This window comes from Falco peregrinus, chromosome 10, assembly GCF_023634155.1.
Source record: "Falco peregrinus isolate bFalPer1 chromosome 10, bFalPer1.pri, whole genome shotgun sequence".
Classification (NCBI taxonomy): Eukaryota; Metazoa; Chordata; class Aves; order Falconiformes; family Falconidae; genus Falco; species Falco peregrinus.
In genome coordinates this window covers 8,000,093-8,253,993 of record NC_073730.1, presented here as the reverse complement: position 1 = coordinate 8,253,993, position 253,901 = coordinate 8,000,093, and the positions used below count along the sequence as shown (strand labels likewise).

Genomic DNA, 253,901 nt, shown 5'->3' with positions numbered 1-253,901 from the left:
GAAGTTCAACAACAGCAGTTCTGGTTTGGGAATTAAAAAAATAAATCCCAAGCTATAAAGGTTTGAGCCAGTTTGCATTCAGTTCAGCTCTGGGCTCCCTTCTGAATTTAGTGATTCAAGGGCATGTCCGTTATAGCAGAGATGACTTTCAGGCACTGATGGCATGACTGAACTGAGTGCTGCCACCACTAGTCTTTCCTCGAGGACCTGATGTCTGGGCTGGGCCCTGGGCTGCCTTCATCATCACACCTGAGCTCCCCTGAGATGCTCTCTTGGCTGCTTGGTTTCTCTGCTCGTCCCCTTCTCTGTCCCTCCCAGCTCTCTGCTGCCGCACCAAATGCCCAGGTGGGAAGTTGTGGAGGCTGCGCTGAATTGGTACCTCCTGGAGCACCAGAGAGCACAGGGAGGAAGAGAAGGAATTACACTGATTAGGAGGCATGTGGGGCTCCCAGAGCTGATGGCGGCAGTGGGAAGCAGTACCTGTATCCTCTTTCAGGGGATGATGGCTTTTATCTCATGGTGAAGTACATCGGGGTGGAAAACATGATACAAAGGCAGAGAAGCCCTGATAAAGCTGCAGGCATTCGTTAGCATTAGTGGACAAGGACCAGCCTATACCTATGCAAGGCCAGTGGCTGCCACCCCATACCTCTCTTGCCTCTCTCCCTATGCCCTCTGTGCAATTAGCTCTGCCTGAGAACAGGCTTGGTTTGGGGGATTTCAGCGGTAAAGGGAGAGGATTTTGTCACCCCAGGGATATTTTGACAGCATTGTGGCTGTGGGCTGGTGTCTGGCTTGCCTCCCTACCGGGGCTGGCCAGCCCAGCTGGGTGTGCAGCAGCTGATGCCTATAAAGGGCTCTGAGGGTGGCAGGAAGGGGAGGGTGGTGTGTTTTTAGGGGGGTGAGTGGTGTAGAGGGATGTCTCTGGGTGGTGGGCAAGGCTTGTCTTCTGGGTCAAGTTGGCTTCAGGCATTAGGCAGCCTGATGATGCTGGCTGGCTGGCCCAGGGACTCCTGTCCCAAGGGAGGTGGCTGGAGCATGTGTAGGGAAGCGCGGCCTGTAACCACCCTCTTCCCTGGTGTCCAGTGTGCCTGCGCCTGGGTCCAGCCCTCCCTGCTCCTGCGTGGTTCTGCATCTGCTTTGCTGGGCAGGGCGGAGGTGATGCTGGCGGAGGGATCTGGTTCCCTGCTGTCTGGAGCCATGCCTTTTGCTGTGCCCGCGTTTACCTGCCCTTGGAGCTGAGCGCTGGTGGTCTCCTTTCAGCAGTGAATGGTGGGTACCTGCTGGTCCACACAAGCTCCTCAGCAGTGAACATGAGACCTGAGTAACCCCACAGGGAGAAGGCTCAGGGAGATGAGTCCCTCTTCCAGTGCCTTGTTAATTTAGTGGACAGCTTCTGTTTAATGCTGTTTTTCCCAGACCACCCAGTTTTTGCAACACCTGACTGCCTGCAGACCCTACAGCTAGAAAGAGAAAGCCTTGTCCTGCTCCTCCTCTGGTTTAATTCTCTTCAGCTGCTGATGCTGTGGGCTGCTGCACCTAATTCAGCCCTGGGTGAGCTAATTGTGGAAACTCTGGCCCTCAGCAGCTGCAGTGAGCTGGCTGAAATATTCCCCCCACCTTTTGCAGGGCCAGGGCCAGTGCCCAAGGTGAAGGTGTGCTTTGGGAGTGAGGGGGTTTGAGGGTGTATTACTGGTATATTTTACCAGTTCATCTCATGACCATCTTTTGTATGAGACCGGGTATGCTCCAGTACCTGTGATCCCTGTGGGAGCTGGTCGATGTGTGTAAATCGTGGGAAGCAACACCCTGGGGTTACACGCTGGGCCCATCCCTCAAGCCTGATCCTTCACAGACTGAGCCGGGAGTTGTGCGTGAGAGCTGTGAGATAAGGCAGTCTCCAAACCCCTCCTTGCCTGGAGAGGAGGAGGAACAGCACCACCACCACGGGGTGACAACATCTAGGGGGAATGACTTCCCTCCCAGCTGTTCCTGCATCTCTGATCAGACCAAATCTGTGAGTGGGCATCCTAAGTATATAAGCAAGGTGTCCTGTATGGGGCCACAGTTTTCAGCAGTGTTGGAGGATGGCATTCCCTCCCCGTGGGGCTGACCTCTGGCTGTGTAAGGAGCATCTGCCCTGCACAGCTCTGCAGCTGGGGTGGGATGGGGTGGCTGCGCTGCTTTGTACAGGGAGGGTGAGCAGCATGCCGTCCCTGGAGCCCCTGGTCATGCTGCAGTGTTTGCTGGGCTGGTGTCTTGGCAAAGTGGCTCTGATGGATCTGGCTACCCAGAAACTTGGCTGGAGCCGCTCAGAGACCTTCAGGAGAGACAAAGGCGGAGGCAGCAGAGCTCAGTGCCTCCCTGCTGCAGCTCAGCCTTCCTGGATGTGAGGCATTGGAGCTGTTTCACGCTGACCTGTACAATAGTACCAGCGCTCTTGTGCCCAAGCCCCCAGTGTAGTTATACTGGGATATAGTGGACCTGTCCCAGGGTCCTGTTTCCCTCTCCCATGGGGTTTTGGCAGGGTGGTGATCCACCTGCACTAACCTGTGGCCTCTCCCCTTCCTACCAGCTCCCAAAGGACACGACCTTGCTCCCTGCATCACCCGCATCATCTGGGCGTGGGGAACACTTGGTGACAAGGATGCCCCACAGAGAGGCTGGGAGCGCTCCTGCCCCTTGTGCCAAGGTCACCGGTGAACACAGGAGGTGAGGCCCCTAAAACCTGCCAGCCTCCAGCAGCGGGTCCCTGGCAGCTCTGCAGCCCTTTTCTCCCCCCGCCAGCTGGAGAGGGACACTCAGCCCTCCTCCGAGCCGGGTGAAGCCGCTGCCCAGGCTGCCCCCGCAGGTACGTGGCCCCGGCCCCGCTGCGGGTGGCTCCGGGCCTGCGGGGACCGTGGAACACCCCAACAAAATAACGACCGCCCCCCCCGGCTCGAGGCAGGGCAGCAGGGAACAGCCGACCGGGACGGGAGAGCGCCGGGGCTGCGGGAAGGCTCCAACTTCCAGCTTCCCCGGCCGGGCAGGATCGCTCCTCTGCGGGTTTCCCCTCCCCGAGACCGATGCGGTTTGAAGGGGCCGGAGCGGCGCGTCCCGGGGCCGCCTCCCCCGCGGTGCCGGCGCCCGGAGCGCACCGGGCCCTGCTCCGCGCCGGCGATGAGCCCTGAGGGGCCGCGCCCCGGCTTCGGGTTGGGTTGGTTTTTTTGTTTGGTGGTTTTTGTTGGTTTTGTTTTGGTTGTGGGTTTGTGGTTCTTTCCCCCCCCCCGCCCCCCCTTTTCTTTTCTTTTCTTTTCTTTTCCCCTCCCAGCATTCATTTTCTTTAAATGCTCGGGAGCAGCGGGAGTGGGGCGCCCGGGGCGATGCGCAGCGCGGGGGAGCGCATCCCCACCGGGGATAGCATCTCGCCCCGGCCGCTGCCTCCCGGGGCCGGGGACCGGCTCTCCCCAAAAACTCCTGGCCTGGGCTTCCCCTGGCGGGGGGTGCTGCTTTCCAGCCGGTTTCACTGCCGGGAGAGCGGTGGTGACGGGGCACCACCCTCTACCTTTTTTTTGGCTTTTCTTCTTTTTGGCTTGCTTTCTAAGAAAAGCAGCAGCCGCGGAGCGGAGCGGGGGCTGCCCCGGCGGCCCGGACGTGCCCCTCGGAGCCGGGAAGGGCCGCCGGCCCCTCGAGGCGTGGCGGGGCCGGTGCCTGCAGCCAGGCAGGAGAGCGGGGAGGAAACTTATTTCGAGTGGGGTGGAGAGGGGAGGGCAGGGGGTGGGGGTCGGGCAGGGAGGTATCAGCCTCAGGAAATGTGCCTTGGCAGCAGTCGGACGGGCGCTTCCCCGCAGGTTGGTGTGCTCCGCTCCGGAGCCGTCCAGGGCACGGCGGCTCGTTCCCCAGCCCGGGCAGCTCCGGAGGAGGCCAGCCCGGGGAGGCAGGAGCTACCGCAGGATCCCCCCGGAGCGGTGACTGCGGGCCCCCCTCCCGCCGGTCCCCGCAGGAAGGTACCTCCCGGGCCGCCCCAGGTAAGCGGCCGAGCCCCGCCGACGGCAGCCCCGCATCCTCCCGTCCCGCTGCCGCGGAGGGGGGGGCTCGGGGCCGGCAGCCCCCCCACATCGGGGGCCGATAGGACGCTGCGAGCCCGGGCGGGGCAGCGACTGCGGAGCCGGGGCGGGGGGTCTGGGGGGTTTTCCCCGCTGGGCGGCAGGGAGGGAGGGAGGGAGGGGGGCAGCGGGCGGGGAAGCCCCGGCCGGGGCCGGTGGGGCCGGGGCCGGGCTGAGCGCGGCGTGTCCGGGCTGTGTCGGCAGGCGGGCGGCGCGGCCCCCTCGCCCGGCCGGGCTCCCCACCATGCTGGACGGGCTGAAGATGGAGGAGAGTTTGCAGAACGCCCTGGACCCCGCGGCTCCCTTCTCCTCCCTGCTGGGTAAGTCGGGGCATCCTGGGGATCCCCCTTTCTCGGGGTGGGGCGCGGCCGGGCGGGCCCCGAGTGTTGGGCAGGGGGTGTCCGGGGGGTCGGGGGGCAGCTTTCCCTCTGGCTCGCTCCTGCCCGCAGCCCTGCCCGGCGCCGCTCCCTTCGCCCGGGGAGCGCCCCCGGCGCCCGCCTTCCCCGCTCCCGTTTCGTTCCGCGATTGCATTAAATTGTGTGTCCCCCCCAGTACAACGAAGGCCTTTTCTTCGAATCGAACGATAAATAATTCCCCCTCTCCCCTTCGTTTTAATATCGCTTTCAAACAATCGCCCTTTCTCCGAGCTGCGGCTCCGCCGCCGCCTTTCGAAAAGGAACGAAATTGGGGGTGACGTCCCCCCCCCGAAGCTCCCCTAAGGCACAGGTCCCCCCCGCATCCCGGAGCAGCGCCCCGCACGCCCCCCCCCCCCCCCCCCCCCCCCAACTCCGCTCGCTGGAAGAGCAGCGGGATCCTCCGTCCATCCCTCGCCGGGTCCGTCTCCCTGTGCGCCCCCGCCGCCACCCACCGCTGCCCCCGCGTCCTTCCCCGCAGGCAGAGCCGCGACCCCCCCGGTCGGTGTGCGAGGGGTGCCAGCGAGTTATTTCGGACCGGTTCCTGCTGCGCCTGAACGACAGCCTGTGGCATGAGCAGTGCGTCCAGTGCGCGTCCTGCAAGGAGCCCCTCCAGACCACCTGCTTCTACCGCGACAAGAAGCTCTACTGCAAGCTGGACTACGAGAAGTAAGTGTCCCCCTGCCCAGCGGGGAGTCTTCCCACGCCGCTCCCACCGCCCGCAAAGCCCCAGTGCCCTGCCGAGAGCGCAGGCGGCCGGGGGGCTCGGGGTCCCCCTGCAGCTCCCCGCTTCCCTGCCCCGTGTTGTCCCAAGAGGCGTCAGCCGCACGGTGCTGCCTGCCATGCTGCCCTTCTCCCCCGCAGGCTCGTCGCACCCCACTTCTCCCCTTTTTGGAGGTGTTTGGTTGTGCTCGGTTTGCGCCTTTTTTTAAAAGGGAATTTAGGAGCCTTTTGTTGGGAGCCTGTGAGACCCCCGGTAACCCTGGGGCTGCGGAGGGACGGGGCCAAGTGTTTTCCCATCTCCTCCGGCTTTATTTCCGTACTGAGCGCCTGCAGGAGGAATGTTATATCCTTCCTGACCTGGTCCCAGGCTGGGCTATTTTCTAATGTCCCCATAAGCAGGGTGATGTTATTGCTCCCCCTGGCTGGATGGGGAAACTGAGGGTCTCGGCAAGGCCCGGGGAAGGCCCTGCTGAATTCGGAGCGTTTGCTACTGCTGTTGCACACCGGGGGCTTTGCTTGCGCCTCGGACTGTGATGGAGCAGGAAATTTGGATGTAGGTGGTTAAGGCTTCCAGCCCCAACGCTTCCCCTTTGGCAAATGTGGGGCTAGGACAGGGGGGGAGGACAATATGAAAATTATTTTTCTCTTTCTAAAGAAAAACCTTTCCAGTGGGAATGGGGAGAAGGCTGTTGAGTCTTTCCTCTCCTGCAGCTGCTTTTGTTTTTTTACTGCTCATCCCACTCTCGCTGTCCCTGTCGGATCCCACTCCCCGGCTGGGTTTCAGAGCAGTTAAATTTGTGTTGTGTCCAGGCCAGTTGTTTCTTAAGGAGCTTGTAGATGGGGGGCTGGATCCCTTGCTATGGCGATAGCATGGCTGCTGGAGCCCTGCGATTTAATTTCTGGATCGCTGTTATACAAGAAAATGGTTATTGGCGATGCTCTTGTCCCTGGCCTTCGGTGGGTTAGCAAGTGTGCCGGCGGCTAGCCCTGCTCCAGGCCTTTTTAAAGTTTTTTGGGTTTTGTTTTTTTTTTTTTTTCCTTTAAGTCCGGTATTCTGGGTCTGAGTTTAATCACTATGGATACAAGGCAAATTGAAAGCAGAATTTGTGCGCGTGACCTTGTTTTCAAATGTTTACGAAAGAGCGGAAGAATTAGCTGCCACGAGAGTGGAAAGGAGAGCGCTGTGTTACGGGGTGGGTTGTTTTTTTTTAGGCAAATTTTTGTCAAGATCGGGTGCGTTGCTTGTTTGTCCGTAGAAATCTGGCTGCCAGTTCCCATATATTTCCAACACAATTTAATTTGCGTTTTCTGCTTTATCAGTGTCTCCATTTGGAGCACTAAGGGGAAAGTGGGGTGAATGCCTTTCCAGCTTGCAGAACGTGTGGGTTTTACTCTCTGCACATTTGACTGCAGCTTCTGAGCTCTGGAAGCTGACTCCAACCTGAAACCCTCCTTCTCTGTCTCTTGGCCGTGAAAGAAATCGGTGCCGTGGATGGCTTCTTGCTGTGCCCATCTCGCTGTTGGGATGGACAAGGATGATTATGAAAAAAAAATAAAAATGTCACAAATGTTTCCTAGGCTCTGGTGGTGGCACCGTTTATCCTGGTTGTTTCCCAGCTGCGTTTGGGTTGATGGCTTTTGCCTGAGCCTGGGAGCGGGCTTTGCGACAGGCGGTTTCCCCGAGGTGCGATGGTTTTAACTCTGAACCGCTGCTGGCCTCTTCCCCTTCTGTACCCGCCTGCCCCTTGCTATCACGTTGTTGTGCCCTTGAATTTTATTTTATTTTATTGTTTTGGCATGGGACTGCAGGTCCATGTCCCTGCTCTCTGTCCCCTCGGCAGGGCTCTCTGCTGTGCTAGCTCTGTGGCTTTTTACCTGGGGACAGCAAGGGTGCGGAGCCGAGCCCCAAAGAGCTGTTCCTTTTGGGCTCTGCCGAGCTTTATGTATGACTCTTTATTTAACAAAAACCCCTCTTTCTTCGACCAAACCATCCTGTCTTTCGGTTGAGCGTTTTCAATGTGCCTGCCTCCACTGCGGTGCCGATGCCGATAACAGGGCTTTCAGCGTGAAACATGCAGGGGAAGAGCCGCTGCTCTTGAACTGAGCTAATTATCTCGAGCCGATAGCTGGTTAATTATCACGAGTGACTGACACTCTGCGCAGTGCGATGGTGGAAAGCAGCCGATGTTCCCCGTGGCACCGCGGTCGGGCTCCGGGGGCCTCTCTGTCGGCACAGCGGTGCCCGCCGGTGGGAGGGCTGGGGTGCCTGCGTGTGAAATGCCGGTGCTGGGGGAGTCAGGGAAGCGGTTGGCATCCTACCTGCTTGCTGTGTTGTGGTGCTGGTGTTTTGTGGGGGGGTTTTGTTTGGTTTTTATTTTGTTTTGTTTTGGGTTTTTGTTTTGTTTTGTTTTTTAATTGAAAGAAGGGGGTTTTCTTCCAGATGGTGACTGTTGGGATGTTTTACCAGAGATGAGTAGGTGCAGTTATTTTCTGACATGTATCTTCGCTTGCTGTTTGAGCTCTGTTTATAGTGAGGCTGCAGAGGGTTAATGATAGAGCATGAGATGGCTGAGTTATGCCTTTAGTTATAAATACATCCGTGGAGGGTGTTACGGACAGTTTTAAGCAAGCATCTGACTTGCCGGACTCTAGAAATTGAGGAATCATTTCTTAAGACACGTTTTACATTTCTTTGTCTTTCATAAAGAGGAAGACCTTGGGAGAGGACCTGGAGAGGGATGGATTAAGGACTGGGAATGCCAGGCCAGGTCTTGGCATCCCTTTGGGGTGCTCAGGGCCCATAGGCAGTTCAGACAGCGATGCCGGCCAGGGACTGGAGGGGCCAGGGGTCACTCTTGGACCAGTTTCCCCAGCACTGACGGGGAGGGCTTCTGAGGAGGGACCGCTCAAGCCCGTGCCCCTGGGACAGTGTCTATTTGGGGCAGAGGACGTTCGTTACAGAACATCCCGAATCCCGCGGCAGCCCCCGGCGCTTGTCCAAACCTGATAAGTCTCAACTATGACAAGGTTCAGGCTTCGCCCTGGCTGGCTCCCTGCCTGCAGAGTGGCCCTGGGGATGTGCCCCAGCTGCAGGGCCCCTACCTCGGTGGCCAGGGGGATGGGCTTTTGTCCTGGCAGATTTTGGGGGTGGGGGTGACTTGAAAGCTGGCCATAAGTGGGGAGGGGTGCTGGAAGCGATGGGAAGAGTGGGGCTTCCTCGGAGGCTTAAAATCCACGAGAGGAGGGGAACGGCTGAGCCTTGCTTGCCCAGAGGTGTTTCACGGTGGGTTTGCATGGGCCAAGCAGTGCAAGGAAGGACCTGGAGCCATGGGGACATCCCCATCCTGAAGCCCCACCACGGGTGATGCCGGTGGGGTGCAGAAACCCTGCTGGCCAGTTCTGGGGGTTGGGAGCACTGACAGCGGTGCAGTCATGACGGGGGGCGCAGCTGGGGAGCGTGGCGACGGCGGGACGGCTTGGCACGTCCCCAGCCACGGCGCAGAGCCCCAGCCTCAGCCCCGGCTGGCAGGAGCAGATGGCCAGCACATCTCGGAGCAGGCCTGGCATGTGGGCGCCGGCAGCGGAGGGGCGGCCGCAGCCCCTGAGCCGCCACTGCCGTGCCGGGCTCCCCGGCCGAGGGAGGCAGTTGTGTGATGCTCGCCCTGTCTTTGTACGGCTTGACGGCTCTGTGCCGCTGCCAGCTTCTGTACCGTCATCATAAAACTCCCCCTGCTTGGCTCCAAAATCCCCTGCTCCCAGAGTCATGGGGTTGCATGGGTGCCTTCACCTCCTCCTCCTTGAATTAAAGTGAGGAGGCACATTGGACTGTGAAGGGAAAAAAAATAAAATAATCTTTCCAACCTCTGAATGTCATGCAGAAGAAAATGCGTGCAAAGAAACCCATTGGTGTTGGGTTTTAAAATCACACCCAGCATCTTCTTACGGGGGATGAGCCTGAATCCCCGGCAGTGTGGTCCTGGCAGACCGTGGCTGGCTCTGCCCAGGGGGAAGGTGGGATCTGCCGGCTCAGGGCAGCGTAGCCTCCTCTCGCCCGCTGGAGGCTCATCTGGCAGCTGCCACCATAGAGGAGAGAGGGGGAAGAGGTTTGAAGCATGGTGGCTGTTTATCTTGCTTAAATGTGGGTAATGAATGTAATTGCACAATTAGCTGCAAACAGCGGTGCTGCTTCCCCAGCCCGGAAGGGTTGTGAGAAGGATAATCCCAAACGGATTGAACGAATAAGGTGATGCTGAATGCTTCGGGGCAGCCTGGTCCCACCAGCCAGAGACTTCCTGTCGTTGGGGATGTTTGTGCTGGTGATTTGCAGTCCTTTGCCTTCTCTTGCCTGGAGGAATGGGATGTTTTGCTCTTCTTGTGACTGATGGGAGAGAACAGTCCCTCCAGAGAGCCACGGGTCAGCCCAGCTACAGTGCAACATGCCCTCTGGAGGTCTTTTCCCCTTCTTGTAGGGCATCCTATGGAGAGGATGGTGCTAATTTGTTTTTTTCCAGCTGGCCAGGTGCTGGGGGCAGTTAGGCTGGCCCAGATAGGGTAGCAGAGCACATGGCAACTCTGTGCCATGATGTCCCTCTTGCTGGTCTCTCTTTTTCCACCCCTTAATATCTTCTAGTGCTTCTCATGCTTCTTGCCTGCTCTCCATCCCCACCCAGTACCTTGTCTCTCATAGCAAGCCCCTTTATGTCCTCACCCCCTTTCCCACAGCTCCTGGAGGAAACGTGCCAACTCTGTGGGTTGGGATGAGTGCATCCCTGGGCAGCCAAATCTGGTATCATCCCCACCGGGGATGTGGTGGTGGGTACCGCTGGGCTGGGACCAGGCACCAGTCCTTTGTTTTTTGTTATTAAGTCGCCTTGTTGTGCTGATGGAGAGGGGGGAGCGAGGAAGCAGCGGGATGCAGCAATGAGAATGGCGCTATGGGGGCTGCTGCAGGATGTGTGCTGGAAACACCAGGCGAGAAAAATACTCTTTGCCCCAGTGTCTGCTACCCCCTGTCCTCCCGCTCATGGGGCTCCCCCTTTCCAAGGGGAGCGGAGAAGAGATTTTGCGTTTTTTTCCTTCCCTCTGCCCTCAATTAGATTTGTGTCTTACAATTAATGCTTCATAGAAAGGCCTGAAAGGGAGTGGTGATTGGCAGCTTGGGTGCGAGGCAGCCGAATATACTTGTCATCTGTCCCTCGGTGGTGGGGACAGGAGTGGCTTTGGGGTCACCCTTTCTCCTGCTTGTTGGCAGAGGCTCCAGGTCAGTGCTGCAGAGCTAGGACATGAGCATCCTCGGATCTCTCCACAGTTTCTGTTCCCTTATTTTTGGACCTACAATGATATTTTTTTCCCTTTTTTTTTTTTCTTTCTTTTTTTCTTTGTCCCCCTGTGGCACAGCATTCCCCAATCAGCCCCTGATGGGGCACTAGGAGCTGAGGGAACCACTTCAGATCTTTGCGAGCCTGATGATGGCACAGAAAAGAAATCAGCTGGGGGAAGAAAGGGGGGTTTGTTTCAGTTTGATGAGAATTTTGTTTCCACCAGCTGGAGAGACAGCTGGGGTCCTCTCCTGCCCCGGCTCGCCAGCCCTCGCCTCGCCGGTTCTTCACCTGCTTGCAGCCACCAGGCACAGGGAGGGATTTGCTGAGCCATGGATTTAAGAGAGCCCACAGTTTGGTTTCTTGCTCAGTCCTTCCTTGGGGAGCTTTCTGGCAGGGTCTAAACCCAGCGCTGTGGTCACCCCCAGCCGGGTTCGGAGAGGATGGTGGTCTCTGGTGTTAGCCATGCCGAAGGCTGGCTGGTGTGCGGGCAGGATTTTGCGGTGGGCACAGGTGCTGCCGTGGAGGCTGAGCTCTGCCGGCTGCCCCCAGCCCCACTGGCAGCAGTGGGGTGGCCTCAGTGCACCCAAACCCACAGCCATTTCTGGCTCTGGTCCTGCACGCTTGCTGGGGGGGACCCCGAGGCACCCTCTGCCTTGGAAGGGGAGAAAGAGGGTTTTGGGGGGGTGAGGGTTGGTCTTCTCTTTGCTTGCAAGGGTGCAAGTCCTGCTTCTGGCTGAGGAGGGGGAATACCCAACGGTTTGGATCAGGTTTGGGTCTGGATTCATGGTTCCTCACTTCTGGTGAACCCCGCAGTGTGCAGCCAAGGGGGGTCCTCGGCACGCCCCAGTGCTGGAGGATGTCCGAGGAAGAGGAAGCTGTGGCCAAGGTGGAAATAAGAGAGGCATCCTTGGTATTTTTCTTCTCAAGATTCTCCTTGCCCCTTTCTGCTTCATTTTGTTTCTGGCTTGTGCCCGATGCAGATGTGAGGTGGGGATGGTGGGGCCTGGGCTGCAGGACTGTGCCTCTGCCTGCGGTTTAATAAAGCATCTCCTCCATAATAGGTGTACTGGATAGCTTTTAAGCAGGGAGAAAATATTTGGATTTTCTTCAGGTGAAATACTGGGGTTGACCCAAACTAATATATATTTTTTTCCAGAAATGTGTTTTCATGAGAAATTTGAATTTCTGTGTATTTAAAAGAGATTTCGGAAGGGAAAGGTAGGGGGGACTAACGGTGCTCCCTGGCATGGTGAACACTGCGCAGACCTGCAGCCGCAGTTACGCTAGCCTGGAACTCCACTTTTATTCCTCGGTATTTGTAAGCTGGAAGGAATCTTGCCTGGGCAGAAGGAAGCCAGCTGGTCCCCGGGAATCTTCTCCTGGGACTGTTGGTCCTTGGCGGCAGTGGGTGCACTGGGGTTGTCTTGTGCGTCTCTGTGAAACAATCGGGCATCTCACTGCAGCTCTGTTTGAGGTTTGGTGGGGGGTTTTGTTGGCTTTTCTGTGTGTGTGTGTGGTTTGGTTTTTGTTTTTTTTTTAAGACCATCAAACCTTGGTTGCCCAGGAGAGGGGTTCTGTAATCCCTGGCTTCCCACCCCAAATATTTACGGACAGCCGGACCTTGAAGCTTTTGCAAAGGCATGGGGCAGGCTGAGCAGTGCCGTGCCAGGGCTGCGCTGGCAGAAGGGGCACAGAGTCAGGCTGGTGGCACCGGCCTCTGTTTATTTGAAGGGTTTTCTGTCAGAATGGCTCTGCCTTCTCACTTATCTGTTTTGCTGGGATCTTATTAACAAAAGACCAATTTCTTCAGCCTGTTGGGGATCCTTCAGGTCTTTCACATTTTGCAGGCTGGCTAGCTGAAAATGGTGTTTTCCCCTAGAAAGGTTTGAGTTTTCAGGGGGGTGGCATGTGCATTTCTCAATAAAGGGGTGAAATCATGTTGTGTTCAATGCAAACAATTTATTTCCTCATATTGCACTTGCATGCACCTACCTGTTTTCAGTAGAGCACTTCCCATGCCCATGGATATGATCCTGTTTTGGATTCAGGTCTCCTGCATTGGTGCCTGGTGTAGGTGTGATGGGTCCCAGTTGCACACAGGAGAAAAAGCTGAGATTGGCTCTTTCACCCATGAAATGGAGCTGGAAATATGAATCTAGCTAGAAAAGGCTCAGTTCATCATAAATGCTTTGAGCATCTTGCTGGGCGAGTTTGAATGCTGGGCCTGAAATCTCGGTCTCTCTCCAGATTTGCCTGATTTTGTGTCATACCTGCCTTTGTGTCTTCTACCTTGGGCTAACTTTGACCAAAGTTGACTGAGAGCTTGTGTGGTGGAGGTACCAGCTTCTCCCAGGCATGAATCGGTGGGATTAAGGCATGAGCTGATAGAAGACGGTACGGATTGATAGGAGAACCACTCTCCTCTATCCTGACACATGCCGGCAGGCAGCAATGCTTCCTCTCATCCACTGGTCACTGGGGCTCCGTAACCGCAAGCGAAAGGTTTACCCTGCGTGAAGGCATCCTGCTCTTCCTCGGGGCAAATGCCTCAAAGGGCAGAGCATGCTGGAGGAGGCTTCCTCGACCAGTACTCGCGCTTTGCTCGCCCATCAGGGCTCGGCATTGACCCTTCCCAGCTGTCCCCCTGTCGCCGTCATCCGTACATCATCTCTCACTGCTCCCTACCCTTCTCCTTTCCTTCTGAGGCTTCATTTCCTAATGCTGCTCTTAGGGAGAGCTTTCTGTCTTTGACAGCGGAACAAATCCCTTTTCACACGACCATCCCTCCCCGGCCCATTGTCCCCTGTCCCCGCTGACACCGTGCAAAATCTCCCTCCCTGGTACGTCTGTTCCTCTGGAATGATAACCATCATCACGGTGGGGTGGTGAGTCCGCAAAGTCCCTCTGGGCAAGGTCCCCTGCCCTGCAGGGGAGCAAAGTGGGGTTTCAAAAGCACAACAAGAGGCACAGGCGATTCTTGGAGAATCCACACTTTGGATGTGATTCATCTTTGGGACGTGCATAGCCTCCTCTGCTGTCATGCTGCAGAGCTCCTGGGATGAACCTGGAGCCTGTGTGTACCCAGGGCTCCTTCTTCCCTGCCTGGGGCCAACGCAGCCATGTTGTAAGTTGATTTTTCACTGTGTAGCATCATCCAAGGTAGCTAAACAGGAAGAGGAAGGCAGGAATTTTCTCTTTGCTGTTGAAAGCTCAGGGAAGCATTTGGCAGGAAAGTTTTGGAAAGCGGAGAGAGAAATAAGTTAAGGGACCTGAAGGCAGTTCTCAGCTGCAGCAGTTGTTGTTTTGGTTTTTTTTATTTGAAAGAGTCTGTGTTGCCATTTCTTCCCCCCATTCCCTGCTGTCATAAAAGCATAGGGATGCTTTTGTTGTCAAAATTTCTGCTCTGTGTTTGCTGGCTCTGTTAAATCTTTATTCCTGGTAAACAGCATCTTAGCTATGCAAAACATTGCTCACCTCTGCAGTAGTGTATCTAAATAGGTGGAGGGAAATGCAACATGGGAAATGTCACACGTTCCCAATTGCCTCCACAGGGGTGACTGATGCTGTTGGATGAATAAATTCACAGGTGCTGATAGTGGAGGTGGATATTTGTCAAGGCGCAAGCCCAGAACTCTTGCCTAATGGCTATGTGTTGAGCCTGGATTGGGACTGCCCTACAACACACTGCTGAGGCCTCTTTTCCGTTTCTGGTCTCAGAGAGGACCATCCAGGGAACAGCAGCTGAGCTGTGTGTGCATCGGGTGTGCAGGACCCCAGCCCTGAGCTGGGTGCTGAGGATGGGGGCGACTGTCTCCTCTCTGCTTGCAGACCGCTTTCTGTAGGCTCCTGCAGGGGCTGAAGGGGAGACAGAGGCTCCTCTGGAGCACACAGTTCAGTCTGAATTGCCCGATGGAGATGCTGAGCTCCAGGTCTTGGCTGCAGGGAGAGCTGGGAGCACCTTGCTCGCCTGAACAGTGTCCATGAACCCAACCATCCTCTTGGCTTGGGTGCCTGCGGTCTCTGGTGCGGTGGGGTGGCTCAGCCTCATGTGTCTCGAGTCTCGCTTGCACCCAATGGGTGGCCAGCTGGGTTGGTGGTGGGAACTGAAATACTGAATTATGTATAACGCAGCATCTCCGCTGCCGGGCAGAGCGCTGGAGTGTTATTGAGCAGATCCTTTTAAACAGTGATGTGGGTATGGGAGTTTGGTTAGGAAAGCCATTAAGCTTTTGAATCTTCTTGATGCCTACTCAGGTGAATGTTGCTCCTTCTTTCTGCATCCGTAATTATGAAAAGCTGAAAGAGCAACCTCAACGGACTGGCTTAAAAGTTTAATGAAGCTTAAAGTCTCGTAGGTTGGGCTCTTGACTCTCAGCTTGTTTCAGCTCTGGCCCTAGGAAGGAGGGTTAACCAGAAAGGAGGAGAGGCTTCCTGCACACATTATCTCAAGGACATAAAACCCCACGTTGATGGGAGCTGCTGTTGTGGAGATGGATTTGGAAAAAGTAATGGGAGAAAAGACATTAGAGACAGGTGAAGGGCCCTGCATGGGGAAAGTATGTCCAAGTGAGGTGTTTATCCTTGGCAGGAGGAAAGCTGCCCATAGCAGGGAGGAGATTTTCTGGTCCCTGCTGTGCAAGATGGTCGTGTGACGGGTGCCCTCTGCTCTGCAGCTCCAAACCCGGGCAGCACTGATGGATGGGTGCCAGGGTGCAGCAAGATCTGGGCAACTCACCCGCTCTGTCTGGTGTAACGCGCCTCTCGCAGCACCCAGCAGAGACGCTCTGGGCTGGGGAGGGCTGCTGGCGTGCCCACGCTGGCAGTCTCCAACTGGGTCCTAACATCAAAGTGTCTGTGCCCTTGGCAGGGTCTTTACAGGAGTTTCCTCCACAGCACCAAACTCACCTTTGCACCTTTTTTTGGCCGGCTGAGATGTGGAGCCGAGACCCTGAGCAGCCAGCTGGTGCGGGGCTGGGGGAGAATTGTTCTGTCTCCAGATGTGCTGCGTTGTGAATCTTCGCCGGATGCTGCTTTTAGTTTCATGGTAAGGGTACCTCTGGCCGAGTGTGCTGGGCTCCTGCCTCTCACCTCCTGGCAAAACCTGGCAAAGGCCATAAAGGAGCGGCTGGAGTGAAGATGGAAGAAATGTGGTCAGTGCTTTAATGCTGGGGTACATATGGGGACACAACTGGCTTCATGGCCAGCCAAGTTCAGAGGCACTGGTGCCACCTGTCCTTATCCAGGCAGGGTGACATGAAGTGATGAATCTGGCTGCTAAACCAGAGAGCCCAAATCCACCCTGCTCTGCTGGGATGGCCCATCCCCATCCTCCAGAGAAAGGGCAATTTCTCTGCCAATAATGTCTTTATGCTATTTCCAACCACATAACAAAAATCCCAGGAACTCCTCGAATCCTTGGCTTTTAAAGTAAATATGTCCCCACCTCAAACTGATTTATTTTCGCCTGTTTCAGGCACTTCTGCCTCCAAACATCAGCCTTGGTCCTTCCCTCCCTGGCCTGATGCCTGCATAGCACCGTTCCCATGCAGAGCAGCCGCTGGCCTTGCCTCGGGGCGATGCTTTGCAGGTCTCCTTGGTCAGCTGGGGAAGCGCAGCAGGCACGTGGTGGGTGAAAGGTGCTAATGAAATGAAACTCAAATCTACACCTTCCCCTTTAGCGCCTTTGTGCTGGAAAAGTGCAGCAAAAGTCAACTGATGATCCATCTTGCCGAAGCTGCATTTTTTCTTCCTTAAGGATTAGTGGTTCAAGAGCGGGGATTTTCAAACTGACAAGCCCTTGGCAGAGAAATAATTACAGGCTTTTTATTCTTTGTGTTTCTTAAGTAGTTCTAAATAACTTTTTCCCTTGGGGCATTTTTTTTTAAGTCCACAAAATGGGGGGAAAAATGTGTATTTCCTCAGTGTCCTTGAAAATATGCAAGATGTTTGTAGAGACCATTTAAGTTTCAGCTATAAGATTTTTAGCGTGTGTTTGTTTGCTTTAATCATGTCCAATCAACTGAAGTTTCTTGGCTGGTGATGCTTCAGAAATGGATCTTAGAAATGGGAGATGGAGGGAGATAGATGTGATCACTTCTTGGCCATCTCAGGAACGTGGGTTTTGCCTGTGGTGTATTCCCTGGGGCTTTTACCCCACTCCTTGCTCGAAGAGAAGATTTCTGGAGCTAGTGGAGTTGGTTTTTCTCGTCAATATCCATTATTTGCTTGTGCTGAGCATCCTGCTGGGAAACCATGGCCATGCCCCTCTTGTCAGCATCCCACCACAATTCCTGGGGGCTGTGGAGCCCATCAGGGCACGCCCAGCCTTGTCCTCCATTGGGTCCTCTCCTTGCCTGCACCTCCATCCTAACTGCTTTGGCCAGTCTTTAATTTTAAAAAAAGACAGCATGATGTGAAAAAAGCCACCCAGAGGTGGTTGAGGGCAGCTCCCAGGCACACATGAGCCTTTTATCCCTAGCAAAATTCATCTCCTCTAAGTTTCTATGCAAGCCCTTAATGTGGTACCCCAATTTTTGGAGCACATCTCCATGTCACAGCATGTTTTCCTGCAGCTCAGTCCCACCCCAGAGCTCTTTGCACTCCATGTTTTTGTAACCCCCTGGGAAGAGCCCTCCAGAGGATGCTGTCCTAAATCCCAGCTATCCCATGACTGAGCAGGGAGGGGGTATCCATCCATCCCTGATGCTAAATGCTGCTTGCGATGTAAGGGGGGACCTGGGAGAGGACCCTGCTGGTGTTCACACTCACCGCAATATAAAAGGGCAGCGCTGGGGCCTGGAGGGGCTGCAATATTGCATCTGCTGTCGGGGCAGCACTGGGATGCTCCCCTGGGATTACCAGTGCGATATTACCCGGGGAGGGGGGTGGGGGCAGGCTGCTGTTAATAACAGCATTGCTCCACCTTGGCTTTATTAAATGAGGGAAACCTCCGTTCCTTGCACCACAGGCATTGTTTGGGTCCAGGCTTCACGATGAGAGGGAAGCGGATGGGAGCAGAGAGGAGGGTGGTGGGGAGATGGTGTTTGGAGTAATTAGTGCTCAGTGGAGAGGGGGGAATTTCCAGGAGGGGTGACAGTGATATCTTGAAGGAGATATCCTGCCCTGACCTGCTGCAAAACGTTCCTGCAGGCTCTGCCCATCCCTGGATGGAGCCCACCTGGCTCCTCTGAGCCCTTCACTTCCCTGGGGGCTATGGCATTTAGCGAGTGGGGTGGTGAATGCCTTGCTTTCCCTATTCTTCTGAAGACCCTCTTGGGGTAGCTAAAGCCTGGTTGAGCTTGTGTCCAGGGCTTACAAAGTCTGTTGTGCCTTGCAGGTGTGGCAGTTGGCACTGCAGAGGGACATGGTGCCAGGAGGGGGACCTGTCCATCCTGTCTCTTCTCTGCCCCAGCCATCATTTCTCAGGGGAAAGGGGTAATTTTCTTCCTCTGCCCCGTCCAGACACTGTGAATCCTACTAAAACTTTTGACTGGAGCAGGGATTAGGTGCTCAGGTTTCAGCCCTTGTCTGTGAGCGGTGTAAACTTTCTGCTGGAGCTCAAGTGACATTTTGTGGGAGATAGGAGAGTATTAAGTGTTGGTCCTTGCAGATAAAAATAGCTGCTGGCCTGACGATGTTTTCTGTCGTCTTGTTGCTGGTCTGACCCAGCTCCATCGTCTCCACGCTGGTGCTCCCAACCTGCTCTTTTCTTAGCATCAGGTGCTGGAGGCACCCACCACCTGACCCAGTGTGGTCCCACTCTGAGCATCCCCGCTAGCCCGTCACAGCCATGCTCCTTTCCTCCCGTAAGCATCGTGGCCAGGACAGTGCCGGGCTCTCGGCGTTGGCTGGGGGCAAACCAGACCAGGAGTAGCAGGTCCTGGGTTTGTGTTCACAGGGGCTGGAAGGAAACACTGTCCCTCCCGCTCAGTGAGCCCACCCTAACCAAGCACAGCATCCCCCTTCCCTGAAATCAGAGCCTGCCGATTGAAGCAGGTACCCCGAATTGCCAGTTATCGCAAACCTCACTGCTGATGTGGGGGAGCTTCTGATTACAGGAGTCCTCATGCGTGCACACGTGTCCGCCTGCCTGTTTTTCCCGTTGCTGTGTTTCAGAGCCGATGTTTTCATCCTGAGGTTATAGCCAGAGCTGGCTCAGGGCCCCTCAGCAGCATCGGCAGAGCTGACTCTTGCCGCTCCAGAAATGCGGGGCTGGGGCCGGTCGAAAGGAAAGGAAAGGGAAGGGGAGGAGGGAGTGGCAGGGTCTGGCTCGCTGCTGAGCTGGGACCAGATCCTCTGCTGGGAGAGGCTTTCCCGTCCTGCCTGCCTTGTGCCTTTCCCGGGCTCTGCTTCAGAGTAGCATCCACCCGCTCCACCTCCAAAAACAGCCAGCGTGGCTCTGGGAGAGCTTGTGTACAGCTGGTAGCATGGCAGCAGGGCAGTTTCTCCTGATGTTCAGCCTTTCTTTTTCATGGCTGGACTGGGAAGTCTCCAGGCATTGGTCTCTGTGGACTGGGCATCCTTTGAGGATGCCTTCATTCCATCTGCTGCTTCTTCTGATGTCCACCAAGAGCATCATTCTCCCCAAGGGTCTCTTCATGGACCCCTCAGCAGCATAGTCAGGCTGCCTTCAATGCAACTTTTTAATTGCAGCCCTCAAATCCCTTTCTCAAAGCGAGGGCTTTTGGCAACAGCATCTTTTCCAGATTCCCTTTGCCTCGAGGCCCACCTGCTGCTAGGGGATTCATCATCTTGCATGGTGTCATCCATCAGCCGAAGCATGTCCCCCGTCAGAAATAAGGATTGAGGTCCTCGTGTGTCTGGAGCCGAACTGATGTGATGGCACTTGGCCACTTACAGTAGTGGGCGATTACTGAGCCCCTGCCAGGAATTCTTCCAGTGGGATCGGGAACGCTCTCGGGTGTTAAATTTGTCCTGCGGCGTGTAACCTCTAAGTAGAGACCATCGTGTTTTGTAACGGGTCATATGATGTTGGCAATGGCAGCCGCCCGTCCTGCATTTCAAGGTCAGTGCTGAGCTCGGGGCTGGAGGGGCAGCTCCTGGCCGCAGCCTCGCCTGGCCACTGAGCCATCTCGCAGGGCACAAAGCCTCAGCAGCTCAGCCTTGGGGCTGGAGGCTGGTTTGCTCCTGGCTGGTGAGGCTGCAGCCCGCATCTCAGGATCTGCCCTTGCAGGGTGTGCTCCTGGGGTCAGCATGGCTCTGGGGATGCAAACCCTGCTGTCTGTCCTGCAGCCCTGTGAGGGTTTCTTGTGTGCCACTGACACGCTGTCTCCACATCTGGAAGCTGCTGTCCCTTAGCCAGCACCTGTGCATTGGGGTGGCTCCATCCCAAGAGCTTTACAGCATCATGCTAAGGACAAGACCTTCCAGCATACATACAGATGATACACCCTTGCTCTCAGTGCCTGAAAATACCTCCCAGTCAGAATTCCATCTTGTATCCCTGAAGTTGGGGGAACTGCTGTGCAGAGAAGGGTTTGCTGGCAGAGGTGAGGAGCGCAGGGTCCTTGTTTCGACAGACGACCAGCGCAGTGCTGTTGCTGCCTGCTCTGTCCTGTGGCTTCCAGCCCCTCACAGGAAAACACAGCCATCACCACGGTGATCCCAGGATCTTTACTGATAAATAAATATTTTGGGTCCATCACTGTATCAAGCAATGAGAAGGGACTTTTCAGACAGGTCGTTAAAATAAAAATTAGCACAGGTTTAAAATATTAATGAGCAATTGGCCCTCGCCAATTCTCTTGTTACACAAACGTTTCATTTATAATTTGGACCCAAGCTGGGATGTGCTGAGCGATGCTCAGGCTGCAGCCTGCGCACGGGGGTTAACGTGGTGCTCTCTCCTGCCAGAAAATAATAAAAGCCAGGGACTGTCTAGGGATCATGCGTGAAGGATTAGGAAGAGGATATGCATGGGCCTGTCTGCAGCTGGTTGAAGTCTAGTGCAGAGGGGTAAGCCTGGAAATCATTGCTTTCTGATGGCTGCAAGGGGGCCAGCGTGGAAAGGGAGCTTGTCTCCTAAAACCTGGGGAGCTCTGCAGCCAGCTGATGCTTTGGGTGGGAGGTGGTGAGTGGATCCTCTCTCCCCAAGAGATGTCTGTGTGGCTGGGAAGGGGGCAGCGCTGTGTGGTGGATGCTTCTGCCCCCTCTTCCCGGGTGTAGCTGTTCAGCACGAGTGGAGGATGCTGAGCTCCAGGGACCGGGGTTTTCCACCTCTCTATGGGATGCCTCGTCAGATCTAAGATTCTGCTCGGAGCTTGGCTTCATCCGCAGCATTATCTGTGGCTTTTTGGCTTTTAAAGCTGCAGGTCCCAGAGTCAGGGCATTCAATTAAGTCCTCCGCTGCCTTTCAGTAGGGAGCACTTCTAGCTCTTTGGCTCTAGGGAAAGCTGGAAGAGGCTCAGGTCTTGCATTTATTTGACTTCTTGATGTTGGTGGTGCTGTTCCCTGGAACAGTCACCTCAAGCTGGCTCGGGAAGCCAGAGTCACAGCTTTTCAGGTTAGTGAGTGCATGAAGAGTTCCTAGCACCAGTTATTCAGCATTAGGATTTACCTTGCAACCACCACGCTCACGGGAGGTATCTGCTGAGATGGAGCCATCTGAACTCCCCAAGGCGAGTCAGGGCTTTATGGCCCTCACCCAAGAGAAGCACATTGCTTTTGTGGCAACTATTAATTGCTTCCTGAATTTAAAAGGCATAAACAAACTCGCCTGCCAGGGAACGAGTTACCTGGCACATAAATGCTTTGCCATTAATGCGTGGCTGACCCTGACGGTGATGTGAGGACCAGAAGAGCTTTCAAAGAATTTACCAGAAACCATTTCAGGGGAGGTTGTGTGTTGTAAATCCTTAAGTAACGGGATGGAGGGAATTAGATTAGATAATAGTTTGCAGAAACCGGGCACGATTCCCCATTGAGGATCTTGAGATCATTATAAGCACGGCGTGGTGAGGCGAGGCCCCTGCACGTCCTTATCCCAGTGACTGATGAGTGAGTTTACAACCTGGAAAATGAGATTATCAAAGGGTTTGGTTTACACACCACATTAACGAGTGATGTTAGGGAGCAAACCAGGGTCCTGTTACATCCAAAGGTGCATTGTAAAGCCGCAGCAGTTCCTGGAGCAGCAGCCCAGGACAGGGCTGTTTTGCACTGGGTTGAGGATGCCCATTGCATTCAGCACCCATAGCAGCGGCACCAGGGCACCCTGCAGCCTTTGGTGTGTGTGTGTCTGGGGTGGTCCTATGCCTCTGCTGAGCTCACCCCAGCTCAGAGAGCCGCTTCAGGAGGACTTTTAGCTGCTGTAGCAAGGAAGATGGTGTCTTATCTTGCTTTTACAGTCTGCTCTGATGTATACGTCCATCTCTCTGCTCTTGCCGTGAGCTGCCCTAAAGCTGTCTGCAGGTTTCTAGGGGCCCCCAGCCCCTCCTCACCAATTCCCCAGCCTGTAGACAGGTCCGCTGAGCTATTTCACAGGGTGATGCTGGCGCGTGGGGCTGTTTGCTGCCTCTCCCCTCCAGCAAAACCTTTCATTTGCTTGCTACCTCTGCTGGTTTGCTCTTCCCCAGGCTCCCCTTGCACTGGAGGGATGGGTTTCCGTGAGCTTTAGGGATGCTGGTGGCTTTTGGTGACAGACCTGCTTGTACCATTCAGGGACATGATGGGTTTTCTCCAGATGTTTGGAGATGGTGCCTGCTGCAAAATGCCGGGGAGCTCTGCAAACAGTGTTAAATCGCTCTCATTTGAAAGGGCAGGCATGGGGAAAAAAAAAAAAATATGTTTCGCCTGCGGCAAAGAAGTATTTCCCAAATCCAATATCTATGCAATGAGGGGTACCGTGGTGGGAATTGCACATCCTTTCATGGGGTAGTGCTTGCAGGGAAAGCAGTCAACAGCCAGGCTGCCTCCAGCCCTAATAACAGTCTTGCAGGCTGCCTGGGGCAAGGCGCTGGTGCTTAAAAGATCAAATCTAGTGGCTGATACTTGACTGCCCGTTAACGTGGGTGTAGCAGATCCAGCTTGTCTGCCTGTTGTGGGGCTGCCCGGCACGTGCACGGGCTGGTGATGGTTTCAGGATGACAGTGCTTGACACCAGGGAAGGTATAAGTCTAGATTAGCACTGGGGTGTGGTTCTGCATCTCCGGATATCACTCTCTCCAGCAGAAGGATGGAGTTCAAAGGGGCTCTGGCCTTCCTGGAATAGGAAATGGCAGGACCCACCCTGGAGCCTTTCCTTCTCTTACCCAGAAGGATCCCGCCCCAGCTGAGAAGCCCTAAACCCAGCTGGGTGTGGAAATGGGGGTGGAAAGATCTGTGTGAGGACCCCGCTTCATTCCTACCACGCCAGTGCTGGTCGTTCCCCTTAAGCGTGTGTGAGGTTGTGTTTGATCTGGGTCTGAGCTTGGGGTTTGTCTTTGTTCTCCTTTAGAAAGGGGGGAAAAGAAATTCAGGAGGCCCTGGTGAGATGGGCTTGGAGCGGGACAGATCTCGCTCCACAGAGCAGGCACTGGCGTCCAATTTTCTGTCTCACTTTGTTTAATGGACCTGCAAACCCGTTGCAAAGCCAAGATTGCACAGGCGGACACCCCGCAGCCAGATTGCAGGGTCTTGCTTAACCCAGCACTGCCGGGTGTCTCCCCGCAGTTTTCATGCGAGGTCCCGGCTTCACCTTTTCACCAGTGAGAAACTCCCCAAAGCTGCGTGGCCAGCCCTGGGGGACAGCATTTTCTTTTGGAGATGGGTTTTACTCAGCCTTATAGATGCTTTTTGCCAATACGAAGTACACTGTGATGGCCACAAGGGTGGAGAGGCTGTTTTGCACTGCGGTGAAGTGAGTCCCCTGCTTTCTCCCTCTCAGGAGGTAGTTTGGAGGCACCTTTCCAAGCTGGTGACACACAGATCCCTCTTTGCCTTAACCACCCCCGGAGGTGTCAGCTCAGAAGGCGTTCGGCAGGTTGGCAGGTGACATCATTAGGTTTCAGTGGTAACGTGCGGTGGCAGTAAGCAGGGAGACTCTCTCAGCAGTTGGTTCCCTAACCAGGGGCCCTGTGTTGCTTGGATTTGAACTCTTTGTGCTCAGATGGTTCTCCTCCTGATGCATACCTTCCCCACAGGCTTTCACAGCAGACTCTAGCAGGCTTAGGCTCTTGGGCAGGCTTTGGCTTTCTGCCTGTGAATACATGGCCTCGTGGCCTGAGGTGACATTACCGCTGTGTTTCAGCTTTGTGCAAGTCCTTTCCCACCTCTGCATCCTGCAGAGGACTTCTAAGGACAAAGGAGGCACCCAAGGGAGGCGAGATGCTGTAGAAGCCAAGGCATGGTGGCCTGGTGTGCCAAGGCCATCGCTGCGTCCACCACCCCTGCCCAGTGGGTCACATCCCCGTCTGGCTTTGGGGACCACCAGTCCAAGAGACAGGGAACACCCAGTGTGGATTTTTTTCTGCGAAATAAGGGCAGAGAAATACAACATCCACATTTGCAAGCCACTGGGAAAGTCTCTGGAAGAGGAGGTGTGGAGGTGCTTGGGATGCAGCTTGCAGAGGGGCTGGGTGAGTTTTGGAGGCTTGGGCTCCCCTTCGCACCACTGCTGCTGGGAGAGGCTGTTTTTGTCTGGCATTTTCCACCTCTCCGCTCAGCGGTGGAGGGTGAAGGGTCCCCCCCGCCTGCCCTGGCTGCTGGCAGGGCTGTGCAGGCAGGACATGGGCAGGGAAGGAAAGGAGGAGAGGATAACGCCCCGGCCGTGGGCCCTGGCCATTTCTGGATGAGTAGGTCATCTGGGTGTGGGAGGGGAGCCTGTGTCCAAGCCAGCCCGGGGAGGCTGATGTTGGGTGTATGTGCGATTTGGGGGAAAGTGAGAAGGGATTTCTTAGGCGAGAGGAATGCAAGTTTCCTCCTTCGCATATGTCTCCTGTTCTTCCAGTTTGCAACAAAAGTCATCAAATTGCCCAAGACCTGGCAGCAAGGACAGCCCGAGAACAGCCCACAAATCACGGGAAAGCATCTCCCCTCCTCCCTGCCTGCCTCCAGATACTCATGCATCAGGAACCGTTTTAATCCCCCTTTGGGCAATAAAACCCCTGCCCCTTCCCGATGCTGTGCGGCTGCACAGCCCAGACCCTCCGGAGCTCCTGCACGCTATAGCACCAGTCCTGCTGGGTTAGAAATCTGGGTTTCCCTTGAATTCATTGCACTTTTAAACCCTCGAAATGGTCCAGGGAAGGGCTGGAACGCTCAGACATCAGGGGTGACAGCAGCTGTTCAGAGGAGACACCGTGATGTGGCTGGTGTGAGTCTCCTTGTCCCCAAGTGGTGGGGACAAGTGGCAGTGACTCAGGTCCTGCTTGATCCGACGGAGTTATCAGGCACTGGGAGAGGAGACGGTGACTCCAAGGATGCTCAGCCGGGGGGGTTGGGGGTGCAGGGCTCCAGCCAAGAGGCTGAGGAGCAGCTGTATCTCAGGATGAAGGGTGCTTTTAATGAGCTCAGCAGCAAGATTTCCTTGCAATCCTGCTGGCTGCTCTTTTTTTATTTGGCAGAAAGAGCCGTTGGCGAAGCAGAGCTGCAGAGATCAGGCGAGCCTTTCTGCACTCTCCTCTTCACCCTCTACATCACAGGGATGGGCTAAGCCCCTCCTGCCATTGTAATCTCGAGTTTAGGATCGCTGCTGAAGGGGTGTTCCACCTGTCTCACCTGGGGCTCCCAGAGCAGTGAGAGTGGCTGCAGCCCGCCATCCTCCCTGCTGAGGGCTTGCATCCCACCTGGTTTTGCAGCCACCTGGTTTATACCAGGAGATGTGCTCGGGTTACCCCATTTTGGTCATTTGTGTTGTTACCAGATTTTCTTACAAGAAAATGATTCTGTCCGTCTTACTGTTAAACGTAGACTAGCAGTGATACCAGGACTGGGACTGCCAAGGTGTCCCACCATCAGGGTCTACCCCTCGTCCTGTGTCCCATGAGACAGTGATGGTGTAGCTTTCACTAAGTGGTCCACCAAGTGCTCATGTGGTGGAGGGGACACAGGGGGGCTTCAGGGTGGCCGGAGGGCAGGGGTATCCAGCACTTCGTGCTGGTCCGTACGCAGCATCAGTGAGTGAAGGTGGCAGCATGAGGCTCTGCAATGAAGGAGGAATGACTTCTGTGTACAACTGGGGAGTGCGGGTCTCCTTCAGTCATGTGGATACAGCTGTTGGGTCTGCGTATCGACTGCTGCCCCCCCTGCCTTGCCCAGCTGAGGTGAAGGTGGCAGCCCCCTGCCACCTCACCCCTTCCTATATGTGGCTGATCTGCCTGAGAACCAGGCACGCAGTGCTGCTCAGAGGGGAAATGTTCATGTGATGGACCTTCCCGAGCCCAGGCGGGGGGCAATGGTTGCAGGTGAAGCAGTTAACAGTTAACAGTTCTACTTGGCATGTTATTTTTTCCTGCAAGGCATTGCCCCCGGCTACCAGGGTGCCCTAGGGATGACCAGCGTGCAGTGCTGGTCCTTCTTCAACTCTTCTGGTGAAACTGAGCTGCTCATGGGCAAGGCCCGTGGCCGGGTGTGCAGGGGAGCCAGGGGGCTGCCTTCCTTCGCTGCCTTCCTTCGCCTGCCGCTCCCGTGCCGAGCCCGTTCTGTTTCCCGGCTCCCGCCTTCCTCCTCCCGACACAGCATCTGCTCCGGATGTTTTGCCCCCAGACTGCAGAAGCTGCTTTTTTTCCAAGCTGAATTTCCTTCGAGGTTTTTTTCTGGGTTTTTTTTTTTTTCTTCTTCTTTTCTTTTCTTTTTTTAATCTCTCCAGGGTCCCTTTCAGACTGTTTTTCTCCATTCCATCCCCTCCAGTTTATTATCTCCTGCTAATGTTATTAACATGCTAATTAGCCCCTAATTGCAATTGCCAATGAAGATGTCAGATAGGGCTGATACAAACCCTGGTCCTTGACGTCACTCTTTTTCTCTGAATTCTGCAGATTACTCTGTACCTCTCCCATCATCTTGATTATTTTATCAGGTTTGGCTTCACAGAGGGATGCTCACATCTGTGTGTGATTGCTCCCTTAGTAAAAACTCACCAAGACGCAGCACAGGATGGTTTATGAAGCCCCCAGGGCCAGGTTGGCGATGGGTGTAGCTCTGAGAGGTAGCTTCTGGCTGGTCCCAAGGTCTTGTCTCCAAGGCAGGATATGTGCCTGGCTCCCCATGGCAGACCCCTTCGGAGGCAGAAGGAAAAGGACTTTGGAAAGTTGAAGAGTGGCATTTGCCATCCCGCCTATACACTCATCCCTCTGGCTGCTAGGGCTTTGTGCAAAGGTCTTGCATGACTATAGATAGGCAGAGGGTAGGCAAAAAGATGGTGAGATGGGATGAGGACAGGCGGCGAGCCAGCCTTGGCCGGCATCTGGAGCTCTCATCACCTTCGTGTGCAGAAGAGGTGCGGTTTGTTCTGGCCACATTGCTCTCGTCAGGCAAAGTTTGCCCCCGCAGAGCCTATTTTTGAACACACACACACACAAACACACACACACACCCCCCAGGTTACCTCTTGGAGGTGCTGCAAAGAACCGGGGCCGGCTTATGGCAAAGGTGCCCCGGCGCTGCTGCGGGACATCGAGCCACGTGCTTCGAATAGCTTTGTGCAGACATGGCCTATGGAGATGAAATGTGGCTCTTGACCGATTGCAAATAAATCAGGGTCAGGAGCTTGAACGCTGGCCAAGAAACCCAAAGGGATAAAATATAGCCTCTCTACAGACTGTTAGCAAACAGCACGTGGGCTGAGATCTGCTAGATAAATTTATGCGCTGTGAATTGTTCACCCAGCTGTAGTGGAGGGATGGCCGGACCCACAGAGAACTAATAACCATATGTGGTGGACATGCCTTCGGTGCTGACCTTTAGAGGGTTCAGCAAGGCTGGGAGGTGGCATGGTGACGTCTTCGTAGGGATGTCACTGAGAGGGAATGGCTGCATGTGTTGCTTGCCGCAGGGGAGGGGGACTCAGGCTGCCTCTGCCCTGCACGTCCAGGAGACAGGCTGGCAAAATAAATTAATGCTCCTGACCTTGGTTTTCCTGTCATGTCATTTGACATGAACTGAGGATAAATACTGGGCTCTTTGCCTTTGCCTGCTCATTTCTGAGCTTGTGGGACTTGCCCAGCCCGAGAACTCCTGTTCCTGAGGCAGATTCAGTTCCAGGGAGATCCAGTTTAAAATGGGAGGAAGTAATAGGGAAACGGTGAAAAGATAGGATACCCAGGCTGTGGGCACGGGGCCTCCAGCACCCGCTGTCACCCATTTCAGGTGAAACACCGGGAGCTGGCAGCCCTGCCCTGGCCACGGGGGCTGCCTCCTCTCACTCACCCCAAATCCCTTGTAGCCACAAAGAGGAACATCGGCTTCACGTTGGGATGAAATGTCCTGGCGGCGGAACCAGCTCCAGGAAGACCGACTTAATGAGCCTTTGGGCTCAGTTCAACTGCTTTAAACCAGAGAGATGGGCCTGAGCCCAAAACATGGAGCCAAACAGCCTTGTACTTGTCCAAGCTGCAGAGGAGCGTGAGCCGTTCGTGGCTGGTTCCTCCTTTCTCTAACCAGGCATCTGCTTCCCACCCTCCGCCCTGGGACGCTGGATGTGTGCATGCTGTCATCAGATGGGACCGGCTTATATGTTGACATCTTGTATGTCAGCATCTTATATATCAACATCTCTGTCCTGGCTGTAGCTCAGTTTGCGGGGGGGACCTGACACCCCCGTGGGTACCAGACCCTGTGCCCTGGATCTGGCTGCGGGAGGGTGACTGCTCTGTTTTCTTGTCTCGTTTTACCCCAGTGCTGCAGGGGGAACCTGTCTGCCCCTGGCTGTGATTCAGAGAAATGTGGGGTGGGGGGGAAAATCCCACATTTTTGGGGAAAAATCATTTTTCCTTGATGCTGGGCCAATCCTGCACTCCCAGGCTGGGCTGGGCAATCCGCCTTCCCTAGTCTGGCCTAGATAGGCAATACCGAGGGGGCTGCGGGCTGTCTCTGCTTTCTGGGATTTGCAGCATCGGTTTGAGGTTGAGAGGTGGAAAGAGAGGCTTCTTCCAGTCTGGGAGCCCTCCCTGGGACAGACTGGCAGCTAGCCGCATCTCTCCTGCACTATGGCAGCAGGGCAGTCAGTGTCCTGGCCCTGGCAGGCTGTGGATGGGGACTCCTGCCGTGGTGGCTAATCCAGTAGCCCCCCCACCTCGCCACCCCCCCTGTGCTTTTGCCATGGGCTGTGACTTTTGACACGGGCAGGACACATTTAACAGTGTGCTCTGAATGCTTCACCAGTGGTGATCGGGTGCGTTGTGAGCAGCAGGGCTGTGTCACAGCTCCTGCCGGAGTGACACCGGAGCTGGCATCGCCATCCCAGACGGTGCTGGGGACCCTCATCCCAGCGGCAGCTGGGGGCAGATAAAAGCCACCAAAGGCTGGCATGGCTTTCCGTGTGCAGGTTGAAGGATTCCCACTGTGACTCGCACTGCTGTGTGATTCAGTGATCTCATTTTTTTTGCTTTTAAAAGTTATTTAGACTGCGTCAGGGCAAAACATAACAAGTTTTTAACACTGACTGATTTTTCCATCGAGACGTCTTTTCTTTCTCCTTGTGGCAGTGAGGATTTTGACAAAACCTCCCAAGGAAACCACAAATAAAACCCAGAGCAATGAAATCAGTGTGAAAAAGTGTGATGTGGTGCTTGAGTTGGACGTGCCCGTTGGTTTTGGTGAGGCAGCTCAGAAAAGCCCAGTGCTGCCCAGACAAACCCTAAAGACATTTTTGGGGAAAAAACTTACCTTTTGTTTCTTTTTTTAATCGAAAGGGTGTGATTTTGCAAAAAGATGTCGTTGTGGTCCTTTGCTCTGTGACCAAGCACCCCACTGTGTACTCTTTGTATCATCAGAGTCTGGTCCATACCTTAAAAAAAGGCAGCTGCCAGCTTTTCTGGAGAGCAAACGTCGCTGGGGCAGGCAGGAGAAGCGCAGCCGCACTGCTGCCCAGAGCCGCTTGCTTATCACACACCAGGCAAAAGAGTAGAGCTAAAAGGGACTCCCCAATGCCTAAGTAGTGGAATGGGCGGTGGGTCGTTCTTACCCCACCCCCACCCCAACTAAACACTGCATTTAATGTTTCAGTGAAAGAAATGAGACTTCTGCTGGGGATGGGTGCCTCGGTTAATGGCTTTAACCTACTACCCGGGTGCATTTGTTATTGCTGTTGGTGGCATTTGTGGCCCCTTTGGTTGCAATCATTAGGTTCCAGAGTGAACAACAGCCACAGGGTAGTTTAAACTTGTCTCAGGTGGGAGGGGACATGCCAGCTTTAATTTAATACCTTTCAGAGATGTTGCCTTTTAGCCGGCAGGATTAGCCATAATTTTTGCTGTTGTCTTCCAGAGGGTCCTGCTGGGGTTTATGGAGCCCTGCCCTGACATTGCCACTCTGGGGGCCCCCATCTCACCGGCTCTGTCTACTAGCACGTGTTTTGGGGCCAGGAGAGCCTTCTCCTGGCTGAAGGCGTTGAGCTATCTTCCATGAGGGGTTCGCAGCTAATTGGTACAATCAATATTTGTTTTGCAAATGCAATTGGAGGGAAAGAGGGATTGAGAGTGCCAGAAATTCAATTGACCTGTAAAAACAGATACTGTGTAAAGGGAATCCTTTCCCTGCCAAGCAAATATTTAGAAAGGAGAAGCAATAAAATGAATAAGCAACAAAGTAATATCCTGCCTCCACGGCCGTCAGAGGCTGCTGGGAAGGGCTGCTGCCCCCGATGCTGCGATAACCCCGAGCAGATGAGCGGCAGGAACCCGTTTCCTAGAGAAAGTGTGTTTGCTTTTACCGTCTAATCTGTCAAGCTCATCCTCATGCCTCGGCAGTGCTGGAACCTGTCTCAGGTAGCCCAGCAAGCTGGGCGCCAGCCCGGCATCCCTGCAACCACGGTGTGAGCCTGGTGGTGGCCTGGGGCTGTCCCTGCACCCTTGTTCCCCCTTGCAGAGGTTTTGCTCCCACATCCTCACTCAGCCTCCTCTGATTTCTGGGTGATGGAGCACACCGGGGAGGGCTGTGGGTGCTGTAGGGTGTAAGGGGTGTGTGGGGTAGAGCATCAATAATTCGTGTCTGTAAGGAAATTCCAGCACATCAGCACTCGGCCTCAGCACACCTTGGCGTGAAAATCAAAATGTTTAAGAGGAAGTAAAAAAAGAGAGTTTTTCAGATCAAAAAGCTCCAGAAAAATGTTTTGGGTAGGGAGTGGTGAGGTGGGATCCAGCCAGGGCTTTTGCCAAGCGGGAGCGGAGTGCCAGGGTCCCTCTTTCCCAGGTTGCTCAGCATCCTTAGTGATTTGAAGAGAGATCCCCTTGGGCTCATGTCTGAACTGAAAAACCTCTGTGGAAAACACAGACTTTTCAGAAAAAAAATACGATCTCTGTACATATGTGTGTGTACGTGTGTGTGTACATATATATATGAAATAAAGCAAGCAGAAGGAAGGGAGATGATTTTTCGGGAAAACTTCCAAACAGCTCTGGCACTGAGCACCTTTAAGCCAGTTTGGAGGCTTCCGAGCATCTTCCCCCCATGACAGATACTGACGCCTCTAATTGAGGTCAGGATCTGAGCCTGTTTCTCCTTTACTGGCATCAATTAGAGCCTTTTTTAGGGGCATTGGTGGCTACCGATGCTACCTTGAAATGCTGTCGCTACACAGAAATCAAAAAGAGGTTTGGATTTGCATTGGCATAATACTGAATTTTCAAGAGACCATTGGCTAAAAATGTAGACTCCCCTCGCAAACTTCCCTGGACTGAAGAGGAAAAAGCTCTAGGGAAGCAAGTGAATTTTAAACACTCGATAATCAAATTTTCTCGAGGTTTTATCCCTGTTTACTATGAGACTGAGCTCCTCTAGGATGCTCAATACGTCTGGGGAAATGATGCTTGGACCCACAAAAGGCAGAGCAGCTCTGCTTCTCCACGCACAAGGGGTCATTTGGGAGCAGGTTGCTTGCCGAGATCATGGTTGCTGAGCTGCCCGCTGCTGGGCTGTCTCTGCCGACGCATCCCCGACCCGTCGATGGCATGAGAAACCCCCCTGTGCGCCGTCATCTGTTATCGCAGCCCTCTCTCGGGTGCCGCTGAGGTTGCAAAACGTGCCCTGAGCATTCGTTTCTTCCAAAACTCCAGCCTGAGAGCACATGCTAGAAAAGAGCTGCAACATGAGCTCAGCGGAGGGGGGGGGGGGAAAGATGGCTTAAATTTAATGTCTTTTTAGATGAATATTTCCATTCATTCCAGAGCATATTCCTCTGGCATTTCCAGCATGCTTGTTTAGCCGAGTAGTTAACAAACTTCATCGAAACACATGTTATAGTGCTCTCTAGTGCACGGAGCTATGAATGAAGGATGCCTCTTTTGAGATATTTTGATGTGCAGCGCAGCTTTTACTCTGGAGCAGCCTGTTAACCGCAACAGCTGCTTCCCATTGTGGAAATGCTGTTGGAAAAAAAACAAAACACCCATCCCAACAACCTGACAACACATGCAGATGATATTTATGCGAAACCCCACATGAGGGTGAGCTGGGGCACAGGGACATAAAAGATAAGGCAAGAAATAACCTAGCCAGGAGACTGATATCTCCCTGCCGGCAGCACCCGGTGTGCTCCCGCGGATCTCTGTTTGCCGAGCCAGTCCGAAGCAGCTGGTCTCTATGTCCGACTTAGTTTACTCTGTTTAGCTTTTATACAGCCGAGCGATTTTTATAGCCAGCGGAGCACTAGGAAGCTCGACAGGATATTGGCCGCCTCCTAATGAGGGTTTGCCACGTTGGCATGTCGGCACAAACGCCCTGTGAATTTTAAATGTCTGGGAAACAGCGGCTCCCGTGGCCCCGTCCCTGGATGCTCCGGGAGCCCTTGGGGGGAACATGGGTTTTCTGTTTAATAAAGGAAAACTCGAGCCTTGATTGTAGCCTAGGAGACTCGAGAGCAGCCGGGATCCCCAGTGCTGTGGCACAGCTGGGCCCAAGGCACATCCACCTGCACGTCCCTCGATGGTGATGCTCTGGGAAAGCCCCCCAAAAGCCAGGGGAGCCTGTCCTGCCCTGGGCAGTCAGGGAGTTGGGTGGTCCCAAGCATGAGGTTGGACCCGTGGAACCAGGCTGGGGGTGAACTTGAGCCCCTGGGATTTTCTGATCCCTTGTTGAACCTGTTGGTATAAGGTGGAGGTGAATTTATGGCATCATGGTGGGGTCGGGGCTGGAAGTGACTGGAGCTGCCCAGCCCTTCCTTTACTTGGAGCAGGGCTGGCTTGGATGCTGGGTCAGGTTGCTCAGGGCTAGGACCAGTCGAGTGCTGGCTGTCCCCAAGGAAGGAGATTTCTTCTCTTGACCTGAATGCTCTTTCTTTTCCTTTCTTTTGTTTTTATAACCTTCCTTTTGAAATTCTGAGTGGAAAATAGAAAGGTTTTAATTTTTTCTTTTGTTTCTATATTCATTTTCCATCTCAAGAGCTTTACAAAAAAATCAGAGGCAAATGTAATATCTTGCAAGAAGGGATATCTTAAGCTGGAAGGGAATGAAAATAGCTCCTTCCCCCACGGTGGTACAGCACATTGAAAAACCAGTGGGTGTGTAAAATCCCCAAAGGGGTAGGAAAACCAGCCTGCAGGATTTTTTAGCCAGGATATCTGTTTCTTGGAAAGAAGAAAAAAAAAAGTTTCAAGATCATCACTGTTTTATCTGCAAAATGAATGACACGAGCAGCATTTCCTTCTCTCCTAGTTATTCCTGCCCCGCTTACAAAGCTGGCCAAATTGGGGTGGTGGCAGCGATGGCACATCCTCTTACTCCTGGTGACTTTGCTTTTCCATCATTTGCCTCTCCATTAATCTCAGTACAAACAAAGGCTCTGAAGAGACAAGCTGAAAAGCTCCTGGGGGTACGTTTAAATCAGTCCTTTCTAATAATGTCTGTCGACCTCTCTGTGGAAGCACTGCTCCCCAAGGAAAGGACACGGAGCCGCAGCAGCGTGCTGAAATATGGTGGGGTGTAATTAATTCTGACCTCTGGCTCCCGCTCACTCACTCTCAATATTAAATTTGACTAGTGATATTGTGGTTTTTCAATTATCCTTGTTTTCCAGGGGGCACAGGGAGGGGAGGGGGTCGCCGTTCAAAATTCAACTTGGTGGGAGATACATTGGCTGGGATGTGGAACTCGCATGCCATGGGCTGGATGGGATCAATCCTTGGGTCATCTCTATTGGGATGGCATTTGGGCTTGGACACAGTGTTGTGTGTGCTTCTCCCCCTCCTACCTGTGTCCATCCTGCTTCCAAAATGAGATACTTGTCTGGTGCCGGGATGGGGCCAGCTCCCTGCCTGGTGCTACATACTGTTGGGGTCGTGGAGATGGGGGGCAGGTACAGAAACAGCCTTTAGGGAAATGGGGAGGAAAATCAGCATTTTGGTCTTGTTCTTCTGGCCTTGCCCAGGAGGTTGCTTTCTGGCTGCTCCTGAAGTCAGTAGAGGATTTTTATCAGACTCTTCGAGGGCCTGGAGGGGACCCAGAGCCATCAGCTCCTACAGGACCTTATTGGTAAAAGTCTTGGTAGCATGTCCTTGATCAGGAATGGAGCAAGTTAAAACAGCTTTAGAAGCCATGCACTTGCTTGACCTTTTATTTTTGTGTAGAAAAGGCTCGAGGGTTGCTAGTGTCTTTTGGCAGCGGCTGTTTGCTGGGAAGGCTTCGTTTGTCTGTTTATTTAACCCTATCATTCTAACAGTGCCCCTGCTTGTCATGGTGTGGTCTCTGGAGGGTCGGGGGGGGGTGTTAAGTGACCACTTTTGGACCTCAGCCAGGAGGCAGGGACGAAGGTGCCCTTTTCTGGGAAGGCTCAGGTTGTTCATGTGTAGCAGTAGGGTAAAACAGCCCAGTGCCAACCCCCTCTCCTCCTCTGCCCTCCTCTCCTCTCTGCCACCACCTCCCCAGGATGTCCCTCATCACCGGTGTCCTCTGCCACAGCACCAGGCTTCACAAGGGGACATGGGACCTGCTTAGGTGTTCTCATCAGGGCAGGAGCTTGTTAAGGGATGCTCCTGCAGGACACCCATGTGTGGACCCCCCTAGTTTAAACCCTCCAAAACCTCTGGGGTCCCTGGATGGGGCCGTCCCCCTTCTCTGTGTCCCAGCAATGCCCAACAGCAGCTCTGCCTTGGAAAGCGAGCTGTGCTTCTTGGCATCCACCGCTGTGGCGAGCTCTCTGAGGCTGGGATGCACGGCAGAGCGGGATGCTGGATGGGGTAGGACCGAACCCAGTGGTTTGGACCCTGGGAAAGCTGGGTTAGGTGGAGAAAGGTGAAAAGCAGGGCTCTCCAGCTTCACCTCCTCTCCTCACTTTCCCCAGCCTCTCGGAGAACACAGCCACCAGCTCAGGTCTGGATTTTCCAGAGGCCAAGGACTGACTTTTCAGACGCTCCATCCCCAGTTGCCAGCAGGGTCTTGGCTGGGCCCTGGGGAGAGCTTGCCCCCCGGGGCTGTGGAGTTTGCATCAGCCCCTGGGATGAAACAAGTCCGGTTCAGCCCGGTTGCTATGTCCCCTCGAAGCATCGGAAGACGCATTCAGGCAGCAGAAATGATGAGAAGGGCTTGAGCCGGGAGGGGGTGGGGGGGGAGGAGAAGGGAAATTAAAAAAAAAAAAAAAAAAAAAAAAAAGGAAAACGCCACTTGCTGCAAAGCAAGCGAATTCTCCAATAAACCTGAATCTGCTGAGAATACATTTTACAAACATGCAGCGAAGTTGGCCGCTTTTGTTTGGGCGTTTGTTAAGCATTAACTAAAGAATGCCATGGTCCAGCCTGCTCGGTGTGAAACCTAATTCTCCCCCTTTCTGGAGCCATGGCATGGAGTGCTCAATTTTTTTCTCTCTGTAGGACTGCAGCCTTCTGGTACTCCAGCCAAAAAACACTCATATTTTAGCAAGCTTAGCCCCGGCCCCGTTGCCAGGCAGTAAAGCGAACACTTGCCCGCCTCGGGGGGAGGGAGCTGGGAGACAGGGAAGGGTCAGGAGAACAGCCCCAGGGAAAACATCCCTCCTTCATCCCACCCAGAGCTCTCCCAGGGCTTGGGGTGTGTGGGGAGGGAAGGCAAGGGTGGCTGCGGGTGCTCTGCTCTGTCAGCCTGGGAACCCGGAGACCCCGGGTGGGTTTGGAGGTGCCTGGGATAGCTGGTGCTGTGTTGCCCTCTGAATCACTCTCCCCGTCCCCAGGACATGCCAGCCTGCTCTCTGCAGTGCTGGGGTGGACTCAGCCCTTTCCTACTTTCTCCCACAGCCTTGGCACCCTCCCACAATGGCTGAGGGTCCACATGGTCCCCTCACGAGGATGCCAAGAGATGCCCTCGCAGGCACCACGCATGGTGGGTGCATCCATCCTGCTTCCTTCTGGGTTGCAGTCCATGCCCTCGGCCTCATCCTTTATCCCCAGGAGGGCCAGAGTGGGGGACAGGGTGACCTGAGTCCAGCAGCAGCAAGAGAGTGACTCGTTCCCAAGCCATGGGTGGAGGGTTGACAGCCACTGGCATTTTTCCACTGCCAGCCCATCGAGGACCTGGTGCTGCCTTCCCCCCTTCCGACAAGTGACAGTGAGTGAGAAGATGACCCAGTGCCAAGACAACTCAATCCAGCATCCTTGCTCCCCATGGAGCCCTGTGGCTCACCGCTGGCACCCGCCGCCAGCCTCCTCCCGCGCCTCTCGCACTGTGTGTGGCCATCAGCTTGTCCCCATGCCAAGGTCACGTCTCTGGCAGGGGTCGTGGCTTTGCTTTCCAGTGAGCCATCAGTTGGGGATGGCTGTGAGCACGAGCAGGCTGGAACTCCAGCACTTCTGACGGGTTGGTCGGGGTCTGCTCAGGCTCCTCCGGGGTCATGGTGAGAGCAGTTGATGAGTTGGTCAGATCTCTGCACCAAGGTGCTGGAAAACACAGCACCTCTGCGGATGCACCTGCTGTGGCAGCCCTGGCAGGGAGGCGAGCGGGGCAGCTGCTTTGTGGGGACTGGTGCCATCAGGGTCATTGGGGGTTGCTCCTGCCCCTCTCACCACATCCCAGGGCCAGGTTGGCAAGCATCCCTCTGCCCAGCAGAGCTGCCTTGCCTTACCCACTGCCTGAACCAAGCCTCTGCACGGCGTTTGAGATTTGTCCATCAGTATTTAATATCGGCGTCCCTGACCCGCCACCCCCTCCCCGGGGAGGCTTCGAAGGGCTGTGTTTGTATGCGGCGCACGCAGACAGACAGCAGCCGGGAAGCGCCCGTCAATCATGGCCCCTTTCAGCCTGTCACCTCAAAATAAAGGGAGAAAGAGGGGGTGGTGGCTCCGATGGGAACCGGGGGCTGCCCACGCCGCTCCCCCTCCATCAGTGCGGGAAGGGACACGGGATGCGCCTCCCCAGAGGTGGCTTTGGCCACGTGTTGAAATTTCTAGGTTTCAGTGATGATGCGTGGATGGGAAACCCCAGAGCAGAGGTCTGGGATGGATTTCTTGAGGAAGAGGAACTGCACAGAGAGGTGTGACTGTGTCCCAGGGGAAGCGGGGTGGTGGTGTCTGTAGCATCAGCTAGCTTGCTTGGGGGGGTTTCAGCAGGAATGTTAGACTTTTGGAAATGGCAAAATACTTTGTTTCAAGATTTTCTTGAAACCCACCACCACCACCTTTGTTTCAAAACTACAGATTTCATTTCAAAAGGGACCTAAATTTTAAAAAAAACCACAAACTTGGTGTGGATGAATCAATAGAGGAACAGGAACATTTTTAAGATCAGAAACAAAAGGTTGTGTGTTGTGATAAAAATTGCTTGCATCACTATATTTTCATTCCAGTTCTTCTTAAGTTGAGTGGGTTTGTTTTCGCCTACAAATATTCACCGTCAGCGCTTCAATGAGGCTTTTACCGAGTCACTCGTGGCAGGCTGGGTTTCCAGCGAGCATCACAGAGCTGAGCAGGTCACCCCGTCTGGTGCCCTGCCCTGTGCCTGCCAGCTCTGAACATGATTAAACAAAGCCAAAGGCTGCCAGCCAGGGGTTAGCTTTTGAACCCTAGGCTATGGAGGGAAAAAAAATAAATCTGCCAAGAACTAAAGCCCACAGCATCCCTAGAATGGCAGAAATGAAGGCGCTCCCATTGCAGTTTGGGGGTTGGTAATTTGTTCTTGGTTTAAAACCTGTTGAAGTCCTTGGTCAGAGCCTGTCCTTCTCTTCTGTGGAGCCTCCTGTAGAGAAATGTAATCTCAAAGTCCCCTTTGCAGTTTCAGGGAGACACAAAGAGGTAGAGAGGGGAGAAAAGATGGCATATGCTCTGCAGCCTGCTGCTTGCAGCAGGAGGGGGCTGGGCACAGAGCTGGAGATCCCAGAGGTGGAGTAAAACATCTCTGGATCCAGGCTGGTGTGGACTGCTGAGGCAAAAATGTTAAATTAATTGCTAGATCCAGTGCTGGAAGAAAATTTTCCTTCAGCCCTGTCTCAGGCTGACCAGGGGTGTTTCAGTTGGCTTATTTATGCAGGGGTTGTCTATGCAGGAGTTATCCTATGTGGAGCTAACCCTATATTCCAGAGTGGGATTATCCATGTGTGGGGTTATCCATGCGGGAGGTTATCTGTGCGGGGGGTTATCCGTGCATGCTCTTCCTCCCTGGTCCCTGCAGAGGAGCTGGTACCGTCCAGGGCTGGTCCAGGGCTGTAGGGATCTGGGACACCAGCAATGCCCTGTACTCTCTCTCCATTACTACCTGCGGTAGGCTGCAGGTTTTATGCTCGTGACCTTTTAGCGCCTAAGATCTCGGTTTATTGTGGGTTTATAGGGAGCTCTTTATGGTTTTGTACTGTGGAAGAGGTTTTATGGGGATTTCTCTGCATCTCACGTTGCTCAGGGATGGGGGAGTCCTGCACTGGGCAGCAAAAGCTGCCTGGTCCGTCTGGCATCCCTCAGCAGGAGCTGTTGGGGACTCAGCAGTTTGGAAATGAAGTCATTTATTCAGCGACTTAAGTACGGCTTTAAGTGTCTAATATTAGGCAGCCATTTACCTAAATCTCACACCTTTGTGTTTTGCAACACGCTTTGGGCTTAGAAACATCCATTGCTCTGCTGGTGCTGCTGTGCATAATTGGCAAAGGTTTATGGCACTCTAATCAGTACCCTGGAAATAGAGATTTTGGACACATTCATTCGTGAAGATTAGATAGCAGTAAGGTAATAACTTATCAATATTTTATTACGTAGAGCAGTTAGTAATCCCAACAGGTAGGGCTTAAACTTCATTTAAACAAGATGAGAATGTGTTACCAGATGAATACAAATCACCTCCACTTTGACATAAAAGAGACATAATTAAAGGCAAAATGACTACAGAAATATTAACACAAGCCTGCGCTGCTCAGATCTGGGGCAAGAATAAAAATGACCCTTCAGAAGGGATGCTTTCAAGGGAATATACATCCCTCTTCTCCCAGGGCAGTCACAGGGATGTTGGAAATACATACATCTTAGAGACAGACAGTTGTATGTAAACCTAGGAAATTGTAGTTTAATGTACAAAAAAGCTACTAATGGCATTATCTGGAATTACCAACTCCCCCACCTTTTATTTGATGATTTTCTGCTTTCTGTAGTGACAGTGGTGTTTTATAAAAGCTTTATAACACCCCTTTCCTACTTCTTGGGGGATGCTACAATTTGCTGAGTGTGCCCAGGATTTGGCTGGCACAGGGAGAGTGATGTACCCCATCCCCATGCTCGCCACCACCAGTTTGGGAAAACCTGGGAGGGAGCAGGCACTGCCCACGTGCTGGTGCGCCGCGTCCGTGAGAGGACCCCAAGATGGGAGGGTTGCCAATAAATGCCAATGCCAATAAAGTGGGGTGCATTTGGGGGCCCCATTCCTGACCCTTCAAGCCCTTGCCACCCAGCCCTCAAGGCTGGTGGACACCGCTGACGGGCAGCAGTGTGCAGTGCCAGCTGTGTGCACATCTGGCAGGCAGCTGTTTGCCTCCAGAGCTTGGGGTCCACCAGCTGCAGCATGGGGCACTGGGAGGTGATGCTCCGTGGCTGACCTTGCCCAACGGCGTGGGGAGGCAGGCGTTATCCTCTGCTCCTGCACATGTCTGCCCTTCTCATGCTGGTGGGACGTGCCGCCTTGCCCGGGCTCGCTGGCTCCACACAGGCAAGCGCTGCTCTCTGACGAGACGGGCACAGATGTGCCCAGCTGCTGCCACCAAATCTCCTGGGCTCACTGCCTGCACGGCAGAGCCTGCCTGTCCCCCTCCGGCGGTTTGCACAGCTGACCGTCTTGTTTGTCATCTATTGGGAAGCTAAAGCGGTGAATTGGAAAAGCGAAATGAAGCCTGGCTGGGATTTCAGGGGAGCAGGGGCAGCACGTGGGCTGCAGCAGGACGCACTCCCCTTAGCTGCTGGGGAGCTTTTGTTCAGCAGTGCCGCTGGAGGTAGGGGTGCCTTCGACTTGGGAGCTACCTCTAGGGCATGAAGACATGCACCTGCCTTGCTATTGCCCCCCGTCTCCTGGTTTTATGGGCTACTGAGCTCATCACAAAAACTTTTTGACATTGTCCCCATTTTCTGATGGTTTCGCTGCGAGGGTTTCGCATACATCTGGTCCTCTCCTCCTTGGAACGGGGCTGACTCAGCACTTTTCATTTCCTATGTGGTTTGTTGTAACAGCCAAAAAAAGAGAAAGGATCGAAAGCCTGCTGGTGGCTGCAGGGTTTCTTTCCCCCTCCCCAGCCAGCCAGCCCCAGCCCCGCAGGTCTCTCCCCGGGATGACACATGGGATGGGGACCATGGCAGTGGGAGCTATCGGGGCCGTTGGAAGGCTGGATGCAGCGCTCCCTGCACAGGTCCCTAGGGCATCTCTGGGCTGGGACAGGGGCGATGCTCGGAGATAACCTCTTCAGGATGTGCGCTGACTTCTGACTTCTCTTTCTGGGCCAAAGTCATCAAAACAGGGGAATAATAATGTCCAGTTCCCACAGATATTTAGGGCAAGGCTGGGTAAAAGGTGATTTTTTCTTTGTGGAGCCCGAGCCAAAAACATAGATATCTGGGGGTGATGAAGAGATTCAGCATTGGTACCTTCAAACATCTCTACTGGGGGAAACATCCATTCACTTAAAACATCCAGCCCAGGGTTTAGCTCCAGGTGCCTCCGAGTCCTCTCGGGAAAACACTGATGCTTGTCACCTCTGCTCTGCTCGCCTCAGTTTCCCCAGCTGTAAATCATCAATCATGCTACTGAGCTGTGGTTGTTGGGTTTTTTAAGTCAGAAAAAGAAAAGCTTTGTTTTAACCTGAAGTGCTATTGCTGTCGTTACTATTGTTGGCTTTGAAGTATAAAGCCAGTGTGTTGAAACCTGGAAACTGTACAATTAGGGATGCCTCAAACACTGTCACATCAATGTCAAGGAACGAGCTGAGCTTTTTGTTTTCCTTTTGACACATCAAGTCTTCAGTCTGTCACCAGCCTTAACCCCAAAACTGCTGCCACGGAGGTCTTTATGATATATTAGACATTCCTGATGTGCTTGCAAGCAGGAAGGGGGCTGTTCCAGTGACCCAGGCTAGAGGAACAGGGTGGTTTGTGGGTGACCAACAGCACGGGTCCTTTCTGCAGGTGCTTGTTGAGAGGCACAGATGAGCTTGCTGGCCCCATTGCCATCTCCAGCATCTCCTTATGTCTAGGCGTCAGCTGGAGGCAGGTTGACACATAGAGTTGGCCTGATAAAACTCATGTAGATGTGTCGTATCCACATCTTGTGGTGGTGGGAGCTGGACCATTGGGTTTGCCTCCTGTTTGCTTTTCGCCTGGAGTATCTGGATGTTGAGGTCTTTGTCCTTCAACAGTATCCATGGTAAGCACCTGCTAACAGATCAACCAGAAAGGCTAAAGTTGACCCAAAAGCAGCATCCCCCATTGGCACAGGGCAAGCTTGCAGCATGTGCCTTATACGGCAGGGTGCCAGCACCATTGTGCCTAGTCCCCCAACACAATCAAAGCACCAATGGGGTGACCCAGTGATCCTGTGCCAATGCTCATCTCCCCACCATCCACCATGGGTGCCCCATCCGTTGTCCCCAGTGCCATGCCACCCGCTGGGTGCAGCTGTGGTGCTGCCGCGTGTCCCAGCAGGATCTCCTCTTGCTCTTGCAGGCTCTTTGCGGTGAAGTGTGCTGGGTGCCTGGAGGCCATTGCGCCCAGTGAGCTGGTGATGCGTGCCCAGAAGAGCGTCTACCACCTGCGCTGCTTCTGCTGCTGCGTCTGTGAGCGGCGCCTGCAGAAGGGCGACGAGTTTGTGCTGAAGGAGGGGCAGCTCCTCTGTAAGGGCGACTACGAGAAGGAGCGGGAGCTGCTGAGCTTGGTGAGCCCGGCTCTGTCAGATTCTGGTAAGGGGCCGCCCGCGCCCAGCGTCTCCCTGGCTGGTCCCGCTCTGAGGCCCCGGTGAGCGCGGTGGGGTCTGGAGGTGAGGTTTGGGGTCACTGCCCTGAACCTCTGCCAGGGTCTGAAGGGAAAAGCTCTGTAAGCACCATTGCATCCTCCAGCCAGAGTTTCTCCCACCTCACTGGCAAAGGCAGGAGTGGGGACCTCGGCAGCAGAGGGGCTGCAGGGCTGGAGGATGCTCTGGGAACCATTCCATCTCATTAGGCTCATTTCTAGAAGGGTTTTTGCTCCTGGCCTGTGCAGGGCACCAGCACCCCATCCCAAAGGGTACACAGCCTCCCTGGGCATGGGAGGGAGGGTCGTGCTGGCTGAAGGTGACATCTCCCACCTCCTCACCTGAGGAAATGGAGGAGCTGCCCCTGGTATAAATACACCGTAAATGAGAGTCTTCCTGAAAACAAAATCATGGTCCCAAGCATCCCACTGACTACCTTGGGCTAAACCTTCTGTGTCCCTCCCTTGTGCCTCGCTGTCCCCACCTGGGACTCTGGAAAGGCTGAGTGCAAGAATTGAGCTGCTTCTGCTGCAGCCACCCTTTTTAATACTGAGGGGAAACTGAGGCACAGAGCTAAAACTTGAACTGGCAACAGGGAACCTGCAAATCTTGTGTCCCCAGTGGCTTCCCAGCCAGTCGATGACCGGAGCCAGACTGCAGACCTGGTGTGGTGGCACTGTGGGGACACTGCAGAGCCCAGGGGGGCTGCAGGAGGGGTGGCACGTGGCTGGAGGTGGGCAGGGGGCTGGCATTCTGCTCCAGCCAGGGTGTCACTGCCAGACTGGGCTGCCCAGAGCATCAGATCATCATTAAAATATGTATTTACAGTCAATGCAAATCAAATCTGAATGTTTCCCAGGAAGATAAATTTAGTAAGAAAGCCCAGCAACAGGGGCCGGGGGGATGGAAATGACCTGCTAGCAGAAATCCTCATGTTGATGCCATCCCCGCAGAGCCCTGCTCCTCTTGAGGTTGGGCAGCCCCATGCCGTGTGCCTGGGTCACTCGGCTCCTCTTAAAAACCGTCACTGGGGGAAAATCTGCTTTGCTCAGGGAAGGATTTCCCTGCTAAATGCCATGCTCTGGAAAGGGCTGACGGCAAACTGGCAGGGAGCCTGTCTTTTCCCTGCTAGAGCGAAGCACTGGATAAAAAAAAAAAAATAAAAAATCATTGTTACAAGCCCATTTAGGAGGGAGTTCAGGTGTGATGTGGGGCAGGTCATGGACATGGCAAAGCCTGGAGCTCATGGCCAGGCGCAGGCAATGCTGTGGGTGGGGGAAGGTGTCGGGGGGGAAAGGGATGGCTTTGGTGGGGATGGAGCAAAAATTACCCAAACCCCATGTTTCTCTTTAATATCGTGCTCCTCTGCAGCGAGAGCCTGGCTGCTTTGCAGCACTGTCTGCAGCTGGCTCTGTTCGAGCTCTGCAACCCCGCTTGCTGTACAGAAAAAATCCTCCCCCCAAATAACGGTGATGATATTTAAAAAATAGAGTGAGGCCATGGGAGGAGGTGGCTGAAAGAAGCTGGTGAGTGATGGTCCAACGCTGGAGGAGCTGGAGGGGCAGGAAAGCAGCAAGATCCAGCATGCTGGCGCTGGCTCTTGCCTTAGCCCTGGGAAAATCCTTAACTGATTGAAGAATTATTATTTTTTCCTTCTGGGATGAGCAAACTCTTTCAGTTAAAATAGGAACCAGTGAGGAGACGTCATGCAAGAAAAGAAGTGAACTGGACACCACGGTTTGGGTTTATTCCTAGTGGGGGGAAAGGGCAGTTTGGGAAAGGTGGGGGAGCTTTTTCTCCCCAGCGACTCATCCGCCTGTGGTCCAGCCCCACTGCCAGGGCCTCTGGCCAAACCAAGAGCTTCAACTAGCAAAAACCTCCAGGGGAGGTACTTAGTTTGGTGGAAACTCCAGCTGAGACTCAGGGGATGCAAAAGGCTGGTGTGGGAGTCAAAAGGAAACGGCAACCCCCTGGCTGGTTGGAAACCCAGGTGAAGCCCCTGGCATCCCCTGGCAGCCCCTGGCTCAGGGGTCCCAGCCCTTCTCATTTCCCTGCAGACCCCATAGCTTAGCCCCACCACCGTCTGTGCCTGGTTTTGGTTGCCACCAACAGTTCCTAGGGATGTCTTGTGGCTCTTGGGATGGTGGCATGGTGGGGACCAGCCCAGGTGCATGTGCCATGTGGGTGCTCGGCGTGGCACGGCATTGCCTCCTCCTGCTGCATTCCCCTGGGGACCACACTGGGGGATGCAGAGGGTGTCCCCGCTCAGGCACTGGTCCTGGATGCCCTTCACCAACAGCATGCCATGTACTTGTCCAGCCTTTCCCTGTCCCCATCCTCGCTGCTTTGAAGCCCCCCCACCCTCCCTCCCCCCGGCTGCCGCGCACCAAAGGCCACTTTATGAGAAAGCACAGATAAAAAGCAAGCCATATGTTGTCTGTAATCTCCCAAACCCTCGCTTCAATTACTGCCTCCCCCGAGCCTCCGCTGCCCAGCCTAAGTAAACAAGCCCCTCTGAAAGAGGACCCCGCTTTCCAATTAAAAGTGTCCTAACGTTTCTCCTCTCCCTAAATCCTCCCAAGCGAGGAATGTCCTGGCCCCGGCGGCGGGATGCGGGCTCGGCGGGTCGGACCAAGGGCACGCCGCACAATATCCATCGCCCAGGCCCCTTCCCAGGTGACGTCAGGGGCAGCCCCAGACACTCATTAATTTCTCCCCCTCCTCGGTGGGGAAAGGCTTGAAAGGGAGAGTTAATTAAAAATAATACCCCGCCAAATCCGGCTTCGCTTTTCCTTCTTTCCCTTTGACACTGGGAGGGATTTGGGGAGCAGGTGTTGGGGGGGAGGGCTTGAAGGGGGGGGTGGGGGGGGTGGGAGCTGCTCCACATCGGTTTTCCCCCTTGGCATGGGTTTTGAGCATCATTTGCTTGATGGAGTCCATGAGCCTCTGGTTCCCCGCTGCTGGGCTCTCCCTCTCCTGGACTGGAGGGGACTGGAGTGTTCACCTCATTTTAGGGATGCAAAGGTGTTCAGGCACTGATATGTCTCCACTGGTTGACATTCCTTCTCCTGATATTTTTAAAAATCTCTACCCTTCCATCAAAATTAAAATCCTTCAGGTTTCAGGAAAGCTGGCAACTTGGCGGAGCAGAGACCCTGCTTGTGCTGGTGGTGAGAAGGAGGCAGCGGTGGCTGCTGCTCAGCCCCATTAACCATCACAGACTCCACACCCTGGGGGTCCCCAGCACTGGGGCTCTCAGACCTACCTCATTACTATATCCCTCACGCTGGGACATGAAGAGAGAAGTTTGTCTTTCCCTGTGCCGCTGCTGCTGTGGGTATGCTGTGGATGTGCTGTGAGCGAGTGGGGAGCTTGCAGCAGCAGCAAGGTGGTGGCTCTTGGGGGCCAGCATCCAGGTCCAGGCTGTTTGGGTACCACCAGTGTGAAGATCCATCCCCATCCCAGCCCTCCCCACAGGGAAGGCCTCCATACCAGCTGGTGAGCCCACGAAAGAGACCAGCAGTGTGAAGGGAAGAGGCAACTGGTACCTGAGAGCATCCTTGCTCCTCCACTGTGATCACTGCCTCCCCTCGCCCTGGAGATCTGCTCCTCTCCCCATTCCCAGCTGGGCTTCTCTTGGGTTTATGCTTTTCTGATGTGTGTGATCCATGATCAGCTCTTGCTGTGGGCTTCAACCTGACCTGCTTTCGCTGTGAATCTGAGCCAGGCTTACACACCCCTGCTGCATCCCCATCTCCCAGAGACACAGCAGCCCTGGGACGGGTCTTGGGCCAAGTACAGCCTTGCAACTGCATCAGACCAGCACCTCAGCTCCATTATCGATTCCCAGTCAGAGGGTGGAGGAGCTTTCTGGAAAAGGCTTGTAAGAAGGAAGGACCTGTGCTGTCAAACCTGCAGTACAGCCCTCCAACACCGGCTGAGCAGGCGAGACCATCGACACGGTGGTGATGCAGTAAGTGAGGAGGGCTGGTAAGAGGCAAGGCAGCACTGCCTGCTTTCCCGGAGCAGCTCCTGCCCGAAGCCCCGTGGCCCTGAGCGGCGAAGAGCAGCAGGGAGAGACACACCAGTGCCTGGGAACACAATGGAGCAGAACGTTGCAGCAAGTACCCAAGGGGTGAAGCTTGAAGCAGCCTGCACTTCTGTCCAGGGAGATTTAAAATTCCATGCAAGGGAGGAAACACAGGCGAAAAGGTGCCCCTTGTATTTGTGGTCAAAAGCCTGGGCTCTAAATGCAGTTGACATCCATGGTAGGGCAAGTCAGGAGGAGTTTGTGAGGTTGTGGCTAACGTGTTGCCCTCTCTGAGCATCTCTGCTCACCCCACACCCTGACCTCCCCTAGCCTGAGCTGTCCAGGCAGGGGGACCAGATGCCTGGTCACCAGCTAGGCTGGGGGACACCCCCAGGGGCACAGTGGTCCTCCATGTCTGCTGTCCTCTTGAGTGAACGTGGCCTGCCTCTGTCCAGATGTGTCCCCAGCTGTGGCCTGGCAGAAAATCCCTGTGGGGCAGGCAGGGATTTGGGTCTGATGGAGAGAAATCAGGCATCCCAGGGTTTCACACTGCAGCTGCTCAGGCAGTTGGGGAAAAGAAGAACCCAAAAGCACATCTGCTGGCTTGAGCAAATGTCCAAAACAAAAAACCCAAACTGCGAGTCACAGCAGCTCTCCCTGTCTCTGAGCTACCATGGGGCAGCCAGCCCCAGACCTCAGCTTCTCACACACATTCACAAGAAGATCCCCACCACAAACAGTTTCTTTTAAGTCCCCCAGATTATTCGGGACATGCTGGAAAATGGTGTGCATGGCCCATTGTCTGTAAAGGACCTCTTTGTTTTTTCCCCCCCGTAGGCAAGAGCGACGATGAGGACAGCATTTGCAAACTGGGCCAAGCCTCAGGGAAGGGTGCTGAGGATGGGAAAGATCACAAGCGGCCCAAGCGGCCCCGCACGATCCTGACCACGCAGCAGCGGAGGGCGTTCAAGGCATCGTTTGAGGTCTCCTCCAAGCCCTGCAGGAAGGTATGGGGAGAAAGGCCCATGCTCAGCTGCCTCCAGTCCCGGGGATGTCCTGGATGCTGGGCAATGAGTTGCTCCAGCTGCTCTATCCCCTCCTAAAGTCCCCCTGAAAAGCTGAGTGGGCTGAGATGCTGCTGTCATTCCTCTCTCCAAGGTGCGGGAGACACTGGCGGCCGAGACGGGGCTGAGCGTCCGTGTGGTGCAGGTCTGGTTCCAGAACCAGCGAGCAAAGGTGGGCACGAGGGGTGGCCCTCTGCCAGCAGCCAGTGCTGGGGCTCCCCTCCCTCCCCTTGCTTTGACCAAGGGATGATTTCACTCCTTTTTTCCTCCCTTCCCACCCAGATGAAGAAGCTCGCCAGGAGACAGCAGCAGCAGCAGCAGGATCAGCAAAACACACAGCGCCTGAGCTCAGGTACCCCCGTCACACCCAGCTCTCCCCACGCTTGGAGTACCCTGTTTCCCAGCCCTCTCCAGGCTTCCCAAGGGGTCTGGGTCCCCCAAAAAGCAGCAGCCTGATTGCACCGACAACTTGCTCTTCTCTTCCAGCCCAGACAAACGGCAGTGGCAGCGCGGGGCTGGAGGGGATGCTGAATCCCTACACCACTCTGCCCCCACCCCAGCAGCTGCTGGGCATGGAGCAAAGTGTCTACGGCTCCGACCCTTTCCGGCAAGGGCTCACCCCACCGCAGATGCCCGGAGACCACATGCACCCCTACGGTAGGGCTCCAGGGCTTGCCCCTTGCCTCCTCTCCTTCAAAGAGATGCTGAGCTGGGGTGGGGGGCTGTGTGGTGGGGGCTTGTGTGGGGGATGCAGCAATTTCTGGGAAGATGGCAATCCCCTCACCTCTAAATACTCTGCAAAAGCTGAGGGGTACCGGGCACTGCCATGGTGCCGGAGGAGAAAGCAGGCTCTGAAGCCCTTCTGCTCCTTCCCTGCCTCCCAAGGTGCTGAGCCCCTCTTCCACGACTTGGATAGCGATGATACCTCACTGAGCAACCTGGGTGACTGCTTCCTCGCCACGGCGGACGCGGGGCCACTCCAGGCGCGAGTGGGGAACCCCATCGATCACCTCTACTCCATGCAGAACTCCTACTTCACCTCCTGAGCGTGGCATGGTCCCCGGCACGGGGCAGCCACCGCTGCCGCGCTGCCCCAGGAGGGGCTGCAGAGCCCCCGGGGTTGGGAGGGAGGGGGAAGCGACACTGCTGGGATGCTGTCAAACAATATGTTGTAGCTTGGGATTTCCAAGGAGCGAGTTAAGTTATGGGTTACATAGTTTCATGTTTCTTTTAGGAGCCTAGGATTAGGGACAGGAGTGGTTTTTACAGCTGGCTGGTGGATTTTCAAATTTCAAATGGGGAACCAAATTTCTCGTTTCAGCAGGGGAAAAGGCAGGGGAAGGGGGATGGATGCCCCTATAGGATCATCCCGGTGCTGTACCCACTCCGCACCACCTTCGGTCCGAGGAGTGGAAAGAGCAAACTGCTGATCTTCATGGGGAGAGCCTAAGGCATCAGCAGGGCTTTGAAATTTGAAAAGCTGACGACACTTTGGGGAAACACGGGGAAAATGTCACTGCAGGGTTTTCCCTCTGTTGCCTCGACCAGCTTGAGTGCTCGCTGTTAAAACACAGTGACTTTTAAGATAGATGTTCCCATGAGAATATAGAAAGCTAGAAACCCCTAACATTGCCCCCGTCCCCGAGGATGGGGGTGTGTGCGTGTATGTGTGTGTGTGTGGGCACGCACGTGTGTGTGTGTGCAGAGCCGTGTGGCTGTGGGTGATGCACTACACAGCTGCACCTGCCAGATTGTATCAACAAAGTTTATTTCTAAGTCTATCAGAAATTTACTGTACAGCAAAAGTAACTTTATTTTCAACGTGAACCATATTTAAGGAAATACTCAATGCACTTAAGTTATAAGATGAAATAATTTACTTTTTATAAACATTATGTTTAGGTTGCAAAAGCCCAGTGGCAGGGAAGGAAAATCAGTTCATTTCAGGCGATAGGTTTGGGTTTTGGGGTTGGTTATTTTTGGTGCTCTCAGGTTGCCCCACTGGTTTTGAGGTGCAGTTGAAACACAAAGCAGGGCTGGCTCCAGGGACCTGCTCTTCTGCTGGCGGATCGATGGGGACAGCATGGTGGCCAGATCCTGTCCCCACTGCTGGACGTGTCCAGGAGGTCGGTGTGGGGTGGACAACGCTGCTGGAGCTGGTGGACATCCTGGCCCACTGGGGCTCAGCCATGTTTCTCTGCATCACCTCTCTCCTTCCCACAGCAGGACCCAGCTTGCCTCCACCAGCGACCCCATCCCGTACCCTCAAACATGGGGGCTAGGTGAGTGGGAACTGCTGTCCTGGCTCTGGAAAACACCGCAGCTCGTATTGCCACCCCTCGGGAGAAGGAGAAAGGAGGGACAGCCCTGCATTTCCCACCCCATGCTCGGGTTCATCCCTGCCAGAGCCGTGGGAACCTGGGGAAAGTTCTCCTTAGGGTCGAGCCTTCAGCTGACCCTCACCTCATCCCCACTCTTGTTTTCATGCGTTGTGTCCTTTTGTGCTGCTGTTCACAAATGATGTAAGCAACAACCCGTAAAGACATGCAAGTGACTGTGAGGCTCAAAACACTGGCTCATTGCCACCGTATGATCTGACACTGAATGTAGCGGGGTCCGGAGATGGCTGACCCGGCAGGAGATGCTGACACACTGTCAGAAATCGCGTACCAAGATGAAATTAAAAAGATAAAAAAGATCTCTGGAAAAAAAACCCGAAAGGCGCCTGATCTTTTCTTGCGTGGGGTGTCCCCTTGACTCAGAGAGGGGAGGGTTTGCACCATCTCCAGAGTCAGCAAGGTGTTGGGTGGGGTACAGAGAGACTGCAGGGGAAGCTTCAGCTCCTTGGGTTTGAGATATCAAATACCCTCTGGTTTGGGACTAAACTGGCCCTTAAGGGTCCTCCATGGCCAATGGACAGGGGGGACTGGTGGAAGGTGACACATCTCCCTCCGGCTCCCACTCAAGGTGGCAGTGAGGGGCTTGCTGGGGCTCTCCACTGGGCGCAGCAAGGCTGTGCAGGACTAGCTCAGCTGTGAGCAGCCAGCTTGGGCCATCTAGACATCTGCAGGCAGTGGAGATGACGCCCTGCCAAAGTGATGAAAGAAAAAGGGAGGCCAGACAGCAGGCAACTTTCCTTACAACAAGGAGGGATGGGGGAAAAAGAGAAAAAGAAAACTATTTTGCATGTTTTCCAGCTCTCTGTGTGGGCCCATGTGTGTTTGTACCACCAGAAAGCTCTGCTTCACATTTCCACCTGCCCACAGTGTTTCTATGCTCTTAGTGTTGAAGGAGACCTGTAGAAGTCAGGACAGCCAGGTTACTAGCCAAAAATTTTCCCGAACGCATGAGCTCTTGGCTTAAAACACCCTGCAGACCTCAGTGGTACCTTCACATCCCTGGCTGCCATCTCAGCTCACGAAGCAGAACATGGCTGGGAGGCATTCACCCTTCCCAAGGACAGGGGGACTGCAGGAGTGGGAGAGCATTTCTGCAGGCCAGGTTACTCCATAAATGGCTTCACCTGGAGTATCACCTCACCATGAACCACAATGCTCCATGGTAGGGCCATGGGCAACTCCGTGTTAGGACTTCGTAAAAGGTAGGGGTGGGTATTTCCCGATAGGGATTGCTCTCATCACAGCTCCCTGACATGGAGAGATCCCATGAATATGTGTTGATGCCACCAAATTGGGGATGGAGATACACAACCCATTGCCTAAAATGTTCAAAACCAGATGTTCTCCTTTCTGCTCTTCATCAGTCACTGTTCTGCTGTTCCTGTGCTATAAAATATTTTCCAAGTCCAACCTGCAGAAAAAAATATTCTAAAATGGTGCGACTGTGTGAAGAAAACTTGTGATTTTTATTTTGCAAGTTGTAGTTTCCTAAGAGCAGACTGGATTTCTAGGGGTGGTTTGGGGTTTTGCTTTATTTCAGGACAGAAGAGCAGTGCACCTCACCCTATGGACAGCAGCTGCTGCAAGCCCTACCAGCAGCCCCAGCCCAGCAGTGCCCAGTTTGTTCCAGTCACCCAGTCATGTCTTGGCACGGGGTGCTGGGCAGCCTGCCTGACCCAAACTGCTCAGGTCTGTGTTCTTGGGCATCCTGCAGCTGAGTGTTTCCCCTTGCTCCCCAAAATGAAGACTTATTTTTCACCACTCTACAGGCTCCATTTTCTCTCAACAATTACATTTTGATTACAAAACATCTCTGAGCCCATATCTGACCTCTGTTGCCTCAAACATGAGCTGAAAAGAAGATTGGAGAAACATCTAACACATAGAAGAAAGGCTTTCCATAGAGAATTAAACAAGCTGTATTGAGCTGCAAGGCCTTCTCTCCCAGTAGAAGCATCTCACCTGTGCCTGCTTGCTCGTTTGGGGATTAATTAGTCAGTCACGAGGTAAAGGTGTTGCTGGAGAGAGGGTAAAACCCTATAAAAGCAGGATTCACAGGTTGGCTGTGTTTGGGAGGAGGTGGGAAGATGTGCCCTAGGAAGCTGCCTGCCTTGATTTGAGATGCTCTTGTGAAGGACAGCAGGGTAGGTGCTTGCGTGGAAATTTTGCTGGATTTCTAAAGCCCTTGCTCTTTTGAAGAGAGAAACACATGTTGAGGAATTTCTTTGTAGAGACTGGGGTATTTGTGCATGCTTTACTCTTGACAAAGCACAAGGGTGATACCTGTTACGAATGCTGGTATCTTTTAATGTTGGCTAAGTGTAATTTTTTTAGCTGGCTGTCTTCAAACCCAGCTTCTGGGTGGATGATGTGGAAAGGTGAAATCTGATCTTTTAGTTTGGGATTTTGGCACAAGAGGGTTCCACAGCAACAGGGAAAAGTGCTGGATCTGTCCTGGCATGGACAAGTTAGGGAAATTATGGCTTGAGGTTTCTCTATTGCTGTGTTTGGTGGTCTTGTAGAAATGCTGACTGGTGTTAGCGGAGCAGAGGGAACCTGGGCTGGGGTGAGGTGGATAGTCACCAGGGGCTGGAGGTGAAGTGCTTTGCTCTGTGGAAAGGGGGCAGATCTGGGGGAGGTGGTCTGTATGTGGTGTGGAGGAGCTGCTGTGACCCACAGAGCCAGCATGAGTCTGGTTTGCAGGATCTAGTTGTGGGTAATGGCTGGGTTAACACCACCCAGGCTTGCAATAGAAAAATGGATGTTTTCATTAATGGTTATTAAAATTGCCTTAAAAATTCCCCTGACTTGGATGCTTCTTAAAACATCATGTTTAAAGTGTTGGTTTTTTTGTAAAGCCTTTTAAAGTTAAAAGGCTTGTCTTCTTCCACCCACAGTTACCTACTATTTGAAAAATGTTCACCTACATCAGTCTGGCTTTCCATCAGCCTAACTATCAATTTACACTTACTAAATTACTTCCCCCAAAATAAAACCCCCATAAAACCCATGTCATACAGACTGGTTGCCTACTTTTAAAATCCTGCAAAAAATGTAATGACACCCTATAATAACAGTAGCTTGAGGTATGTGTGTATATATGTATAAAATTATTATTTAGAGTATAGAATTTTGGGGAAGGATTAGTATTGCAGAAGGGGGTAGGTCTTCAGTAAAATCAGCAGAATGCATGGTCTTAAAGCTGTCCTCCTTCTGCAAGCTGGCTGTGCGCTTGACACAATGCGAACACCAGTCCAGCTTGCAACCTTGCCATGTTGTAGCAGATGAGGGTCCTCCTGTCATCTGGATTTCATATTCTGTTCTGCCTGATTTCAGGGTGCAGATGGATCCTGCCAAAGCACAACTGGCTGGGTCTTATCTTCTGCACGTGTTGGAGTTGCTGCACGGCAGATGACTTCTTGTCATGCTGGGTGGGTTGTTTGATGTCCCTGGGTGGGTGGTGGGCCTGCTACATTCGGGGCTGGCCCCCCTGGGATGCACTTTCATGGTGCTGCTTTGCCATGTTGTACTCTGTGTCTGAGCCTACCCTCAATGCCTGGGGAGTGACTCTCTACGACAAACTGTATCTTCTTGTCAAAGCCAGGAAGAAAAGGACAAGGTCTGTCTGACATGAAAACGGGTTCTACCTTGCTCTCCAAGGCAAGGGCAATGCCAGGAAAGGGTTGGGAGCTGACCTTTGTGTCTTTAGTGACACAAAACAAAGCCGCCTCTGTTCTGGCACTGCTCGGTGGCCGAGGAAAGATAAAGTCAGAGATTACTTTTCAGTTGAGGACACTGATTAGATGATAACTGATAGGCAGCTAGCTCTGAGTGATATTAGGTTAATTAACTTGCTCTTTGTGAATGGATGGTCTGGGAGCTTGTGGCAGATGCAGGCTGGAGTGAAACTCAAAATGGTATTGGCCAATACTGGCTGGGTTTGCATCGGGAGATTTAAATCTTGGTGGTATTTTTAGGCATTTGTGAGACTTGTGTGCAGACACAGGAGCTGGAGCAAGCAATCTTCCTGGAAACGTGTGACATTGGTAGCAGATGCTGTCTAGGAAAACCACCTCCAGATGAAGGGTTGGATCCTTGCCTTGCTCAAAATGGCCTGGCTCAGCATGTAACTGAAGCCAGTGGAGCTGTGCTGGCTCCTGCCAGCTGTGATGTGGGCGTGAGGAAACCCCAAACCTAGCAAAGAGCTTGGTGCAGTGAGGGGACCCCAGTGCACAGCCACCTCCCCAGCCCCTTGCTGCTTAGGGGGCTTGCAGGCTGGCAAGGTGGGTGTTGCTTTCTTGGGTGATGTGGGCCTGCACTCACATGGAAAGAACCTGCAGGAGAGTTTGTGCCCACATCAGCAGGTCACCTTTCGGCATATGAGGTGGAAAGGGCACAAATCTCAAGGGAAACAGCAGGCAGGGTCTTTCCCCAGAACTGTATGTGGGAGGTGGCAAATGCAGCTTCTTTGGTGGGAAATTGCCAAAGCTTTTGTTGCTTCTGTCACCCTTCCAGAGTGAAATAATTTGCCAGATGTCTGATACCTACACTGATGCTGTTCTGGGCACAGAATGTCACCCATCATTAGAAAATGCTTGTCTTGTGACACATGGTAGGGCTCAGGCCACTGAGGACGAGTGCCTTGGTTTTATGGTAGGTCTCTGAGTAAGATCCCAGGTAACACCAGCTGTCTGCATCTGTGACTTGCATTTGCTGCTCATCGACTGCATGGAAAGTTCGTTTAAAAAAAACCCTATTTATAAAATGGTAAAGACATGCAATGGAAGGGAAGGAAAAGGGTTAGAAGCTCTTCAGGTGTAAAAAGGTGAATAACATCTTATCTTGTCAGAGATCAGACCAAATTCTTGTCTCTGTTCCTCTGACTGGCAACGTGTTGGTCATGAAAAGGTTATCTTGTCAGCTGTAGACCTCCTAGACACTGATGTGGAGGCTGATGTGTGCTTGCCTGATTGATGTGTATAAGTTCACAGGCTGAGGACGAGCATATCCAACTGCAAACCATGTCAAAACACTCCAAGTGATCAAATACCGACAGCACTTTCAGTGAAGAACAGCAGGTTCCCACTGCCTCGGGCCCTCTGAGCTGCTGCTTCAGAGGGGAGATCAGATTTCTCCCCTGATGACCCTGAGAACAGGGGGCTCATTCAGAGGGATGCTTGGTGGGTTGGATCATGGTCTCGGGGCAGAGTAAATCTGTGGCAGGAGGCAGGCAGATCCTGTTGGACAGAGACGGGGAGCTGGTGGTGAACCCCAGCAGGTGCTGCCCTAGGGTCCCTATCAACTTGGTGGCTTCAAGTGGGGTGAAGAGCCGATGCCCCTTTTCTGACCAAGCTTGAGAACTCTTAGAGAGGCCAGATGGAATTGGTGATCTGGAGAGCCGAGCTTTGGCACCTCAGATCAGTGCTCTGAAGCTGGCTGGCCCCCAGCAGCTCTGGCTCTCCTCCTGCCTCTGTTCCTTGCGGTACAGATGCAATAATATCTGCTTTGGCGAGGACGGGCTGTGAAGGGAGGTATCCATGGAGCCTCGGGCTTCTCTGTACTTTCCCAAGAGCATCTGTAAGGAAACAAGTCTGTGCTCAACACAAGCTCAAAATAATATGTGAGCACGGAGAGCCTGGAGGCTGTGTAGGAGAGCGAGGAGGAGATGGGAAACAGTGAGCAACTATCCGTTTGCTGAATGAGGCAGGGACTGTATGGGAAACATAGCATGAGATCATGGAACTAACGATGTAGCGCAACACCTGTGCCTTGGGTGGCTGATTCTGTTGTCCTGACAACCTTGCACTGGTGTCCCAGGGTTGGAGGGTTTGGCTGTGCAGCTGAGTGCATGGAGGTATTTGGGAAGTAACTGGAGAGCCCCTGAGGAGTTTAGGAAGAGGAGGCTGGTGAAACCCTTCCAGCAGGGTTAGCTGGAGCCTGCCAGAAGCTATAACTGACTGTTGGCTGCTCTGTCTCCTCCTGGAGTAGGTGGAGGAGTGAGGAAGGAGCGGTGACATCCCAGGCTGCCAGCAGAAGACCTTGGGGGCTGGGGCACATGAAGCATCACCCCATGGGGCAAAGACTGTCTTTGCAGGGAGCTCTTCAACAGAGGCTGGGGTGGCTGAGCTGGAGACTGGGTGAGAAGCTCAGGCAGGACACAGGAGTTAAAGGGCAGCAGCAAATGTGGCAGAGCAGCTCATCTAAAAAAGGAGCAGCCCCACCATGGGTGACCAGGAGGCCTAAAAAGAGGCACTGTGAACCATCTGAAAGCCTGTTTTGATCCTCAAATTCAAGGGGTGAGAAATGGGGCCAATTCTCACCACCAGTTGCCTGAGCATGGCCAGGCTTCTGCAGCTGGTGGCAGGGAAGGAGAACAGCATGGCTGGTGTCTGACCAGTGGCTTCCCTGTGTCAGGCTGGATTACCTGAGAGTGAGATGGGGAAAGGACACTGAACCCAGAGGAAAGCATCAGTGAGTCTTTGGCAAGGAGTTAGACCCATGAAGAAGCCCGAAGGCAGATGCCATCTTCAAAGGCATTGCAACGTGTTGGGCAGCAGTGGTGGGACCCATAGCCCATGCTGTGCCCCAGAAACAGTTATACGAACAGAGCTGCTTTGCCTCTTCCCTGGGCTTTACAGTTCCCATCAATTAGAGGCTAATAGCTTCCTTCAGAAAGCTTTTAAGTGCAAGCAAGCTTATTCAAGATGATGAAATTGCCTTCTAATTGATTATTCCTGCAGTTTAACAGCTGCTTCCCTGACTTGCGTTATTTTTTTTTTCCTTTCCTCAAAATAAAAATCTGCTGTTGATATGACCAGCTCACCTCCAGCCAGGAGCTCGGGAGGAGCTAACAAATGTTTGTGGCAGCGCTGGCTTTTGTGCAAGGGTTGACAGAAGCGCCTGGTGGAGAGTGTATTAGTTAGGGCTGGAGCTGGCAGGGAAGAGCTTCCCCATGAAATATGAATAAGCAGAGGAGATGCTGCATTTTCAGTCCTCCCCACGATGGCCTCAAATCTGTGGTGTGCTGTGGGAGGAGGAGGAGGAGTCTTGTTTCATCCCACAGCCCTGGGCCACCCGAGCTTAGGTGCTGCCTGACCGTATGCACCCGGCCAGCCCCTCCTGATAGCATCGGGGCGAATACAGTAGGCGCTTTGTGGTTGGGGGGGATCTGGTTACTTGGGAGCAACTCCGCTCCTGGGGAAGATGATGACAATGCGCTGAGGGGAAGCAGGACTGGGGGGTGGGGGGAATGACAATGCCGGTTTGTGAATTCCTCCGGGATTGTTTCAAGGTGCTTCCTAAGGAAGAAGTCAGCCGGTTGCCCACATGCAAGGCTGTTATAGCTGACTACCTGGTCTGCGTCTGCCTGCTCTTGCTGACATCCATGATGCTGTGTTGAATTTGCTGTGCTATACCACATCCCCCACCCCCCGCCAGGACACATGCTCCCTTTTTTGCTGCTGTTACAGGTCCCGCTCTGCATTCCCAGCAAGGCTGGTGGTGGCTATTTTTTATTTCCCAGCAAATGTTTTTGTTGTGCTTTTCTGCTCAGACAAGGCTTATGCAATTGCCTGACCTGCCATCTCCTTGCCAAAATAATTTTTGCTGGTGCTGTCTTATTTCTGTCTGTTTTTATAAGTTAAAAAATAGGTTTCTGTGGGTCTTGCATAGAGGGATGCTGAAGAGATCTGTAAATCTGTCCACTACTACTTTCCCTCTCCATGGGGAGACTTCAGTGTGAGCACAACCCTTGCTGGACTTCAGGCACTGCATTGCTGATTGCTGCTACCCATGTCACATCTGCAGCTGAGGTGTGAGGCAGGGGTTGTGGCTGCCCACTGAAGGGATGCACAAAGACATGGGAGATCAGGCTTCCCAGTAGCTGGGCTGCTACTGAGTCCTTCAGGAAGAGGACCCTGTTGGCCAGAGCAACCCCGCGAGTTCTGCTGAGCTGAGACCCATGAGTGCGCTTGATGTGCTGGAGTTATGGCAGATATACATTACTGCTGCTGGCTCATTCCTTCCCTCTGTTGGGAGACCTGGCCAAAATGGGTCAGGGGTATGCTGTTTGTTCTTTGTCAGCCTGTGAGCCAGGTGGCTGGTGTCTTGGCAGGATCATAAGAGAAAGACCCTTACTCTTCTTTCTTAGCTCTCCCACCCCTCTTTGCAGCAAGTTCTAGCGAAGGTGAGGCTGAAAGTCTTCTGGAGGCTCTTGCTGACAGTCTAACAGCATGCAAACTTCTGTGTAGGTGTCTTGAGTCGCTCTAATAAATGTGTTCCTAGTGGGGTTTTCTGCAGCATGGGCTGCTTCAGGGAGGGAATGGGATCCTTAGCTAGAAAGTGAAAATCTTGGGAGGTCCATGGGAAATAGAGCAGTGAAATACAGAGACGGTGATGAAACTTTGCCATCTGCTCCAGAACAAACCAACTGCGGGGAATATTCAGAGCAGTGCCAACACACACAAACTTGCTCCTGCAATGTGTTTGCAGTCCTGCTGGTGCAGAAACCCACTGGACATGGCACCTCAGCTGCTGATCCCTAAACACTTATAGTGCACCTGGAAGGTTCACCTTTATGTTGGAGGGCAATGGGAAGCTGTCCTTTGGTGTCAGACAGGTTGCAGTCCTATTACTGAGCTATGCTTTTGGTGTGCTGCATACTGGTGGGTAACTGGTGTCCCACTCGTGTGGCAGGCTGGCTCTGCTGGGAGAGACCCTCTGAGCTGCTTTTCCCAGGAGGGCACACCTGGTTGTCATGTCTGTTAACATCCATGGATTGCAGGACACAAACCACTGCTCTCGAGACACCACCTGCATGATGCAGCCCAGACTGAGGGCTCTGTGATAACCAGCCGATAAAACAGTCTTCGAAATGGCAGCGACGCGCGGACTTGGGCAAGCTTCCCTCACGGGGTGAACAGATCCAGTTTCAGTGCTAATGGGTTTCCCAGGATTTGCAGATGTGAATTATTTGCATTCTTGACTCCAAGGTGAGCGCAGGTGCATCGGATGGTCCCTGTGAGCACCCCTCTGGTGTGCTGTCCCCCACCTCCCGGGGCGCGGGTGGCTGGGCGAGCGCACAGAGCTGCTATTGTGCATCGCTGCCTGTGCACCACCTGCCTGGGGCACAGCCTGCCGGGTGCTCAGGGTGTTCCTCGGTGCTGTCTGGGTGATGGTGCTTTCTAAAGGTGTCTCTCCTTTTTCTCCTCCAGGAGAGGTGTTCACAGAGTCAAACTGAGCTGGCCCTTGGGCTTTTGGTCAGAGGTCCAAGGAAAACAGCCTCTGCTTTAAACCACCCTCCTTGCATTTGCTCTGCTTAAACTCCAGGACTATTTAACACGCTTCAGCTTCTTATAAAGTTTCTGTCAAGACGGATTAGCAGCAGGCTGACAGATTGCTATTACAGCCCCAGTGAACTTTTAATACCTGCCAGTAAGTTCTGTGAGTCCTTTAAATCCTCCTGTGGATGCTTGTGTTGGGGAGCAAAGGCTGCTGCTTACGTGGCTGGTATTCGGAGTACCTCCGCCTCTCTCCGAGCTGTCAGCATTAAGAAATGACCTCTAGGGATTTCTGACATTATGTTCCCCAAGGCCTCAAAATGGCTTCCTCGACACAAATTGCATCCCCTCTCCCTGTGGGGTGCAGTGCTGCTGGGAGGGGGCTTGGGGCTGGAGGTCCCCCAACAGGCTTCAGGCAGAGGAGAGGCAGCAGCACATCTCGGCTCCTGCCTGTCCAGGGAAGGGTGTCAGGGTGTCAGCAGCAGCCAGAGTGATTTGGGGGACCCTCAGGGGCTGGTTCCTGTGCAGTCTGATGGCTGGGATCAGACCATCACTCGAGATGAGCTGTTAGCTGCCCGTCAAGCAGGCTTGGCTTGATCTAGAGAAGTCATGCCCTGCACTCCAGGCACCCTAGTAAAGGTCAGCAGCCTGGTGGGGCTGGAACAGATGTGATTTTTCTTTCTTATACTGACTTTTGCATCTTTTTGTTGGGATCTCGATGCACCTTTTCCTACTACTGTCACCAAAACCTCAGCATGGAGGTGAGCCAAGGAGTAGTGGTGAAGTGGCTGCCATGTGAAGGGGGTGGTACATGGTAGGGTGTGTTGATGGGGGTAACTGTATGGTGGTGCAACCCAAACAGCTTCTCTCCAGGATCCCTGGGCTCCTGCTGGGTACCACCACCACATCTCCCACAGCATTTTTCCCACCTTCTAAATCCCCTGCTTCTGGAAGCACGGTGTGTGCAGGAAGGTATTTGCTACACTGGATAGCTTCCATTTGTGGAAAAAAGCTTGAAACTACCAAACTCCCTGGATTCCAAAACCAGAAGTCACCTAACACTCAACTGAGGGCACATGAGTTTTTCTATGCTTAGGACAAAACTTGGAAATGGCTTTTGGCCAGGGTCTTTCTGCTTGTATCTGAATACGTTCTGCTCTTTAGGTTTTGCATACTGGGATGCACGTTCTCCCAGTAGGCAACTTGCATCCAGAGTCTTATTAGCCTTTTGAAATGCCATCTTTTTCTTGTGTAGTGTTGGACAAGTTTGTGTAGCTTGGCAGAGGTACAGTTGCTCAACAAGAGGCTGCAGCTGAGCAAGATGTCTTGTCTTGGCATGGCCAACACATCATGGCGGGTATTTTGGCCTCCCGCCTGAAGGACGTGCCTCAAGGCACCCTGCAAGTGCTGTGGAGGTGGATGCTGTGTACCCTGCTGCCATGGGAATGTGAAGGTGGTGTTTGATCGGTTTAAGGGGGGTGGGTTACAACTGCTCTAGAAACTCCAGCCAAAACTGGACCTCTGCTGGGGACTGCACACATGGCTGGCAGGAGCTAGGACGCAGAGGTCCCTGCAGCAAATGTATGGTGGATGCAGATATAAGGGGGAGCCCCTTGTCAATGGAGAAGGATTTGGGGTGCTGGGGGAGCCAGGATAGGCCCAGGTTTGCTCCTGCTTGTAGACAGCTTGAGCATGAGAGGGAAGGAAAGCAAGAGGCTTTGGTTTCCTGGTGGCTGTCCCAGCCCTGCCCTGTTCAAACTGGGCTAACTTGGGCAGCTACTCTTTAAGTATCTTTGATTTATTTTTTTATAAAATGTACAGTGTGATGTTTTTTTGGGAAAGCTGGGCTATTATCTGCCCAACAGCAAAATCCAAACCCAGAAGAGAGAAAGGGGTGAGGGGAGGGAGGGGAGCGTGAGAAGGGGGCCTTTGAAGTGAGCTGCCCAAATGAAACGTGTGACATCAGAGAGATGGCAGATAGCTGGCAGAACAAGGCTGCCTTTGAGCCCGCCCTGGGCCTGGCCAGCACACACTTTACACCCCACCTCCTGAAGTCGGAGATGAAAGATGCCCCAGGCAGCCTGCCTGACCCCATTGCCTCTGCTATCTTCACTTGATTGCACAGTGTTTTGCTCCAAACAATTCTTCACTGTCTGGGCCGCACAGGTGAATCTCCTAGCTTGGCTTGTGAGTGGGGATGCCGTGCATAGCAGGGCTGCTTTGTTGTGGTTGCTCACCTGCTTGTGGGGTGGTTTTCTTAGGACAGGCATTGTTTGGCAGCAGGGCATGGAGGAGGGGTGGAGAGGAAAGGATGGGGCAGGACTGGGCAGCCTGGGTACAAGGAAAGGTCTGGGGGATATGGAGTCAGGGAGCATCCTTAGAGATGGGTCCATGGGGGTGGGATACAGAGTCAGAGCATCCTTGGCCGGCAGGTTAGTGAGCCCAGCAGCTTGTTGGATGTTTCAAGAAGAGATCAAAGCTGCATTTGAAAATAACTTCCATTTGTTACTAGATCCAACCTACATGTGTGTCCAAAGCACTCTGGTTTCCCTACCTGGGGTCCTTGCTTTCAAAAAAAAAAGTGTGGTGGAGGGAGGACATCTGCATGCACGTTTGTACCAAGAAGAAAATGTATCTTTGAGAAGCTGTTCTGTTGCAGGAGAGATGTGTGATGGATTTATATAAAAAAGATGTGAGGAAAGGGCTGTAAGGCACACACCCAACAGGCTAAAAGGGCAGCAGCTCTCTGAAACTAGACAGGGATTTGGGAAAGGAGAAGGTGGTGGGTCATGTGTTTGGAATTGGGGCTCTTCTGATAAGTGTCCATGCTGGGCTCATGGAAAGGAGGGTTGGAGAAATACAGGTCGCACAGGCTGTGTGTGTGTGGGGAGGATGCATCAGACACTGGAGTTCCCCTCAGAGGGGATGAGGCTGTCAACTGGGTGGACCTTCGGGGTTTCCCCCCACCCCCCATCCTCAATTTATTTGAAGCTGGCATATACTTACCTGATGTGAACCGTGAAACCTGGCTTCACAGGCTGCTTTAACAGCACTTTACACTTGCCACCCTCTCACCAAGCATCACAGGGTGGTGGAGTCCTCTGCCTGGAGGAAAACCAGGCCAGGTCCCAAACTAGAGGCCCCAGGCCATAAGCCAGGACAACACCAGTGCTGCCATGAGCAGGGCTAGGATAGACTGACTCCTCCTGACTGGTTCACTTCTGAGCATCTTCCAACAGTGTAAAAGCCAGGTGGCAGCTGTCTCCCATGCATCCACTAACTGATTATTCATGACTGTTCTCATGGGACCTGTGTCTTTCCAGTTGGGTTGGGGTGGTAAGGGTAGGTAGGCATCCTGCTAATGAGAAATGGTGGTGCAGTGTAAGTGTTATGACAGCAGGAAGAAATCAGAGGGCTGGCCGCCTTCAGCTGCCAGATAGATCAAGATGGAAAAGGACTGAGCACTAGAACCAGTCCTTAGAGGATCAACAGGCAGTGGACCTCTACATGTGCTGTGTAGATGGACAGGCTCAGGAAAGGTTTGAGTGTTCGAATAGTACCACAGGTGTGTCCACATGACCTTCTCAGCAAGTCTTTCCCCAGCACATGCAATCGGAGGCAATTCCTAGACTCATGAGTGGGGCAGACTTCAAAACCCTGAAGGGCATTGGAACGGATGAGCTCCCATACGAAGATCTGAGCACCCTTTTGACCTTTACTGAAAAGATCAGAGCCAAGTTTTCCCTTGCATTCAGTGACTTGTAAAGACTGAATGCCCTAAAATCAATGTTACTTGTGGGAACATGGAAATTAATTGTGTCAATCTATCACTCATCTTGCCCTATTACATTCAGTGATTAGAACTTGGCCTCAAATGCATGAACAAAGTGTCTTCTGTGACAGCTAACTGCTGCACAGGAGATGGCAGTGCATGACTTAAAGTGGTCAAAAGCAGAGAACAAGAGAAAATTTTGGTTCCAGCACTGGTTTTGGGTGGGTTGTTTTTTTTTTTTCTAGTCCAATGCAATGCTTTCCTTGCTTGGGTCTAGTCAGGTCAGTATGACATCTTGGGAACAAAGATTAGGTTTACAGAATTCTGAGTTGCAAAGGCAGCAAAGTCTTCATGACACGTTCCCTTAGTGTTTCTGCTGATGGGCAATAAGTAACTTGCAGAAATTTGCTTAGTAAGGACTTGTGAAATGGTAAAGGTAAAGGGGGGGGGGGGGGGAAGTAAAATAGGAGGGGGAAGGACATGGAGAAGGTATGTGTTCTGTTGTGAGCCATCCTGGAGCAGTGCTAAGGAATAACATGCCAAGTTGATTGGTCATCTGTAAGTAGACCCTGGGGCTGAGGAGAGATGACTTGCAGGACTGTGTATAGGTATTATGCAGTGACCTCACAAAAACTGTTTAGGACTAGGTTGTTTGAAGGTGAGAATGACACCAGTGCTGTCGGCGTTTTTTCATCTCTAGCTACCACTATCACCCTACCCAAATCTGGCCTCCAGGCCTCGAGGAACAAATGGTGTTGATGGTGACGCCTCTGCCTCATCTTCATACCCGGACAGCTTGGAGGCTGGCTGAAATGGTCAGGTTGCAATCATGGCTATGAAACACTGCTGAGGTTCCTGATGGCTGGAGGGGAGATATAACTGAGCTAACCTTCAGAGAGCCCAGCTGGATAGCAACAAACAGGTATGGCAGCACAGAGCTCAGATTTGGGCTGAAATGACTCCACCTGGCTATGGCTTTAAGTTCAATTCATGTTAAGCTTTGCTTTAGACTAGCTACTATGAAGAAGTTACAGCTTTGTGGGGCACACAACGTGCCTGATCAACTTTCATCTTGCCACAGAGGCATGCCATTCTGTCCGAGTAAAAAAGCTGCTTCTCACCCAAGATTACTGTTGAGCTCTAGGCACCCCCAACTCTTTTGGGCCCAGCATGGTGAGATGCCATTGGCCTGAAGAGCTGCCTGGAGGTGGCAGAGGGATGACAGCCTTCACCCACCCTGTGCCACCCCTCCAGGGGATGGAAGTCCCCTTCCCACTGCAGACCCACTGAGCATGGCTGGCCTTGCTCAGCAGCAGTGGTGGTTCATCTGTCTTCACTCTGGCAATAGGAGCATTACAGCTTGAGGCAGCAGGTCAGCTTGGAAACTTGCTGATACCCCTTACACAAGGCTCATTTCCCTATGGCAGCATCCCCATGTGCTCCCTGTTGCCTTCCAGCACAGCCTGAATTTGTGAAATAAAGCTAATTTGGGGGTGTGGGGGAACCAGTGACTCAAAGCAGAAGCAGACCTGTGGGATCTATGTTGGTTAGGCTAAGCAGGCTGATCACCAGATTGAAAACCTCATGCAAACACCTGCATGGGGACATCTAGGTGAGCCGCTGGGCTTGGGTGGCACAGTCATGCTGTACCTCAGTTTTTTACCCATGGCTTTTCCAAGGAACATTTTGTCAAATCAACTAAGACAAGGTCTCGAGGTGCATAAATAATATAGGCTCTGAGGGTGCTGGACCACCTATAGAGTTTTGTGGCTCTGTATCAGAGTTTGTCATCTGCAAAATGTGGAGAAGAAAGTTTTCCTTTGGAGTAGAGCTGTCTGTTGGGAGGCAGAAACACGGTCCCCTGAAGCTGAGCTTTTTGGAGGTTGTGGTGCAAATACCGAACATCTCTGTGTTTTTCTGTGTTCACTAAAAGCTTTCTCAGAGGCTGTGCCCAGGGATGGAGCTCAGCACTTCTCTGTAGCTGGTGGGAAGAGGGCAAAGGGCCCAGATTAGGACCTCTCCTTATGTCTAACGGAAAGTTAATTTTGGGTGTAGAAATTCAGAAGGGGAGAAATGACAGCTGGAGCAGGCACTGGGGGCCTCCTACCCTGTGCCCTGATGCAAGGCAGGGCAGGATCTGTGCTTTCCCAGCCTGCACTGAGTATCCTCCAGTGACCAAGACTGTGATGTTCTTCTGGAGCTGCTGTTTGGGACCTTCCCCAACCTTTTTCTCTTTGCTCCCTTTCTGCTTGTAGTGAGAAAAAGGAGGCAGAGAACAAAACCAAGGAGAGAGAATCTGTTTGCTGCTGAAGAGGATAAGCTGCAGATTGGGGGGCTCGTCCCCTGTGGTTTGGAGGTGTAGGAAGATGCTTCCACCTCTTCATTGGGGCTTGGCTCTGGGGATGGCTCATGGGTTTGCAGCACTGGTGAAGAACCTGGTTCTGAGCCATCCCACAGCCCTGGGCTTTTCCAGCATCCCAGTGCCCCTTTTGCCATGAGGACAGAACCACAGCTGTCCCTCCCTGTGGGACCTTTGCCTTGAAGGTGGTCGTGGCAGCTCGGTATCCGCATGTCCCCTTCCTCCCTCTCCTTCATTAAGGCACCAATCTCTTCCCAATAACAAGGGGGCTTCTGTTCGACAAAACCTGCCAATTAGTCATTCTGGCTGGGTATAAACGTGGCACTTGAACAGCTGAGGGGACGGCGGGCAGTCCTGCCCCTTCTCACGGCGTTGCCAAGCTTGCCATTAACACAATGTGACAACTAATCTCTCTATAGCATCTGACTGAGCAATTTTAATTAATAGCTCTGTACGCTTGCACACACACCCCTACCCCCTCTGCTTTGCGCAGGTACCGCATGCCTTTAAAGCTCCTTCCCTTGCATCGCAGCCTGGGTGGACAAAAGGAGGAAAAAAAGCATCATTCTGCCCCAATTAGTGCGGAAACACTGCTCATTTGGGGCTCTGGCACTCGGACTAATCCAGGGCTTACTGCTCCCCATTCCTGCTCCCCTCTGTGGGGTTGAGGACCTCAATAAACATGGTGGTTTGGGGTGGAGGTGCTTCCTCAGCTCTGCTGGTGGTTGGGGCATCTCTGTAGTGGCCCATGGGAGGTGAGGGGCTGGCAGGGCTGAGCCGGCTTTGCAGGCTGGGTGTGGGGGGAATTGGAGAGCACAGAGTGGACTTTTGTGCTACTCCTCCAAAAAAGGCTCCCTGGCTTTATCGAAGTGTGTGATAAAACTGGAAAAAAAATCCTATTTCTGTGGCCAGGCTCTCCTCTGATACAGATGGCTGCTGCTGGGACCCCTGTGATTTTGGTGTGGAGGTGCCTCAGTTTGCTTTAGGAGAACTGGCAGGGCTCATCTGTGGTAAGCTTGGATGCTTCTTTTGGCAAACGTTAGCCTGAGGGTGCCTGTTTTGGTCTACCGCTCTCAGTGCTGTGGCCACTACAGTGGTCACAGCAAGAACAGGGCCAGCCCCCAGCATGGCTGGGAGGGATGGAGGTTCCTGGAGAAGCTGTGTGGGTTGCTGCAGTGGGAGCAGCGCACACATTCCCAACAGAGAGGGAGAAATCATTGCAGTTAGAAAGCTGGACCTCTCTGTTAAGGAAGAGCAGGAAAAGCTGGATGCAGAAGAGAAGGCTGGCAGAGTGCAAGGGTGTGGAGGAGTCCCCCCCATCCTCCCTTCAACAGCTTAATTCAATATTTTGGTGCTTCTGATCCAGGTGGTGCTGGGTAGCCAAGACCAAAGGTGGTATCCAGGTAGCTGAATATCCTAAGCATGATAAAATTGCTCAGACTTTGGGTACTAAATAAGCTAAATACATGGGATCATCTCTTCCCGTGGTGACGTGGCTCCACCATCACCTCCCTGCAGCTCCCTCCTACCTAGCTCTCTTCTTCCAGATCACCAGAGCAAGTCCTCGGCAGCTATGAAGCACCACAGGGTGCTTAAGCTTGGGCAGAACATCCATGCTTTCTGCAGGTTCTTGTTCCCACAGCACGTGGGGCTGGGGGACATGCTGCTGTGATGGGAGCCCATAGCCTTGAACAGCGACCCCGTAGGAAGGGGGGAGCAGAAACTACAGCTAGCAATGGTCCTGCCGCACCTGGCCAGCTGGAGATGCTGAAGTTATTTGATACTTAGGTAATAAGTGGGGGAAGCCCTTGCTCTCACGAGAGGGCTCTGCTGTTGTAATACTGTTGGATAATACATCTCTGGCTGGGAGTATCTACCCACTCTGGAAGTGTTGCTCATTACGGACAAGTGCAGGGGCTGGACTTTGCTTTGTTCTTGTGGAAAGCGCAGGCCTGTGTCCCCAGGAGTTGTGTGTCTTGCCCTGGAAAGACAGAAGTTGCATGGGGTGCTGGGGTGGTGTGTAGGAGCCCCTTTCCTGGAGGTGGGATCTAGGAGGGAATGACCAGCTGGCCTCGCATCCCTTTCCCTCTACTTGTGCTCATCCTTGCTGGTGACTCCTGGCTAGGGCTCATGTTTCTCTTGGTCCCTCTCCTGCCTTTGGGGCTGCCCAGGCTGTATCCCAGAGCTCTGGCTGCTGTTGTTGGAGGATCTCTCTGCCTTGTTCTGGCAGGGAATGCATCCTGCATGTGGTGGGGGTTGGGACTGCCCAAGAGCACCCTCAGTCCCTAAAGTGACTTGTTGTGCTCGGCACCCTGGGCACCCAAAGCACAGCGCCAGGCTGTTTTGCAGCGGCATGTCCCCTTATCCCAGGGCACGGGCCTGGCTACCTTATGCTGGGTGAAGCTGCCCCAGCCCTTTGAGCATCTTGGCCCTGCGAGGACTACCGAGGCTGTTGCATTGTGCAGAGCCGTCAAAGCTTCTTTGCTTCCAGCTCGCCCTCCTGGCAGAGAGGTCGAATGCCGGGATGCAGCGGAGCCGCCTTGGCCAGGCAGCTGGCGAACGCAGCCACCAGTCTGCAACCTGGGAAACACGACGTGGACCAGCCGTGCCCCCAACCAGCCCCGGGGAGAGCAGCTCTGCCCTGCAGCGGAGGCCGAGCGGCTGCAGCGGGGAGCGGTGCAGAAGCCGGTGCTCCCCGGCACGGCGGTGGCAGGCGGACGCGGGACCTGCCCCATCTGCCCGTGCAGCAGCGCGGCGGGGAGCTAATGAGAAGCAAGGTGAGAGGCAGGAGACGGGCTGACAACTTACTGGCTCCGCAAGCTGCCGGTGGTGCGCGGACGGCAGAAGGACGGCATCTGCCCCCCCTGCTCCCCAGCATCTCCAGCCTCATAATGAGGTTATTACTGGCCCGCTGCTTGACGGCCGGCACCAGCGTCTCTCGCCTCTTCATCCTCCCAATTCCCACTTGTGGCTACGGGAGCGGTGAGTTGGGGAGGAAGGGATCACCCTGCCTTCGCGCTTGGGTTTGGCCCAGGGCTTCGGTGGGAGGGAGGTGCGGTTTTGACCTTGCTTGTGGAGGAGACTGTGCTCCCGTGCTCACCGCCTGTCCGCCCCCGTTATTATCTCTTGAAGATTTCTGGCCCGTTGCAGCCTGGTTTGACAGGGGGAGAAGTCTCAAAGATAATTAAGTTCCTACAAGTTTTGTGAGAATAGTCAGGTGAAGGAGAGGAATGTGATGAGGGCTTCTGCGGCGGGGAGGGCTCCTGACAGGGAGGCTGAGCCGGGGAATGGCGGCTGCCTTGCTTGTGGAGCTCATGGGAAGCCCACCCAGAGATTTGACTCGGGGAAATTGGGGGATGATGCTTAACTGGGGGGCTTCCCACCTTGGGTCTGCTGGGGGAAGGGTGGGATTTCATGGGGTATGGCCAGGAGGGATGAGATCCCAGTGCATCCCACAAAGGGACTCACATGGGGATAATGACTACAGGATTTGTCCCATCAGCTCCTTAAAAAATTTCTTAAGGATAAAAAGCCCTGTCAGCATGCGTGCTGGTTACCAGTACAGCATGGTGTGTGCCAGCCATCCCTCTGCCTGCAGAACACCGGCTAAAAGGCTCCAAACACTTTTAATCGTCCCACCCCACCTATGGGCAGCTGCAAACAGCTTCCCTGGGCCCATCACTCGCAGCACGCTATTAACGTTTGCATTAAGCACTAATGCAGCACCAGAAACCAGCGTGTTACCAAACTCCTCTGCCATCCGTAGGTTTGCGAACCGGGGTGTGGAATGGCTGCTGCTCACCTGGCTGCGCTCCCGTCCTGCCGTAAAGGACCCACTGAGAGGGACACGGATGTGACACCGCTCACTGCCCCTGACCCCACGGCTGGCCACGGGGACCCACTTCCAGGCACCCACGTAGCGCTGTGGCAGGAGCTGCCTGTGGCTGGGGTGCCAGGCAGGGACCGGCCGGCGTTTTCGCCTCTCGGAGCAGCTGGCAGGGATGTCGTAGCCGATTACGTCGGGGAAGGAGGTGAGCGGGAAAGCAGTGACACCTTGCTTATGGCGCCCTGCTGTTGAGGGGCAGATGTGGAGGCCGACACATGTTCATCGCCACCATGCCGCTAATTAATCACCTCTGCTGCAGGGCCGTGACAGCACCCTGCCCCATGCAAAGGGTGTGGTGGCCCCATCAGGGTGGCGATGGGTGTTTGTCCCCACGCTGTCCCTTTGAGCCCCATCTGTGGGATGGTGAGATGATGGGTCGCTCTGCCAGCAAACCTTAATGCCATCGCGTTTTGGCTACCACAAAAAAGATATTGGGAAGGCAAGTTGCTTCAGTCTCACCCCTCGCACAGGCACAATTACCCCGTAAGTCAGTGGAGTCCCTGCCCCACACCACCCCAGCTTGCACACCCATGGGAAATCAGGCACCCCAAGACCCAGGCACCTTGCCTGTACCCCAGGGTACAGGGAGACACCACGTCTGTGCTGGCAGCTGCAAGGGGTTTGGGCAGACAGGAAAGGGGATTCCCTTCCCCCTGGGAAGACCTGTAACTTCTAAATAATATGGGGAGCAGGCCCTTTTTTGCAGAAAAATGTTGATAAAGATGGGACTTTGGGGGCGTTTTTCTGTTTGCTCTGGTATGTGTGGCACAAGGTGGGTGTTGCTGCACCAGTTTGACTCACCAAAGAAGCACTGGAATAGCAAGCACCCAGCCAGACCCCTTTTTCCCAATTTCCCTGCTAGCCAGCTGAAAAAAAATCCCAAGTGGAAAGAATCACAATTTTGCTACAACCTGTTTTTTTGCTGGGAATGTCTCACTGAAATTCCTGACAATTTTCCCCCAGCCAGGAGCATCTCACAGCAGGGGTTGGCCACACTAAACCCCTTTGCCTAGCCTGTCCCCAGGCTCCCGAGGGGGACAGTGGTGCTGGGGAGGGGGGAAGCAGCCCCCTCCTACCTGTTTGCTCCAGCTTTCCGCCAAGTCAGAGGACCAGATTTTGCAGCAGACCCTGTTGGTGCTCTGGCTTCTGGGGACAGAGGATGAGGATGCAGCGATCACCTCCAGGGATGCTCTGGGGCCAGGTCCCAACCCATCCCCAAGGCACCACGGTGCCTGGGCAGCCCTGCTGTGCCCCCAGAAGATGGGGGGCAGCGGCTAGGGACCCTACAAATGGCTGGGGGGGCTCTCTGGGGCCTCTGCGGGGCTCCCCGGCTCCTCTGCGGGCAGAAGCCTCCATCTCGTGGCCGAGCCCCGAACGACAAACGGGCTGCGGGGCGGGAGGGATGGGCCCGGGGGCTGTGGGCTCCCCTCGGGGGTGCGGCAGGAGCCCCACCACCCCACAGCCCTGTCCTTCACCGCTGCCCATAGCCTTAGCTTTTCCCCGCTGCAAAATTCAAATCTCCGCTGTTGAACTGATTATTTTTATGTATTACTCTTGATCTCTTCCATTCAGGAATCCTTTCAGCAGTCAAAAGTTTTCCAGAAGGTTACAAAGTCTTTTTTTTTTTGTTGTTTGTTTTTTTTCTTCCCCCTTCCCAATTTATATTTCTGAAACTGGGCTCAAGGCAACCAAAGCGGCAGCAGGGTACAGTCAGCCAGTGGTGGGTGCGTTGTCACTCCTCCGCCTGCTCCCAGGCTGCGTGGTCCCCAGCTGAGGGGAGAGGGGGGACCTCTGCCAGCATGAAGCAACTTCTCCCTGTGCGGGTGTCCCCATCCCCTCGGGCTCGGCCAGCCCTTGCTGGAGGCATCAGGAACGGGGCTGTGCCTGGGCAGGATTTGGCCATCACGTTTAACAGCCAGGTCTCCTGCAATGCTCGTGTTCCTGCTCTCTCATCCCTTAAATGTGAATGTGTGTGGGGGGTGGGATGCTAACCCTGGTTAGCCTAGGGTGAGGCAGGCCTTTGTGCCTCAGTTTCCCTGTTTCACATGACCTTATTCTGCCTTCGCTTCTCCCCTAGCCTATCCCCTATTCTTACCCCTTTAATTAACATAGGGTCCATCTCTGCCTTACAGCATCCAGCAGGTTTTTCACCTAATGTCCTCAGCTCATGTAACTAATGAGCTTTCTAGCTTTTTTCTTTTTTTAAAGCAATGGGGCAGCTAACTTCTGACTTGGCCACCTGTGCCGCGTGACTCTCTTGGGGCTAATTCGTGCTTGCCTGGGGGTCCTGCAGCCGTGGTGGCTCTCGGGAGGGGTTGCACCAAGCAGGAGTGTCTGTCTGACCATACTTGCAGGGGAAGGAGACCATGATGCAACCCACTTTCTAGCCAAATTCCCCCCTGCGATGGATTTTGGATGGGTTGCCTTCAGGTTTGGCAAACCTGATTAGGTAGAGGACACCTGCAGACAGAGGAGCCTGTGCTAACCTCAGCAGTTGCCTTTTGCTTTCCCTCCTCTTTTAAGCTCGATATGGAAAATCGGGAGGTGTGATGCGGGTTTTGTGGTGCTCTCACGGAGAAGCAGCAGCTCCTGGTTCTCGCTTTCCCCCATCTGTTACCAGCAGTGCAGGTACGGCACGTCTGCCCGGGTGCTTTCAGGGCGTCATTTCATTTAAACAATTCCCAGCTGCAACTCATCAGTTTAGCCGCTGTCATCTGGAGACGGCTGCCCGAGACAGCGTTTGGCTGGGAAGTCCATTTTTGCACAGATCAAGGACAAAGTTTGACAAAAACCCAAAGAGACAAACGGCAGCAAAAAGCGAAGCCTGCTGACCAGGGCTGGGAGACTCTGCCACCCATCAATTAAAACACTGGTGTCCTGGGGGCTTGGGAATTAACCCTCTCACAACTGGTGAGGACTAGGGGGTGACTTGCACCACGTCACGGTGGGAAACCTCTTGCGCGTGTCCTTGTGGTCCTTACCCTAACCCAGGGTGGAGGTCCTGCCAGCCGTGTGGTGGTGGTCCTTACCCTAACCCAGGGTGGAGGTCCTGCCAGCCGTGAGGTGGTGGTCCTTACCCTAACCCAGGGTGGAGGTCCCGCCAGCCGCGTGGTGATGTCCCCCACCACCGCTGCAGGGCTCTGTCCAGCAGTGCCTGCCCCACACCTGGAGCTCCCCCTCGCCGCATCTCCCCAGGCAAGCTTTTTTTTATTTTCTTGCTTGTCAAAAATTAAGACCTTATTTCAGCATCAAGGCAGGGTTTTTTTTTTTCCCATTTCAGAAATTCCACAGGGAATTTCAAGAAAAATGGAAACATTTCCCACATGCCCTGGGACAGAGAATTGGATTGTGAGACAGCCTTCATCTGGTGCAGCCTTCGTTTCCTGCCCTATGGGATAAAAGTCACAGCAGAAGTGACAAAGACTCATAAATTCTGCAGAACAATTTAGTTCTTTCTGGAAAAAAAATCTGGTTGTTCCCTGAAGTGGGACTGAGAGCTGGGTGTGACGTGGGGTAAAAAAAGTTTCTGCAAATGTCTGTCTCTTAATTAATATTAATACCTCTCCAGCTTTTTATCTCTGCTTTAAATAAAAGGAATCCAGCTATGGCAGCGTTCCCACCACATTAAGAAACTCATGAAAGTGGAGTGATGGATGCTTTGGAAGATGGCTCTCATTAATGTCTAATCTTTCCCATCAGCCCCACTTTTCCCTGACACTTAGAGCTTGTTAACCATTTTTTGCAACTGTATTCAGGGACCCTGAAACCAGGGGGAGATGGCGTTGCTTCCTCCCCTTGCATTTGGGTGACGGTGTGAAGAAGAGCATGCAAAAGTGGCTTCTGGTTTGGGTGCAATTAGCTGCCACTCTTTCCCATCTGTCTGCCCCAGGTTTATGGCAAGAGGTCTCTCCCAGGCAGACCCCAAGGTCGTGAGGCCAGAGCTTGCTGGAGGTACTGAAAAATGTATTTTTCATCTATATATATGTGAATATATATGAAAAATATATACTGAAAAAAATACTCTAGAGGCTATGGCCATAATATTGTTTAGGCGGTGTGGACTTTACAGCAGTTTTTTCTGGGTGCAGGGCCATGTGGTGGTGCTGGTGGTGGTACTGGTGAGCCGAGGAGCAGGAGCCCTGCTCAGACTGTAGCTGCTAAAGGCAGTCAAGCTGGAGACCTTTTGGAAAGCACCAGCTCCTGGATTCATGTGAATAAGTAAGTAATTTTTTCTTTCTTTTTTTGAAATAGTATCGCTTTGGTGCAAGTGGAAAATACAATAGATTTTGAGGGTAGAAGGGAATAAGCAGGTTTGGTCTCCATGTGGTTACACCTAGAAAATCCAGTGATGGGGCTTCTCCCCGAGCATAGCTATGCCACCGAAACACTTTACCAGCAGAGGAAAGCTTGCTGTGCTCATTCCTTATGTTTTTGTCAGCTCTTTGCAGCCACGCTCACTTGCAGTGAGTGCTAATGGAGACTGCGTCTCAGTGGCTGGTGTCACCACAGTATGTTCGAGGAGAAAGGTGCCATCTGCCCTTCGGTGCCCAGCCTCACGAGGTGTCCTGACAGGGAGGGCACAGAGTCCTGCCAGACCTCACAGGTCCAAGTCACTCATGCCATGTGCCAGGAACATGGACCTCTGGTCCTGCTTGTAGTCTTGCAAAACCCCTTGGCTGCTTTGCTGAGGGGATGCTCGAGGTGCTGGGGCTGGGAGGAGCAGCTCCCTGAGGAGGTCTTAAACAATGTGAAGCTTCTGCACCCAGCCCAACCATGCAGGGTAAGCAGGTCCCGGCCTTTCTGGAAGAGAAAGGCCACCCAAAATCAGGGCAATTGCCAGACTTAGTCACATACATCTACGTTTGGGCTGAGGGTAATGGGTTGAAGTGTTTCTCGCAGCTAAATATTGCAGTAAGAGTTCCAAGTAGGTGGATGCAAAGCCCCTTGGAGTAAATCTAGCCCTTGGTGTGGAAGCGGTGCAGCCGAGGGCGGCCACTTCTGTCTGCTTTCCACTAGAGGTAGCTGGAGCCACGCACAACCCGCCCGAGAGCCCTGGGGTTCCCACATCCCCAGCCCTAAATCAGCATCGATAGAAGTGATTAGCCTGCCATTAAAGCCACGTATCCCAATGCAGGAGGTTGTTCGTCCGCAGTTCTCCCTGCGTGCCCCCTGCCCCGTCCGCGTCCTCGCATCCCTGCATCCCTGCATCCCCGCATCACGAGAGCTGCGGTGGCAAAGCTGTGTCAGCGCTTTCTCGGTGTAAACCCTGTAGTTTGGGGGCTTTTTAAAAGCAGAGGCAAAAATCCCCTCTGCTGCTGCAATTCATCACGCTGCTTCTCAGCCCTGGGGACAGATGTCTGTGACACTGGGGAGGAGTAGAGTAAACTGCTTTTAGCTGTTTATTCTGCAGAGGAGGAATAGGATAGAAGTTTGGTGGTTTAAGGCGAGATTTTTTTTTTTTTCCTCCTCCCCCCATTTTTTGCCCTTCTAGCAGGTTTAAAATGTACGTTGGCAGCTGACTCTGTAGCTGCTGCTCACGGAGGGGTGAGGAATAACCACCCAGGCTGGATGGGTAAGGGGGGGCCTAGGGGGTAGTTGGCTCCAGCCGTGGGGACTCCTCCAGCTGAAGGGCTCCCAGGCTGCAAATGCCTTTTTTTGGTTTTGGAAGGGAAGGAGTATATCATATAGAGCAGCTACTTCTGGGGAATTGCAATAACCTTGCAAAGTGAGGAGGGAAAGAAGGTCAGGAGGAGCGGGGATTATCTGCCTTCCCCACTCCCAAAGGGATTTTAACCCTGACTTTTAATAACAGCCATTAAAGAGGCAGACTTCCTGCTTACCCAGAGGAAAAGGCTCTAATAGCATAAACGATCAACTAGAAAAAACCCTTTTTATCTCGCTTCGCCATTCCCATGGAGACTGTTATGCCAGGGACTGCAGCCCCTGCCCCAAACCTGCCCTGGACCCTTTGCAGTGTGTCATGGTCCCCGTTGGCACAGGGGATGCTCCTGCCACCGGTACGCCTGTGATTTGCCGATGGTGGCAGTGTGACTTCTCTGGACAGGGTCCCTGGCACAGCTCTGTACAATGTGAGGGGCTTGTACGTGGGCTGGAGAGAGGGTCCTGGGTCCCTCTCTGTGGCCACCACCTTGCCCAGTCTTTGCATGAGCTTGGCAAGCGTGTCTTAAAACAAGCGAGGTCTCGATGGAGCTGAGGATTTGGGGGAAGAATAAACTGGGGTTGCATGGCTGGGGCTGTCTGCTGCTCCTCAAAGGTCTCCCAGGCCTGCAGCATGCCACATCAAGAAGGGCTCCTCGTCTTTTCCTGATGACACTTGAGATATGGCAGCAGGTCCTTAGCTGCATCGTCCTCTTTGTTCTGGTCTTCTGGCCATCAAGCGTCAGTCTCGTTTGATCTGGCCAAAGCCAGCAGCCACCATGGTGCTTCTTAGTCCTTCAGGCAGGAGAGGCTAATGAGTCAAGAGAAACGAACCTTTCTGAAAGAGGGGCTGGTACCTCCATGTTTCGGTCTAATCCTTAAGCCAGCGCTGGAAGATGATCTCAAAACTGTCCCTGGCTGCTTCTCCAGAGGGTTTGCCAAGGGCTGGTGGGCAGCGTCTGGGGACAGTGGAGCGCTCGCCCAGCCCTGTGGATGAGGACGGGCATGAGCCGGCAAGCTTTGACAGATGAAGACCGTTAATATTGAACATATAATTACGCTGGCCAAGGCCGAGAGTCCTTCCACAGCGGTGTGTATGGAGGGCATCAATATTAAGGCGAGTTACTAAATGTATCTCAGAGGTGAACTGAAAGGCATTTCGGAGGTCCAGGGCTGAGTTTTGGGACTGTGCCGTGTCGTGGCTGGCACCGAGAAGGTTCTTGCTGGCAGCGCAGCAGCAAAGAGAGCTGCTTCCCCTCAGCCTCCCGAGATGTCTCTGTATTTGACAGTTAAAAGAGGAGACAGGCATGGCCACCCCGTGCTGCCGAGCTCAGCCTTTCTGAAATCCGGGGATCAGCTTAAAATGCTTATTTTTAAAGACGGCGTGCTGTAAATGAGTCAACCTAATTAAAATAAATCCCCCTGGAGTTGGGTTTTTTAGGGTGCTTGGCTTTCTTCTTCCATCAGACAGCTGGAAACCTTGTCATGGTGGATTTTTAATGCAAGTTACTCTCACCTAAGCCCTCGGTTCCTGGAGCTGGGGCTTTAAAAGGCAATTTGGGTGCCATGGGATGAAGCTAGGGGACATCAAAATTGTGTTGGGAGCTCCCAGCTCTTTAGTGAGAACTTTTTTTATATTTATGGAGGAAAAGGAATAATTTCTCTCTATCAAAAATGAATGAAAACTTGAAAAATCTACATCGGGTTTATTTATTACCTCATTTATTAAAATAGCCACATATCTAGTCAAGTGTGGGGCTGTACTTTATCTTACCTTCCCATGAGTCACAGGATACTTCTTTTTCCCAGGGAGAAGATATTGCTGAGTTTCTCACAAGGGGAAAAATATGCTGGAGAATGCTGAGGGCACGACTTGTCATCACAGCAGCCGGGCAGCACCACTATCCTCCTGCCATGGCCATCCTGCAGCCCTGCAAATGCCTCAGCAGCCAATGCCGCCTGAGAAACCCATTCCCATCCCTGCTAGAGTCTCGAAGCTGGGGTTTTCCTCACCTCTAAACCAGGAGCCATCCACTGCTGGTGAGTGCTGCTTAGGTTAAAGAAGGCAGAGATGCTTGAGGATCCCTGAGACAGCTGCAGAGCTACCTGCATCAAACCTCTCAAGGGTCTGACAGGCTGTTGCTAGCAGGTTTGGGCATTTGTGCCTGTGTTTCTGTGCTGTGGCATGAAGAAGCCACACGCACACGCGCACAACCTTTCTTGCTTTGCATTCCATGAAACCGCTCACGTGAAGCATAAGCTCTGAGTTTCTGCTAAGCCAGTGCGGTGTGGGAGCTGATCTATCTGTGCTGGAAGGGACACACTCTGCTGTTCAAACACCAGATGCCCCAAAATATGTTAATTCAAAGCCCAGAACAGAAAACCCCTCCATATTTTTTTTTTTTCTTGCTTCATCTCAGACTGAATTGCAAACTCACAGCAGGACGAGAAATTAAACCTGCCTCCCATGACTGTCCCCCTGTGCGTGACTCTGCCCAGGGCCGAGCTGCACACCTCTGTGGCAGCCTGGGGTTTCCCTCCATCCCCAGCAGCCATTGCACTGAACAGATGTTGCAGACCTTGAGGGTACCTGCCGAAAAAACCCAGCATGGGAGCTGCTGTTGAACCAGAAAAGTGATGGTGGTGTTTAACACGGTGGGGGTGAGGAGAGGCTCCCCCCATGGGAACCCCCGGGATGCTGTGCCCAGCCTGCGCCTTTCCATGCCTCATCACAAATGGGCAGGGACGCCTTGGTGAGGGATGCCAGCAGATTTCCTGGTGAATAAACTTTATTGAGAAGTTACCCATAATACCGCAAATACTATTTGCTAGGCTCGATACTATGCATGGTCTTTCCTGCACACAGTAAATGCCAGTTTCGCTAGAGCTGCGAGGGCCCTGTGAAGCCGCAGGGGAGCTGGTACCTTTTTCCATAATATGGGGCTGGTTTTAACTTTCCACAGTATTTTTTCTCAGTGTAAAGCAAGCCAAGGATGACATGGGCACGACTCGGGACCACTGGAGCCAGTGGGTGAGTGGGGCTCTGCCAGGGCTGGAGGAAAGCCAGAGTCCCACTGATAAAGACTTTATCCCTCAGGGACTGGCAGGAGGGGAGGTGTGGGGGCAAGAGACATCACTTTTTATTAGTATTTTATGGAAGCACATCAGCCTGGGGCTGGCAAAGGGCCTGGCTCAGCGGGACGGGTGGCACTTTCTCCTGCTGTGGGTATTTTCCCGTGGGAGCCCCACACTGGACCCATGAGTTTCTGCTCCCCCCACAGCCTTCCTGCCCTTTCCCTGCCATGGCTCAGAAAAAGCTTTATTTATACTCATTTAGCTGCTTGCCTTTTCCCTAATTGAAATCATTAACCTTCTCGCTTAATGAAGAAGAGGACCAGGGGGAGGGTGGGGGTACTGGGGCCGCCAGTCCCCCTCCCGGGCTGCTCCACTGACTCCCTCGACCGGCTGAAAACGTGATTTTGATTTTGGCCACTGGGAGCTAAAAAAAAAAAACCACCAAAAAAACCCTGAACAACTGCATCTCTGTCGGGGGGCTGGCGGGGTACGGTTCCCTCTGCCCCTAGGGCCGTGGCGGGGCTGATGCCGGCATTTCATCTTGGCGGAGAAGTCATCGGCTCTGACCATGGGGAGGGCTTTGCCCGCCAGGTCCCACTTTGCTCCCCTATATTTAGCCCATTATGAATATGGAAGAGCGTTGAAAATGATTCGCCCAGACATCCCTCTGTCCAGCCGAATAACGTCAACGGCAGGAGCGGGGACGGGAGCTGATCTCCCTGGCAGGGACCCCGGCCCCCTCCTGGCCTCGTGGTTTGCAGAGTGGGGTCCCTGCAGCCACGTGGGGGGAAAATCACACTCGTGACTTTAAGGGACCCCCACCGCAGTGTTTTTGTGGGGTCTTTGGGTGGGTGCTGTGGGATGCTGGCTGGGGAGCGCTCCCCCCGCCGCAGCGTGCTAAGCAGGCGCCTGGGGTCTCAGCTGGCTTTGGAAGGGGCCGCGGCAGGGACGCCGTGCGGTGCCCAGCTGCGCTCTTCAAGGGCACAGCGGCCCCATCCCTCCCTCCCACCACCCCCTGGCCAGCCAGGCATGGCCCCGGCGAAGGGCCACGAAGCCTGGGATCCGCAGCCTGGGAATTGCTGGCACTTGCTGCTTCCCATCAAGCTCCCTCCTTTCCTTCCTGGCAGCAGGGAAGAGGGATGCTGCAGTCCCGGCTGGGTTTGCCGATGCCTCGGCGTCTCCGCTTTGTGTGCTCAGGCTCTGGCATCAAACATGTGCTGAACATCCTGGGTGTGTGACCCGACAGCACGTGGCTGCTCCTCCTCCGTGCCTTGCTGGACTGCCCCGAGCACTAGACATCTTCTCCCAAGGCGAGCTGCTATCCCTTCCTTTTGGGAGCCCAAATCTGCCTCAAAAGCATTTGGGCATCCTCCTGCCCCGCTCTGGGGCACAGGCACCCCTCCTTGGGCATTTGCCCCTTTTCACCCACTATTTTCCTTCCCTTTGCAAGGGTTATAGCTCTGACCCAAAAACCAGGCACTGATGGGGGGAGGATGCAGGGGGCAAACCCTGAAGAGCCCCCCCAGCTCGGCTGGGTTGGACTGGGGCTTGAAGAGCACTTTGCACAAAAGATTACCCTCGCTTTTGGGCATAGTGGAAAAGAGGGAAAACAGTTTTTTTCAAGCTGTTAATGAAATGTCATTTGCAATTCACTTCCACAGCTGTCACGTGGCAGATCCGCAGCACCCCCGGGTTGCACTGGCTCACGCGGTGGGGGTGTTACTTCAGAGGGGGTTTTGGGAAGGGGGGAAGATGCACAAAAGCATCAAAACACAACTACCCCGTCCCCGGAGCTCGGAGGCTGTGTTTGCCATGGGTGCTATTGCTGGGTGAAGTGGCTCAGCCTCCCCTCCTGGCTCAGGGGACAAGGTGGGGGGTCAGCAGAGACCTGGCGGAGCAACACACCTTTTCTGTGGGGTCTGGCCCCAGAATTCTCCCTGGATTTTATTTTTCCCCTCCTTTCATCACATATCTATATCCCTCATGTATATTTCCCCTCCTCTCATCTGTATCTATATCCCTGCACGTGGGCAGCCAGTGGAATCCCACTGCCTTCCCCCCTCTACAAGGCCTGGTGGTGCTGCTCAGACCCCCTTTTCCATCCTCCCCCTGCTACCTGCCCCCTCTGCCCCTTCCCAATTTCTGAGTGCTCCTCTGCAGCTGTGAGCAGGTTTAACTAATCTTTCTGTCAGTGGGGTACTTTATGGAAATTGAAAACTAATTAACGTTCATCTCAGCAGCTAATCACATAAAAAACCCACTGCCTTGGCCTCCCTGGTCTTAAAATAATGATGGCATGTGAGCAGGAGTGGGGAAGACCTTGATCAAGCCCACCAGGATGGTTTGCTCCCTGAGACAGACCTGGGATGCCCATGACACCCCATACCTGGGGATGGGTCACCTTCTGCTGGTTGCTAGATCTGGCTCCTGGCCCACTGAATCCATCTTGTCCATCCTACAGCTCTTCCCTCTGGCTACCATGACCCAAGAGGTAGGGAAAAGGCATTCTGGGGCATTTTGGGGAGAGGTGGTCGTGTGGGGCTGGGGCCGAGAGGGCGATGGAGATGTGCGGTCAAAGATGCTCTCGCCCGCAGTGACTCTATTCGGCTTTAATTGCTCCCTGAAGTTGCCGGCTGCTGGCGGCACTGCATCAGAGATGTCACGTTATAGTCATGCGTGAAGAGCTAATGGTCAAGGGTGACACCACCAACAAAACATCCGCAGGGAAGCTGTCAGCGGGGGGCAGAGGGGATCAAAGGGCAGAGAGAGAGGCTGTCCTGCTGCCAAGGGTCGGGGCTACTGCTGGAGATGCAGGTGCCCAGCGTAGGGCTGGTGGCAGCACTTGTGGGGCTTTGTGGCCAGAAAATTGTCCTGCCACATCAGGGACAGTGCAGGCAGTGCCCAAGCTGAGAGTGCTGGCCCATCTCAGAACTCCTGGAAAAGATGTCCTTTGACTTTGAAGCTTCACACTGGCACAGGTTGGGAGGGCTTGTGCTGACTGTGTCACTGGACCAGCGTTAGCTGGTCTCTGCTGTGCCCCATGCTGAAGGGTGGTAGCCCAGGTGTGACCACCCAGGATGTGTAGGTGGGTCTGAGATGCACAGCTCCTGTGACAGCCACAGGGGCACCAACCTGTCCCTTCGGGCATCTGCACCCTCTTATGCCCTGGCTGGAATGCTGCTGTGCCCCGGCTGGTTGGCACCTACCAAGATTTGAAGGGAAGACCTGGATGAGACCCCATCTCAGCCATGCAAGAGGTTAAGGGGTACGGTGTGGTGGGGTTGCTTTTTCAGGTGCTGCCAAAGTCTGCAGGCTGTGCTGCAGCGAGAGCAGCGTGGTGCAAGGTGCCCTTTCCTAATGCCCTCGTCCCCAGAGGCCACTGCAGGACACAGGCTGCTCCTCTATTTCGCAGCAGTGCTGGTGTGGCCCTGGTTTGCATTTGGCTCGGTGCTCCCATTTCCAGCTGCTTCCTGCTGCTAGGTGCAGTATCTCTACCCCCACTGCCTCTCTGGTGGGATGGGGCAGCATCTCCCTGCCCTCCATCAGCAGGAATGGCTCGGAGAAAGCCAAGCGAGACGGCCACGCTGCTGGGGCGCACAGATCAGCCTGCCAGAGAGGCAGCCCTGGCTGCAGCCATCCCACCGAGAAGCGCGGCGAGGGAGAAAGAGTTATTGCTGCAGTCACACACCAGCTATTACCTCCCAACAAAAGGCAGCGTCTGCACAGCCGGGAGAGAGCCCGAGGACAGGGACAGCCCTGATGACCTTCAGAGGACATGCAGCAGACAGGCCAAAGCCCTGATCATCCCAGACAGGTATGCCTGCGGGCACCCCTCCACCTGGCCCGGCGCAGCGGGAACCTCCCGGGATGCTCCCCATAAGCCTTCAGCCGTTATCAGCTTCAAAATCTCCTCGCTCACCCCCTGGCCCGGGTGGTTTGTTTTTTTCCCTTCCAGCACACGTCAAGCTTTCAGGTTTCTGAAAGGAGGCAGAGGCGATGCTGTTGTCGGCGCTTAGCCGCTGCGAGGTGCCAGTACCCAGCCTGACGCTGGAGTTTGGACGCATCCCTGCAAAGCGTCATTTCCCAGCCCATTCCTGGCAGCCGGAGCTCAGCAAGGAGCCTGCTCCTAACAACCAGGGCTCAAGGCTAAGGTGACAGCACCTTGTGGAGTAAGCCAGGGCTCTCAACCTGAGTCCGTGGTCAGGATCTATCATCTGTATCCCTGGAGCCTGAAACCCTCCGGGACACCCAGGTTTGAGGGTGATGTCCCTGTGCTGCTGCTTGCCCCAGAAGTGAAGGTACTCGAGGGCATCCTCATGCCATGGTAAGAAACCACCTGTAGGCAAGCAGAAATGACTGCCTAGCTGGGGTTCTGGGCTCTGCCTTTAACCTGGCCCTAATTCACCTTGGGGGGGTGGGGGGGTGTTTGTGTGTGTGTGCAAGAGCAGAAGCACCAGCATCCCCATGCTCAGCTCCCCACCCAGCCAGTGGCCAGGGCTAACTGAAGGGGCGGGGGGGAGTGGGTTGTCAGCAAACGTCAAAAAGCAAAAAACAAGCTGGACTTCGGAGCCAATTAAGTTTGTGTAATGCGAGAGAAGTGCTGGTTAAAGACATGGGAGCGGCTGAACTGTATATCCATTTATTTAAATGCAGTTTTCCATGGAAGTGAAGTACATGCATATCATTAGTGCCAAGTATCTCTAATAAGGCTGTTTCCACTAATATGCCAAAAAGAGCTTAATTAACTATGCTTCACCGTGAGCCAGGGAAGTTCCTCAAATGCCTTTTACTCTGGAGCAAAATGGGTCTTGAGACAGGGGTGCAAATGTGGGTGGGTGGGTACCGATAGCGTGGCTGGATCACCTCGTGCAGCAGTGTCCGACCCCGCTTAGCTGGTGGGGAAGAGCTTCAAAAGCACATTGTGTGCCCAGGCTCCGTCTGAAGCATCAGAGGAGCACTGTGGCTACTCGGAGCGAGGTGGCAGCTGCCTCCCCGGGACACACGGGGCCATTGCCTCTCAGCGCCCTGCAGCCAGCGCAAAGCCCCAGCACCCTGCAGACTCCTTGGCCAATGCCTCTGCCTGTAATTAGGGAGATGGAGGAACCAGCGTGAGATTTCCATGGCTGCAGGTTATGTCTGTCTCTCCCCATCTCCTCCAGCACAGGAGCAAAAATGCTCAGCCTCTCCAAGCCCACCATGTTCCCCCGTCCTCCCCCATCAAATCCCTCACCCAGCAGCTGCAGCAGGGCTTGTCCCTGTGCTCCTCTGCACCGTGGAGGAGCAGAGCACTGACGCTGTTGTGACGTGCACTGTGCAGGGGGTGAGCCTGGCCTCCAAGGGGTGACACTGCTGGCAGCAAAAGCAGGGCAGCAGGAGCCCCACGGTACGTTGTTGGCACCCCAGCATGGATGACACTGGCCACGCTGGGCTGTGGAACCCGCTGCAGGACAGCTCTGTGCCCAGGGGAGCTCTGCGGTGGCACCTCCAGTCCCGCTGCAGCTCCCTCCCGGCTTTCCGAGCATGAGACGGGCTGCCTGGGCTCACTGGGGTTGCAGATCCCAGGGGATTTGTAGTGCCTGGGCGCTAGCACACTACTAAGCCTACCTATATGCACACATGTACGTATGTAAATACGTTATACAGATGATGATATATATGTCTTCTATTTCATAGAGAGGTCATAGCTGTGTAGCTGCCAGCTCTTTTGCACAGCAGACTTTGCCACCAGCCCAGCCATGCTGGAAGCGGGGGGTGATTTACCAGAGCCCCCCCGCTCAGCACCGGGCAGCTGGCAGCAGTGGCGGCTGGGAGCCCCCTGTCCCAGCGCCAGCCCCACGCTGGCCAGGCTCCAGGCAGCGCTCCCCGCTTCCCTCGCAAACCTCTTAGTCCCGGGTTAATTAATCGTCATCAAATAACCTGCGTGGCCGCAGCTGGGATGGCAGCTTCACCTTCCCTCCTTCCTGCTCACGCCTGCGATGCTGGGCTCTGTCCTGGCGGTGTTGCTGCCTTTCACGGGGCTCCCCGGGTGCAAGTACCCAGCCCTGGGGCGGGGGGGGGCAGGGACAGCCCCTGGAGAGTGGGGTCTCTCTGGGAGTGGAGGCTGGATAGGAGCAGGATCTCGCTAGCACGACTCTTTTTGTTTCATGGGGAAAGGCGTTACGTGCAATGGCCGCACACGCCCCGGGAGATGAGTTTTGAGGCAGCTCGATGGGATTTCCCCACTTAATGTCCCGGCCAGGCTCTGGGAATGCCGCAAACTGCTGCCACAGATCTCGGGAGCTGAAATTACCTCTATTTTGCAGCATCTTCCCATTGCCCCTGGGGGTTGGTATTAGCTGGCAGGCACTGGTGGGGCCCCTCCATAGGGTGTCCCCTATAGCGGCGCGGTGTCGCTGCCGGGCACCTGAACAGATATTTCTGTGCCGTAATAAAAGGTTAAATATTTTAATAAGCATTAGCCACATGTTGAAGGTAAAACGAGCTGCTTGCTTTCACTCTCTCCGTTTGTTTTTTTTGGTTTTTTTTTTTTTTTTGCATGCAGATGAACTGGAAGCTTATTAACAAGATGAGAGGCTGGAGCCTAATTAGCAGCAGGACGAGGGAGCTGCTAGAGCTGAGTCAGCGAGTGGGAGAAGCACTGGCGTGGCCCTCGGCAAACGCCACAGCGGTCCCGGCCATCGCCGCCTGCCGCTTCCAAACCGCTCCAGAAAACAGGAGAATGGGACAAAACCCGTGCGGTCCTGGCAGGGTCGGGGAGAGCAGCCTCACCCGGGTCTGGCTCTGGACATCACCTGCGTGGTCACCCCAAAGCCACTGGCTTCAGGGTTTTTTACTCCATGCTAATTGCATCGTAGCTTGGATTTTACGGGTTGAGCTCGGGCCGTGTTTCCAAGAATATGTTGGATATTTAGGGACAATGCCACCCAGGCATTGAAAGGAGGTACTGGGGGGGGGAGGGGGGGGGCTCGAGCGTGCCTGGTGCCCACTCGCAGGGGACCGGACTGCTCTAGTCCCCATGTAATTTGTTTCAGTGACTATTTGCTACAGATTATATTTCTTTTCTCTTTTCATTTTGAAGAATCATTTTCCCACAAAAAGCCGGGAAGAAAACAAAGGGGAAAAAAAGCCCACCCCTCCAAACCACCAAAATCAGGGAGACATTTTTTTATGTATTTTTTTAAATAATCTTTTTTTTTTCTCCTGTCCTTTCTTCTATCCCCCTTTCCCTGCTCTGAAGGTTGCTTCAGGCAGATGAAGGACACCCCCCAGCCACCGCGGTGGTGCGGGCAGGGGCTGCCTGTCCGTCGAGGCTAGTGGCCACGGGGTGACGGGGACTTGCCCCCGCATGAGAAGCTGCTGCCAACAAACCCCTCTTGTAATTTGCACCTTTGAAGGGCGCCAGCAGCCGCGTGGCTCTGCCGTTCATTTGCATTTTTAATTAGCTGGGTTCTCCCAGCGCCTCTCAGCTGCCCTGTCCTGGGGCCAGCGATGGCTGCAGGCAAACAGAGTTGATTCTGGGGGCCGAACAAAGCGTTTTGGTGGCCCACAGGGTGGGACCTTGGCAAGGTGGTGATGGCATTCCTCTTTCCCCTCCTGTTTTTCATATGTATGTACCCTGCTTGGTCTTGGTCCAGCCCTGCCACCGTGCCATCACCACCCGTGTCCGTGCTGAGCCAGTGCCCGTCCACCCACCCCCTCCTCTGGGCTCCTTCCTCGCCATCCTCCTCCTCTCCCGGCACCGAGCGCCCACACCGGCCCCAGGCTCCCCCCGCCTATGCGGCCCCCGCAGCCGCACCTTGAACCGCCAGTGTGCAGAATTTCCCTATAAAGCTATTAAAACTCTACCTCATTAGCAATAATTAAAAGGTGTAGCACACGTTCCCAATAGCTCATGCCCATGGGCACGGTCATTTTTAATTTATTTTATTTTATCTTATCTTTATTTTTTTATTTTACCTTTATTTTATTTTATTTTATTTCATCTTTATTTTATTATTTTATTATTATCTTCATTTCATTTTACTTTATCTTTATTTTAGCTTTATTTTATTATCTTTATTTCATTTTACTTTTTATTTTCTCTTTAATTTATTTTATTTTATCTTTAAATTCTTTTACTGTATCTTTATTTTATTGTATTATATTTTAGCTTTATTTTATGTTATCCTTGTTGTATTTTATTTTACTTTATTTTACCTTTATTTTACTTTATTTTGTCTTTATTTTATTTATTATCTCCACTCCTACACCCACCATGCCCAGAGGATGGGCAGCCATCACCCCTCCACACCGTCCCCGCGGTGCCAGCAGAGGAGGGACGGGGGGACAGCCACCCCCCCCCTGCCTGCCCGGCAGCGGGGGGCTGCCTGCATCCAAGGCACAATAAAATATTTTACTACAAAGCAGAATTACTCCAAAGACTGATGGGCTGACTTGCAAGACCCACTCACGTTTATGGAGGTCGTAAGTTATAGACTCCCAGTGAACTGGAGAAAAACATAACCCTCGCCTTTTATAGGCGAAACTTCCTGCCATATATTAAACTCTCCAGCAAACGGACGGGGGCTTTACTGCAAACTATAACTTTAATGCCTCCCAACCACTCGGTTAGTTTGGAAGGATTATTAATAACCAGGGATGTGCTTCGCCAGCCCGCGCGCGCCGCCTGTCTGCCCCGGTGATGCTGGTGGCTCCCAGAGCTGCCGGCACAGGGCTGGGTGGGCACAGGCGGGGGGACCCCAGCCGGGCAGGGGTGCTGGCAGCTGCTGATGGAGAGAAAAACCTGCAAGAGGCATCACACAGGTCATGCCCCCACCCCGTCCGGGACATGGCATGTCCTGGGGTATCAGCATCTCACCAAGCCGCTGGTTTCTGCTCACCAAAAGCCTTGCCATGGAAATCCCAGTGCGTGCCGTGTTTTTTTTTTTTCCATCAGCTTTTGGCCTAAAATATTATCATGTGGAATGAAAAAGTGCAGTAGCCTGGCCTGGGGGTTCGCGTTCACCCAGGGATGAACTTTGTTGCCCTAATGTGGGGAAATGGGGGGGGGGGTGGGTGGTGGGTGGGGGGCGGGATCCTATTTATGAGTGGCAGGGAGAGAAGGAAAAGGTGGGGATGCAGAGAGGGGGAAGGAGACAGCCAGGAAAACACCAACAATCCGGTTTGGTTCCTGTGGGTTCAGTTTCTTTTAGCCACAGGCAGCCAGCAAGGGGGGATGGAGGGATGGAGGATGCTGGGATGCTGCACCCAGCTGGTCCCCCCCAGCCGCCCCCAAACGTTCTAGGAAGCTGAAGGCGCCCTTTTCCCACCTTATCTATTTTTGGCAGGGAGGGAGAACGGCTTGAGCTGAGAGAGGCATGACACACTCAAACCCACCCCAACACCCGAAGGATGCGTTGCCAGGACCCCCCAGCCCGAAGAGCATCACCTCCTGCCACTTGCCATTTTGGGGCGATTTTCTCATCGGAGCCCGGTGAGACTTAGCATTTCTCTGTTTGGAGCTGGGATGAGCATTTATTAGAATTAAACAGCTGGGAGCAAGATGATATTTAAACTGGTATTAGGAGAGCACCGGCGGAGGGAGATAATTCCTGGGGCGGTCTGGAAGCACGGCAGCCGGAGGGCTCCTCGGGTCTCCTGCAGGAGAGCGATACAGTTAATTTGCAGCCGGAGCTGGAGGCTGGCCCGCACTGATATTGCCGTGTTATTTAGAAGAGAAAGGTCAGGCTGGAGATTGAATAATCATTGACAAGAAATCCATGGGGGAGCAGGGCAGCAGCTCCAGGCGAGCTCCAGCATCCTTGTGCTGCCTCCCCGGGGGTTTCTTTCCCTCCACTTTGGTCCCTGTGGGGTGTCGGAGGCATTTGGGGGGGGTCCTGCTCACCTTCCTCCAGCTTGGGAACTGGGGAATCACAGCCCCCCTCTCCAGCCGCCCCCTTTTTCATCTGCTGCCTTCATCTCCGGGGACATGGCAGAGCTGTCCTGGTTTTCGTCCCACGCACAGACTCTTTTTTTAAATTGCAAATTATTTTCAAATTTATAATCACTTTTTGCTTAGAAACGTTTTCAAAATTTTTCCTTTTTTTAAACTAACCCCCCCCCAGGAAAACACATGAAGCCACCAACCCTTCCCCTGCCCCCCAGCGCTGCCCCATTCCTGGGGGTGAGAAAGAAAATCCCCATTCTAGCTTTTTTGGAAAGAAGTGCATGAAAAAAATCCAAAAAAGCAGTGAACAAACAATGAAAACGGAAGACTGAAAGTATTTTTGGTGTGGAAAAATCCGTGTGTCCAGCAGTACTCGCTTCCCCCTGCTCAGGGAAACTGAGGCACAGGGAGGGAGCAGTAGGAGCAGCGGGGATGCTGCGCATCAGGCATCACCCCCAAATTGCATCCCTCCAGGATGAAGCATCAGGCTCTTGCCTTTGCTCACCCCCTCCCCTGCACCCCAAACCCTTCCTGACCCCTGCATCCCCGTGGGGGAAACCCCCAGGGCATCTCGCTTTCCTCTTTTTCCTCCCAAAAAATACACCAGGTTTGGTTTCAGTTTTGTTGTTTTTTTTTTTTTTTTTTTTTTTTTTTTTTTTTGCAACAAAAGAAACTATTTATTTGGAATATGCATTACCAGTACAAATCAGGAAACTGTAAAACCTACACCTTGTTAGTATCGTCATAGAACATAAAAGTCTCAATTGGGATCAGAAAGACAGAGGCCTTTTTTTTTTTTTTCTTTACAGAAGCAGAAAAGCTTAAAGTTTCAAAACCAGGTCGGAACAGAGAGTCTTTTTTTTATTTTTTAGGGTTTTTCTGTTGGTTTTTTTTTCTTTTTCTTTTTTACTATTTGGAATCCATTAGGAAGAGAAAGAAAAGATGGGGGGAAAAAAATAGAAAAGAAAAAGCAACTCAGAACTGGATCATCTTTACAAGGGACAGAAGGGCTTTGCAAGAACCAAAAAAAAAAAGCAAACCGACAAAACCCACCCCCCAGGCAATGTCTGATTTACATTGTCTTAATAATAATAATAATAATTATAATAATAATAATAATTATAATAATAAAGGTGTATGAAAACAAAAGGACTCCAGGAAACCTTGGGATTAAAAATAACACCCCAAACCCTAAACCGTTCAGTGATGTGAAAAGCTCAGTTTTTTGGGAGGAGGCAGGGAGGAGGGAAACTTTTTGAAGAGAAAACTAAAGCAATGCCAACCGGCATCTTCCTCAGCACCGCTCCTTGAACCCCACTCTGCAGCCACCCAGATTTCGGGCTCGACCTGGGGGCATTCTGGCCATGTCCCACCATGGCTGTGGGGCTGCCACCTCGCGTCCCTTGTCCCTCATCCTTCCCAGCACCCCTGTGCAGCCAGGGCTTGGGGCCAGGCTGTGAGACCTCCCCCAGTCCTCAGCAAGGTCCGTGGCTGAAATGAGCTTGGTACCCTCCTTTCCTCCAACCCCTCAGTTTTGGGCCAAGAGCTGCAGCCAGGGGCACCTCCAAGCCAGGGCTGTGGCAGCCAACCCTCGGGGCAGGGGTGCTGCCGGCATCTAGGGCAGAGCACAAGGGCGCTGAAGTCCACCGTCTACACATTTTGGGGAGGATTCATGTCTTTTCATCACTTCCAGGGAGCTAAGCATCGCTCCCAGGCACAAAGACCCACGGGGGGCTCAGCACCTGACTCCCCATCACCCCTAGGCATCTCCCTCCCCAAACCCCCTTGGGATTACATCCCCCTCCAGAGATGTAATCCCACCGCTCAGCCCCGGAGCAGCCACCTAAGGACCTTCTGGGCTTGGGTGTCAAAAGGAGTGGGGACACCCCCCCCCCCCCCCAGAGAAACACCACCCCTCCCAAAACACCACCATCACTTTTCACATCACTTGGGTCACAGCTCAAAAGCGCAGGGGAAGCGGCAAGGCCGTTGTGTCTCGGACAGGTCAAAATAAACTCAGCATCATCATCAAAGCCCCCACCCCCCCCGCCCACCCAATAATGCCAAAAAAAAAAAAAGTAAAAAAAAAAAAAAGTAATTTCTGGGTCTCAACGTTAAGAAACATAAAGTGTTAGACTGTACCTATTAATGCTCACTATTCCAACCATTTTTTTTTCTTTTTAAAGTTTTACAAAATGAATTACCGTCACTTTTTAAACATTGTGTAAGAAGAAATGAGTGTGCACAACTCTACACTTTTCTAGCATTCTTGAACTAATTCACAAATGCGAGAAAATGGGAAGAAAAAAAAACAAACCATGGGAAAAACAAACAAACAAAAAAAAAAAAAAAAAAGAAGATGAACGTAGGTAGTTTGATGTTATAAACTATACAGGAATGAAGCGCTTGTTGCCACAGAAAGAACAGGGATGGCACCTTCCCCCTGTTCAATTTTGCGTGCTAAGAGGGTCATTTTTTTATTCTTTTATTATAAACACTATTAAATTCCGACTGCGTTTTTGGTTTTTTTTTTCTCCTTTATCTGAATATACAAGAACATTCATTATCAAATGTTCGTTATCATCAATACTACAAAGAACGAGACACAAATCGCAAGAAACAATGGAAAATGTTAATAAAGCTGAAAGAATCGTCGAGTTTTTTTTGTGTTTTTTTTTTGTTTTTATTTTTTTTGAGTTTCTGCAGGTTTTTTTGTTTGTTTTTTTTTTTGTTTTGTTTTTTGTTTTTTTGTTTTGTTTTTTTTGGTATCGAAGTCAGGTTTTTCTGGGCAGAAAACAAAAATAATAAAAAAGAAAAAGAAGAAGAAGAAAAAAACCCACAACACTCAGGGTTGGGGGTGGGCGGGAAGGGGAGGAAGAAACAAAACCCAAAAATTAATTAAAAAAAAAAAAAAAAAAAAAGCAAAGAAAAAGGCAAGCAAGCAGCTACGCCAACATGAACCGGAGGGACCAACCGGGGAACCCAGGAGGTGATTTGCAAAGTACCGTGGAGGGGCGAGCGCCCTGCGCGGGCAGGGGTGCTGCGGGCAGGGCTGCAGGCAGGAGGGGCAGCACTGGCAGGGCAGGGGCAGGCAGCCCCGGTTCAGAGGGTTGTTTCAGCTCCTTCCCGGCTGGTTTCCAAGAGGTACGGCGGCATTCCGGCAGGCACGGCACTGCTGCCGCTCCGGAGAACAGACCTGACCCAGTCCTGCGTCCCTGAAACACTTTGCCAGAAGGGTTTCACGTAAAATAAGCTGGAAATAGTTACAAAGCTGCACTGGGGGAGGCCACAGGAGGAGGAGGAGGAGAGTGGGAAGGTTCCTCAGGCTGATGAGGAGCACCTCCTAACCCGTGTCCTCGCAGGGAAACAACCTTCTCGTTGCTCTTAGTGTAATCCCAACCGGGAGGCAGCCCTAGACCTCGCACGTCGCATCCCGCTCCGTGGCACGGCCCCATCCCCGGGTACGCATGTGGAAGGAGCAGAGAGTGTCTCACGGCTGGAGACACAAAAACCAAGCAGAGAGCAGCTTGTGCCATTTCTCATCCACCTTTTGCACCCTACTCTGATGCCACCAGCTCAGAAACAGAAAATGCACTCAACCGGGACTTTTTGCGTTCGGGGGAAGGTCACATTTGAGAGCGGGTGTTTTGGAGCCTTCCGGGCTTGTTCCCCAGGGAAAGGCAGGCTTCACTGCCGCTTCAGGTGAGTCATGCTGCTGGCCGCGTGCTGCACAGTGACAGCGTGCCGGAGCTGTGGGCACACCACCTCCATGGCTGGCAGGCCAACCACCATTATTTTTTCCAGCAGAAGGATGGAAATTATTTTGGCAGAGCTTTAATTTCAAATGGTTCCTGCTTAACGCTGCTCTGTACTGGCAGTTCCCATCTCGAGATGGCCAGTGCCGGCACGGGCAGGGCGGGCACGGATGTGGAAGAGCACAAGATGTGGCCAAGAGGCATTTGGATACATCACAAGGTGCCAGACATGCTGCACCCACACCAGTCCCCACAGCACTCAGGTCTTGCCGTGGGCTGGGTCAGCGTCCTTGCGCCTGCTGAACAACCTCTGGCCAAAAGTACCGCCCCAGCAAGAAGCTCAGCCCGTCGCCCTGGGCAAACTGGTGCCTCCTCACCCTGCTCTTCAACGAAAGCCATGTCCTGCCAGCACCGGCTGCCTCAAGGAGTGTTTCAGCAGGGGGAAGCCTCACTTAACAGCCACTGCTGGTTGTCCAAAGAACAGACCAGAAAAGCTGGGCAGAAAATCCCATGAGTTCTCCCATGGCTTGGGATACTGCTGCCCGTAACTCCTGGGATAAAACCAGCAGCTTCAGCAGAAAGACATCCCCAAACAGGGCGCTCACCCGTCCTACAGAGCTTCACCCTCAAGCAAACCTGTTGCATTAACCGTTACCAAAAGCACCTGCTGCGCTCACCCCGCTGCATCCAGCCTCCGGCATCCTGCTGCCCATCCCTTGCTGCCTGCCCAGCAAGGCTTTGGGAATGCAGCGGGTGCCATCAGGTCCTCCCTGCACTGGGGAACCCACCTCCTCCTCTTCCACAGTGCAGCATGCTCCCAGAACCATAAGCCGACACCCCACGACACTCTCCCCACCAGGAAAATTCCACTGCCAGCCTCCCTAGGTGCTGTGAGAAAACTGCTGGGGTCCCATCAATCATCCAGACCTGATCCTGTAACAACATCGCGGAGGTGCTCAGCGCCTTCGTTATCAGTGATGGCTATTTCTTGCCCGCCTTTGCTTTGTCTCCTTCCCTCCTTTCCTCCCCTCCAACAGCAGGCGGGGAGGACGGTGGGGTTTCATGGCTCACCCAGCTCACAGCAGCCAGCGGGATGTGGCGGAGCAGGGCAGGGACCAGGGAGTGCCGGCTGTTTCCCCCAGGCCGGGAATGGGCCAAGTACCTTTTGGAAGCGAAGGGGAGCAACACTGGCTCCTTCTCCTACGTGTACGGGGGGCTGTATCCACCCACCCCGTCACCGGCAGTGCCCCAGGGGCAGCTCACCGAGGCAGGGCTGGGCACACGGAGGCGATGCGCTGGCTGTGGCTAGGGCTGGCGGAGGCGAGGCGACAGCAGGGCTGTGGTGGCATTTCCCTACGGAGAGGTGTTTCCCTACGGAGAGGTAGCCTGAGAGACGGGGAGGGGCGAGGGGGGCTGCCTGCTAGTAAAGGAGCGAGACGTGGCTGAGGTACGTTTGTGGCTCCTCAGAAAGACGCCCAGCCCGAGGCCGTACACTGCTTTGGGGCTGTTTGGTGTGGTGGCAGTTGATTTTTGCTTTTCCTCCTTAAAATCCTTCCACCTGTTGACATATTCTTCGGTGGGAAGGGATGAGGGGAAGGGACTGGTGTTGTGGCAGTGGCGGGGAGGGGGAAGAGCGGCTTCTACCCAGAAAAGAAAGGGAAGAGAGTATAAAGAAGTGTCCAGATTGGCTGAAAAAAGCATCCCGACGAAGAGAAGAGAAGAGAAGGAGTCTTCTTGTGTGTGCTGATTGGGTTCACCTCCAGTCTGACTGCTGCGGTGTTAGGAGAGGCCCCCTCCCCTCCCGCCCCCGCCGGGGCCGGCTCAGCCAGGGATGCAATTTGCTGGGAGATCAGTTGGAGGTATCAGAGTGAACGCTGCCAGGGCCTTCTGTGGGGGAGGTCACCGACGATGGGGTAGTAGCGTCTTGCCAACCTCCATTAGCCTGCAGGAAGGGAAAGATGGAGAGACCAGTCACCTAGCAGCGTGCCTGGCCCTACCCGATCCACCCATCCACCCTGGACCTCCCTCTTCTCCCTCAGCAGGGGCCGATGTAGGAGGCAAAGATGCCCCCTCTGGCTTCCCCATCCCACCACAGACCATGCAGCTACATCAGTGGGATGAGGCCAGAAACAACTTGGTTGAAAACATGGGTTTTGATAAACTGCAAATGCTCATGGAAATTCTGTCCCTTAAAAAATAGGAATTTCTGCAGAAACTCTGAGCCCTGGTTGTCTGGGGTTTGCTCACCCACAAATCGGACCCTTTCCCATATGGACAGCAAACACCTCACCCCAGAAACCCCATCCTGGAGTGTTATCTGGACCCAGGTGCTATGAACATGCAGAACAAGCAACGGGTCCCAAAGGACTGCTGAGCCATGCCGTGTCCCCCAGCACAGCTCCATGCACTACCCCCTCGCTGACCTTCCGGGCATCCCTCATGCTGTACGGTCCCTCTGCGGGGGGGAAGCCGCCAGCACCAAGCCTTGCTGTGGGGAAGACGTTGCCCAGACACCTCTCCCGCCACCCTGAAGGCTGCTTTCAGGTATTTGGGCCACCTCTCTGCTCCCACTGCCCACCTTGCTTTGCAGTAAAACCACAAACAAGTTTCTGCTGCCCTGGGGCTGGTCCTCCACGCTCCCTGTCACCCTTTCTCGAGGGACCCCAAGCCACAGCACAAGGCAGGTGCTACCACCACATACATCTCTCTCATCCGAGGGTTTGTACAGCAAAGCACGGTGGACAACTTGCCGCTTCTCCTAAAAGCAGACGCAGAGACAAACTCTCCAGCCTCTTGAGAGCAGAGCTATGGGACAACCCTGGCTGCCCCAGACAGGAACCAGCAGTGGGACAAAAGCTGCTCCTCCGCGGCTGCCATCCCCTTTGGAGAGGAGCAGATGTTGTATCCTCTGCCCACTCTGACATTGATTGAGTGCTCAGCTAATTAATCCTTCCCAACCACTGCCCAGGACTGACTTGGCGGCAGTCGCCGTCCCGCTCTAGACATGCCCGGGCTGCTTTGCCCTCTCTGGCTGCCTGTCCTGCCGCCTCCTGGCACGCGGCATCATCCCTCACTGGCCCAGAGGCCCCCAAAGCTGGGTAAAGGTAGGAAAATCCTCATCGCCCCGAGGTGCTGAGCAGCCGTGCAGGACTCGCCAGTGGATTGTCCATGCTGCTGAGCAGCTCCTACCTGCCCGAGAGGCAGCTGAGGTGGGAGCAAAGAGCCGACCATGGGTGCGGCGCGGGAACGCGTGTTTTGAGGGGTGAAACCACCCTACAGCAGGACATGCACAGAACAGAAAGGACAAAGGCGTGCACTCACGCAACGGGCTTGTGTGCTCTTCCACGCGCACGTGGAACCTGTGCGAAGGGGTTCAGGCAACAGCAGGGAAGACAGGAATCGTGACCTGAGCTTGCCAGCAGGTCAGTAAACCCCACTCTGCTTCACTTTGGGTGCAAGCATGAACCCAGAATATACACAAACATCACCAGCACTGCATGCCGCCTGTCTGCAGAGACCCTGGGCTCACCGTGCCCACCACCCCCACCAGCTTCCACCCACACCCGGGCCCCAACCCACCGTCCCTGCGCTCCCTGAGATGCAATATCTACCCTTACACGTCTTGGACCACTGCAAGAGGCAGCAATTACTGTAGATTATCAGCCCGACAACGACAGGCCACGTAAAGAGAGACACAGAGCCAACTCTACCGCCCCGAGACTGGCATATTCAAGTACACTTAGGACATTAATAGCAATTTACGTGCCATCAGTGAGAGAGAACCACAATAGCTGTGCTGGCAGCCTCTTATTACCAAGCCTGTTATTTGTTGGAGTTACAAGCTATAATCACAACAGAAACTTTCAAAACCCTTATCTTCCGTGACGCACCAAATCTATTTCAGAGCCGTAATTGCTATGTCACCGGAGAGTTTGCTGCTTAATGCACTCAGATGCCATTTAGTGTTTGCAGGGTCATTACAGCGAGCAGGAGGGGGGAGAGCGGAGGGGGCCGTGCAGAGCAGGGCTCCGTCCCTATTGTGCTCAACTATTTTTAGTGAGGCTTTTGCGTGCCAGTCACAGTTGGAAGGAGCGAGAGGGAGAGCATCTTGCAGACAGCAACTGTGGTGCCTCCATATTTAGCACCCTGCCCCCCCAAAATGCTGGGGAGCCCCATGGTACTCCGGACTGGGAATCACCCTTCGTGTGTTGCAGGAGTCTGTGCTGCCGATGACCATCTCGGTTGCATCCAGCAGGAAGGCAAGATCTCGGGGAGAGGCTGACCTGGATCAGGGCACCCTCCACAGACCCCACACCCTCCTGCTCCCCCAGCCTGAGAAGGTCCCAGGTTATGGGTCAAGCAATGGAAAGGAGGCCCCATCTCGATGCCACCCTTTGGTATGGACAAGCCCTCCATGAGGAGGCCGGATCCCTCCCCAGGCAGAGGGCATGTAGGCACCATCCACACTCACCCCTCCTTTCTGGAGTTCACCCCCTTGCTGCACAGGCCAAGCCACGTGCAGGATGCATCCGATTCCACCCAGCTGGCCCTGCCTCTTTCCGGAGCACGGAGATCCCTTGGGATCTGACTGCAGCAAATTGCTTGGAATCTCCCTTAAAGATGAGGGAGTCTTATGAGGAGGTTGTGGCTCCTTGGGGAGCCCCCTGTACACAGCTGTGACATCTTCAGGTGGGGCAGAAGCCAAAGACAGAGCAATGGTCTCCGAGACTCCTCTTCATATGCCACCTTCTGGTGCCAGAACACGGGCAAGGCCTTGGTGACTGTCCAAGTAGAGCACCACTCCACTAAGTGGACCTCCGGTGATGAACTGCTGAAGCAACTGGTTTTGGTGCCCATTTCCACAGGTCTCACGGCATTTTTGTCACCTCCAGCAAGTCTGCCTGGCTCTCCGCCCGGGCCTCCTACGTGGGGCTGGGAGATGACTTTCTGCCAATTTTTAAAGGCTCCTTCTGCTTCACACAGAGGCTGTCTGGATGCCCCACCTTCTGTGACCAAATCCTTGTCCCGCTCTCGATGGGGTAGGACGTCAGGTCAGCCTCCAAACATACCAGATACCAGCAAGTCTTAGACGGGGAGTAGTCTCTAAGATGTTTCAGACCTCTGAACTTCTAAGAGTTTGTGTCAGGGTCTTACGATGCGTACTGAAGCTCTTAGTACACACCAGAGAATCCAGCCTCGACTGGCCACCACTTCCCAAGGGTCACAGTGGCAGTCTTCAGGACACACCAAGGGCACTGAAGCCCTGCCAGACCCATTTCTATATCCCAGCTTGTGATCATGGTCATGAACCATAGGTTGATCGTGATGGCGAATGGTACCTTGCTGAGGAACAGAGCAACAAACTTTCTTTTCAAGGCTCAAATTCTTAAAGAAAAGGGTCTCGGCACGAGCGAGGAAGACTTCTACTTCCTCGTAGAAAAGCCAGAGAAGCCAACTTCTACTGCAACCTGCCAGAGCCTGGACACCTAAATGCTTTGAAACTCCCAGCCCCAGGGACCTCTGGCTGGGTACATACGCAGACCCCCACAAACAAGCGAGGAAGTCTCACCGCCTAGAGGTACCAGTGCCTGGCAATCCTTGCCAACAAGAGTGGATGCAAAACCCAAGGGCATGCCCTGCCGCTGACCACCACCACCACGGTCACACACACTACTCTGAAAATAGGCACAGCTTGGCACAACCGCCCTTTCAAATCCAAAAGCTTGCACTCTGATGAACTTTAGAAACAGCCCCTCATTTTAGACTTTTAAATCATCTATAAATTGAATTAAATCAAGTCCAAACCCAAATTTCTGAAAGGGTTTTGCTTTAAGATGGCTATAGCTCATTCACTCAGCAGCAGATGGGGGAACTAAACCACTTTGTGGATGTACTGGGCAGCGGCAGGAGGGCGATGTTTTGGGCTGGGACTCTCCAGAGAATTACAGCACTAAAGATCCAACTTCTACTGCAACCTGCCAGAGCCTGGACACCTAAATGCTTTGAAACTCCCAGCCCCAGGGACCTCCGGCCGGGTACATATTGGACCCCCACAACAAGCCCAGTCCAGAGGGACCAGACACTTAACATCTCTCACTTAATGGTGCAAAACCCCTCAACCTCAAAGCTTGCAAGAAGGGCTGGATCTGGCCCCAAACACCTCACCTTGCAGGTGGGAGGGTCCCTCCTTCCTCTCAGTGCTACCCAAGGCTGGGTATCACCAAGACAGCTCCTGCCTCTACCACCCCTCCATACCCAGGAGCATCCCCGTCCCTTGCCGGGACCGGTGCTGCCTGACGCGGTTTCCACCTGTGGAGGAGAAGGCGGCTGCTCTCACTCTGCCTCAGCCATCACTGTGGGTCACAGAGATCACAATGGCTGGGACATCGCCCATTATCCTGCTAACGATGCAGAACTGACTCCAGCCCTTTTCGCCCCGCGGAGCGGTCTGTCAGCCGCTGAGCAGCAGAGCCATGGAGGGAACCAGGCTTCGGGTAGATTCCTGCTCTCAGCTGTCATGACTTACACACATTTAAAAATTCATCCTCCATCAAGGAAGGCAAACCCCGAGCGCTGTCTACCCTGCCAAGGTTTGCAGCAGCAGAGCTGGGCAACCTGCCGCTGACTTCCCAGCCCTGACGGGCTCCGGGGATGACTTAACCTCAGCCCCGTGCAGACATCGTTGTGACAGGGCTCTTCACTAGGTTTCGGCTCATCTCCTTCCAGCTCACGGGGATGCTCGGGTGATGCAGAGACGGCAGCTTTCTGTGTCACTAGCAGCTTTCCTCTGCATCCCGCTGCCCTTCCTTGGCATTAAGGGGTTCAGGGGAGAGGCAGGGAAGCCCTGCCTTCTACGAGACAGCCACCCTGCCTACCCCGAGCAGCTCGCCCAGACCCTGCCCAGGACCAACGCTTCCCAGGGGGCAGCCACACTTTCAGGAGCAGACAGACTGGCACCCATCAAGGGACCTAGCTGCATGGGAAGACATCGACAATAAAAGCTACAGGCAGGAACATGCTGCCCAGGATACGGGGGAAGGAAAACATTTGGGAACAGACAGACAATCCAGACAACCCAGAAGATGCTTCCTAAACTATCTGCTCAGCTCTGGACTCCCTGCCTTGCTCCCCATGCCCACCCCAGCATTATGGGAAAATGAGGCATCACCCGCAAACCCAGGTGGTCCCTTTGCCCACTTGCCACTCTGTCCCTCTCTGAACAACATCCAATCGGGCCAAATTGGGCGTCTGTCCTCCTGGAAAACCAGCCTGAGGAGCCATCACGCCAGATCCCCATTTGGGAAGCACAGGGGGGACCACTGAGCCCCTGCCGCTCTCAGCTCACCGATTCCCAGTGCTGCTCATGGTAACACTGGTTCTCCCATTACCACAGCCAGAAACACCAGCCCAGCTCTCCTTGTCCTATTTGGCTTTTGAGTTTCCACTACCTCTTTCTTCTCCTCTTCCCCCATTGCCCCCTCCCTGCCTCATAATCCCCGGCAGCAACCCTCCCCCCAAAATTTTGGCTTAACCCAGCCCACTGTTATTTTCCAAGCCAACTGCAACTGTAATCAGCTCAGCCTCTTTCCTTGGGGGTATTTTAATTTATACAAAAGTATCATCTCTTATCATGATCATCCTGCAATTCATTTACTCTCCAAGTATTAAAAAGCCAGAAAGGGAATAAATTCAGTGCACGGAGAAATTAATGCAGAACGATAGGCTCTTTCATGTGGCATTTCCAAGTGCCGTTTTTGCAACGGGCTTATGTAATGAGACATAATTATCTGCACATGTTCAATTACATTACTTCACAAATCCTCCCTGCCTCTGCCTCCTGACGTCAAGCCGCCCACTAAGCCCCGGCGCCCGCAGGAAAGGGGAGCGCAGCCCCCTGTCCCGCCTCACCTCTCTCCCCGCACCCTCTCCCCGTGACCACAGTGGCCGCTGGCACACCGATGGCCTGAAGATGGTCATACGCAAGGTGACAAAAGCACGAGTCCCAAGGTGATGGGACTGGATGGTACACCCCACTGGGGTGCTCAGCTGCAGGACCACCATCCCACCTGGAGGACCATCACCGTCCTGCTCAGCCCAAGACCACCACACCTCAACCTTCAGCCTCCTCAGTGGGGACAGCGGCAGCCAGCCACATCCAGGGCTAGCCGTCCCCTCCTCCGTGCCAGCCCGGACACCACTGCCACCACCCACTCAGCGCTCACAGCCTCCTTTTCCAGGCTGCTCTCTTCTCCCAGCTTGCTGTCACCACCGCTGAGATGGCGGACGATTGATCTGAGAAATGAAGTTGGATTGCTGTCCCGAATCTACACTGGGTTCTCCTTGTGTGTGTCTGATCAATTTCCCCCTGTGCGACACAGCTTGTCGCTACGAATTTTCATGCTAGTCAGAACCCGCCAGCACACCCAAGAACAAGGAGAAGATGCTCCAGAGACTGCCCTCCCCCTCGCATCCTCCCCCAGCCCGGTTGGGCGAGGTTTTCTTGGGTTAATGTTGGTTGGCTTTCTTGGGTTTTTTTCCTCCTTTTATTTACAATTGTTATTGCTGCCAACCCCATTGCCGCCACGCTTTCGGATGCCAGCCAGGCAGGGATGGGTTATTTTTAGATGGTTGCTCCAGGATGGTGCCACTGGCCTCCACGTGGAGCCATCTCTGGACCGGGGCGTTTGTGGTGACATTCCCCACCGTGGTTACACGAGGTGTCACCTGTTTAGCAGCTCCTCTCGGCCGAGCGCGTGTGGCCGCAGGTGCCGGGCAAACGCTGATCGGCTGTGACAGTCCTAGACGCCAGCTGCCTGCACAAAGCCTGCCCGGTCGCCACTTTTTTTGTGGGCAAAGCTCTGCCGTTGGCATCACCGATACAGAAGCAATAAACTAGGTGACCGTAAAAGCAAAGACAAGTCCTACTAAGTGGCATTCTGAGCCCTATGGCTTTGAAATAATTGGTAGTGAGAGAACAAAAATGAAAATGGAAAAAAAAAAAAAGCCCAAAAAACAAGAACCCAAGCCTTTTTTTTTTTTTTCTTACACTGATGCCCTGCGGACTATACATCTGACTTGCTGCGAGTCCGTCACTGTATCCTCCTGTCTGGCTGATAACATGGCGAAGGGTATCCACCTAAACAGACCAACGACAACAAAGACACAAATTAGAGTGAACGAAACGTTAGTGGGCTAAGCCGCTTCAGTTCATCTTTGGCAAGACAAAAACAAACGGTACCAATAATAACAATAATAAAAATAAAGGTATATCTTTAAAGAGGGGTAAAAGAGAACCGCAGTTGGTCTTGCAGCGAGAGCCGAGCCAGAGGATTGCTCCAGCCTCCCTCACCACCCCCCGCCTGCCCCGGCAGCCCCGTCACGCTCTCCTTGGTCCCCAGTCTAGAGCGTGGCAAACGTGGGGTGGGACGTCCTGGAGCACGTCGCTGTGGCCGGCTCCACCACTGCTCCACCCACATTCCTACCCCTTCCACCCTTTGGCCCCACGCACTGGGAAGGTCACGGCAGCGGAAGGAGATCCTCGGAGTCGGCCGAGCACCTTCGTTTTGGAGGGCCCAGAAAGGAAATATACCTACCGTGGCAAAGGCACCGGCAGCTCTCCTCTGGGCACCCCGCTCCTCTCCCTCCACTCCCCCAGCCCAGCCCCAGCAGCGCCATGCGTGGCGAGCATGTCCCGTCGCCCACGGATGAGATGCTCGCTCTGCGTCCAGCACTGCGAGGGGAGCAACCTCAGCTTTAGAGAGCTCTCCTTGCCCAATGCAGAAGTGTCAGAGTGGCTGTCTCTCTCAACACAGTACAGAGCCTTAGATGCCAGGGAGTGGACTCATGGCACATCTGGACATTGGATGGGAGGTGGGAGATCTGAGTGAGTTCCTGGGTATTTGAATTTCTTTCTTTTTGCCCAAAGCATGGGTTGACATTTCAGTAACGCTGCTCAAAGCTCCCTCGCTCTGTCTTGCTGCTGTGTACATGGGTGGTGTGAGTGCCTGTGCTTTGGCGGGGGTGGAGAGATGGTGAAGGGTGGCTTTTTAATAAAAATAAAAAAAAAAAATCTAGCTGTGTATTTGAACGTTTCTTGCCTTTCAGCAGACACCTGGTTTGGCATCAAAGGAGTAAGTGGAAGCCTTGTAAAACGAGACACCAGTCCAAACATCTGGCCCCTTCCCTTGGAAGAATAAAGCAAGCAGAACCTAAACCTCAGCTGCTTTCGTTTGAGTTCGTGCCTGTTCTCCTAAACCTCCTCTCCTCCTAGTACGACTATCAAGCCAGAGCCAAATGCATTCACAAAGTGTGGGCAAGTCTCCTCAAGACCATGGTTGTTGCTTTGGTCGGGTGTTTGGTTTTGGTTTCTTTTGGATTGATTTTTTTTGGTGGTTGTTGCTGTTGCTTTTTTTGGTTGGTTGGTTGTTTTTTTTTCAGTTTGGTTTGCCTTTTTAAAGTGTTGGTTGGTTCATTTGTGCTGGTTGAGATTTGCTCTTTTCGGACGGGAGGGAGAAGTGCCAATACAATCAAAGGCTCCTCCAACACTAATGCATTCACTGGCAGTACATCGGATGGGTCCCTACCTGTGACTGCACGTTGGCTCCAACCTGGGCCCCTTGGTAAGAATCCCCATTGAGAGACTGCACGCTCATGAACAAATCTCCAGAGTTTGACATGTTAAAAGAACTGGAAGAACCTGGAAAGGAAAGAGTGAGGCACCTGAATCACAGAAAGGAAAAAGATCCACCCCATGACTCTCAGCCAAGAGGAAGGAACAACATGCAAAGCAACCACAAAAACAAAACACACAGTCAGGTTAGTAGTATGAAGAACAGAGCAAGCAAAAAAAAGGATGCACTCTTGAGGTTATTCAAAGCCACATGTTGTTACAGCTCAATGCCAAGAACATTCTTCAACAGCTCCTCAGCTGGAGGAAGGATTCTTCATGCTTTCGACCGAGACAAACAAAACCCAGCCTGGAGGACTCAGGCAGCCCTTCCCCTTCACTTCAGGGCATCAAAATCCTTCAGGCAGCGTTGAAAAATCTCAGGGTTTGGAGCTGTCCACCCAGCAGACTGCACTGGAGAACAGAATTACCCAAGCAAGCCTCGCTATTGAGAGCGGAAGCCTTGTCAGCAGGGGGAACCAGGCCCACACTGCTGCTGGCTCTGAGAAGCTCAGAGCGGGCCGGGTAAGTCTACCCCACACTGCGCTCCGCAGGGCGAGCACATCCAGACACCACCCAGTTCCACAGCCAGAGCTCCCACCCAGCCACCGGGAGCTCTGCCAGGGAGCGGGGGGTGCGGGGGGTTTGCCTTCGGGACATCAGGAACCCACCACTGGTAGGAACCACAGCGCACCGAACTCGCAAAAAGGTGTAGGTGCCTCAGCTAGACTCGCAGGACCCATCACGGTGGCAAGTGTCTTTCATCGTGCGGGGCCATGAGAGAAGGCAAGGGTGTCACAGCCCTCCTGGGCCAGCTGCCCCAGAAGAACGAGCTCTGTCAGCAAATTCCCCACTGCATGCACCAGTTGCCCATGTTACGCTAAAAAATGATAACGGTGAAGACAACTGGGTGGGATCAGGAAGAAAAAACCCACAAATTAAAAGAAGAAAAAAAAAAAATCCCGCCTTTGCAGAAGCAAGGTTTTCTGCTTCCAGCTTTGAGATATCTGAGTACCTCCTCAACTACTGAACAGGAGAAACAAACCCATCGTGTAACTGGAAGGCGGGGAAGGAGGGAAGTGGGTTAAAAATAAATAAAAAGGTTTTATGGGATTATTTCAGAACTTCTCGTGCAGATCAGCGCGTTAAGTGTGAGACAGCTCAACGTGCAAGGTTTGGTTATACACATGACGTTAGCCTTGGAAAGGAGAGACTTCAGGGGCCCAGGTCAGCTACGTTTTCAGCTCCAACCCCAAATACACTTTTCATCATCTCCACTGCCACTTCCAACTTGGAAGACTGGCAACCACAGTCCTGGTGGAATTGCCCAACTATGGCTCATGCGTACACTCTTGAGAAACACCTGGCAATCCCCTTCCCTTTGCTGGGGAGGGAAGAAACATTCTGCAAAGACCCCAGCTCTGCCCTGTGGTGGCCCAGGGAGGCTCCTCTGAAGGATGCCACCTCCAAGTAAGATCAGGGAGCAGGTGGGAGGTCTATGCTGGAGACTTCACGTTCACTAAACTCTCTGCTGCTTCTCTTTGCACCTGGTTCTATTGTCAGGTGCTGGCAATTCTCAGAATTGAAGGAAAACAGAAACATCGCTGCTAGATACAACACCCAAGACAGTCAAGAGGAAGACTCATCTTGAGCACAGCGAGTCTTGCATCAGGACCCTCCCACCGGTGCCTGAAAAGAGCAGAGCCAGGAATAGCTCATTGCCTGTGCTCACTGTCAACCCTGCCCAACCTGTTCCAGAGAGCAATCCCACAGCGCTGCTAAAAGCACTGGGACTAGTCAGAAGGCAGCTGTAACCATCTCCTCTGCTCAGCTGGCAAAGGGCTCCTGTCACTTCCCGACCTCTCAGGTTACTCGCTACTTCTAAGGCAAAAAAAACCCCCACCACCTTGGGAAAACGAGCTGGCAGGCTGAGGATAGCCCACCCCGACCCGGCTCAGCTTTCAGCAGGAAGATGGGCCCTTTTTGCACACACAAAGATGCTCCCTACCCAGCTTTCTGAATCATCGCTTTGACTGCTGGCATAAAAGCACAGGGCAGTAACATGACTTTGTACTCCCACACAGCTGAGAACCAAAGGACTTTGCAGCGACTGCTCACAAGAAGAGGAGAGTATCCTCCTGTTCCTTTGAAGTGAGCAGAAACCTTTCAGATCACACAAATAATCAGTGGCAGAGCCGGGAAGAGGAATCGGGAATCCCTGAGCACCTGACAGGGCACTGCTATCGCTCTGCCCCCCGCAGAGCAACATTTCATCCCACCTTCCCCTACCAAAAGAAAATTATAACAATAATAACAAATAAAAATGCCATAAACTTAACCGGTATTTTATTGAAACTTAACAAACCTGGCCATAAAACTGAGACCGGGAGGGAGGAAATAAAAATAAACAAACAGCCACAAACTCTAGTTCTGAAGAGCGCCGGTGTCTTGGAAATCATGAGGAGCGCTGGAGATGTCACTTACAAGATATACACTGCTATTGGCACAGGGGATTTTTACAATATATGTGCATATCTAAACGGTAAATATGTCTTGCCGCTGATGTGGATGCAAAGATAAATATGCGCATACCAATGGCCCCGCATGTATGGATGCATTTGTATCAGAGCCGTAATTGCAGAGAGCCCTCTGCTGCTTCAGCACTCCACTCCCTGTGTACTAGCCATGGATGAAAATTACGATGGCCCAAAGTCTCAGAGACACGGCTAAGAGGGGCTGATCCACTGGGGTGGGAGAGGGGGCAGGAATGTGAGGAGCTCTGAAAATTAAGACTCTGGTATCCTCCACAGAGACAAGATCCAGGAATACAAGTCAAATCCTTCCACTAGAAAAGGTTCCATCATATATTTAATCTGTCCCACCGAAAGGCTCCATTGTGAACACACCAAAGGTCTTCAGTGGTCATAATTTGACCTGGGGCTCCTTAAGAACTGAGAGGTAACAACCACCTTTGAGCTTGTGAACCTAGGAGGAAAGGGCTCTGATCTTGGCATGGAAGTCCCTTGATGCTATTGTGTGTAGGCCAAAAAAAAAAAACCCACCAGAAAAAACAACACTTTTCATGACTTGTAGCACTGTGGAACAGTGGTTTGCCTTCAGCATCCAGACATCTTACCAAACCCAAGCCCTACCATCACTATTCCTTAGTGCTGAGTTTCTCTCAGGTCATCACCAGCTTCAGGAGGAGTGCTGGAAAGGTTTGAACACACTATGGCATCAGACCTTGCCACTGGGTGAAAGCCTACATCAAAACAATGTCCCCAAAGAGATCTCTTCCACCTCGAACATTTCTGATGAGCAAAATCCACTTCAGTTTTGCCTCCCAATTAAAAAAAATTCAAAAGCTTGCCTGTTGGTATTTCTTGTACCACTTCTCCAGCCTTCAGAAAGTTTCTTCTCCAGCTTCTCTAATGTCTTCTCTAACATTGTGACAGTCTCTACTTCCACCTCAAATTTTCCAGGACCTCTAGTAAGTCCTTTTCTCTGAAGTATCTGATAAATCAAATGGCATCAAGAAAAAACAAGCATGGTAATGGTGTTCATTGGAGCTGAAATCAAGCCATCCTCATCTCCTGCCTCATACCACCTGCCACCAATGAGCCAGAGATCCAGCTCACTGAACCACTTAAGCTGGCTTTGGTCATGTATACGAGACTCTTGTGTGAAGTCAATGGCAATGACATATATGCATTGACAGCACAGAATTTACTCGCCCTGTAACTTTTTTTTGGTGTTTCTACCATGGCCAAAGCCGAGGGAGGAACTTGATGGACCACGTAGCTCCTCAGCTGGACAAAGCCACCAAGTTTGATAGCAGGCCTACAAGTCTGGGATAACCCAACAGAACTTTCGTTCTTTTTCACTTGCCATTCAACACTGGAGACAGTGTGACCATGACCAGAACAGCCTCTGCTGCAGCAGGGTCCCCTCCAGCGCTGTGCTCTTGACAAGTGATTGCCACAAAGGGATGAAGGCAGAGAAGTTGCAGCAATCAGGTCTCTGCTGAAGTACATTTGCAGACAACATGATCCTTTCCATCAGCAGCTTTGCAAAAAGACTTTTACAAAACAAAGGAGTGAGCAGGAAAATAACAGTTCAGGACAATTTTGGCTGCTCTGCATGGAAGATTTCACTCGATGTCATCACCTGTGTGCGGCCCTAGAGGACTCTGGTTGGCAAAAGGGTCTGCCCACATGAAATAGCTTTCATTTGCCATGTGGTTTCTGTGCTGAGATTGTCCAGGCAATCAAAGTGAGGATGGGGAGTTGTTAGCCCAAATGAGCCAGACATCTCAGCTTATTTGAACATCTGGCTGATAAAGCCCAACTGTGTGTATTCAGGATGAAAAGGTGTTTGACATTCAGGCCTGGGTGACTGAGGACGGGGGACCCTGCTTTGAACGTGCCAGATGGCTAGACAGATGCAATCCTTGCCCTTGTCAATGTGTGGCCAATCTCTCTGACTGACTGTAGCCATTCACCGATCTCTGGTAACACGGGCATCAATGCAGAGAACAGATGGGCTTGCGTAGCCACAGCAGAAATGAATTTAGCTCCTGTCCCAGGTCCCATTGCATCCAGTTCCACCTCCTCTTCCAACATCACGGCCCTCCAGGGATCACATTGCTGGCCACTTCTATCTCGTGACCTGTCCGCTGCCTGCTCTATTTCTTTCCACATGCCCTACAATTTATTTGAACCGGAAGGTCCTACAAATTCCCAGCAAATCCTACCTTTGTTCAGACTCCTTCCTCACCGAAGTCTCAAGCAATGATGTGAAAACAGAAAGAAGTCCATGGTGTAAAAGGAGAGGCATCATCTGCCTTAGTCCTTCACCTCTTCAATCACTTCTTCATCCCCCATGGCAACTCAGCACATCTGGGTGGCTTATGGACCTTGACATCATCCTCAAAATCTTTCACAGACAGGTATTTCAGACCTAGCATGTACAGGCGTGCTTCTTGCTGCTATCACTTACAGGACAACCTGAAGCAGGGGAGGTCACACAACTCCAGATGTCCTCGGGACATGCCTTTGACCCACAGTGTAACAATGCAGGGATGCTTGACTGAACTGTTGCATCTGCATGGTTCAGCTGGGGAGATCTCAACCAGGAATGCCACTGCAGGAGATAAAATCCTGAGGCCCTTCCAGCTGTCTTCTCAGGAGAGGACTTACAAGGACATCCAAACCCACTCTGCAAGCTGACCTACAGACTACTGCAGTGCTGACAGTGGGGCCTCCCTGCTGCTCTGCCGCTGCTGCAGCGTGCAGGGAGGGTGGTGGGATCTGGGTCACCTTAGAAACACTTTGCTGCTAGCAGAAGGAGGATCTCCATGGCCCACAACCTCCCCTTGCACCGATGTGCTGCTTTAGCACCGCCGCCACATTAGGCACGTGAAAAGAGGTCGATGTTTCTGGAGCGCAGACAAGTGAGCCAGAAAGAGGACCCAGGAGCTCAAGTCTTACCCCTTAATAACAAGACTGTTTGTCCTTCCTTGAAAGCATAGTGTTATCCAGGGATTATCTTAGCCGTTTACTGCAGGGTACCGGCCAATTTATCTTTGAAACAGCCATGTTACTGCCTGTGGGGAAGGCGAAGAAACAGCTTTGCACCAGAGCGCTATTTAGCTGGGCAGGCACTGGGGAAATGCCTATTCCGCTACACGCAAGCCAGATCCAAACCCATTTAAGCAAGCTGAAGCTCTTCCCTGGCTATTCCAGATCTCTGGATCTGACAGCAGTCGAAGAAAGAGGAAAAGAAGAAGAGCTGTGTCTCTTTGGTCCAAGCTGATGCAGACTGCAGGACAGCATCACAGGCAGTAGGCACTTCCCCCCACGCATGCAATTCTGCTGTCTACCCGCCAGCCTTTTCTACAGAGGGGGTTAGCATCAAGAGACCCCACCTGACCAGGTACTTTGAGTGAGATGCTTGGAAAGGATGACATTTTTAAACAAACCAAAAAGAAAAGAATCAAACAAAATTCCTGCAAACCATCTGTCCCTGCAAACCATCGACCTGAGCCTTCTGAGCTCCTCAGCTGAGCCACAGCAGGCAGCCCTGGGTGAGGAGGAGGTGGGAGAGATGCCTCCAGCAGTATTTCTGACCAAAAGCTGCATCCCTGCTCTGGGAGGCAGACCCCTAGCAAGTAACACGTCCCCTGGAAATTAAGGGGATTGTGTGTAGGGACTTCTCTCCACTGCTCAACTGCATAAACCTACAACTCGCTTCTGTGCAAGCCATCCACGTGAGTCCCTGCAAGGTGTGGGCGAGCTCCCCAGCCCAGAATGATGAACCCCCCTGACCACATCAGCTCGTGGGTAACAGACTGCCTTTGCCTTCCTGCTGGAGGGCTGGTTTGGACGATCAGCCAGGCACATGCTGCTGTTTTCTCCCCTTGTTTGCCCCCTGGCTCTTCACTTTCGACTCAAAACCTCCCAATCTGAGGGTGCTTCTGGTGTCTGATCCCTCTGATCTGTCACAGGCAGAGTTGTGCTCACTATAGAAGCATGTCCTGATAGAAACCAGCATTTGCATGGTGTACCACTGGTGGTCTGCTTAATGTCCAGCTTCTCCTGCTGCCCACCAGCCCCTTTGCTCCCCCACTGTTTCTTTCCTCTTAGTAGCCTACCTGTAACAGCAAGCATCACACCCCAGTGAAAGGGTACTAGGAGCAGACACTGAGCTCAAAGGCACAAGCGTGGCACATTCCCACTCTCCCTCCCACCCCTAAAAAGAAAAACAGGCACGCAGATGTTCACGTGGATAACGAAGTACACAGCACCCACAAAGTTAATGTTTTCCCCTCCGTTTAATCAAATCCCAATTTTCCATTGCTCTTGGGAGTGGAGCACAACCAACTGAGCACAGCCTAGGATGGTTTTTGGGTCGGCCACCCTCGTGGCAGGCACCACGCATGAACTAAGCATCGTTCTCTAGCAGAGGAGTTGAAATCTGGACAAAGTGCTCTGTGCCTTTGACCCTCAAAACAAACAAATGGAAACCACAGCAAATGGGCAGGAAGGGGGGAAAGGGAAGGGAACTACCCATGGATTTCCCTGGATCACGTTGACACAAAAGGAAAATAAAATTCACACAGAGCACACTCTTGCAGGTGATCCAGACACTGTCATATAAGCAATCAAAGGTAACCACAACAGAAAGAAAATCAAAGGATAAAAATCTACCCAAAACAACCCCCAAAATGGCATGAGTTAGGACATCCCAGAAATGCTGGGCTTATCCATTAGGGCCACTCATGCTTTCAGCCCCAGTGAAATAAAATCATTACGCAACAACTTTTTAATCACTTCTTTTTTCTCCCCCCACATAAGTGCAAGCAATCCCAGCAACTTTTTTCAGATCATTTTTTCTGGTTTTGCGTTCACCATACATACATATAATCCCCAACATGGCATCGTCAGTCACAAGGTCTGTTCACATCATTTTTCCAAGGAAAAACAGAACAGGGAAGGGGAGGAGAAAAAAGAGAGAAAAGAAAAAAAGAGGGGAAAAAAGCAAAGAAAATAAAGTACCCCCAATCAAAATAACCCCCAAAACCAAACCCATCTCTCTTTTTAGTTGTTTTTTAAAAACCACAAAAGTGAGCCAGCCAAAACCAGAAAACAAAAACTGAAATAACTAAAAGAAGGAAATAAGAGAGAGATTAGAGGGAGGAGGGGAAATTAACAAAAAAACGAACACTAATGACCCAAAATAAAAAAAAACCACAAAAACTAACCAGCTGAATTGGGAGTTGAGGGTGAGTTAGCCTGGCTTCCATGGGCTGACACATTGGTAGCCGTGACAGCCGTTTTGGCAGCATAAATATTGGCTTCCTCTTGAAATTTACCTATGTTCTTCTTGTACCGGATTCTCTTATTTCCAAACCAGTTTGATACCTAGAGCGAGTTTAAGAGAAGACAAAGACGTTAACGTTTCGGCTCCGGCAAGCGCAGCTGGGTGAGGAAGGTGGATTAGTTCAGGTTAAGCAGTACATATTCCTTTTCCCCCCCATTTTCCTAGCCGCCGAAGGTAGCACTTTCTACCCACGTGAGTGACACCAAGCCCAGGAAAGGTGGTGGGACCACCTTGGGAGCGCTGGGTTTGCGCGGATGTATCTGGTTCCTCTATGGATGAGATGTCCACTGTGGTTCCTCTATGGATAAGATGTCCCTTAAGCTTAAGGGGATGCTCCACAGGAACCGCCAGACCCACCCCATGAAAACATCAGACGTGTTTAAAAAAACCTGAGAAAATCAAATGACCCTGAAATTGCACGATCTGAAAATAGGTATGTGTCATTTTGGAACTTTTTATTTGCCTCCTCCTCAGAAGCCCTTTGACAGGGGTGGATCTCCTGACTCCCAGGTGCCCCTTTGGAGAAGCCAGCTGTGGCTTTCAGGAAGAACACCCAACAAACTTCCTCGGGCTCGGCTGACACACAAAATTGCCTTGGGATCACTGAAGCTCTGCTTTTGATCCATCTGCGTGAAATCAGTGCAAAAGGTCAGAAGTGGATGCTCTTCCTCCAGCTGAACTCGGCTTTGTACGGTTTAGTGTGAGCCACTACCTAACCCAGGAGCTTCAGGGGAAGGCTGGAGAGGGAGCACAGGGCTTGTCCTATGGCCTAACTTTGGTCCCAGGGAACAAGTGTGTCCCTTGGCAAGAGGCAGGAGATGTTTCCATCGTGTTTGCCCGGAGACCGGTATGGGCCTGATGTGTCTAAGTGACTAGAAGTGCATGCTGAATGGGGCTAGTGGGTTTATTTTAAACAAATGTAAAGAAGCAGGATGAAATTCTTCACAAGTCATGAGGACGGCTGAAAATGATGGCCCAGACCTGAAGGCAGAACGAAGTGGTGCCGCTCTGCTCATGCCAGTCCTGGCAAAAGCCGTTTCCCTGCGTCTGCAGCAGCGCAATGGATGAACCTCAGAAAACTCAAAGGAGATGTCTGAGCAGTGGTCCTTGCAGACTGTCAGGCTGATATCCTGGGATCAGTAGTATGAATGCTTGACAGAAAGGTCACTTGGACAACTTTGGACAAGGTGTCTGGATAAATACCCTGAAGTATGTATGTCAGAGGTTCAGCACAGTGATAGCATAACTTCAAAGTCTGTGAAACCAGGCTGTGGTACCTGGCCAGAACTGCTTCCCAGGGAAAATGGCAGGGTACCTCCCAAAGCACCACGGACCCAGCGTTCCCCAAATCCTGCTCAGTACTCTGCTGATGGTAATCCTGTTCACTTGTGGACACTACGTTGCACTAAACAATTTCAGAGGAGACATGGGAAAATTCAACCTACAGTTTGGGAAGTAGCTCTCAGCTGCTTCTTCAACAACACGAACACAGAGAATCAGGAATGTCTTCTCACATGCAGGTCTCTAAGCAGAAGACAACTTCCAGCCGCTACTAACCTCGTTTGAGAAATCTCATCAGGATGAAGAGTATGGGCAAACGCCAGAGGACACTGCAACTCTCCAGCGCTCCTAGGACTGCTTGGAGCTGCAACCTTGAGCTAGCAGCTCAACCTCTTTGGTGGGACTCCAAGGACATTCTCCCTTTGTGCTTACATCAGTGCTCCCCCTTCCAAATGGACTGTCCAAGCACCAAGACACAGAAGACAAAAGACAATACTGGAGGCTCGTCCTGGGAAGCTTATGATTTTTTCCTCATCTTAGGGAAACAATTGTTTTGGCTTGGGTGCTGATAACTGAAACCTCTATGTTTTTATTCCTGTGATGCTTTCTATCTGCAGTGCTCCTAGAGCGTTCAGCAGCTTCTACACAGGAGTCACTTCATCCACCAATTTATTTGCTGCTGAACTGCAGGTACCCAATCCTGTGCTGCTGCAGAGCAGGGAAAAGAAAATACAACCTGCAGAGACTCAGAACAGCACCCAACCTAGATCTGGGAGCACACGTTTCAACGGCACCAGGAGCAGGTGCTGTTTGCAAGGACCTCCATTTCACTCGGTCCAGCTTTCTCATTAACGACACCGTGCTCCTTTGTGATCTTCCCACTTGGCCATCTCTCTACAACAGCTCTTCTGGCTTCAAATGCTGGAGCCGGTGGGTGAACTCTGAGCGCCACAGCGAAGGAAGTCAGGATAAACGGCCACCACAATCAATCTCCATCTTAAAACTTGTGAAGCAAAGAGCCTACCTACCCTGGTCAGCCTTCTGAGTTCAGATCACCTCTGCTCATGACTTGCACAGATTCACGCTGTCCCATGTTCCCACCTCAGCAGAAACAGAGACCTGGATGTGTGTTTTTCTACCTTCTTTGGATGAAGAAGGGTGGGAGATCCTGGAGACAGGCACAAAGCAGCCTTGATACAGCTTGATCAAAAACTACGATACAGCACGAACAAAAAAAGTGTAGGATTTCTCCTGGGCATTTTCTTTTTGTGAGAGAAAAGTTGTAAGTGTGAACAGATGAATTAAATAAAAGTGAGAGGGGAAGCATCAGGACAGCTGTAGTTTTACTTCAGCCAATATGTGCTATCTCTCGTAGGTAACTCTGGGCAGAATCAACGTTTGGGTCTTCTGACCCAGGGGATGCAACTGGAATCACTCAGCAGGCGTTCAACACGGTGATGACACCTACCCTTGGATCCTGTTGCTCCTGCTGAAGGCAGACACGCTCTCACAAGGACACCAGATGCTACTGCTGTCTTCAGTTTACTCAAGCGACGAACAGGCATGTGCCTGGGGCTGGGAAGCAGCCCAAGATGGGGAACGCAATGGGAGCCTAGAGGGAGTGCTAAGCTCACATGAGGACAAGCCTACCAGAGGCTGTATAGATTGGCTTTCAATCACACAGCTTGCTCCAAAATGAGAGGAAATAAAGAAGGGCAGGCCCGAGCAATGTACAGCTGAACACTTCAAGGACTGACTACACTCCTCACAAACCCCAGCAGCTCCCAGGTCAAAGCTACAGACTCCAGAAACTATGTGGCTGCCTTGAATGTATGGAAATAATTCGATTTTTTCTTGACCACCTTTCTTTGAGGAACAAGCAAGTCAGGGAGATGTCGTGTTCCGCAGCACAAGAGCAATGACAAAGAGCCATCACCCTGAGAAAGCCCACTCTCCTTGAGCACAAACTATAACCGTTAACCCTACCTGACCCAAACCCTTCCCACCGGGATCTTGTCCGTTCTACCTCACCATGCAAAATCTGCGCAACTCTTCCTACTCCCTTTGCACCCCTTGGCTTGATGGACTTCCATCACAAAGAAGCTCTTCTTGCAAGCCAGCTCAGCACTGTTTCCTTGAGGAGAAGACTTTGCTTCTGTGGGTCTCACACCACATTCTGCACTGTTAACACTCTGGCTGCACACACAACCGTCGCTCTATGAAGTCTTCATCCCTTCTAAACCCTCTCCCAAAGTCTCCTTTTCCATCCATGCCTTCAGTCTGCAAGTCTGCCATCTGCTCTCCCATCCACTTAACGCTAACTTGCGCTACACTCATTTAGTAATTAAATGCTCAACACCGCACCATGACTGACTTGACCGTGGTCCAGGGTGCCCTTCGCCGCGCCAAGGTTTCCCATTAGTAGCCATCTTTGCTGTATTTCTGAGCTCTCTCACCTGTGAGACTGTGATGCCACATTTCTTGGCTAGCTCTTCTTTGGCTTCCTCACTGGGGTAAGGGTTGCTGAGATGGGAATAGAAATACTCATTCAGGATTTCCGTGGCCTGCTTGTTGAAGTTTCGTCTCTTCCGCCTTGGCATGAAGAAAGAGGGGGAAATAGAAGGAAAAGGAAAGGGAATCAGTGCCAGGGATTCAGAAATAGGAATGCAATTTTAGATACCCTGATTTCCCCCACTTCTCTCCCTCCTTCCCCTGCTCCTGGGAGCATGGAGTGCAACAGATTCATGGCCTGGAAGCTTCTCGTCTGCACCTTGCTGGTGACTCCTCTCTCGGCACCTTCCAAAGCAAATTGTCACTGTATCCTCCAGCTCCCAGAAGAGTCTTGAAGTTGGCACCCAGCTCCTCCACCTGGGAAGGTGACTCCCAACACCTGGCTACCCTGGCCAAAACCATCACTGCTACTCTGCAAAGCTCCATGCTGAGAAAACAGCGCTGGATATATCCTTGGGGAAGCCTGTTCCATTTACAGCTGCATGTTACATCTGCTACCTCTTTCCTCGTACCCCCAGTGTGGCTGCCTCTCCTCCCAGTCCCAAACTGCAGGCCAAGCCACCGGCTGCACGTAACCAGCTTGGGCAGTGGAAGAATTCTGCAGCAGATCAATAATCTGGGACAACGGAAACAGAAGGAAAAGAACAGGAACCTAGAGGGGGCACGATGGGCTGGCAGATTAGCTTTCAGCCCTAACTGAAGTGCCCATTTTCACCACAGAGGTTTGCTGCAACAAGTCACAGAATTTCCTTCTGCCACAGAAAAAAACAGAATGTGCAATTCTCAAGGTACAGCTGGGAGCCTCCCTGAGACAAAGGCTGGATGTCTTGAATTGCTGTCCCCTACCCTGCTGAGCCACAGACAGCTAAAGGATAAGGAAGGTAAATAGCCTCTGTGGCTCAAGACCAAGAGGCATGGCCCCTCAGATGGACCTGAATTCACTCTAGAACCTCAAAACAGCTCTCCCAGGCCTGAACAACATTGCACAGCATGTGGGGAGAAAGGTTTGGTGGGGTGAACTCACCGTGCATCCAGAAATCGGGAGCGCAAGATCATTACGGCTTCACACGTGCTTTGCTTCAACTGCATCTGGATGGAGCTGAACTTGCGGTGGATGATGCTCACCATCCGCTCTATCTCCTTCGGCGAGATAGGTCGGGTCCGGCTCTGCTCACGCAGCAGGTTCATCACATGGGTGGTGAATTCGTTGCATGCCTGGGATGGCAAGAAAAGCAAAAGAAACCCCAGGATCGGAAGGTCATTCGAGGGCGTCAAGGATGGAGGCAATGCTGCTGAAGGAAGGAGACGCAAGTGGAGGCCTCAATGGCTGGGGCTTTCAGAGCAGACCCAGAGCAAGAATGTGCTGGCTCTCCAGGGAGATGTAAATTTCTCTCGTCTGCCAAGCAGAGAACTTGAGAGACTCCCCAAAAGTACGCTGAGAAAGGCAGGAGCCAATTTCTTCGCTCTCAGGAATCATGGATGGAGCTGGGGCAGCTGAAGCTTTAGGACTCAAGTTAAGCATGAAGAAGTCCCAGCCACTGTTTTTCTGGATGTGACTGGTGGAGGTCTAAGGAGGACCATGAACCTTTTGACCCACTGTCCCTCCTCCCACTGCCCCAGCCGGACCCCAGCACCACATATCCTGCAGAGCCCCTTGTGCTTCATAGGAGCAGCTCCCAGAGAGACGCGGCCCCGCTCCGTGCCCTCAGCACATCAGGTAAGACAGAAATAACGATAATAATTAAAACCTGAGTGAGGCAGGAGCCCTGACAAGTAAGGACAACCAGGTAACCATCCCAATTAGTTTGCTGCTGGCACAGCACTGCCTGGCCGCTCGTGCTGTCCCCACGCTGTGCTGTGAGGATAGGGCCGTAAGAGGAGTCAGGGGGACAAGGGAGGGATTTTGAGGCTGGATGAAGGCTACTTCATCGCCCTCTTCTCCACCCCCATGACAGGACCCTCTGATTCCCAGAACCAAGCCCTGAAAACCAGGTTGAGAGCAGCAGTCAGATACCGATGGCTTGAGACGCCTTTGGTGCTGCTGGGGCACAGGCAGCTGCTCTGGGGACAGCATCCGCAGCTCCCACTCCATGATGGGGAAAAAAGCAGGGGCAAGAAACACTGATTTTTGTGGACTGGCGACATGGGCTTGACTTACTATCTCCCACCCCACCCTTCCAAGCTGAATGCCCACCCGCAGCTCAGACCCAACAAGGAGACATCCCCGAGGCCAGCAGAGCCCCTCCAATTGCCCATCACCAGCGCCAGCTGACAGCTCCCATCTCCCGGGGTGAGCGCCAGCTACGAAAGCTCTCAGCCGGCCGCCTCTGCTCCCAGATGCCCGAGCAATTTCAGCTCATCTCCTCTTGGCGTGAAATAAAAAGCATTAAAGGCAAAATTGCCGATGAGCGCTGTGCTGTCACAGCAGCAGGCAGATGCTGTGAGACGCCAGGCGCTGAGCTCCCCCAGCCACCAACTGTGGGACTGGGGAGGGGGACGGAGGTTCGGTGGCCCTGAACCCTGGCTTTGCAGGGCTGCAGGTGATGATACGAGAGATGTGGACCGGCACAGCCAGCTGCAAAGGAACTCAGTGGCAAAACTAATCCTGTCGGTGGGCTGCGAGGAGGAAAGATGTGGCCCATCTCACCCCATGGGGCTGGGGTAAAGGCTTCTCCCACTTGGGTGCCCCTTTGGGGAGCAAAATTGATGCAGAAACAGAATCAAAAATGCAAAGAAACAAACCTCCTGCCCAAGGGGAGGAAGGAGCAGAAGGTCCTTCCCTGAAGCCTGTCCTTGGCTGTGCCAAGGGTCTCTCCTTGGACCCGGGTGGCAGAGGACAGAGGGTCTCTCTCTCCTTCTTCAGCCTGGAGGCTGAAAGATGAGCCCTGACGTGCTCTCCACTCCTACCCACATGAGATGTCTGAGGCTCCCTCACACCACACCACCCTGTCTCCGTGCCTCGAGGGAGTGGCAGCAAGGCTGTGACAGCCACCAAAGGTCATCCAACTTACCCCCAGCCTGCTCCCTGAGCCCTGCCACTGCCTCCTCCTCTAATGCTCTGCCAAAATGCCTTCCATGGTGTGACCACACTTGGCTTCTCCAACACCAGAGCCCTGTCTGGCCTGGCCACACTGACTCCAGCTCCAACCCAGGCGTGTAGGTCTGAAGATGGCAACCAGCAGCCTCAGCTTGGCAACGCGGCTCCTGAAGGATGAGATCTTCCAGTGCCACCATGCACGCAGTCAGCCAGGTAAAATGGGGGCTGGGCTGGTTCGCCCATACAGCCCCCAGCCCCAGTGGCCGCTCATAGCCCTGTCACATCGGCAGAGATGGCGTTAAACCAGACCTGGAACCCTGCCTGGCCCTTGGCCGCGGAGCCTGCCCTGCACCCAAAAAGGAGGGATGCTTCCTCGCTTGCACTGCATAAACCACAACCTTGGGGTAGAAACCACACTCAGCACAAGGCAAGCCATGCAGCAGCAAAGAGAGGTCTGCAAAACATCTGGAAGCATTTGAAAGAAACCAGTTTTGATCATTGGCCTGTGAAGCTTTTCATGCAATTGTCAGTGTTACCAATAGCTGCATTCATGACCCAAATAGTTGGGGTTTTTTTAAGAATAATTTTCCACAAGAATTTTTTTTTTTTTTTTTAAAAAAAGAACTTTTGAAGCAGAAGAAATATTCAAGGAAGATTTTGATTCAAGCCTTGCTTGGAAAACTGCCTGCGCTGAGGCCAGCACCCTGAAGAGGACACCCCCTTCACAGGGCCAATTTTTGGCAAGGTACCAGGGGCGGAGTGAAAAGCTAAAATCAAAGGGGCAACCAGTGCCGAGCCTATTCTCGTGCCACATCCCAGCACAACCACCCAACCCTCCCAACCCTAAAAAAGCATGTTTTCACTCCAATATCAAGCAACAGTTTGCATTTGCCTGTGTGCTCCTAACAATAGATGTCAGTAGCGATCCAGGCTGTGCACATCCGCACCACCGTGCCGGCACTTCTGGCTGCTCCGGCTCCTGCTCCCACCATCCCACCGCCACCAGCACCCCTGCCTTCCGCCGCGAAGGAGCCTGTTACCTGCTCGTACTTCTCCAGCTCCGTGTGGTAGATCTGCCGGATCTGGGAGAGTTTGGCTCTGTAGTCGGAGTGCTCCACCGAGTTGTCGGAGCCGGCTCCTCCCGAGGCAGCAGCAGCAGCAGCAGCGGCAGCCGAGCCACCTCCTTTTTCAGGGCCTGCTACCCCCTCGGCCAGGAGCATGTTGTCTAACCGCATCAGCTGGGGGTCCGTGGGCTCCTCTTCCTGCGCCCCCCGGATGCTCAGCACTGCAGGAGACACAAAAGGGAGAGCAAAGCTTGAGTTGCGCCAAGGGCTTAACTCAGGAAAGGGGATGCTCAGCCAAAGGGGATGCTCAGTTCCCACCAACGGGGCTTTTCTTCCTTGCTGGGTACCCCAGCAGGCAGTCTGTACCCTGGTGCCCCAACGCCTGTCACCAAGCGCAGCTCCTCGGCTCTCCAGCCCAGCAGCAGCGACGGGGACCACTCCAGCTCCCCACTCCCCTCCTGGCCTCTTCCCTCCTTCCTGCAGGGAAGAAGTAGGGCAGAACCGGCAGAGAGCTCACTGCAGAGCTAACCCAGAAAACCAAGCTTTGTGCTCGAATGCACAGCAAAACTGGTAGCCACACCAACCAAAAACCTAAATACATGTACCCGTTCTTGGTGCCAGAAGTGATAGGGACCATATCCCGACTCAAGCACGGAATGGGAAGGTGGGGGTCTCTAGCCCAGACCTCAGCTCACCCAGGGGTCCTCCTGTGTCACCTAGCATGTCATTTACAGCCCGATCCTGCACCATTTGCATCAGCCCTCAACCCCAGACAGCGGAGGAAGACGCACAGAGCCTAGGCCTGACTGTGCCTCAGTTTCCCCATCTTTAAATGCAGATGGAGAGGGCTTGTGAGGCCATGCTTTTAACCACGCAGTGGAAAAAAAACAAAAAAACCCCGGTAAGAAATATAATTTTACTCTTCGGAAAACACCTTTGTTGTGTTTTTTTTTTTTAGAATCCAGTTGTTCCAGTAAAGTGTAAACCATGCTAAGAAAAGGGGAACAGATAAATGAATCCTCCTGGAGCAAGTTTCCAAGGATAGGATTCTCTTCCCCTCTTTGTACTCTCCACCTCAATTACTGCTTGAGTAGAAGTCCTTCTCTTGCGAGGACTTCCCTGGAAAAACCACATGTGAGCATCCCGACCGCTTGGGATGTCCCAGGTCTGAAGGATGGCAGTCCCCCACGTGTCCCCCGCGCATCCCTGCACGGCCTGTGTTTGAAAACAGAAGCATAACCTGAGATTTCCGCATGCACACAAGCACAGGTGTGTGCAGCTGCGAAATAAATAAAATAAATCCTTGGTGAGCAAACAAAAAAGGCATTTCCTAAGAGAAATCAATCGTATTTCCCCATCTCGTCCAGCACAGGAGCTCAATGCATTTTGTAAACATGCACACACACCCCCCAAGCACACGCTCACGCACACGCACATCCAGAGCTGGGTAACGTTGCGTGGATTTTAATAAAGCTGTGCCCACTTACACCAAGATGAATTTGACCCCCTGAATCTGCAGCACAAACAAGAGCAAGTGATTTTCCCTGTCATTTAAAAAACAAAAACCAAACAAAGTCTAAAATCAATTTGCAATAAGGAAAGTAAAACCAGGGCAGCTAAAAAACCCGGGCAAAGACCGAGTATGGTCTTCCTCACTCTGAAATAAGTTAAAGATACAGCTATTATCAGTATCAGTATATTATCAGTATAAAATGAAAGTTAAAAGGCCCTGTTGAGGTTTGGGTAACACTAAAAAGAGCTTTTTTAAAAAGCCTCAAACTCTATGGAAATAATAACTTTCAGGACTCTAGCATCTACTGGCATTTCTGTAATTAAAACATTTGCTGTCAACAAAGGTGGGAAGGTCAGGAGGAAAGCAAGACAGAAAAAAGCCCAACAACAGTAAATATGCCAATAAGATGAGCTAATAATAAATAATTCCACGCTAGGGTGGATCATTTCTATACAGAGGGATGGGGGCAGAGTGCCAAATCTGGAGCAGGGTGCCAGTTGCCGAGCCCTGAGGAGACAGGACCAGCATCTCCCCCCACCGCCAGCACCCAGCTACACGCTTTGCCGATGAATAAATCCGAGAGGAGAGGTCAGCTTTCATCAAGAAAATGGTTTGGGGTCTTCGGACTGCAAACTGAAACAAGAGATAAAAATAGCCAAATTCCTTAAAAGAAGAAGAGGAAAGGGGCTGGGCTACAGGGAGGACATAAACTTGCTATGGAAAAAAAAAAAAAAAAAAAAAAGAGAGAATAAATTCCTATTCTTCCAGGACAAAAAAAAAAAAAAGAAAAAAGAAAAAAGAAAAAATTTGCTACATTAAAGCACATCAAAAGCCCAAATATAAATGGAAAGCAACACAGATTTTAAAAAAACCCAACAATCAAACAAAAAACCCCAAATAAACAAATCAAAAGCGGAATCGCCCAAACAGGTGCATCTGTATTTCAAAAGGGAAATATTTTTAGATTAAAAATCTCAGGAATCATTGACCTGACAGGTAGGCATGAGTGATTAATTAGTTTATGTTTAGAGAGCTGCTTCCTGATGAAAAGCACTGTATAACCCCTGAGCTTTATTACTGTGCAACACACACAGACCAGTACCCGTGGGGGTGTGCACCCAGAGCCCCCCCGGCACCTGTCCCCGCAGCAGAGACCCCAGCCCGGCTGGGGACCATTGGGGATGGTCTGGGTTGGGGTGCTGGCTCCCAGTAACGCTGGGCAGTAAATAAATGGAAAGGCCAATGTGTCTGAGCAGAACTGATGCTGCCTATTTATCCCTGGAAGGCTGTGCTCAGCTGAGGAGAAGACAAAATGATTATTTAAAAGCTCCTTTTTTATCTTCCCGGTGCCATCCCCAGCTCCAACGCACCTCCTGCCAGAATGCCCGGGGTGCTGGGCTCCCCAGCAGCACTGACCCTCCCAAATACCCCCTGTGGCAGGATGCGACCCCTGCTCTGCCAGCCGGGGGGGCACGGGGTGAGCCGCTACACCCGACCCGCAGGGCCTGGGTGGCCGATCGTGAAAGGCCCCCGCTCTCCCCAGGCTGCTGGCTTTCCCACCAAATTAAAATAAAATAAATTAAGCAGAATGATCCTCAGCGGTCCGGCAGCAAGCCGGAGCTGAGGGGCTGCAGGCATGCTCCCGCCCCTGCACTGGCATCCCCAGGACCCACCATTTGCTGCTCCTGATGGAGGAGAGGGGGGAAGAAAAGGAAAAAAAGGAAGAACAAAAAGAAAGATAGCGGCTGGCAGCCGGGGGGAGGAAAATTCATGCGAGACTTTCTGTCCTTGGCCGCTTTCCTGCTGGCTCGGCAGCTCCTGGAGCCGCAGCAAATGTCGCTAGAGGGTGCTCAGCCCTCGCCGAGGTCCCCCACTGCCCCAAAATGCGTTTTTATAGATAAACGTATAGATGCACACATGCAAAGATAGAAAGATATATATTATTTTTTTTCCTATGGATGTATTTTAAAAGCAAAGCCAAGCCATGTGCCTTGTCCCCTCCTGCACCACTGCAAACGCTGCTGGCTTGACCATGGGAGGGGAACCAAGGAGCACGGCTGTTGGCAGGGTCACCATCACCAGCAGCGGACCACCGAGCCGCCAGCCTGTGGTCTGGTCATGGATACCACCAGGGTCACAGGGGCCCATTCCAGCAACCGGGAAATGGCTCTTGGCTCACACTCTCGCTCCTTCACCCTCTTGAGGAAGGTATCACTGCCACAGTATGCAGGGGACATTGTCCAAGTCTCAGGCCTGGGCTGGCTCGGTGGCATGGCTGTGGTGCAGGACATGGGGAGGTGGTGGCAGGACTGGCCTCAGAGAATCAGGCAAGAAGATCAAGCTGAAGATAGCTCCCTGGCTCCTTGCCTGCCCCACAATTTAGGGACATGGAATGGAAACTGCATTGAGTCTCCAAAGCTTTCACATGCTCCAAGATGTTCCCCACCAACCTGGGGAAGCACCTGCAGAGAAACCAGCTCCATGCTCCCGTAAGATGGGCAGCCAGCACCCCACACCACAGTATCTGTGTCCGTTGTCCCCATGTGCTGGGGCAGCCACCAGTCTGATGTACAGCCGGGGGGGACAAGGGCCAGGAGACACAGCCCTTGCCAGACACGGTGCTGGCATACGCCTTCAGAACAGACTGTGCCCTGAGGACTGTGAAGACACCTAAGAAATCCAGAGGTAGGTATCAGGCTCCTGGTCCTCCACACCACCATCCGCTCCCTTACTTACTCCATTTTCCTGGGAGCATTTTTCCAAAGGGACCTGAGAAGCCAGCTCAGCACAGCAGGCAAGCACACAGCCACCTCTCTTCTCCAAAGCTACCCCAAAATGTTTCAGCTTAGCAACTCTCTGCTCTCCACCCCTTCCAAACGCTCCAGACCAGAGAGGTGCGTGGGCAACAGAGGCAGCATGACATCATGAAGGCAATCAAACGTGACGGGGGTGATGGCAGCAGCTTAGCAGGAGACTGTAGCTCAGCAGTCACAACAAAAAAGGATGCTCAGACCTCCAGGCTCTACCTTTCTTCCAGAAAGGTCAATTTATCCTACTGCCATCACTGTCCTCAAGCTGAGGAGACGTGGGAAGCAGGGCCCTGTCCTGGCCAGACTCCCAGCATGGGATATATCCACTCACAAGGGGACGGAGGCTGCAGTGGTACAGCATTTCCACCATTTCTTATCCTCATGTCTCCCCTTGGGTGCTGCTGAACGCGTGCACACCCATTCCCAGCTAGGTGCTGGCCAGGACTTCTGGGGTGGAAGCAGAAGACACCAGAGGAGGCTAAGGCAAGGTGGGAACAGCCTCTTCAGGGATGCAATAGGGACATCTTGGAAGAAGACAACAAGTGAAAGACACGAAGCCAATTCAGGTTGCAATGATGAAACGGGAGGTCCCCCAGAGCTGGTGCGGCCGCTGGTTCCTCAACTCTCCGCTGACTTCAGCAGTCAAAAGCACGGTCCTGTGAAATCTGCTGTGACTGCCTGGTTAAGATCCCCTCCTACTACATGAGCTGGCAGTTCCTCTGCAGCTCCGTTTGCTGACACCACCGGCCACAGGCCGGTCCCAGTGCCTGGGCATTTAAACAAACCCACCCTAACGAGAAACCTGCTGTGTGGTTTTAACGAGTACGGGAGGAGTGCTTGCCCTGCTGCCCGAGCTGGGTTGCTTCTGGATGGCTTTTCTCATGGTTGTTTCTGCCCATTCCCAACTTGCTGAATTGCCTTTCCAGGGGGACATTTTAAAGGAGAAGGAGATTTCAAGTAAATGATTGCAACTTATCGAAAATAATGTGCTACTTAGCATCGGAGACAAGCATCCTGGCAGGCAGAAATGGGAAGCAGTGCCGGAGCAGATGGGAGTAATTAGGTTGTGATTTTCAAAAGGGTTTTCTTCCCTGCCTCCACTGTGCCTAAGATGTACTGCGGGGGGGAACAACCCACCCAAAGCAAGAGTTTCAAGAGAGGCAGACAATTCCTCTGCTGGGCTGTGAGTTGGCCTTTGGTGTGACTTTCCTGTAGGGAAAGCAGAGATGCCCGGCATGTCAGTGCCACTGGTGGAGCACTGCTGGCTGCTCTCTGCCCTCTTGCACAGCCACAAGCAGGGCGAGATGCCTCCTTCCCCACCAAGGCACTCATCTGCCAACAAATCACGGACACCTCACCGGCACATTGGATGAATGAGCAAATCTTTCGACTTTAGAATTAGATCTTTCTCGATAAGAACGAGGATTCTAGTGCAAATCCCTTCCTAGACTAGTGCGTGCCCCTGCGGGGTGGTACGGACAATGAAGGCATGGCAGCTCCTCCCCAGGAACCCCAAAACTCCTGCACAGACGCACACAGTGCACAGCCAGGCTTGGAAACACACATCGAACATCGGCCTTCTTCCAGCCTTTTGCAATTTAACCACTATCCACGGTATTTGCTTGGGCTTGTGAAGACCAAGCTTCAGGAGTCACATGAGCTCACCGGTTTTCTTTAAACATATGTTTTTATACCTCCAGGTCTAAAACAACAGCCAGCAAACAGAAGGACAGCCACAATGCCAGCAAATGTCCCTGCTAACAAAACCAGTAACTAATCACCTTATTTTAAGCCGATCTCTACATTCCCTGGAGCCTGTGTCTACATTTGTGAACGCTGAAGATCAACGGCACTGAACTTGGTACAAAAATACTCCCATCTGCCTCACATTTGAGGACAGTTACACATTAAGTGGCTTGTGGCTGGCTGGCTGCATCTTCCTCGTACTCAACTGTGTAGTCACAACCAAGTCAGGAGAGTTGGGGTTTGCTTCCTCAGCTGATCCACGATGGCATGGGCTTGAGCTGCTCTTCCTAAACTTTATTTGTGCAGAAAAGCCCCCCGACCCCATGCACCTAACCTAAACACCTCCGTTTTTTCCTATGCAAATACATTTGCAGCCTCCTTTCTTCTGCAACAGCAAACCCCGGAGCAAAGGAAAACGCAGCATCTTGGATCTTCCCTTTAAACACAAAATCACCTTCAAGACCCTATGCTGAGAAGAAATAAACTTCCAGAGATCTGCGGAGGATACTAAAGCACCTCCAGCTGGGTCTTCACACTGCCAGTTCAAGGGCCCTGCTGACAGGCAGCAATGTAAATGTCTTCTCGGCAAAGCAGATGGTGTCCACCTTAAATGGGTATCAACAATCTTGGTAACCACTGTGAAGCACTTCAATGTTAAGTTAATCACAGGGTGTTTTAAACCTCAGTTGGATATATTCACCATGTTTACCTAAAGCCACTGAAAATATCAACATCAAAACACAAATACCTATTTCCAACGTAAATGGAAGCTGGAATTTCCAAATACGCTGACACGCCCCCTTCCAGAAAGCGGGAATTAAGAGAAGTTGGGGTTTTTTTTTCTTACAATTGACATGAAAGTTCCCCTCCTCGCTCCAACCTTTCCAAAACTTACAAATGGATGAACAGATTTTTGCTCAGATTTTCCAAAATAGGCTGCCATGGGATGAGGCACGGAAAATTTCAGCTGGCAAAATGGCTTTTTTGTGCATCTATTTATTTATTTATTTCCCAGGAAAAGGAGGAACATTGTGAAACCAACGGGCCATTTCTGTCATCAATTTTCTCACACATAAACCCAACCCCAGCAACAAACCAAGACAGAGGCTAATACCCATAAGCACTATAAAGCCACCCCAGGCCCCCACAAACCCACCTCCTCTCCCAACACAGGAGTGTCCACCAGGGCTGTTTGGAAGCAAAGCACTTACAACTATTTTGTGAGAGATACTTTTAAAGGTGGAGAAGCGGTCCTTCAGCCCATAAAGCACACTGAATTGTGGCAAGATATGTACTCCCACAGAGATGGAAGTGAGTCACATCAGTTCACAGTAACGGTCCATCTAGCCCTGGAGGCCAACTCCAGCCATGGCCAACGAGCCCCACTAGAGACCCAACCAAGGCCATGACCAACAGCAGAAGCACCAGATGCTCAGGGCAAAAAAGAAATCTTCCCCTCCCATTACATGTTAAAGTTTTCCCCTTCTCTCTTTTCTTTAATAAAAATTTGGGTCCATTTCAAAACAACCAAACTGCTTAAAAAAAAAAAACTTCACATCTTTCTGGGGTGGAAGAGACTAAATTATTTGCTGAATCCAACCCCCCCCCCCCCCCCCCCCCCAAAAAAAAAAGTAAGTCTGAATTACCCTCAAACCGCAATTTTGGGGTGTGGGAAATGGGAGGAGGGAATTTATCACATGCCAGAAAGTTTCTCAGCTCCCAGCAGCAGCTCTCCATCACTTCAGGAGGATGCAGCCTGCATGTGCCGTGGAAGCTGCAGAAGAGAGACATGTCTTTCACAGCGCTGGCAAAGAGTCTGCACCAGTTTTCTCCTAACCCCATCCCAAATGCCAAATGGGTTGCCATAGCGAGCAAGGATCTGGCAGCAAAACGATCAAAAGGTCTGGAAAATTATCACTAACACATTGGGGTGGAAAAAAAAGTCATCCCCCTACCCCACCCCAACTAGAAAATGATCTAAAATTGCCACAAAAAGAAGGAACAGTGTTGTGGTGATTACTGAAAACCAGATTCCCTGAGAAATGTGACTTCCCAGGAAGCTGCATCAACATATATGAGCTTGTATTTCCAGTCCTTCCCTGCATCCTACTCCTGCCGACCAGTTTAGCTCATGGCTAGAAACCGAGCTGGGTATGGAAACTTTTGACCCCATCTCCACATGCCCAGTTACGGCTACGTATTCAAACAAAGCACTGCGGATCAAATTTAAGTATTTTCTATTTTTCTCTTTACAGTCCTAAGGCTGCAAGCTGTGTCTATGGATGCTTCACTGCAGGCTGGTGGTCAACTCCCACGGGCTTCGGCAGCAAAGCTCCCGGCTGTAATTTCTGAAATTTGGGGGCAGGTAGCACTCAGAAACCAAAGGTGATTGAACCTCTCGCACCACAAGCCGATCGCTGAACAGACATGGTTTAGCGGCAGAAAGCAGGCTGGAAGTGTTTGCAAAGATTCAAAACAAGCCAACCAAAGCCAACTGCCCCACCGCTGGACAAGCCAGCTCCTCTCCTCCCAGTTACAGCAGCTTCAAGCCCACCTTTGCCATTGTCCCACAGAACAGCAAACCCTCACAACTCCACCTCATTAAGCAAATCAACTCCACCTCCCCCAATAACACTCTGCAAAAAACTCATCATCCCAGAGCCAAACTCTGGTCATGGAGGGATCAACCCTATCTTCTTGGCACTCTTCCCTTGGAACAGCATGGACAAATTTTGGCCACACACAGGTCCCTTCCCCATCCCACTGGGCACCCCACACATCCCCAGGCCCAGCTCACGGTCCGGCCATGAAGCAGGCTGATGCTGGGGAGCAATGCTGATGCAGGCTGGAACAGTCCCGCACTCAGCTTATCTCGCAAAGCAGTTTTCCCTTTTCTAAGCAGGGCAGGATTAGCTGGCTCCAGTTACAGCTGTGAAGCATAATCAATCCCTTATCTGCGTAGGCAAACCCAGCACATCTCAAATTCTCCAGCTGTGCTGAGCACACCATAAGGGAGAGATTGGCTGCGGCCACCCAGGCTCCTCCATCCCATCCTCCGCCATCTCACCTCATCCCCTCCTGTGGGCAGGGGATGGGGACTGGGACTGGGACAGACCTCCAGCTGCTTGGAGCAACAGCCATGGGAGATAAAGGAAAGCCGGGCGAGATTCAGTGCTGCCCTGCTGCTGGGCCAGATTTGAGCTGAAGATGTAACCCAGCTAACTGACCACAGGCTGCCCCAGCTCAGGGGAGCAGCATCTTCCATGGAGAAAAGCCGGTGGCTGGGATGGTAAATTGGCAGTGGAGGGGAGGACGATAACACAACCATGCACATGTGCCCTCCTTCTCACACCTCTGAGAGTACGTTTGGGATTTTTTTCCAATGTGAGGTCGCGATATGGGACAAAAGAATCAGACTGTCCTATTGTGACAAGAAGAACAGGTGGTTACACACAGGGCTCTACGTTGGTTCCTCCAAGGGCAGCACCTGCTGTGCCAGGACCTCACTTTCTCCCAGTGGAGTTTGGGTGATGGCCCAGAGTCCCCTCTGCAGCACCAAGAGAGCAAATTGTCACTGACGGACAGCGTAAGCCATCGTCCCCACCCCAGGAGATGGCTCAGACCTGGCTTTGGCCAGGCCTGGAGACACATCCCGGAGCATGGCATGGGGAGCATGGCACAGACTGGGGCTCCATAAGCCCTGCAGGAATAAATCAGCAAACAAAAGACAGGATTGCTCCGAGGACAGGTCCAGCCATAACCCCCCACACACACACTCTGAACGCCAGTTGGGCTGGGATCTGCACGGTGCTTTGCATATGAATTCTCCTTGCTGAAAAGAAATGGGTCCTTTGAATGAGCTGAATCTGCTAATGAGAAGCCGGGGCCTCCAGAGCCCCTCTGAGGACAAGGGTCCCAGTTCAACCGCCCCAGGCCAAGCCCTGAAACCTGAGAACAAACAAAGAGAGTTTTTCCCCCAGAAGGAAGCTGCCTTTCCAGTCTGCTCCCCTCTCAGAAAGGTCATCTCCCCTGGACACGCAGTGCTTGCGCACGGCTGCTCCATGCACAAAGCAGCCGGGGCGAGAAAGTCATAGGTGAAAAGACTGGCAAAAGCCCAAGCTGAAAAGCTGCATTTCAGATTCCCTGCTCCTGCCATCCTTCAAAAAAGATGACCCATGAGACTCTCCATCCAAGGAAAGCTGCCTTGGAGCTCATTAGATGGCAATGTCCCACTCAAGCCTCAGCTTTGCTAAACTACCTGAAGGTACCTGCTGCCCATCACCCTGCCGCTCTGTTGCCAAATCCATGGCCTTGCCACGGGCTAGATCCGGGATTTTCTGCAATACAGGGAGTTTTTCCAGGTCTCGGAGCCAAGTCATCACAGGATACACACTGGTTTTTTCCACCCTTTCTCTCTCACAAAGTGAACAGCGCAGAAGCAGACAGACATCTTTACCAAAAGCTGGGGACAGACACGGAACAGCCCCCCACTGCAGAGCACCCTGGGACCGTGTCCTCTCCCTCCGGGGCCAAGGAACTTCCCTGCCTCCTACTTACTGTCGCGCTCTCTGCCCAGAACCACGTTCCCATTTCCAGCAGCAACCTTCCGATGCAACCCAAGAGCTGAGCATGGCCCTTGTCACTCTTCTGCTTACTTGAAGGCAGCCTCGTTCCTCAGTGCTTGCAGAAGGTAGCTGCAGGAACCATATATCCTTTTTTTGGTGCATGCAAACATGAGGCAAACAAATGGGAAGGAAGAAGCAACTATTAAGCAAGGACTCTCCTCCCAGGGTGAAACCTCAGGGATGGGTTTTGCAGGAAACCTGCTGCCCTGGCAAAGGGGCCACTGCGGCCACTGCTGAGTATGCGTGGATTGGAAGTGCCTACCACCAGTGATCACCTTCTCTTGAGGTCACCCATGGCCCAGGCTCTCTGCCTTGTGGAGGCTGGACACTGCTCTTCCCTGAGAGACAGGGTCCCTGTTCCAGATGCAAAAATCCCTCCCCATGTCCACCTCTCCCCAGCCACGGCACCAGGCAATTCAAAGCCCTCTCCATGAAAACTCTGGAACTGAGTTACACACGTGTGATGAATACGCCAAGCCCAAAGCCCAAGAAGCAACCATAACCAAAAGTGTGGGAAATCCTACCCCAGTTCCTGCAGTGCAGCTACCATTTAGATGCAACCCATCAGCCACTGGACAACTTCAGGCACCTACTTTCAGTGGTGGTCTGTACTGGGATAGTATCAGGCCACTTCACAGCATTATAGATGCCACCTAGGTGACAGGACCAGAGGCAGCCTCCCTGGAGTCCACAGGCATGTCACCCCTGTGTGTTTTTGAAGCACCACAGCTCTCCAGGACTAAACGTCCCTCTAACTGCTTGCAGATTTCCCTTACACACAAGGTCTTCATGCCATGCATAGATCACACCAAAGCCTACCTGAATGCTCCTCTTCCCATCTGCTTGGTTTCCAAGCCTGTCCCACTCACAGCACCAGAGAGGTTGTTTGCCTAGATGGTCCATCAAGCTCCTGTGGCTGAGACATGCCACCTTAAACCCAACTTTGCTGGGATTCGATGATCTCAGGCAAATAAACAAGCACGTTTTTTGCACGATGCTCAGTCCCTCACGACACCACGCCAACCTGCTGAGCCTGGCGTCAAACCCGGTCCTCAAGCACGCCAGACAAAGCCCAACTCTTTGAAAGGCAACAGCCGGTCGGCAGTGTTTTAAGGCCAGAAAACAGCTCTGAACGTTCAGTTCCTTCTTTAAATAGAGGCCCCTTCTGTAAACGATCTGTTTGGACAGGAGGGAGAGTGCTGCAAGAGTCCAAGCACTTGTGAAATAGGATCGGCTGCCTTTGCTCCTGCTCCACTCAAAACACGTGGGGGGAAGAAAGAATCCCAAAACTAGCGAGGCAAGAGGGGGGGAGAGAGCCCCTGCACCTCCGTGCTGCTGGAAGCGCACAAGACACCAAAGAAAGTGGCAAAAATAATTAAAAAGGATCAACTAGTGGCATTTCTGTTTCAAGGCGCCTGCATGTGTTTAATTATATTCCATGCAAGAGGTTGTTGACGCAGATTTCCATGCTGTGGGGCGGTGGTGTAACAGGATCCAGCTCTGCCTTCTACCTTGGACAATCCCGCTCGGACTCACCCTCTGCATGGTTGGGCAGTGCCCTCGGGCAGAGGGGGGTGATACTCAGCCCCAAGCATGGTCGCACAGCTCCCCCCTGCTCCTGCAAGAGAGGCCCCTGCTGTGAACAGAGAGGAGAATAAAGAGGGAGAAAGAAAAAAAAAAAAAAAAGGAAAAAAAATTCTTTGCCCAACTCCGGCTGCGTCCCAGATCAAAGATCATCTCCAGCGAGGCCATCTGGTCCTTGTAAATGTAAAACCAAATTGAAAGCCCTGCCCTCACCTCCTCTGACTCCCTCGGCAATATTGCTTTTACCGGCCAGGGATGGGGAAGGAGCTCACAAAAGGCATCTGTATGTAATATAGAGCCTCCGTGCAGCTGGGCTATAGGCTTGCAACCCCCCTTTTTGTTAATCACGAAGCAGAGGTAAATGTTTTCTTTGGATCTCCAGGGGCCCTGTTATTCCCAGGGGCTTTGGGAAGAGCCCACGGCAGCAACCCTGGGATGGAGGAGGGCTGCTCTACATCCCCCCGCCACTTCTCTCTGGCTGAGGATGGGGTTGTCATCCCTGTCCCAGTCTAGAAAGTGACACACCAGGAGAGGGAAGAGGTCCCTGCCATCCCAGCAGTGCCTCCACCATCACAGAAGCCACACAGCACCCTCCTTCCCCAGCCCAAGCAGGTTTCTCCCACCACTGCTCCCTGTCTGGGATGCAGAGGCCAGCAAATAAACAGAGAGAAAGAGGAGGACCGAACAGAGCGCTTCCAAAAAGGGGATACAATGCATCTGAGCCAAAAATGACTTGTGAAAAACCCCACCACTGCCAACCCAAATACTCCAGGCTCAACTTGAAAGGCAAGCAGGATCTGCTATCGAGAGGAGAAAGCTACACGGGAGACGTCGCAGGCAAAGAGGAGGCAGCTTGAGGAATTCCTACCCATCAAGCTTTATTGTGTTATTCCAACTAAGCAGAGACAAAAAGACAAATCTCAGCTCCCTACTTTCATTTATAATTGAACCCAGTCCAGAAGGATGGAGCAAGTACCATCTGTAATGCAGAGTGCATTAGCAGCCGGCAGAATGAAATATTCAAATTACTGTAGGCTACCTCGCATTTCAATGACAGGGTTACAAAAACCTGACTTGTAAGTGGAGATTGGACTGGAAGAACAGAAAGTTTGTTTTTCCAGTGCATGAATTAACCTAACAAAATGTTACTTTCAGGAAAAAAAAAATCATTTGCGTGGGTAATTCTTCAACATATCCCAACAGGCTCACAAGAAAAAAAAATATTATTCCATTTAGCTATCTTAATTGATATATTGTCCGGGGAGATGGAAAAGCTCGGGGAAAAAAGGGCAAGGCTTTTCCTTTTGGCTGAAGATACTAAATAAATAGAATTAGGTGTGCATGAACCCTACCAACACATACGGGTCCTCCACACAGGGATGCGTGGCAGCACCTATGTGCATCCATGGGGTGTGTCAGTGCCAATACTTGCACGAGCTGCAGCCTTTCGATGCCGTGCACAATCTGAATATGCAAATCACTCCTTGATTTTCGTGCTTGTGCCTGCACCGGGATCCATTCGTTTTGATATCGTTAATCAGGGCTGCCGAAAAGCCTGACACAGTAAGTGGCTGTAGCCCCTAGCAGTAGTCAAGATAGAGTGACAGGCTCCATTTAAGATGTCACAGCATATAATAAAGTGTAAAACTATACTTAAAATAAACGAGATAGAAACAATAAACTTGACTCTGGGTTTGAACTTTCTGGGAGAGCAGCAGAGAGATGCGAGCACACGCGTGTGCAAGCAGGCAGGAGGCTGGGGTGGCTGGAAAGGATGGTCCCCCACCAGCCTGCCACCCAGGTGACAGCAAGCAGGGCTGCTGCCCACATCCTCTGAAGGAGCCAAGTTTCTCAGCAACCCCACCATAACAACTAGTCTGCATGCGGGACATCTCTGGAGCTTCTGGAAGTGGATGTTGAGGAGGAGGAGGAAGACAAGAAGCCATAACTGGGGTGTGCTGGGGACTGAGGGGACAGCCAGGCCACTACGGGCACTGCGATTCACGCACGGAGCCCACTGCAGGGGCTCAGCTTTGCTTCCAGCACCTCAGCAGAGAAGGGATTTACCCAACACAGGTGTCACCTCCAGGCACCTGACTGGAGGTTGGGACAACCTGGCCCAAACCACTCTTCCCTCCCAGGCACCCAGGGAGCCCCACCAGCTCCCGGCCATGCTCCTGGGGTGTCCCTTCCCCTCCATCCCCAGATGGCTGTGTCAGGATGGGATGGAGAGGCAGCAACGTCCTGAGCACCTCCAGCCTGGGCTTGGCCATGTGCCCCAGGGCTAGGAGCCACAGCAGATGCTGGAGCCCTTCCCTGGCAGGGTGAGGATGAGGATCAGGCCCATGCGGAGTGTGGGGGGCGTACTCACAAGTCCAAAAGCCCCATTTTTCTCCCCACATCACCTCTCCCCATCCCAAAACCTCCAGCGCGCCCGATGGCAGCTCTCCATGCTGAGACAAACCAGTCGCTCTCCCTCCTGCTAAGCAGTTAAATTAGAGAGTATTCAATTAATAACAGCTGAATATTCTGTCACATTTAGGAAGATGTATGGTAAGACAAGCGAGTTGTGATGTCTGTGACAGAAATGATAAAAGTTCTCCCGACACAGCCTGGCAGATACTTGGCTGGAGGAATCGCTTGCTCTCATGGACTCCAACGTCAGCACAGACACCAGGCCCAGCGCCGCCTTCAAAGGAGAGACGCTCCAAATTGCACGGCAGAACCACTGCCAAAATGGTTTGCAGGCAGCTCCCTCCTGCCCTCCTTCTGGGATCCATCTGAGATGCAGGGCCGAGATCCTGGAGAAGACCTTGGCCAAGACCTTGGCCAAGACAGGTCCAAGACAGTGCCTGTCAGCCACCACATGGTAAGCATCACTCAGCAGAAGCTCAAACCCTCCCCAGTCACCTAAAGGCCAACCCACAACACTCCTCCCTCCCAGGGCTGTCTCAGTTTACCCATCTGCAAAAGGGACAGCAATCACACCCCAAGCAACCCACCCCAGGGGGGACCGGGGCAGCGCTCGCATGGCACCACGACCACGGGCAAGTGCCTGCCATCCGGTAAGATGTTCTCCATCTAATTTACAGATGCGACACGGGCAGGGGACACACGGGAGTGGTGCTCACGAGGCCACCTCCTCTTCTTCTGGGGGGTTGTTTTTCACTGGTGTTGTTTGCGAACACAGTTTTGTTGCTAAGAAACTACCTTCATATTGCTCAGGGAGCAAAGACAAAGCAACCGTCAAAATAACGCTGTATTTTGACAGTAGCCAGATCGTAACCATAAATGATCCATTTTTCCTGCTCTCCTGTATGCTCATTAATGTGGTCTAAATACCATACTCCCCTGTATAACCCGGACCCTGCACGCACACGCACGTGGCACACACAGGCGCTGGGGACTCGTGCCCCACGTGCGGGGGGCTCCGTCGCATCCGTTCATTCCCCAAGCGAAAGCTGAAGGAATCAGGCCCGGGAAGAGGAGGAAGCTCCCTGGGGAGGCCCCACGGCTCCCTTCTAGGCAGGAAGATGGCACAAGATCTTTAAGCAAGGGATACATGAGAAATAACAGGGAGAAGATGAGACCTCTGCCGATATCCACAGCAGCTAGCTCTGCGCGTCAGCCCTGGTTTGGGGACAAACGCAATTATCTGTTGGCTTAGGGTTTGTTGGGTGGGTTCAGGTTGCCTGTTGTGGGTATTTTTCAAGTCCCAGGGGAGAAAAAGCGGGGGGAAAAATGAAACCCATTCGCTGCTCAGTTTCTGAGGTGCTCTGTGCCTCTCGCTGCTTTCAGGATGGGGAGAACCTGGCACACAGGGAGGATCAGAGCACCCCTTCACCATCAACTTGACACAGATATAATCCCAAACCAAGTTCCCAGGATCCTGAAAACCAGTTTACCAATGCACCCACCTCCTAGGGCAGGATGACAACTCTACTTTTCCTGCCGAAGCATCTCCGGCCTCTCTTTGCTGGTCCCACTGCAACTGGGAGGACCTGGATGGGTCCCAGAATAGATATGAAAAGCAATACATTTACCCCAGCTAAAAAGGCAGGAAAGGGACAAAAGTACCTCCAGGACAGCAGTAGCTGCAGGAAGATGATTTTCTTGTGCTGATCCAGGACCATCCAGGATGATGCATGAAGCTAAAAGGCTTGGTGGACATGGTGGTGCAGTGAGGTTGGCAGCACCCTGCTCGCGCATGCTAGAGGGAAGCAAATGGCCTGTTCGCAAAAGTCTCGTGGGCCCAGAGGGCAGCGAATAAAAGTGGGGGGGAGGGGGGGAGGGGAAAGACACCCCGGCTGTGCCCACTGACAACTGGGAATAAAAACTGCTTCACTGGAAAGCTTCAGCATCACGGCAAGTGCCCTGAGTACAGGCAGCATCCTGCTGTCAGGTGCCAGAGAGACAAGCAGAGCAGCGGGTCACTGCCACGCAGGCAGGGCCACAGACCTCGGCACCTTGTACCCACCCTGCTGCAAAAGCCCCCTTCCAGGGCCACAGACCTGCTGCTGCTGATTTACAGGCAGAGGGAAAGGGCTACAAGGCAAGGCTGAAACTGTGCCCTGTCATGCCAAGGCAACCCAAAGGGCCCCCGCACTTTTGGAAACCCCTGGTGCAAGAAAGGGTCACACACAGAATCCCACACACAGAATCCGGTGGCTTTCACCACACCGGCAGGGCAGCAAACACGGACCTGCCATCCTCCACCACCACCCACCCGTGGCGATCACCAGGTCGAGAGCCGGCAGCGAGGGGCTGTATCCCTCTGCTCCACATCCCTCGGCGCACACTCGTGCAGGCAGCGATGCTCGAGGCAGGGACCAGCAGGGACCGGGAGAGCAGCGCCCTGCCTTGGGTGCTCTTTAGGGTGAGTCAGGAAGAGAACTGAATTCTCTTCCCAGCTGTGGGAAGCGATCCTGCAGTACCTAGGGACCCTTCCCCTGGGCCAGCTGGAGCATGGCTCTATCTGATCCCTTGCTCAAGCAGCAAGATGCTCCTGCACGTTCCCAAAACACCAGCCCAGCACCGAATGGCCTGTCTCCCGTGGAGCAGCAGCTTGCCACGTGTGCCTTCCCTGCCAAAACCCCCAGCTCCACCCCACAGTAGGAGAAAAAGGGAAGGGCGAGAAGAGCTCTGCTGAAACCCACCAAACCCCAACCCACATTTCTCCGCAGCAGAACAAAGCCCTTGGCAATCTCTTCTCCACTTGGGTCCCCCAAACCACATGAAAGCGGCATTTTTCTGGGCTAATTACACAGGCTGCTCTGAGCCTCCTGGCAGAATAAGAGCTGCAAAGGCAGACATCAAAGAGCTCCCAACTTTAAAATAAATAGAGAGCAAAGACAGCGCAGTCCATGGGAGATCTTTCCCTGTTGCCTGCGCTGGCTGCTCAGGTTGAACGTCGGAGGTGACTCGGTTCACGAGGCCCCCGGCAAGGAAAGCCAGGGGAAGGGGGGGGGGGAGGGGAGAGCAGCTAGATTTTATTTGCATGGCCCGTTCCCAGCAGGCAGAGGCAAGGAGCAGGGGGTTGGTCCTTGCAGGACCAGACCTGGTCACAGCAAAGCTTTCTAAGGCTTCCATCCAAAGGAAGGACCTTGTTGGAAGGTATCTGCTAGCTGGGGTGGGCGAGCTGTGGGGGGCTGGATGGAGCAGCCAAGGTCAGGTTGTGGGAGAGGGTGGGATAGGAGTCACTGCCACATGCCAAGCGTGGTGGCTGCCATCACACCTGGTCTGAGCACCAGCCCTGGGCGCTGTGCCTCAGTTTACCCAGAGTTAACACCTGGAGCTTTGGAGATAGTATTTTCCAAACACGTCCTTCACCCTGCGAGAACCTTCACCCAGGTCCTAGCAACCTTCCAGAGGAAGCCTTGGTCCTGCTCAAGCAGAATCACAGCCTGTCCTTGCATCTATCTCCTAGTGGACCAGAAACCTGAGCTCTGCTGCTTCCCATTCATTTGGCAGCGGCACATTTGCTGTCCCCTCCAGGAAAGGGGCACCAGCCCCAAACCACCGGCACCCCTTGCGGATCCATCCCCTCTCCTGGCCCCGAAAGCGGCAGGCTCTCCTGGCTTTCAGCAGGACACCCTGATGTGCTGGGCGTGATTTGCATTGGAGATGACTGGTGAAGATGAAGTCATCCTACCAGCTCCTCCAGCCCCCACCTTTCACCCTCTCCTTTGGGCTTCATAAGGCCTTACAGCACGGCCAGTACACGCTCCGCAGAGGAACCAGCCCTTGCTCCTTCTCACTGATGAGCGCAGAGATGCTTCCAAAACAGCAAGGCATGACCAGAAATCCTATGGGTCTTCAGGCGCTGGTCCTTCCATGGGCAGTAATTACCCAGGAGTGCTGCCGCGAGACAATTCTGCAGTGCCTTGGAAAAGGACAGGGGCAAGGAAATCCACAGGGGATGCTCCGATATTCAAGAAGGTCAGCACACAGAAAGCTGTCATGTAAGGGATGCCAACCGTGCTCCTGCACCCAGCCTGGTCCAGCCCTTGGTCTCTCTGCTTCTCCCCAGTCTTGGCTTCAGGGGTGCAGGGACGGAGGGAGGTACAGGAGGAGGGCTGGACTGCACCCCGCTTCCTCCCAGAGAGGAGAAGGAAGATGAAAGGAAGGGTAAGGCTGGGATGGCCGAGCGTGGGATGCGAGGGGAAGGTGTCAATTAAAGCAATGAGGCCCTCTGCATCCCCGTGCCTGACAGCCGGGCTGAGCGGAGCTGACAGCCGGAGCACCGGCTGGCTTCCCCGTCTCGCTTGCCGGAGCGTGCTTCCCCCCGCGCACCCCCGGCTCCAAATCGGCAAGGCTGGGGCATGCGGACACCGGCAGCGGCATGGTGTCCCTTCCCCTGCCCCCAGAGATGCTCCTAATAACGGGAATGATCATGATTTGGGGCTTAAGCAGGCCACGGCCAGCCTGGGGGCGGATGGCAGGGAGGCAGTTGGGGGCCGGGTGGGATGGCAGAGGGAGGCACCGCATCGCACTGAAATACCTAACGAGCAAGTGCTGCCAGGTCTCAGCCCCTGCGCAGGATGGCATCAGTCAGGTGCTGGGATGCAGGGAAGGTGGCGATCCAGAAGACACTAGCTGGCAACATGCCCCCCGAACCGCCCCCTCCCCGGACAGCCAGCCACCTGCATCTCTGCTCTCCCTTGCCTCTCCCCTGGGAATCGCATTCTGGGAGCTCCTGCTTCACCCCCTGCCTGCCCTCCCCGCAGGCTCAATCCGATTACTGCTGATACACATCTCCTCCTGGGCTCCAAAACACGCTCTTCCCAGCTGAAGGATTCGCAGGGACACGGAAAACTTGTCCTGATTGCGGCGTTAATGGTCGTGTGGCCCATGTCATCACCAAAATGGCCTTAGGGGGAGAGTTGATGGGTCTCTGAAGTCATCAGGACTACCCCACCTCATCTTGCTCCCCTTATTAAAACCATTCATCCTGGGAGCTAAATGAATATGTTTCATCTTCAAATGCTGAGACACAACAGCAAGCAGGCAGAGATCTAATAGAACAATACCCATCTAATCATGCCGATTTTTCTCTCCCCATCCTGCCTTCATATTACATGCGCGGCCGCGAGACCAAGCCAGGGCCGCAGGCAATGGGTGAGGACGGGCCACGGCCCGCACCTGGCTCTGCTGCCACCACTGCACCTCGTGTCCCCCCTACCCACAGCAGGGTCTTCCACCCTCTGCTGTGGTGGAAAAAGCCCCAGGACTTTTAAAACTAATAAGCCTGATAGATACTGAGCCTAACAAGTCTAAGGGAGCCAGGGAAGCAGGGCAGACCCTCCGTCATCAGCAGACCCCTGCTTCCCCTGGGAATATTGCATGCCGTACTGTCCATGAATCATTTTGGCGCTCCTTCCCGCACCCACCGCAGGTTTTCCCAGCTCCTGTTCCCTTAGATACAGGGTTGATTTTTTCCCCTTGTTTGCTAAAGCGCGATGCTAGAGGAAGCGTAACAATTTTGTGTCTCTCACATATTAAGGGTCTCCAGCAAGGTCCTCGGCTGGGGATGGGGTGGCGGAGGACACGGCAGGTGGGAGCGTCGTGAAGGGCTGGGGGTGGGAAAGGTGGTTAATCCATTGCATCTTTCAAGAGCCTGCCAGAGACGCCGCTGGTCTCCCCTTCCTAACTAGGGTTTGCACAGCAAATCCCTGCTCTATCTAATTATTAACGATAATAACGGTGGCTGGCTCGCTGGATGCCATCTGGAGCCCTGGCACGCGTGCCCGCTGGCCCCAGGAGGGCCGGGAAGAGGGTGACCCACGGGGCGAGGGCCAGGGCCAGGGGCTGGCCAGGCGGTGGGTACCAGCTCAGCATCGCCCTGAGGACCCGGTGGGCCCACCCAAGCTGCCGTGCTTGTGTTCGCTGCTGTGGCAGGCTTCATAAGGCTCCGCTCTTTGACTGGCGTTGAGTTTATGTGAAAGTAATTAACAGTAATTAATCCTTAATTACAGTAATTAGCCAAGTCGCAGTAAATTAAACCACATCTGGAGCAGATGAGGGCTTCTGAACGGAAGGCTAGTGCAGGCGACAATCGGAGAGATGCTGAATTCATCTGACAGCATCTGATTAAGGCTACCTGTTGCAAGCTGCTCATTTGCATCGTGTTTTTGTTTGTGTTTGGCAGTAACCCTTTCAGCCGGGCTCCCACCCCCAACTCCACTCCCCCTGCCTGTTTCTACCTCCCCATCTGCCCCTGCAGCGCTGTGTGGATCTGCAAGCAGAAGGGAGCAGCTCCAACCCAAGAGCCAAGGGTCTCCCTGCCACCCTCTGCAAGCAGCCCAGGGGATGAGGAGCTGCTGGGCTCCCCCGAACCCTCCAGAGAGCAGGAGCTGCTCAGGGGGTGGTATATAAACCACCCACCCCACAGGTAGGCACTGGGCAGGGGGCAACTGAGCAGGATGGAGACAAAGCAATGGAGGCAGCCAGCTTTGCTCCTCAGTTTCCCTGCGCCATAACAGCTACAATAATCATAATCATAATAATGATAATAATAATAAAAGATCTGGACTCCAAAGGGGAGCACATTACCAAAAAGGGGCAGGCTATTATTAATACCACTCAGCATTTACCCAGTGCCGTGCTACCTCAGAGACCTTTGCTGATGTTTAGCCATGCTCACAAGGAAGGGGAAATCCTTCCCTTCCCTTTCTTCCAGCAATGGGGAAAGCACAAGACGGAGAGGCAAAACAGGGTCCGAGAGGCTCAGCTACAGCTTGTCATGTCTGAACGCTAAGAGCAAGCTCAGGGAGCAAACTACACCGTCCTGATTCGGTTTCATGCCTTCGTCCCACACAGCCAGGATGCATGGTTGGCTCTGAGCTATTACAGAAAACTGGGGACAATTCAGAAAAATATCTTTCACTCTTCTGGTCCTCAAACTGCATCACTCACCAGCACCCCAAACTCTGGGACAAGGTTTGCTGTCAAGGCAGAGAGATGCCAATGGGATTTCAAGAGTAGAACTGCAACCATGGTGGTCCAAAAGCAATTGCCTGATTTCACTAGGTATTGCAAAAGCTTCGGGCCTTAATTGCACGCAGTTAATGAGCATGAAGGTCCTGCGTATCTTGCCTTTTCATCACACAGTACAGGGTGGATGGGTGGTATACCTAGGCTCCAAAGCCTAGGCAGGGAGTGTTAAAAACCCCTTTGATACTGAAATACTGCCTCGCCTCTGGAACTCAAACCATCCAGCTAAAACACCCACCAACCAGCCAATGTCTAACGCCTGTCCGACCCAGAAACAGACTTTGCTGTTGTGTCTCAGTTGGAAAAAGGGGAATTCACAGCTTTCATCCCCTCCCAAGGAGAAACGTGGTGTTCCTCAGCCCCCAGGGCCACCAGTCACCAAACGGAGCAGGAAAAATTAAGTAGACTCAAGTGATGCTCCACCAAACCTCACCTTCCTGAACTAGGCAGGTGCCTGAACATGGATGCTACCTCAAGAGGGCTGTGCCTGGTGCAAGAACTGTGTGTGCCTACCCAGGGTGAAAGGATTTTGCAGTCAACTTAAGAGTGGGGAGGGTTCCTGATTCACATCCCTAAAACGAACTCACACTGTCCTCCTAGTGCAATTTTACTTTCAACCAATAGTTTTCTAAATAGATATTCCATCAGCTTTGTACTTGAGATCCTTCACAGCTATGGCATTTACAGCAAATCACATTATTTTGCTGCAGCCAGATTTTTGGCTAAAATATATATATATTCATATGAATAAAAGATTCCCTCGTAAATGTCTTCAAGAAATACACCCCCAAAATCCACAATGCCAACATTTTGCCTTGCACAAAAATAACATAAAATGGGAAGCTGTAACCAAATACACAAATCTGCTCCGGCCAGGCAGAAAGAGTGCAGGATGTTGCTCTGCTCCAGAAGCAGCAATGACCTCAGACGGTTTAATGGTGGAGGCAGGAAAGCCTGGCTGGGCCTGCTTCTTCTCCACAGGTATCAGCCAACAGCTATCTGTACAGACCATAGATGCTAAAGATATGGCCTTCAAAGCTGCAAAACATTCAACATCTCAGCTAGGGTGAGTAGCCAAGTCTCCAGTGCATGGGCAACTCAAGACTCTTGGGAAGATGGGCACTGCAGACCCAAATATGTGTTTTATTTTAGCTTGTGTGTGTCTTTGCGTCCAAATTTCCTCCAGTCTCACTTAGCTATGCAACTTCATCTCTACACCCATAAGGAAGCCCCGTCCCCATGCATTGAAAGGCTCAAGAGAAACAGCTCCTGTAACGGCTCCCAAGACAATTCCCAGCTGTCCCACCCTGGATCAGGACACAACAATACCTCTCTCCCCAGAAGACAGTGTAGGTGAAGTGGTGCAACCTCCCCTGCTTGCCTGCCCATTGCTCCTCTCAAAGCTGGCAAAGACTTGCAGGAATATGAGGACCAGGGTCAGTGCTTTCTCCAAGATGCATCAACAATGTTGCTGTTAGGTCCAACTAGACCCAAAGCTAAAAGCTCCCTAAACCTCCAGCGTTGCTCAGCCTAGTCATCCTACCTACTTGCAACTGGTACATCTCAAACTTTCAGGCCTGCATCCTTCATGGTGGTTCCAACCTGCGTAAGTAGCAACAAGTCCCTCTGGCTTTTACTTACGTGGTTGGGAACACAAGTCGCCAACGGAAATAGACCTTCCATGCTGGTGGGGCGATGGTTTTAATGCCACCAAGTTGACCCTCTCTACCTTTTTAAGCCCAAATAATTGGGACATTTTGCTGCAGAAGCCCAGAGCAGTCCAGTGGCTGCTCCATTCCCAGTAGTTTCACACCAGGTCCAATGAGAAATCCAATACAATCACAGAAAAATTAACGATACTGCAAAGGGGAGAGGCACATCTCGCTTCTCTCCAGGGGAAGGGAGATGTGGCCATACCCAACGACACGGCCAGGTGGACTTCCTCACCCACCAAATATCACCATTTTTGGACCCAACATGCTACTGTGGAAGTTTTAACCTGAAAATAGAATGCGTGCGTGGCAAAGTTCCCAAATAAAACCAAGTAAAACTAAGCCTCTATGCCTTACAGCCCAGGAAGGTACCATGGCCCAATGACCTGGGGCTGGGGAGGTGAGACACGGCAGATCTGCCCAGCCCTGCCAGCGACCTGGCGCAGATGCGCCTGCCATTGCAGACGGACGCACGTACGCCTGTTTTATGGACATGTGTGCGGTCCTTTCAGGCCGAAGACTCCGGTCCCTCCTCATCTGCACAGTTCGAATTAATTATACACTTTAATTTCATGAATTATTAATTTGATTCTGACTCGGCAGCTTACGATTATCCAGCGCTACAGACTATGCAATTCCAGCTTCATTAAAACATCACCAGCTGCCTGAGAGACAGACATTAAATAGCAGAGAGTAATAATAAAATTAAGCTCCCTGCGCATAGCAACAGAGTCTTCCCCAGCCGCACACGGTGAGGGCCCAACTGGTAAATAGGTCCCTTCCAGGAGCTCCATTCCCCTCCTGAGGCTGGTCGGACCCCGCTCCTTCACTGGGAGGATGCTGCTCCCGAGGCACGTGGCAGTGGAGGACCTGGGGGTGTGCAAGAGCACCCCTGGGATGGGTGGCACGACCGGGCGATGAGGGCGAGCGGCATCCCCCTCCCAACGCCCTCCTCAGCGCCCGCAGCAAGGACGGGGAAGGCTCCAGGGCTAACATCGCCTCCAAATAAATAAAGCCGGAGCGCTGCCTCCCAGCGTCTCCCTGGCAAAACAATTTATAGAGGGAAAATGTCGGAATTTAGACATTCCATTTAGCTGCTTCAGAAATCTAAGGACCCCAAACCTTGTGGGATTTGAGAAATCGATGGAATTAATTAAGGGAGATGTCCAGCAGTCTCTGCTAAGTAATCAGCAGGTACAGTAGACCTGAAATTCTATAAAGAAAAATGGGAAGGGATGACATTGAAGGAGGCAGTGGGGATTAAAAAATGAGCATCCGAGTGGTAAAGGCGCACACCCATTGATCGCTGCATTACGGATTAAGGCTTCAACGAGCAGCCAGAAGATTCTGTAGCAGAAAATGGTTACAGAGGATGAGCATGAGCAGAGCGGATATATATAACCTCTGACAGCCGGGAACAACTGAGAGACAGAGGACAGCTCTGCGGCGAACCCCGGAGCAAGAAAGTTTTGGGGAAGGGGAGGAAGGGGAAGCTGGGGGGTAGGGGGGGGGCTCGGGGGGAGCCATTTTGTGCGAGGGAGACCTGCCTGGGAGGAGGCAGCAGGTCCCCTACCCACCCCGGGGAGGAAGGTGGAGGGGGGCACCCAGAGCCAGTGCCAGATGGGGAGCCATGGGGGTGGGCAGTGATGTGGGGAGGGGGCACTGGTGTGCTGGCCTGGGAGGCCACTCCATCAGCAAGGAGTTAACGCCTGGGAAGGAGGCGCAGAACAAGCAAACACAAACGCACAGACCAGACTCGCCTGCCTGGCTGCCAGGCCTGTCACAGGGCTCCCCAGCCCAGCTTCACCTCTCCGCCGTGGGCTCTCGAAGAGACCACTGCCTTTAATCCTACGCCCCTTAGCACTCCTGTGCTTTGGTTGCCCAACCATCCCGCCACAGATGACCGCATCCAAGCCTGGGAAGGCACCGTCCCCACTTAGACCATGTCCACATGGCAGCAGCTTCCCGAGGTCGCTCTACCCACAGCACAGCCACAGGATGCACAGCTGCCTGCCCCCAAAAGCCAGGCTGGACCCTCCTCGCCAGGGCAGCTGCGGGCAGCAGCAGGCAATGCCGTGTTCAGGGGCAGGTCGCCGGTGAGCCCCATCCACCCCCAGGAAGGAAACAAGTAGGGCATGATCATGTCTTCAGACACTCCGGGTATGTATGGGAGGGGGATAAAGCAAGATCACCCAAGAGGTGCCACCCTGAAACCCCCAGCCCACAGCCACCCCACTGCACAGCACTGGCACCACATCTATGCCATCATTTGGGACCAACCACAGACCAGATGTGCTTCTCCAGAGGTCCCAACCATCGCCCAAACCACCGTACCCAACGACGCTGTACAGCAGCTGGCTCAGACAAGGCTTCAGCAAGGTGGTGAACTTGATTTTCCATGCTTAAAACGGATCCTCACTGAGAACATTACAGCCGCATCCGATGCCTTGTGCAAACAGAGCTGCTGCCTGGAGGAAACCCTTGGGAAGCAGCAGTATCCCACCCAGCCATCCTGCCTTCCTGGTCAAAACTGAATTGGATTGTTGGAACATTTCAAAGGAAAATTTCAAAAATAAAATCACCCCCCCCTAGCCGCAGGGCCAGCCCCGCATCACCCTCCAGCCTGCTCCTTATACATACGCATTGTTGTAAGCCAACACGAGCTAAAAGTCAGGGGTGCCAGCACACGCGCACAGCTGGAGGGGACCCTCACTTCGCTGGGAGGCACAGACTGGCCAGGTGCAGCAGGGAGAAGGGCTCACCTTACACATGGATGCAGCCATGGGGAGCCAGCTGCTTTGGGAGGTGTCTGCAAGCTAGCGAGGCTGGTGAGGCCGAAGCCCGCTTCCAGCGATGGGCTGTCTGCAGCTCTGTGGGTGCCTGGACAGGTCCGACAGCCCTTGTGCTTCCATCCCAGCACTGCTGCTCCCACCACCACTCCGTCCCCCACAGAAGTATTTCCATCCTTCAGCCCTTAAATATCTTTCAAAAATCTGTTGGGGAGCAAAAAAGCGCGCCTGAAGGTCACGGGCATTTTGAGCCAAACTCAGTGAGGGTGTCCTGGCTGGGGCAGGGTCTGCAAAAACATCTTCCCTCTGCAGATGGGCCACCTCCCCAGTCCTGCAGGAATCACACAGCTGTGCTTGCATGGGCAAACTGCACGGAGCATCTGGGTTACCCCTCTTGCGTGGCTCTGGGAGACAGAGCAGGACACCAAGTGGACCTTGTCCCCTTCATCATCAACAAAGACAGCGTCATCTTCTCCACTGCTAGTTGAGGGACATGGAAACCCCAGTCTCTGTGCCAGGCAAACCACAGGGACCAGAGGGCGCAGCATGGGCAGCTCCTGTTCCAAGCTGAAGCGAGATGCTCCTGCGTGCAGGAAGGAGGAGCCCCAGACCCAGCATGACAAGACGCCAGCATAAAGAGGCCATGACCTCAGGAGAAAGATGGGTCTAGCAGATGCAGCAGCATAAAAGCTGCTCATCCCTTCTCCCCAGAAAGGCTTCCTCTGTGCCCAGGCCAGACTCTGATGGCTCTCTCTGCCCCCACGACTCCTCACATCCTTGGATCAAGCCCCTCCGGCTCCAGCTCTAGGTTCCCTCAAGCCAACTCCAACCTGCCTGCAGGCAGGAGCTGCCAAACCCACAGCCCGAGCCAACAGCAACGCCTCGAAATCACACTTGGGAGGCCTTACGGGTGCCCAGCGACACGTCAGGCGGTGTGAGGCGGTGTGTGTTTTACAATCCATGTGTCGAAGAGCCCTGAGCAAAGGCTGTAGCAGATGCAGAGCATTCAGCGCATTCCTTCCCCTGGCTGCATTACAGCAGGAGGCAGGGAGCAGCCCCGGCCTCTGCCCCCCGCCTCCCCAGCCCCCAGCAGGCATTTGGCATCCAGCACCACAAGCTCCCGGGGCAGGCATGCTCGTCGCCACAAACATCCTCCCTCAAAGCAGGACGCCTTCTCCCATGGGGCAAACATTAGTGGGACAACTGGAAACGTTCAACTTGATTATAATGCTTTAAGAAAAGGTCACGGTGAAATTTCAGCGCTTTACCTTGAGCTCTGTTTGTTCTCTGCAGGATGAGATGGGAAGAGTCAGCTTGCCCTGGCTCGTGGCATCCGTGTAGCTCTGATTGCATTTCACGGGCCGGCAGCAGGCTGTTGAACCACAGCAAACCCCCCAGCTCTGGGGACCAAGATAAGTCACTGCGGACATGCTTGTAGGGGCACGTGCTGGACCACCACACACTGTAGCTGGACCACCACACCATAGCCAGACCACGTTTTCACTCCGAAAGTTGTCCAACCCTTCGCTCATTTTGCCCCGTGCTTGCACTTTTGCTGTCAAAACAGGCCAAATACACCCAAAACGCACGGAAAAGCAGCCAGCAATTCCTAGACAGCATGTCCCTCGGAGTCAGGAAGGTTTTCCAGCATACCATTTGGCTTCATCTTTTCAGGCCTCAAAAGGGAGCTGTGGCCAGAACTGCAATGAGGCAGCAGCACTGCGGGACTCCAGCATCACTCAAGCGTCGCCCAGACCACAGATGACCCTCAGCCAGTACACCAGCCCCACCAGCAGCTTCCCCTGCTCCTAGAGAGGGAGGACAAGCAATGGCAGCCAGTACTGAAGGACTGACATGGCTTCTGCCAGCACTATGAGCAGGACCAGGTCTCAGACCTCACTGAGCAGCATGCAGCTCAGGAGCATCCCAGCTTCCCCAGCACCTATCCTTGCACAATTGCTTTGGGACTCATTAACAAGCCACTTTGCTCTCCAAGCTGAGGTGCGCAAGGACAACCCACCAAAAGGCCCACAGCTGGTGCAGAAGGTGACCAGCACTCCCGAAAACGCATGGGCACAGGATGAGGAGCAGCCTAGCATCCCTCCTCTGCGCATCGGAGTGGGAGCAGCTCTGACCTGCAGCAAAGGGTTTGCTATCAGTTGGGCGAGAGAAAAACCAAGGTCAGTTTGTGGCCAACTGCCCCCAGCAACGTTCCTGCTGCAATAATTAAATCTGTCGTCCAACTATTTGCTGCTGGGGGAGGTCTCAAAGGGTCTCCAAGCAGAGCGAGGAGATAAGCACTAGTGGACATGGAGCCCTCTGCAGCCACTGGGGTTGGGGCTGCCAGGTCTGGGTCCAGGCAGGTGGAATGGGAGGGAAAGCCTCTGGGAGCTACCTTCAGCTAGGATGACTCCCCTGGAAAAGGCAGTCAGCAGAGGGTTTTGGGGGCAGAGTTTAAAACAGCCGCTTCCAGCAAACTGGACCAAAAGCTCGAGGCGCCAAGTGCTCTCACAGCACCTGGAGGTGGCTGGGAAGGGCACAGCATCCTTCCCCGGAGGTGGTGGTACAATCCAGCTTGCAAAGTGCTCCCCCCAAAAGGGGAAACGGTCTGAGACACCACCACAGTGCAAATGATTCTTTCCTGATGCCTGCTGATGCAGTCAGAGCGCAGGGCTGGCATGACATTCCTCCGTGAGTTAGGACACAGCTGGTGGGTCCCCTCGGCAGCATCCTTCCACTGAAAGCCAGCCTCAGCAAAGGCAATGCCTGCTTCAAAGCCGGGGAGGGCAGAATCAACTCTTCAGCTTGTCGGTGGGGCCGTGGCAGACCCAGGAGGCAGGCAGGCCCTTGTCCCCGCAGCGCCTGCTCTTGCTTTTCCGGAGCACACAGACGCACCTGCCCGCGGAGCCGGGATGCTGTATTCCCACCACTCCGGCAGTGCCACTCGCAACAACTCCCAGCTGCTGCCAAAAGGTATTTTTAGCTGCATTATTTATTTGAACACCTGCCTGAGACTTCAAGGCAGAGTACAGAGCCTGAGCAGCGGAGGGAGGGAGGGAGGAACAGCGCAGGGAGATCTGGACCACTTCCACTGGAAGATTCGAGAGCGGAGACACGGTGCAATGGAGCAAGACTCGGGCCATGCCGAGGAAGAAGACGGTTTGGCCGAGATCACACACCTACACCACAAACAGCACCGGGTTAACCCAGCTGCTGGGAACAGTCGAGTACCAGTGCAGACTGGGAAGATGCTCTAGCCACCTTCCTTGAGAGACTGCCTTCAGGGAAATTGGGCTCGTTAGGTATCCAACCACACGTGATTTCAAGATGCTCTGGCCCAATGTGGTGTCTGCAGCCGAAACACCCAGGTCTCGCCGCTGTGCATCGTTCTTCCGCATAATCCCATTTTGGGGAGAAAACTCAGCAGAACTGCCCTCTTTCAAAATGCCTTTTCTCTGCACAAAACCGATTCCACCCCAAAACCAGCCCGCTGCCCTGTTTTGGAGAGCCACCCCCAGAGAAAAGAGGACAAAGCAAGCAGAAGGCGAGGGAAGGAGGAATGCTGCAAGGGAGGACAGACGTACTTCACTCTTCTTCCCGAAGACGGAGATGCCCTCAGGGGTTGGGGAGGGGGGGGTGCATGGGGTAACTGAGGGGTACACGGAAACGATACAACACCCCTGCGTTATTTTTGCACATGCCTTTCTTGCCACCCCATTTACTGATGTGAACAAAACCCGCTGCCTCCCTGCCCTTCTGCTCAAATAATCCCCCTTTTTCACTGAAATCAGCCAGGAAAAGGAGGGGGGGGGGGGGGTGGGCGGGAAAGAGAAAAAGGAAAAAAAGAAAAGATCATCTAAAAATAAAGGCCAGGCCAGAGTATGTGCCTCTTGGTTGGGCTCCTGTGCTTACAGATCTGCTTATTTTGGCCTATCTCTCCCCAGCGATAAGGCAGCTAACAGCCCGTTATCAGCCAGTCGGTGAAAATGTGCTCCAGCCTGATTAGGGCTCAGTCTTTGCCAAGGTTATAAACAGCCGTTATCGTTCTCCCAAACAGAATAATCCGGACAGTATCAGCTCAGAAACATATGGGCCACACAGCGAAGATAGCCGCTGATGGACACTTCATTTTAATTGTAACGAGTGGTTAGCAGCAGCCTCCAGACAACAGACACAACTGCCCAATTGGCAGCGGGTTTGCATCTCCTCCTGCATCCCTCCTCCCTCCTGCTCGCTGCTGGTTTTTTTCTCCTCTCCCCTCTGCCCTCCTCCTCTCGACTTCGCAGACCCCTGGGTGAGCAACCTGTAATGCTGGGAGAGCCCTGCCCCGTTCCCGTGGGGCTGGGGGCAATTGGGCAGGCAGCACCCTCCTTATCTCAGCAGGTGGAAAACCAGCCCGGGCCAGTGTGGCCATGTCACACCTGATGTGCTTGCGGCCCCGCTGCCGTGAGCAGGGAGCGAGGCGGTGCACGAGGCCGCTGCGACGGTGGGGAGGCACCTGCGCCCACCTCTCCGCAGGGGACAGAGGCAGGGTGACGGGTCCCCACCGGAGAGCGCAGGGTCCCCGCGCCTGGGTCCCCCCTCCGTGCAGCACATCCCTGCGTTTCCTCGCTCCCTGCCCGCGTGCCAGCTCGGCAGCAGGCAGGGTGCGGGAGGAGGGGCAGCAAACCCTCATTTCACATTCTCCCGGTGTCCCTTCTGTGTCATACTTCTTTTTTTTTCCCCCTTTCCCCCCCTCCCTCTTCCCAAAAGGGGTGGTTTAGCTCAGAGAGTCTTAAACACATTTGCATTCCCAAGACAAGCTTAGGCATAAATTCATCTCAGTGCACGGGTCTTTTTTTCTTTTTTCCTCCCCATCCTCCTTCTTTTCCTCCCCTCTCTTTTTCTCTCCAAACCCAAAATGAATTCAGAAAGAACCCTTGCAATTCCAGCACCGTTGCACTGCGCAATGCAGGATTACAAGGGATCTGAGGGCTTTCCTTTTCTTCCGACTCACGGCGTGCGGTGTTGCCGCTTGGTTTTGTTATTAACAATATGCAGGAATAAGGCTCTTAGCCCCATTAGCTGCACTAACCTTCTTTCCACCTTCTTCTCCAGCCAGCCCTGGCTCTCAGAAATCACACGTGAGCTCCAAACCCCCTGCAGTCCAAAAGCAGAGGGAAAAGGGGAAACCCCCCGAAAAACCCCACAGCAAAAATGTTAACGTGGGGGAGGCAAGCTGAAAACCTTAGGGGGACCCAGGACTGAGCTTCGAGCCACAGACGCTTTCTCAGATAATCTGTATTCCTATCTCGGTGCCAGCGGAGCTGTGATCAGAATATCCAAGGTCTCATAAAAGATTCAGGGCTTATTGACTTCCCTGCCTTCCCTGCCAGTTCGTGGTGCTCCTGCCTGCTCCCGCTCAGCCTCCAAAGCACTTGCTGCCCCCTGCAAGCTGCCACTGCACATGCCAAAGTCGAAGACACCTAACTCCTGCGGCTGTGCTGGCCCAGGTGGATGTCCAGACTAAGCTGGGGAATGTATTCCTGGCCCCCAACTCCAGCACGAGGCATTTCAGGAGAGCCTTTGCGCCAACGGACATCCCCACCCCAGAGCAAACCCCTCTTAGATGTCCCCATGGCCATTCCAGCAGCACCAGCCACTGCGGCGGGCAGGCGATGCTCCACACGCAGCAGGCAGAAAAGCCAATTTCTGAGTTATTTTAATTCAAGTCACACGTTTAGGTGAAATCAACTCCAAGCTGGAAAAGAAGACTTACAGCAGGGACCCCTCAGGAGCAGGTTTCCCCCCAGATCATACGTGGGACGAGCTCTCCAAGGGCTGCCTTCGGCTGCACTGCAGCCTAGTTTTGCTGCATAAGCAGCCCCCAGAAAATGTGCCGACCAGAGAATCCAGTCCCTGCAAATTTACGACCAGTATTACTCAGCCGCTGCCTTAAGGAGAAGGCAGAGGATGGGGGCAGGCACCCAGCCCTTTGGAACATGCCATCCCACCATCACTCACATAGTTACTGGTTTTAGGCACAAAATATCAGGTGAATGGTGAACACGGAATGAATTGTGTAGTTTACATACTGGAGGTCTTCATAAATGAATTACACAGAGATGCCCATGAACACCACATACAACCAAGCACAATATAACCATCAAATCCACCCAGGCGCCCTATTAATTATATTTCCGCATCACCTAAAAGCCTTACAGGTGCATCAAGACTCCATACTAGAAGGCACTGCACAATATAGAAAATAAGTCCATATAAAAATAAAATACTGCATAGGAACATATGGATTTATATATACATATATGCTCAAACACACACGCACACGTTTGTTTACATACTGTATGTGCATACACCCTCATACAGCACGTGCATATACACCCCCACAAGGCATACCCAGACATGTACATATATACGTACCTGCACACAGATATAGACTGTTTATACATACACAAACTATACAAACGCTCTACGCACCCCGCTTGGTGACAGCTCAGATTTTCAGTAATATCATAATATTATTTTTTAGATCAGTTAAGGTATAAAATGTGCGCTCTCTCAGTCTTTAATATTAATAAGTCTTGTAACTAGCAGTTTCTCGTAGCTCCGAATTCTTGAGCACAACTAGAAAGGGCACTTATCCTGAAAAATCTAATAAATTTACAGTTTTATATACTTCCTTCAATTGTAAAAGTCTTGTTCAATAAACTTTAAAATGCCACTATAGAGCAATAACACAGACAGTATAAACCCAGCCCTGGGAAAGCTGTGCAACCAGAAATTGTTCCCCTTTCTGCTACAGCAATAAAGTTTTATATGTTTGAACTGACTGTAAAAAGGTTTGAATGTTGGCAACTGGGGAATAATCTGTCTTCTTTATAGTTATTATCATATTTCCCACAAGACCCTTTGGTCTGTGTCAATCCTTCTCGTATATGACACCTTTGTACTGTCAGCGAAAGCAAGAATACTTAACTTTTTGCGTGTGCGCGCGGCTGTGACTGGAGGTCCTTTGCTCTGCTTTTCTTCAGATTACAGCACCCGGGAATAAATTACCTGTGACGTGCTGCAGTGGAAGCCTTTTACCAAATCAAGCTGATTTGGAGTGCAAAGCTCAGGAAAAAAAAAAAAAAAAAAAAGAAAAGAAAAAGGGATTTGTGGACCAGTTCTCAAGGTGCCAGGGTTAGGAGTGGCTGCCACTGAATGGGGATGCTGCTGTCCCCGTGGCCCCCCAGGACACTGCGGTTGCACCCCTGGGACAGGCAGCATCCCCCATCGGTGGCATCTCCCTGTTGCTCTTTCATAACAGGATTTGGTTTGAGACTGGCTCCTCCTGTCTCTCCACCACCATCTTAAGGCGAGGGCAGGTCCAGCACCAGGTTCAGCAGTTGGAGCCAGAGCACTCAGATCCCTCCTGGACAAAACGTTTTGGGGATTCTTGCTGAACCCCAAAGAAATCTGATCCAGACCCCAAAGAAGCAGTAGGCAAATGCAAGGAAATTCCTCAAACTCATCCATTTTACAAACAGATGATGTTTTAATCGGTTGCAATATTTAACTAGGAGTTCAGAAACCAAGATGAAGACAAATGTCACGAGACCTACAGCAAGCCTGGACCTTGGTACCATCCATGCAGGGATGATGTCTGCATGAGCCACTGCGGTGGCAGCTGTGGGGTGCAAGGATGCAGGGGAACCCAGTCCTTCAGCCTTCAGCAGCCCCATGCCACACGATCCCCAACCGCGGGCCATCTTTCAGGTGACAAAGATGAGGCTCAATCAGAGATTGAGATGTCAGAAGAAGTGATGTTAAAGCACGTTTGGAAAATGAAAAATGAGGAGTCACCAGGACCAGATAATACCTGCCTAAGAGTTCTGCAGGGACTCAGAAATAAAATGATTGCATATTTTCATTAGCAGCTCAATCTCTCATTACACTAGAGGACACAAAGTGTCATACCCTATTTTTAAAAAATGGAGTGAGATGAGCCACAGATTCACCGACTTGTGAGTCTCACTTCAGTACTGGCTAAGATGATAAATAGATCGGATAAAGCCTCAAGATGGACACGATACCACCGAGATTAACTAGCAGTGCCTGTAAGGAAGAAGAAAACATACTTCGCTCATCTATTACAACTGCTGCACACCCAGCAACAGAAGGCATGAAGCACAGTTGGTGTTGTCTGCAGTCCCCCAAAGTTTCATCAGTCAACAGATTTAACTCTTCTCCCAGCAAAAGCAAGGACTAAAGTTTGGTTAAAAGGTGGAAGAGAGTAGAAATAAATGGCTTTTTCAACGAGACCACGGGTGTAGAAGGTTTGCCCGCTGCTGCTTAGTAAGTATTGCCAGGAGAAGAGCATGAGCAGCAGCAGGTTTGAGGAGAACATGAGCAACAGGGGTTTGCCAGGACTCACGAAGGCTGAGCTGCTCCTGCAAGGATGTGTGAACGAAGCTCCATGAGCTGGAGATAAGATGGTGGGTAAAAGTCAGCGAGGGTAAAATGCGCAAGGAAGTAATTTAATTACTCACACACACTGACTACGACAAACTTTGCACAGTCAGGCTGGACGCCTAGCGAAGCGTGAAGGGAAGGGGCGGTGAAGGCTGCCAGGGCTGCCCCCTGCCCGCAGGCTCCTCACCCCCTGCAAGCCCATCATCCTTGCAAGAAAGATGGAGACGTTCTTCACCAGAGCCTGTAGTGCTAGAACAAGGGGTAACGGTTCTAAATTTAAAGGGGTCAATTTAAATTTGATACAAGGAAGAAATGTTTTATGATGAGGGTGGTGAGGCACTGGAAGAGGTTGCCCAGAGTTGTGGATGCCCCGTTATTGGAAGCGCTCAAGGTCAGGTTCGATGGGGCTCTGAGCAGCCTGATCTCGTGAAAGGTGTCCCTGCCCCTGGCAGGGGGGTGGACTAGATGAGTTTTGAAGGTCCCTGCTCCAACCCAAACCACTCTGTGATTCTCTGGTCCTGCAGACAGGAGATAACGCCACCCACGAGGTCTCCCCATGGGGGAGCTATGGAGAGACTGGATAAGGAGAAGGGATGCAAGTGAGCACTGAACACTCGTCAGCCTTCACAACACAATTTGACAGTTAAGTGGGTGACTGGAAAACCCATCAATGCAAACAAGAAGAAGAGGTCAGAGACACACTCAGCCTGCTCTCCCCAGGTGTAACCACAGAGCTGGAAGGGCACCAACCACCACAGCTTCTCCCCACCCAACCTATGCCTCCAGACATGAGAAATCGTCTCTGAAATGCAAACCGAGCACCACAACCACAGGGTTCCAGTTCTGGACCCTAGCTTAGCACTTCGTGCAACCAGCCACGAATGAAGGCCAAGCCCCTTGGCTTCCCAGAACAGCTAACACTGACAAAGAGAAAGGCCAGGCTGAGGGCCACCGCTTCTCCTGCCCAGCGCTCCTCACCTCACCGGCTGAGCCCGCAGCACCTCTGCACCCACCCTCAGCAGGACCCCAAACCCCAAGGTACCCCACGCGAGCCATCGGGCTGCTGCTTGCTGACAGCTGCATCCCTTTGCACCTCCCAAGCAGCACAAGTCTCTTTGCTAAACGAGCGATGAAAAAATCTCTTGGTGCTCACCATGAAGATGCTCCATCCTGGGCTTGCAGCAAGCCCAGCAAGTGCTGCTGTGCAGGAAGGGGGGTCTGCAGGCACCTGGGCAGCGCTCCCCTCACTCCACTGGGATAATCCAGCTCTTCCCACCGCACCTCAGCATCCCAGCCCTGAACCTGCTGGATCTCAGGGCCACAGGAAAGCGGAGCATGCGTCCCCCCATCCCACCCTATCCTGCCAGTGGAATGGCGAGGGTTAAGTCCAGCCGGCAAGGCGCATCTCTGTTGCAAGAGTCCATTACCTCCCGCCACATTACCTCATTCATTTCTTATATGCGGATGGTTTATTCTCCCATGAGCACCCTCGCTGGCAGACATGGCTAGTGTAAAGTCCCCTCCCTCCCCTGTATTTCTCTATCCATCACATTTAACACTCTGACAGTAACAGTCTATAATGTTTCTATTCTACAAAACCGCTCTGTCAACTCCGGGCTTCCAGAGCAGCAACTGAGGAAAATAAATAACATCAACGCCAGGCCCGACAGTATCACAGCTTGCTTTCTGCTGGGTGTTTTTTAGTTGGGTTTTTTTTTGGTTTTTTGTTTGGTTTGTTGGTCTTTTTAGGAAGGGAAAGGAAGAGAAAAAAATGAGAGCGAGAGGGAAAGGGTAAAAAAAGTGCAGCGGTATAGCATACAGGGAGAGATGGGTGGGAGTTTCCTTCCCACCCAAACTAAGGGCTGGGAGACACCCGGGGGTGAGCACGGCGCTTCTGATGCAGAGGAAGGGTGAGCCTGGCACCCCCCTCACCCTGCACCCCGGGGACACAGCGGCTTAGAGGAGGGGGAGGCCGGGGACAGTACCAGCTCCCCTTCAAGGCCAGCCTGCCTCTGCCATCCAGGGTAAGCGCAGGCAGACAGCAGCTGCCCACACCAAAGGGCTGGAATGGGCTGGGCAGCGCTTGCAGAGGCTGTTTGGGGGAGCTGAGGCTGGGCAGCGATGGGGAGAGGGGCCGCAGCTCTAGGACATCTTGGAGATGAAGGATTCAACCTGCCGCCGCCCACTGTAACTCCCACAGACCCCGCAGCAGCAGCAGGCAAACCCCCATCTGCTCCACACCAGCCCCAGGTCAGAAATCACTAATCCACTTAAATGATCCACTCCGGCTCCTGGCTTAGTGGCCTCACGGTGTTTTCCATCTCCTTTCACTCCTGTGAAATTCCCTGGAGTCAAAGTCAAGCACACGGCCGGAGCTCCGGGGTTTGCCAGCTCCTTTCTGCAGCTGCACCAGTAACCCCAGCACCCAGCCACAGGGGAACCACACCCCTGCAAGTATTACCAGCAAATACACGCACGCATGCATAAATAAATAAATAATAACAATAATACCGATAAACACCCTAAGAAACTGCCTGGCATTTTAGAAAGTGAAAATGAAGCAGAAAAACTCTGCTTTTTTTTTTTTTCAATATTTTTGCTTTTCCTTCATAGGATTATGTTGGTGTTTATTTTAAGTCACTGTCTGCAAGCTCGCCTGCCTTCTGCATAAGCTGTGCAGGCTTGACAAACAGAGACCTGCTCAGGTGGTGTTTTTCATTGGGAAAAAAAAAAAGAAAATAACATGCACAAGAACTTTTCCAATCAGTCAGAGAGAGACAGAGCCCTTGACAGCCCTGCAGACTTGGAGGCTGTGCTCACCAGACAGCTTACGGAAACCGGCAGGGATGCACCTGCCCGCGGCCAAAAAGATGAGGAGGAAATGCAAGTGAGGGCCCAAAGGGATGCTCAGAGGAGAGAAAGAGGTTCGGAGGACTCAGAAAACACAGGGAGCAGGTAACCACCCTCACAGCCCCCTGGTTATTCGCTTCCCCAGTCCCTTTGTATCAAGTAGCTGACATCCTCCAGCTTGACACCAGACAGGGCCACCACCAGCCCTGGATGAGGATGTACATGGGGCTACACCACCCTACATCTTGATGACTCCTTCAAGTAAAAAAAAAACAACAACAAAAAAAAAAAGAAGGGAAAAAAAAAAGAAATAAAAGTTAAAAAAAAAAAGAGCAAGCAGAAAACTGTTCCCTCTTTTGTTTACATACCTGCCAAGGGCTGACGCTGGCTGCTGTCACTCATTTGTATGAGCTGACTGTTTTCTAGCCGAAAGCAACACAAGCAACAGCAAGGCAAGAAATAAAGGGATGGATCCTGCTCTGAGAGCCCCATGCCACCCCCCTCAGCTCACCCTGCGAACTCTGCTCTGGGAGGAAAACACACCGAGCAACCAGAAAGACTTCAGGTTTGGAAATGAACTGTCTTCTCAGACTCCTTGCAAGAGAGAGCATCACCTCTACAGGAGGGACCCCTGAACAACGCCAGCCCCGAGCTCTGCTGAGCATCCAAAATTCGGAGAACTTGGCCAGAGATGGACAACTGCACCTGAGCATCCTCTCTGGGATTCCCCTGGAGGGGGGCGGCTCACGTGGCACCCACGGCAGCTCAGGCTCGCTGGCCAGACCCTGCCTGCCCTCCGCACCACAAGCTGGGCTCTGCTGCAAAGCCCCTGGAGCCGCTCAGATAACCCTCTGAGCCAGAAAGGATGTTACCGGAATTCGGGCTACCGTCTGGAACGGGCTAAAGGATTAGGACTCCAGAGGCAACTATCTTTGCCACAGACTCCCAGTCCTCTGCCAGGAAGGGACTTTATTCTGCTACAAAAAGAAACTTCCCACTTGCAAAAGCAAGAATAAAGCTTCCCACAGAGGTCTGACAGCATAATGTGCATGCAGGCCCTAGTGTACACACACACCTCCCGCATGCAGGCACGCTCGCAACAGGAATGTGCAAGAGAAATACAAAGAATTAAGTAGCAATGAAAGGTACAAACCAAACTCCGAGCTTTGATGTGAAAAAATGCACAAATGCATTTTTTTTGTCAAGGTGTATTATTTTCCATTCATAAATATTCACCTTAATAGCTATATATGTAGCGAGATAAAATTTGTATTTAGCTAAGCCCTGTCACTGGGAAGTGTGTTATTTGCTCTTTGATCGCTGTCGTTACTCAATTTATTAAAAAAACACCTCCTTTTGCCCAACACAAGAGGAGAAGCTGGGCACCGGGACCGATCACAGCGTGACTAGTGAGCAGCCCTTGGAGAGAAACATTTACAAACAGTTCACAGGCTGAGATTTGTTTCTGGAACCCAGTCGTGTTTCTGCGTAATTAATCCATTTCATATTTACTTTTGAATCAGGATTTGCTGACAAACAGTTCATGAAGCTATGAAGTAAATGGGAGCAGTAGGTTTGGGAGCAGCAGGGAGAGCTCACAACTTTTTTTATTTACTCCCCAAGCCCTGGGGAGATGCATGCCCTGTGGATCGACACGGCAAGTTTAGCTGTTGTATGAATAGCCCAGCCTTCCAGGTTTGCTGTCAAATTTCAAGGCTGGAGGCTTGCCCGCAAGACCAGCCACATCTCCCACTCCTGCCCACAGCAGAGTCCTCCAACGGCCAGAAATGACGGAAGCAGCAGTGCACGGGGGCAGGGAAATCCATCCATTCTAGTGTCAAGAAACGCAAGATCTGGCCTGGTTTTTTGCAGCGTGGAAGGGAAGCGAGGGTGCAAAAAATCCTGCAGTCAGAGCCAACGCAGCCCTGCGGTAGCACCCCAGGCTCAGCACCCCAGGGAGCAGGCAGCATGTGCACCAGAGGGCAGCAGTGCCAAAGGCACCCGCCGCTGCCCTGCAGCCGGCAGCCCCCACCATGCCAACAGGTCCACAGCCCACCGCTTCTCACCACGCACCTAACACGAAGAAAGAAAGCCGAAGCATGAAAAAAAAAAAAAAAAAAGGCACAGCCGTTTGATCCCTTTCCTTTCCAGAAAGCTTTGTGCCGCTTACCAGAGTCAGGAGCAGCAGTGAATGAAACCAAACTTAAGCCCTTTTTGCTGCTCCCCAAATGCTGCAAGCTTCACCCAGGCACGGGTGGCTGCTTGCAAGGGCTGCATCACCACAGCGCTGCCCTTCAAAGCACGCCGGGCTGGGGTTCGGCCGATGGGCCCTGTGCTTGGGCAGTTCTGGGCTCCGAAAAACCCAGGAGCTACTGCTGAGGAAAGGTAAAGAGTGTTGTGATGAAAGCCATGGGGGAGGCCTGGCATGCAAGCGATGCATCGCTGTGAGCATCACTGTGTTGCTGTGCGCATCCTTGCGAGCATCGCTGCATTGCTACAAGCACCGCCACCCCCCCGCAGCCCGCCTGCACGAGGCCATGGGGCCAGCCCAGCTGCGAGCAGCGCTGTGGCCCCCCTCGGCCCCATTCTGCACACCCTCCTCTTGCCACGCTCCTGCCTAAAGCCCACCTCTGGAGACGATAACAGCTAATGAAACCCACGGCCTGCGGGTAACGGGAGATCAGGCAAAGCAGCAGCAGTGGTGGCAGCAGCCAGGCTGCCGAGCGGGCTGGGATGCATGTAATCAGAAGGGTTATCTAATGCTAGTTTCATTCTAATTGAGTCACTACCATATGTCACCCTGCAATAACAACGCAAGCAGCATGCAACTGAATACATATTTAATTCACATAATGGGTACAACAGTAGAAGTAATCAAGGCAGTTTGCCATAAGCCATAAAGAAGTGTAGCGTGTTCCTATCCAGGAGCAGCCTGTGCTCGGGGAGAAGGGGATGGCAGGGGCATCGCGCCGCTGAGAAAGCTGCAAAGGAGGGGGGGAACCCCCCAAAACACGCCCTGGCATGGATTGAAGGTGAGGCGACCATTCGACACAAATGGAAATCAATAGCAGAATATTGTCGACGGATCGTTAGCCCCTTCAATATAATTAACAGTAATGGATTTATTGGCGGAAATTTAATGATTTGAATGTTAAATACCAGCCTGGAATTGTGGTGCACAGTCCAGATGAGGGGCGGTTGCTCTGCTCCCAGTTTCAAAAAAGACCAAAAAACCGGAAAAATAAACCCAAGCCAGAAGAAGGTACAACCCTGGAGGCAGGGCCAGGCAGCAGTGGCCGTCCCTGCTCCCAGATCACCCTCCTCTTCCAGTGGCACCCGACGGCCCCGCTCGCTGCCTTCATTTCCTCCCGCAATGAGAAGATTAATACGATTGAGGACCACTCATCAATATCTTTGGACAGATCAACCGGAGTTTTCATTAAAGCCATATTAATGCTTTTGGATACACAGCTGTGAACGGGTTAGGCTTCAAATCTAAGGCCCAGAGAAGAAAAAGAAGAGGTGAGGAGCAGTGTCCGCTCCCAGCTGGGAATTAACAGAAAGCCGGATGGTTCCCTCGTTAGCGGCCTCTCCCACCAACATGTTTTGATGTATATTTCATGAGCATAAACGAACATTCATTTCACTTTGGGAAGGTGCTTGCTGTAATGTATTGGCAGCCTCACCAGCAATGAGGGGACATTAATTTCAATTCTGGTGTTTAAACACCTTGTTGAGTCCCAATCATTCATCCCTGCCTCAGCACAGCCCTGGCATGGGGAAACAACGGACAAGCAGAGCCCCAGCCTCACCCTTCTGCAGAGCCCGCTGGAGTTTATTTGCTATTTAAATGACTTAAGAAAGACCAGACATTAGGAGAGGCAGCTCTACCTGGCTGCTGGCCTCGGGGTGCCGCCTGCAGCCGTCCCACGTATCATCATCATCGGAGAAAGGCTCCCTGCCTATGCTGGGAAATACCAACCCTGGAGAGAACAGGCTCCAATGAGCATTTGCAGCTACGATGGACCACAGGACGTGCCAGAGATGGAAGGGGACATCTGTGCTGGAAGACTCCTGGGTCTTTGAGGATTCCTCAAGCCCTCCACCTCTGCATCCCCATTACATTCCCCAGGGAAATACAGGTACGGATGCAGGCAGCTGCATCTTCTCTCTATCCCTGGCCCTTGGCTCCTTGCGTGCACTGCTGAAGAGATGGAGCTGACAGAAACCATGCAGTGGAGGGAGCAAGAGGGACTGGGGCATGGAGAGTGGGGACATCTGGGAGTGCGAAAATGGGAAGCAAATACAGTCTGGAAAAGGACACTGAGTCCTGCTGCACAGAGGAGAAGAGCAGGACAGGCTGAAGAAAGAATGGCTGGAAAGACATCACTGCTTTTATTACTCTCACGTGTCTGTAAGGGGTGACGCTGCTTGTGGAAAGGCTTTTTACACATCATCTGTGGGTTACGATGCATGGAAACAGCAAAACAGGAAAATGATGACAACGGTGACGTGTTGTTTACGTGAATGCCGAGGGTTTTGCTTACCCCACCCCTCCCTGAATACTCACCACCACCCAAAGGGAAGAAGGGAGCTCCAGCACAGTTCCCCCCCTTCCAAAAAAAAAAAAAAAGTCCCATCAAAAGACTAACAAATATTCATCTGAAGAGCCAAGGCAGGCAAGGGCAGGGAGGAAGATACCGCAACACCAGGACAACTGGAGCTGGCCCTCATTTTTCCTCCCACTTTTATTCTCCTGCTTCTTTTTCTGATCACCAAATACGCAATATACTCTACACGAGTTAAGACTTAAAAGAAGTTACGGTATCTGACAACACACCAACAGCTCTCTGGGAACACCGTAGAGACACTGTGGTTGCTTTACATTATAAAGCATGCACAAAGAGACAGACAGACACGCACGCTCCTATCTAGTTCCACATAAATGCAGGCAATGCCATAAAAACATCTCTCCTTTCGCTTTGTTTTGTGTGATCTGCTTTGTGGGGATGTTGTAGAGGCAGCAGCACTGTCTCCCTTCTCATCCACACATCACCTTGTTTCTGAGAGTAAAACGCTGCTTTAAGAAGAAAACACATTAATGCCTAGCAAGGAGCTTATGACAAGAGAGCTGCCACGACGAGGGCCACAGGGCAGCCAAGCACTGAGGGACAGAAAACATCTTGTCCCCAAACACCTTCCAGGGGATGACCCCAGTGAAAGGGTTTTCATCAGCATCAGGTGCTTCAGGAACACGACTGTCCCTTGGTACTGAATGGCTAATCCAGCCCCATTAACGTCTCAGAGGCTAATGAAGGTGTCTGTCCCTCCAAAAACTCTCCCCCCGCCCTGCCATGTCCCTGTCTGGACTCATCCAAAGACAGGTGTTTCCAGGAGCGCTGCAACGGACACAACTGACCTGATGGCAGCCCCTCTGGAGATGCAGTGGGACTTCACGCTGTTGGCTGGATGAAACTTATTTCTTTGTGGTAGGGTTAAAAAATGCCAAATGTCCAATTCCAGCTCCCTGCAAGGAGCACGTACCATCAGGCATGGTCTCTACCCCAACGAGCTCCTCATCTACCCAAACTAGCCAGCGGTGTGACATGGAGGGAAGGATCGTGTCGAACCTCTGTGATCCCAACTACCCCACTACAGCTCACCCATTGACACGACACCCAGGCAAGCCACCCCAACTTCTGAAGCTTCCCCGTCCTGCAGGGGCCATTGGAAAAGAAAGATCCATGGTCTGAAGTCATATGGAAAATCCCAGAGCCTTCCCTCCCTCCACCCCCCTTCCCACATTCAATAATCCTGTTAAACTGAACCCTGGCTGGATTAATCTCTTTCCCCAGACAAATGGGTGATTATTCAGGCGTCACATTGGGATTTTTAGGGTTTGTGTGCGTTTCTACTGATCTCCTCTTGGCTTCTTTTGTAAATGGCTTTTACCGCTCCCCCGACAGCACACACGATTCAATTCAGTCTCTCTATTAACATTTCAGATACAAATACCTGCTCCCCAGGGCTACCCGCAACAAATATAGGCAAAGCACTTTGGGGAATCCTTCCCTACTTCACCACCAGTTTGGTTGCTACAAAAACCTACAGCTACTCATATTTGTCCTTAAAGTTCTCTCCTCTCTAAAGCCGGCTGAGACCAGTTCTGCAAATACCCAACCTGCACAGCCTGAGCATCCAGAAATCTACCTCCTAACCAAGCCTGGTAAATCCAACACATGCCTCAGGCAGCCTTGCATAAGGAAGAACCTACTGAAGTCAACTGAATTTGGCACCCAAACACCCAAGTACAAATCCATAAACCGCCCGGGAAACACCCGTGCAGGAACATTAGGTGGCTGTTGCATCTTCTGCCCAGGAGAGTAAATGGAGACCCACTAGGAAAAGCAAGAAGGAAAGCTGAAGAGACCCTGAAGATGATGCTGAGGTTTCTTGCCTGGATGACAGGAGATGACCACCTGCAACACCAGGGAAGTGGCCCTGGGTCCCACATGGCCAGGTTTCCAGCAAGGTTGGTCTCAGTTTTTTCAATAATCAAAAAAAGGATTTGGGATCAGGACGCAAGGTCCCCACCTTGCATGAAGAAATGGAACCATGGGGCTCTTTTACTCCCCAGAGTGCCTCCACAACACAGCCTCTACCCACCCAGCCAACAGCTCAGACTCCTGGCCTTTCACACCTGCACTCCCATATATGCGATTACGAGTGTACATATACAGATATAGGCGTACACATAAGCACGCGTTTTTGTAAACAGGATGGAACCAGGCAGCGTTGAAACACCTTTTCTTTGAAAAGAACTGCTTTTAAGGTTTTTCACTCCCAGTCCCAAACAATGCCATCACATAAAAGCCAACAAGCCCTTTTGCACTGCCCAGATGTTTTCCCCGCCTGCCCTCAGCTATATTTCTATACTTCAGTGACTACAATAAGTTGCAACTAATTTATATTCTGGCTAGCCCTGCCAAGGCAAGCCGGCTAGGAGGAGCCAGCTGGACTGTGGAGCTACAGGACTGCTTACCAAGCCCCAGCCTGCTCTACTCGTCCAAGCCCAGCAAAGACACGGGTGTGCAAAGGAGCACGCCATCCCCTGGATGCCAGCATGACCCTCCAGCTGCTAGCAAAGGGAAAGGGAAGAAACCAGAAGAGGTATCAGCTCTGCGGCTGGAAGGATGAGCTCACCAGCACTCACCGCTTCCACTTCGGTGGGATGCTCAGTTCTAGACAATTTTCCCCTCAAAGCTCCAGGAGTCTTGGGAGAGATGAGGCTCACAGCATTTGGTATCAGATCAAGACTCAACAGAGGAGTTTCCCCCATTGCTTAAAACATCCTTAGAAAACGCAGATCAGTATTTCCAGCTTTGCTGGGGTGTCTGGTTTGTGGCGCTTGGGACATACAAGACGCTTCCTGACACCACTAGGGACAGAGGATTCTCTGCCAGTTCCCACCCAGATCGGGGACTGGGGACAGTAGCGGAGGACTGGCAAGCTCAGATCAGGGATCCCTCAGGAGAGACCTGGAGCACCACAGGACAGGAATGGCTCTGCAACTCTTAAGAAATCCTTCCCATTCCACTCCCTTTGCAGCAAAGGACAGCCCAGGGCACCAAACAGACCAAAAAGCCACGAAATCCACACACCCCACACCTCTCTTCCCCAATCAGGACAGAGGTAAGTTGGGCAAAATTCCCATTATCCAGCTAATGCGTATTGCAGTGTTTCCCACGCACAGCTCCGCATGGATAACAGTCTTTATCCCCCAACTTCCCTTCATCATTTGTCATCTTCTTTCAAATCAACTCAGTATGTCCTGAACCTTCAAGAACCAACAGGCTCAACGAAACCCCAAAAGAAAACAAAACCAAAAAATAGCCAAACAAAAACCAAACAACGACAAAAAAACCCCAAAACAACAAGGCGGTACGTGCTTATGACTCACTAGAAAACTGGTTAATGTTTCCCACCCCTCTCTCTTCTCTCAAACTTCCCCCTTTCCACCCTGGGCCTCCAAACACTTCCCGGACAGCCACAGATTGGCTCAGATGAGCTGGCCTGGGGGAGGAAACCCAGCAAGCAAGAAGGCAGATGGACTGTGGTGCTGGGAAGAACAAAGCACAGAGCACCAGGATCTCTGGCAGATGCATTTCCCGTTCTCCCACCCCACCCGCAACCAGCCCAGCATCCTCAGGACAAACCCACCCCTGCACCAAGCGGTGCCGGGACCTTTCCCAAAGGACAAGTGTAGGAAAGCAGCTAGTGATCACGATGCTGGAGCATCTTCTGCACAAGATGCACAGCACACGTGCCCCCCCGCCAGCAGCCCCCTTCAAGCTGACACGAATGGGCAGGGACATGAGTTTTGGTAGCAAAAATGGGTCTGCGAGGGCACAGAGGAGAGGGAGAAGCTCTGCACTGTGGGTTTGGCAAGTGTTTATTGAAATGAAGAGAAGAAAACAGAGCACAGCAGTGTTTCCTGCTCAGGGGGGGTCTTCCCCCTTCACGTGGCATCTGTGGGCACAGTGGCAGGGGGTCACTGTGGGTGACCAGGGCATGGCCCCACACAGGGCTGAAGGCAACCCTGCCTGCACTGTCACACCGCATGGCACCTCCACCGCAGATGGAGACCTCCAGCTCGTACAGAAGACGACCTGACCCAAGCTATCGCCCATACGGCTCGTCTCCTGAGCGGGGCCCATCCTGCAGTCCTCAAAGCAAAACAGAAAGACATGGATAATTTTTTTAGCCCACCCTTCAATGCTTCCCCCTCACCAGGTTCCACTCCCTCCCTTTGCTTTCTAACACACCGCCACAGCCCCAGATAAATGTGTACAGGCAATCCAGGGGCAACCCAAAAGCAAAGCAGAAAGGCTGCAGAGTAGGGAAACAAGGAAAAAAAACCAACCCAAAATAAAATAAAAAATGAGGAGAAAAGGGTTTTAAAGAGACAGGACTGGGGAAAAAGCAACAGCAGCACAAGGAAAGGGGAAGGCGGAGGAGGTGTGGGGGGGGAATTTCTCTGGAAATCATTAATACTCCAGGAACCTTCAGGACTAAACCTGAATACAGACACTTAAGCTCTCAGCTCTGCCATTAACGCTAGGGCCTAAATTATTGATCTTTTGCCTTTATCAGCATAACAGTCACGTCCTGGTATCAAGATCTAACTACACTGCGGTCCCTGTGCTGCAGCCACTGAAATAATTAGGAGAAATTCTCATTAAAGGAGAGTGAAAGGTTCAGAGATGGAGACGGAGAAAAGGGTCTGGGAGGGTGTTTAATGTCTTCCATGGGGTCAAGAGAGCGCTCTGATCAAATCCCCGCACGGGGCCAGGGGATGACAGCTTATCAAAAGGAGAAGTCCAAAGCCCGGGCTGGGCTGCGCCACACCGGCGCCCACCCGCAGCCACCGCCGCACGCCGGTGAGAGGGTGAATAAAGGAAGGTAGGGGGAAAATGCATGAAAAATAAATAAAAAGGAAACAAAAAATAACAGAAGGATTGCTGCAAGCTTGTTTGGAGTCTAAAAAAATTCAGCCCGGGGAAAGAGAAGGGGTACGGGAGGTGGGTAAGGGGAGCCAGCCAGAGGAAGGAGCCCAGCCTGCTCGCCAAGGCACATGGCCACGGCTCTCACTATCGATTTCACTGCGGACTGCGCCGCTCGGGACGCCGAGAGGAAACCGCTAAGCAAAAAGGGAGAGCGGCAAAACCGAAGCGACACCACGCGCGCATCTGAGAGGACGGAGGGAAGGAACCAGGAGGTTGGGGCGAAGAAGCCCAGTTTGGCGGTGGCACTGGTCCCAGCCCAAAACACCGTGGAAAATGTTAAGAAAAATAAAAAAATAATTTTACGAAAAAGGGAAAAATGCACACCCCACTAGCCCTAAACCTCAAGAAACGTTTCACAAAGCCTGGGGGAGGGTGAAAAATCCCAGTCTGGTGGGTAGCAGAAAGAAGTTGCTGGAGATTTCAGTGTGATTGGGGAGGGGGTGATAGAAAGATTAGGTGAGTGATGGACGGGGAGGGAGGAGGACAGGGATGAATGTAAAAATCCTGTCCCCTCCCCCCCCCGCACACAAAGTTTGCCTATATTTAATGTCAACGCGCTGTAATTTAAAAGAAAAATTCCATTTCACTCGGCTAATCAGAATGGTTAGAGAGACCATTACCACAAACACTGGGAACATCTGAAATTGATTATTTTTTACTTCATGCAGTTAATGAAATCCTCTCAGCGACCACGGGTGAGCGCAGCAGAGGGGTCTGCGCCCAGCACCGGGGATGGGGAGGGGGATGCTGAGCCTTCTGCCCAGGGCTGCGGGGGAGAGGTGCGGGGGCTGCCGGAGCCGGGCTGGGCTCTCTGCCCACCATTTTGTGAAGGCTGGAGATATTTAGCATGGGCGGCACATCCCGTAAGGAGCACCACATCATTAAATGTCTTGGGCTGGTGCGGCGGGGAAGAGAAATGCAGGATGTCACTGCCTGATAGGGAGAAGACTCGGAGGTTATTTATTAGCGGACACTTACCACAAACTGCATTTTCACCATTTGCATTCGATACGCTGCAGCTGGCTTAGCACCGGGAAAAGGTGGGTGGGATGGAGGGACCAGCACCCTCGCCCTTCCCCTGCTCTCCCCTTCTGCTCCCCACTCATCTAAACCCCTCAAGAGCCTTGACAGTCCCACTGGAGCTACTTGTCGATCTCCTTGGCATGACCTGGTCACACCAACTTTCCCAAAGAAGCTGTGAGGCTCCCCATTGATGCTCTCCACCACCACGGTTCAAGCAACCAAGCCCTGGGGTCCACCTGAGGTCCCCAGAGCTCCACAGCAGCCCTGCGGTCCACCTGAGGTCCCCAGAGCTCCACAGCAGCCCTGCAGCCACCGATGCAAGACACATCCCTTCTGCAAGATCACCCAAACCAACTCACCAAAGAGCTCGCAGGATACTCGGACACTCAGCCCATCTCAGACGGGTACTGAATCCTTCCTAGGAGCTTCAGGAGGGCATCCCAATGCATCCCTGCCTCAGATGCAGGCACAGGCAGGGGGCCACTCTCTCCTCCATCCCATGGCCGCAGCCTCTCCCCCACCTCCAAAAAGTGGTCGAGTGTAATTACGCAGAAAGCTCCTCTGGAGCTATATCAATAAGACAGACGTCTGTTGTATCATTCTCTCTCAGTAAGGCATTTCTTCTCCCCAATTGCTCATATAGAATCATAGCCTAATAGCATGCTATTAACATAATTGCCAACACAACTAGTGTTCCGTGTCTCACAGCCATTTGCTTATTTTGCCATAAAGACTATCAAAAAACAGCCCGAAAACCCGCAGCCGGGTTGTGCGGCCAAGGGGACCGGCCGCTTGGCTCCACCGGTGGTTTCAGGGCCCAGCCAGGAGAGGAGCAGCACCAGCGGCCGGCCCCAGCTGCGGACCACGGCACCGGCAGCGCACTCCGACCGGGCTCCCGAGCAGACGTGTGCGAAGATCTAAACGGATTCTGCCAGGCGAAATGAAATTCCCATTATTTTTAATTAATCCTTAATTAAAATATATTACTCCGCAGATTCCGCAAATCTCTCTTAATATGCAAATGCAGCCCATTCAAGGATATTTACATATCATTAATTAAAACGGCACATTCTTTCAGTCTAACAAGCTGGGAGCCGTGGCTGTTGCCACACTGGCAAGAAAGCCCGGCTCGGCACTGCCAAATTCATCCGCAAGAAAGATGTTAAGTGTCACAGCAGGGGGGGAGAACGCAGGACAGGGCTGGGGAAAGGAGATAGCTCTCAAGGCTCCTACCCATCACCAAATGGGAAGACGAGTTAGGGAGATCCCATTCCATGGCAGAAGAGCACCCCAGAGCCTGGCTGGAGCGGTGGATGGCGATGCACGGTGGCACGGCAGCATCCCGGGAGGAAGGAGGCACTCCAGCACAGCTGAGGGCACAGTCCAGACTCCGATCGCCGGGTCAGTGCTCACCCACACACAGTGTTTGAGGTCAGCTGGTCCTCCATGGCCTTCACTGCCAGGGACACTGTGCTGTCCCATCAAGATGTGTCATCAGGGAGTACTCCCACTCTCCCTTGTCTGCCTCAACCTCGAAGCATAGAGATCTCCCTGCTTCAAACTATGAGGGACATCACCCACAACAGCCAAATTCCCAGCACCCAATTCACTCTGGGCCGTTTCATATCGAGCAAGACAAACCACCCCATCGGAAGAATCAGACCCTACAAGACAAGCCAATGCTACAGCCTTACAAGAGGGTGAAAGCATGGAGGTGACAATGAGCTTGCTTGAGGGAAGAAAGCTTTCTGTCCTGCAGTAATTTCCTCATCCACGACTCTCCAAGACAAATCCGTGCCTCCATCCCCAAGCTGTTAGGGACAGGCTCTTTGGGTAGCATCACAAACATGGTCACCAGCACTCAGCAAGCTCTGCACCCACTACCCCATCCTCCCGTCCAGGGGAGCTGCAGACCCAGAGATGCTTGTGAATCAAACCTGAGTGTGAGACAGCAGAGAGGTTCATGACTGTGCTGGCACAGGTCTAATAGCTGCAGAGAAACCTAGGAGTTAGGACTCTGGAGAGGCTTACCAGGTAACTGAGTCCGGGTACTAGTCAGGCACACATCAGTTACCCCCAAAAGCCATCAGTTCTGTACATGCAATGACAAGTCCTCGTGGCCAGCTGGCCTGCATCTTAAGCTCCCATGGGTTGATGTCAGCAGGAACGTCACGCGCCCAAAAGCCAGCTAGCAGCTCCTTCCCAGAAGAGGAAGCCCACCACCAACCACATAGAGTCTACACGTTCGTGGCTCTACTGGTGCCTGAAAGCAAAGGCTGCCCAGGTCTTGACGGCGACGCACCAGGACAGAGCCCTACCTCCCATCACAACCCAGATATACAGCTTCTATAAACCTGGAGGTTTTCAGCCTGCAGGACTGATTTCGATGAGAATGACAGCCCCACTCTCATTGTCTCAGTACTGTCACTACCTTCTCCTAGACAGAGCAGACAGCAGAAATTCATCCAGCAGCTCCTCACATGGACTGACAGATATTCTCAACAACAATTAATAAGCCTCTGTCCTTCTTCAGCACTTTTCATCAGAGGACTTCAAAGCACTTGAATGGATTTGTTTCCATTGCACTCTGGAGTGGCAGCAAACGTGTATCCACCTTTCTGACCAGATGGGGAAACTGAGGCACGGTGTGGGGAGATGTCCCCCCTGCCACACAAGAAGCTTTGCACGCAGAGCAAAACAGAAGCCACCCAGCTGAGTGAAGGAACTTGTGCTGATCATCATCAGGTCTATTGCTGCTTGCTGCCGGGGTTTGGGAGGGACACATGCAAAGGGACACTCTGCTCCTGACTTGTCCCTTTTTGCTCCTTCCCCTGGCAGCTGCCACCAAGCTTTGGCAATGAGAGCAGCCCAGCTGGGCGCACACTCAGCCTGGCCTGGCACAGCTGCCCTGAAACCCCCGGAGATACCTGCATCACACAGGTATACTTGCCACACAACATCTTGACGCTCTCCCAATAAATGAGGCTGTTCGGGTCACACAAGCCTTCGAACTCCCAGGTCTTCAGAAGAGGAGCAGAGAGTCACACTGTTACCAGCCAGCTGAGAGGACATTATACGAACCACTCAAATCAAGGTGACTCGGCTGCATTTCAATGCCTCCTGTGGTCAGGAAAAGCAGCAGTATCTCCACATACCAGGCTGATACTCACATTGAGTCCATTTTACTAACACTGAGTCTATTTCAGGCCATGCTTACCCCTTTTTGCTGCACAGGGAGTCGTTTGCTCTTCTAGCAGGCTGAGCCTTTAACCAGGAGGCACATCAGAGGGGGTGCTTGGTTTTCTCTTGCCTTTTTTCAGGACAGCACGGGGAAAACATTTCTGCTCTATTGCAGACTGCCCCTTCAGCAAGTTTTCACATCACTTAACTCCTCTTCATATCTTCAGTGCCATAGCAGTGCAGGGAGCTCACCAAGGCCCACGCAGAACACGGCAGCTGGCAAGCCAGGTGCTGCTGGAGAGGTTCACCCTGCCTCTGCAGCATCTTCGGTCCCACGTCCTTCTCAAGAAGCAAGCGGGGTCAGACGGGGGGGGGGGGCGTTCGGGCTGGGCTTAAAACACCCACTCAGCCCCTGTGCCAACCTGCCGAGGAAGTGGCCAATGCACCAGGAATTGCAGACAAATTGCAAAACCTACCAGGACTGCCTTCCTCACCTGCAGGCAGGTGGTTTTGGAGACCCTTCCACCAACCCCTAGCACCACACCATCCCCTCAGGAGCTGCCCAGGCCAGTGGCTTTCCCCCACTTTCCAGAAAAGCCTCAAAGCTCCCCGAAATTCCCCCCAACCCAGAGCACCAGGACACTGCATGGACAACACACCACAAGGCGCCAAACGGTTGACAAATTATGCCAATTAATACTCCCCTGGCATCTCTTGTGACAGAGAGGTGTTTGAACCTTGGTGGTCTTGGCCCAGGGCCAGCTGAGGTGATTAAATCACGCCTCCCTCCACTCTCCCTTTACAGTTCCAATTGCACGTGAAATTGCTCCACACCTCCCAGTGCATCCACCTGCATCCTGACCGCCCTGCACAGGGTTACCAGCCACCACCATAAGCCACAGCTCCAGTCCACGGGTCCACAGCCTGAGCCAGTCCAAAGAGTCCCACAGGTCCTAACAGTGCCACATCCTGCACTCACTCCTTCAGCAAGCTGTGAGGAGGAGGGGACAGCCACATCTGGCTTCCCACTCCTCTGCGTTGTCTTCCCTCCACCCAGAATTTGCTGGTGTGGGCGGTGGAGCAGCTCTGGGGTCCCTGCTCCACTCCCCAGACCGGGGGACCAAGACCCAGGTTCCCCAGGGAGGCAGTTATGCTGCTCCATCCTGTGCAGAGGGGACAGGGCGCCTCTCCCTGCTTCTCACCGTGCATTCCCCTCCCAGCAAACGAGGCAAAGCAAAACCAAACAGGACAGACTTCATGGCCAGCGAGGGCTGCCTGACAGGAGGTCACCAGAGACACCCCAGGGCCACTCTGTCACCCAGGCTGATGCTCTCCAAGCCAAATCCTCCCACCAGCACCCACCTGTGGCCCCAAGACGTCAAACTTGGGATGCAGAAGGGCCCCGGCTTCTCAATGTATTAGAAGGGCTGGTCCTCATCCCTCTTGGCTCCTGCTCTGCTCCTCTGTCCCCAGCAGATACTGGGCACCTCCTGGCAGCTCAGCACAGCCTCCCGTCATCCCAGTTTGGGGGGGATGGTGGGAACAGTCACCGGTGGAGAGGGCTATCCCTCTCTCCCTCCCCACCACTACCACACACTCCACCATGGCACTAATCCCACATTAATATGCTCACCACAGCTGAAGCAGCCGACGTAATGAGAAAGCCCATCCACAAGGAGATAATTATATTACAAAACTATTTTAAATCAATGAGATCCAAGATGGATGGGGCAGGGGGGCTGCTGGGGACAGGCTGCCATCACTCTGGGCGTCCTGCCACAGTCCGGCCACCTCCAAGGGCTGGAATCCCTGGCTCCACTGGGCAGGGGTCCCCCAAGCCCCCTGTGCCAGGGGCTGGGCAAACTAGGGGTGAGAAATACTAAAGAAGAGTGAAATGTGGCTCAGAAGAGTGTGGCCTTAGAGGCAGCAGGCGACTGTCAGCATGGCTTTTGGTGCCTCAGCTCTCAGGACACACAGCAGTTTGCTCCAAATTCACCAGCTCCCAGAGATGAGGGATGACAGCTTTCATTTAAAACCACCTGCAAAACATCCCAGCCACCTGGTTTTTAAAACGGCACTTTCACACCCACCACTGTCTCCAACATGGTCACACAGCATGGACAATACCCAGCAGAGCCAGAGGACACCAAGATGTGCTCTGCAGCAGGGATAAAAAAAAGAGGACATCCCTCCTCCTGCCACAACAGAAGAGGATCCAGGGCCCCCAAGTCACCAGCTCTGGAGCAACAACACGTCCAGCCTCAACGAGAAACCCCAGCTGCAAAGGGAACAGCTTAAAAGGAAAAATAGCTGGAAAAAGGGGAAACCCTAGAACGAAAGGAACCCGTACAACACATGTTCTCCCCCTCCCTTCTTCCTTTTGCGCCTTGTTCTCTCTCTGCTTTCCCCGGCTGGGTTTAATTTGACACCTTGAGCTTTGGTAACGAGGTGGGGAGAGAAGAGCCACAGTGGAATTCATTAGGCTGAGCACTGCAGGGCCCGCTCTCGGCACGCTAATGACATCGGAGGATAGGGAAACGAGACAGCCGCCACGCTGGATGAAATAAACATGAGCACTGTCAGCCCTGACAGCAAAAGGGACAAAATAAGGCAGGTAGAGACCTTTCCCCAGCCGCACAATGCAAAGCGACAGCTTCCAAAGCCCCCTGCCTGTGGATCCCCCTCTGCTTGGGAAAGGGGAGGGTTGGCCAAGAAGGGGATGGAAAAGAAAAACAGCGATTAAGCAGGATTCCGCAGCAGGAGGAACTTGTGCCACCTCCTTTCAGCTGGCCAGCATGACCCCAAACTCTGCGCAGCTGCCATGGTGGGGGTTTGGGGGATGCTGTCTTTGCCTGGGGTACACCCCTCCCCCTGCCCAAACAGCACCGGGAAGCGGGGAGCAGGGTGAAAGTATTGCACAAATCCCCCAGGCTCATCACACCAGTGAACAAGCTGGAGAGGACCAAGCTGCAGTGCGCCATGGGGCTGATGTGCAGCACAGGGGCAGGTGTACAGGCACAAACAGTGGTACATGAACCCAGCACCATGGCTCTGGCACAACTTCTGTCAACGCTCACTGTCTTGGATTCTGAAAATACCCAAGCAGCCAGCAATGCCTTACTTTGCTTATCTGCAGACCTTCACCCCAAGTCCATGAGCACCCTACTGAGACAGCAACATTTAAAGGGTAATATGCAAGTTGCAAAGGGCAGGAAAACTGCAGGTTCTGGAAGAAAACTGTATCAGCTCAGCAGTTTTGATGCTGGACTGCAGGTACAGCAGGCAAAGATGGTCCCTGCCTGCTTCCCTTGCAGGATCTAGATCTGCAGGATCATCAGGTGATGCTGAGGTACTTCCACTGTATCTAAAATGTGAGAGGATGGTCACAGGACCATGCCCACCAGCAAGGAGCCAGAGCCCAGCTGCCCAGCTCAGCCTCCAACACAGCCCCCAGCATGGCGCAGCCTCTCCTCCACCTCCAAACATCGCTTCCAGCACCCTCCTCGCCCAGCTCCTAGTCCCTTCTCCTGAAGGTACTCTTCAGAAGGATGAGGCTCTTTGTTATCATAGGGCTGCTCCAAGCTGCACAGGTGACAGGAAGGTTGGAGAAGCAGACATTACTTGCAGTGAATCAAGAAGAGTCACATGAGCTTTGAGAAACCAGATCTCGGGAAGCCAGGGCCACTGAACTGACCTGCCCAGCATTAACTCTGCCCAACGTCAGGCTGAGCTCAGGGCCCAGCACGGCTCCCCCTCATGCTTCGCTCTGCCCACCCCTTCTCTCATTCATCAGGCACTGCAACAGCCAGGTCAGACTGCCCTTCAACGCCCCTGAGGCTTTGCAAGGTGAAATACTTCTCAACCCAAGAGTGACTGGCATCACCAGCACTTCTCTACTCCTCCAAAACACAGACCGGCTCCATCCCTTCATGAAGGGATGAGACTTCTTCCCACGTGCACCAACACACAGCACAAGAGCTCATCTGCCTGATGCCAGGCAGATCGCTCGGGTTGACAGATGCTCTCTTCCCATCAGGAATCTGTATTTTCTGCTTGGGTTTGGGGGCAAGTTTTTCTAGCTGGGCAAAGTTTCCAGAAGGCTCTTTTATAGCATCTTCACTCTAGTGCTTTTAGTGCTCCCAGTTGTTGGCTCTGCTCCCAGGGCACAGCAGCATGCAGGAGGGAAGGGCACACAAGGGAAAAAAAGACAAACTTCTGGAGCATGAGCGCCCTGAGCACTACTTCTGTACCGGCCCCTGGCCTGCCACAGCTTCCCCAACTATTAAAATAGCCGAATCCTCATCTGGCCTTTTCTCCTCCTATTCTGAGCAAAGGATGGCACTCATTCACAGATGCACTGCTAGATTTGCTGCATCTTCACCACTGTGATTTTCACCCCTGCAAAGAACCCCACACATTGATGGGAATATGGCACTCATCACATGGTTTAAATGACCCAGGGCTTTTTCTCAAAGTCCACTCAAAGGCCAGGAACACTTCCAGGCTCGGCCGTTCACCCTCCGCTCCATCCTCTGCTTTTATTCCCTCCTCCCATTCCCCCAAGCATCCCTTGAAAGCAAACGGCAATTGAGTTTGTAAGTCCCTATTCATCAAGGAAATTAATTCCTTATGCATAATTCATTTCTTTTGTCAACTTCCCCCCCCCCCCCCTCCAAATGCTCCTGAATGCATCAGGAGTGGAAGCAGCAACGGGAGAATGGGAACATAAGAGGCTGAGAGGGGGAAGAAACGGCCTCACTATAAGCTGATAAGCCCATGCCCTGCACCAGCCCATCACTCCAAGCCCCCGGCTCGCAAGGTGTCCCACGAGATGCCTGAGCAGGAGGGAAGCCATTATAAAGTTTGAGCCACCAGTAAGCACTGAGTTTGCTGGTAGGACAGAGAAGACCTGTGGGCTGTAAGTTTGTGCTATGTCTATGTTGCTGCCTATGCCTGGAGGTGGTCTTGCTGAAGATGGTCTCAGTGTAGTTGAGCAGCATCTCAAGTAACAACTGAGAGTCCAAAGAGTGGTCCAAGGGCTGGCACGGAGCAGGGGCACCAGGGTGCCCAGAAGACTGAAGATGGACAGAGCTCTGAAGGCATAAAATCACAGCACTCTGGTCCCCAAATCAAAGTGGGTGGCAGCCTCTGATCAGGCTTTCTGTCCCGCTCATTAGCAGGTTATGTGGCCTTGCGCTGAGCTGGGCAGCATGTCCTTCAACAGCTACCCTCTCCGGGTCTGGAGCGAGCTACCCAGGCTGCACCACACACCTTGTCTGCAAGGAGGCACCTGCCTGTCCGAGTTATTTATGGAGGAGAGCTTTGGAGCCATGTCAGAGCCCCGCTGACTGCAGAAGATTTGCAGATAGGTTTACCTTGTTGCAAGCAGAAGTCTAGAAGGAGGCCTGGAGGTAACATGCACACCTTACCAGCTCTGCGAAAGACAAACCAGAAACATAAACCCAGTTGCAAGAGGAAGAGTTGGCTGGAGCTGAGCTGTGCCTGCACTCAGAGAGGACTGAACCCCCAGTTCCTCCCAGGGTCAGGATGGGCCCATGCCACCAGCAGTGCCTAGTGTTTTATTTCCCTGAAGCTCTTACAGCATGGCAGGAACAGAGCGACTCTCCCTGCCAGCTCCACCTTGCTCCTTCCCAAGGTGAGGCGATCCCAGCTTGCCCTGGCATTGGCACAGCCCAGCTCAGATATGGGGAACACCATTGCTGAAATTCAGACTAGAAGCGCTGGGGCCACGTGCAATGCCACAGCCCCAGCAGAATGCCACTGATCCCAGCAGGATCGGGTACAACAGCAGCTTGGGTTACAGGGCTCGGTTTACCACTGACCTATGGACATTTATACTCGCGTGCAGCCGGTAAACTGCCTTTGGATACCTGACCAAAAAAGACTGTGGCACTTGGCCCGTGCTGCTAATCCCCAAACTTGAGGAGAAGTTCACACGCAGCGCTCACACCCACGTACCATCACTTCCCACCCTGCAAGCTGGGAAACCCCATATAAATAAAGCTTAATTGCTGCTACTCCAACACAGCGCACACAGGCAAAACGCGCGGCAGCCAAACAAACAGCAAAGCCCTGGGAATTCCCGACTCCCCCGCGGACCAGACCCTCCAGCCGATGTTCAACCAAAGTCAATAGGACCATCGCCTTACCTGCAAACCTGGCATCTTTCATGACCGATTTCTCCCTCTGCTAAGGAGGGGAAGGCATTCGTATAGTGAAGTTGAATTCATTTACTGCTTCTGGACTCGTGACTCTCAGTGGCACTAAAGAAAAGCGGAAAATTAAGCGATGTGCTGAGATGCCACTACCATCTCCGACTCTCTGCAGAGGGGACGCAGCCCTGGCTGCATCCCACCCCGGTCCAGAGCAAAAGGCAGCAGTTTGCGCTGTTCCTTGTACTAAATTTGGACAGTAAGTAACGCCACCTTGTCACGGGGGTACAGAGAGCGTTTGCAACGCCCCATTTAACTGCACTGTACTCCTATCCACAGGCTTCATCAGCATATTTCAGCAGCGCCTTGATGGATGAAGATAGATGGGAGAACATCATCCTTGGTGAAATCACTGTTTTATCAAGGTTAAACCATCCTCACGCTGCACCACCTCCCTTTGTTACTTCGTTTCCAATCACAAAATCAGCGGCAGACGTTAAGGTGCTTGCATGGACCCTGTTCCTCCCTCCCCAGCTCACCTCTCTATTCTGTGGGGTGAGGAGGGAGGGGAAGCATGGGGAGACCTCCCTATCTCCATGCCCAAGACCCTCCAGCTCTGTGGGCTCTGGGGACCCAGTGAAACCCAAAATCCCACATGAATTTCGTTAAGTTGCTTCTGCGGCATGGAAGGCTGGTGAAAGCACAGCTACATCATCCATCAGGGCTCTCCAAAAGCTCCCACCAAAGGGCCGCCAGCCCTTCTCCTTTCACCTTGGCATACCACATCCACTGGCACGCTTCCGTGGGCTGAGAGCTAAAGCCAAGGCAAGCAGAGGATGAAGAAGGAAAGCATGAGGCAGGTAGGCTTTTGGTGGAGCCAGTTGGCCTCATGGTGAAGGTACCAAGGGGAATGGGATGCAGAAGGGCAGCAGCACAGTAAATTACCTTTCTCCATTGTGAGCCTGGCTGGATGCAGGCGGGAAAGCCTGGGCAATTCGAGGAAAAGGGCACCGGAGCCAGGGAGGGAGGGGAAAGGCTTTTATCTCTGGGTCAGAAGTTCAACCCCAGCCCAGGTCAGCAGCGACAGAAAGCTGTTGCCTTCTGACACCTCTCCAGCAGCCAGCTGGGCAGGTTGATGGATGTCCCTGTGGCTCCCAGCCCCAGTACTCCCCACATCTCCACCTGGCAGGCTGGGCAGGTCTCCTTCCAGCTCCCCCCTAGCACCACCCCCTCCAGACTCCGGGGACATGGCCCACAGCAGCTGTGCTGGGCCACCGGTCAGAGCCAGGTTCCCCTGCAAACCCCAAGCACACTTAGAGGAGTTGTATCAAACCCCTTCCACAGAGCCCCTCCGCTGGGGAAGGCCTGTCCCCCTGCCCTGTTTTATCAAAAAGGAGAAACACATGGCCTTGAGCACCGTCCCTGGCAGATCGCCTTGTATCACCCCATTTTTCCAAGATCAGACGTAGGATGCTTGCCACAGAGAAGGCCTTGTGCAGGGTCAGCGAGGCCCCAGCACGTCTTAGGCAAGATCATCAGACAAGGAAGGAGCCCTTGTGACTCGGTGTGCCCGTCCTGCTGGAAACCCTAGATCGCAGGCTCCCAAGTCACTTTGACCCAGATTTTGGAGACCTTTCAGGGCTGAGGCACCCCTGCCCGGAGGGCAGGCCCCAGCAGAGAAGAGCACCTGTTATCCCAGCAGCCTCCAGTCAGGCACTCACTGGAGGAACATGATCCTGCTGGCTGGGGAATATATAAGGACAGTCGACCAAGGTGGGCAGCATGCAGCTTTTAAACAGTCTGCAGGACCCCTCTCTGTAGCCCCAGGCGCCTAAATACCTTTTAAAAAAAATCTGTACCCCCTTTATAGTGCTGTTTGTCTCTGCAGGGCGCTATTAAGTTACAAAGATATCTCCGGGCCTGGGGCCAGCTGCCATGTTGTGTGGTCCCCATTAAACACAGATGGGTCGGACTGCCTGCTGCAGGGAGATCTGCTCCAGCCATGGCTTTACAGCCCCATCGTGAAAAAGTCAGCCCTGGCAACTAGGCTTTCTATCTAGCCCGTCACTCATTCCTTATGCGTTGCATAGGCCCCCTTGGCACCTTTCAACCAAGGCTCAACAGTGTTTTGCACCAAAAAAAGGGTAAAATGGCTTGCAAGGTCACCGGCTTTACAGTTGGGGAAACTGAGGCACAGAAAACCCTGGGAGGCCAGCTCATGCTCATGAAATGAAGCACTGACCAGCCCGATTGCTGCAGAGCCACCTCTCTTCCCTCTCCCCTCCACCCCGGCTTCTCCTACACCTCCTCTGGACCAGCTCCAGACACAGCCGGCCCAGCGGGTCAGGTCCGTGGCGGCTGCCAGCCCTCCCCTCCTCCTCCTCCTCCAGCGGGATCTCTCCTTTGCTCTTTCACCAGCAGAAAAAAGCATCCCTGATATGCAGCTAAGCAGGCAGCTGACCCTGGCACGCAGTGACCTGGGAGAAGGTCACTTATCGAGTCCTGCTGTGCTATCTGCTGCCTCCGAAGTCACCCTGGCTGCCAGGGCGAGCTGACGTCCCTGGAGGGCCGTGGGTACGTGCACACACACAGACACCCACGGACCTTCCAGGAGAGGTGGCTGGTTTCACACCCCGGCTCCTTCAGGGCTGCTTCCCCACACCAACAGCACCCAGCGCTGGCAGGAGCAGGACAAGCCTTGCCCTGGCTGTCCCTGTCCCTGCCACCCCCCTCCTGTTTGCGGATACCACCACAACAAGCCCGGCGGAGACGGAGGTCCGGACGAGATGCTCGCAGGGAAGTTTCCTCTGAGCTCAGCATGCAGCAGTTGGCTCACACTCCAAAGCACCAGTTTATAGCCCTTATAAAAACATTTATATAGAAACTGCCTGTTCCTATGCATATAAGGCCAATGCCTTCAGACTTGGGCAGGCCCCAACACCATATTGAGGCGCAGGGAACAACCCGGCTTCCCAGTGAGCCGAGCACATCCAAAGCTGGACAGAAACCAGCCAGCATCTCAGAAAACCTCTCCAAGAGCTATATATGGATTCTGAAGCCCAGTCCCAGTTCACCCTGGGAGAAGAGGCCAGGAGGGCAGTGCTGACCAGCACTCTTTGAGACTTGGCTACAGAAACACATTACCAGAAAACTAAAGAAAGGGTTTACAGCAGTAAAAAGAAAAGCAAAAGCTGGAGGTCTCCTTCACCCCATTCCCAGCACAGTGAGGTAAATGAGTGCATGGATTAGACAGATGCAGCTTACGCGAGATCCTCAAACAAAACAAAAGCAAGGCTTTCTGCAGTGTATGTCATTTAAAAGCACAGCTCTGGGTAACTACTGCAGCAGGAGACGTTCACAACAGCCCAGATCTGGCCTAACGTAAGAGATCCAGGTTGGACAACGCTCAGCACCTGAATCTGAGTTTCAGTTTAGCAAGGTTCCAAATCCACGCCTGGTAGAAAGGACCAGTTCCCTTTCACCCGTTTCATACTAGTTGCCTCCAAATCTCCTCCTTGGGTATCCCACCGGGGGGAGCAGGAACATTTTCTCTCAGTTGCTATTTCATACGCTACCAGCAAGGAGATGCCTTCTTCCTCAGTTCCCCAAGGACCTGAACAAAGTGCTCCCTTCCATGGCCATCCTGGCCCAAAGCCATCTCCATGGCAAACTTGCCCCCTCCTCCCAGTAACAACCAGTTTGCTCCAGACCTGTGGAGCTTTCATTAAGAGCTCATGGATCACACTTGCCCCAGATTTCCCTGCCTGGGAGAAATCTCTCTGACCTGGGCTGTCCTCTGCCACAGAGGTGGCAGCACCTCAACGACGCGGCAGTTGGGCATCTGTCAAAAGCAAGGACACTCTGCAAAGCTTTGCTGTCTCTCAGGCATATGTCACTTTCAAGACTCAGGAACATCTGGACTTTGGTTCCTGGAGACAATTAAGAGAAATAAATCTAGTTGCTCTGGTCCCAGCACTGGAAGGGGAATGATTTTGCCTAGTGCTAATGGAGCTGATTTTCCTTACATATATATCAGCTCAGATGATGTCAAGGCAGAACGCTGAATTAGCCAGCCTCTATCAATTACACCACTTCTATGGCTCTTTCCATCTTCCAAGTGCTTTACAAACAGCATTAATTCCTGTGCATGTTATCTCCTTTCCAAAAACCTCCCTGAGGAGCTGGCAAAACCCCACAGCCTGGAGCAGCCTTGGAATGAGTGGTCCCCACCCAGCCTTGTGGTCCCCTGCGCGTATCCTGTCTCCCACCGTGCCTTTGCTCAAGACCATTGTTTGGAGCTGGAGCAGGAGCCTGACTAATTTACGAGCCATCAAAAGGGCCAGGACTCCCCAGAGAAGTGTGTCCCCAGCCGACGGTCTCCCAGTGGCTGGGACTTACTGCTGTCCTCCCATACCCGAGGGCTGCTGGCACTCCAACTTCAGCATCTCTGCCTCGCCTCTCCAGCTGGAGAATTTCTCCCACCATTAAAATTAACGAGGTGGGTTTGCAGAGATGAGCTCGCTACAGAGCCCCTCCTGTTCCTGGAGTTTGGGGTTGTTTTTAAATCGAGTTGCAGTTCCGCAAGTGCAAAGTTATACCAAGCGTCATTTACTTTACTGTTGAGCAACAAGGAGCAGGGAGGGAAGCAAGGCGCTCCCCTCCCGGCACACCGTAAAGCGCCTGGCGTGCACAGGCACACAGACGCTGCCTGCAGTTCTCCTCTGCTCCGGTCCGGCAGCGCTCCCCGTGCCAAGAGCTACAGCCTGGAAAATGGCACTTGTGCTAAAGTGCCCGCATTAATCAAATCTTCATTCACACCAGCAGAGAGAGAGGGAAAGGCAGAGAGAGATCCCACCAGCTCCCCAAGCCCAGCCTACAGCCCACCCGGGCTGGGAACAAGCTCGCTCTTGGTACTTTGGTAGCTGGCAGCCTCTGCGCAACGCGATGGAGGCCATGACGGCACAGAAGGGCAGCAAAAGCCTCTGCGTCACAGCTTTCACAGACCTGAGTGTTCCCAGGAAGAAAGAAGGAATTACAACTTCCCAAACTAGATTTAGCAAGACGAGCATAAAGGACCTATGGCAGAAGAGGGCCAGGGCATTCCCAGCAAAATCACCCAGCTGTGCTTTGACCTGAGCGACTGACTGCAACTTTCTAACTGGATGCCACCCCGGGGACCACCAATCCATCATCCACAGCATGCTATGGAGACAAGTTCAGAATAGCAATGGGATCATCATGTGCTGGACCGCCAGGGGCAAGGAACCCTTGAAAGCAATCACTGGACTTAGGGCTATCCCTAACATCATCCCAATACAGTGGAACCTTGGTCTCATAGCCACAACTGGCAGGAGCAGAATCAACACTAACCACATCAGCACCAACCTTGTATTGGGAGACCCAACAGCAGACTGGCCTCTCACACCCCAAATCAGCAGCAGAAGGATGGGGGCAGACACATACATAATGACCCCTTCTCCAACACTGGAATAAGAGCATCCTTGATGGGTATTCTTCTAACCTGTGCTTGGACACCCATCACAAAGGTGAGTCTACCACCTCCCCCGATGGATTTACACTTACACACACAAGCTGAAGAAGGGATTGCTTGAATATTGCAAATTCTTACCTGGCTTTTGGGTTTACCTTTACTCCTTCAGTCTGCAAAACAAGAGTATGTATGCTGTCCTCTTTGGACAAAGGAGAACAATAACCACAACTACCACCTTGATGTTAGTCTGCCCAAAAAGCCTAACTCCTGTGCACTCCCACCTAGGATCCTGACTGTAAGACAAAGCCTTGTTCGAGCTTACACACCTATCTGTGGCCCTGGAAAAAAGTCAGATAAAGATCATCCAAATGCCCAGTGAGTGCTCTGCCAGGTAAATCAGGGGAAAAAAAACACTGAAACACAAAGTGCAAAACGAAGAAGGTGGAGGAGGGATTCCCTTCCCTCCCATTTTAATAACCCAAGGTTGCAAGGACAGGAAGAGCTCTTCAAACTCACCGGGCTGGGTGCAGCAGCATCATGACCTTCACCAGTTTTCCGCTCATCGGAGAGGAAAGAACAAAACATGCTCCAGTTTCTTCCACTCTTCTACCTTTTTCTGTTCCCCACAGACCCTCTGGACAACCAGACAAGACAGATCTAATGCTCAAAGGGAAAGTCAGCCGGAGCACAGATTTCCTGAGAAATCTGCCAGGCAGACCTTAGATCAGACCTACCTCTCCCCAGCTGCAAAGTCAGCAGGAACCAGTACCCTGGCCACCAGCAACGAACCATGAATATTAGCAAAACCCTGCCACCCTATGTGTGCCAGACACTTACGGCCTCAGCACCCCTGCGCAAGAAATGGGAAGATGCCCTACAGATGTTGGGACCTCATTCTCCCAACATCAACGTCTGGTTTCGATCCTTCTGATCCTTCTCCCCTCTGCCCCATTACGGGGTCTAGGGCACAGGGCAGCACCACACGGCAGGGGAAGGTCTCCTTCAGGCTTCAGTTACAAAGCAGCCTGGCATCCAGCCCGCAGACGCAGTGGCAGGCAGTGCTTGACAGCCCGTCTCCTCCGAAGCCATCACCTCCCAGCTCCACAGCAAGCCAACCAAGACAAGCGAAGGTTTCCCCGAGCAAGGTGCACCACAACACCTTTGCTCAGCACTCGGAGGCGAGAGGAGGGAGAAGGAGAGTCTATCCAAAGCCACTTGCCAACCAGCCTTAAGAAGTTAGTGCAGAATTTTTCCCAAAGAGTCTGGCTATAGGAGACACTGGTCTCCACTGAATCAAGATCTGTTATGTTGTAATATAATAGATGTAAATTAAAACAGAAAATCTATCATGCCTCTAATGTGGCCTGATAGCTGAGCGTGTGGATCCGTACAAGCAGAAGCACAGAGAGGAAGGGTGATATATGGCGAAGCTGGATGGAGGGTGAAAAGCGTGGCGAGACGAGCCGGAGAATGGCGCAGCCCGCTCTACGCTCCTCAGACCCAAGGGCAAGAGAGGAATAAATGTTGATTAGTGTTGATTTTGTCCGACGAACGCTTGTCAAGTGACAGTTGGACTAAGCTGCTCTGAAAGAGAAGCATTAATCTTGGTCTGGTTTAAGTAGAGTATATTAATTTGTGTCATTTTTACTAAGTCGTACTGAGAAAGGCTTCTTACTGCTTTGCATCTGACTGCTTTGGTGGTTTAGCCTACTTTATTTTTTTTTCTCCCTTTTTCCCTCCTTCCCCCTTTTAAACAGATATGGCGGCAGCAGCAACATATTCAAATAGCTCAGCAGGAGAGCGGGGGACCAAACGCTTCGCTCCTGGATTAAGAAAATAAACTCCCAGGGTGTTGGCATAGCAACAGCATTTCAGATGAACTGCTATATATTCCATGATTAATAAATTAACATTTTTTTCATATGGTTGTTCCTCCTTTTCTTTCCCTCCTTCCGATGGCAGGAAGGAGAGCAGGAGAGGGGGTGGGCGTCAGATGGGAGGCCAACACCGATGTCCCCACAAGCCGGGGATGGAGCTTTGCCCAAGCAGGGTGGTACGGCGTCCTTCCCTCTCGGTGTGCCCAGCCGCAGCACAGAGCTTTCTGCACCCTACAAAGGCACAGGAAAATGACAGGGACACGACGCCCCATGCACTGGGGCCAAGGAGAAATGGGCCTCGGGTCGATGGGGATGGGGGTGCAGCACAGCCAAGGAGGAAGGCGCAGGGGTAGGGTGCAGGCAGCCCCACCACAGGCAGGGCTGGAGGTGCTGCCAGTGCTGGGTCAAGGCCAGTTTCAACTCCCCTTTCAGGGCAGAACAGCCCCAGCTGGCCAAGGAGTGTGCACCCTCTCACCAGGCAGGAGTGAAGCACTCCTAAGCAGCAGGCAGCAGCACAGGCAGGCGCTGCCGGTCCTGGCTCGGTTACGCTCCAATCCTGCTCTCGGTGGGACCGAGGGCTTCACAAGCAGGTCTGTGCCCCTCGGTGGACTGGCCCTTTTGCAGCCACTTTCTCATCTCTGCTGCCTGCCTTCTTTTTTCCTTTCACTTACTTTTACAGAAAAGGGACTAGAGGGAGAAGCTAGAGAAAATACTATGAATTAAGAGCAAAAGACTGCAAAGTTCCCCAGAGCAAACTGCACGCACAGAGTTAATTTTCCATGGCTGGAGCAGGTAACAAGAGCTCCCGCACGTTTCCCAAGCCCTTCTGAACATAACCAGGCGATCCCATTCTCGTACAAACAAGAAACCAGAGCCTCCCCAAGGAGCACTAGTGAGTGACTGACCCAAATTCAAACACTTTCTTCCTCCTGCCAGTGCTGGCAAAGTGACCGGTACTGAACCGTATCCGCCTTCAGGCCCTTGCTGCGCCGCACTGCTGAGAGCCTCAACACAGCAGGGAGAAAACCAATAATTCAGGATTCATTATAGCCCCCCCCCCCCCCCCCCCCCAATAAAAAGGTCTGGCAGTATGCTGAGTCAGGAGAGCTTTGCCAGGACAGCAGGTTCCCCGCAGGGTAAAGGCTGGTGGGGTGAACGGCACCCCATTTTCAAACACTCATACAAGGTGGTCTGTACACCGTGGGATCACCTTGCCAAGAAGGTTCAAGATTGGTCCACGTGCTGCTCCCACCACAGCATTCAAGAGGTTTTGGACTTTTTTAAAAAAATACTACTGTAGCACCCCTTGCATCTGCAAAGGTGCCCTGAACATCCCCTCCCCATCGCCTATACTACTCAAGGCCTCTTTAGCAATGTAGCAATCCTCACCCAAAGTTGCTTTGCTTCAGGCACCAACCAAAGTTGAAACATCTCTTCTTACCCAGATCTGAATTTTCTAAGTTTCATTAAAGCATGAAATCATTTTGTTGAGGCTTGAGTTACACCCACCCCAAGCTGCACATGCACAAGGGCACAACGTAGGCACATACTCTGCACACCTGTTTGAGAAGTAAGATCCTTGAAGAACCACCAACATTTTAAAAAGTATTTCAGCCGTTCAAGACCCCAAGTCTGCTTTTCAAACCTGGCTAGGGATGAGGCTTAACAGCTTCTCCCAAGAGCAAGACTTGGGCAATCCAGGAACATTACCAAAGTGGTTTAAACCCAAGCCAAACCCAGCAGCTCCACGCTCGCTGCCCTGCACACAGCTGCAGGCATGAGGCAGAAAAACAAGACGAGTCCCAGCTGGTATAAACAGGTAAAGCTCCTCCATCACCAGCAGGAATACCCTGGTTTAAGCTCAGTGCCAATCCCTCCCGGTATCTTCTGAGGTCTCAACAAACCCCCACCTCCTTCACGGCATTGCCCTTCCGACCGTGCAAAGCCCTGGCACGAGCTGTGCCATGGTGGCGGGTCCCTCTATGTTCTTTATACCACGGTAGTGTACAGCAGGGTCTCTACCTCATGCCTCGAGGGCACCCTCTCACCCAGCAGACCTTTCCCTGCTGCTGGCAATCCTTAAAAAATGGAAGCCTTTAAAACTGGAGCCATGGGGGACAGGGAAGCAGAGCACGGCCCCGCAGCACTATCCTCCGCTCATTAATGCTGCTGCTGGGGGCGGCCAGCAAGCAGCACCGCGCCGTGTCCTCCCCTTAACATTATCTTACACTCTGAAGCACAAAGGACTACTTAGAAAACCCTCGCTGGTGTCATGCTGTTTCTCAATGACTTTTCTTATGGATCCTGGAGGATAAGCCATATCAAAGCGTTTCCACAGCTGCATACAAAGAGCCAGGAGTAACCTAAGCCTTTTCTTTAAGCAACTGCCAGCCTCTAGCCCAGCATCGGTAGTTTTTAGGGGGAAGATGGAAGCAAGCAAGCACCTGTGGTGACATGGGATGCTTAGCACCAAACTTCAGAGGTGTCTTTGGACATTGGCACATTCTTCACCTAGTCCTGTTTGAGAACACATACCAACCTGCATCATGTTTATTAAGCACACCAACAATCAGTCTACAAGTAAGGATCAAGTCCCAAATCCAAAATACGCAGAGCCTGGGATTTATTCACACACCTGAAGGTGGGAAGGTTCCTCATCACTCCCACACACCATCTGTGAGAGCCCACATGAAGTCACTGCAGCATCAACACTACCTGGTCCTTCATTAACCCAACCCATCATTCCATCTAACCCAAGAGATCTTAAAAGAAATCAATCCATCAAAACACGGAATCCAAGTGTCAGCCCCTTAGTCCTTGAGGAAAGAACAAGACCCTGACAGGCAAAGTCCACACACACGTCACAGCTCATTTTCCCAGGGCTGAACTGAGGGAGCCAGGGTCAGCATGGGAAGAGGTGGCAGCCCCTGCTTCCCAAGGTATATGACCTGGGAGAGAGAAAATGGGGCACCACTTGTCCATAAAGGACCAGTGCCACAACTTAGGTGCTTTTTCAGCAGCCTAAAATGGTACAAAAAAAGATCCTGTTGGCCCTACCTTGTTACCCGAATGCTGCCGTGCACAGAGGCTGCGTCACTCCAACAAAAAGTCTTGCCCACTTCAGGCACAATGTCACACTGTTCTTTAAATGATTAGTCCTTAAACTGGTATGCTGGACCAGATGGTTCTCAGCATCCTCACCAGGGACAGCATCAAGGATGAGATCCCCTCTTAAAAATAGAAGTGGTCAACAAGCCAAGAATGGGATGGGGAAACCCTCAAAGAAATGAAAAAAAGAAAACAAACCAACAGAAAAGCCTCCTGGAATTTGTCCGCGATCATCTGCACCAGGCTATTGCACTTCTCCCAATTTCCCCAGTTTAAAATGAAGCTTACAAAGAATCGGAAGCTTGACATAGAAAAGCACCAGCCACACAGCGTGCTGCAAAATATCTCAGCCCCTTACAGCTTTTGCCCCCCTGCAGCATAATCCCCAGCAATGCTATTCAGACCCTGTTTCTGGCCTCACTTTTCAATTCATCCCTTGTCCATCCTGAATTTCACCACCCAGTTCCTAGTCCAGGGACAGCCCTGTGTAACCCATTCAATAGTTCCCCACCATCTGACACCCACACCTCTCATCAGTTCACCCAGGGAGAAGCAAAGCGGCAATACCTGTTCCCTGAACTCAGCAAGAAGGAGCTTCTTTTTTGGGGGAAAAAAAAATGGAAAAAAAAAATCTTTTATCACCCCCAAAAACAATGCGAAAGTCTGAATTCAAACTCAGACCAAGAATCCAAAACAGAGGACTAACCAGACAATTAATCATTCATTCCATGCTGCTGAGAAATCCTGATCCAGAAGTTTAGCCCCGGACGACGTCCACGCTGGTTTAGGGGAGCCTCTAATTTACTGGGCTCACCATCAAGGTACCTCCATCATGCTTGCACAGCTCCATTAACGCATGCTCAGAGAGACCTGCTCTTGGTAATGTGCAGCCAGGAGCACAAGACAGAAGCCTGTAAAAGGTCTGCTGCTGTTGCTCCTTTGCTTTTACAAAAGATCCCATGAACTCCGGTGCTGTGCAAAGAAATGGCACAAACAGGTAAAATGCCGTTCATCTAACGAGCTTCTACTCAGCATCCTGGAGTCGCTCGTTCATTTATTTTCTTAAGTTTCTCTCAATCCAGGTGTTTCCTACCCAACATCCCCTCAGAGAGTGCCTGCTGGTGGGTCTCCTGGTCTGCCATGGAAATTAATGAGGCTCCACCACGAAGGGAGAATTTCTCCCTGTAACTCCGTAGCCCCGATCCCATACATCTGGAGTTCCTGAAACTCCCTTTATTTCACCAGTATCGTTGCATTAATAAGATGTCTGAAGACACATGCCATACCCAGTTAGGAAAAGGAACTAAGATCTCTCCTGCTCTATCAAGTGTGGCCTCTGCAGCCCAGAAAGCCCACTGCTACCCTTTTTGCCAAACCACACTGCAAGTAACACATCTAATTTGCTCTCCGCTGTGCTCCTTAGGTCTTTTGCAACATTACTGATTTCCAAGAGCTTTCCTCCCACTGAATCTTTCCGGTTTGGATCGCGAGGGTAGTATTTTGCAATTCCTTCCTCACACATTCATGAAGTGTTGCTGTTTGCCACTAAAAAGCCGCTTGCTGGGCTCTACCCCAAAGGCAGCTGTGTTTCAATGGTCGGGAAGCTAATAATATACATTACCATACCGGTAGGCAGGGAGAGACATGCACTGATGTTTATATCTTCCCCGCACAACCAATGCATGACACGGACAGGTTTTTTCAGAGGAGAATTTGGAGGCGGAGGGAAGCGCACGAGACGATGATGGCACGGGAGCAGCCAGCACCCCGGCTCCCAATCGATAGGCCATCTGTAATAGAAGATCAATCGCTTCCATTTTGCAAGGTGTTAAGTGTGACGGGGATTGAATTAAAGCCGAGACCATAAGAGCAGCTATAAGTTATGCCTTTTTCCTTCCCCACACCCCCCCCTTTTTTTCGCCATTTAAGAAACAAACCCATAAAACAGTACTTTTTTTCTTTCCTCTTCCCTGCCCCCTCTCTTTCCCCTCTAAGATTTTCAATTAGGTGAGTGGAAGGACGAATGGTGCAAATACATTTTGCTTGAATTCTAAGTGCTTTTGAAACCCCCTGTCAAAGCATTTAGTAACGCAAGATTTAAGATGCCCAATTAATTTTTCCCCAACAAGGAGCCAAAAGTAGATGCAGGAGGAGGTTAAAAGCTAAGTGTTTAATTAATATTAAATTTATATGATTCTTTATCACCGAAAGCGTTGTAAAATTGAAAAAGCAGTTAATTTTATGGTCACTGTGTATTCCTCTGCTTTGATCTTTGATCCGTGGAATGAAATCGCGGAGTGTAAAGATTCTCTTGCTTTATTATACCTGTCTCATGGCAGGGACGCTGGGTGAGGTGAGCTCATCTGAGCCCCAGCTCAAACCAGGCAGGATGGTTCTCAGGGCACAAAGCCCACACGCTGCCCAGGGCTTGGGGGTGCACAGTTTGCAATTGCCCCCTGAGGGGAACTTTGTTTGTGCCATTTGACCAAGGATGGCACAAAACTCTTCTGTACGCCACCGCTGCCTCACCGCCGATTCCTGGCCTCCCCCATGCCTATCTGCCAGCGAGACAAAGAGCTATTATGCAGAACGGATTGCACTGGAAAGAAAAAAAGGGGGGAAATAATTTCTGCAGGGGGGTTTTATGTGAGTTTTTTATATATTTTTAAATCCCACTGGAAGCCTCATTATAATTTAGTTATTGGGGGGGGGGACGGGACACGAACGACAAATAAGCAAAAGAAATTTAACATCTTAAAATATTTAGAGGAAGGAGAAAAATCAACAGGATGAAAGTTCTACATGCTTCAAAGCAGTTGCAAAACCTGGATTCCAACATTTCTGGCAGCCCCAGCAGCAGCGAGTTTCCTTGGGGTCAGCTCCCCATCACAGATCCATTGCCGCTCCCGGGCGGAACAGGCAGGGTGCCCCAGACTACGGACACCCACCCAGCCCAGGCAGATCCCCCAGACGGGAGCACGTCTCCACATGCAGCAGGACTGTCTGATCCCACTCCTCTCACCCAGCCTTCTACTTAGAAACCCTTTGAAAGGCCACGCACATTTCCCTTGTCCCTTCAATTCAATGTCTTCTTCCTAGAGAGAGGTATTGTGCGTATATTCATATGGGAGTTTAAATGGGAATTTAATCTTATTAAAGTCTTGATTTTAGGGCAGGTACATAAGTCATACAGATGAAGAGGCACAGAGTAATGAAAAGGTGCAGCTCTCAGGAAACAGCTGGGAAAATTGGGAAGTAATTAAGGACGGACAAAAATTAAGCTTGATATCAAGAAATAAGATCTAATAATTGGCACTGCTTCATAAGCAATGGGAATTAATACCATTAACCCTTCACCCTCACTCTTCAACTTATTTTTGGTTGCTGTCAGAGAAGGACAGCCACCTTATCCCCACACAAGAGGTTCCACCACAGCAGCAACACAAGTTGCCCCAGGTCACGCAGCAGTGATGGAGCAGAACCTGGAAGAGAAACCAGGTTTCTCCTCTCCCATGGGATGCCAGAAGGCTCCTTTTCTACTAAGCAGAAGAGATTCCAGACACGCAAAGAAGTGGTCTGTAACCTCAGGGAGTCTGAAATGGGATGGATAACCACCCTGCTGTTGTTAGCAGGTCCTCTCTGCTCCTATCCATGGCATGGGAAGCACGAGGCACAGATTTGTGTTTTTCACATCCCCGCTGGACGGGCCATGGAGTCCAGTCATCAGAGATGCTGACCACCAAATCATACCCTCCAGATGGTACCTCTTCCAGCCCATATCCAGCCTGTGTTTTAAGGGTCAAACTACCCTTGGCCCAGCCAAGACAGAAAGTCAGATTTCCAAATGCTCAGCCCTGGCCTTGAACCAGGCAACCAGCTTTCAAACCTTGTACAAAGCATGCCAACCAAAAAGCCTTGAGAAGTATCTGCAATTGTCCACGGGGAGGTATCTACAGCCAGCCTGCTCTCTCCACTCTTCAGGGAAGAGAAACAGGTACCAAGGAGCCCACCTCCTGCTAACGTTCACATCTAAGGTGGTGCTTTCAGGAGCTGCTTGACAGAAGTCCTGCATGACTTCTGGTCCTCTCCCATGAACCAGAAGTCATGCATGCTCAAGCATGGCCATGTATCTATCTTGGGAAGAGCTGCCATTAAGTGAGATGTTCAGGGGACACGTACAGCACACAAGAGACCTGGTGCTGCTCCAATAACTCCTCTGCCTCCTCCAAAGTCGTGGAGAACAGCAGGTCCACTGCAGCTCCGGCCGTACACAGCACAGCCAGACTGACTGTATTTTATACGTATGCGTGCAGATATCGACAGATGGAGAGAGAAAATTACTGTGCCCATAAATTGAAGCTTTGGTCACGTCAGTTCAAGAAGCAGAATAGAAAATTTAGAGCCAAAAAAACAGCTTGTGTCAGTCAGGCTGATGAGCACAGGTGCCAAAAAACCCACCCCTTAGCATGGGGAGGCAAGACGCAAGCACACGCATGCATGCAGAGACCCTGCTTCTCTTCATCTATTCTCAGCAACTGTTTGTCTGAGGCCACATGCAACTGGATTTGTCAAGCCCCCTTTTAACAACTTCTTGTCACAGTCCATTACCAAATTGCATATAGTTATATATTCCACTAATTAGGCTTCTAAAATATCATTAACATGTCTCTTGATCATTAGCATAACGTATGAGGCGTCCTCGTTAGGCACGACTCGAGTTTGTTAACGCAGTAATGAAAGGCACGGGGCTGGTACTGCAGGAGCCGTGCAGAGATAGGAGGCTGGGAACATCAAAAGCATCCATGCCAGGCTTAAAAAAATAACAACAAGATCAGCAAGAGGCAGAGGCAGAAGCCAATCACCGGGAAACCAGGGTGATCACACACACACTATGCATCTTCCCTAGGCTAAAATAACATTCCCATGATGCGGGTACAGCGCAGGTAAGGGATGAGTCAGGATCACAGAGCTGAACGCATCACCATCCGGGTCTAGATAAAACGGTAGGGATGGCCAGGGTCCACACGAGATCAGCCCCCAGCCCACGGCACAGATCTGTGCCCCAGTTGAACCCTTCCTGTCTAGCAGACCCTGGGACACCCCTCACACCTACTAGGGCCAGCCCTGCTCCCCGCAAGGACACCCTGCACTCAAAACCCAGTGCAAGACACACACGTTCCTCCCTCCTCCGAAACCAACGCTTAACACTCCCCCTCTCCCCAGCCCCAAGATAAAACTGGTCCGATGCAATGCCAGGCACCACCCTCACCCAGCCAGCTCAGACTACGCAACATTGAGCAACCACCCCAGTTAAACCAACAATGAAAAACCACCACCCACTAGGCATTACACAGCAGGAGATCAAGGGTGTTAGAGACAGCAGCCCAGGATGGCGCATTACACAAGACCTGGGTCAGGAACGCAAGAGAAAGGCTCGAAGGTCCCCGGTACCCAAACGTGAACCCCAGACAGCAGTATTTGCATATGTGCTTCAATGCATCCAGGGCTGGGGGGGGGGGGGGGGGGCGGGGGGGGCGGGGGAGGGTGAAGGATGTGAATTAATAGCGAAAGGTTTGACCAGGACAGATGCTTCCATGTCCAGGCCAGCTCATGTATCAGTGGTTACCACTGTTGCTATAAATAAGCAGAGACGTGTTGTTTTTTTTTTTTTGTTGGGTTTTTTTTTCTCCTTTGAGCGAATAACTCAGTAAGTCACCGCATGAAAGATATTGTAAATAGCTCCAGCAGAGTGCAAGTCAGGGCTGCTTCCAATTAGCTTTCACTTACACTCCCCCTGCCTGCGCCAAGTTTGCAGAGTTTGTTCCCGACACGCTGCTTGCTGTCTGGGGAGAGGTGGGGCGCAAACCCCACTGCAATCCAGGCCACCACTCTTTCACATTAGAAATGATCTTCTCATTAAAGCTGTAAGGACGTCAAAGCAAGTGAAAACAGCCCGCATATGCATTTATCTTTGTCCAGATGTTAATGCAAAGGTGGGGGGAGAGGAAACAACCAAGAGCTTTTCTACAGCTGCTGAGAGCTAACACCAGCACCACCGCAGCAACAGCTTGGAAATACGAAGCAGCACACAACTTTTTATTAGAACAAAGACATAAAACAAGCTCAGCTAAGGCAGTCCAGGGGCTTCTACGCACACATCTGAAGAGAACCCCCCCCAATCCTCATCCCTAAGAAATGGGTAGGACACATCCTCGTGGGCGACACCACTGCCAAAACAACAGGGAGAAGATGGATGATTTTGCAACCCTTCATCAAAAAATTCCTCTTCCATGAGATAAAGGCGGTGTTAAGACTCTTTCCAAGTTTTTACTCATTCATACACACAACCTTTGTGTCCCGCACATGCGCGTGCCTTCACGTAGCAGCTGGTCCCAATACCAGAGGAGCATCACAGCCAGGAAACTATCACCAGGAAGATAAAATACGGGGCAGGCAAGTGCGGGATCGGTTGGTAACCTACAGTAACAGGAATCCTGGGGACGAGGCTGAGTTCCCCACCATCCCGACCTGGGAACGGCTCTGGGAAAGTCACAGGGTGACTGCGCCTCACCTTTTGCCATCAGGATGGTGTTGCGAGTGCCTGATCTGTGACAGGAGACAGAGAGGGACCTGGAAATCAGGACTTGCTCATCACATCATCATTTTAGCCAAATCTCCCTTCTTAAGTCACCACACAACTAGGTACCACCCTCACCCAGGCATCCTGCAAGGAGGTCAGCAACAGCCCAGAGCAGGACCAGGATGTCTCCCCAAGCAAGCAGATGTATTTGTTCACACTCAAGCAGACTCCCTTCCCTGCCGCCCCAACCATAACACTGCATTGAAATATGGACACTGAAAAGCATCTGCTGTTTTGGGGAGAGGGGGTTACAGCAGTCAGCAGAGCACATACAGCTTTTGCTGGCTTCCTGCCTTTCAAGTCAAAAGCAACAATCACAAAAAAGAAAAGCCACTAACACTTGATAAAGTTTTTTGATTTGAAAGGGGTCAGGAAAAAGTTCCAGGAAAGGGAAGAGAAACAACCTTATTTTAAATCCTTTAATGCAGTGATAATCAGCTCTCGTAGGCTACAGGTCTGTGTTTTTCTCCTGTAGTTTTTCAACCATCCTTCCCCCCCTCCACCACGTTCCTTTGTCTTCCCACTCCCTCCCACGCTCCCAAATGGTGGCAGCGCTCTATTAAAAAATGGCCAGAGAGGAACCTCTCCCCTCTCCATGCAGAAGGGCGCTGGGTTGACCTCTCCACATCTGGACATAGCTACAACCTCCGGCTTTCCACAGCAAATGCCGGCAGCGCAGCGACCTTCCCGGAAACATGGTCCTCTGACCTCTCTTCTCCGACTCACCCACCTCCCGTCCCTCTGCTGAACTCCACTACCTTCCACCGCGGCCAGGCTGGGGACACAGCACTACCTCAACAAGGGGTGCAACTCCCCAGGCAGCACGTCAACAGCTCTCACGGGCCCAGATCTGGGGTGTATTTGCTTAGGAGATTGGAGGGGGGGTGAGGTGGGGGTGGTCAGAGAGAAGAGAAGGAGAATCTAGGCTGCAAACTAGCCAGATTTAACTAAAGCAAACAGCCTCAACAGCAACAAATCTGTTCAAGTCTTAGAGCTGTTTCCACTTTTGATCAACTGGAGAGCACTTGCCACTGCAGAGTGCCTTCATCCAGCGCATCTACTGTACGCCCAAGCCAGGAGGGGTTACATCAACATCTCTATCGGTACAGTGGAAAAACCTTGGTGGGTCTTCTACCTTCTTGTGCTGCATGAGTCCACCAGATCTCACCGGGTTATTGAGTAAAACACTGCCTTCCACAGCCATGCCAACATGCCTCAGCTTTCCCCAGCCAGTCCTGCATGAGCTGTTCCATGCTCTGGCTTCTCCAAGCCACGCATGGGCCAAACCAGACGGTCGCTGATACCACGTCATGCCCCCTCCCCATGCAGGCCCAGCACTCCCTCTTCTCTATTTTCCCACAGCTCAGATTTCTTCGTGGGAGCTGCTTCTTCCAAAATACCAATATTTTTAACAAATTGGCGCATTGCTGGAAAACCACAGTGGTGCTCCTGTGGAACAGGAGACCTCATCCCAACAGGGCCCACAACTAACCACCTTGTGATGGTTTTTCCAAACATCCTCCCACCCAGACTGCAGCTGCCCAAGGCAACACAGAGCTCCCCATGCCTTGGATCTTCTTGGCTAGAAAGAGCACAACAGAAAGCAGAACAGATGTTAATGGCTAAGATACAAACTGTGACTCGGGACAGTCCCGTCACCAACAAGCAAAAGGGCTCACACTGTTGGCATCACTTGCTCCCAGCCAGAGGAACAAGCAGAGCTCTGCTTTATAGGATACAAACACCTTTTCCCATGCACATCACCACCACCAAATCCTACTTTTGCAGCTCCCCCAGCAGCAAGCCTACTGGTTTTCTGCCCTCCTTGCTGGGCAAGTGTGGCGACCCCATCCTCACCCCCCAGCTGCACTAGAGTGGGATCATGTCAATAAAGCCTCACTGATGCAGGAAGACATGAGCCTCCCTGCTGCCAGCAATCAACTCCATTTGTTTATTTTCATTTGAGCAAAACTTAAGCTAGGCTGGGCTGGGGGGAGGCTGGGAAGGGGACAAAACCCTGGAAAGCCGGGCTGCACGTTGGTCTCCAAAGGGACTGAAATTGGGGATGGGAGGAGGGGCCAGCTCTCCTTTCCAAAGAACTTTCAATAGGAAACAGATGTTGAGGGCCTGAGCATTGAAAGCCCCGGGTCTGCAGCGGGCTTCCCTGGCTCCATGCTCCTGACAGAATCTGTTTTAATTAAAATATTTCTGTTCAGGCACGAGGCAAGGGGTAGGGGGAGTGGGGAAAGGTCTGGGGGTGATGTGCTTGTTACCTCTGCACAGGCAGCAGTGTTTGTGGCAGGGCTGGAGGGGGTACCAGGGTGCATAGGATTGGGTTGGAGACCCCCACCCAGCCCAGGCTCCCTCCCTTCAGCAGGACTCAACATAAATTCTACTGACCTCAAGTGAAAAATTGCCTCGTTTCGGTACCGAAAAAATAACATTACATCATGTAAGCTGTGTCAGGTTCTATCAATGCCCCCTTCCCGCCCGCCCCCAAAGCAAGGGGGATGTAACACAACACTATGAAAACATCAGCCTGGAGAAGAAAAGGGGCCTTTGTCGTGGACCGTCAGCTCCCCACTGCTGCCTGAGGTGAAGAAAGATCTCTGAAAACGTTAGGCTGGGAGGTACAGACTCCAGACGCACTCTCACCCCCCACAGCCCCTTTGCTTCCCCATCCTCACCTTCGAAACTTCTGCCATTACTAGGATCCAGGGCTACCTTCTCCCCCAGGTCCCTTTGCAAAGGTCAGCCCCGTAGAAAAAAAACAGCACGCCAGGAAGCCCGAGAGCCCAGCCACAGGGTCACCAAAGCCTGGCTTTTAAGCCTGGATGAGTCAACAGTGTCCTCCAGCTCAGGATCCATCCTGGCTTTCTTCCCAAGGGTACCAGACTCCCTCGCAGGAAGAAGCAGAGGAGGATGTGGAGCACAGGACGCATGGACACCCACACCCAGCTCCAGGAAGGAGAAACAGGGGAAGGACAGGACCCGAACAGTAAGGCGGGGAGCCAGCAGAGGCTCTGCCAAGCCATGGCCACCCAAGCAAACCCACACGCCCTGCCAGAGCAGAGGCCCATCATATGGGGACACGCATGAGCCAGTGAAGAGAGGCAAGGAGAACAGGGCCCGCAGGGGCCGATAACCAGCGCCAGCAATGCACTGCCTTAGGGTCCTCAAGGCTACGAATTCACAGGGCTGAGCACAGGCTGTGTGGCTCTCCTGTGGCTGCTCAGGGAGCGTTGTGCCAGAGAGGGGAGGCAGGCTGTGCCGCTCGCCTCACTGCCAGGGAACAGACCCTAGTCCACTTTTATTTACTGGGAGAGAGGAGCTGCACAAGCTCCTAGGCTGAGTGCGCAAGTGGGAATTGGAGGGGGTGCAAATGGAACGAGTCGCCTGGAGCATAGACCGAGCAGAGCAGGGTTGCTTTCTGCCTCCCTACTAGGATCATGCCTTCCTCTGCCGAAGACGGGGGAAGAGAGGCACGCACCCCAGCAAAGCATGCCTTGCTCAAACTGTGCTCACCGGCAGCACCCCGGCTTGCTGAGCAAACCCACAGCAGAGGGAAAAGCAGCTGCCACCGCCCGCGGGCAGCACCGCACCAGGCCACGCGCGGGTCGAGGGAGGAGAACACCCAGCTTGCCCCAGGCCCTCAGCTCTCAAATGTATTTTCTCATTAACGTGTAATACGGTTTTATTGTCTCAAACAATGTCTGTTTTCGATCAGTTCCTTTATCCCAGACACTGCTGCGCAGGGAGACCAAGGAGGCCAGATGGTTCGTGTTGCAGGAGTCTTCCCGCTCTTCCCGCCCGCCCCCTAATTCCTTACAAATTCCTGGCATGCCTGCACCCCCGAAAACCAGCCCCAGGGCAGAGGCAGGCACCAGCCTCCAGAGCAGGGGCTGGGGGCCCTTCCTCGGCCTCCCCCTCCTCACCGCCAGCAGCTCAGGCAGGGCAGGTCCCCGGCGGTGAGCAGCACAGCGGCTGTCGTCTCCTCTGCGGGGTCCTTGGCGAGTGGTTTGCACCTGAAACCAGAGATCCGCAGGTCCCCTCCTCCCTCGCCCATGGCAGCGGGGTGTCCTCTGCTGTGGGAGGGAGGCACAGACCCCCAAACCCCCCATCCCATCCTCAAATGCATGGCCAGCACCGCGGCTGCAGGCAGCGGGGAGGACGTCTGCCCGTAATCCCCACCACGTGCCCAAGGCCACCAGGCCCCCACCACAGCGCTCTCCACTCCAGCTTTCACCCACACTTCCCGGCGTTAATCCCCACGCTGGCAGCTGGACGCGGAGGTTCACTGAGCCCTTCCCAAAATCCAGGGGATGATTTGAGCCTCAGCCAAATCAAAGGGAAGGCTCCCGCTGTCTTCAAGCAGCCTGCCTCACCGCCCCCCCCCACCCCCCCCACCCCACGCCGGCTATCCAGACAGGCAAGTTGGCTGCCAGCTTCAGCCCACCCTGAAACACCACCCAGAGGTCCAGCAAGGCTCATGCTCCCCCTGCCATCTTCCCAGCACCCTTGTAAGTACCTTCCTGGGAGAAGGGAGCCCCCCAGCCCCGGGAAGAAGCCCTGCTGAGCATAACCCAGCAGCAGAGGAGAAAAGTAAGGGATGCTGAAAGCAATTGTTCAGCCTGGAAGGAGGCCAGGAGACTAGTGTTCACACCCTTAAACTCAGGAAAAGCACCACGAGAGTACAGATAATCCCATCTGGGAAAAGTCTGAGTCTGAGGGGAAAGATGGCACCTTCTCTGAGGCACTCAAGCACCGCACAGCACGGACAGGCCACGGGTCATCCCAAACCAGGCACTGGCTGCAGGGTCCCACAGGATCTCTGATCCTGCAGACCTTGCCCCCTATCCCACAAGCTCCATGAGACATGTTTTTCTCCCATTCCTGCTTCATGGCAGCTGCTGCCCAGGAAAAGTCTCCACTGAGGAAGGGCCAGAGGGGACGTCCAGCCTGTAGGACCACAGGGCCGGCAGCCACTCTCAGGGTCTGGCTGCCAAGACGTCACGCAGGCTCCTCCGAGACCTGCCGAGCAGACGGGTATCTGCTCCCAATTCGACTGAATTTTCATGAGGATGACACAAGACAGCCCCACTGCCAAGTTTCCACAGCTTCTCCAGAGAGAAGGGGTGCCAGAGCCTGAGAGGCACCTCCAAAATCTCACTTGCAGTCACAGCGAGGACACCTTTTTTCTCCATCACTTCTGGTTTGGGTTTTTTTTTTCCTGAGCCACTCTGCTCATTTTAGCAAGCCCTACACCAAACTTGCCTCCACCTGGAGAAACACCAGAGCACACAGTTAAAACCCTGCCAAGTTCTAAGAAATGAGGAGGGGGGGGGAGGGGATAAAAAATAAGGACATGGGAGGTTTATAGTGGGTAGATTTATACCTGTAGGATCATACTGTCTCCTCCAACACCCTTCCTACACCCTGCCCACGAGCACTGCAATGGAAGAAGCTGTTCTTGCTACGTCAGTCAGATGCACAAGAGGCAACGTGGCAGAAGCTGAAGGGGTCTGAGATGTTTGGTTTCCACACAAGAAGCCCAGGTATATAAGAAAAGCTGCTACAGACCAGAACTGAGGGGTTCAGGGAGTTCCCAAAATACCCAGGAGGGGGGTAAGTACAGGATGTGCCCTTGGTACAGTAGAACAAGAATGAGAGCTGTAAGTGGTGGGGGGTAGGGGGCACGCAAGCATTTTGGTGATTTTGCACTCCGTAGCAGAGAAAAATCTCACCTGCCACCTTTTGGCATTCCCAGCGCTCAACTTTGGCTCCATCCAGCAAGAAAAAACAAAGCAGGAAAGAGCAAGCGAGCTGAAACCTGATCTGCTGAACGGCCGGACTCGTGTCTGGCTTTTCTTACCGCCTCGGCCGACCTGTACGTGCCAGCCTGGGAAGGCATAATGGTTCCACCGACAGAACTTCATTAACTTTTTATACACTCGGCCACTAATTTATAATCATTAGCAGACAAACAGCCAACAATTACACAAGCAGCATGTTAAGAATAGAGGGAGAGAGCTTGAAGGAGCAGCGATGGAAATGCGTTGGCGGTTGGGAGGGAGCAGGGATGGTGTGTCTCCTGTCCCGGGGCTGGCATGCGACAGGGACAACCTCTCCCAAGATTTACTGGCACACCGTTTCACCAGCTGTAATCAAGGCATCGGGCAGCAGAAAGGCAAAAGGAGCAGGTGAGCAATCTCACAAGCCCTCTTGTTTTCAACACAAAAAATAAAAAGGGAGACAGGAAGAGGAGGAGCATGCATATTCCACATTTTCAACTCCTGGGGCAGGAAGGCCCCTGCTTACAGAAGAATGGGAAACTGCACACACAGACAGCACAAAATTCATGCTGACTTAATGAAATCTTCTGCCACAGGTTACATAACCCCGGTGCCTTTCCCCACACCATCTCTCCTGCTGGAGGCTGCTCTTGTGCGGAGGTAGGAGGTAGTGTTGCAATGCACAGCCCTGGCACCCTGGCTGAGCAACGCAGGCAAACACCCAAATCCCCAGGATGCCTCTACCTTGAGGATGGAGATGTGAAAGTGGGGAAAGGTTACAAACGCCCCCGAGATCAGCAGTCTGTGCTCCCCAGCCGAAACTCAAAACTAACTCCCCATGCTCCTCTCCCACCCAGTATCCCACCCAGTGCCTGCCAGTAAACGTGTATCACCCAGTCAGACCCCAGCTGCACAACACAAGGGTGCAGGCAGAAGCCAATGGGCAGGCTCCCTTCTCTGCAACAACCCGAGCTGCTGGAATCGATTGGAGCCATAAGATCTGCAGATACAGATGTCCCTGCTGCGTGGGCAGGCCAGCAAGGAAGCAGAGTGACCTGACCAGCATCACTCAACAATGTGTCGTGGCCAGAAACCAAACCTACACCTCTTCTGGCTCCCGCACAACGGCTGAGCCTGCTCTCCTGCCCCACACCAGGCAGACCAGCCAGCCCTTTTTCAAGATGTAAGCTTCCTGCTAAACAGGTCTAATGAACACTACACACACCTTGCAAAGCCTCTGCTCGGGCATCTGCGAACAGCCAGCGCAGCTCAGCAAAGCACCTGCTGCCTCTGATCAAAGAAGAGGAAAACTTCCCAAAACCCCAGGCAGCAGGGGGGAAGAGCAGCACCCAGCTTTACAAAGCTGAGCAGCACCCCTGAAAGAAAGGCAAAAGAAGCACGCAGCTGCCCTCCAAAGCAGGAGGGGGAGGATGCAGCAAGCACCGCTGCCTGCATGCAGGACCCGCCGTGCCTTGCAAGCCACGGCTTGCCAAGCACGCAGAGGACAGGTAGGCAGAGCTCCGTGCTCCCAGTGCACAATCCCAGGCATGCTTGCAGCTGGAAAAAGCTGTTGCAGCCCACCAGCTCCACCCGCTCCCCCTCCTGCTCCCCACAGCAGAAGCTTGTGGAAAGGCTCACAAGCCACTTTGCTCATGGTAGGGCCTTTCCCCTTCCACCCTTGCACTTGCAAAAAGCACAAGTCTAACGCATGCTGGCTCTTATCACATCAAGAGACCAAACTGTTCAGGCCAGAAAGATGAATGCCTCTGAGATTACTGGGGACTAAACTCAACTTTCTCGTGTGACAAGCTCCTTTCCCTCTACAGCAGTTTAATAACCATCCAGCACTGACACTGGGGGGGAGAACAAAGAAAAACCTCTCCACCAAGAAGTGCAGCTCTCAGGGCAACTCAGAGGATCAAGCAATAAAGCTAATTTAGATGAAAATTCAGACCACTCATCCTGCCTGGGAGAGACTTGCAACTTCACCCACCTGGATACAGCTGCAAGATCATAGTGCTCACCTACACTGGGGCAAGCTTTTCTAAGAAAGCCTCTACCTGATCTGCTAAAAATAGAGCATGTTGTTCAGATTGTCCTGTGGCTGTTCAATATCCATAGCACCACAAAACCCTCAGTCCATGCATCTAAGATGACCAGGGAGGGGGGGGAACTACATATAATAAGCCATCACACAGTCCATATGGGGCAACAACCACAGATCGAATGGTGGGATATGCAGAGAGGAGAAGCAGAGGTTGTTCCTACAAACTTTGCTTTGCCGTTCCTGCCTTTAAGTAACTTTCAAACAGAATTGCCCAAATACCTGTTCTTTCAGGACTTTTTTTCCTCTTTAAACAGCATCACTTCAGCTGGATTTGTCATTAAGGTAATATAAAACTGAAATCATATTTCAGAGAAATACTTTTAATAAAAAAGGCAAAGGCTTAATTTCAAAAATGTAAATATGAGATGTTTCCACCTTTTTTATGCTTCCCAAAAGCAAAGCAAGAGAGGCTTCTTTACTGAAAGACGCTGGGAAACTGAGCTGCACAAATTTGTACAATGTTTCTGTCAACCCAAATACATATTATTATTATTTCTTTTCCTACTCAAGACCTTTTAATTTGGAAGGGGGAAAATAAGACCTCATCTTGCCTGAACACATGAAGAAGAAGCCAATGCCTCTCAAGCCCATAAGCAACAACTGGTCAGTACCCCATCCCACAGGGATGTGGTGTGGCATCCACAATGGGTGAGAGGGAGGAAGGAGCATCTCCCACCGGCCCCAGGTCAGCACCTGGTCCAGAGGCTCTGCAGCAGCAGTACTGGAAGGATGCAAGCACCAAACCTTGCACTGGAATTAAGCACTGCCCTAAGGAACCCTCTGCCTCCCCTCCGATGACCACCCAGGTCACAAAAAAGCAGACAAAGGGCGGGAAGACCTCACGATAGGGCGGCATTGAGCTGGCAGGAACTGCCAGCATCTGGAAACTCCTGCCACAGAGGGAATTAAAGGCAGCCGGGCTCCAAAAGGGAGGAGGGAAGAGTTGTTAGAGCCATCTACTACAGCAGGTAAGCTCACAAGCCACGGACCCCAATTTTTATTTTTTAGGAGAAATGCAGAGATATCCAGGCTCATCCAGCCCTAGAAATGCCTGAGCAGGGACCACCAGTGCTCCTGGAGCAGGACACTCAGCACCTCAGGCGAGGAAGGGACAGCCTTTTAAAGTAAGGATGTGGTGAGCTGGGCAAAGGGAGCCAAGTAGCACCACTAAAGCATCAGCAGCACCATGTTGTGCTGGGAGGGGGGGCTCTGCTGGAGGGGCTAGCCCACAGAGCCAGGGCTGCTCCCCTCCATGCGTATTTGGGAACGCTCCTCTCTGGCTTTCGGCACTCTATTATCCAAAGACTCCAGAAAACGAGGCAAGATCAGAAGCAGCACGACTTGACTCGATGTCTCCCCATGAAGGGGCCAGCCCCATCCACTTCTGGGTTCCCAGCAAGCTGCAGTAAGGGGAAAGGAGGCGGGGGGCTGGTGGAGAGTACCCCCCCCACAAACCTCATCCAAAGCCTTCCCTGGCGAGGGGGGGGCCGCACAGCCAGCACCTCTGTATGCAGCCCCTCTTCCCCACCACCCTCTTCCCCTTTCCCTCCCCCTAAACTCGCTCTCGGCCCCATCTTCACGAACAATCTCGCTGCAGGCTGCTTTTGTAAGCCTCCAGCCCCAAAAGAAAAATGATGGGTTTGAACTCTTAACCCCGCCCCAGAAAAAGGCTGGAATTAAAAGGGGTTTATGACTAAGTATGCAGATGGGAATACTGTAATAACAACAGGCGAAATGTTTGCCCAGCAGTTCTGGGCTGGTTTCAGAGGGAGGGAGGGAGGGAGAGCAGGGACGGGGCGGCTTCTGGCCGGAGGATGACGGCACGGAGAAAGAATTTGGCGGCTGGGAGGGAAGGGAGGTTGCTGATAAATGCTGGGGCAGAGGCAGGGAGGGGGGCCAGGACCCAAACGCCGCATCGCTGGCACTTCAGGGAGGCTGGCTGCAGCGCTGCGGGTTTCTGGCCGGCTGACAAAGGCACCGCCGTGGAGGCGGCGAGCAGGGGTAGGGGGAGATGGCTCCGGCACTGTCGCACTCAACCAGGCTGGGCTGCACAACAGCGAACATATCAAGGCAGACTGCAATGCTCCCACGCACCCCAAATCCCTTCTGATGGGGGGGGGGGGGGGGGGGGGGGAGACGCATGCACACAGGCTCCAGCCACGGGGGGAACCCACAACTGCAAGCAAATGGCTGATTTTTACCAGCTCTGGGACTCCAGCTCTGCTGAAAAGGTGGTAAAAAGTCAGTACCTAAGTCACCTGGGGGGCGTTTTCAGGACACCACCTTCCCATTTTAGAAACGGGCTGCACAGAGGCCCCACAAGTGGGAGGCTCAGGCTAGGGGAGACCCAAACCTCACCCACTGTCCCAGAGGAGTGCACCCCACTGCTGGCTTAACCCTTATGCAAGAGGGAAAAAGCACTCCTTCCCCAGCCCCCAGTCCTGCGCAAGCCTGCTCCCACTCCTCGGGAACCAGGGGCACCCAGGACTCCTCTCTTTGTGGGGGAACCAGCCAGGTGAGGTACCTTGACAGCTCCCCATCACACAAGGAGCCACCCAGGTATCACTCAGCTGAGCCCAAAAACACCTCCCTGCCATTGTACCAAGCCAGGCTGTCCGCAGGCACCCAGTCCACAGGAGAGGTTTGCACTGGGGATGCAAGTCCCGGATTGTACCAAACCAGCACCTTCCTGTTCTCTTGAGCTCCCTACGAGGTACCTGCAAACTTAATACAGTTGCAAGCCACTTGCATGCAGATCACCACTCATAGCTTGGCAGCCACAGGCCAGAAAGCCATCAAACACCCCAAATCTTACAAGTCATCAGGACCTACGAGAAAGAAATTCACGTGTGATAGATGGAAACAAGCCACAAACCTCCTCGAGCCCCCAGAGGAGCCACAATATCAAACTATTCCTGAGCAAAAGTTCCTGCCACAAGCATGGGGACCTCCCCCCCTGCACTCACTGGGCACAGCCCAACATGATGCAACAGCAGCCCTTTGCCAAACTAAGCACCTCGCAGGGGTACAAGGTGCAGATGGGAACATGCCCCAGCCGCTTCCCTGCAGGGGTGAGGAGGTAAAGCTGCACGCAAAAAAAAAAAAAAAAAAAAAAAATCACAGCACAACTGGCAACCCAGGCACTCTAGTAGACTTCCCAGCTTGCAATCCAGGGAATTTCCAAGCGTGTCTCACACCTGCCTTTGCCCAAAAAGGACCTCAGAGTTTGCAGCATCAGCGCACAGAGTTTGGACTCACCTCTGGTCACCTCCTGCTGACCCACTGCATTTACCAGGGACAGAGTGTGCTGGAAGGAGCCTGTGGATAGTAAAAGGTCTTTCTCGCTGCCACAATCCTCCTCCAGGTCAGACCTGTTGCATTTATGAACAGAGACACAGCAGCCCTACAGCAACCAAGTGAGAGGCGAGTGGACACCCCCTTCCCCCCCCAACCACCTCCGACAGCACTCAGTACTGCTGCTACCAGCAACACAGCACAGGGGACAGGGAGAAAACAAAGCCACCAAGCTTGCCCCTCTTAACAAGCAAGATCTTTATTTTGCCTCTCAAGCAGAACAAATGCCACTGAAGACATTTAGAGACCATCTGCGGGGTCAGGAAAGATGGTCACTAGCAATGGGGGTGTGCACTGCAAAGGGTGATGGGGAGACCCAGGCTCTGGTGTCCCTTCCAGCACCACACGCTGCAGCAGCCTGCAGTGGACACAAGCTGCACAAATGCACAGTTCCCTTCACGGCTGCTGCTCTGCGATGGCACAGCAGTGAGAGCAGACACGCCAGGAAGCACTTGGATCAGGTAATGAAGGGTGTAGGAGACTCGTGAGATGATTCCTGTGAGTCAGACAAGCTGGCCAGGGCCCAGATCAGCAAGCTCTGCAAAATCACCTAACAAAAGAGCGCAAAACCTGGACCTCCCCAACCCCTTCCTGCTGCCTCCGAGATGACCCCATGCAAGCCAGCAGGTCTTGATGAGAGTGGCCAGAGCTACGTGGCATGCTGCAGCCAGGGCAGGGGACAGGGACTCAACCTGCCTTGGGGTGACCTGGTCACCCCAGCTCCCTGCTCAGTCCTAGGACTCACTGAGCAATTTGGTTTCTCCTCTACCAGCAGAGCAGACCACATTGCTCTTGCTTTGTTTAAACCATGAGCAGACTCTCTCCACATGCAAACTGAAGCCAGGAGATCTGCCTCTCAACCACAGCCTCCTGGGCACTTCCCAGGATTTAAGGACCAAATGTAAATGCTCCTTTGAAAGTCTTTACCTGGCAGCAGTGTTTCTCCTCCCTATCCAATTGCACACCTGTGCCTCAACAGCCAGGCACAGAGCTGGTCTACACAAGGGACATTCATATCTCCCTGCCAACAGGGTGGCTCCAAGCAGGCAAAGCCCCCAGCCCTGCCTTGCACCACTTCCCTGGAGCTTGCTTCAGGGGCTTAAAACAGGTAACACACTATGGGAGGCTGCAGCCACTTGCCTGTACCAGCACGATGCCCTTAGGAGACCACGGGAAAGGTCCTCGCTTTCCGGAGACAGACATGAGGCACTCTGTGCCTCACGAGAAGATCTAGGACTGAAACAAAGCTCTGGCCCTGCACATCTCTGCGGGATCACCTCTTGGGGAGCAGCCCTGAGCCAAGGGTCACCATAGATTTCATGGAGACCTCCTCTCTCTGGAGACTTGAGAACCTTACCCTCCACAGCCTCTGCCAAAATTGGCACTACAGCCAATCTAGCTTCCATAAAAGCCCCCCAAAAATCTCTGCCATGAGGTGCTGCCATCCCTTCCTCATCTGGGACTACCAGACATTCCAGTTGTCATTATTTTTCATTAAAAAAAAGAAAGAAGGTGAACAGTGGGGAGGACATCTGGAAGAGGGATAAATACCCATCAGGAGTCATCCCAATTCTGACAGCTGAATGAGTTAGACAAGTGCTAACGAACAAACAAGCTAAATTGCTCCTCTCCCTTCCTGACAGGCTGAACCAAGTCTCCTGAGCAGCCCAAATGCCAGCTCAGGAAAGAGCCACTTCCCAGCTTTTGGTAGCAGTGAGAAGCCCAACCCAGACAACTGCCCAGCTACACCAGCCTGCAGGGAGGCCTCCAACATTGAACCCCACTCCCCTGCACCCTTGGTGGGGTACCCTCACCACCCAGAGGGGAGCCCTGAAGCTGGGTGAGATAGAAGACCAAGACCAGACCAGGTCACCTTTCTCGGTGAGACGGAAGACCAAGCCAGGGAAATTCAGCCTTTAGAAACAGATGGGGACCAGGACCACGCACCCCCTTTTCCCCACAGGGAAGCCTCCTGTTCCAGCAGAGAGGTGATGCAGGCAGACCAGCAGCCTCCACCCCTCTGATCCATGCGGGCCTGTAGCCCCTTCCTTCCCGTGCTCCCGACGGGAGGCACACCCAGTGCTAAACACTGAGGCTAACTCCATCCGGTCCTTCTTCCCAACATTTATTGTCACTAAACATTTATCTGGTTTCTGCCAAAAAAAAAAAAAAGCCAACCAACAATCATGTTGTACCTCCCCTCTGCTGTTCAAAGTAAAAGCAGCTCTGCTCTTTATCCAGGGAGGGGAAGAAGAGTTTAAAGATGAGACCCCCATGTACCCAGCACTGCTCCGTTCCTCCTCCTCCAAGGACTTTCACACAGCCCTGTCCCGTCAGCCTGTCTGCGGCATTTGATTCCTGTCTGTCACTAAGTGATGAGGACAAAGGGTGAGGAGTCAGGAAAAGGTCTGAGCTACTTTGTTCATCGTCTGGATACGAACTTTGGATGAACTCCGTGGGGAAAGAGAAAAGCCGCATGGAGCAGGACGCACGGTGCATAGCACTCTCTCTCTTCAAAAAAAAAAAAAAAAAAAAACAAAAAACGGGGGCGGCTTGAACAAGGGAAAGGGGTGGGAGGGAAAGGGAGAGAAGAGCATTCCCCATCCCCATGGCGGCAGGCAGTCCTGAGAGCTCCCTGCTCGGAGGAGACAGAAGGATATTCAAACCGCCTTCCCAGGAGGCATGTTCAATAAAGCAGGATGCCAACGCAGCCTTTTCTCAAACAAATCTGTTAGCGGCGGGCCAGGGGCCAGCCACAAGGGCTTGCTTTTTAAAGCAACCAAATGGGAATTTCCTAATAAAATAATATTTTTTTTAAAAAAGCCCCACCATGGCACGGTTAAAGGGAAGCTTGCTGACAGCAACTTATGCACAGACCTCTCTGGAATCACGGGAAGATGAAATACAGTGCAGGACAGGAAGCTTTGGGATGTATCCACAGCCAGGGTGCCAAAGCACCCATGTGCTCCCCTGGCACCAACCCCATGAGCTGGGGAGACGACTGTCCACTGTATGGTTACATACCAGGGCAAAGGTTTACAGCCATGATTTCTGCTGTGCTGAACAAGGGAGGAGGCTCACCCTGCACTGCAAGGGAGGCAATTTCCCTCATGCTGACCTGGAAAAGCCACCACAGAGAACGCTCAGCTCCTTTGCTTCACTCCGCTTTTCAGTGCAAAGCTAAACCAGTTTGCAACTGGAAAGCCCTGTGGTAGCCTTCCTCCTCCTGGGCATCAAAGTCTCCTGGGCACCAAAGTCATCACAAACTTTCTTCTGAATGGCTTTTGCCAAGCAGCTAAGATGCCCACACTGGGATCAGATACAACCTCCATCGAGGATTATCAGCAAAGCCTACACGCAAGATGTGCCAAGCCACACAGGAGGACTGATTGCAATTGTACGTGCAGTTCTGCAGCGTTCACAAGAGAGCTGCTGAGCACTGGAGGTGAAGGGTGCCCAGAGAAATCACCCCACCACACTGCACCAGCATCACCCACTCAACACAGGAGGGGTCCAACAGCCCCACAGGCTGGCTGGGAATACAGTTCTGGCTCTGTCACCTTGAAAGTCTCTGCCTGAGCCATGAGTAGTTGGACATCCGTGGGGTCTGGAGCTGGAAATCCAAAGGTACTGAAGTCTGTTCACCACCAGCCTTCCCAGCACACCCCAGCAGAGTGGCTGCACTTACTTTCCAGGATGTGGAATCCTACATAGAAGAGATTAAGTGGGTTGCAAAACCCAGGAGGAGCACCTGAAAGCAATCCACCAGAACACGCCGGAGGTTACCTCAGATCCCTTGTCTCTCTACTAGCCACCAGTAAACAGAAAAACAACTCTGCATGAGAAAGCTCTGCCTGGGACACCACCACAACAGACCTGCAGGCTGCAGCAGCCCAGCTGCAGAAGGCACTGGCAAGACCTCCCTGACTAGGCACACAGCAGCAGGCAGGGCACATGCTGCCCTTCAAGGTGGGAGAAACTTCATCCTTTGCATGGTGCCCAGTGCAGGAGACAGAGCTGCAGAGGTGCTCACAGGAACTGCTAATCCCAGCTCCAGCCTGGCCTCTCTGCCTGGGAAGATGCTTACTTACTCACCACGAGGACTGCTGGAAGTGCTGAAGGGATCAAAGGCTCTGCTCCATTGACCCACAGCTACATATGGTCCCAGCCATTCCAAGATCCCCCTGCTGTGCACCAAGACAATGACCAGGGCAAGAAGAAGGAGGAAGGGGAAGGAAGCACACTTCTGCAGGGAAACAACTTGTTCGTGGAGGCCAGGAACACAGGGTCTTCCCTTGTAGTCACCAGCCACCACCACATCCTGGAGGAGCAAATGTTAGGAGGCAACTCAAGCATCTAGGAGATGCTGCCCAAGATCTCCAACAGAGAAACTTTGATCTCCTCCAAGCACATCTAGTCCGTAGGGACCACCTCTAAAACACACAACAGAGCGTGCAAGGACAAACAGACTCCTTAGAGAAAACCTCAGCCTACCTGGAGGAGTTTGTTCCACCACTCACTCCAGAAAGTCCAAAAAGTTCCTCTGGCAGCAGGAGGGACTCAGCCTCGGCAGCCCAGGCAAGGCAGCCTGGCTTGAGGTGACAAGATCCTGACAGGGAGAATCAGACAGAAGAAGGGGAAAAAACTGAACAAGATGTTGGCTGGATTGGCCAGTAATCCCATTTGCAGAAGGTAGGAGCTCAAGGAGGAGATGCTAGTGCTGCTGGATCCAGGGCTGTTTTGAGAACAGCAAGAAAGAGGAACAGTGGGAAAGAGAAGAGGCTGGGGGAAGAAAAGGTAAAAGAAAACAAATCTGCTTTATTATTGCCTGAAAAGCAAGGAGAATGATTAAAGCAAACAGCCCCCCTCTGCCCCTTCCAAAGGGCTGTCTCGCCTGCTTCATAAATCTGATTCCTATTTGTCTCTAAATGGTTCTCATTTGTTCTTCATTTAGGTCTCCTCCATGCTCCTCACCAAGCCTAAGAGAGCCCTCCAGAAAGCCACAGGGACAGGCTTCCCCCAGGAGCCTGCAAGGGCAGTCACTGACCAGGGTCAGACCCAGCACCAGTGTCTGCACAGTGGGAGGAGATGTGGCAAGAGGAAGGCAGCTGGCTGCTGACTATGTGCAATGGGTAAGGGGCTGAGAAGATCCTTGGAAAGAGCTGCCCAAGGGAGGAGACCATCACTACCCAAGGGTGCTGATGGGAGCCTGGCCACCTCTTGGGTAGCAGAACCAGCATCCCTGAAGGGTGAAGCAAGAGCAATAAACAAAAAAAAAAGCCAAAGGGACTGAGAAGAGGGGACGCAGCATGAACCAAGTCCCACTGCACAAGCAGTTTCCCTCTTCATTAGCCGACAGCCCTCTGATTAAACAGGAGCTTAAAAATTATCCTAATGGAGCTCCTTTCAAACACAAACCGCAGGGACCTCTCCTAATTGCGCAGCTCCTTTCTCAGTCGCAGCCTACGTACGACGAAGCAGGTTCATCCACCGCCCTTGCCCGCAGCTGCGTGTCTCGGCACACAGTGCCGGCATGCTCCACCAGCCGTGCCCGCAGCTCCCGGCCGGGTGTTCGGGCTGGAAGCACCGTGCCATCACGGCCCTCCCAGCGCTCCACTTCTGCCCCAGCCCCCGGGTTGTTAGCCCCTGAGCACCCACCTAGTCAGGCATGCTGCCTTTGACGAAGCATGTTTCCAAGGCCTAAACCAAACATGGCAGAAAAAGGGAAATAATCTGTCCTTTCACCCCGGTGGGCTTTGCCACTTACCTCAGGAGCATGGCAAGAAAGGGGACTTCCCCTGCTACCACCCTTAGCTGTGTCTTATCTCCTTCCATATTGCTTGTGGGTTTTCCACAGCAAACAATCCCTGTTTGCCCTTGGGATAGTCTCCCTAAACCTCCAGCCATGCCACTGCACTGCTGCACGCGTCGTTTTACTCCCAAGAGCCCACAGGTCAGGGCCCCATAGCGTTCTAAACCTGGATGCAGAAGAGCCATTTCTAAGGCGAAATCCCACCGCAGGGCTGCATGCCTCCCAGGCACACACTGCAAGCCTACGCAAATGGAAACAGAACCCCTTTGCCACAACCCAAACCAACCAAGCACCCACTGCCCAACTGGTCCATCCACCACCAGAGGAAGCTGAGCACAGTCTGAGCTTTCCACAGCCGGGGCCAACCCTGCATCCACCCAATATCAGAGCAGGGTCCAGATGGTGACACAGGTACCATCACACTACGTAGCATCATTTCCCCCCTCCTGCTTGCTGCCTAGGTAGAGGACACAGTACCCATCAGCTGCTCTCCCTGCTTCCTCCTGCCCATAAGGAAAGCAGAGACCCCTGACCTTCTCCGCCGCACCCCCCCAGCCCCTCCACAGCTTAAGCAGCCCAGGTGTGCAAATGTTACCCAATGCCCTCACCAGGCAGAAAGTAAATTCCACCGAACGGGGGAAAATGCCAGCCGCAGTCAGACACCAGGATGTGCAAATAGCAGCCGGGGACCTTCGGGAGAGGAACAGCCCAGGCCCAGGCGCTCCTACTGATAATCCTTCTCAGGACGCCCCCTCCAGAAGCTCCTGTAGCAGAGGAAGGATGCTAATTTGACTATTTAAGGGAGCACACACACAAAAAAATAAATTAAATGTTTGCTATTGCGCTAAATGACCTTTTCAGCCACATGGGGACAGAATTGCACCGGGGCTTTGGAGCGAGCTATAGCGGGTGCTGCTCGCTCCCTGCTCCCATGCTCAATGCTTTCTGCATCCGGATGCATTTAAGGGGTCCGTGCCCCCCAGCTGTCTCTGCTCACCCAGCAACAGAGCTGAGAAAGAGCCTCTTCGGAAAAATCTGCATGAACGAGGGATGAAGAAGCGGTCTGCTAAGAGCTTGCTGAGCAAAGCGCTTCAGACCGCTTCATTTCACATCGCCGAAAGCGTAAATCAGGGAATTGTTCTTCAGGTTTTTCTCCATTAGCAAAGTATATTGCAACTCCCCACCACCAATACCGATCAACACTCACATCTGCTGAGCAGATCTAACAGCCAGGACCTTTCAGGGTAATAATACATTCACCAAAAACACCATTCCTGCCACCTGCTCCCCAAAGCCACACAACTGCACCGGGAGCAGGGCCGCGGCAGGCACACTCACTCTCAGCAGGCACACGCACAGCATAACGCAGCAGCCAGAAGCTTCACAAATTCCTATCAGAAATAAATAGGTGACCCCTTGCAAAACAAGGGTCATAAACCCTTCAAAACACCACCTTCGCCAGCTGTGGTGGAGCATGCCCCACTGCCTCCAACTTTCCTACACAAGACCAAGAATCCTTCTGGAAAGCACAAGCTTCACCGAACATACAGGGGAGGCCACATCCTGCGCTATGAAGTCAGGGCTGATGGCTGCAACTCCTTCCAACTCATTCCTTTTACCCTGTGAACCATGCCTTTTGACTAGAGAATTGCAATAATCGTATTACTGCAAATTATTGCAATAGGACTACTGCAAATTACTAAAATAGTGCCACTGCAATAATAATTTTGCATACAAAAAAAGAAGACTAAGTTAAAATACTTGCAACCTTTTAAAATTAAGAGACTTAAGAGCCAAAAGCCAAATTTCAAATCTTAAAGCAGGAGGCAGATCCATCCAGAGGCTGCAGTTACTGTACCATTCTTAGTGTTTCATGAGAAAATCACTGCGGGGGGGGGGGATGGGGGGGAGGAGAAAAAAAAATAATGTGTGTAAACAAGCAAAGGTACACCCACCAGCAGCTTGGGTTTTGAAACATTAATGTTGAAATTAGAAAGGCACATTTGGAGAGTTACAGGCAGATTCACTTTCATTTTGGCTCCAGCCTTGTAAATATCAAATGTCAAAGGAAACAATCGCATTGAATTAAGAGAAAAATCCCTGTGCTGCAACAACATGTCCAGGATCAGGACCGCTGGAGTTGGGAAAGGATCAGCGACCAGCAACGAATACTTCACAACTGGAAGAGTATTTTTGCCAGTTAACCTGCCACTGCTAATTCTGCTAATCGACATCACTCTGGAATTTGAAAATGTTATCCAACCAGGAGAGAAACTCGATTTTCCTCTTCTGATAACAAGGACAGGCAGGCCAGCCAGGCTGGGCCAAACGTGGCGTTGCAAAATGCTGCCTGTGAAACCGAAAATGGGACATGGAAATGATGAACTGAGTTTCTGGGCTTGCACTCAGGCGAGAAACAAAAATCCAGCCACCAGCATTTAGACGGGCTGATCCCCCTTGCACAGGCAGCTCCGCTCGTTTTTCACCAAGGCTGCAGTAAAATGGCAAAGTTATCATTTTAGATTAGAGTGGTTCCTCACAGCACTGGCTGTTCTGAGGGTTTTCAATTTATCAGTATATTTAAAAAAAAAAAAAGAAGGAAAGAAAGAAAAAAGGAAAAGAGGGTGAGAAACAGCCCCATCAGGTTAGGACAAGCAAAAAACCTATTTTGGGTAAGGCTTCTCCTATAAATAAAAGGCTGGGCAGGGAGAGGACTGTGACAACACGCTGCTTGCTCAAGGTGTCAGAGGGGATTTCTATTATCTGTGCTGGTGACCTCCCCAAAACACCGAGAAGCAGTGACAGCACACCGTTCCTCAGCGGGCACAGCAGCCTGGTGAGGCAGCTTCCCCCAGCAGCCATCCCCTCCATCGGGCTGCCGGTTCTTCTGCCACCACGCCTTTGCCACCAGGAAAAGGAACCAGTAAAGGTGGCTTTCTGTTCCAGATTAAAAAAAAAAAAAAAGATACAGGTGCAGGGCTCACAAGCCCAAGGCCAAGAGATTTAATTCTTCAGGGATTTTTTTATTTTATATTTTTTTCTAAGCAACACAGTTGCAAACCAATACTTCCAGCCCAACCAATCCCCCAACACTGGGAAACAGCATCACCCAAGTCCCTCCCCAGCCCCACCGCTGGCCTGACAACACCACGCTTTAATGTATTCAGCCCACAGCCTCCTCAGGTCACAGCTTTCTGTAATTTATCCCCATACTGCCTGCCACCTTGTGCTATTTAAGTTGCCAGGGGATGCAACACCTCCAAGAGAGTTTTCAGCAGAAGCTGCCGACCGCCCAGCCTGCAAAACCATCGTTATTGGTTTCAAACGGGGTTCCCAGCAGAAGCTCCTCAAAGGTGACATGGCAAGAAGAGGGATTTCATGGAAAAACCCCCGACATCGATGCCTCTGGAGCATACTGGGGAGGTGATGGTCTGCAAAGCACCATGCAGCAACTACAAACAGCCAGTGCACCCAAAAATCTGGGATGCTTGCACAGCCCAGGCTCTGTTGGAGGGTACAGCCTTGGCACCCAGTACCCACTGGCAGCACTGGGGTGCCACAAATGACACTAGGCTGGCAGTCCAGGGGCCAGGCACTGTTCACAAACAGCTTCTCTCACCACAGGGAACACTTACCAGTCCAACTGGACCGGGATCATCTCTAGATGGATGTTTAGGGAAAGCAAAGGATGCAGATTGAGGCTGGTTTATTAGATTATGGACAGCCCCATGCAAATAGGGCCATATTGATCCGGTCTGCAAACACCTGGCTGGGAATACAAGCAGCCCCTGAGTATACAGAAGCTGCTGGAGATTATTAACCAGATCCATTGCTGTAAATCACATTACCTCCTTCCAAACCCCAACCCAGCACCGAGTCCTGCCTGTGCTAGGCGCTGTACAGCACACATCCTTGCAGCACAAAGAAGCATCACTTCTCCCTGCCTGGCACTGAAAAGCCCAAAGCTTGAGCCCAAAAGCTTGGAGCCTGGCAGAGGCCATCCTGCTCTGGGGTCCATGGAAGCCAGGGCTGTGCAGCCCACCTCCCCCACAGCAACTCCCAAAACAAAGCAAAGAACAGCACATGTTACCAGGAGGGTGAAACTCACAGTATGTATAGGAAAACTGCCATGAGAATGCAAGACTTGAATAAATAAATGAAAAAAAAAAAATCAGAAAGGTAGAAAAAAAGAAAATATCACATCTTCAGACACAAACTCACCCCCTGTTCCCACTGGGTACCTGGCATTTTGCACCTGCTGCAAACCACCCCTCTAGTGCACAAAGCAAATAGGACGGGCTCTGCTGCCTCCCAAAGCACCCCAACTCCAAGCACAGGAAGGGGAAAAAACCCAGTAGTAAAATGTTTCACCACAGATTTCCAAGAGACCATGAAACCCTTTGCAGAGCTTCATTAGCAGAGAAGGCAGCAGCTGCTGGATTAAAGGAGGAACCGGGGAATGAGGTGCTGAACCAAAGGCAGAGGAGGAATCCCATATTCCTCCCTTTTCCCTGCCAGAATCCCCAGCTCTGATTCAGCAGAAGCACCAACAGCAGCATAGCCTGGTGTGTCTTGCTGCAAACAAAATCATTTACGTTTAAACCACCACCCTACTACCCTAAAGAACTGCTGCATGCAGTAATTTCCTTGTGATCAGGGTGAGGGGGGGGGAAACCATGATGAAATTGTCTCAGAGTTTCTCTGCGTTTTGTTTACAGCCGCTGCCCTCAAACCCAGGGCCAGCACGCAGCGCGCGAGCCTGCTAAAAGGAATAAATCTAGCATTTGAGATCATTTAGAAAAGCCCTGCTCCCAGACAGTCAGCGCTCCGAGGGGGAAATCCCTTTGCAGGTCTCAAATAAGGGAACTTGAACCATTTTCCCCTGGAGAAATTTAGGCCTGAAAGACCTTCTGAGTTTCTCGTTTGGAGCTACAAGACCCAATAAAAAGATCTCTTTCCCTGAGCTCACCCACTCACCCACGCTCTGACTGCTGCCAAGACCGTGCAGAGGCGAGGGGAGATGGACTGGGCAGAAACCCATGGCAGCGCGGAAGACACCTAACGTTCATGTTAGAGGATGCTCTGGTTAGCTGTTATTTATGTATGCATCTAGTTAAAACAGATATTTTTCCAGCGTGCATTAATGGAACACAAAGATTCCTTCTCCTCTGCGTCTTGTCAGCAGGCAGCATCTGAAGAGCAAGCTGCCGGCACAGCACCTTCCCAGCACCCTCCTTCCCCAGACACATGCATCCAACAGCCACTGCCACCCAATACCTGGGGAGGCTAGTGCAAGCAAAGGCTGGGAGACTGGGGAGCATGGGATTGAGGGACAAGGGACAAGCTCATCCACCCCCCCGGAGCAAACAGATGAGGCAGGGAGCAACGGGACCCAAAAGACCCTCCGAGAGCATCTTCCCAGTCTGCTGCAATCACAGCAGTTTGCTCGACATCAGGCACCCACAAAAAAACCAAGCCTGGAAACAAAACCAAACAGGTTTCTTCCTGTACTCCTGAATTGTAGCGAGTCCCTCAGGAGCGGTGAGGCTGTGCCAGAGCTGGGCCTGGTTTCTCTGCTTTGCCGGCAGGGCTGAGGGGGAGGAGGTGGGAGGAAGAGCCCGCTGGCCGCCCCGTGCTTCCCACCTCCTTCCCTGGAGGATTGCAGGAGGCCAATTTTGATTAAACTAATTAAGCCTGCTCCGTTCAAAGAGCTCCAACCACATGCTACCAGGGGAGAGGAAGAAAATATAAAATTAAAAGGGAAAAAAAGAGAAATCTCCCTGCAAGCATGCTCCTCCAAAGCTACCCATCCCAAGCGTATCCCAGATGGACAACATCATGCTGGAAGAGGAAAGCCCAGAAAAAGAACTCGCTGCAGTGACACAGGTCCAACCTTGAAGACGCTGCTCATTCCAGCCACCAGGACCCTACTGGGGCACATCCCCCTTCCCATCAGGGTGACTGGTATCCATCCCTCCCAGCCAGTCCCCAGAGGTGGCCACTCCTCCTGCAGTGATACAGCCCTCCACCAAGCCAAGGTCTCCCAGAGGCTGCTTTCCCTCCCAAACCATCCCCATCTTCCAGCACGTTGCATGTTCCCTTCCCTCCTTTCTCTTGAAGACATCAGGTTTCTGGAAGCAATTTGTGAGCTGCCAAGAGGCTTCCTCGGGCAGTGCTGGCCGGCAGGAAGCCCTCTCCTCTCCCAAAATGTTTCACTTCCCACCAGGGCAGCAGCACTACGGACCCCACAGACCATGCCCCTACAGACAGCCTGCCCAGCTGGGAGAGAGAACCATCACTTTTGCCTTCAAAGCCTCTCAACTGGAGGAGAAAAAAAATATTAATAATAAATATCAAAGCAAAGGCTTCCTCCCCTTTGATGGGCCGGAGGGAGAGCAGCCGGGTGAAGGGTGGACCCACCAAGAGCAGAGCAGGGACCCAGATGCTCTGGGGCTGGAGCACCAGCACTTTCATTATGAGCTTTTGCAGAAGCAGAATGAAGCCTCCTCTTAGGTGCAAGAATTACACTGCAATTCAAAGCGGGATGTTTTAACTCTCCCCTGCACCTTGAGAAACCTCAGTGGAAATGCAGGATAACAAGGCAGGCAGGGTCTGAAAACGGGGGGGGGGGGGGGGGGGGGGGGCGGGGGGGAGGGGGGAGGGAGGGAGGAAAGCAAGCTGCCCCATTCAGCCCTGAGAAAAACTCCATCCGAGGGGCCTTGGGCTTGACAGCATACCCCACTTCCAGCTCTGCCCCATATCCCAAAAACACTACCACTGCACGCACTGCAGCTGCCTCTCTTCTCCCCATGCTGCTCTTGGTGGGGCTTGAGTTGGGAGCAGGGGGAGAGAAGGGAGGGAGAAAGAAAGAAACCCCGTATCGTAATTGCTATATGAAAGAGAAATAGCAGGCAAGAATAATAAGGGAGGTGTCAGAAGTGAAATACAGTAACAGACATTAAAAAAAAAAAGACTACAGTTCTGCAATGGGGGTGTTAATTGAACACAGAGCTGGAGAGAACAAAGGGGTGTTAAGGAAGAAAAGAAGGGGGGGAAAAAATCCTACCTCCTTCAAAGATCTGATTTGATTTAAGTTTGGTGAAGATAATGCACAGGGAAAGGTAGCTAAGAGGCACCTTATATAGCTATTATGTTCTAAAATTAAAAAAAAACCACACACACAAACCCATTATTCAACAACAATTGCACAGCTAATCAGTGCTGTCTATAAATATTCCACTTCGTAAATTCCCCCCGTTGGTGGCATGTACATTTTTCTTTTAAACTTAAAATTCTTTCAACACAGAAGGGTGAGGGGGGTTAAGGAAAAAAAAATAAAATCAGGGGATTTGAAATACAAAGTCAGGGTCTTTTTAAGAACTAGAATTTGCCTGATGCCCTCACCTCCCCCAAAAGAGCAGAGAAAGTGAAACGATGGGAAAAGCTCTTAAGGAGGAGGAATCAGATTAAATGGTCATATATCCTGCGCTCAGCCTCTCCCCACCGGTCCCTGCCGAACGAGATGGGAGTTGGGAAAGGCTCATAGCTGAAATAGATGCTGCTGCATTTTGACAGCAGATATTTTCCAGTTTGCCATCCAAGGACCCCACGTCTGCGTACGCCTTGCCTGATTCTTCTGCTTAGCTATTCAGCTCATGCAGAGAACAGCTTAAAAAAAAAAAACACAACATACCAAAAAGAGGAAAAAAACACAAGAGAGGGGGGAGGCCGTAAAGACAGAGTCCCTACCCCTGCCTTCAAACTTTTTATAAATCAGCAATACAATTTCCGATTTCAATCCCTATTGACAGAGGAATCAATTGTATTTAGGACAACAATGCCTCCCATTTCCATAATTATTATTCCAAAAAGCCAGCCAGCCATTTGAAGGCAGTCCTGCCCCTTCCTTCGCAACAAAGCGACCAACAGCAAGTGAAAACACACCAAATGAACGCCGACAACTTATACACATATTTCAGCGGCAATTTCCACACACTCCCCTCACATGCTCCCACTCAGAGCAAACCTCTTAACTTTTGTTACTTTTAAACAGTCATCACCCCAAAAGCAACAATCTCCATGCCACAGACAAAAGACAACCCACTGAGCTTTTTTCCAGGTTTTGTTGGTTGTTGGTAATTTTTTTTTTCTTAAAGTATTTATAAATGCTTTAAAAGAACTGAAGAGCCCAAACGCAAAAGGCAACTCTTCAGCCAGTACAGACGACCTCTTTGTCTAAAAACTTTATGGACACTTTGGGTTTGCTCAAGACAACGTTAACGCTATGAAATATTAGCCATAATGTTGCGAGAGACTGTGGTAAAGTCTCCGTAAGGCTCTGGAGTCACTTAAATCAGGCAGCGGGGTAACTGAACGCACATTTCTGCACATCATAACGCCGGGGGGAAGATGTACGCACGCACTTTCAAACACCCACCAGTGACCACAAACAATCACCAGGATTTCAAACACGACACATGCAAAAATCTGGGAAGCAAAATGGAAAGTGGGAAGAGAGAAGCTGGCTCAACTTTCACACCGCTGCCCACAAGGAAGGAGCGAGCAAACAGAAGCAGGCAGTACCCTCAGCCCCAGAAAAAAACAAGACTAACTTCCTCCTAGCATTGGGCCCACAAAGCAATAATTAAAAAAAAAAAACAATCAAAACCAAACCATCTGGCTGCTTGCTTCTTTACAAACCCTGACTTTTGGGGACCCAGATGGGGGAGAGGGGAGGAGGTCTTTGAATTTACAAAGTAAAAGAATTCACCATAAATATATTAAGGGCAGATAAACAATGCTCCAAAAGTCATCTCAGTTCAACCTCTTCAGATACCTCTACACAACTCCTCCATGGCCAAGTAACCCAGGCACAACAGCAAAAAATAAAAATAAAAGAAAAAAGTGTAAGACAACCCCAGTTCACACCTGAATATCCTTTATTTCCAGCAGCACACTTTGCCCTATACCACCTCTCGATTTTCCTCAGCAGCCAGCAATTATCCTACCCAGCCACTGTGGGATACGTACAGCTCCCCAACCCTCCGCAGCTCACCAGGACCCCAGAGCATCCCTGAGGTCACCTGGATTTCCCATCAGGTTTGGTCCTAGCAGATTCCCAGTCTGTCCCCTAACTTTGCGACTGCATTAATAGAAAAGCTGAGGTGGGATTCATCAGTTACCCTGCCAAAAAGTACCCCTGCACAGGCAGCATACGGAGCATCAAATACATGTGGAGAAAAGGCAGACAAACATTTTCTTTGGCTCACGCAACACAAAAGAAGAGGGAAGAGAGAAAAGAACTCCGTGTCTCCTTTTTTTAGGGTGGCACACAGGGGAACGCTATAAAACCCATAAAATTCACCTCCAGGCAGACTCCCTCACGTTACATCATATGAACTGTACAGAGGTTCCCATACCGAACCTACTAGCTTAATATTATGGGAACTCCATAAGAAAGGACTCCTCGGAAAGGTCAGACCCAGCCACGCAGCCGTGAGGACTTCAGAGAGCCGAATGCCATCAGTAGGAGCTTTGTCTGGGCTACACTCTGCACAAACAACGTTTAACAAAAGGTCCCCCTTAGTCATCTTATATATATTGCAAGAGTCAAGTAATTGTATTTTCAATCAGCTGCTCACGCTAGGAGGTTTTATATATATATTTAAGAAAGAAAAAAAATAAGACTTGCGATTCAGGCTCCTGAAAGCTGTTCCTCTTTTATGTGTAACTATCAATGTATATCAGCTAGGTGTGCAATCATATTTATTGTCACTTTCATTCATGTCATGCCCTTGCTTATATGGCTCAGATATGAATTACTGACTGTTACAGTCCTTGTTGTAAAAGGAAGGGGGGGGAAAGAAGTCAAGTACTTCACAGCAAGCTGAAACAAGGCAGCTAGATCGGCATGGAAAAACCCGCCGATCAACTCTGGTCGGCTCAGAAAACCAACAGCAGAGATGAACACACACACACCCCCGCCCCACCAAATTTCCATCATTCCTCCCATTTTTTTAATTAAAAATAAGAGATTCTGACAAATACATAAAGAAGTGGTGCATGTTGTTAAATGCCCTTCCCTGAGCATCTGTTGTTTAAGATCACCCTTGATTGATGACTGCTATTTTTTAATTGTTGCTTTTAAAATTTAAATGCCCCCCTGGGATGTGTTATAAGTGTGTTAGTACATGGTAGGAGGTCTGGAAAGTGGGAAACGGCAGAACCAACGCTCTCATGCCATTAGCTTCTTTAGAAGCCTGAGAACACCCCATGCCATAAAACAACAGTACCCTAAAGTAACTAACAATCTAATATATTGCTTTCACTAAAGGCAACTGACAACTCCCTCTTACATGAGCTAGCCAGGATGACTGGCAGACAAGAGCATTTTAACCCTTTTTTTTTAAAAAAAAAAAAAAAACACACAACTAAGAAACCTTTACGTTTACCTGAACAGTAACAGCAATCTGACTGCACAATTTTATTTTGTCGGGTTTTTTCCCCCGCTACTCTGTACTCAGATTTTATTTAATAATAATAAAAAAAAAAGCAGTGCCATGTCTTAAAGAAGAAACTATAGCAAGAGACAAATTGTGAGGGTTTTGATCTTTTTCTTGTCCCCAGAAAAAGCAATAAATAAAAAGAGGCTATACAATAGAAATTAAACCACAATATTTTCCCTTCCAGACACAAACTGCATCGTGCAAGTCCACAGCCAGAAGCATTAAATACCAGCGAGTTATTTCTCCCCACTTAAATACTGCTATGGGGGGGAGGGGGCCACAAACTTGGTGGTATAAAACCCTCAAAGAGCAAAATGAAAAATAACACAGAACCAACAGCACTGATTTCCTACCTGTTTTTTCTTTGATTTCACACAAGACATTAAAAAGGGCTGGCTTCATCCTGTGGCAGTTTAAAGCATGTTTCCTGGAGAGAAAAGAAGAGAGGGGCGAGTGAGGTTAGGATGTCACCATGAAGAACAACTTTCCAAATTCTTGCTGGCTGGCATGTGCGTGCCAGAGGTGGAGGGGACATGTTTGAGCCCCCTCAGCCCCACCACTACCTCTGCCATGACTTGAGCGCCAGTGCTGCAAACAGCCACCTATCTAAGGCAGAGGAGTTGAATTATACCAATTTAGGAATGGCTTGAAAATCACCTTTGCCACCGAGCGTCTCCCACCGCCGGTGCAAGCCCAGCGATGCACCAAGCTGACACCAGCAGCTTTTGGGAGCCAAGCTTGGTTCAACTGTCTTACTCAATACAGAGCAAGCACTGGGCTCTTGCCATCCCCCACCTCCGATATTAAAGCTAGCCATGTGCTTTATTAGGCTCACCCTGCAAGGTAGAAGGGAATTAAACACCCCCCCCTTGCCCCAGCGGTGGAAAAATCCTCTGCTTAAGAGCTGTCAATTCGGAGAATTTCGTCGCCCAACTTTGAGTGCGGAGATACGCATGCATGTATGGCGAGAGAAACCCATTTCCCTGCCTCCACACTACTTACATCCAGCTTATTCACAGGTGTTACAATTTAATTCTTTACAATTGGGACAGTAAACACATTTAAAAACACAGCCAGCTGCTTCTGGGAAGGGGAGGGCATGCTATTCAACGCCTTGCTTTTTGGCTGCTGTTATTTCAGAGCTGACCGTTCTCTGTGGGTTCTGAGGAAAGAGTTTGGGGGCAGGGGAGTGGGGGTAGTTTTAATCGGCTGGTTTTAAAAACCCACCGCGTGCCCACTGAGGCAAAGAAACTGATTTTATCTTTTTCTCTTAAGCCACACAATCATTTAGCCAAGGGTTTAGTTGTATAAAGGGCTGTTGCTATCAGGCGCCTGTTACAGGATTTCTGTTTACCAACCGAAATTACACACGAAAGACGATGTGAACATCTGGCAAACATTCACACTACTTACCCCACACCACCCACAACATGTTAAAAAGATTTATATATCTGATGAAGTCTCTCAAAGGTATATACCCTTGCAGAACCACAGCGTCCCCTTATCAGCACACCCAGATGGGTGCAGACATTTGGGTATACACAAATCACGTACATATGCTGGAGGAGCCCCCTTACTAATAATATTGGCACTTTGCATCTTCCCAAAACTTCATTTAAAAAAAAAAAAAAAGAAAAGAGGCAGCAAAACAACAGTAGGATGGATGGAAGAAATGCAAAACCAAACATCACTGATAAATACGGTGTGTTTGGCAGCTCAGCATTAAAAACAGTAATAAAAAATATATTTAAAAAGTACTGTGAGGAAGCAGCTGAAATAGTCCAGCAAGGCAAACCCATAAAGCCTTCTCCCACCTCTGTTCTGCTTTGGCTTTGTTGATTTGATTAACTATACTAAATTATGCAGGCAGGAACACACAAAATTCCTGCAACTTTCCGAAGGAAGATCCCTTCACTGCCCCGGGTCTGGCCGGGGAGAAAGTGCCTGATTTCCTCCTCCTCCTAACAGCTACTCTGCCCCTGCAAGAACGTAAGAAAATTAGTAAGATCAGCCCAGCAACGAGGCTTTTCAGTAAGCAGGAGCTTTATACAAGCTGGGGAGGCGGTGAGGATGTAAGCTGAGGTTTGGGGGCTACTTTTATCCTTCTGGAAGTTCTTCCTAAAAGAGTTGTGGGGCCGTGCGATGCGTTTTTCCAGGAACAATGTATTCTAGCAATCTGCTCCAGCTCGGGGCATGAATGCCAGGGGGAAGGACACCGTACCTAGCAGCTCTGCAGCCCAAAAGAAATTTCAAGTGTACCCCAGCCAATTCAGGGCAACTTTATTTTGCTTGTTTGTTTTATTCCTTCAACTATGCCTTCGATTTGGGGATTTGTTATTTTTTCCTCCCTCTCTTAACTTTTGCTAGCGCCTTGAAGGTACGTATTTAGGTTTGCACTCCCTGAAGCCGGGGACAATTCGGTTACCGGCTTTTACAGCGGTGTTTTTTGTTTTTTAAATACCTCTGCCATTAACAAGAAAAAAAAATTGAAGGGAAGCTTCTATGTGCATCCTCCAAGGGCAAAAACACGGCCTGAAAAATAACACCACTACAGGGCCCTAAAAAAGAACATTATTAACGCCCCTAACAACAAAAAATAAATAATATAGAGCAGTACTTTGTGCCTCTTTCGGAGGCGCCCAACGCAGAGCCCTGCTGCAACACCCGCCTCCCTCCGGAATCCACCCCCACCCCAAAACGGCTGAGGACCCCGGGCCGCTGCCCAGCCGAGCCCCACTTCGGGACCCCCCGTGGGGAAGGAGCTGGGGGGGGGGGTGGGCTGCGACCCCCAGGAACCACCATCAAGTTGGGAAGGGGGTGGGGGGATAATCTGTGCCCTTTTTTTCCCGCCCCGCCACGTCCCGGCAGCAGGGACCCCCCGTCCCCCCGCGCCGGGCGCTGCCCCCGCCGGACAACAAAGGCCGGGCCGTGCGCGGGGGAAACTTCCCGGCACCTGCCCCCGCCGGGCCGGGCCGCCGCTCTCACCTGGCCTGCGCCTCGTCCAAACTCTGGTCCGTGATGGTCATGATCTGCTGTAAGATGTCTCCGATGTCCTGCTTCCTGCCTGCCTCCCCCTCCGCCCCGCCTGGTCCATCCTGCATGTGCTGGGACAGGCCCGGGTGCCCCGGCATCCCCACCCCGCTGTGCGTGTGCATCAGCCGCGGCTGGTCATCCATCGCCGGCCGCCGGCCCCCGCTCCGCCGCCGCCTCCTGCCCTGGCTGCCGGGAGCGGCGCGGCTGGGCTGGCCGCCTGGCTCCTCGCTTTCTTTTCTTGCTCGCTTTCTTCTTCTTCTTTCCTTCCCCCCCCCCTCCTCCTCCTCCTCCTCCTCCCCAGCCTCTTCCTCTTCGCTTTTTATTTATCCTTCACGCTGGCGCCCGGCTCCGCGGCGGAGAGGAAGAGGAGGAGGAGGAGGGAAAAAATGAGGGAGAAAAAAAAGAGAGAGGAGAGGGGAAAGAAAGGGGGGAAAAATCCCTTTGGCTGCTGGAGGAGGAGAAGGAGGAGGAGGGAGGAGGGAGGGAAGGAGGAGGGAGGGAGAAGGGGGGGTTCCGGGGAAGGGAGGGGAAACGGCGGCGACTCCAAAAGCAGGGCAGCGCAGCCCCGCGCCCGGGGAGGCAGCGGGCCGGCCGGCGGGGGCAGGGGCTGCGCCCGGGGAGAAGGCGGCGGCGGCGGCGGCAACGGCCGCGGCGGGGCGGAGCGGGGCGGCCGCCCGCGATGGCAGCGCCGGGGCTGCCGGGGCTGGAGAGCGGCGGAGCCCCCGCGCTCCGGGGGAGGGCTTCAAACTTTCCCCCACCCTCGGGCCGGGCTCGGGGCTGGCTGGCAGCCCGCTCCGCTTTGCGGCCGGCAGCGGGGCCCCCCCTCTGCCGGGCCTGCGCGCACCGCTCCCGGCCCTCGCCGCCTGCTTTTGTTCGGCTCCGGACTCCTCAAACTGGCACGGAGGAGCCCGGGGGGCGGGGGGAGGAAGGGGCAGCGGCGCCTCCCCGCCCCCCCGGCCCCATTGGCGGCGGCGGCGGGAAGACCGGCCCCCCCGGGCCGCCCCGCCTCCGCCGCGGCCGCCCGTCAATCTCCGGGTTCAGAGGTGGGCCGGGGGCCGCGCCCCGCCCGCGCCTTAAAGCGGCCTCGGCCGCCGCCGGCGGGGACAGGGGTGGGTGCGGCGCGATGGCCTGTCCGGGCACGGCCTGCAGGCCCCTCGCAACCCGTCTCAAGCGGCCGCCATGCGCCGCTCGGCGGGTCTGTCGTCGGCCCCGGCCCGCCTCCCTTCAGTGCTGTGCCCCTCAGCCTTCCCGCCGCCCCTCAGGCTCACCTCAGCGACACCCGCCAGCTCCTCCTTAGCCCCCCCCAGCTCTCCTCAGCGCCCCCTCACACACCCCAGCTCTCCTCAGCGCCCCCAGCGCTCCTCAGTGCCTCCGCCCCAGCGCTCCCCAGTGCCCCCTCAGGCCCTCCTCAGCTCCCCCCGCCAGCTCTCAGGTTCTCAGCCTCCCTCCTGGGCTCCCACCCAGCTCTCCTCAGCCTGCCTCCCGCCGGCCTTCCCTCAGCCCTGCTGTACCCCATCTCCCCTCAGCCTCCCCGCGGCCAGCCCTCCCTGCTCCCCACAGCCCCCCTACGCCTCTCAGGCTGCCCCTGTGCCGCCGCCGGCCACCTGGCTCTGGCTCCTCATGCAGTCCCCACATCAGCCCCACGCCCCGGGTGGCAGCAGGGCTCCCTCTCTGCTGTATCCCCCAGGGAGTTCCCTCCACTCACCTCAGCCGTCGCTGTCCTTGTGCCCTATCTCACTTTCCTCTCCCCCGGCCCACGCAGGGCCTCCCCACGGAGTGGTGCAGGCCGGCTGTGCCACGTCCCACACCTGATGGCCCCACACCTGCCTGAGCGGGGCAGGGGAAGCCAGCAGAGGCTCCAAGGCCACCACGACTGCCATGCCAGCCCACGTGTCACAGCACCCTCTGCGTTCCCCAGGATCTGAGACTGTCCTGTGGCCCAAAAGGACCTTGTAGGCACGAAGCTGATAAGCAGGGATGGCCCTGGGGCCAGGCTTGCCTGCAAATTTATATTCAAAAATGAATACATTGTTATGGTGATACAAGGATTTCTTGCATGGGAGGTTATTTCCTCAGATTGTCCCCTTCTCAGGTCTGAGGGTTGCCGGCTCCAGGCCCCTCATAACACAAGGGAAGACCAGTCCTGGTTCCTGACCTCAGCTGAGACTGGGGAAAGAGCCATCAGGTTGATTGGAAAGAAAAGAAAATATAGAAGGCAACTGTTTTGCTTCCACTCTTCCTTTTTAATGAAACACTTTCCAGTGTTTTAAGCAACACATGACTTTTCGTTTTGAAATTTCCTTTCGAACCATTAAAATGTTTTAAAGTGGTTGAAGGCGAAGTGAGATGTTTTGATTTTTGTCGCTATGAAATGTTTCACTCAACACATTCTTTGTGTTTCTTGATTTGCCAAAATTTTTCAAAGGTTTCTGCTTTCTCGCCCAAGACGTATCTATATATTTTTTACTGTTTTGAAAAGAAGGAAAAAAAAAAACCGGGAGAAAAAATACCCTTTATCTCCACAGCTCCACAGGAAGCGAAACTTTATCCAAGAAACAAAGGGCCAAGGGACTCCTCTCCAAAGGTCCAAACTTTCAGACACTTAGTCATCCCTTCACTTGCTTGCTCGTACACCAAGTCTAGACATATGCTCTTTCAAACTCTGGCAGGGACTCTCACATCCCCAGAGGTCACTCCAGGGTCTTTCAGGTTTGATTTTGAGCAGCTCTGAGGAGAGGCAGCACCGCAGAGCTGAACGTGCACAGCAGAAAAGGGAGCAGTGGCCACTGGGGGGGACAGACAGGGACACTGGGGACCATGAGACTGACCCTGCAGACTCCCGCATTCCAGATCCTTCCCCCAAGTCACAACATGGTGCCTCAGCCCATCAGGTAGACACAAGAGAGCTGGAGCCAGAAGATCCTTCGGGAAGCCGGCACGTGTTGGGTACGAGGCACGCGTGGGGTGAGGCGGGTTGTCCGCGGGGTCAGTGACCCCAGGCAGCCCCCTGGCATCTCATGGGGAGAGGGGCAGAGCGACCCGAGCCGCTCTGAGGGAAGCATCCCAGCATGGGGCCTTGGGGGAGCCATGGGGCCAATGCAAAGTGGCCAGGACTCTGCCTCTGCTGTCTGCCAGAGTCAGTAAAATCCTTCCTGTCAGAGATAACTAATCCTGGGGCCTTTACAACACCTCTCCTGAAGAGCACATTTCATTCCTCTGTCTCCTCCTGCCTTCCAAGCGCATGAGATTGCAATAGGTATTACCGAAAATATTCCCCATGGGAGCTGACACTGGACTCCCTTAAAACCCAAACACCATCACCCCTCCTTCCCCAAGACACAAGCGAGCGCTATGCTCTATTATCTCTACACCCACTAAATCTTTCTGAAATAAAGAATAAACATTTCCACCACACATAGTGTAAGTGCATGTGCCAAGCTGCATCGCTTCCTCTCCTCTGTGGTTGTTATAAAGTGGTTTTGTTTCAGTGGTGAAGCAGATGGACAGATTCCAAGTTTGGCGTCCCCACTCCCTCCGAGTACGTCTAACGCTATCTTTGGTTTATCACAGATTCCTGAAGAAAATGTTTACAGGAGCCTCTTGTTTAAAATCTTGGCTCCATCACAGCATAATTCCTATTATTTATTAAATGAAAATCAAGCGGTTGTTAATGCACCATTACTGTGGCAAAGTGAAGCCCTTGAAAACAAAGGCCAAACACACTCTGTTTCTCTGACTGAGCGCGAGGGAAGCGTCTCCCCATTATCACTGCTCGATGCTCATGCCGCAATGGGCTGAAAGGCGGTCTCCTGGCCTGTGACTCCTTACACATTTTCTTTTTGGCGAAGAGAGCCATGGATGTTTTTGCTTTGCTGTCTAAAACCTGACATCCTGGAGTCAGACGGTGTGCAGGTTGTACATAAGGCTGTCAGAGAGGCTTTACCTAAGACACCTCTGTGGCGATGCCTTTCTCCGTTCACCATGACCAAAGCAATTTTCCTCCCTCTTCTGCAATTTTCCTCTAATGTATTCCATGGAAACGCCAAAGCCTTTCCTATTTCCCAGCCAGCTGCAGCCCCCGTAACCCAATGAGCTCTGTACGGATGGTCTCTCTTGGGCTGAAGTGTGGCACTTTACATTCCTAACCGGTTTTCAGAGGACATTCTTAAATTTTCCTGGAAATGTTCTGTTGCTGCTTTGAACTGATTGTTTATTTGTCAATTTAGTCATTAACCTTCTTCCTTACTCCTCTGGCTTTTGATAAGACAGAAAATGTCAGAGGGAAGGGAAATAGGCTCAGAATGATTTCCCCTGGCGAAGGATCCCAGTCCCCAGAAGCGAAGGGAGTTTTCTCATCAATTTTAGCAGAGACACGGCTTCACTCACGGTGCCAGGTTAAATCAGCGTTCCAGTTTTTGAAGGGTTTGTGGGTTAGGCTTCAGCAAAGCACCTGGGTCTTCCAGAGTGATCTCAATCTGTAGATCTCAAAGCCCTTTCAAAACAAGCTAAATGCCGCTGATCCCAGTTAAGGTGGGAGGTGGGAAGAGCTGACCAGGCAGCGGGGGAGCCAGAAATGGATTCCCACTCATCCCATTCCCAGTCTGATGTTCAGTTCCCTGCATCACACCGCCTTTACCGTGTTCGTGCTCTATTCTGTGAAGAAATGCATGTCTTAATGAACACGTTGCTTATTAATATTTCCTATTCATGAAATTTCTACAAACAACCTGGATGCACGTAAAATCCTACTGCCACAGGACAGGGGATCAACTTCTGTTCGCACAAAAATCTGCGGCGTCTAAACTTGTTGTCTGTTGCTTATTCAAATGCAAGTAACAAAATTCTTACCATCAGAAGTTTACCAAAAAGGAAAATGGCTTTTCCCAATAGCTGACATAAACATGTAAGTGCTACCAAACATATTTACATGTTTGAAATAGATGGTATAATTACAATGAGTTATAGTCAATATTCAGTCTTTCCCTGGTTTAAATGCTACCTTCTGATACAGCACAACACATCCTTTAATTGTGATCACATGCTCTTTCTTAGAGACTGCTGCTTTTTTTTCCCCCACAAAAACGTCTGTAATTGAAAAGAAAATGGCATTGTTTAAAATAAATTCTCTACCCTCCTAGAAATAAACAGGTGACTTCCCTTATGGAATATCCTATTTCTGGGATTTCTACATCAAAGAAAGTAATCTGCAAAATCATTTTGGACATTTTTCAAGACCCCAAACCTGAATTTCAGCAAGGAAATGCATTTTAAAGACAAAAAAAAAAATAGCAACAAGGATTTTGAAAGCAAGTCAGGTAAAAGCTATCAGAGGAATTATCAACAAAAGTAGTCAAGAGTCCTCCAATAAAAGCAGGTCCATTCCAGATTCAACAAAAAAGGTCTTTTTCCCTCTTTCAGCCAATACTGATGTTCCTCAAAGGATAGAAAATAGCTGTTAAATTCACTTTTATCTAGTGCGTCTCACATTCCGAACAGCACTTTTAAATTGAGAAGCCACATCAGAGGGACAAATACATGCCTGTATTACACAGCTTCTCCATGATATCTCACAAGTCAGGCCTCCGAAGAAGACCTCTTCTTTATCACCTGCAGGATGGGCTCACTTTTGTAGTAAGGCCATTTTCAGATGGTTTACCAAGAAGGTATACCCCTAGCCTTCTTTTACAGATGGTGAATCAGAGGGACCAGAAGAAGGGCCTTACTGCTGTGATCCAAGATAGCAAGAGCCAAGGGTATCACCTGCAGGTGACCTTGTAATACCTACCTCGATCACAGTGTCTGTGAAAGAAATCTCTGCTGCCTCACGTGAGCTATAGGTATCTAGAATTGCTTCCTTTGTGTCTCAGATGCAGACTCATGGGTTTGGGATGTTTTCCACCACATCATCTACCTTCAAGTGGTCTTTATGGAGTTTACCTGAAGGCAGAAGACAGTTATCCTCTCCTGAGCTTTCCATAGATTTCCAAGGCTGAGAAAGGCTGCAAAGGAAGAAGCTCAGCTACAGGTTTCTGATTTCACTTCCAAAAAAAAGAGGGGTTTAAAGCTATCCCCAAAGGCAATTCTCAGCAGTCCCGGATCAAGAGACAGAGCAAATGCCCTCCGTCCCTCTGCAGTGAAGCTGGTGGGAAGTGTCCCCCCACGCAAAGGTCTGTCAAGAAGACCCTTGCTGCTCTCTTGAGAGAGTCCTGCCATCCCATGCATCTCTCAAATTGGCTATCACGATGGAGCAGTAAGTGAAGAGGTCACAGTGTGAGACGTAGGTCTCTGTGGTGGTAAGCAAGCCAACAGCTCCAATTTGCTGACTCGCTTTTCGATAAAATCCCTTCCCAGCCCTCCCTCCCTTGGCTGTTGCGCAGATTCCTTCAGTCTCTCTCACAGGGGTTTTGACCCAGTGTTCCTGCAGGCTTTCCTATTATCAGCTGTCCCATTTTTTCTACACAACTGCTGAAGTTGGACCTTAGCCTTTCATTTCATTTTCATTTGGCTTCTTCCCCAACTTCCCATATTTGAGCACTTCGCTTATTATCAGTCTGGTCCCTCCTGTACTTTGCTCAGCTCCATTCTGCTAATTGGTTCGAGCATGGGCCCAGCATTCCCTAAAGGAGAGTTGCTTCTCCCCGCATACAGTCACTGCTGTGCATTCAACACCCTCCCCAGACTCCCGGAGCAGGAGCGACCCTTCCTCTCCAAAAGGTGCTGGTGTCCTTGACTGAATGGGTCTGAGACAGTGATCAATATAATCACTGATATATGATTGTGTCCCATATTGGCTCTTCACAGCCCAGGAAACACGTCCCCTGGCAGGCCCTGAAGGTTGTAGGACAGATAGGCTTTACAACCAGACATCCGTTTTCACTCTTGCTCTTATCAACAGCTTTCCCAGTAATATCCCTATATTGCACACCACCTTGGGAAGGGCCACATTTCAAATAGCCAGCAACATAAAACTAGGATGTTCATTTTAATTCCTACGAATTGAAAATATTTGGATTCTCATATGGTCAGAGGAACCAAAGATGCTTGCACCACCCTTGTCAATGACCTTGTCTTTCCAGAACACAAGTCACCACCACTTCCCTGTGGCTCCCAGGTCATAAAGAGGTGTCAAAACCCCTCACCTCTCACTTGTGAGTAAGGAAGCAGTGCTGCAGAGAGAATAACCACAAATCACAGCAGCAACTCTCCTGCCCCCAGACCCAACCCAAGTTCACCAAGGATTTTACTTTCCCTGGTCGACTGGGCAGAAAACCTGCAAAGCTTAATTTCTTACCACGCTTTCCCAGGAGGAAAAAATCTCACCTAGAATTGCTGTCAAGTCACATATCGTATCTCACCCCAAAAAGACTTAGGCAGGTTAAGCCTGGAAGAAAAAGAAACTATCAAGGTCTGCTTGTTTGATAAGGGCACATCTATACTGCAGCAGCACCTGGTTACTCTGGGACATGTGGAGCTGGAAGCTGGGCTGGGGGAGCAGGTTGCCCTCCCCAGGCACTGTTCACCATCGGGGAAGGCAGAAAAGACAGGGTCTCACTAGCTCTGAAGGAGAACAAAGCCCGCAGAGCAAAAACCATTGACGTCTTGCGGTGAGCTCAGAGCCACCTAGTCCTCACATTCAATAGGTAGACCACCAGCCCCACCAGCTCAGCAGCCTCTAGGGAGGGGAAGCCACAGAACAGAAAGTCAAGTTCACTGGGATTGTGGCTTTGGAAGGAGGTCCTGTTGAGCTAAAGGAGGCGGAGGTCTCAGACACTGCTCTGGAACAAGCCTGCGGTCTCCCACTCTGTCTATTCAGCAGCAGCTTCAGCCTTCCCAGCCTCCGTTTAATTAGTGCAAAAGTCAGGGTGTCCAAGGGATGGGGATCGTCGGGAGAGTGCCAGAAGATATTTACCAGAGAGCTGGAAAAAGGACAAGGACATCATGGTTGTGGCAATGGGGAAGGCAAAAGGACACGTAAAACTCAAAAAGCTACCGATGACTCTAACATTCTGCTTTTCCCCCAGTCTCATACTGGGAAGGTCCTCCAAGGATGTAAATTAATAAACCCCATTTAAAGCAGTACCAATTTACTCACAATAAAGACCTGGCTTTCAAATTTTAGAGGCCCCAAGCGGGTGTCACATGGGAGCCTGGTTTTCAAGGCCCAGGCTGGGAAGATCCCACTCGGCTCCCATTGCCCTGGCCTCAAACAGAAGAGCCAAAACCCCTCCTGTGTTCCGGGATGCTCAGCCCCTTCCTCCAGCTAATCGTTCTTTCCCCAGTTGGATAGTCTAGTTCTGGAGCAACAGAAGAATTAGGGCAGAGAGAAAGACACTGGCAGAGCCCAGGGAGGAGAGGAGTCCCCCCAGGCCCCCGCTGTCCCCATGGAACAGCAGTCGGGCTCCCAGCACCCAGGTGGGGATGGGGTGGGAGGAGAGAAATGGGAGCGGTGTCCTGGGGGCTGCAGACCACCATAAGCAGAGAGGAAAGGGAGGAGAAGCAAAGGAAGTCACAGCCTTTTGGTTTTGCAGGGAAGGGAATGTGGGTGTTTTATAGTCATCAACACCCTATGCCCAACCAAAATGCATGACTTGTGACCAGCCCAGGTGGGCAGCAGATACAAAAGCAGCAAAGGGACATGTGCTCACCCAAAGGTGCCCTGTACTTTCTCCCCAGAGAACTGCCCCAAGCAGGCAGGGCAGTGTTTGGCATGTTAAACCACCCTTAGGCCAGGCCTCATACTGCTTCTACTGCAGAGCCCTCAGCTCTGCCCACAGCACCCAACAGGTCTGCCGACCCCCAGTTAACCCCATCTCCCAGCCCTGATCTGTCTCCCTTCCCAGCCGGCTCAACGCTGGGAGCTGGCAATGCAGACCATCCCACCAAGACACGCTCTCAGCATCCAGCCCTTTCTATTCCCACTTCTTCCTCCCATTCAGCTGAGAGAGAGCTAGGCGGAGGTGGGTCAGACTCACCACATGGATCCAAAGGCTCAGTGTAAACCAGGGAGAGCAGTTCCCAGGGCTTGGGCTGGAAAGTGGGGAAACAACAGGCACGTCTCCTGAAACCTCAGCAGCTTGCCAGTCTTGTGACCTGAAAGTCAGGGACTGCTCAGAGCTTGTAGCAGTTATTATTTGCATTTGAGCTAAGGGGCTGACTTGGAAGCTTTAGGCAGTCACTGTTCCAGACAATGAGAGGGTACTCCTTGCACGCACACTCTGGACACATCTGGCCAGCTGCTGCTCCTGGGCACTGCCATGTGGTTGAAGTCAGAGGCATCATGAGTCTGGAGGAGGAGCAAAGGCAGAGCTCTATGAGAAATAGCAACATCCGTTCCTTTCCTAGGGACAACTCCAACTCTGCTGGTAAAAGAGAGAGAGAAGCTTAGCCAGGTCTGGAGCACAGGGCAGGCCGTTGCAGGTAGCACCCTACATAATTCCTTGACCAGAGAAGTGTTATTTATCAAAGCACGTTCAGCCTGTTTTCATAGTATTCTCCAAGCCAGTGCTTGTTAGATGGACTAACCATGGATTGGAGGCTGCAGTGCTGCCATCAGCCCCAAGTAACATCGCAGAAGAAGACAGGTCCTGGGAGACCCCACCATCACAGCCTCCTCTGGAAGAAGACAGCCTCTGCTGGAGCTTCACCACAGGCAGGACACAGAGCTTCACTGCACAGTGCACTGTTCGTCCATGGATGAACGGACTCAAGCAAAAACAGGAGACACCTTCACCAGGATCAAAGTTTGGTTCGCAGTGGTGAAGACATACCTGCATTTTGATGCCAAGTTATCAAAGTGAGTCATTTCAACCACACAGCAAGCTAGAGCACCCCATGTCTGTGTAGACATGGTTAGGCTGACTCCATTCAGTCAGAGGTCTTTCTCTACACTGGAAACCCAAGCAATGCCAGTGATATGAGAATGGCATTGCACTAGATTTATTCTGCGGAGCCAGGATCAGACTCTAACCCTAACTTTTACACAGCTTTTTTATCATCTCCCCTCACAACCACTTTACTCTAACCCCCAGTGCTGGAGTAACCAAATACCATCAATTAAATTGCCTCAGAGGAAACAAAATGTACATTTTTACAGTCCTGAGCCAAAGCCCTGTTCTCATGCTTCGTGATGAAAGGAGTTCTTTACGTTGCAGAAAACACTTGCATTAAAAGGCAAATATTATTATCTCCTGCTTTCTTCTTTGGAGCCCAGAGCAGATGAGAGAGAATTCATAATGTGGATTCAAAGGTGCCCGTTAAAACAAGGAATCGATGTATCTAATCCTCAGCCAACGTAGGACTAGATGGATCCTCCGTAAGGGTAGAAAAGTGGTCTCGGGTTGGTGCTGGAACTGCAGCAGGAAAAATCTGTGGTGGGACACAAAAATCCCTTCATGATGGAGTAAAGAAAAAAAATCTGAACCTTCCCATTAGGGAAGTGTTTCTACAGTAAGCATCTCTTCCCACTTGCTCGCATGCCCTTCCCCTAGCTAAAGAGGAGTGGTGGTGTTTGTTGCACACCCATGCACACACAAATCCCACACATGCTCTTTCCATCCCATTTGAGGCATGGCTTCCCAGGCTGTATCAAGTGCAAAGTGAAATCACCTGAAGAGTGTCGCTTTAAAAGCCACGGAAGTGCAGAGAGCAGCACCAGCAGCAGTCAATAGCAATTTCCACCGCCGGGTCGATACCATCTGATGGCTGTGTAGCTGTAAAGATTGTTTCACACACATATCAGGAGGTGGGCAGGGGCAGGAAAAGTGGAATTGGTTTTAATGATTGCAGGATTCAAAGTACTCCTGGCTCCCTCTCCCTCTTCTTCTTTCACAAGAAATACACACACAAAGAGTCAGAAATCAAATTTCCAGCCCTGTCAGTTCCTATCACACCAGCTCCCCAGCTTGGACTCCTTCCCAGTTTGCCAGGGAAGCTTCTCCTAATCCACTGAGAAGTGCATTACCGGGAGGTGGAGTTGCAGCCTGTGTCCAAACTTCCCCACAGCTTCAGGTCATTAGCTCCATCGGTTTGTATGTGGAGCTATAGCAGACGTGCAGTGCTCGGGTTCAAACCCAAAGGGCTTCCAGAGGAGGGTAATTAGCACTATTTTACCTCCCCAGACAAGATCAGCATTTCATTTTGCCAGATGCTGAATGGGCAGGCAGTAGTAAGTGAACACAAACAGCTAAACACACAAAAAAAGGGAAGGTACCCATTCTGCAGAGAAAACACGTGAACGGCTGTAGCCCGAAAGATAATAGCACATTGTGTTTTTGTTGCCTCATAAAATGTGTTTCAGCCAGTGACTCCAGTGGCAACACATGAACAAACATGTCTTGGTCAATGTCAAAAGCATTGCTGTGGGATGAAGGAGGCCAGTCCAACCTGGGCTTCCCAGGGCTGTCCCTGCGGTCCCAGCTTTGCTCTTCGGCTCTGGCAAACGTGCTGAAATACCAGCCTCTGCTTCTGTTTCCCTTGCACTGTCTGTCTGTCTGCCTCCTGCCTGAGGCATGAACTCTTTCTTACAGGGTTTCACTAGCTGGAGCTCTGATCTCTGCAAGGAAACCCTCTCAATTGCTCCTGCAGTGAATGAAAGCCAAGACCATGTCTGTTTTTCAGAAAATAAAGAACATTAGTTTGATGTTTTGTCTTCTACTTCATTAATTCACTGACATCCAAACACAAACTTCTCCTCGCCATCGCATAAATAAGCAAGATAATTCTTCCAGGAGCTGAGCCCCCACACCAGTGTTCTGACCCTTACCAGGGTACCAGGGTAGGAGCAGAACTGGGCATCTTCAAGCATCTCTTTCTGAAAACTGGGGCAAAGCAGCCCCTCCATGGTTCATCAGATTGTGCTAGATGGACACCACCTACGTCCTCTGCTCCTCAGATCACTTCATAAAACACAAGTTACCACTGCTGTAAATGCCCATCATAGAATATTTTATGGACACGTTCATTTAGACCTCATATGATGACTGAGAAGCAAACACAATGACCATATGCATATGCTACCAACAGGTCTTCCTTTCACCTTGTAGGGTGTCACATGAATCTGTATGTGTAATGCGTACATGCACATCCTTTCCTCTTTTTCTGCCAGCCTCTAAGACATCAACACCTATTTGCTGCAGCTTTTTTTTTTTTTTTTTTTAAATAAATATGCAAGCATTTCAGGGCCTGACCACCAGCTTGATTATTTTATGGAATGGAAAACACATATGCGCAATATTCACAGTAGTTAGAAGCATGCTGCCAAACTTCCAGCCTCCAGAGTCCTTTTAGAAGCAGAAATGGCAGGTAATGGTACCCAAATCCTGAAGCCTGGAAATGGTGAATGAGGTAGAGCTTCAATGCAAGGGCTGGAGAAACTTAAGAGGGGCAGGCTGCAATTAGTAGGGCTTGCTGAAGTTTTAAATCAACAGAAAACCACCTGTGGAAAACCAAAGTTACTATTGGTCTAGATCCAACTTGACAAATAGTTTTTTTCCTGGGAAGAAATACAGGGAGGAATGAAGAGAAGGGAAAACACATAATTTCAATATTTTTAAACAAGGCATCTTGCTGTTTCGGTTTGAAACACTGCTGGTTTATACTTGCCCCTTTCAGAGGACTTGCCAAGCTTTCCCTGGGTGAGCTGCCATCACCAACCTGAACCCCTACAGCTGCACAGAGGTGGCCACCACAGTGCTCCATCCAGCAGCGCTGCCAGGAGACATGGGGTGGGTGACAAATACAATGGAAGACAAACAAAGCCCAAGCCGTGGGATTACTGAAGCACGTTAGCTCAGCAGGGGGAGGCCAACACAACGCAGCAGACCTCTGACCCTCGAAGGAAGCCAGAAAACAAACTCCGTCTCTCTCCATGCGCATGACACTGATGGTGAGGCCACTTGTGCCCTTCAGCCTGGCCAGCAAAGCAGAAGAATCTGCAGATGATGAGGACTTCAGAGCTGTAGAGGCCAAACGGGCCACCCACATCAGCTAAACCTACCCTGGTACAGTGCAGGTGGAAGAGCTGTGGGAATTTCAGGTCAAGGTCTGCCTTGCCAGCAGGAACCACACATGCTTGCAAGGAGACACCCCCTGAGCTCCATGGTGTCTCCTTGGTGAGTTCTCAGCTTTGCTAATTAGTCACCAAGCCAGAAGCCACAAACACACCCCTTCTGCTCACAATAAACGAAAACATCACAAAACTCTTAATGCATTAAAAAAAAATAATCCCAAAATTATTATTATTTTTGTCTGTCTTTTGGATCACATTTTCAGGTTTCTGCAAAAATCAAGTAGAAGGTCCTTGTAATGATGCGAGTCCAGAGGCTGGGACTTTAAATAAAATCCCACGCACTGGGAGATGCTCAAGGCAGTAGTGAGCACAGCTTCTGCTTTGCCTGTGCTCAACCCTGCAAAAGACTGAAAGGTCTCTGTCTGCTCAGCAGTCAAAGAAAATCTTCATCGTGACTCGATCCCAGATACCCACAGAGTGAAAATAGCTGAGATTGGCATGTTCGTTAGGCTCACAGGTAAAAGGCACAGTAAGCAGCAAAACCCAAAATAAACAGTGCGAGTTGACAGCACTGAGTGAGGGAACCTTGTATGGGAAATAAAAGACAATTTTGAACAGTGAGGGTAGTTAATCATCAGGTCTGGTTACCAAGGGAAATGGCAAATTCATCACCAGTCAGAGGTCGTGCATGGAGACTGGATGTCTTCCAAAAAGCGATACTCTGGTTCGGGATCAAGTTTTTGCATTCAAAAGCATCTCTCCGAGGAGAATAACACCCTCTGTCACAGCCTCTGCAGGTGATGCCGACCTGAGCTGCCAGGCAAGCGGGTGAGGGTCACGGTGCTGCAGAGCCTCACAGCCCAGCCTCCCCCCAGTCACACCAAGGCTGTCTTTGGGGCCAGCCGAGCACCAAAACGCTGTGCTGACCATGGCTTTTCTCCAGACACCCCGCCGGAGCCAAGCTCCGAGTCCCAGCCTCCGTCACCCTCAGCCCCAGCATGGTGCTGCTGACCACCGTGGCAGGCTGTGCCGCCCACCTCCCTGCACCGGAGCGCTGACTGCCCAGTGCAGCCAGGGATGCAGAATAACGAGCTCTTTTCTCCTTTTAGTCTCTACATCTCCTTCCTTCCTTTAGCTGACACACAAAACCAAGCCCAAAATACATGCTCTGGCTTCTGTTTACCCTTTCAGGCAGTTTCCTTGATGCCCAAGACACTGATTTGAACTGACCTCTCTCAATGCCCCCTTACCACCAACTCGGCTCCCCATCCCTCCTTGGAAGCAGAAACAAAATTCATAGGGCAAAGCAAAGGGGCCTTGGCATTCCTGATGTGCTCCAGCACCTCGATCTCCCAACCATCATGTGGGAGAAAAGCAAAATGGATCACGGTCTGACTTCCAGCTTTGATTGCAGACACGGAAAGTGAAATGCCAGCTAGTACGTCACACCACCACAGTCCCTGCATGGGAGTGACTCCCCAGATCCCAAAGGGCAGAGCTGTGTTCTCTCCCCTCCTTCTGCACCAGTCAATATGACCAATTTAAACAGGTTTCAGAAGAAAGCAGGTGCCTGCAGCTCATGCTGCTTCTCTGACTCTTGTAAATCCAGTCTCTTGAGTGAATGGCTTGTTTGGAGAGAGCCCTCCATTTGTTTGTCTGGGCTCTAGTGATAATAGCTCTAATTTATCTCTGAGCTGGGCAGGCATGTCTAATGTGTTTGAGTATTTAGAAGCATTACGGAGGTTTCATTTGGTCAATTGTTTCTTGAAATCCTTTCCCACACACAGAACAGCCACGCAAAGGTGGAACCGCTCCACTGCGGGCAGCCCCAGGAGCCGCAGCCTGCATTGCCAGCCTGGGAAGGGCACACGTCGGGGCTGCTAGATTCATCAAAGAGGAGGCACAGAGATCTCAAAGCCCTTAGCACTCGGTCTCAGAAATTAAAGACCAAACAGCTGACCTTTGAAAGGGACAATGACAAGATGGTCTGGAACGTGCCACCACACCTCCTCCTGCTTAGACCTTCCAATCCTCTTTGCTTTATCGTCTATCCCCTCCATTTAGGCACACTCCATCTCAGCTCAGACTTGATTAGACAGGGTTGGCTTGGCATCGACATTGGGAAATACAGCACAGTTGGCCAACACATTCTACCTAATCTTAAATTAACCCTTCCTGCAACTACCGAGTTACTTACAGCTCAAGCCTACACAGCTCAACACGTGGCTGCACATCACCTGTGCTATGCCAGCAGACCCGTGCGTGCTTCAGCCCGTGACAAATGCAAGGTCACGTGCTTCAGCTTAAATCACTTTCGTTGAGGTTTCAGCAATTCTCTTCATGCTATTTCAGCTAATTTTAGCTGCGAGCTAAGAGCCCGTTACTGAAGTTCAGCTGACTGGTGGCAATTTATCAGGTCACCCTGTTGGGGCTGGGAGCCTGATCCCATCCAACCCAGCTCTGCCCTCTCCACTCCCCCTTTTCTGAATGCAGGAGCAGGCATGTGGAGAACAAGACCTGTTGTACAGCACCCATAGCCCCAGAGCGATTTAACGGAGCGTTAGCATGAGCAAGTCCACATTGCTCCCAGTGCCCATCCTGCATGTCACCCTGTGCACCACAACGCAACAGGTGCCTGGATGGAACACGTCGGGCATCGCACACCACCGCACAGCCGGGAGGAAATGACGCTGCAGCTCCCCGGCTGCGATCACGGGGCTAATTTATAGAGGCCGAATGTAATTACTTACCCTGGCACATGGCCAGGACACCAAGGTTAACACCCTTGCTCTGCAAAGAGTGCCAAGGGAACGTTAGAGGGATGCTGCCAAGTCATTTTATGTGCCTTGACTTCAGGTGTTGCGAACGGCACGCTTTAGCAAGGACCGGTCGGGAGGAAAAGGGTCGTCATGGAATTTTTTAAAAAGCAAAATAAAAGAAGGGGGTTGTTTTCTGCTTGGCTGCTTGGGTTTATTAACTTAAACTTTACTGTGCTGCACCAGGGACCCAAGTACAGCAGCCCTGCAGAAAAGCTTGCAGATGCATCCTTCAGTTGCTTTGGAAAGTTTTGAGCCTCTCTTGGTTTTGCTAAAGAAATCTTGCGAGGCCTTGAAAAACATTGCTTCATCTCTGTCCCTGAGCTCCCCGTCCCTCCGATGGCCTTGGCAGTGTCTGAGCCATCATCTCTTGGAGCAGGGGCTGGCGCAGACACGGCGTCTGTGCTGCGCCAGCCGGAGCGAGTGCTCAGCTCAACAGTCTCCTACAGCGCTGGCAAAAGTTTCTCATGGCTCTAAATTATTTTTTTTTTACATGGGTTTAAAACAGATTGAAATAGCCCTTGTTAAAAATAAAAGCCACCAAATTTAGCCTTCCTTCCCTCTTCCCCCCCTGCGCCTCCCGTTTCCTGGAGTATTTGCAACAGGCGGCTGGTTGGGAGGTTTCCCCCAGGGGTTTTGTCTGTTATTTATAAAGCTTTGATGAAAAATGCAAAAGAAAGGGGAAGAAAAAAAAAAATAAATTAACTTCCAGGTGACCTCTTTCCTTCTGCAGCAGCTCTGCTCCCTGCAGCGACGAGGCGTTGTGGCAGCCACGGCTTCAGGGACCACATCCAACATCCTTTGGGTTCAATGCAAACCTGCCCTCTGCCTTCCCTGTTCTCTCCAACCCCTTCTCTGTCCTTGAGGGATGTAGCGATGAGGGATACAATTCCCTTCATTTAGAGTTTACTAGTTCAGCATAAAATGTCACACACCCCACCTCCTAGCAGTGCCGTGTTACTGGCGTGTGTCCCTGGAGCTTACTGGTCTGGAGGACTTCCCAAAAACTGTTAGCGCAGGACCTTGGAGGAGCTAAGCTGCTGTCCCCTCCTGGTTTTAGGGTAAAGCAAAGAACAAAGTGTCACAAATACATCTCTCCTGACTGTCCCACTGCTGGAACAAGAGCAAGGCTGGTCCCACTGCACCCAGAGCTGATGCAGGCATCTCGCATCTGGTGATGAACAAAAACCCAAATAAGTGGAAAGCTCTCTGGCCTTCGCCTTAGTCCACACAGGAAAGGGCAGCGCAGAAGGCCAGTCCCTTTACCCTCTGCGGGTCACCTTTCCAACAGGGGAGTAAGGACAAGCACAGCAGGAGCAGGAGCTGTGTGGCAGCAATCCCCTCAGCAGGGCTGTGATGGCTGCACCCTCTGCTCAACCCGACGTGGGACCTGGGGTGATGCCCGATGCGGGAGCATTACCCCATGCTCCCTACTCCGGTGGCTCGTGGGGGGAACGCTGCAGCGATGTGTATGCATGTGTTTATCTATATATACATGTGTGTATATACTATGGTATGCATATGATGCATATTGAGATAAATAATATTTTGAGAACAAACATTTCATTTTAAAAGTCACTGTGTGACAACAAGTTAATTATCTATCATATCATCTCTCAAACCCAAACATTTTGAAAGCTAGGAAATAACTAATTAAGATCATCATAAATCTTACTCTGTCTCACAAGCCCATTTTCCTAAGAAATAGGAAGAAATACATATTTCATCACAATGCAACATCTGTAACTCTGACCTATAAGATATTAATGACTAGTTCATGCGGGTTCTCTATCTAAACACTTTCTTGCAAAGGTTATCGTAAGGTAGCACAGGATAATTATTTGGTAACACTCTCCTGGCAACCTGACTTCCAATAAATCTGTAGACAGAGATAGTTAGGAGGGAAAAAAAAAAAAAAAAAAAAAAAAAGACAACACTGGGATCCTCTCACCTAACACAAGCCACGCAACTTCCTCAGATCCATTTTGCTTTGAACCAGGACAAATCTTATAGAGGAACATAATTAACTGCTCCCAGCTAAAGCTTTGCTCCCTCTTCCTCCTCCATACAACTGCTCCCAACAGGCTTCTTACACCCTGGCCCGTACCCGCTCCTGGGGCTTTCCCCTGGTGCCGGTTTAGCCCCAGCTTTGGCAAACAGCTGGCCATTCCTGGAAGACAACTTCAGATTGATCCTGGGTGGATAAATCAAGTCTGCTAGAGAAGATGCACAAAGCAAGGCCAGAACTACAATTCTATTAACATGCTGAACATGACTGAGGAGCTTAAGGACTTGAACAGGGAGGAAATTTCAAATTTTTTTTTAATTAGAGCGTGAAACGCAGGTGGGACAACCATTCAAGCAAGGCTTTGAGCCTGGAACTACGTTTGATACAAAAAGGGTGTTCACGCTTAGTGCCAGGACTACAAAGGAAAAAAGATGAGGTGGAGGAGAGATCAGCAAAGGAAGACACATCTGGAAATCAAGAAATACAGGAACAGAATGAAACTTGGCAGGACTCAGGCAGAGTTAGACCTTGAAGGGGGGACAGGAACACAGCAAAAAGGGCTTTCATTAGAAAAGGAGAGCAAGTGACAAAGTACAGCTGCTCCACACTCATGGTGATCTGTGTGAGGGTAGTTTGGACATAGCCCCAAGAATAAATCGATGCTTGGTGCCTGGTGAGGGCAAAGGCAAAGAAGGCACATGTAGAAATGGCAACAATCCTCACCTGTGCAGTGGTCCAGAGCAGATGGAGGCAGATAACTCCTCACAGGCCATCACGCAGAGAGCCAGCATCCTGGAGCCACCCTCTGTGACTGCAGGGTAGGAGATGTAGCACCTCCACTCAGCTCTGCAGCACCAATGGGCTGGTCTCCAGAGTCTGCAAAGCTCAAAACTAGTTTCAAGGCTGGGATTGTTTGGGACTCAGAGCTCACTACATGGAAAAAGAGCCAAAACACAAATTAGCTCTTGCACATTTGGGTCTGAGTGGGCAAATCCCCAAACCAGCTTTCCAGATGAAACAGGAGGTTCATCTGGGGAAGACTTCACCGAACGGTGCCCTGTGGGACACATCCACTTGGGGTGGGAGGATGGGGATCATGGGACAAGGAACCAGGGGGCAGAGCAAGGTTAAGCTGTAGGGCTGTGAAAGTGCCCTGCATGACCACAAATTGCTGCCTCCAGCTCAGCGGCTGCCAAATATCCATACACCTCCACAGCCATGAGCCAGGGCCAGGACAGGAGCAAAAGCCCCTGGCCTCAGGTCAGAGTGGGCTTTGATGCTGTCTAGGGTGGGAATTCAAACAGACCTAAGCATAATGCTGCATACAAGGAGGCTCTTACACTGATGAAGCAGGCCCTGATTTTGTGAAGGACATTTGCAAGGAAATTTAAGCTAAAGGGAAAAAAGGCTCTTTTTATACTGGAATTAAAATGTCTAGACAGTGCCTTCCTGGTGTAACTGGACCTGTGTATACTGATCGTGATACACCTGATAAAACTCCCCATGTAAACAGGGACTAAGAAATACTTTGGCAGAAATTCCAGCGGGATCCATTTTAAAAGTCTTTAATCTCGAGAATTACTTATGCTATGTAACGAAGTCTGTATTATGGCTATTCATTACATGGACCCTAAACACTAGAAGGAAAACTAGATTTTCTTTGGTATTACAACAGGAATCCACGGCATAGACCAGGCTGGCCCTCAGCGTGAGGTCATATCTCCCTCTAGCTGCTGGTCCTGGGGACTCAGGAGCCTTTGACCACCCAACACAAGCACAAGCTTCCCTCTGACCTTACCTACACGCCACCGCTTTCAGTGCTGCAGGTCTTGGGGTCACCGCTTGCTGGCTGCAGTGCTCCTCCAAGGAGCACAAAGTAGCTCAGCTTTTGGCGAGGGCATACTCCAAAAGGGAGGTAAAGAGGCCAAGAGTAAGACACCAGGTCTATGGCTACTGTAAAATAAACTAACATAGATTAGTCAATGTGGTATGCAGAGAGCCGGGGACCCTCTACAGAGGAGACATCCTACAGCCAAGCTACTCATGGCTTATGCCCCCTCTTAGCCCCGCTAAGTCCACAAAAGACCTTCAAGTCAATTTTCTTCCTCTAGCACACAGCAGGATCCAAGCAGCGCTCAGCATCACACTGGTCTTCCCAGAGATATGTTCCCCAGACCAGCAGCCCCAGGTCTCCAACTTGCCATTACGATGTTGCTACATCACTCACACCTTCAGGGCTAGCACCAGAGCTTGCTATCAAAATGCCACCAGCAGCACCAAAATGTCCCAGCAAGAGCAATCCCAGAGGAGGACCTCATCCTTGGGTCCTTGGAGGTGGGTCAATTGAAGATCACTGAGTCTTTCTAGGAGGCAATGGTAGGAGGGTCGAAGGGAACTGGCTTCTCCACAGGGTCTATCTGCAGTTCTTGGGAGGATGACTGTAGGAGACGGCCCCTTGCAGGGCCGGCCAGAAGGGAGACAGAGGGTTTCAGCCACACTGTAATGCCTCACGGGATGGTGAAGAAAGCTGTTTTGTTGGGAAGGTGCAAAGCCTTTTCATTTTTTGAAGAGCTGGATAGGAGCCTTGGTTTAAGGGGCTGGAATCTGGTGGCTAAGTGATGTCTTTTGTCACATGGGTCAGAGCTGGCCTGGCTGGTCCCACTGACATTGACAAGTGAGCTTCTTCCTTATATGTTCAGATCTGAAGGGGAAAAACTTGTGCAAATCCTGCCCTGATGGTCCCTTCAGCCAGCCACCGCTTCGCAACATTGGAGAGGTTTGTGGGTGAGTGCGAAGGAGAGATTTCTCCTCCTGCCACAAAGCTGGCGGTAGTGACTCCTCCTGGCAGGTGCCAACCACGAATCCAGATGATCCTCAAAACCAAAATCAAGACAAAACAAACAAAACAGAAAAAGAAACCCAAGAAAAAAATAACTTTCCTTAACTGTGACTTATTTTCTTCAGAACCATCTGGACATGTAAGTTCTCCAGAACTGTGAACAGGCTTTGAGGAGCAAGAAACAAAGAGCAGCAGGAAAAAGCTGACATTTCAACGATGAGAAAGCTAGACACAACTCATGAACCTCTGAAAAAAACAGTTAATGGGCACAGTAGGAACCTTATCAGCTTTCCACAGCACAAACACAATTTCCAACTCCAGTCACTTTTCCAAGCCAAACCCACAAGAGAACTAAAATGGGACTTTATCATGCAGCCAAACACAAACCTGGGGCTCCTTTACATCCCTCCGGTCAGGCGGATTAGATGTGCAGGAGCTGGCCTTCATGCTATCCCAGTGCTGGTTGTAGCAGAGAGGCACCACGGGGCAAATATGAGTTGAAGCCACCTTCCAGCTGAGGGCTGGGGAAAGTCTCAGACCTCTGTGAAACGCGCCTTGCTTCTCCCAGGATCTGAAAGCAGAGTGTCCATGTGGCCAGGCAATGGTCACAGCACCACTCTTCCCCTTAAGCAAATCCTGGCTCTCCAGAGCCACTCTGTAAGATCTGCAGAGATCTAAGAGAGCCTTCTCCTGTCACCTGAAGGTCCATTAACATCGCCAGTGTAATATAGAGGGGCTCCAGGCTGAAGCCAAGCACGGAGCACATCTGCCAGAGACCCCGGCAGGACCAGTGTATCTGAATAGCCACATGCACAAACACACACACAGCGTCCACCTTGCAAAGTTTCCCCTGGATTTTTGTTACCATGTCATCTATTAATTACCTAATTACATCTTCTAATTATGGGATTCCTCCAGTATTTATACTCATTACATAAATGGCGGCAATTACACTAATTAGGTTAATGATACAGGATAACAGTCTACAAATTGCTTTAAAGGGACACTCTCAAGACACATAGGCCAAGGATGCTCCCTGGCAGGTCAGCTGGTGGGTGGCAGGCAGGCGTGCTCCCTCACCCCACGTAACTGCTGCTGCTGCTGCAGACTCCTTGCGTGGCCTCTACCTGAGCACCGGGGCAGCCTCGGCCGGGCCTCCCTTGGCCTCCACAGAGAGCGACTACAAAGGCAGCTGCCGGGAAGGTAAGGAAGCAATGCTCTGTTGCATTGCTGCTGAATTACTTCGGCTGAAAACTGTGGCCCGATATATGGCTGGAGGAAGGGTTCTAAATATTTCTTCTCTGGCTGTATGGAGACCTGGGAGGAGGAAGGCAGAGCACCCGCATCCTTCCAGGCTCCCCAGCATCACTTCTGAATGCACCCCAAGTCCTAGAGTCCCCCTCGGCTGGATGTGTCCCAGGCTTTTGTCTATAGGCATTTCCAAAATGGCAGGGTTGCGGAGAGGAAATCCAACTCCTCTGCTCCAGTCAGATCCCCCGGAGCTGAGCTCCGGTGGCACTCTGCAAAGCCAAGCGTGTCCTCAGGGTGAAAGGCGAGCCACAGGAGGCTCGAAAGATTCTATTTTGCTGAGCGCCCTACTTACCCAGATTTGCCGGAGACTGAGCGGCGCATGACAACGTGCTTGCCCCTATATCTCACCCAAAAGGATCTCAAAGCAGCGCCAAGCTCCATTACTCTCTGGAGTGGCCTCGAGCACGGGGAGAAAACTTTCTTGCTTGGATTCGAATGCAGGCACTTCTCCGGTGGAACACGGGAGCCCTTTGCAGCACTTTGGAGCGTGATGAATGGCCCTTTGTCCTGCAGCCACTACAGAAAGAGAATGTAATTACCCAAACTGGAATTCGGCCAGGGCGCAATTTTACACTGAATGAATTTCTCCCCCCCCCCCCCGCCCTCCCCTTAAAGTGTTTGCAAATCCCCCTTTAAAGATAAAATCCCAGAATAAAATCCAGTGCTTGCTTCAAAATTGGCCCAATTCCATTATAAGTCAACTGAACAACTCCATTTTGCACCTTTAAGGCCATGGAGCTCTCTATGTTGCGCAAGAGATTTCATTATTGGCAAGGCTGAGGAATGCTGATTTCTGCTACTGAACTGCTGTCTTAGCCCTAAACTATATCCCTGTGTCAGCTGCCCAAAGACATGTGTAACCAGGTCCATTTTCTGAAAGATATACAGCTGCGTCCGGCTTTATAGCCTGTTCCAGCAGGACATGGCTGGCACTTCCAGTGGAGCAGGCTGACCAGTCTCCACTCTAACAGGCAGGGTCTATGGCTCCAGCGGGAGCCTTGCAGGAGCATATATCGATTGTAAATAATGTCTCAATATCCTATAGTAGGTCATAAATCAAAAAGGGGTTGAAATATCTTTTCTCCAAGGGACTTTTTTTTAAAGGAGTCTATTTCTCGTTTAGTAGTTTTCTTTTTAGAGTTACTGCATCGACCTTTTACCCCAAGTGCCAGGTTGGAATCGTGGCCGGCGATCCCTGCTTGACCCTCCCCAGGGACACGCAGCAACTCTGCGAGAGTCCAGACCTTGGGCGTCCCGTGGGAGAACAGTCACATCTCCCACCCAGGCCAAACCCCTCGCCCCAGGTGGTGCCCCTTGCCTTGCTGAGCAAGCCAAGCCCCACAGCAGCCGCGTCTCCTCTGGTTGCGGACTATGGCTTGGAGAAGAGTCTCACACCTAATAGCACTGGAGACACCGTGGAGACGAGCCTTTCACAGAGGGTGCAGGAAGCAGAGATCCTTCCCGCTGGGTGTGGAGCAACACCATCTTCAACTTTTCGGCAGCTTACTTCACTGATACCGACCCAGAAAATCAAAACAAGCTTTGAGCTAATGAAGACGTCAGCCTTCCTCCTGTTCCACGGGCCACAAGAGATCCCTCCAAAAGCCTGACCATCAACCCAGACCTCTCCTTTCCCTCTTTGGAAAAAACCCCAAACTACATGCCTCCAAACCACGCGTGCTGGCACAGCAATGGAGCAAAAGGAATGACCTCAGGGGTTTGTCCTGCTGGCCATGCTGCTGACACTGCCATCGGTCAGGCCACACGTTGTTACTGACATGGGACAGATGCAGCCTCCAACCCACCGTGCACAGCCTTGCCCCAGTCACCTCCTCAGTGGTCATGACTTGCAGACCCATTTGACGTGGTTCAGGGCAGAGACCCCTTTTTTGTCACATCTCTGTAGGGCCCTATCACAGGGGCCTTTTGTCCTGCAAAGTTCTTGTTTCTCAAACTGCTTTTGGGTGGGGGGAAGCCTACTTTGGGCCATTTTTAGGGGCGTTGAGCAGAAGGAACTGGCAGAAGAGTGGAAAAACCACAATAGTTTGCTGTTTAGAAATTCCTCTGGAATTGTCCAGGTTGAGCTTCCCTGTTGCATGATGCTATGTGGTACTTGGGGACACCTCCAGTCCCTCTCCCAGCATCTCTTGTGTGTCACCAGCATCCTGCACGGCAGCGAGGACAGGCCACCTTGATGGCCACAGGCAGCAGGAGACGGTCCTACTGCTCCCCCTCCAGCACTGCCTTGGTAGGACCAGGGCAATATTGATTTCTCCAAGTCCATGAAGTATTTGAGCTTGACTGGCAATAAAATCAAGCCCAGATAAAGGTGCAATGGGATCTCTTGGGACTGAAGTGAGAGCTATGATCTTTAAAGAAGCCAAGAGGGAATAAAAGGGAAGGAAGGGTGGGAGGGGAACGGCATTTACCTGCACAAAATCAAGAACATTGACAATAATCCAGCTCAGCTCCAGCTTGCACGGAAGGCTTTGGAGAAGGGGGTGGGAGGCAAGGTGGGAAATTACCAGGAGCTTAAGAAAATATATATGTAAAAATTAAAAAAATAAAATAAAACTGTATCAGCATTGACTAATAATTTCCGGGCTCTGCGCAGATGTCATTAATGACCCTTTTTATTCATGCAGGAGTTCCCAAAGAGGAGCATAATGTTCCATTAGTAATAATTGAGAAAGTCTCCTGTCGGGATTATGTCAAAACCTAGAGATGCTGCTGCTGCCAAAACATTTTGGTGACAAACGTGTGAAGCGTTTGACAGAAGGTGCCACAGCAGGTTGAGGCAGCTTCAGGAGGGGAATCCTAGGAGGAGAGAAGAGGTGGGAGACAGCAGCAGGGCAAGAGCTGTGCACCAATTTACTCAGGGAACACAACGCAAGGGACGAGCCTGCCTACTGCAACACCTCTGGGGTCACGGTGGCACCTCAGAGATGCTGCTGGGGACTGCTCAGGATTTCGACTGACCCATCTCCTCCCCGACTCCCAAGATTTTGCAACACATCTGCAATACAGACTTTGCCATGGCTCAGCGCCCCCAGATCCTTTTGTCCAGGGATGACTGTGTCCTCAGCCACCACAGAAAGGCAGGGCTGTTGCAACATCCTGAACATTTCTTACTGCTTATCATGGCCCACGGGCCAGGGAGGGCTAGAGACTGCTACAGTCACCAGCACAAAGGGCAAACTTGGGACAAAGCTGCTGTGAGCAATTAACCCAGTGTTTCCCATTTGAAGATGATGGAGAAAATTTCAGGTGACACAAGTGTAGTTTCCTCCCTCACTTTTCAACCTACAGCAAGGCTGGGCAATGCCTTTTGAACCACAAGACACTGATGAAATTTAGACAAATGGGAAAATAAATTATTTCTACCCAATCTTTCCTATTTACAGTTGGGACATCTCTTTTTTGACCCAGCAGATGCAGAACTCTGCTTGACCCCAGCTAGCATCTGAGTACCAGCATTACACTGCTGCTGTACAGATGCCACTAGAAAACACAGGAAAAGCAAGAGGTTTTCCAGGCTCGGTCCTTTTCTGAGAAAGGTTAGATGATGTCTTACAAGAGCCAAAATAACAAGTTCCCTCCTCTGTCCTCATTCCCCCTCACCAAGTCCTCCTGGGGCTGGACCCCTCAGCAGTACCTACCTGACATGCTGCTCCTCCAAACCAGAACCCACCTACCACAGCCCACGGCGTGGGGAGCCGCGCTGCCAGCCGGCACTGCCGTGAGCTGCCTGGAGCCCGGCGCTGTGGTATGCAGAGATCTGTGTTGCACTGCTGGGGCTGGCACAGCTCAGCTCCGTGACCTCCTTGGGCTCCACAGACACGAGTTATGGGAACTAGGGAGTGGGTCAAGCTCAGAAGAGCATTGGTGAGATACAGGAAGGGATTCCCTGCCATCAGGGGAGACGAAGGATAAGCTGGGCAATGCAGGGAGAGCTGGGGAAGCTGCCCTGGCTCCCCATCCCCAGCAAGGGAGACTTCCTTCCCCTTGGGCACAGCTCCTCCTGCAACATAGCTTGGCATGGGGAAGCACCCATGGGTCAAGCGCTGTCAGCCACACATTCCCAACTTGCTGCACAAAGCCAGGCAGGTCACTTCACCAAGTCAGCACCCGCTGCCAGAGGAGGGAAAAAGGGGATTTAAATGCAAGCACCATCCTGCCTGCATCACTGCAGCTAGGGAAGCCCAAGCCAGAGCACCTCAAAGTCAGCATTACACAGAGCCACGAACAGAAGAAAAGTTTGTCACCACCATATTATTTGACCCTTGTAGAGCAGGGAGGTATTTGGAGCCAAGACATTGGTTCAGGCAGCATGCAAAGCCATTACATTTGGATTTGGATCCAGAGCTGGAGTCTAAAAGCCATCCCAGTTTGCAGGGGCTGGTTCAGGCTCATTTCTAGTCCCCAGACCACAGCAGAAGGGCCTCTCTTCCCCGAGGCAGGAGCAGAGCAGCTGGTACTCTTCAGCCCAGTTAACAGACGAGGTCTGGCCACCGCAGCCGAGGGCTGCTCCAGATTTGTTTTCTAGTGGTTTATTCATTGAGAGGCTGCCAACGTGTTAGCGAAGAGAAATGCACACTGGCCTGATTCTCCCCACCCCAGCCCTGCCTTGCACCAGAGCAAATCTGCTGTGAGCTGGAGCGAAGACTCTGCCGAAAAAGAGTATGTGCCAGGCGCTCTGCTGTAACTGCACCATCAGAGGATGGAGCCAGGGTACATCCCAAACAGCTCTGATTAAGGCAGCCCCCTTAGAGACAAGCCCGTGGGCCCCGTACACCGCTTTGCATGCCCACATATGGGTCTGGTGTAGCCAAATTAGCGGTGCCACCCACCACCACCCCCAACACCTGTGGGAAAGCTGCTGCTTCTGGCCCCGCCACAGCAGCCGTACGGAGTCAGAGGCAGAAGTGCCATTGAGAAGAGCGTGAAGGCTGATTGCTGTAATTGAGCCTACCAGGGGAATTTCGGTCTGTGGGAACGCACAGTACCTCCCAGCCTGCAGGAACGGGGGTGGAGAATATCCGAGCTGTTCCTTTCGAGGACTAATGATGATGGGTTTTTGCTAGGACTCGAGCTGGCATGGATGAGAGCTCCCGCAGAGCGCAGAGTCAGCCAAATTAAGCGCTGGTCCTCCCTTGGAGAAATCCAGTCTAGAAGAGTTAGTCACAGAATGCAGCCAGCCTGGGTGCAGGCTATGCAGAGGCGGCAGCAGCAGGCAAGGAGCCCTGTGTCCTTGCTGGATTCCTGCTGAGGATTCTGCTAACACTAGTCTTACAGCCCTGCTATTTAGGTAGCAAGAGCCTGACCAGCGATGGCAAAGTGATTCAGGAGACATGGGCAAGATGATGCTCAGGTGTCTCTGATCTTCTGACTTGGAGTCACAGGGCAGGTCTTGCATGGAATTAACAGTGGAAGAGGGAAAATACAGAGCCCTGCACATGCAATGCCCACCTTTCTGTGTGCAAGCACATGTATGTATGTATGTTCACAGGTACAGAGAACCTGCATCACAGTCAATGCCCTTTTTACCATTTGGCCCCTTTTATGTTCCCTGTGTATGTGCACAAGCTCGCTCCAACGTATGGCCAGATGTGTCCTAGCCGTTCACTAGCCATTTCTAACTGGCTGAACGTAAAGGATTTAAATCCTGACCAAATGTGAGATGCAGGTCTCATCTCAGAGGTCTGTGGTCTGAAAGGTGAACTGGCAGCTGCATTGCTTTCTTGCCTAGCTTGGAAAATTATTTCTAAAAGATTTAACATGACTGTAAATAAGTTTGCTCCAAACTGATGCTTTGTAGCTGAATGCAGAGAGAAGAAACACAAGGAACACATTGCTCGTACTTGTGGTTAATTGCTGCCGTTTCTTTTGGGTCTACTTGGTTTGAAATATTAAATGCAGAAGAAACCATCTATTTTTCCTCCATAGCCTGTCAGTAGAGGAAGTGAAATATGTTTCCCCCACCTCCTTTTTTTTTTTATAAACAAGGAGTATAAACTGTTTTATAGTAACTAGATAAAATTACACAGTATTTTACTCAGTGGGGAAAAATATGGATCTCTGCGTGGCGGTATTTCTCCTATCTTTCTCGCTGACTGTACATTAACATGACGACTCTGCATAACTCAGCTTTGCAGAGTTGTCATGGACATCTTTGAGCTCAGACACCGTCCAGTCTGTCCATCATTGCCACCTCCAGGGCCACGTGTCACCCAGAGCAAGTGGCATGCTTTTTAAAGAGTTCTGGGGTTTGATAACCCAATACCTTCAGGAAAATTTGGGCCGGCGGTCAAATATTTAAGCCTGTATTTCACACCCAGCCTGCTGTGGCCCACAATCAGCCTTTACCCTGCAAAGGAGCTCTGGACCAGTGAACATGGATTCAGCCCACGCTATCACATCGTCACTTAAAGGAAACGTTCCTCGGAGAAAGAGAGCCACAAGCGATCAGGAAAAAGCACCAACTTTTCTCTGTAGTACCAACAAACCTATAAACCGACACCTTCTTTGCTCTAAAGGACCAAACCTTTTGCCACCAACACCAGCTGTTTTGCTTCAGCTTGCTGAGCCTCAGCTCCACACCGCAAAGCACTCCAATGGACCTCCTGCCCTCTGCAAACTCCAAACCGCCCACAGAAGCAGCGATTTTTGAAGGAAAGATTTCCCAGCCCCGATGTTTCTCCCTTTGACCCTGAGCTTGCTCTAAGGGCGTGCCAATATTTCAGAACCAAAATGTCTTTATAGTTTTTTATGCCCATTCTGATGGAGAGACTGACATTTTGGCTTTTCATTGCGATGTTAAGTAGAAGCATTTTCCAGACCTTTATATGGGATGAAAATTCAACATTTTCCGTCACCGCCTAGCAAACAGCTGCCCTAACAGAGTTTACGCTAGCACCTGGGGTGGAAAATTCAGTGTGTTCTGTATGAGTCTGCTAAATTTTGACTGAACAGTCAAAACTGGTGTGTCTGTAGGATGGCACACAGCTGGGAGCTGGGCTGCTGCCACCCCACATTGTCCTGAGCAATGCTAGCAGCGTATGGCTGCCACTGCCCAGCCCCTGCCTTTCCCTGGGAGATCAGCATCTGGTTGAACCAAACTGAACATCTGGAGCCACCACAGATTTTGCCAGCTCCACATGCAGTCAGTGAGGGAGAAGACCCACTGGTGCCCTTACCTATGGGTTCCATCCTGCCACTTCTGTGGCTTAGTGGAGCTCTGGTGAAGGCAGAGGCACCGGTTCTCCACCACGGCTGTGGTGGGAAGGCAGGCTGAGGTCCCTGTCAGTGCCTTCAGCACATGCATGGCTGCAAACCCACCGGGCAGAGCCCAAAGCAAAGAGGAGGAAAGCGTACAAACAGCTTTAGCTTTCCTCAGCAGGCACCAAACCCCCATCTCCTTTATGACCAGAAATTCAGAAGCACTTTCCTAATGAAATAAGCCGGTTTGCAGCCTTTAGCTGTACAAACACGGGAGGAAAGTTTTCATTTGGAGCTGAACACATCCATTCCTTTGCACCGTGTTTGCACAGCCCGTCGCACCCCATGCCGATACCATCTCCAGCGCTACCAGAGCATCCTACTGCTTCAGATAAGAATGAAAGACTTTTGTGATTATTTTTTTAATCCCTGTTTTTCCAGGGGAGGGAAAAAAAAAGAAAGAAAAAAAAAAAAAGAGGATTTAATCTAAAAGTTTTACGGTCTGCAACTCTCAGCTGCTCCTGCAGTGTTAGTGCCCACTGTGCGGGGCCAGCCCATGGGATTCTGGTGTAGGACGAGAGGTGGCATGGAGCTGGAGCAATGCGGTCACAGCATTGCCCGTAGAGGGAGCTTCCTCGGGGAGCCAGGCGTGGCTGACATCTTTTCATCAAAACTGTTGAGCTTTTAAAAAATGAAAAATAATAATTTCCAGACAATATGAAGTATTGATTTTAAAGTTCTTGTGGGTTGGGTTTTTTTTGCCGCCCCCCACCCCTCACAGTAAAACAGGCAGCTCCAGGTTAAACCTGTTGGAAATGGATATTTTGCAAGGGCGGGGGGTGGGGCACGAAAGGAACAGGGAGAGAAATGCTTTGTAGTCAGCTTTTTGTTGGAGTGAATCAAGCAAATTGCAAATGGTCACTTTTCCATTTCATTTTGTTATAATGAAGGAGGGGAAAAGCTAGTATTTTAACAAAAATAAGACTCTGCAGTCTGCCAGTGCTCAAGCGCTAAACAGCTTTTCGACCTACTGGATACCACTCTGGGTTTGAAATATGAAGCCCGATGGCTGTTTTTCTACACTTTTTAAATTTAATTTCCCTGCAAACAGGCTTCCAGGCTCCAGTTACTTCTCCATGAGATCCCCCCTACCCTTTGGGCACGGCCACAGGATTCCCACAGCTCCCGAGCCGGTGGAGGAACGTCCTTTTAATTCACTCTGTGGACGGCCCAATTAGCATCCCAGTAAATTATTACCTTGGGGAAAACTCCGGTCTCAGGACTCAGCAGCCAGCTGCAAAGGCAGCCGGCGCGCTCTCCGCTTCCCCGAGCGGCATGGGGAGAGCCGGGAAGATGGAGGGCATTTTCTCCGTGAGGCGATGGCGTTCAGGTGGCCAGGCAGCACAATTAGACAGGGAGAATTGTAGATTATCTCCGGTTTATAGTTCCCTGGTAGAAGGGAGGGGGAGAAGCACAACAAAAACATGACCAAATCATTTGTTCTGCTGTTCAAACTTCTGGACAAGGCGAGAGATACGACACAGCTCCACCCCCCAGCTGCAATTGATCCGTCAGGCTTTGAAATTAAATATTCTCCCTGCAACAGGCATAATTGTGTCCTGGTGAAAACTGCTTCTCCAGGCTCTCCCGTAACACAGGTTTTAAGGCTCCCTGTGCTCAGCACACTAGGAACGAAAAGCCCCAGAAGCGGCTGAGATCCCTTTGGCTCAGGTGCTCCACAAGCAAGGGATGCTCTTCACACCAGG

General features: G+C 52.3%; 2 protein-coding genes and 2 long non-coding RNA genes across 7 annotated transcripts; 2 read left to right on the top strand and 2 right to left on the bottom strand.

Moving 5' to 3' along the window:
- The first annotated feature begins 3,774 nt into the window (after positions 1-3,774).
- LMX1A (LIM homeobox transcription factor 1 alpha) lies at positions 3,775-49,865 on the top strand. Of its 2 annotated transcripts, none has more exons than XM_055815834.1 (9): positions 3,775-4,007; positions 4,290-4,405; positions 4,980-5,167; positions 41,778-42,010; positions 46,928-47,097; positions 47,249-47,326; positions 47,437-47,506; positions 47,641-47,811; positions 48,040-49,865. In XM_055815834.1, the coding sequence occupies exons 4-9, from the start codon at positions 41,836-41,838 to the stop codon at positions 48,198-48,200; spliced, it is 825 nt and encodes a 274-aa protein (XP_055671809.1). In that variant the 5' UTR covers positions 3,775-4,007; positions 4,290-4,405; positions 4,980-5,167; positions 41,778-41,835; the 3' UTR covers positions 48,201-49,865. The 2 variants fall into 2 exon arrangements, with proteins under 2 accessions (XP_055671809.1, XP_055671810.1); XM_055815835.1 differs by having other exon boundaries at positions 4,290-4,417; positions 4,993-5,167.
- A 30,005-nt stretch (positions 49,866-79,870) lies between these two features.
- Positions 79,871-84,513, top strand: LOC114013165 (uncharacterized). Its single transcript, XR_003556050.2, has 3 exons — positions 79,871-81,395; positions 81,537-81,905; positions 84,123-84,513. It is a non-coding gene; the product is annotated as an uncharacterized LOC114013165 (long non-coding RNA).
- Positions 84,514-89,975: 5,462 nt separating this feature from the next.
- On the bottom strand, positions 89,976-223,830 carry PBX1 (PBX homeobox 1). Of its 3 annotated transcripts, XM_027792166.2 has the most exons (9): positions 222,890-223,830; positions 220,258-220,331; positions 117,678-117,922; positions 114,625-114,815; positions 113,546-113,681; positions 109,690-109,849; positions 101,845-101,957; positions 100,308-100,397; positions 89,976-93,203 (listed from the first exon to the last, which is right to left on the bottom strand). In XM_027792166.2, the coding sequence occupies exons 1-9, from the start codon at positions 223,078-223,080 to the stop codon at positions 93,111-93,113; spliced, it is 1,293 nt and encodes a 430-aa protein (XP_027647967.2). In that variant the 5' UTR covers positions 223,081-223,830; the 3' UTR covers positions 89,976-93,110. The 3 variants fall into 3 exon arrangements, with proteins under 3 accessions (XP_027647967.2, XP_027647968.2, XP_013157736.1); XM_027792167.2 differs by lacking the exon at positions 101,845-101,957 and having other exon boundaries at positions 222,890-223,829; XM_013302282.3 differs by lacking the exons at positions 220,258-220,331; positions 222,890-223,830 and adding an exon at positions 145,241-147,734.
- A 1,394-nt stretch (positions 223,831-225,224) lies between these two features.
- On the bottom strand, positions 225,225-232,694 carry LOC129785285 (uncharacterized). The gene is made up of 3 exons (XR_008749090.1): positions 232,460-232,694; positions 231,910-232,293; positions 225,225-230,853 (listed from the first exon to the last, which is right to left on the bottom strand). It is a non-coding gene; the product is annotated as an uncharacterized LOC129785285 (long non-coding RNA).
- Between the last annotated feature and the right edge of the window lie 21,207 nt (positions 232,695-253,901).

What these genes read in the sequence shown, in the direction of transcription:
- PBX1 (XM_027792166.2), bottom strand. Translation starts at nt 223,080, where the DNA reads ATGGATGACCAGCCGCGGCTGATGCACACGCACAGCGGGGTGGGGATG. An exon ending in TTGGACGAGGCGCAGGCCAG is followed by an intron (nt 220,332 to 222,889) that starts GTGAGAGCGGCG and finishes TTTTCTCTCCAG; the next exon opens with GAAACATGCTTTAAACTGCC. An exon ending in GTGGCATCACAGTCTCACAG is followed by an intron (nt 109,850 to 113,545) that starts GTGAGAGAGCTC and finishes AACTCGCTCTAG; the next exon opens with GTATCAAACTGGTTTGGAAA.
- LMX1A (XM_055815835.1), top strand. Translation starts at nt 4,330, where the DNA reads ATGCTGGACGGGCTGAAGATGGAGGAGAGTTTGCAGAACGCCCTGGAC. An exon ending in CCTCCAAGCCCTGCAGGAAG is followed by an intron (nt 47,098 to 47,248) that starts GTATGGGGAGAA and finishes CCTCTCTCCAAG; the next exon opens with GTGCGGGAGACACTGGCGGC. An exon ending in AGACCACATGCACCCCTACG is followed by an intron (nt 47,812 to 48,039) that starts GTAGGGCTCCAG and finishes CTGCCTCCCAAG; the next exon opens with GTGCTGAGCCCCTCTTCCAC.